General features: G+C 35.9%; 14 protein-coding genes and 5 long non-coding RNA genes across 29 annotated transcripts; 11 read left to right on the top strand and 8 right to left on the bottom strand.

Moving 5' to 3' along the window:
• Positions 1-9,351: 9,351 nt before the first annotated feature.
• LOC114536378 lies at positions 9,352-16,925 on the top strand. 2 transcript variants are annotated; one of them, XR_003688427.1, is made up of 5 exons: positions 9,352-9,541; positions 12,866-12,985; positions 16,196-16,309; positions 16,686-16,805; positions 16,895-16,925. It is a non-coding gene; the product is annotated as an uncharacterized LOC114536378 (long non-coding RNA). The 2 variants fall into 2 exon arrangements; XR_003688426.1 differs by lacking the exon at positions 9,352-9,541 and adding an exon at positions 12,166-12,204.
• Positions 16,926-17,392: 467 nt separating this feature from the next.
• Positions 17,393-18,758, top strand: LOC114536405 (adhesion G protein-coupled receptor E2-like). The gene is made up of 8 exons (XM_028557762.1): positions 17,393-17,428; positions 17,517-17,636; positions 17,724-17,843; positions 17,926-18,045; positions 18,133-18,252; positions 18,341-18,460; positions 18,545-18,590; positions 18,752-18,758. Exons 2-8 carry the CDS (start codon positions 17,561-17,563, stop codon positions 18,756-18,758), a joined length of 609 nt encoding a protein of 202 aa, XP_028413563.1. The 5' UTR covers positions 17,393-17,428; positions 17,517-17,560.
• Positions 18,759-19,245: 487 nt separating this feature from the next.
• Positions 19,246-19,593, top strand: LOC114536423. The gene is made up of 3 exons (XR_003688441.1): positions 19,246-19,281; positions 19,370-19,489; positions 19,577-19,593. It is a non-coding gene; the product is annotated as an uncharacterized LOC114536423 (long non-coding RNA).
• Positions 19,594-21,081: 1,488 nt separating this feature from the next.
• LOC114536399 lies at positions 21,082-21,924 on the top strand. Of its 2 annotated transcripts, none has more exons than XR_003688438.1 (3): positions 21,082-21,124; positions 21,213-21,332; positions 21,420-21,445. It is a non-coding gene; the product is annotated as an uncharacterized LOC114536399 (long non-coding RNA). The 2 variants fall into 2 exon arrangements; XR_003688439.1 differs by lacking the exons at positions 21,082-21,124; positions 21,420-21,445 and adding exons at positions 21,627-21,747; positions 21,835-21,924 and having other exon boundaries at positions 21,321-21,332.
• A 400-nt stretch (positions 21,925-22,324) lies between these two features.
• Positions 22,325-22,674, top strand: LOC114536400. The gene is made up of 3 exons (XR_003688440.1): positions 22,325-22,361; positions 22,446-22,565; positions 22,651-22,674. It is a non-coding gene; the product is annotated as an uncharacterized LOC114536400 (long non-coding RNA).
• Positions 22,675-24,776: 2,102 nt separating this feature from the next.
• Positions 24,777-25,139, top strand: LOC114536375. The gene is made up of 3 exons (XR_003688425.1): positions 24,777-24,819; positions 24,908-25,027; positions 25,116-25,139. It is a non-coding gene; the product is annotated as an uncharacterized LOC114536375 (long non-coding RNA).
• A 2,125-nt stretch (positions 25,140-27,264) lies between these two features.
• Positions 27,265-31,070, top strand: LOC114536404 (fibrillin-3-like). Its single transcript, XM_028557761.1, has 11 exons — positions 27,265-27,292; positions 27,783-27,902; positions 27,992-28,111; positions 28,203-28,322; positions 28,808-28,828; positions 29,040-29,159; positions 29,404-29,463; positions 29,505-29,669; positions 29,754-29,873; positions 30,009-30,068; positions 30,901-31,070. Exons 1-11 carry the CDS (start codon positions 27,265-27,267, stop codon positions 31,068-31,070), a joined length of 1,104 nt encoding a protein of 367 aa, XP_028413562.1.
• Positions 31,071-34,586: 3,516 nt separating this feature from the next.
• LOC114536392 (ZP domain-containing protein-like) lies at positions 34,587-41,598 on the bottom strand. The gene is made up of 9 exons (XM_028557745.1): positions 41,578-41,598; positions 41,260-41,346; positions 39,643-39,732; positions 39,095-39,433; positions 38,110-38,349; positions 37,296-37,655; positions 36,906-37,131; positions 36,068-36,372; positions 34,587-35,306 (listed from the first exon to the last, which is right to left on the bottom strand). The coding sequence occupies exons 4-9, from the start codon at positions 39,342-39,344 to the stop codon at positions 35,104-35,106; spliced, it is 1,584 nt and encodes a 527-aa protein (XP_028413546.1). The 5' UTR covers positions 39,345-39,433; positions 39,643-39,732; positions 41,260-41,346; positions 41,578-41,598; the 3' UTR covers positions 34,587-35,103.
• A 15,367-nt stretch (positions 41,599-56,965) lies between these two features.
• LOC114536403 (ZP domain-containing protein-like) lies at positions 56,966-68,074 on the bottom strand. Its single transcript, XM_028557760.1, has 10 exons — positions 67,948-68,074; positions 65,814-65,867; positions 65,494-65,580; positions 63,758-63,877; positions 63,199-63,537; positions 60,253-60,492; positions 59,450-59,809; positions 59,034-59,259; positions 58,180-58,484; positions 56,966-57,396 (listed from the first exon to the last, which is right to left on the bottom strand). Exons 1-10 carry the CDS (start codon positions 68,072-68,074, stop codon positions 57,194-57,196), a joined length of 2,061 nt encoding a protein of 686 aa, XP_028413561.1. The 3' UTR covers positions 56,966-57,193.
• Positions 68,075-71,734: 3,660 nt separating this feature from the next.
• LOC114536402 (ZP domain-containing protein-like) lies at positions 71,735-82,265 on the bottom strand. Its single transcript, XM_028557759.1, has 9 exons — positions 82,198-82,265; positions 79,518-79,604; positions 78,197-78,325; positions 76,190-76,528; positions 74,998-75,237; positions 74,110-74,469; positions 73,602-73,827; positions 72,129-72,439; positions 71,735-71,949 (listed from the first exon to the last, which is right to left on the bottom strand). Exons 1-9 carry the CDS (start codon positions 82,238-82,240, stop codon positions 71,735-71,737), a joined length of 1,950 nt encoding a protein of 649 aa, XP_028413560.1. The 5' UTR covers positions 82,241-82,265.
• Positions 82,266-87,285: 5,020 nt separating this feature from the next.
• Positions 87,286-96,683, bottom strand: LOC114536393 (ZP domain-containing protein-like). Its single transcript, XM_028557747.1, has 9 exons — positions 96,620-96,683; positions 95,738-95,827; positions 91,925-91,987; positions 91,631-91,720; positions 90,843-90,977; positions 89,561-89,926; positions 88,784-89,009; positions 88,304-88,593; positions 87,286-87,809 (listed from the first exon to the last, which is right to left on the bottom strand). Exons 2-9 carry the CDS (start codon positions 95,796-95,798, stop codon positions 87,613-87,615), a joined length of 1,428 nt encoding a protein of 475 aa, XP_028413548.1. The 5' UTR covers positions 95,799-95,827; positions 96,620-96,683; the 3' UTR covers positions 87,286-87,612.
• Positions 96,684-101,915: 5,232 nt separating this feature from the next.
• Positions 101,916-123,814, top strand: LOC114536396 (copper homeostasis protein cutC homolog). Of its 4 annotated transcripts, XR_003688435.1 has the most exons (10): positions 101,916-101,989; positions 104,318-104,377; positions 112,770-112,938; positions 114,377-114,417; positions 114,854-114,889; positions 115,033-115,166; positions 115,645-115,672; positions 116,174-116,427; positions 117,841-118,168; positions 118,597-120,049. XR_003688435.1 is itself a non-coding variant. In XM_028557752.1 (9 exons), exons 1-8 carry the CDS (start codon positions 101,938-101,940, stop codon positions 116,392-116,394), a joined length of 741 nt encoding a protein of 246 aa, XP_028413553.1. In that variant the 5' UTR covers positions 101,916-101,937; the 3' UTR covers positions 116,395-116,427; positions 123,798-123,814. The 4 variants fall into 4 exon arrangements, 3 of the variants coding, with proteins under 3 accessions (XP_028413553.1, XP_028413552.1, XP_028413551.1); XM_028557752.1 differs by lacking the exons at positions 117,841-118,168; positions 118,597-120,049 and adding an exon at positions 123,798-123,814; XM_028557751.1 differs by lacking the exon at positions 117,841-118,168.
• Positions 105,565-110,287, top strand: LOC114536394 (cell death abnormality protein 8-like). Its single transcript, XM_028557748.1, has 2 exons — positions 105,565-105,615; positions 109,011-110,287. Exon 2 carries the CDS (start codon positions 109,038-109,040, stop codon positions 110,190-110,192), a length of 1,155 nt encoding a protein of 384 aa, XP_028413549.1. The 5' UTR covers positions 105,565-105,615; positions 109,011-109,037; the 3' UTR covers positions 110,193-110,287.
• A 3-nt stretch (positions 123,815-123,817) lies between the features above and the next one.
• On the top strand, positions 123,818-124,972 carry LOC114536401. Its single transcript, XM_028557758.1, has one exon. The coding sequence runs from the start codon at positions 123,818-123,820 to the stop codon at positions 124,970-124,972; it is 1,155 nt and encodes a 384-aa protein (XP_028413559.1).
• Positions 124,973-136,428: 11,456 nt separating this feature from the next.
• On the top strand, positions 136,429-166,214 carry LOC114536397 (copper homeostasis protein cutC homolog). Of its 6 annotated transcripts, none has more exons than XR_003688437.1 (8): positions 136,429-136,615; positions 138,157-138,197; positions 138,634-138,669; positions 138,813-138,946; positions 139,427-139,454; positions 139,955-140,208; positions 149,798-149,825; positions 152,672-153,315. XR_003688437.1 is itself a non-coding variant. In XM_028557755.1 (7 exons), exons 1-6 carry the CDS (start codon positions 136,494-136,496, stop codon positions 140,173-140,175), a joined length of 582 nt encoding a protein of 193 aa, XP_028413556.1. In that variant the 5' UTR covers positions 136,429-136,493; the 3' UTR covers positions 140,176-140,208; positions 165,033-166,214. The 6 variants fall into 6 exon arrangements, 4 of the variants coding, with proteins under 4 accessions (XP_028413556.1, XP_028413555.1, XP_028413557.1 ...); XR_003688436.1 differs by lacking the exon at positions 152,672-153,315 and adding an exon at positions 151,667-152,081; XM_028557755.1 differs by lacking the exons at positions 149,798-149,825; positions 152,672-153,315 and adding an exon at positions 165,033-166,214.
• A 2,703-nt stretch (positions 166,215-168,917) lies between these two features.
• Positions 168,918-176,083, bottom strand: LOC114536395 (delta-like protein A). Its single transcript, XM_028557749.1, has 7 exons — positions 175,990-176,083; positions 174,829-174,948; positions 173,903-174,019; positions 173,225-173,341; positions 170,557-170,673; positions 170,374-170,490; positions 168,918-169,787 (listed from the first exon to the last, which is right to left on the bottom strand). Exons 4-7 carry the CDS (start codon positions 173,337-173,339, stop codon positions 169,351-169,353), a joined length of 786 nt encoding a protein of 261 aa, XP_028413550.1. The 5' UTR covers positions 173,340-173,341; positions 173,903-174,019; positions 174,829-174,948; positions 175,990-176,083; the 3' UTR covers positions 168,918-169,350.
• A 14,987-nt stretch (positions 176,084-191,070) lies between these two features.
• LOC114536391 lies at positions 191,071-200,482 on the bottom strand. The gene is made up of 8 exons (XM_028557744.1): positions 200,402-200,482; positions 197,112-197,177; positions 196,040-196,409; positions 195,114-195,493; positions 193,476-193,592; positions 193,262-193,384; positions 192,488-192,604; positions 191,071-191,726 (listed from the first exon to the last, which is right to left on the bottom strand). Exons 2-8 carry the CDS (start codon positions 197,173-197,175, stop codon positions 191,248-191,250), a joined length of 1,650 nt encoding a protein of 549 aa, XP_028413545.1. The 5' UTR covers positions 197,176-197,177; positions 200,402-200,482; the 3' UTR covers positions 191,071-191,247.
• A 20,183-nt stretch (positions 200,483-220,665) lies between these two features.
• LOC114536422 (glutathione S-transferase omega-1-like) lies at positions 220,666-226,026 on the bottom strand. Its single transcript, XM_028557778.1, has 5 exons — positions 225,833-226,026; positions 222,486-222,654; positions 222,123-222,220; positions 221,786-221,906; positions 220,666-221,199 (listed from the first exon to the last, which is right to left on the bottom strand). Exons 1-5 carry the CDS (start codon positions 225,929-225,931, stop codon positions 220,982-220,984), a joined length of 705 nt encoding a protein of 234 aa, XP_028413579.1. The 5' UTR covers positions 225,932-226,026; the 3' UTR covers positions 220,666-220,981.
• Positions 226,027-227,901: 1,875 nt separating this feature from the next.
• LOC114536383 (phosphoethanolamine N-methyltransferase-like) lies at positions 227,902-228,663 on the bottom strand. Its single transcript, XM_028557739.1, has one exon. The coding sequence runs from the start codon at positions 228,661-228,663 to the stop codon at positions 227,902-227,904; it is 762 nt and encodes a 253-aa protein (XP_028413540.1).
• Positions 228,664-228,976: the final 313 nt, after the last annotated feature.

Below are 228,976 nucleotides of genomic sequence, written 5' to 3'. Positions count from 1 at the left end.
GTATGTTTTTGTTCCTGTACAGTATAACAAAGCACAGAGCACTTAATTTACACTCCCTCGGGAAATAGAGAATTTTGTTTTCCTTCGAGCCTCAATGTTTCTCGAGACGAAAATTCTCGACTCTTGCGATAACAAAACTCACTATTTCCCTCTGGAGCATACAACGTAGCGTAGCCAGCCTGTCGATTTGTCCCGCTATGCGCTAATATTTTAGTGTTCACTGACTGTGAAAACAATAGATTTCTAAAGGCATGAATAATTATAATAACTCGAAATTTACATAGCGGGACAAAATCGTCTGGCTGGCTACGCCACTGAGCATACATTATAAGTGTATATTAATTTAAGTGTGAACGAGCTAAATTTAGATTATTTACTTCAAGGGATAGAAACAGGTTTCCTTTTGTTGATCGAAAACCAGCAATTTCAGAAAGCTAATCTTGAATGAAAATGGAACTCAATTATATACTTTAACGACAGAAAACGTTGTTCATAACGACCTAAGAACAATTTCGGGTTTCAATCTTCGCTTCGGAAAAGCAAGAATAAAAACTGAAAAAAACTGCTTTTCTGAAGATTATGATTTCTGACCACGGGATGTTTGGGAATGCTAAATTTTATATTGCATCAAGAACTTTATACTACATTGAGCTTTAAGAATTCAAGTGAGTGGCGTAGCCAGCCTGACGATTTTGTCCCGCTATGTAAATTTCGAGTTATTAAAATTATTCATGCCTATAGAAATCTATTGTTTTCACAGTCATGCAATGAACACTAAAATATTAGCATAGCGGGACAAATCGACTGGCTGGCTACGCTACTGAAGCAATATCTAGATGTTTCTTGGAAAATAATTATATTCTAAAACCAAGAAATGCAATTTTGCAATTATCAATATCACTCACGTTTCGCCGCAAAAAAATATAATCGATTCCCATGCACTTTTTATTCGTTCGCGCAAATAAATTCGTCTTGTAAAAAAGGGCTATAGGGCGCGTGATTTTCGAACCGCAACGCCCTCCCCGGGTCACCAATAATAAAGTTCATGAAACACAGATTATGCAATACCGTTTAACGGGTACGAAAATCATCGCAGTCATTTTACACCTGATTTCTGCAGGCGAAAACAGCCTTTGTGGTATCGTCTTAAAAACAGAACTTGTAGGTTAAACTAACCCTATAATAAAAGCAGATAACATTTATCTCAAATTTGTAGTAAACGCGAAATTGTTTGACTTCATATTCCGACAAACTAATTCCTTTAACGAAAGCACAATCAGCCAAATCGCATTGATCTTGTTTCAATATACGCGAGTTTTTAATGCGGTTGAATGAAAAGCCAGTATAGATACTATAGATATCTAAAAATTTAATTAGAACACGATCATTTTAATTCGACAGACATCGATGAATGTGCGGAGGGTGATCCATGTGGTTTTAATACGAACTGCACGAACATCGGTGATTCTTACACGTGCGAGTGTCTATCTGGGTTTGAAGGGAACGGAACAAATTGCACAGGCAAGTTCCGACAATATTTCGAACATTACTTACGTATATAAGTGGTTTTTAAGGATTTTTCAATCCATTTTTAAAAAAGTGCGAACTCTATTAACTCGCAACTGTGCAATCGCAAAATTCCCAGACAATTTAATAAAAATAGCGCTTAACTTCGTACAATTATATCGAATATAGACATCAACGAATGCGAAACGATTGCTCCGTGTCATGTAAATGCAACTTGCACAAACGTGAATGGATCATACTATTGCGCTTGCAAAGCAAACTTCAGTGGTGATGGCTTATTTTGTGAAGGTAATCGCAAGGGTTTAGCTGTCATAAGGGCCAGGATTTATAGTTCTCACGTAATCTAGTGCGTATGCTTGGAAAAATTTAGAATAGGTACGGTTTTCACGGCCACGTCTTAAAGTCTTTTTGTAATTTGGGTAGTGTTGACGTGCCAAGTGGATGCAATATACTATGCAACAACCGATGCTATCAAAGGCGTATTCTCTGATGGTAACACGACCGTGACCATATTATCCGCAACCGACGTGAAACTAAATTATGATTCTGGGACTAAAAGACTCCTCTACTACGATGGCACCAGTCTTATCACAGTTAAACTGGACGGAAGTAATGCAACCACGATAGCATCTCTCACGACCATCTCTCGGTTTACAGTAGATCATATAACAAGAAAGGTCTACTACGTTACTGGACTATTCAAATCACTAAATGTTATTGACTTGAATACTGGAAATATAACGAAGCTTAATCCAACCAATATTGCTAATGTTGACGACTTGGATAGTGATCCAGATAACAGGTGCGCAAATAATTAACACGTGAATGAATGAAAAACTTTCCTTTTAATTGGTTAACATTTGACTTTTGACTTTCGGTTTTACATTTTTCTCGATATACTCGTTAAAATTTGTTGTCGACGTTGTGTATTCTAATTTTTTTATTCTTATTTATATCGTCTTGTATAATATTTAACAATGATACTATCAGCTCGAGTAGCTTTCTTGATGTTTATATCTTAATGCTATATAATTGCAAAGGTAAGACAACTGAAATAATTTTTACCAAATATTAAGTAAAAAAGAGTAAATGGAAAAAATGAAAATGATACAAATATTATTTAACGATATATATCTTAATGTTTAGCGTTCAAAACACGTTTTAAATCACGTTAAAGTCGCAACCTCATACCCATAAATAACTATAAATATTATTATACTGCAGGGGTCGGTTGGTTGTTCAACGCTGGGTTATCGCTAACCCTGGAATAAATCTCCCCCCCCCTCCCCCGAATAGACTTTTCCTTTTTGCTTCAATCGCGCAATGCGTGACGGTGTTGATTATCAAGCAACTTTGAGTTGCGATATCGCTTAGAAGCGATTTTGTTATACTAATAATCAACTACCGTCACGCATTGCGTGCTTGAAAGCTAAAAGGAAAAAAATCTATTAAGTGGTCTTGCTACGGAATACTATCCTTATGTAGTGTATTTACAACCGCTCTATATCAATATGTTGTTGGGTGAACTCGAGCGACTATAGGAATACAACCGCATACAAAAATTAATATTTCAATTTAACTGATGAATATTGCGATTGTCATTATGGTATTGTGAGGACATTTTTTGCCTGCTTATGGCGGTGTTACCACAAATTTTTAATTTGAATTAATGTCTCTTTTTTAAGTTCCCTTGTATTTGCTGACGCTACCATAGGCGACATTGTTCGCTATTTTCTCGACAAAGACACAAATGAGGTTGTTTACCATAACGACACATCACCAAAATATCTGACAGTTGATCCTCAGTATGAAGTCATTTATTGGATTGATTATATCGCTGCTAGTGATAGTTATTCTCTTATGAAAACATATTTCAATGGTTCGACGTCTGAAGTCAAGTTCTATCCTGGTACAACAAGTTCAGTAAACATTGCAAAAGGGAAAGATAATTTCTATGCAATGGATAGCACGGGGAAACGTATAGATGTGTTTGACAGACCCACTGCTATTTTTCAATATTCATTTTCTCTCAGTGATTCACCGCAGGAAATAACTGTTGTTGAAGGTAAGAAAAGTTTCATAAAAAAATCAGTATCCTGTAAAATTTCTATTCTATCCGACAGCCTTTCCATGGGGAAGTTTAAGATAGCTACCCTCGAAACACCCGATTTTTTCTGCACATGTTCCGATGGGGCTTGATCAATATTCACGATGTAAAGAAACGAGGAGCGACGAGTGTTCCTTCAAACATTCCGGGCGCAAAAATCGAGTATAATTCTTTGAGAATCTACGCGATTTATGAACAATTATGTTATGAATTACGAGTATCGAATTACAGTTAATTTCAGCTGACCTTTCATCGTAAAATTATTGAATACATTTCATATTTAGAATGTTTGGCGTGTAGTTCGCAACCAATTCCCCAATGGACTTGTGAACTTCGAAACGAATTTGCGAACTTTGAGACGGCTTCGGAATTCCGCAACTTGGCAGTAACGATGGCCGTTGATGTCAACGTTTAAGGGAATGTTAGATGAAAAAACTAATTTAAAACTGTTCCTAACGTTAACAGCAAATACTATTGCGCCCAACGAAATTTCATTTTGAAACATGACATCTATTCGTTTTTTCTTTTGTCAACTACTGAAATACACTTCAACATTCCATACGTGTAGAATAATCTCAGGGCAAACGAGAATTAATTACCCAAGCCTGAATTGTATGTTATTTGAAAGAAATACAACAAGAAACAAATTCTAAACAAAAGTTCATCTTGAAGATCAAGATTTGAATTAAAACATATTTTAATTATTTTTCGGAACTTGTTTTCTTCTGTATTTGCTTAAGTTATTTGCTCAAGTGATTAGTCATGTGCTACAAGTGCTATGAATTTGGAACAAACAACAGTGGCGTAGGCAGCGCGACAACTTTAGTCCTGCTATTATGCTGATATTGTGGTGTTTATTGATTGTGAAAACAATGAATTTCTGTAGAAATGGATAATGATATAATAACATGAAATTTGACAAACGATACATCCAAAATATTTTTTTCAGATTTGGATGAATGTTGTGTTGGCGGTTATTGTCATGATAATGCGACTTGCACCAACACGCCAGGAAGTTATTTCTGCACATGCAAGGAAGGATATACTGGGATAGGAACAAATTGTGAAGGTAAGCAGACATTAATATAAATAATAAATTGTTAGCGGAAAAAAAGGCTTAGTATATAAAAAAGGTCCAAGAGACAAACGCATAGCCTGAAAAGGTCCGAAATGGCGTTATATATAGAAAAAATCAGTTGCCCGAATCTAGAGAAGGATATTAGATTATCTCTTTTATTTCCTTGAGGAATTGATGACCTCCAAAAAGTATTTGTAAAATGTGCATGCTTGAAGGTTAGAACGGTATGATGGATCAGTCAATAGCTATGAGATCTATCGTCTTCCAGACTAAATCTTTTGACGAAGGCACAAATGTTGAAGATGATAATATAATAAAATTTCTTTTTTTATTTGAGGCAGCGTGAATCACGTTTTTGTCTACTGGCGTTGATCTTGTTTCAATACGCGGATTTTCAATGCGCAATGCATGCGTGCACTTCTTAGAATAGAAAAAAAAAGACTCACTAATTGATGCTATACAGGGCGAATAAAAAAAACTGACAGCTTTGAAATTCAAATTAACTCTAATGTGACAGAAGTTGCCTAAAATGTCTCATGGGTATATGAAGCATATCAAATAAGTGAACCCATTAATTAACATAAAACATAAAGTTTCTGTTAAAATGCATTGTAAGATCCGTTTTTCTAGCACATGCGCCACGTTGAATTAGTTGAATTATTGGTTTTAACACTTTCGCATTAATCGACCACGTCCTGTTGATTGTACACAGCCATAAGTTCTCGGCTAATTTACTCACCCTGTAAATATCTAATGATCAAACTTAACCTCATCATTTTCATTTGGGCAGATATCGATGAATGTACCCTGGGTGCTCCTTGTGGTTACAATGCAAACTGCACAAACACTGATGGTTCTTACACTTGCGAGTGTCTATCTGGATATAAAGGAAATAAAAAAAGTTGCATAGGTGAGTTTTGGTGTTCAGTCCCACACTAAGCCCCGTTTACCCTTTTACATTTTTGCTGTGATTTTATGTGCGATTTTCTCCTTTGATAGATGCGAATGAGTGAATAAGTTACGGGTGTCCAAATTAGGAGACTTAAGTCCCGTTTACACTACACTCGATTTATTGGCACGGCACGGCTAAAATGGGTAGCCGTGCCCATTGCATCTATGCCCGGCCTTTGTTTTGGTAGCCTGAGCACTAATAAAATTGGGCACGTGACCTATTTTAGCCGTGCCGTGCCAATAAATTCAGTGTAGTGTAAACGGTTACATCGGTATTCAGCAGAGTTGGTAGATATGCAAATATTTGAGGCCAAATTGTCATTAGTGCTATCAAGAAAACAAAGAAAACAAAAGGCAAAGACAAAGGAAACAAAGAACTAGTGTGATGTTGTTTGGCCTCAAATATGCAGCTACCTACCAAACCTGGCACTCAGTTACATCGCCGGCGTAGGGCACTCCGATAACACTTACAAGTTCATACATATCTTCACCTATACGTCTTTAGTATAATTTCAGTATAAACTCTGTTTATATTTATAATGGAAATGGCACTGGAGTGTTATTTGGTGTGAAATCCAACGCATGATTACAAATGGGTGATTTTAATCACAAGTTTGGTTTCACATCAAAATTGCACGACCGGAAGTGTAATTTCCACTCTATTATATTCATTTTGAAATCACACAAAATTTAAACAAATTCAAAACGATTTATTGGCTGAAAGAACCGTGCCGTAACCGTAAACGGCGTAAATTGTGAGTAATTTTCATATATTTTTGTCAAGGAATTTTGCGGGGGATTTAAAAATTCAAACTAAAAAAAATTTGTGCCATTTTCCGCTGTAATTTGATTGGATAGTTGCACTGAAATACTAAATCTGATAGGTTATAATGGTGGTGCAGAGCTTCAATGTTATTGGCTTATGATGAATGATGAATGAATAAATGATGTGATTAATGCTCAAAGTGCGATTTAGGAATTAATCACACCATTTTTAACCAATCAGATTGCAAAATGAATGTAATAAGTATTTTTATCGATATTAAGTAAACATTTTCAATACTGAAATTACACTAAAACAATTAGTGACCTCAGGCTCAGTGATATTCAAGCCTATATATTCACTAGGCTTGTAATCACCTCGCCTTCGGCGACTAATTCTTAAATATAAATACATAAAACAAAAAACCAATCATTCCACCGCTATCAACCCTAACATATGCCACAAAATGATGAACACGTGTTTCAAATTACCTGTTTGAACAACTACAGGGTGTCTAAAAAAACCGAAAACTATTGAAATCACTCATTGTTAAAATTTGAATGTCGTGTTCACGAATTTTAGCCCGTGGGGATTTAATGCTACTTATAAAATGCTAAATACGAAAAATTTGAAAATGTGATTGCTTTGTGATTCCTTGTTATTGCTTTGAAAGAAAATGGTACAGCTAACCGCGAAACAACAGTTTTTTTGTGATAAATTATACGCTTACCCAAAGTACAACGGAAGTGCGAAACGCTTTTCAACAAAGGTCAACAAAGGGGTACAAACAAATTTTACTGCATAATGCATAAAAATGCGTATGGCAAACATTTATACACTTGTGGGTCCCAACAGAGTGCTTAGGCATTCAAACTCTAACAATCGTTTTCGTTATTATTTGGGACACCCTGTATAATAACCCTGGGTTAAATTTCAATCCACCGTTTTAGTTAAGTGCTTCTGAGCCGCTGTTCATTTTAGAATCTTTACAAAATATGGGTTTTGTCAGACCAGAAAATATTTTTGGAGAAAGATATTCAACTATGAAAACAAGCGATTCAAAAAAATGATGTAAAGATTTGCCTTTAAACGGCCCCAGATGTTTTTATTGCATACAAATTCTTAAAAAACACTGCGAAAAACTTGAAACAAACAAATGTACATAAGTGTAGCTTGGATATTCTGATGAAAAGACTCGTCGAACCGCAAAATGGCCACGTTAGATTGAATATTTTTACCCCCACGATGCAAATATTTCAGTATCCATGCATGCATTAATTGGTTCTAGAATACAATCAGTTTAGTTTACTTAATTTATTAACATCAGTCTCGCTCATTTTTTAATTTAATTATATTTATTGATCCGCCTAAACCCAATACAAATCTTTGCACATAAATTATATACTATTATTTATTTGTTTGCTTTCACTACTAAAATCTTTAAATGTTTTGTCAATATAGACAAAGGAGGTGAAATTGAATACATCTTCTATTCAAACGCCACTCACATTTCCTATGTTTCTATTGATGGTGGAGAATCTAAAGCCTTGGTGAAGACACCAAGCGCTACCCTTGCTTACGACGAACTGAACTACCGTCTTTGGTATTATAAGGACGGTGAGAAACTGTATAACTCAAATTTGGATGGGAGTGATTTGAAAAGTGTTTCGGTACCATCAAATTTCGGTCCCTTTGCTGTTGATGCAGCGAATCAAAGTGTCTATTATCTCACCGATGGTGATTTCAACCTTAAATTGATTGACTATGATGGGAGCGACTTACCAGATATTGGTGTATCACCAGACAATGATTTCAGGGATTTGCAAATCGATCCTTATAACAGGTACAATATAAGCATGTTAAGTATGAAGAATGTTTATTACAAAATTCAATCGATCAAAAACCAAAGAAGTAACCGAAAGGTAATGTCGCTGGTTCAAATCGTAAAACAATTCGCAAACAAAATGGTACCAGGCATGATTTGAACCTTGACATCTCGCAGTGGGTTTATAGGCTATACTTGATCTATTGTAGCGCTTCTGAGAAAAAGACTGGAGATCACTGAACTACGACGTCTTATTCGCAGCTATTTCGAAAAGTTTTCTCTCGAAAAGGTTGCTATGTAGAAAGAATTAGACGACAATTGCTGGCCATTGTAGCAACTCTTTAAAGCATAGCTATTGGATCATTTCGATATAAGTATAGTTATGTTGTGGATCGGAACAGTATCGTAGCAGGACATATTCTTCGTTCGCATCTACAGGGTGTCTCAAAAAAACGGCAACTATTGAAATCGGTCATTGTTAAAATTTGAATGCCCTAGCTGTTCACGAATTTTAGCCCGTAAGGATTTAATGCAACTTATAAAATGCTAAGTACGAAAAATTTGTAATTGTGAATATGATTACATTTAAATTAGGCTTGTTGTTGTTATTGTTATTATTAATAGTTTTCGTTTTTTTAGACACCCTGTATAGTGACTTCGGCATGTTCTATAAGCACTTAAGTTAAATTTAACACAACATTTTCTGATAATATTCGTCACTTGTTGCAATCATTCTTATAATTTGGCAATGTGATATATCGAAAATTGAAGCGTTGTATGATCGTATCAAGCCTCTTCAGATGAAAATGAATAATTAATTTGAATAAACGTTGTTCAACTTTTTGTTTTTCAACATGATAATATTATATACGCTTGCACCTAATATAAAATTTATATTTAGAGCAATATTTTTCACCACTGATATTACGAACAATCGAAATCTCATCCGGTACAGTCTTGCTGATGGAACTGTTCAAACTCTTGACTCTGGTGTCACTCAAATAGGCACTCACCTTGCGCTCGATACCGTGAATAAAACCGTATATTGGATTCTATTTACTTCTGAGACAAATTACAAGATATTAAAAACAACGTACGATGGTCAGACTTCACAGATAGGAACAGATCAATCAGGAAGTATTACAACCGTGGACATTGCAGATGGAAATGGATATTATTATATCCTCGATACAACAACATCACAAATTGATAAATATGATAAATCGACAGATACAGTGGCTACTACGATTTCACTTTCAACTGAAGCAACACGAATAATTGTTGTGTTTGGTAAGTTCCGGCAGAAGGTCACTCATTGTTTTCTGTACGTTTGCACGATCAATAGCGTAGCCAACCTGACGATTTGTCCCGCTATGCTAATATTTTGGTGTTCATCTACCGTGAAAACAATGAAATTCTAAAGACATCAATGATTTTAATAACTCAAAATTTACATGTAAGGACAAAATCGTCAGGGTGGCTACGCCACTACCGCTGAGTATGATTTGTGCATGCATGCATACATATTTTGTCTTTTAAAAAATAAGTTTCGCTCACATCTCGTTTTCAATATTTCGGAAAATAGAAGCTATTTGCTCAATCAAAACATTTAATGTAAAACTCTATAATTATTAATTTCATAAGTTATACGGTTCAAAATGACGGTTGCGCGCGATAAGTGGGCATATCTAGGGAATATAATCAAGGTTGCCAGATTACTGAAAAAATTAACCAATTATTATTACCACAATCGAAGAAATCAAAGAGCCGACCACAACAATGTTTCGCTTCTTTTTTCCATGCATTTCACAAATGTGTTCTCCATTGTTGTGTTACTAAATCTTGAAATTCAATCAATATATTTATTCTTGAATTAACTGCTTTCACATCTAAAGAGACGAAGTGAATGTTCTATTCAATTCTATAATATGATAAGGCAATCACCTGTCAAAAAGCCATTTATAAGTCAATCACAAAATCATTATCAACGTTTCGGCTTTAATATCTTCATCAAGTAAACTAAATAATCAACCCGGAGGGGTACTAATCCAAAAGGCGGTCCGTCGTTGGAGTTGTTCTTAAATCAAATTGAGAAAGAATTGTTTGAGTTTGTCCCTAAGAAAACCCACAAATTTAATCTTAGCAAGAAGGAGTGGTTGGCGACTTGGCGTTGAAAACGTCAATAGAGGATAAAAGTATCATTATTAAACTAGCAGACGGTCGTGCGTGGTAGTCTGGGATACGAAGGTTTACAACGAAATTAGTAATTAGTAATGGAAGCAATGATATATTCAACAGGCTTCACAAGCAGAGAAACATCTCTGAGAATGAACTTAAGTATTTTTCGTACAATTTTAAGAATTCGTGTACGGTAGGTAGATTGTATCTGCTACCTAAGATTCATAAAAGGTTACTTAATGTGCCAGGACGTCTTCTCATTTCGAATTGTGGGGTTCCAACAAAAAAGGCTTCTGAGTTTTTAGCCCACCATCTTAAGCCTATTATGAGAGCTGGGAAATCTTACATTCCAGATACAGGGCATTTTTTGGATAAATTGAAAGAAATAGGTAAACTTCTGGAAAATGCATCGTTACGGCCGATGTTACGAGTCTCTACCCCATTATCCCACACGATGATGGTCTGCGAACACAAAAGTGTCATCAGAAAATCTTACTAATTTGGCGGAATTTGTCCTTAAAAAGAAAATTTTTGAGTTTAATTCGGATGTCTATCGTCAAACTTCGGCGGCCATGGGCACTAAATTTTCCCCGCCGTATGCATGTATCTTTATGGACATGATAGAGACGGGATTTTTGGAACAACAGGAGATAAAATCATGGGTGTGGCTACGGTATATTGATGATATCTTTTTTATTTGGTTAGAAGGTGAGGATAAAGTTGTTCCGAATCATCCTAACCAATTTTCGCTCAGCAGTAGCAGATAACAATAGTTTTCTTCCCGATCGTGGTAAGGTGTGAATCATCCCAACGGTTTTGTATTTGTTTTCTATTCGAAATTTCTCCCTATTGTGTATAGGCTTTATATCAAGGGATTATGTAAAAAGTATTTTTACTTTGCCGGAGTTTTACAGCATCACCGTCATGACGCACGTAAATTGTATGCAAATTTTTGAACTGGTCATTTTCTGCTCATTCTTCTGTTTTTAGTGCAAAGTTTGAGAAACTTTGCAGTATTGTGATGAGTGGCGAAAATTCAAACGAGTCAGTAAGTCAGTCAGACAGTCAGTCAGACAGTCAGTCAGTCAGACAGTCAGTCAGTCATAGTGTAAACTTTACGGGGGGTAGATTGATTTATGCGTATAGTACCTTTTTGTATATGATCAGTAATTTAAAGTTTTTAAATCAGTTTAATTTGCTTTATTTATTAATTCTCTACATCCCTTTTGCTAAGTTCACCAAAATATTGAGGAATTTTGACCGTTACTGTAAATTTTGAAGCATTGCTTTTCCGCGGTTTGGGTTTTGTTTCAAAGGGATTTGCGCAGATTTGCCCCCGGTACACCCGATTTTTTTCCTATACGTCGCAACTCGCAACTGCGCATGTGCCGTCGAGCCTTCAACATTATTCACGATGTAAAGAAACGAGGAGCGACGAGCATTGCTTCAAAAAATTCCAGGCGTAAAAATCGTGCAATTCTTTGAGATTCTACGCGATTTATGAACTTATGTTATGAATTACGTGCATTCAATTCGACACAAATATAATTTGGAAGGTTTATTCCATAAATAGAGCTACATAAGAGGTTAGAAAGAAACGACGCTGTGTTGTTTATGTATTGATAGATCTCTAATCGCTTACACGAATGACGAATATATATTATGTCGATAGCAAGTCGATACCTTGTATTCTGCATACAGTACATAAATGATGCTATACAAAACGGGCATTTTGTGCAGTAATCAAATCATTTTGGCGGTATACAGTATTGATTGTAAGTATATTGTTTTGTATCGATTTACGCGTCGAAGTATCCACATCATAGACATAATATGCACCGGTTTATTTACATTATTTACAACGCAACTATTTTGGCTATTCTTATGAAATGACGGATAAATTGTTGCCATCATATAAATGTAGTGAATGTAGTCACAGTTGTTTGACGAAGAAAAGAGACTAAACTGAGAAAATCGCGCCCGGTTTACATGGGCAACTAAAATTATAATTTAATAGTGACAATACCGGTATCCGCGACTAACGTAACTTGAGTACTTTGAGTTATTTCCTTTTGATTAATGTTTAACCTATTTCATTATATTTTTACTGCCATAAGTCAAAATGTTTATGTTGGGAAAACGTGCTGCTTAGGTATTACAGGGCATGAAAACTTTGCACTATCCTTGGATCCCTAGTTTGGTTAAAAATTTGGTAAATTTGTTTCTAACGTTTAGTATAAACAAATTACGTATTTGTATATATGAAGTAAACCTATGTAATAATTATACAAATAAGCATATCACACCAGCAATAGCATGCGCTTATTTAGTTTCATAAAGACTTATTTCAAACCTCAAATCACCCTACACTTCACTCAATCTCGGGTGCCTGTGCCCAATATCTAAACAGCCTCTGGGTAATTTTCTTACTTTTAGATAAGGACCACTGTTCTTTGAATAACACCTGTCCTGCGAACTCAACATGTACGAACTCTCCTGGCACCATTGTATGCTCATGTGACACTGGATTCACTGGAAATCAAACATATTGCCAAGGTACGGTATTCAGAATTAAAAACTAATTAAACCTGACCAAACAAAAACTGTTTTAATGTAATAGAAATAGTACTTTCTGAATCTAAAGCCAGGCGCACACGTCGCGATTTTTGTCGTACGATTTTAGTCGACCGACTAATTCTTTGCGTGTGCGATGTCATTTTAAGGCGATTTTTGTTGGCAGACTGAAATCGAAAGGCAGACTGAAATCAAAGCAGTTTGATACTTGGCGATTAAAATCGGTCGACAGACAGGGACTGGAAACGCTATTGTTTTCGCGTGCGCTTTCCGTGATACGGCCGGCATATTTCGCGGGCTCATGTAGAAATCCATTTCGAAAACAACAGTGGAAACACGTCTCAGCAAAAAGACAACGCACGCAGTTACTTGGTGATTTGTAACTTCAATAATGCAAAAAATATGTTGGTAAAAGCAATAAGTTAACTGTTTATTAATTTTTGTTTCAACTGTTTTCAAATGGGGCTCTAAAACTTGTCCAAAGTAAATTTAATGGGCACATATTTCAGAAAGAAAATGGCGACACGTCTCAGCAAAAAAGACCCCGCGCGCAGTTATTTGGTGATTTGTAGCTTCAATATTTCAAAAAATATGTTGGTAAAAGCAATAAGTTGACTGTTTATTGTTTTTTGTTCAAACTATTTTCAAATGGGGCTCTAAAACTTGTCTAAAGTAAATTCAATCGGGACATATTTCGAGAACAACGATGGCGACACTCGGTTTAGCAAAAAATACCACGCACGCAGTTTTTTTATGACAATTTAACTTTTTTAATGTAAGACGATGTTGGAAAATGCAATAAGTGCACATTTCGTTGATTTATTGTGTTCGAATAAATATATAAAACTGATGACCCTCTGAAAATGGGATGAAGTGATTTTATAGGGTTTCCGACTAGGTACCTATTGTACGAGAACAAAAATAGTGACATTCTAACATAAAAACACGACGCATGCGGTTATTGGCGATTTTTAGCTTTACAAGTGCAAAGGTAATAGATGCATACCATGCATTATTTTGTTTACACTATGTAAGACAAAGTTTCTCAATTTATTAAAATTGTTGATAATTTAATAATAAACAGCGCGCGCTGTTAATTATGCCTCTGCATAATCGCACAGCCCATGCTGAGAGGCCTTGCACAAAATGTTGAGATTTTAAAAATTGTCCCTGATTTTGTCCCTAATCCAAATATTTTGCGATTGGTATTGCTTGAGAAAAATTTTCTGGCTGCCATTTTGAAATAAGAATTAAAAACATTTTCTGCTAGTCCTCTCCCGCGCGTTCAAAGCGGTGACGTCACAAGGCGGGCTAAGGAGGACTAGGGACTAGTCTCGTGCATACATGGTGATCCTTTTGTGGTTGGGACTGAAAAAGGTCCTTACTGTTGGCCAGACACACTAGTCTGCATGTAGTTACAAGTTGCAGTCGCTGTCCTAATGTATTCTTTTGTAAAATAAGACGCTATTTGTATGTTGTCAAAGAAAATTTATAGCTTTCATCTCAAGTTACAGGGTCCCAAAAAACTACTTAATTTTTACGTGCGCATATTTTTGATGCAAACATTTCCAAGCCTGGAATTATGAGGACTGTTTACAAAACGCGCCTATACCTTGAAAAATTATCTGACTTAAAGGTCAGGTAGAAATATTATATTCATATTAAAAAGATATGCAAACTTATGCTGGATTTACTTTGTATTATTTTTTCTGAATAAAGAGCATGGTTGCTTGGCAACGTAAAAATTGACGTGATAAAGCCATATCACGGATGGCGCGTCAGCATTATAAGTGTTTTAGTTAGCGTTTCCAGTCCCTGTCTTCTGGATTCATCAGATATTCCTCAAGGTCACCTTGTTCTTTGGCACCGGGGCGGTTATAATCGATATTAACTGACCATGGTCGAATACACTGGAATATGGTACACTCGACCATGGTCGAATGTACCGAAATACGATATACTCGACTCGAATATACTGGAATACCGGAATATGGTATATACTCGACCATGGTCGAATATACCGGAATATTTTATGTTCGACCATAAGGACTCGATCAGGAATATTAGATAATCACTATTTTTATCGTGTCTTAATTTCGTATTCAACTTTTTGGTGTTTGTCAAATTTTGATTAATGCAATCGCATTGTCAAAAATCAAAAATCTAGAATTTCATTCACACATACGGAAAATATTTGATCTTGAGTTGAAAGAGTAGGCAATCACGTTTAACCAATAATTTAACACCTTATTACTGCATGCGAAGAGTTTTGAAAATAGCCTTGGTGCCAAAACGCGCTCACTCATCTCTTCTATGGATTTCTATTTGCTGGCAAAATAATGCTTTCCGAGGTTGGCGCGAGATCACTTGGAAGGCACTCATTAAATTTTTATACAACATGCTGTGATGAACACTTACTTTAGATCTATTACTATATTATACATTGTATTACTAGTTATTTACATTTGATTGACATTTAATTACGTGGGCTTAAAATTGAGGTATCATATAATTATCTGCACGGACATGATTATAAGGCAATTGATACAAGTTAAACTGCTAATCTGAGAATCTAAACCGAACTGTGGAAAAGGTAGACGTTAATGCTAACCTGTAACTGTATTTGTTTGTTTGACGCACATCTTCACATTGGAGATATCAAACGAAACATTAACACATTAGAAAGATTTATAACATCACTTATAGTACACACGTGCTTACTGTTCGAGAAGCGTGTTTCTATAACTTTATAGAAACACGGAAAATATTTCTTCTATTTCTTAATGTGAAATGAAAATGGACCCATAAGAGATTTCATGGCTATTTTAATTAGTTTTCAAAATAAGATTCCCGAAAATGTATGCCACAGAAGAATTGTTATGTTCTGTTAATCCAATTCACTTCCGACATATGAAATATAGTCCGTAATTAAATAAAGCAGTACAGCATTGGCTTCAGTGGATTTGCTTCTCATATACATTACAAGACAACAGACTATAAGGCAACATTCAGAAGTTAATTGGATCCAACAAAATTGGATTGCCTGAGCAGAACTTTACACTAACATGATATGAAATTATTTAGTAAAAATAATCAGAACATATACGAACCTTGCATGTTTAGAGTGGCGAAAACAGAGTTCAATAAAAAAAATTACTTGACTAGAGATTAATTTGCGATTATACATTTCAGACGTTGATGAATGCAAAACAACCTCCCCATGTCATTCCAATGCTACATGCAATAACACAGATGGATCTTATATCTGCACGTGTCATTTTGGATATAATGGATTTAACTGCACAGGTAAGAAAACGTAAATAATTTAATTTACCTACCGAATATCTGCACATGTCACCCAGGATTTATCTTGGACATTAACGGCATTCGTCAGTAACGTCAACAATTTACTTCACCAAATCCTTGAAAAGACCTTACATAGTAAATAATTAAAAGGAATTGCTGACACTGCTATTTCAGATGTTGACGAATGCCTAACATCTCCCCCATGTCATTCAAATGCTACGTGCAATAACACAGATGGATCTTATATTTGCACATGTAATTCTGGATACACTGGAGATGGATTTAATTGCACAGGTTACACAACGGGAATAAATAATGTTTTTACAAAATCTTAAAAACAGAAAATTAAAAAAGGTTTCTACAACTTCCATTTCAGATGTCGACGAATGCTTAACATCTTCCCCATGTCATTCCAATGCTACGTGCAATAACACAAATGCATCTTATTTTTGCACATGTGATTCTGGATATAGTGGAGATGGATATAATTGCACAGGTGATTCAACGTAAAATATGTTTTTACCAAATTAATACTTTAGTAAAAACAGTAAATGGAAGAATGAAATGCTTCAATTCCCGTTTCAGATGTTGACGAATGCGTAATATTTCCCCCATGTCATTCCAATGCTACGTGCATTAACACAGATGGATCTTATATTTGCACATGTGATTCTGGATATACTGGGCATGGATTTAACTGCACAGGTAAGACTATGCAAATAATAATTTTACCAAGTGTTGAGTAAAAAAGAGGGAATGGAAAAATAAATCAAGTATGCTACAAATGCCATTTTAGATGTTAACGAATGCGTAATATCTCCCCCATGTCATTCCAATGCTACGTGCAATAACACAGATGGATCTTATATTTGCACATGTGATACTGGATATATAGGAGATGGATTTCATTGCACAGGTGACACAACGAAAAAAGTTTTTTTACGAAATATTTAAGTAGAACGCAGCAAAAAGAAAAATATTCTACAACTGCCATTTCAGATGTTGACGAATGTGTAATATCTCCACCATGTCATTCCAATGCTACGTGCAATAACACAGATGGATCTTATATCTGCATATGCCAGTCTGGATATACTGGAGATGGATTTAATTGCCCAGGTGATTCAACGTAAAATGTTTTTTTACGAGATATTTTCAAAAGGGCAAAATAAACGTAAAAAATAAAATGCTACAACTGCCATTTCAGATGTTGACGAATGTGTGTTATCTTCACCATGTAATTCGGATGCTATGTGCAATAACACACACGGATCTTATATCTGCATATGTAATTCTGGATATATAGGAGATGGATTTAATTGCACAGGTAACACAACTTAAAAAAAGTTTTTTTTACAAAATATATAAGTAGAACGCAGTAAATGGAAAAAAAATGCTACATCCGCCATTTTAGATGTTGACGAATGCCTAACATCTTCCCCATGTCATTCCAATGCTACGTGCAATAACACAGATGGATCTTATATTTGCACATGTGATACTGGATATATAGGAGATGGATTTCATTGCACAGGTGACACAACGAAAAAAGTTTTTTACGAAATATTTAAGTAGAACGCAGCAAAAAAAAAAATATTCTACAACTGCCATTTCAGATGTTGACGAATGTGTCATATCTCCACAATGTCATTCCAATGCTACGTGCAATAACACAGATGGATCTTATATCTGCATATGCCAGTCTGGATATACTGGAGATGGATTTAATTGCCCAGGTGATTCAACGTAAAATGTTTTTTACCAGATATTTTCAAAAGGGCAAAATAAACGTAAAAATTAAAATGCTACAACTGCCATTTCAGATGTTGACGAATGTGTGTTATCTTCACCATGTAATTCGAATGCTATGTGCAATAACACACATGGATCTTATATTTGCATATGTAATTCTGGATATATAGGAGATGGATTTAATTGCACAGGTAACACAACTTAAAAAAAGTTTTTTTTTACGAAATATTTAAGTAGAAGGCAGTAAATGGAAAAAAAATGCTACATCCGCTATTTTAGATGTTGACGAATGCCTAACATCTTCCCCATGTCATTCCAATGCTACGTGCAATAACACAGATGGATCTTATATTTGCACATGTGATACTGGATATATAGGAGATGGATTTCATTGCACAGGTGACACAACGAAAAAAGTTTTTTTTACGAAATATTTAAGTAGAACGCAGCAAAAAGAAAAATATTCTAAAACTGCCATTTCAGATGTTGACGAATGTGTAATATCTCCACCATGTCATTCCAATGCTACGTGCAATAACACAGATGGATCTTATATCTGCATATGCCAGTCTGGATATACTGGAGATGGATTTAATTGCCCAGGTGATTCAACGTAAAATGTTTTTTACCAGATATTTTCAAAAGGGCAAAATAAACGTAAAAATTAAAATGCTACAACTGCCATTTCAGATGTTGACGAATGTGTGTTATCTTCACCATGTAATTCGAATGCTATGTGCAATAACACACATGGATCTTATATTTGCATATGTAATTCTGGATATATAGGAGATGGATTTAATTGCACAGGTAACACAACTTAAAAAAAGTTTTTTTTTACGAAATATTTAAGTAGAAGGCAATAAATGGAAAAAAAATGCTACATCCGCTATTTTAGATGTTGACGAATGCCTAACATCTTCCCCATGTCATTCCAATGCTACGTGCAATAACACAGATGGATCTTATATTTGCACATGTGATACTGGATATATAGGAGATGGATTTCATTGCACAGGTGACACAACGAAAAAAGTTTTTTTACGAAATATTTAAGTAGAACGCAGCAAAAAGAAAAATATTCTACAACTGCATTTCAGATGTTGACGAATGTGTAATATCTCCACCATGTCATTCCAATGCTACGTGCAATAACACAGATGGATCTTATATCTGCATATGCCAGTCTGGATATACTGGAGATGGATTTAATTGCCCAGGTGATTCAACGTAAAATGTTTTTTTACGAGGTATTTTCAAAAGGGCAAAATAAACGTAAAAAATAAAATGCTACAACTGCCATTTCAGATGTTGACGAATGTATGTTATCTTCACCATGTAATTCGAATGCTATGTGCAATAACACACATGGATCTTATATTTGCATATGTAATTCTGGATATATAGGAGATGGATTTAATTGCACAGGTAACACAACTTAAAAAAAGTTTTTTTTACGAAATATTTTAGTAGAACGCGGTAAATGGAAAAAATATGCTACATCCGCCATTTTAGATGTTGACGAATGCCTAAATTCTTCCCCATGTCATTCCAATGCTACGTGCAATAACACAGATGGATCTTATATTTGCACATGTGATACTGGATATATAGGAGATGGATTTCATTGCACAGGTGACTCAACGAAAAAAGTTTTTTTACGAAATATTTAAGTAGAACGCAGCAAAAAGAAAAATATTCTACAACTGCAATTTCAGATGTTGACGAATGTGTAATATCTCCACCATGTCATTCCAATGCTACGTGCAATAACACAGATGGATCTTATATCTGCATATGCCAGTCTGGATATACTGGAGATGGATTTAATTGCCCAGGTGATTCAACGTAAAATGTTTTTTTACGAGATATTTTCAAAAGGGCAAAATAAACGTAAAAAATAAAATGCTACAACTGCCATTTCAGATGTTGACGAATGTGTGTTATCTTCACCATGTAATTCAATGCTATGTGCAATAACACACACGGATCTTATATCTGCATATGTAATTCTGGATATACAGGAGATGGATTTAATTGCACAGGTAACACAACTTAAAAAAAGTTTTTTTACAAATATTAAGTAGAACGCAGTAAATGGAAAAAAAATGCTACATCCGCCATTTTAGATGTTGACGAATGCCTAACATCTTCCCCATGTCATTCCAATGCTACGTGCAATAACACAGATGGATCTTATATTTGCACATGTGATACTGGATATAGGAGATGGATTTCATTGCACAGGTGACACAACGAAAAAAGTTTTTTACGAAATATTTAAGTAGAACGCAGCAAAAAGAAAAATATTTTACAACTGCCATTTCAGATGTTGACGAATGTGTCATATCTCCATCATGTCATTCCAATGCTACGTGCAATAACACAGATGGATCTTATATCTGCATATGCCAGTCTGGATATACTGGAGATGGATTTAATTGCCCAGGTGATTCAACGTAAAATGTTTTTTTAGATATTTTCAAAAGGCAAAATAAACGTAAAAATAAAATGCTACAACTGCCATTTCAGATGTTGACGAATGTGTGTTATCTTCACCATGTAATTCGAATGCTATGTGCAATAACACACATGGATCTTATATTTGCATATGTAATTCTGGATATATAGGAGATGGATTTAATTGCACAGGTAACACAACTTAAAAAAAGTTTTTTTTTACGGAATATTTAAGTAGAAGGCAGTAAATGGAAAAAAAATGCTACATCCGCTATTTTAGATGTTGACGAATGCCTAACATCTTCCCCATGTCATTCCAATGCTACGTGCAATAACACAGATGGATCTTATATTTGCACATGTGATACTGGATATATAGGAGATGGATTTCATTGCACAGGTGACTCAACGAAAAAAGTTTTTTTACGAAATATTTAAGTAAAACGCAGCAAAAAGAAAAATATTCTACAACTGCAATTTCAGATGTTGACGAATGTGTAATATCTCCACCATGTCATTCCAATGCTACGTGCAATAACACAGATGGATCTTATATCTGCATATGCCAGTCTGGATATACTGGAGATGGATTTAATTGCCCAGGTGATTCAACGTAAAATGTTTTTTTACGAGATATTTTCAAAAGGGCAAAATAAACGTAAAAAATAAAATGCTACAACTGCCATTTCAGATGTTGACGAATGTGTGTTATCTTCACCATGTAATTCGAATGCTATGTGCAATAACACACACGGATCTTATATCTGCATATGTAATTCTGGATATATAGGAGATGGATTTAATTGCACAGGTAACACAACTTAAAAAAAGTTTTTTTTACAAAATATTTTAGTAGAACGCAGTAAATAGAAAAAAAATGCTACATCCGCTATTTTAGATGTTGACGAATGCCTAACATCTTCCCCATGTCATTCCAATGCCTACGTGCAATAACACAGATGGATCTTATATTTGCACATGTGATACTGGATATATAGGAGATGGATTTCATTGCACAGGTGACACAACGAAAAAAGTTTTTTTTACGAAATATTTAAGTAGAACGCACAAGCAAAAAGAAAATATTCTACAACTGCCATTTCAGATGTTTGACGAATGTGTAATATCTCCACCATGTCATTCCAATGCTACGTGCAATAACACAGATGGATCTTATATCTGCATATGCCAGTCTGGATATACTGGAGATGGATTTAATTGCCCAGGTGATTCAACGTAAAATGTTTTTTTACGAGATATTTTCAAAAGGGCAAAATAAACGTAAAATTAAAATGCTACAACTGCCATTTCAGATGTTGACGAATGTGTGTTATCTTCACCATGTAATTCGAATGCTATGTGCAATAACACACATGGATCTTATATTTGCATATGTAATTCTGGATATAGGAGATGGATTTAATTGCACAGGTAACACAACTTAAAAAAGTTTTTTTTACGAAATATTTAAGTAGAAGGCAGTAAATGGAAAAAAAATGCTACATCCGCTATTTTAGATGTTGACGAATGCCTAACATCTTCCCCATGTCATTCCAATGCTACGTGCAATAACACAGATGGATCTTATATTTGCACATGTGATACTGGATATATAGGAGATGGATTTCATTGCACAGGTGACACAACGAAAAAAGTTTTTTTTACGAAATATTTAAGTAGAACGCAGCAAAAAGAAAAATATTCTAAAACTGCCATTTCAGATGTTGACGAATGTGTAATATCTCCACCATGTCATTCCAATGCTACGTGCAATAACACAGATGGATCTTATATCTGCATATGCAGTCTGGATATACTGGAGATGGATTTAATTGCCCAGGTGATTCAACGTAAAATGTTTTTTACCATATTTTCAAAAGGGCAAAATAAACGTAAAAATAAAATGCTACAACTGCCATTTCAGATGTTGACGAATGTGTGTTATCTTCACCATGTAATTCGAATGCTATGTGCAATAACACACATGGATCTTATATTTGCATATGTAATTCTGGATATATAGGAGATGGATTTAATTGCACAGGTAACACAACTTAAAAAAAGTTTTTTTTTACGAAATATTTAAGTAGAAGGCAATAATGGAAAAAAATGCTACATCCGCTTTTTAGATGTTGACGAATGCCTAACATCTTCCCATGTCATTCCAATGCTACGTGCAATAACACAGATGGATCTTATATTTGCACATGTGATACTGGATATATAGGAGATGGATTTCATTGCACAGGTGACACAACGAAAAAAGTTTTTTTTACGAAATATTTAAGTAGAACGCAGCAAAAAGAAAAATATTCTAAAACTGCCATTTCAGATGTTGACGAATGTGTAATATCTCCACCATGTCATTCCAATGCTACGTGCAATAACACAGATGGATCTTATATCTGCATATGCCAGTCTGGATATACTGGAGATGGATTTAATTGCCCAGGTGATTCAACGTAAAATGTTTTTTACGAGGTATTTTCAAAAGGGCAAAATAACGTAAAAAAAAAATGCTACAACTGCCATTTCAGATGTTGACGAATGTGTGTTATCTTCACCATGTAATTCGAATGCTATGTGCAATAACACACATGGATCTTATATTTGCATATGTAATTCTGGATATATAGGAGATGGATTTAATTGCACAGGTAACACAACTTAAAAAAAGTTTTTTTTTTACGAAATATTTAGTAGAACGCGTAAATGGAAAAAATATGCTACATCCGCCATTTTAGATGTTGACGAATGCCTAAATTCTTCCCCATGTCATTCCAATGCTACGTGCAATAACACAGATGGATCTTATATTTGCACATGTGATACTGGATATATAGGAGATGGATTTCATTGCACAGGTGACACAACGAAAAAAGTTTTTTTACGAAATATTTAAGTAGAACGCAGCAAAAAGAAAAATATTCTAAAACTGCTTTTCAGATGTTGACGAATGTGTAATATCTCCACCATGTCATTCCAATGCTACGTGCAATAACACAGATGGATCTTATATCTGCATATGCCAGTCTGGAATACTGGAGATGGATTTAATTGCCCAGGTGATTCAACGTAAAATGTTTTTTTACGAGATATTTTCAAAAGGGCAAAAAAACGTAAAAAATAAAATGCTACAACTGCCATTTCAGATGTTGACGAATGTGTGTTATCTTCACCATGTAATTCGGATGCTATGTGCAATAACACACACGGATCTTATATCTGCATATGTAATTCTGGATATACAGGAGATGGATTTAATTGCACAGGTAACACAACTTAAAAAAAGTTTTTTTTACAAAATATATAAGTAGAACGCAGTAAATGGAAAAAAAAATGCTACATCCGCCATTTTAGATGTTGACGAATGCCTAACATCTTCCCCATGTCATTCCAATGCTACGTGCAATAACACAGATGGATCTTATATTTGCACATGTGATACTGGATATATGGGAGATGGATTTCATTGCACAGGTGACACAACGAAAAAAGTTTTTTACGAAATATTTAAGTAGAACGCAGCAAAAAGAAAAATATTTTACAACTGCCATTTCAGATGTTGACGAATGTGTCATATCTCCATCATGTCATTCCAATGCTACGTGCAATAACACAGATGGATCTTATATCTGCATATGCCAGTCTGGATATACTGGAGATGGATTTAATTGCCCAGGTGATTCAACGTAAAATGTTTTTTACTAGATATTTTCAAAAGGACAAAATAAACGTAAAAATTAAAATGCTACAACTGCCATTTCAGATGTTGACGAATGTGTGTTATCTTCACCATGTAATTCGAATGCTATGTGCAATAACACACATGGATCTTATATTTGCATATGTAATTCTGGATATATAGGAGATGGATTTAATTGCACAGGTAACACAACTTAAAAAAAGTTTTTTTTTACGAATATTTAAGTAGAAGGCAGTAAATGGAAAAAAATGCTACATCCGCTATTTTAGATGTTGACGAATGCCTAACATCTTCCCCATGTCATTCCAATGCTACGTGCAATAACACAGATGGATCTTATATTTGCACATGTGATACTGGATATATAGGAGATGGATTTCATTGCACAGGTGACTCAACGAAAAAAGTTTTTTTACGAAATATTTAAGTAGAACGCAGCAAAAAGAAAAATATTCTACAACTGCCATTTCAGATGTTGACGAATGTGTAATATCTCCACCATGTCATTCCAATGCTACGTGCAATAACACAGATGGATCTTATATCTGCATATGCCAGTCTGGATATACTGGAGATGGATTTAATTGCCCAGGTGATTCAACGTAAAATGTTTTTTTACGAGGTATTTTCAAAAGGGCAAAATAAACGTAAAAAATAAAATGCTACAACTGCCATTTCAGATGTTGACGAATGTGTGTTATCTTCACCATGTAATTCGAATGCTATGTGCAATAACACACATGGATCTTATATTTGCATATGTAATTCTGGATATATAGGAGATGGATTTAATTGCACAGGTAACACAACTTAAAAAAAGTTTTTTTTTACGAAATATTTTAGTAGAACGCGGTAAATGGAAAAAATATGCTACATCCTCCATTTTAGATGTTGACGAATGCCTAACATCTTCCCATGTCATTCCAATGCTACGTGCAATAACACAGATGGATCTTATATTTGCACATGTGATACTGGATATATAGGAGATGGATTTCATTGCACAGGTGACTCAACGAAAAAAGTTTTTTTACGAAATATTTAAGTAGAACGCAGCAAAAAGAAAAATATTCTACAACTGCCATTTCAGATGTTGACGAATGTGTAATATCTCCACCATGTCATTCCAATGCTACGTGCAATAACACAGATGGATCTTATATCTGCATATGCCAGTCTGGATATACTGGAGATGGATTTAATTGCCCAGGTGATTCAACGTAAAATGTTTTTTTACGAGGTATTTTCAAAAGGGCAAAATAAACGTAAAAAATAAATGCTACAACTGCCATTTCAGATGTTGACGAATGTGTGTTATCTTCACCATGTAATTCGAATGCTATGTGCAATAACACACATGGATCTTATATTTGCATATGTAATTCTGGATATATAGGAGATGGATTTAATTGCACAGGTAACACGACTTAAAAAAAGTTTTTTTTTACGAAATATTTTAGTAGAAGGCGGTAAATGAAAAAAATATGCTACATCCGCCATTTTAGATGTTGACGAATGCCTAACATCTTCCCCATGTCATTCTAATGCTACGTGCAATAACACAGATGGATCTTATATTTGCACATGTGATACTGGATATATAGGAGATGGATTTCATTGCACAGGTGACTCAACGAAAAAGTTTTTTACGAAATATTTAAGTAGAACGCAGCAAAAAGAAAATATTCTACAACTGCCATTTCAGATGTTGACGAATGTGTAATATCTCCACCATGTCATTCCAATGCTACGTGCAATAACACAGATGGATCTTATATCTGCATATGCCAGTCTGGATATACTGGAGATGGATTTAATTGCCCAGGTGATTCAACGTAAAATGTTTTTTTACGAGATATTTTCAAAAGGGCAAAATAAACGTAAAAAATAAAATGCTACAACTGCCATTTCAGATGTTGACGAATGTGTGTTATCTTCACCATGTAATTCGAATGCTATGTGCAATAACACACACGGATCTTATATCTGCATATGTAATTCTGGATATATAGGAGATGGATTTAATTGCACAGGTAACACAACTTAAAAAAAGTTTTTTTTACGAAATATTTAAGTAGAACGCAGTAAATAGAAAAAAAATGCTACATCCGCTATTTTAGATGTTGACGAATGCCTAACATCTTCCCCATGTCATTCCAATGCTACGTGCAATAACACAGATGGATCTTATATTTGCACATGTGATACTGGATATATAGGAGATGGATTTCATTGCACAGGTGACACAACGAAAAAAGTTTTTTTACGAAATATTTAAGTAGAACGCAGCAAAAAGAAAAATATTCTACAACTGCCATTTCAGATGTTGACGAATGTGTAATATCTCCACCATGTCATTCCAATGCTACGTGCAATAACACAGATGGATCTTATATCTGCATATGCCAGTCTGGATATACTGGAGATGGATTTAATTGCGCAGGTGATTCAACGTAAAATGTTTTTTTACGAGATATTTTCAAAAGGGCAAAATAAACGTAAAAATAAAATGCTACAACTGCCATTTCAGATGTTGACGAATGTGTGTTATCTTCACCATGTAATTCGGATGCTATGTGCAATAACACACACGGATCTTATATGCTATGTAATTCTGGATATATAGGAGATGGATTTAATTGCACAGGTAACACAACTTAAAAAAGTTTTTTTTACAAAATATATAAGTAGAACGCAGTAAATGGAAAAAAATGCTACATCCGCCATTTTAGATGTTGACGAATGCCTAACATCTTCCCCATGTCATTCCAATGCTACGTGCAATAACACAGATGGATCTTATATTTGCACATGTGATACTGGATATATAGGAGATGGATTTCATTGCACAGGTGACACAACGAAAAAAGTTTTTTTACGAAATATTTAAGTAGAACGCAGCAAAAAGAAAAATATTCTACAACTGCCATTTCAGATGTTGACGAATGTGTAATATCTCCACCATGTCATTCCAATGCTACGTGCAATAACACAGATGGATCTTATATCTGCATATGCCAGTCTGGATATACTGGAGATGGATTTAATTGCCCAGGTGATTCAACGTAAAATGTTTTTTTACGAGGTATTTTCAAAAGGGCAAAATAAACGTAAAAAATAAAATGCTACAACTGCCATTTCAGATGTTGACGAATGTGTGTTATCTACACCATGTAATTCGAATGCTATGTGCAATAACACACACGGATCTTATATCTGCATATGTAATTCTGGATATATAGGAGATGGATTTAATTGCACAGGTAACACAACTTAAAAAAAGTTTTTTTTACGAAATATTTAAGTAGAACGCAGTAAATGGAAAAAATGCTACATCCGCCATTTTAGATTTTGACGAATGCCAAACATCTTCCCCATGTCATTCCAATGCTACGTGCAATAACACAGATGGTTCTTATATCTGCACATGTAATTCTGGATATATAGGAGATGGATTTAATTGCACAGGTGACTCAACGAAAAAAGTTTTTTTTAGAAATATTTAAGTACAACGTAGTAAATGCGAAAATAAAAATGCTGCATCTGCCATTTCAGATGTTGACGAATGTGTAATATCTCCACCATGTCATTCCAATGCTACATGCAATAACACAGATGGATCTTATTTTTGCACATGCGATCCTGGATATACTGGTGATGGATTTAATTGCACAGGTGATTCAACGTAAAAAAATTTTTTACGAGATATTTTCAAAAAGGACGAAATAAATATAAAAAATAAAATGTTACAACTGCCTTTTCAGATTTTGACGAATGCCTAACATCTTCCTCATGTCATTCCAACGCTACGTGCAATAACACAGATGGATCTTATATCTGCACATGTATTTCTGGATATATAGGAGATGGATTTAATTGCTCAGGTGACACAACGTAAAATGTTTTTTTTTTCCCGAAATGATTAAGTAGAACGCAGTAAATGGGAAAATAAAAATGCGGCATCTGCCATTTTAGATGTTAACGAATGTGTAATATCTCCACCATGTCATTCCAATGCTACATGCAACAACACAGATGGATCTTATTTTTGCACATGCCAATCTGGATATACTGGGGATGGGTTTAATTGCTCAGGTAAAACAAAGCAAACATTTTAATTTACCGATTTTTGTCGAAAAGAAATACTGGAAAATTAAAATGCTACAACTGCCATTTCAGATGTAGCACAGATAAGACAACGGAAAAAGTTTTTTTACGTAATACTTTTAAGGTAGAGCACATAAAATGTAAAAATAAAAATCCTGATTGACATTTTAGATGTTGACGAATGCGTAATATCTCCCCCATGTCATTCCAATGCTACGTGCAATAACACAGATGGATCTTATATTTGCACATGTGATACTGGATATATAGGACATGGATTTAATTGCACAGGTGACACAACGAAAAAAATTTTTTTAAGAAAAATTTAAGTAGAACGCAGCAAAAAGAAAAATATTCTACAACTGCCATTTCAGATGTTGACGAATGTGTAATATCTCCACCATGTCATTCCAATGCAACGTGCAATAACACAGATGGATCTTATGTTTGCACATGTAATTCTGGATATACAGGAGATGGATTTATTTGCACAGGTGAGATAACCTAAAAGTCTTTTTCCTCATGTCATTCCAACGCTACGTGCAATAACACAGATGGATCTTATATCTGCACATGTATTTCTGGATATATAGGAGATGGATTTAATTGCTCAGGTGACACAACGTAAAATGTTTTTTTTTTCCCGAAATGATTAAGTAGAACGCAGTAAATGGGAAAATAAAAATGCGGCATCTGCCATTTTAGATGTTAACGAATGTGTAATATCTCCACCATGTCATTCCAATGCTACATGCAACAACACAGATGGATCTTATTTTTGCACATGCCAATCTGGATATACTGGGGATGGGTTTAATTGCTCAGGTAAAACGAAGCAAACATTTTAATTTACCGATTTTTGTCGAAAAGAAATACTGGAAAATTAAAATGCTACAACTGCCATTTCAGATGTAGCACAGATAAGACAACGGAAAAAGTTTTTTTTACGTAATACTTTTAAGGTAGAGCACATAAAATGTAAAAATAAAAATCCTGATTGACATTTTAGATGTTGACGAATGCGTAATATCTCCCCCATGTCATTCCAATGCTACGTGCAATAACACAGATGGGTCTTATATCTGCACATGTAAATCTGGATATGCAGGAGATGGATTTATTTGCACAGGTGAGACTACGTAAAAGTCTTTTTACGAAATATTTAAGTAGAACACAGTGATTGGGAAAATAAAAATGCTTCAACTACCATTTCATATGTTGACGAATGCCTAACATCTTCCCTATGTCATTTTAATGCTACTTGCAATAACACCGATGGATTTTATATTTGCACTTGTGATTTTGGATATAATGGAGATGGATTTAATTGCACAGGTGAGGTATCTTAGATAACGTTTTACCAAATGCTTGAGTAAAAACAGTAAATGGAAGAGTGAAATGCTTTAACTGCCGTTTCAGATGTTGATGAATGCGTAACATCTTCCCCATGTCATTCGAATGCTACGTCCAATGACACAGATGGATCATATATTTGCAAATGTGTTTCTGGATATACTGGAGATGGATTTAATTGCTCAGGTAAGACAATGTAAATGATTTTATTTACCGATTTTTTGAGTCGAAAAGAGTATATGGAAACATCTGCTATTCTAGGTGTTCACGAATGCCAAACATTTCCCCCATGTCATTCCAATGCTACGTGCAATAACACAGATGGATCTTATATCTGCACATGTTATTCTGGATACACTGGAGATGGATTTAACTGCACAGGTAAGAAAACGTAAATAGTGTTTTATGAAATATTTAAGTACAGCTTTTAAAAATCGTCCTACTTTTACAAGCTAGATATTATGAGGTAAATCAAATTCAGATCAGTTGGTTTTAAAAAGGTCGTGAAGTGTTAAGTCAAGATCATTGCATATGGAAATAACGTCCGAGGTCATGATGTTAATGGGCCTACTTTGACAACGGAATTAAAAATTTCAATCGAAAACAACCAAGCGGAGCATTCAACTATAAGAACCTGTGACATTAATTGAGACATGGTAGAAGATCAGTCAGAAAGCATAGATCAACCATGTATTTCTAACGATGCTGTACAAATCGTATCTGGAAGAATTTGGCACCAGAGTTAGCTATACATGTGACCGAAATATTCAGTACTTCATTCGCCAAAGGGGTTTTTCCTATGTTATGGAAGGACTCCTACCTACCAATTCCAAAAGTCACTCCGGTGTCATGCGACGGAGATCTTAGACCAGTTGCTTATACTCAGTGCATAGCAAAAGTTCAGGACGATTTTGCCATGGAGTGGTTGATTGCAGATTTTCAACGTGAAATAGGTCCGCAACAATCCTGTTTACTGAAGGGCTCATCTATACTGCATACTATCATTTGGACATGTTTGAAAACTGGCTCTCCTCCTTTGACCAACCGGGACAGTATCTCAGAGTGTGTTTCTTCGATTTTAGTAAAGCATTTGATCATATTGACCGTACTATTTTAACAACTGTTCCTGGCTTGAATTTGAAGTGTGTACAATTCCTTTCCAACTTAAGATCCATTAAACCCGGTAAAATGATATAATTATCATTGTTTGCAGACGTGGATGAGTGCGTGGAAGGTGCGTGTAGTTTAAATGCAAACTGCACAAACACCAAAGGTTCATACGTATGTGAATGCCATGGTGGATATGAAGGATTCGGGACAAATTGCACAGGTAAACTGGGCTATTTCTATATCTTGGTCCGTCAATTAAGATCGTTTTATTAAGTAAATATTACTTAATATTGAAAAAGCTCAAGAAAAGAGTAGTTTTTTATTTTTACAAAAATAATGAATTACTCAAAACAACATCAAATGCACCTACCAAGATTACGGTAGGATTATATGATAATTACATTATAAAATCTCTTCGCAGTTGTGATAAACCCTTTTAAGGAACCCTTGGCACCTGGAAAAAGTAATTTTTTATTTGCCAAAAATAATCAATTGCTTATTAAAAAAAACATGCAAGGACGAATGCAGTCACCAAGATTGCAGTGTTCCTTATTCGCAAACGACGTATCATGGACAAATTTGCCCATGAAAGCTATGTAAACTAAAGTAAGACCATGACCACGTTCGTAATATTTTCGGAAACTTCAATTGGTTTTCGTGAGCTCTTGTCGAAATTTTTCTATTTCTACTGAAGTGTTTTACTTCACAATCACTAAATTTTGGCGTTCTGCAAGACGTTCAGCAATTTTTTAAAGCAAATTGAGGTAAGTGTTTATTGAGAGCAGCACTATAACGATTATTTGCTTCTTTGGGTGTGAATGGTTGGGAAAGCTACATTTCATGAAGAAGATCCACCCAAAGTACAACATTAAAGAATGTTTTAAAAGTTTTTAACTTCAGTTACGGAGATATATCGGCTCAAAATGTCCTGCATAGAAATCACGTGACTACCCAGCTTCCACAATTCTAATGATTATGTTTTTTAAAAAAGAAACATTCTAGAGTCTTTTTTCTAAAATGAAAGCTAGACGTTTTCCCGAAATAGGATCAATGTTTGCATGGTTAGCGCAATATCTATAAAAACCAGCACAGTATACATTTCATGGGAACATTAATTATAACTTACTATATTTTATCATGTCAATGCTAAAATCAGCGCTGTTTTTACCTGAGAGAAGATTATTCGTTAAATCTGCTTGCACTGAAGTAGATGTAAATGCTTACATCCTGTCACGAAAAGTTTCCCCCGTCTCCCGACCTGTTCGAACAGTATGCATGATCTTTTTGTTTGGCCGTCTAGGTTTGGTTGAGAACACTCGGATAAAAGGAAATTTTTCTGCCCAATGCGGTCCGGAGAACGATCAATCCTGACCAGAAACCATGCATGCAGCCAGTTTCTGTACATACAGGAAGCGCTTGGTGCTTTTTACTCACAGGCCTATTATTTTGTGACGTACAAAATTTTTTTACAATTGATCGTGAAGCAAAAAAAAGGCCATGCATGCTTCAATAAAACTGTCATATGGTTTCGATGGGCATTAACACATAACCCGGCCGTTTCGTTTATAGCATTTTTTCACTTTTGTGTATCACGTTAGTTTCGTGTTATTTTCTATGCCATCGCATTCGCGACCAGTGCATTTTTCGAATCATATTCTAACTAGAAATACATGCATGCAGCAACCCCTCGCCATTTCAAACGAAGCAAAATATTTCCTGAGCTAGCCAGACCTAACCTTCAATATTATGAAATGTCCTAAATGTAATGCCGATAGCTGATGTTTTGGAAACAAACACAGTCGTAAAGGTGAAGTGAAATCATCCGTTTTCCTGCTGCTTTCCGTTGCATTAAGTTACAGACTTTCACAGTTTAAGTGAGAGTTAATACTTCATTATAGCTAAACCTTCAAAACATCAAAACAGCACAAATAATATAAATAACCAAGCAGTGAACGTCGAATGCTGTTTTTCGATTATTAAATTCATGCAGTGATTGCAGTCGACTCTATAAACCTTTAAAGTGATATTTGTTATATTAAAACTCCGAATTACACTTTTAAAGACTCTTTTGGAAGTTAAAACGATGATGTAAAGCCTTAAATAGTCGGTCACGTCTTCGCAAAACCGAGCAAAACGACGTACTGTACCAAGGTCATAAAATGTATTCGTACAGCAAACACGAAATAAATAAACCTATAAATAAACAAAATAGACTCCTACCATTTCAAGGATTATAATCGAGTTGTTCCTTTTCACCGCTAATTCTTCCAGTTCTGATAATATTTTAAACTCTTCCCAGTGTTTTATCTGTTATTTGATTCCACATTTCATATTTTGTTTTCGAAACATTTTTTTAAAGAAATAGTTTGCAAAATGACAGTTAAATTGCTGACGTTTTTCACTGAAAAACAAACGTTTCGTCTTAGCCAATCAGTAAGTTGCTGATTACCAGTCTACACTCGTTCGCATTTCGCGCATGCGCACAAGTACCATGACCATTGAACGTCCATGGTCCAAATTTAGGCGACTTTGGATTCCGCTATGTTCTCCCGGGTCCCGGGTGTAATTCCTAATCTCCGGGCGGAATTAGTACCCTCGCACGGTGCTCCGCACCGGCTCGGGGATTAGCATACGTAGCACTCTTTTCATCAGATAAAACAAACACATCGTTTCAAAATGCGATCTTACGTAATTGAGTTATATAGATTGATAAATTAACAGGGTGTCCCAAAAAAAAGCAACCACTTAAATATGCAAGAACATTAATACAGCTCTAAAGCGCAATAGATAAGCACCTCTGGGAATTGAAAATGGCTCTTAATTCTTCATTTACAATGGTAAAAGTCATTTTAGCTGAACTATGGTGCAAACCCGAACAATATTAATATTCTTGCATATTTAAGTGGTTGCGTTTTTTTTGGGACACCCTGTACAGCATTATTAGGGATTATCTAAGTTTGCTTAATTCACAGATGTTTGTTTGAAGATTTAATATCGTTAAAATTGATGACAAATTTTAGTACAATAATAAAAAAATTCTGGCAAGCTGAGCGGAGTTTTCAAAATGTGAAAAGTTATTTTTCAGATGAAGATAGGTACAGATGAAGAAATCAGTAATTCTAAACAAAATGCTTTGCCTAAAATTATTTTTGAGGTAAAGCGGTTATTAACTTCTTTTTCTGGCCGAAAACGATATCGTTTTTTAATATTCATTTTTTGTAAATTGACGTTCTGATTGGTCGATTTGTACCACGTGAATGGATGTTATATAACAACAACGCCACGGCAGTACCGTTATAGGATTTATTGCACTATCAAAATGGCGGCAACAAACAAAAAATTTGTTGAACTTAGCGAAGTGAACGAAAAGGAAATTAATGTAATTATAGATGAATCCACATCGAAAAATACCAAACGGGCAACCGCTTGGGGTGTTTTAGTATTTAAAGATAAGCATGTGTTGTTTAGTTAAGTTTAAAAATGATACAAAGTCTTTACAAGTTTACTCAAAATGAATATTAAAAGCATTAAAGCACTCTTTGTTTGTGCATCATCGGGTTTTACATGTACTCGTTCAAAAGTTTGTGCAGTATTGAATTTCTCGTTCCTTGTTCGTGAACTCGTGCATGTAAAACCCGATAATGCACTCACAGAGTGCATTAATCCTTAAATATCGTTTGATATTGTTTTAATTGGAAAAACATTTTCAACTACTGACCTGTTTTTTTCTATAACACCCTTGTAATGATACTAAAGTATTATTCGCCTCATGCTGGTTAAATATAACTAAATAAAAACCTTAAATTTGTCTTGGTATTAAATCAGTAATATTTACCCTGCCTTTGGCAAATAATATTCACTTAATATATGCTCCCGAGGAAAATAGTGAATTTTGTTTTCCCAAGAGTCTGAATATTTCCCGAGACGAAGTGGATAGTGTCAGTGGCGTATACGGGAGACGGTAATTGGGGCGACAATTTTTCACTTGTCAGCCTGGCGAGAAACATTGCAATAATTTAAAGTCGTGTGACTACGAATGAACCAATCATAATTAAACACACAGCATCTGAATAACAATAATTGTTGAATATTTAGTATTTAGCAATTAGCAATGGTTATGGTATATTTGTAACATCTCATCAAGCGGAAATGAGGTTAGATCTACGTTGAATATTATACTTCCTTGAGTGAAGGATTTCCTAATTATACATGCATATTTCTTAATGTCTTTAACTTAACGTTTGTTCCTAAATGATAGCTTATTAGACGTTTATATAATGCATTATTGAATCAAAAAGGAATGTTTTTATTCTCCTGTCACGTTGCTGCAGCCAAGTTCTTCCACTTTTTTAGCAGGGAATTCCGTTGGAATCTTTTCAACGGACGCCGTTAAACTGCCCCTGCGACGTCTTCTGACCAACACGACGACAGTCAGAGATAGCGCAACAACAATAACAGCGGCACAAGCCAGTATGGCAAACATGACAGGACTGTCCCCGGACTGAACAGCTAGTAAATATAAATCTCAAGATTAATAATTGTGGTTTTCATGTAGGTGTGGGATGTTTGAATTTTTTTCAGTATTTCTCTTGAAATAACGTTTGTCTGTCGATCCGTGCGTTCCTTGTTAAAACACAATAACTATGTTCACTGCCTGAAACAAAAATGGGCAGATATCTTGGTTTAATTTGGTTGAGCTTGGTTGATCTTGCCGGTTTTGTAGTTTCGTTAAAAAAGTTCGTATACTGGAAATGCATGAATTGTAAACTAAAGTCGAGATTAACTGCCGATAATCTTCTTCTTTCTAGTCACCTGGTTCATAATTATCCCGCACAATGGAAATAGTTATGAACAAACTGTAAAAAATTGTCTGGCAATAAGGTTCTTTAAGACATAGGCGTATTGGCGCAACTTCGTTTGGGGGGGAGAGGGGGCAAAAAAATTACCCCAATTTTTTAATTATACAATGTGCCCAAATTTTAACTTTTACCAGTTTTGTAATAATAAACTTGGCAAAGTGCCGGATGTACTGAGAAGAAAGTATAAAAAAATGGCCAAATATGTGATATATATTACAACATTTGGTTTTAAAAATTTTAGCTATGTAACTCTTTTTCAGTTTGCCGGAATTTTGAGCTGGACTTTGCTCGAAAGGGAGGGGCAAGTGCCCCCTCTGCCTCCCTGTCCCGCACGCCTATGCTTTTACACAACGATATAAAAGAATCAAGAAGCAAATTACGTTTCTACAAGATAAATCAAAGTGAGCAAACCTTCGTCATTGCCATTCTGGTCCTTTTTATCTTGCTTTTTCGTTTCCTCTCGATACATAATGGGGCCAATTGAAAGTTTGTAGGCTTTGTCAGTAGCGTCACCTACATCGCGACGTTTTCGTCTGTTAGAACAACTGGTACTTTTTGCACAAATGGAATCTGGAACGTTTCTGTTACATAATCGAAGGTCACAATGGATATAAACGAAAGTGTGGTTAGCAATAAATCGGAAAACCTGGATGCTAAATCTATGACTTTTTTGCAAACCACTTGTATCATGGATGATAGTCGAATCTTTGCCACAGCTGCAAGAAATAAGTAAAATTTACTTTCATACACCATTCCAGAGCATATACACAGCAATCTTGTAAACTTAAGGTCCTGTGAGAGATGTAAGTTTGGCAACTACTGAACTTTTGTCTTTATTACACTCAATGGCGCTTCTTACACTTACATCTTACAGACTCTTCACTAATTTACACTTCTTAAATGTAGAATTACATAATGATTTGTATTCCAAGTCGCAAGAAAGATTGCACCGTGTAACATGGCTTTTAGTGTCCTAACATTAAATAAATTTTTATTATTGATTTCGTGATAAAAATTCCGAACGTAAAAATTACCTTAGGTTGCGGTAAGATGAAAGCAGAAGAATGTTATGTGTGTGAAAAATGTTATGGCAATCTTCATGTTTATCAGTTACTGCTGCAATACATGATCGCTGATACTTTCTTGAGGGTTATAAATTAACTAGCGCTTAATTTGAAGAAACGGCACGGATTTGAATCATTCGAATTTAAAGAAAGCGAGAGACAAAATAGTTTTCCAAAACACTTACCCGCCAGACATGAATTCATACTGAGGTGTGTCGTATGACTTGCTACTTGGCGTTGCACGGCATGTCTCGGCGCGTACAACTATATCAGGGTTTTGGGTATCCACATAATACTGGATGTTGATACGATCGGAAAAGCTTTTAAATGCAGGATAATCCTCCGAAGAAGAAGAAAGAAAGCCAGCGTCGGTGTAAGAACCCAATTTCACGGTAAAGTTTCCCAGACTGCCTAAGTTTAAGACATAATCAGATATGTTAAAAATGTTGGCAGAAAAATTATGGAGAAAAATCTGATCAATTTCCCATCCTGGGCGGGAATGATGAAAATCGTTTCCTTCTCTCTTTTGTACTAGTAAAACCTGACATTAAACAAATGTGATATAATTTACATACTTTGCTTAATTACTATCTCTGGTTTCGGAGGCTCAAATTTTAAACCGCTGACACTGATTAAACGACTATAAGCACATTTGAAGCTGAAAACGAATGACTGTTCCCTTGTAATGACAGACCCTGGAGAGATTGGAGCGGCTGCAGTTAAAGTATTGTTATAGAACATTTGTTGATCCGTCTCCGAATACGTCGTTCCACATTCATTCAACGCCGTCGTTATAAACACGTGTGATGCATTGTAGCTTGCTTTACACGAACTATCAGCAAGATGAGTGTTGTTAAGATCCAGAGATGATAATTTGTGCCTTCCAATTATCACCGTAACATTATCTTTCCTGCATATTACCAAATACGACATTGCTAGAGAAAAAAATGGCAGTTGTGTACTCGTGTAATACAAACTAAGCAGATACTTCAGTGGAGTATTGAGGAAGGGGAAGGAGAAAGTTTTGGAAAAGGAAACAAGATGGGTAAAAAAGGAATAGAAAATGTATGGGGAAAAGTAATGAAAAAGCGTAAAGAAGATGAAGAGGAAGGAAGAAGAAATAAAGTGAAAGGTGAAGAAGGACGAGGAAGGCAAAGATAGAGAGGTGGAAGAAGAAATTACGACGGATGAGGAGGAAAGAATAAAATGTGTTGGGGGAGTAGTGTAAGAAGGACAAGATGAAAAGATGAGATCTTATCACTTTTATTGTGGTACTATAATTTCATCAAATACATTTCTATTTTCCGTGACTGCTTCAAGGTCAAAATTAAAGGAATAAGAAAACATGTATATGTGACCGTAATAAAGATTCTTGAAATTAAACCCTACCATTACAAGTCGTCCGTGACATTTTCTTTGCTAGCGTTGAAAATTCATTAAAATTGCTCAGCATATACACATGTTCATCTGCTGGAGCGGATCCCATTGTTTCTAGTTCTGATTGATCGATCCCTGAACCAACTCCAACAGAAAATATGTTGACCCCGATGTTTTTTAAGTTTTGAGCTGGCTGATCAACACTACCACTGCTTTGACCGTCAGTGAGAACGATTAAAACTTTTCTCGCATCTGAAAAATATGCATGTCTGTTTATATGTTGTGGGAAGAATGCCCAATACTGTTTCGGCCCACACAAACACTGAAAAACACTGGGGTGGTGTGGTGTGGTGTGGTGTGGTGTGGCGTGGCGTGGCGTGGCGTGGCGTGGCGTGGCGTGGCGTGGCGTGGCGTGGCGTGGCGTGGTGTGGCGTGGTGTGGTGCGGTGTGGTATGGTATGGTATGGTATGGTATGGCAAAGACTTATAAAACGAATTAAGTTGTGTAATACTTCCAAAATCACACTCGTGTTTGGTTAATTGCTAATCACTCATTCACATGCACACTATGATTTCGTCAATAGTGCACTCCTGTTTTAATTTTAGTCCTATTCGTCGTATATTACATAAATCAAATAATGTACTGCGGTAGAATTTATTCTTCTGGCAAAAACAAACAAAATGGAGAAAACGTATTTACATACAAACTAAACAGCCCTGGGAGGAACTAAGAAAGGCCAAAATGGTAAAAAAAATACTGATAAAAGTGCAAGACTGTGTTTTAACGTAAGAAAAACTACTCGAGTCATAATACAAAAAAAATTTTATCATGCTAATAATATAAGATAATAATACCATGCTATCATCGATTTTATCATGCTAATAACATAAGATAATAATACCATGTTGCTCGTGTAGTTATAACTTGTGATATTAAACCCAAATTGTATATACTTGCTACCACATGTTTTCCTATAAACTTATATTTTTTCACGCACCTGAAAGTCGGGCCCCGTTATTGGAATTGAACATCTCTGACAACGCTTGTGCCAAGGCTGAAGCGGTATTAGTACCACCACCAGTGTAGGGAATGTTATCTATTGCTGAATGAAGATCTTCTCGAGAACCAAATACACGTGAAAATGGAAAATTTAATGAGGAAGACGACGCATATGAAATAACTGAAACTCTTGTGTATGATTGTGAAATCACGAAATGATCGGTGAGATCTTTCACAAAAGATTTCATTTTGCCATAATCGGTTGATCCAATGCTACCAGAGCTGTCCAATATAAACCCTAGGTCAAGCTTTTCGTAGCAATGTGTAATATTTTCATCTGACATTAAAGATAAAAAAATGGTATTATTCTCATTGTAAAGAGCCACTTAGGACTTCAAATGGTAATATTACGCTTCATGCAAACTACAAATACGCTAGCTTTTCTCTACAGTGCCAGACATGAATTTAGATTTCAGCATTTCTTGTCTTCTTTTAGTAGTCTTGGGAACCCAACACGCTACGGAACTTTATCTGCCCTGTATTTACCTTGTCTTTTCACGCGGATTTTTCTCACTGGATTTTCACGCAGTGCAAACAACTCATTTTCTGATTGGACTCCTTCAGAACTTTTTTCTTCTTTATAAAAAAAGTTAGATAAAAACAGTAAGCTGCATGTACGCATATACAAAATAATTAGGCTTTCTTTCTACAATTGCCATGGCCAGAAATGCAGGCCGGTAAGCGGTGAGGTGTGTAGGATCATGCGGTTCAGTTTAAAGTTTGAATAAAGCTAGAATTTTTTCAAACCAGCCTTGACGTGGACATTTTCTGACGCCCGCCCACAACGAGCAGAAATTGGAGCTGTAAGGTACCTGATATGCTCGGAGAATACACTTTCTTATATTATTTAAATCGTGAAAATATTCTTCTTCGATCCGTAGTATACTTGGGCATTTCGAGATATACTCAAATTTTCAGTGGTTAAAGATCGATAAAATTGATGATGTTTTGGACGTGGACAAACATGACTTTTCAATTGTGGCTTACATAGAAAGTAAATTTTAATAATATGGGGCGCCATATTGGATTTTCAAATTAGCGCTAAATATATAGAGGTTATAAATAACACTAGAGGAGGCATTGGTATCGGAAACATCAGTCGAAAAAGGGAGCGCGCCAATAGAGGACAAATTCCAGTCCCGGATGCTAAGCCAAGTGCCTATTGCCTACATCAATGGCTCCTTAGCAACCACACTTTGTTTTTTGAACTGCTGTTACTATCTTAGACATCCTGAAATTATATTTTAAGGAAAAAAACATTTAGAAATGAAAAACCTCCTTTAAATTTTGTCCTCGGTCATCGTCAATGAGTGCAAATCCGGGACTTGGATTAACGCGCTCCCCAATTTCTCCTCGATGCTTCCTCTACTGTTATTTTTAATAATGTTATCTCCATGGCTAAATCAGCATGCTCGGCATCCATATTGGCTGCATTTCTGGCCATATTGAAATTGGTAAATAATTTTTAAATAATGTTTATATGGTAATTGGTAAATAATGTTTATAAGGTATATTGAGCGTCCAAATGTTTGGTTTAAGACTAAACTTTTGTTTTGCGGACGTTCTGAATGGGTTTTGGTAGGCTCTAGATCTGACACACAAGATACATAATTATTCTTAGTAGTGACTTTAGCTGTAAATGCAAATCATGTACATGTGGTCGCAACGAACATAGCATCGCTATTCAGTTCCCTGCGGTAATTTAATTTGATCATCAGTGCTTGCAGACACGATCAGTAATTAATGGTGTTGTACTGTAGTTTCGAAAACTTAAGGTATTTATCAGATGAAAAATGAATCAGTCACCTTGCCCGTTTTACTCTTGTACCAGTAAAGGACCCGAAAATACGCCAATACGAATCATGTGATTGTATGTATGAAAATGCATGCTTGCTTATTATACGTCACGTGGAATCAGTTGGATAACAGGCTGCGCTATATATTTTAGCGGCTGTTTTCTGCTATCAATGGCAAGGATATAGGAGAATGTAAATAATTTATCAATTCCGATGATTGAAGCAATTTTATCCTAGTTGAACAGGCTGTAAGTCGTTGATTCAATTGTGGGCACATTGCATTGAGTATAATCATTAGTAACCTTACTTTGAAATTTTTCGTTTCCCCATGATTGTTCCACCAAGAATTTATTTTCCCAGCCCTCCTCGACTGTTGCATTTATAATTAGTATTCCTGTAAGCAAAAGCTGATAGATATTCAACGTTCGTAAAGTATTTTTGTCAAGTTAAATTATTTTTACGAAGCATGTCAATTTAACACTGCTTACAAAGATCTTCTGGGCATCTCTCGTGGAAGAAAAACTGTTGTTTCCAACAACTTGCTTATTTAGTGTAATGACAGATGCAAGCAGTAAGAAGGTCAAGGAAATTGTGAATGGCCATGTAATATTATAATATAGCTTACCTAAGGTGAGCAGGAAGAATTGAAAAGTGAAATGACTTGCCATAAGCAGTTATCCTGAAAACAACATAGTGAATTTTGAACTGGTAGTACTATAGACCTATTCGAAAAAGGGCAAGAGGCCTGTTTCGAGTTACGCGAGAACGAGGCTAGTCAGATTTCCTCGGCTTAATTTAAACTAACTTGTTAATTTTCTCACTTTTTCGCTGGACCTGTTGCAAGCTACACAAAAAGTTTTTCCAGTCAAAATTTAGAAATATGGAAATGGTTTTGAAATTTTGCCAAAAGAAAACCTGACTAGCCTCGTTCTCGCGTAACTCGTAACAAGTTGCTCTTTTTGGAATAGGTCTAGAATTGCAGGCGGTAGGCGGTGAGGTGTATGTGCTCATGCGGTTCATTTTTTAGTTATTCAGATCAGTATCGCTCAATTTGAGAAAGAAAATATTACATAAATTTGTTGCAAAACAGATATAACCGTTCGGAGAGTCTATAGAACTTGTGAATTTATTAATTATATAGACTTTCAGTCAAAAGGAAAATCAATGCAATAGCGATGTAAAAAACATTTACATCAACAGGCTATCAAGGTGAAAGAAATGAACGTTTGGTCAAAACCCAATCTTAGCATTACAGTCTGTGACTATATCTGAGCAATTCGACTTTCAAGTTCATTTGAATTTTGCATGCATGTGTCATTGAATGATTAAATTACACAAAATGTCCCAATGAGAGTTCTTATTATACATGCTGTGTGTACTGGCGTTTATTACGAAATGATAATTCGGTATAAATAGCGTATATTGTATATTTATGGACTGAATTGCCAAAATATGTGAAAAACACTCAAGAAATACTCGTTGTTCCTGCAACGTACTCGTTGTTCCTGCAACGCCTTATATAGTCCTTACATAAACTTATTATATAGTCTATTTAAGTTGCTCTTCTTTGGCAATTGAATAATTATGAAGTCTATAAAAAAACCGTGTAACAAAAGGTGGCAAACGATAATATTTAAAAACTATGGCCATGAAAACATATTATAAAGCTAATTGCTTGATTAATATGAAGAATTATTGCATCTTAAAACTGAAATAAATCAGCTGCAGTTTTGAGGATTCCTGCCATTGCCAACTATTTCGGCCGTATGCCTGTAATGCTATGGCAACGGAATTAAAGTGAATTTGCATATGGAAATTACTAATAATTATTGAAAATTGCTAGCTTATAAAGAAAGGTTATTCTTCGAATTCCTTCTTCATATTTCGGGAAGTATTTATAATTTTTGTAGTCGATTTTAGCAAAGGGTTAATCTTTAATAGATTTTCTGAATTAAATGAAACATGAAAGTGCAGGAACCTGTGGATTTTAGTGTTTATATATATGTCTATATATGTCTATATGTATACGAGTCTATGAGGCCTACGCTGGAAGAACAATATCCACAAAATGAAAGGTAAATTAAGTTCAGTGTCACCACAGGGCCATTGATCTTGATGCAAGCCACAGTATCTGATTTTACCAAACGTGTAAATTAAAGAAACGCTTATCTTGTGAATTTCACTGTCTTTAATTCTATAACTATAAGTTTATATTGTTAGTTTGTTTGTATTCATTGGTGCATCCGCTATTGAACAGCAACGTATCGCAAACTCATTGAGCAAAATGGTCGGCGACGCGCTCTACATCTATAAGAATAATTAAATGAACTCAGAGAGTTTCGTAGCATTCAAACGTTGGTACGCTTTGAAGAAATTGAAGCCAAATGAAAATAGTAAGTACCGGATATTCCATTGTCAATAATAATGTTCATTAAAACAAACAGGAACAGTATTTTGATCTGTTATTGTCAATATGACAAAGCTGATTCAATTATATCGGTAAAGAGGTACACGGTTGTCACGTGAAATTTAAAATGAGTTGTTATGGTTTATTTATAATAGTGAAATTCAGCAGACGACGTGAGATGCAACACGTCGTGAAAAAGGCGTGGATATTGCGTGATAAGTCCATCAATGGTTCTGTTTTGGTTATATAATTATGCCATTTTCACGGCGTCGTAGGCGTCACATTGTTTTTGCTAAATTTTAGCTATTGTTGGAGCTATGCATTCGTTTCTTACTCACCGTTCAGTAAATATTTTCGCCTAACCGAGGGGGAAAACGCAATCTACTTCGCTGAAAATTAGTTTCTAATACTTTTCGCAAGACATTTCACTTATTCTTGATTTAATATAAATTTCTTTCATAACTGAATTTAGATTTAGAAATAATCATTTTTATCTTTTAAAAAGCCCACCTATAATTACTTTTGATTGAATTCATAATTGGTAGCTACTGATTGCCTAAAATAATTTATTACAAAGAAATAGCTTAAATACGGAAGTTCTAAAAGAAACTCTATTAAGTTCTTTTTATGTTTAATCGTGGTGCATGGGAATAATTATCCACGAATCTTCATCCGGCTACATATATACATATATGACAGAGTACGTGTCAAACTATGAAGTTTGTTATCGTTTTTACTGGAACGAAACACACTAGCTATATCTCTTCATAACGTAGTTCGTTCGTTTAAAACGTAGAAACGTTGCTTCAATTGTTTATAGCTAGCTATACAAATGCACTGCACATAGAATGGCAATCATGAGGGATTTCAGTATGGTATTTATATATTAATTAATATATATAAATCTTAATTTTTAATGAACTCTTTTGCAAAAAATAAGCCAACCTCAATAAACGACAGCGTAATAAAAAGTTCGATTCATTCGTGTTTATCGTTGTGTTACGTTTTGTGGTAAGTAAAAAAGTACGTAGGATTAGGTAAAATAATTATTATCATGGTCGGAATATTACGAAATTCCTCATTCAAATTTAAATTTGTTAAAATGAGTGTTGCAACGAATTTAATGAAAAAAAACCCACTTAACTTCTAAATGGGGAGCTTCTAAATGAATATTTTAAAGTTAAATAATTAGACAGAATACATTTCTTTAGGCATAATAGTGCGCCGTTCCTAGTATAGGAACATGCACTAAACTGTGAAGGCACAATACCCTTTTAGGTGTGAGCATCGTGCGTTTAGTGATGTTGTTTTCAAGTTTTAATTAACCTTGATTTGAATCAAAATTGGTGCTGCGAAACAATGTCCAAAATAAAAAAAAAACACTCAACGTTTGGACGAAGGTTCTTTTTATACCATGTTATAATTATTTGTGATGTGGTTAGCCTACCTTCCAATTAAATATATGTCATTGGAAAATATTAGTAAAATACTCATTGGAAAAATTTCGAAATGAATATTTCAAAGTTAGATAATTAGATCGAATACATGTCTTTACACAGGCATCATAGGGCGCCATTCCTAGTATAGAAGCCTAGCTGAACAATACTCTTTTAGGCGTGAGCATAATTTATCTGTTTAGTATAGTTGTGTGCAAGTTTTCATATTAAACTTTTTTAATACAAAAACGATGCTTTACATTATAGTCCGTTCACCAGATAACGGCTAAAACAACTTGAACAGTTTAATTAAACAATATGAAGCCCCGTTTACACTACACTCGATTTATTGGTACGGCACGGCTAAAATGGGCACCCGTACCCATTTCATCTGTACTCGGCCTTTGTTTTGGTAGCCTGAACACTAATAAAATTGAGCACGGGTGCCCATTTTAGCCGTGCCGTGCCGATAAATTCAGTGTAGTGTAAACGGGGCTCGAGTCAGAGCCTTTATCAATAATTTTGTGTTTTTTCATCAAACTTAATTTGACAGGATGTCACTAAAATGTCACATAAGCAAAAATCTGGAAAATTATTTTCTATCGCCCTAGATAGGTCAATAATACAGCACAAAGTATTCCTGATCCAAAATTCAATTGCATATGTCCTGCGAACCAGCTTATAAAAAACCGTACAAAAATGTTAAGTTTGGACGTATCCTTCCTAACGACCTGGATAGATCTATAACATGGAACAAAAAAAATACCTGAACCAAAATTCTATTGTATACGCCTGTTGTACAACATTTAGGCTTATATTAAACGCGTAAAAATGTTACGCATGCACGTATTTTCTGCCTGGTTATGTCAAAAGGAGAGCGTAGCGTTCTTCCTCAAAGTTGTCACATATCCCAAGCATTCATGCTCAAAAAACCGCACAAAAACAAAAAAATATTTAGTTTCCCTTCATCTGAAAAGTCGTAGCATAAATCTTACTGTGCTGTTTAAAAATAAGCGGCAGCAAAGTAAAAAAAATGTTTGCATATACGTATATCAGATTTGCTTATTCGTTTTAAGCTTTGCTGAAAAGTAAAAATGTTTTCACAGTAAAAACCAAATCCTATCATGCAGAATATTGTAGTGCTTAAAGCTAGAAAACTTATACCTAGTTAGTAAAAACATTAGTAAAGAGTTTACCGTTTCAAATTAAAGTAGCACTTGATAATGGCTTGGATCCTTCTCTCTTGAAACTCAAAGTGATGTATTGTGAGCCGGAAAATGAAACATCATTTTATCAATCGGCTAAGTCTTCCTGTTGGCTAATTCTATTTCCTTGTCCCATAGAAAACTTACATGATCAGAATGAATGGTATGCAAATCTTATGGTTGCAGACTCAATCACAATCCTGAGCCCTCAAATATGATGTAATCTGTCACATCATCATAGTTAATACCTTGGTGGTTTTAAATTTAAAATATTATTTTTATGGTATATAGTATACCTTTATATTTCCCCCCTTACGCTTTTCAAGTAAAACGCTGGTTTAATCCTTTCCCAATAAATATTCAAACGGATGAACGGAAGTAAATTTTAGATGAATTTTCATGTAGCAATTGCAACATGATTTGTAACAACGACCTGATTATTGTTAAAAGCAAAAATGAGATCTAAATCAAGCCAACACGGTTTACAAGCATTACCATGCATTGATTAGTATTCACCTTCCTAATCGTTCCTCGTTAATTGTGAATGTTTTCAGAAATATTCATGGATGCATTTTTAGGGCTTGTCAATGCAATAATTATTCTATGATAATGTCATACCGGGAGACAAAATGGGCAACTTAAAAAATTATATCGAAACCATTTTGTTATGAAGTTTATTGCTGATATCTGCATCTGTCCTATGAAATCAATTTCAATGTTTTCCAACTCGTTCAATATCCTTCCAAATGTTCATACAAATAATGTTGTTTTAGCAAACAATTGCCTAAAAGAATTTATTACAAAGAAATAGCTTAAATACGGAAGTTCTAAAAGAATCTCTATTAAGTTGTTTTTTATGTTTAATCGGGGTGCATGGGAATAATTATCCACGAATCTTCATCCGGCTACATATATACATATATGACAGAGTACGTGTCAAACTATGAAGTTTGTTATCGTTTTTACTGGAACCAAACACACTAGCTATATCTCTTTATAGCGTAGTTCGTTCGTTTAAAACGTAGAAACGTTACTTCAATTGTTTGTAGCTAGCTATACAAATGCACTGCACATACAATGGCAATCATGAGGGATTTCAGTATGGTATTTATATATTAATTAATATATATATATATATATATATATATATATATATATATATATATATATATATATATATATATCTTTATTTTAATGAACTCTTTTGCAAAAAATAAGCCAACCTCATGCAATAAACGACAGCGTAATAAAAAGTTCGATTCATTCGTGTTTATCGTTGTGTTACGTTTTGTGGTAAGTAAAAAAGTACGTAGGATTAGGTGATAAATATACCAATGATATTTAAATATCTGTTTATGCTATATGTACAGTATATTTTTTATATTTAAAAGTCTGTTAAAAAGGCTTCATCTAGCTTAGACCAATTTATTTCATAAAGCAATAACTGACATTTTTATTTCAGTATGCTGAATAAGTCACGTGATAACTATTATCATCGTTGGAATATTACGAAATTCCTCATTCAGATTTAAATTTCTTAGTGACGGTATTATGCATTAATTAAAATTAGTGTTGCAACGAATTTAATGAAAAAAAACCCGACTTGACACTGGAAGTCTGGACGAAGATTCTCGTTATACCAAGCTGCCCTTGATTATAATTATTATTTTGTGATATTGTTAGCTCTACTGTGCAATGAAAATATACTATCAAGTGAGACACATTCTCAATGGATATTTAAAGTTAAATAACTAGATCGAAGGCGTCATATTGCACCGTTCCTGGTAGTAAAACTACCAAACTGTAAAGGCACAATCAATGCCCTTTTGGGTGATGACCATCGTGCGTTAGTAAGGTTGTGTTCAACCTTGTTTTGAATAAGAATTGGTGCTGCAAAACAATTGTCAAATAGACAAGAAAACAGTTGATATGCACTCGATGTTTGGATGAATGTTCATGTTATTCCATACCACGCTATCTTTGATTATTATCATTTATAGACCTGGAGCGAGGGGAATTCGACGAAATATTACCCCCAAGGGAAGATATATCCGGAGGGCTTCGCCCGAGAAACAACGTGTAGGCAGCGCAAAAGCTGGGTGAAATGGCTTCTTTTGCCTCCATTTTGAAATTGTTGACAACCTCGAGTCGTGTGCGAGGCATCCACGCGTGGTACACGGAAACTCGAATTGGAATACCCCGCTGCGGCGGGGTGTTCGACTTTTATAGCATAATGTGAAAAAATTCGATGGAACTCCATGATTAATTTACTGACCACGTGGTACAAACCGAGCTTTCTGATTGGATGATTTACAGTTAGATATAATATTAATTGTTTGTGATTTTGTTAGCTCTGCCGCACAATAAAAAAATAAATTAGTAAAATAGTCATTGGGGAGCTTCTAAATGAATATTTTAAAGTTAAATAATTAGACAGAATACATTTCTTTAGGCATAATAGTGCGCCGTTCCTAGTATAGGAACATGCACTAAACTGTGAAGGCACAATACCCTTTTAGGTGTGAGCATCGTGCGTTTAGTGATGTTGTTTTCAAGTTTTAATCAACCTTGATTTGAATAAAAATTGGTGCTGCGAAACAATGTCTAAAACAAAAAAAACACTCAACGTTTGGACGAAGGTTCCTTTTATACCATGTTATAATTATTTGTGATGTGGTTAGCCTACCTAAGCGTTCCTATTCTTCGATAATTGTAAATGTTTTCAGAAATGTTCCCATGAATATTTTTTTCGGCCTGTCAATGCAATAATTATTCTATGATGATGTCATACCAGGAAACAAAATTTGCAAAGTAAAAAATTAAATCGAAACCATTTTGTTATGAAGTTTATAGCTATAAATATCTGCATCTGTGCCTATGAAATCAATTTCAATGTTTTCCAACTCGTTCAATATCCTTCCAAATTTTCATACCAATAATATTGTTTTAGCAAACATGATTCTAACCGGAATCGAAACCAAGAGACAGGTTCGCTCACGTCCATGCATGCATTATCATAAGAAAAGATGAACAACGTATTAGATAGCTCGCACTGCATAATTAAACTGAGTGCTATAATTTCTGTCGATGTTTAGTCTTCAAAGACATCACTTAAACATAAATAGTTTAATGTTTGTTGGATTTAATATTGTTTTTGACACATTTGACTTACACGTATTTACTGTTTAATTAAACATATATATCAGCATGGATAATAAAATGAATTTTATCCATGATATCAGATATGCACGACTACTACGAATAAACAATAGCCCCCTCCGACGTTGTATACCGGATACGCTCATCGTTTGCCTTTATGAAGCAACCATGATTAGCAAATACTTATCAATTTGATAGATTTGGTATATTTATTCAGGTCGTTCAGTTTGGACATTAAGAATCTTCTTTCATTGACTTCAAAATTTTGCCTGCTCTAACGGCAACCCGTACGTGTGAACCGCGTGAACGGGGCCTGGATCTGGTAGTTGAACTAATACGTCCGGTCGTTCGTTTTTGATAAAGATCCTCATAGCTACGTTAATTCCCTAAGACATTCATATGAAAGATATAATATAAGATATAGTTTGTAGATATATTTCGAAATCCTGTTGACTTTGGCCAAGATCGCATTCACTCGACCGAATTGACCCTTGAATATATTTATGGTGGTAATTAATACCTACTTCTTTTACCAGGAAACCAATTATCTGTACAAAGAATTCTTACGTTCTAAGGCGAATATGTCGCTTAAATAGACCATACCGCTCAATTTTTCAACCAGTTTATTATTCTTTAGGTGTATATTTACAATAAAATAGTGTCTACACAAAGATGTTTCCATACCAACGTCATATATATCTTGTATAATCTTATATCCTGAAGATGATTAAGATTTTAATCGAACTATATATGTATAGCGTTTAAATTTTGTTGTGTATTTGTCAAAAACCCCAATAAACATAATGAATCTATTCGGAATAACCTTTATTTTATGAAAATGCGGAAATTTTTTGCCGAAATTTTAATAGACAACATAATGAATCTATTGGGAATAACCTTTATTTTATGAAAATGCGGAAATTTTTCGCCGAAATTTTAATAGACATAATGAATGTATTCGGAATAAGCTTTATTTTATGAAAATGCGGAAATTTTTTGCCGAAATTTTAATACACATAATAAATCTATTCGGAATAACCTTTATTTTATGAAAATGCCTAAATTTTTTGCCGAAATTATCAGCTCGATATGGTTTTTAAAGATATTCTCATTATCTGGGAAGAATTCAAAATCCGTACCGGAAGAAGAAATAGGTGAAATGAGACCTTGAGTTGGAGAGATAACGATAGCACAGGTAGTCACGTTCTCAAGAGGTACATAAGGGGGACGCCTTGTGTAAACTGTCGCAAACAAGCTAGAACGCGGCAGAAAGTGAAAGCCGGTCGATTAGGGAAAACTCCCCCCCAACTCCCCTGTAGGCCAACAGTAATCCCCGTTTTCAGATGGTACCCTTCAGCCTTTCGCGGATTTCTGACCCAGAACTCTATCCATCCGCGTACCGTTGAATTCAGACAAAAGGGTAATAAGAATGCTATAGTATTTCCCCTACGGCTAAAGTGCTAAACCACAGACGCGGTGCTTGGCTATGACATCGCAACGTACAACACTGCCTAACTTCTATTTCCTGTGTTTATAAATGCATTGGCAAAATTGGTTGCTTTCTTGTTTTTCATTGCATTTCCAAATTTAAAAGCGATTTCACATTTATGAATATTTAATAAATTCTGCGGTTTCTGTGATTTGTTCCAGTTATTTCACATCACGTGCAATACACGCTTGCCCATGCAGGCTTACCTCGACAAAAATGGCTATTACAGCATTTGCATGTCATTTAAAGAAAAGAGAAGAACATTAAAATGTTTGGTATTTCAATACCGCTGAAAGAACTAAAATAGCGCCAGTTTAACATCAATTGTATTAGTGCGGAAGTTCAACAAGAACGCCTTATTATATATTCCGTAAAGTTAAATTAATCAATAGAACGAAACGAAGAACAATTGCGTTAACTTTTTCATCATTGACATTTTCGGGACAATAATAGCAATAAATCAAACGACATTTAGCATAGAGAAATATTCATTAATGTAAAGGTGTAGAAAGTAAATATTAGAATTCGCATTCTATCATATTAGTCTGTTCACACAACAGCAATATCAGTATGTGCAGTAAGTTTTATCCCTGGATGTGTTCTCTTTCAAGTAGGTCTGCATGCATAAGTCTTCCCCATGCTGTACATTTCGCAAATGGTTAGGCAGTGCACATTCCGTTCAGCAGCTGCTATCAAAATTTGTTTTTGAAATTCAACGTTTTGAAGTGAACAAATTCTTCTCATCTTCTCATCTGTACCTTTATAACTATCTTTTGTTTATAAATTATGTATACATAATAGAACGCAGATGAGAGAACTTGGTGTAAATAAGTATTTCTCAGTTACGCTAAATGTCGTTTGATCTATTGCTATTGTTGTTCCGAAAATGTTAATGATCAATAAGTTAACGCAATTGTTCTGCGTTTTGTTCTATTGATATTCACTTTACGGAATATATAATAAGGCGTTGTTGTTGAACTTTCGCACTACCACAATTGATTTTCAATCAGCGCTATTGTAGTTCTTTCAGCGGTATTGAAATACCAATGATTTTAATGTTCTTCTCATTTCTTTAAATGACATGCAAATGCTGTATTATCGAATTTGCTGAGGTAATTCAAAACAGCGAAAATAGAATATTCTAGAATACTTAACAAGATGGAGTTTTGTTCCACCTGGCCAATCAAATTTTACTTTTTGGTATTCAGCAAATCTTTTTTGTCACCTCCGTTGGACGAAGCGAAACTACCGTAAATGATCGATTAAACGCCGCGGCGCTTATTACAAATTCCGAGTTGAAGACGAGGCGTTTATTTAAGTGCGCTGCTTATTCGACAGCGACGCTTATCTCAAAGTGAGTGGAAAGTCCAGCACGTACTAGAAAGAAAACGCGAAGTTGGGCTGTTGGTTTCCGCTCAGTTTACGGTATACACGGTGAATAATCAACGGCATGCGCAGAAGTTGTTAGACGCGGAATTACTTAGAAACTTAAACTAATAAAATTGTGTAAAAGATATGAAGCAATAAAACTTTAATGTTATATACATGCTGGCAATTAAACGTTAAACCTTGTCTTTGTCACGTTCTGGATATGTGTACCCCTGTTTGTGTACCCATGTTTTCAGTTCCCGCTCGAAGGACACTGTACTCATCGCATGTTCAACTGCTATATAATCAGAGATTTATAATACAATATGTATCGTCCCAATAAAAAATAGATAATATGTAATTTTATTGCTAAATAGAAGAAACACAATTACTGATTACATAGTTTACTTCATGTTCACCAATGTTAGCACATGTAACATTTGGCATAAAAATTGAAATGATAAAAGAATAATTTACCGTAAATGATCGATTAAGCGCCGCGGCGCTTATTGCAAATATCGATTTAAAGACGCGGCGCTTATTTAAAAGCGGCGCTTATTTCAAAATGAGCAAATAGATTATTTTCTGAAGGCTGATGAATCGAATAAATGTTTGGTAGAGGTTACAGGAAAAAGAAAGCGCGAAGTTGGGCTGGTGATTCCTGCTAAGTTCACAGCATCTACGGCGAATCGACGACATGCCCAAGTGTTAGGAAGAAGGAAAATCTTAAACTATCAGAACTGTCATATGAGCCTGGTTGTAAGAGATATTCGACAATAAAACTTTAAAGTTTCAATACTGGCCGTCGTTCTCAATAGTTTAAATCTTAGGATTAACGCGTTTAAATAAAGAATCGTTTATTTCTACATTTTTTAGCGTTTATTTATATCTTCCTAAATAGGCGTCGCGGCGCTTATTCAACAGGGCTTATTAATTTTTTGTTATCGAGATGCAGCGCTAATTCGAGTAGCGGAACTTAATCTATCATTTACTATATTTTGCATTTATTATTAAGTCTTTACTTAAAGTCATTCCATTCCAACTTTTCAACGGACGACGTCTTCTGACCAATACGACGACAGTAACCCCATCACAAATCAGCATGACAGTCATAATCGTACTCAGACTGGACCCAGAGTCGGTCACGTTTTCTAGGAATTTAAAAATTTAAAATGTACTGTTATTCGCGTGTGTATTAGCTTCTATACTTTTTAGATGCCACTATATCTAATTACATTTTGTAAATGAACGTCGATATCCAAACTGCCAAGAAAAGTTTGGTATCATATAATTTTTAACATGACTAAGCAGCTGACGCCATAAACACTTAAGAAATAACTTTGAGTGAGTGAACCTTGTTTTTTGTCCTCGTCCTTTTCCTCTATTTGCTTTCTCGTCTTCTCCTCCCTGTGCACGATGGGGCCAATTGAAAGTTGGTAGCTACGATCAGCAACATCAAATATATGCGCATTACATTTTCGTCTGTTCGAGCAGCTGGTACGTTTAGCACAAATGGAACCATGGATGTTTCTGTTGCATAATCGGAGGTCGCAATGAATGTAAACAAAGGTGTAGTTGGTAACAAATCTGAAAACTTGGATACTGAATCTGTGGCTTTTCTGCAAACCGCTTGTAAAGTGAGTGATAGTCGAATCTTTGTCACAGCTGCAATATATAATTATGATTAAAAATTTCTCGCATACAGTTTTTACATACATGGATACACATAGGAAAGCTCTAAATGCTTAATAATCTCTCCGTTTTTTATAATAACGATATTAAAGAAGTTCTGAATGCGATAATTACTCAAGGTTTCAGTGAGAATAGAAAAGAAGAATAGAAACCTTTTTGGAATTTGGTGTTCGGAGTGTTATAAATATTATTTGTGCTAAATAATGGCGATTACAAATATTATTTGTGCTAAATCATGTGAATTGACTTTAGTAAGTGTCGTTGTTTCTGACTTTTAAGGTCGGTACACACTAGGCGAGAAATCGCTGCGACAACTCTTCGAAAACTTTTCCGCTCCGATGTAAATTTGTCGCTGCAACACGACGCACAAAATCAAGCCAGTTTGATATTGTGAGGCATGTCGCAGCGACAAGACTAGGTCAAAAGGTAATTATAGCTCTTGCGCACAATTATATCATCATTGCCGCCCAAATAAACACACGAAGCAATATGCTGTAGAGAGTCATGCAGCGACGTATTGCAACGATTTTCGCTTAAGTCCCACTGCACACGAGAGCTATCAGCTGAGATAATGAGCTATCAGATGAGATAACGGCCTCGCAAGGCATTTAGCTTAATTAGCTCGAAAACCATCCGCACACGAGAGAAACTTGCCTCTTGAGGCGAATTCCTCACGAAAACTATCCGCACACGAGGGAAACTTGCTGAGGTAACTGCCCCGCGGTTACTATGCGGAAGTTACTATGGTTGCTGAAAGAGATATCTAGAGCAGTTAAATTTTATTTATTTTTCCAAATTAAGTGTGCCTATATATAGAGGAACCGATTATTTAGCATATCCATTCATTGTCGCTAGGCATCTTTATCTTCACCTATAAGCTTCAGGTTCGTACGCCTATGCTTGTAGAAGTATACGCCGTATCATATTGGGGTTTTTCCTATCAAATACAAACACTACATAAGTCGGACCTAGAGCCAGCTTACACAGGCAGGGCCGTCGCAAGAAGCTTAATTGGGGGAGTATATTCGTGTATTCCTGTTCGTACAACCATAGAAACAATAGTTACCAAAAGAAATCGGTTGGGCATAAAACAAATATTCGAATATGCACCCCCACCACCCGATTAAGCTTCTAGCGACGACCCTGGCAAGAAACGTGATAAAAACTTTTACGCCAAAGCACTCGAAATCGTACCCGTTACTGATAAATTCATACTGAGGTGTGTCGTAGAGCTTGCTACTTGGTGTTGCACGGCATGTTTCGGCGCGTACAACTATATTAGAGTTTTTAGTATCCACATCATACTGGGTGTTGATATGATCGGAAAAGGTTTTAAAGGCAGGATAATCCTCCGAAGAAGAGGAAAAAAAGCATCATCGGTGTAGGAAATCAAATTCACGGTAAAGTTTCCAAGACTGCCTAAAATTATGTATCGAGAAAATTTTGTAAAAAATGATTTATTACTATTCATGATCAATTTGGATTGAGTATCTGAGTGTTTATATAATGGAATATTATATGGAAAATATGCTAGAATTCCCATTTTTGCACATTTTAAATACACAAAAATTGTCCCGAGACACTATGTGATTGGTTCATTTGTAGTCACATGACTTTAAATAAATGCAATGTTTTCCGCAAGGGAAACAAGTGAAAAATTGTTGCCCGCTTCTTGTCATAACAAAGTAAAGTGGGTTTCTTTTTTAAATGAAATTGTTGTGTAACATGTATGTTTTCGTTCCTATATAACAAAACACTTAATGTACATTACCTAGGGAAATAGGGAGTTTTGTTTTCCCTCGAGTCTCAATGTTTCCCTCGACTTCGTCTCGGGAAACATTCAGACTCTTGGGAAAACAAAACTCACTATTTCCCTCGGGAGCATACATTAAGTGTATAATATTTGCGTTATTAAATTTTCATGTGACATCAAATTTGGTCGAAAGCTGCTTAGTTTCAGTCAAAATGAATCAAAACGAGTTTACTCACTTTGTTTAATTACTATCTCTGGCTTCGGAGGTTCAAATTTTAATCCGTTGACACTGATTAAACGACTGTAAGCACATTTGAAATTGAAAGCAAATGATTTTCTTCTTGTAATGACAGACCCTGGACGCAGGGCCGTAACAGAACGTAATTGGGGGGGGGGTGTTTATTCATATATTCAGTTCTGCCCGAGGGGTTTCTTTTGTAAGTGCAATGGCTTACAATAGAAATCCGTCGGGCAAAACTGAATATATGAATAAACACCCCCCCAATCATCGTTCTAGTTACGGCCCTGCATTGAGGGATTAGAACTGCAGCAGTTAAAGTATTGTTATAGAACATTTGTTGATCCGTCTCCGAATACGTCGTTCCACATTCATTCAACGCCGCCGTTATAAACACGTGCGATGTAGTACAATTACAATGGTATTAAAAGTTCTAAATTCTGAGCGGAGTTTTCAAAATGGTGGGAAGTTATTTTTGTGAGGTAAAGAAATTTTATCGACTATATAAGCTGCAAAGTGATATTTGTTTTATCAAAACTCTGAAGTACACTTTTGAGAACTCTTTTTAAAGTTTAAGCGATGATGTAAAGCCTTAAGCGGTCGGTTAGCTCCTTGTAAAACGACATACCAAGCTCGTACTTGTCAAAAAAACAATGCATACTTACAGCAAACACTGAATAAGCAAAATATAGACACCTACCACTTCAAAGATTATAAACTACGAGTCGTTCCTATTTCACCAAATATTTCTGTGCTGTGATGATCTTTAAATCTTTTATTATTGTTTTAATATTTGACTCCATGGTTTCATTTTATATTCTTAAAAAATAGTTTGAAAAATGACGGTTAAAATGCTGACGCTATCATGCATGCTCTCTTTTTGTCTTAGCCAATCAGCAAGTCGTAGACGACCGTTCTTTCTTCGTTCAAATTTCGCGCATGCGCACAACTACCATAACCATTGAACGTCCATGACATTTTGGCCATAGATTTAGGCAACTTTGGATTCCGCTATGTTCTCCCGGGTTCGGGGTGTATTTCCTAATCTCCGGGCGGAATTAGTACCCTCGCACGGCGCTACGCGCCGGCTCGGGGATTATAATTTATCCGAGCAAAAACATACATGTTACACAACAATTTCATCTAAAAAAAACACTTTTCTTTGTCCTTGTCTTTAACTGTGTCTCCCTGGCAGGAAACAATGCATTTATTTAAAGTCATGTGACTACGAATGAACCAATCACATTTAAATACACAGCACCTATATGATTATTGTTGAATATTTAGTATTTAGCAATTAGCAATGGTTATGGTATACTTGTAACATTTCATGAAGCGGAAATGAGGTTAAATCTACCTACGTTGAATATAACATACTTCGTTGAGTGAAGGGTTTCCTGATTATACATGTCTTTAACTTAACGTTTGTTCCTAAATGGTAGCTTATTAGACGTTTGCTATATATTGCATTAATTGAATCAAAAAGGAATGTCTTTATTTTGCTGTCCCGTTGCCGGAGCCAAGTTCTTCCACTTTTTCAGCAGGCATTTTCATTGGAATCTTTTCAACGGACGCTGTTAAACTGCCCCTGCGACGTCTTCTGACCAACACGACGACAGTGAGAGATAGCGCAACAACAATAACAGCGGCACAAGCCAGTATGGCAAACATGACAGGACTGCTCTCGGACTGAATAGCTAGTGAATATAAATCTCAAGGTCAATAATTGTGGTTTTTCATGTAGTTGTGGGATGTGTGAATTTTTTTCTGTATTTCTCTTGAAATAACGTTTGTCTTTCGATCCCTGCATTCCTTGTTAAAACACAAAATGTTCACTGCCGGTAAACAAAAATATCTTTGTTTTGTTGAGCTTGGTTGATCTTGCCGGTTTTGTAGTTTCGTTAAAAAAGTTCGTATACTGGAAATGCATGAATTGTAAACTAAAGTCGAGATTAACTGTCTATAATCTTATTCTTTCTAGTCACCTGGTTCATAATTATCCCGCACAATAGAAATAGTTATGAACAAACTGTAAAAAAATGTGTTTGGCAATAAGGTTCTTTAAGACACAGGCGTGCGGGGGCAACTTCGTTTGGGGGGGGCGCGCAAAAAAAATTACCCGAATTTTTTAATTACACAATGTGCCCGAATTTTAACTTTTACCAGATTTTTAACATGCAATAAACTTAGCAAAGCGCCGGGTGTGCTGAGAAGAAAGTGTAACAAAAATGGCGAAAATATGTGATATATATTACAAAACTTGGTTTTAAAAATTTTAGCTATATGTAACTAGCTATATGTAATATGTAACTCTTTTTCAGTTTGCCCGAATTTTCGGCTGGACTTTGCCCAAATGTCTTGATTCTCGAATAGGAGAGGGCAAGTGCCTCCCTGTCCTTTACACCTGTGCTTTTAAACAACGATATAAGAGAATTAAGAAGCAAATCACGTTTCTATAAGATAAATCAAAGTGCGCAAACCTTTGTCATTGCCATTCTGGTCCTTTTCATCTTCCTTTTTCGTTTCCTCTCGATACATAATGGGGCCAATTGAAAGTTTGTAGGCTTTGTCAGTAGCGTCACCTACATCGCGACGTTTTCGTCTGTTAGAACAACTGGTACTTTTTGCACAAATGGAATCTGGAACGTTTCTGTTACATAATCGAAGGTCACAATGGATATAAACAAAAGTGTGGTTAGCAATAAATCGGAAAACCTGGATGCTGAATCTATGACTTTTTTGCAAACCACTTGTATGATGGATAATAGTCGAATCTTTGCCACAGCTGCAAGAAATAAGTAAAATTTACTTTCATACACCATTCCAGAGCATATACGCAGCAATCTTGTAAACTTAAGCCCTGTTACACGGCTCAATTTTTGTAACTTGCAATGCAATTCTTCTTTTAGGAGATGTAACTACCTAACTTTTATCTTTATTACAATCCATGGACCTCTTGCGCTTGTACATTTTAAAGACTTTTCACTAATTTACATGTCTTAAAAGTCGAATTGCATTGCAAGTTGCAAGAGAGTTTGCATCGTGTAACATGGCCTTTAGTGTTAAAAAATTAAATAGTTTTTTTATTTTTCATTTCGTGACGAAAATTCCGAGCGTAAAGATTACCTGAGTTTGCGGTAAGAGTAAAGCAGAAACCATTTGTGTGAAAAATGCTATGGCAATCTTCAATGCTTGTCAATTACTGCTGCAATGCATGATTGCTGATACTTTCTTCAGGATTATAAATTAATTACCGCTTCAAAGAAACTGCACGGACTTGAATCATTCGAATTTAAAGAAATCGAGAGACAAAATAGTTTTCCAAAGCACTTACCCGTCAGACATGAATTCATACTGAGGTGTGTCGTATGACTTGCTACTTGGTGTTGCACGGCATGTCTCGGCGCGTACAACTATATCAGGGTTTTGGGTATCTATGCTATACTGGATGTTGATACGATCAGAAAAGCTTTTAAATGCAGGATAATTCTCGGAAGAAGAGGAAAGAAAGCCAGCGTCGGTGTAGGAACCCAAATTCACGGTAAAGTTTCCAAGACTGCCTAAGTTTAAGACATAATCAAATATGTTAAAAATAATTCATTAAGGATCAATTTGATTTTGGCAGAAAAATTATGAAAAAAATCTAATGGATTTTCCATTCTGCACGGGAGTGATTAAAATCGTTTGCATCTTTCATTGCGCTAGTAAAACTTGAAAAATGTGATTATTTCCTACATATAATTCACTTACTTTGCTTAATTACTATCTCTGGTTTCGGAGGCTCAAATTTTAAACCGCTGACACTAATTAAACGACTATAAGCACATTTGAAACTGAAAGCAAATGACTGTTCCCTTGTAATGACAGACCCTGGAGAGATTGGAGCGGCTGCAGTTAAAGTATTGTTATAGAACATTTGTTGATCCGTCTCCGAATACGTCGTTCCACATTCATTCAACGCCGTCGTTATAAACACGTGCGATGCATTGTAGCTTGCTTTACACGAACTATCAGCAAGACGAAAGTTGTTAAGATCCAGAGATGGTAATTTGTGCCTTCCAATTATCACCGTAACATTATCTTTCCTGCATATTACCAAATACGACATTGCTAGAAAGAAAAAAATGGCAGTTGTGTACTTGTGTAATACAAACTAAGCAGACACTTCTTTGGAGTATTAATGAAACGGAAGGAGAAAGTTTTGGAAAAGGAAACAAGATGGGTAAAAAAGGAATAGAAAATGCACGGGGAAAAGTGATAAAAAGCGAAAACAAGAGGAAGAGGAAGGAAGAGGAAATCACGTGAAAGGTGAAAGAAGGACGAGGAAGGCAAAGATAGAGAGGAAGAAGTGGAAGAGAAATTACGAGGGATGAAGAGGAAAGTGTAAAATGTATTGGGGGATAGTGTAAGAAGATGAAGATGAAAAGATGAAATCTTATCATAGTTTCATCGAATACATTTCTATGTTCAGTGACTGCTTCAAGATTAAAACTAAAGGAATAAGAAAACATGTATACATGACCGAAATAAAGATTCTTGAAATTAAACCCTACCATTACAAGTCGTCGTTGACATTTTCTCTGCTAGCGTTGAAAATTCATTAAAATTGCTTAACATATACACGTGTTCATTTGCTGGAGCGGATGCCATTGTTTCTAGTTCTGATTGATCAATCCCTGAACCAACTCCAACAGAAAATATGATAACTCCGATGTTTTTTAAGTCCTGAGCTGGCTGATCAACACTGCCACTGCTTTGACCATCAGTGAGAACGATTAAAACTTTTCTTGCACCTGAACGGATATGTGCATGTCTGTTTAAATTTAGCGGGAAGAATGCTGTTTAGGCCAACACAATCACTGAACTCGACTCGCCAAATTTCAAGGTTTTTTATGAAAACCGTACCATACCACACCATATCATACCATACCATATTACACCATGCTATACCATACCATACTATGGTATAGTATGGTACGGTACGGTACGGCACGGTACGGTGTGGTGTGGTGTGGTATGGTGTGATATGGTATGGTATGGTATGGTATGGTGTGGAGTGGTGTGGTGTGGGGGTGTGGTGTGGTGTGGTGTGGTGCGGTGCGGTGCGGAGGGGTGTGGTGTGGTGTGGTGTGGTGTGGTGTGGTGTGGTGTGGTGTGGTGTGGTGTGGTGTGGTGTGGTGTGGTGTGGTGTGGTGTGGTGTGATGTGGTGTGGTGTGGTGTGGTATGGTATGGTATGGTATGGTGGTATGGTATGGTATGGTATGGTATGGTATGGTATGGTATGTAATGGTATGGTATGGTATGGTATGGTATGGTATGGTATGGTATGGTATGTGTGTGGTGTGAGTGGTGTGGTGTGGTGTGGTGTGGTGCGGTGCGGTGCGGAGGGGTGTGGTGTGGTGTGGTGTGGTGTGGTGTGGTATGGTCTGGTATGGTATGGTATGGTATGGTATGGTATGGTATGGTATGGTATGGTATGGTATGGTATGGTATGGTATGGTATGGTATGGTATGGTATGGTATGGTATGGTATGGTATGGTATGGTATGGTATGGTATGGTATGGTATGGTATGGTATTGTGTGGTGTGGAGTGGTGTGGTGTGGTGTGGTGTGGTGTGGTGTGGTGCGGTGCGGAGGGGTGTGGTGTGGTTTGGTGTGGTGTGGTGTGGTGTGGTGTGGTGTGGTATGGTATGGTATGGTATGTATGGTATGGTATGGTATGGTATGGTATGGTATGGTATGGTATGGTATGGTATGGTATGGTATGGTATGGTATGGTATGGTATGGTATGGTATGGTATGGTATGGTATGGTATGGTATGGTATGGTATGGTATGGTATGGTATGGTATGGTATGGTATGGTATGGTATGGTATGGTATGGTATGGTATGGTATGGTATGGTATGGTATGGTATGGTATGGTATGGTATGGTATGGTATGGTATGGTATGGTATGGTGTGGTGTGGAGTGGTGTGGTGTGGTGTGGTGTGGTGTGGTGTGGTGTGGTGTGGTGTGGTGTGGTGTGGTGTGGTGTGGTGTGGTGGGTGTGGTTTGGTGTGGTGTGGTGTGGTGTGGTGTGGTGTGGTGTGGTGTGGTGTGGTGTGGTGTGGTGTGGTGTGTGTGGTGTGATGTGAAGTGGCAAAGATTTTCAAAACGAATTAAATCGTGTAAAACTTCATACCCGTGTTTGGTTAATAGCTAATCACTCATTCACACACTATGATTTCGTCAGTAAGTGCACTATATTTTTTCTTCGATTACTATTTTAATTACTGCGTCGCGCACTGCGCGAACGCAGTCTTAAATTGCCGTCGGTGTTTTGTTTTTTTGTTTTTTTTTGTGTTTTTTACGTTTTCGACCCGGTCTTCCTGGCCGCGCAGGCCAACTAAGATACTCGTATTTTGAACTCGTTTGATTTCGTATCGAAATATTTTCGTGCTAAACACACTTCAAATAGTAATCTAAGCTTAGTAACCCCACAAAAGAAATATTCTACTGAAACAAAAAATTGAAAAAATTTGTTGTCGCCGGGATTCAAACTCGGGTCGTGCGAACCAAAAGCAGGAAACTGCATGCACGATACACGTCATATAAAATAACACGTACACGAGTCGCTGTGCATGGCCGATAGCGCAGGAAATCTAGACGTCTGCCGTTCGAGAAAATACGTACAGGTAATCATAATGCTGGATTCTCGTCTTGTCTAGTTTGATATGCTTACACTAGCACACACTGATCATGGTAAACCTACACTAAAGCGGGTTTACAGACAACGATCACATGAATCATGAAAGCCTTGTATGCCATGAAAGCCTTGTATGCTTTGAAAGCCTTGTATGCCATTCTATGCCATTTTTCAATCAAACTGCACCTTCCTTTCAAAGGTAAAAACGGCCAGACCGATCTTATTGAATTTCAGAACAAACTGATTCCCAGAGTACATAATTCCAAACTCAGCCTCATTCACGTATATCGTTAGCTATACATATGCCTAGCACCAATAATGCAGTTTTACCCCTATATTCTGTACGAAGTACTCTATTTACTAGAAACCCTAAGAAAGAAACATTTTTCTAAAGGAATAAATATTGACAGGAAATGGGGCACAGTTGTATGCAACGATTGGTGCGACGCAGTAACCGCCAGAATTGGCGTCTTGTTTTAGTCTATATTACCAATAATAAATGTACTGCTGTAGAATTTATTCTTCTCGCAAAATAAAAAAAATGGGAAAAACGTATTTGCATACAAACTAAACAACCCTGGCAGGAAGTAAGAAAGGCCAAAATGGTAAATGAAAATACTAAAAAAGTGCAAGACTGTGTTTTGACATATAGGAAAAGCTACTCCAATCAAAATTTAGCGATTTTATCATGTTAATAATAAAAAATAATAATAGCCTACCATGTTTCTCGTGTAGTTATAATATGTGATTTAAATCCAAATTGAACTTTCTACCACATGTTTTCCTATAAACTTATATTTTTTCACGCACCTGTAAGTCGGGCCCCGTTGTTGGAATTGAACATCTCTGACAACGCTTGTGCCAAGGCTGAAGCGGTATTAGTACCACCACCAGTGTAGGGAATGTTATCTATTGCTGAATGAAGATCTTCTCGAGAACCAAATACACGTGAAAATGGAAAGTTTAATGAGGATGACGACGCGTATGATATAACCGAAACTCTTGTGTATGATTGTGAAATGACGAAATGATCGGTGAGATCTTTCACAAAAGATTTCATTTTGCCATAATTGGTTGGTCCGATGCTACCAGAGCTGTCCAATATAAACCCAAGGTCAAGCTTTTCGTAGCAATGTGTAATATTTTCATCTGACATTAAAGATAAAAATTTGTATTAATCTTATTTTAAAGAGCCACTTAGCTATAGACTATAGGACTTCAAATGGTATATTGTGCTTCATGCAAACTACAATACGCTAGGTTTTCATTGCAGTGCCAGACATGAATTTAGATTTCAGTATTTCTTGTCTTCTTTTGCGGTAATCTTGCGAATCCAACACGTTCGAGACTTTATCTGCCCTGTATTTACCTGATCCACTTCCACTGATGTCGCCTGGAATTTGTCTTTTCACGCGGATTTCTCTCACTGGATTTTCACGCAGTGCAAACAACTCATTTTCTGATTGGACTCCTTCAGAACTTTTTTCTTCTTTATAAAAAAAGTTAGATAAAAACAGTAAGCTGCATGTAGGCATATACAAAATAATCAGGGTTTCTTTCTACAATTGCCACAGTCAGAAATACAGGCCGGTAACCGGTGAGGTTTGTATAGGATCATGCGGTTCAGTTTAAAGTTTAAAGTTCAGTTTAAAGTTTAAAGTTCAGTTTAAAGTTTAAAGATCAGTGTCACTTCAGCAACAGCTAAAAGAAATTAATGGAAAATAATAAAAAAATTACTCTACGAAATTGATGTATTTCATCGCCTTGGGGTGTTTAAGTGTCATTTTCAGCTTCTAAATGCGATCTAAATGAAGCTAGATCTACCTTTGACGTGGACATTTTCTGATGGCCGCCCACAACGAGCAGAAATTGGAGCTGTAACCTAATATACTCGGTACCTAATATGTACCGAGTATACACTTTTTATATTATTTGAATCGTGAAAACATTCTTCCTCGGGAGTATACGTCGGCATCTCGAGTTATCCTCAAATTTTCAGTGGTTAAAGATCAATAAAATTGATGATGTTTTGGACGTGGACAAACATTACTTTTCAACTGTGGGTTACATAGAAAGTAAATTTTAATAATACAGCATACTGAATTTTAAAATTAGCGCTAATCCATAGAGGTTATAAATATAACACTATAGAGGAGGCATTGGTATCGAAACATCAGTCGAAAAAGGGAGCGCGTTAATGGAGGGCAAATTCCAGTCCCGGATGCTAAACCAAACGCTTTTTGGCTACATCAATGGCTCCTTAGCAACCACACTTTGTTTTTTGTACTGGTGTTACTATCTTAGACATCCTGAAAGTCTGGCCTTGGACATCGTGAACGAGTCGTGCATTAACGCGCTCCCTCGATTTCTCCTCGATGCCCCCTCTACTGTTATTTATAATATCTCAATGGCTAAATCAGCATGTTCAGCATCCATATTGGCTGCATTTCTAGCCATGTTGAAATTGGTAAATAAATTCTATGTTCATAAGGGATATTGAGCGTCTAAATGTTTGGTTTAAGACTAAAATTTTGTTTTGCGGACGTTCTGAATGGGTTTTGGTAGGCTCTAGATCTGACACACATAATTATTCTTAGTAGTGACTTTAGCTGTAAATGCAAATCATGTACATGTGGTCGCAACGAACATAGCATCTTTATTCAGTTCCCTGACCCTGCGGTAATTTAATTTGATCATCATTGCTTGCAGACACGATCAGTAAAATGGTGTTCTATTGCATGTATTTTCAAAAACTAAAAGTATTTATCAAATGGAAAATAAATCAGTCACTTTCCTCGTTTTGCTGTTGTACTAGTAAAAGGGCCTCGAGAATACGCCAATACGAATCGTGTGATTGTATTAATTTTATGGAAATGCATGCTTGTTTATTATAAGTCACGTGAAATCAGTTGGATAATAGGCTGCGCTATATATGTTAGCGCTTGCTTTCTGCTGGCAATGGCAAGGAAAAAGCGAACTGTAAATAATTTATCAAATCCGATAATTGAAACAATTTCATCTCCATTTGAACAGATCGTCATACCATACCAATTAAGTCGTTGATTTAATTGTGGGCACATTGTGTATAATCATTAGTAACCTTACTTTGAAATTTTTCGTTTCCCCATGATTGTTCCACCAATAATTTCTTTTCCCAGCCCTCCTCAACTGTTGCATTTATAATTAGTATTCCTATAAACAAAAGTTGATAGATATTCAACGTTCTTAAAGTATTTTACCAAGTTTAATTATCTTTACGAAACATGTCAATTTAACACTGCTTACAAAGATCTTCTGGGCTGATTTTTCGTGGAAGAAAAACTGTTATTTCCGACAAGTTACTCGTTTAGTGTAATCACAGATGCAAGCAGTAAGAAGGTCAAGGGAATTCTGAATGGCCATGTAATTTTTACAATATAGCTTACCTAAGGTGAACAGGAAGAAGCGAAAAGTGAAATGACTCGCCATAAGCAGTTGTCCTGAAAACAAGATAGTGAATTTTGAATTAATACTAGTACGTATATAAATGGCCAGAATTGCAGGCCTGTTGGCGGTGAGGTGTATGGCCCATGCCCCTCATTTTTCAGTTCATTATATAGATCAGTATCGCTCAATTTGACAAAGACAATGTTACATAAATCAGTTGTAAAACAGATATAAGGGTTCGGAGAGTCCATAGAACTTGAGAATTAATTAGACTTTCAATCAAAAGAGAAATCGATGTAATAGCGAAGTAAAAAACTTTTACATCAACAGGCTATCAATGTGAAAGAAATGAACGTTTGGTCAAAACTCAACCCTAGAATTACTGTCTGTAACTATATCTGGGCAATTCGACTTTCAAGTTCAATTGAATTATGCTTGTGTCATTGAATGATGGTAGGAGTTAAGGCTACGTTACACGGTGCAATTTTTCTTGCAACTTGCAATGCAATTCTACTTTTAAGAGATGTAAATTAGTGAAGAGTCTTCAAAATGTAAGTGTAAGAAACACCTTGAATTGTAATAAAGACAAGTTGCAAGAAAAATTGCATTGCACCGTGTATCAGGGCCTTTAAAATTACACATAATGTCTCAATTAGAGTTCTTATTATACATGCTGCGTGTACTGTCGTTTATTACGAAATATTAAACAATTCGGTATCAATAGCATATATTGTATAGTCTTAGACTGAAATGCCAAAATATGTGAAAAACACTCAAGAAATACGCGTTGTTCCTGCAACGCCATTATATAGTTCCTTACATAAACTTATTATATAGTCTATTTAAGTTGCTCGTCTGTGGCAATTGAGTAATTATAAAGTCTATAAAAAACCCGTGTAACAAAAGTTGGCAAACGATAATATTTAAAAACTATAGCCATAAAAACATATTATAAAGCTAATTGCTTGATTAATATGAAGAATTATTGCACCTTAAAACTGAAATAAATCAGCTGCAGTTTTTAGGATTTCTGCCATTGCTAACTATTTCGATCGTATGCCTGTAATGCTATGGCAACGGAATTACAATGAATTTGCATATGGAAATTAATTAATTATTGAAAATTGCCAGCTTATAAAGAAGGGTTATTCTTCGAATTCCTTCTTCATATTTCGAGAAGTATTTATAATTTTTGCACTCGATTTTAGAAAAGAGTTAATCATTAATAGATTTTCTGAATTAAATGAAAGATGAAAGTGCAGGACCCTGTGGATTTCAGTGTTTATATATATGTCTATATACGTCTATATGTATACGAGTCTATGGGGCCTACGTTAGAAGAAGTATATCCACAAAATGAAAGGTAAATTAAGTTCAGTGTCACCACAGGGCCATTGATCTTGATGCAAGCAACACTATCTGATTTTACCAAACGTGTAAAGAAACGCTTATCTTATGAATTTCACCGTCTTTAATTCTATAACTATAAGTTTATATTGCTAGTTTGTTTGTATTTATTGGTGCATCCGCTCTCGAACAGCGTGGATATTGCGCGTGGATATCGTTGGTGCATGAGAATAATTATCCACGAATCTTCATCGGGCTACATGTATACATTATGACATGAGTATATGAGTATACGTGTCAAACTATCAAGTTTGTCATCGTTTTTACCGGAACGAAACACACTAGCTATATGTCTTTAAAACGTAGTTCGTTCGTTTAAAACGTAGAAACGTTGCTTCAATTATTCGTAGCTACCTATACAAATGCACTGCACATACAATGGCAATCATGAGGGATTTCAGTATGGTATTAATTAATATATATGAATCTTAATCCTTAATGAACTCTTTTGCATAAAATAAGCCAACCTCAATATGAACGATATGTAATAAAGAGTTCGATTCTTTCATGTTTATCTTTGTGTTTCGTTTTGTGGTAAGAAAAAAATAAGTAGGATTAGGTGATAAATACCAATGATATTTAAATACCCGTTTATGCTAAATGTATATTATAATTTGTATGTTTAAAACTCAGTTAAAAATGCTTCATCTTAGACTAATTTATCTCAAAAAGCAATAACTGATATTTTTACTTCAGAATACTGAAAATCCACGTGAATTAAAATACCTATATTATCATCGACATCGTTGATCGTAAAACTGTTACGCATCAAGCACGGGTTTTTTGCCTGGTTATGTGTCGAAAGGAAAACGTAGCGTTCTTCCTCATAGTTGACGTCACATTTCCAAATCATTGATGCTCAAAAAACCGCGCGAAAACAAAAATATTTAGTTTCCCTTCATCTGAAAAGACGTAGCATAAATCTTAGTGTGCTGTTTAAAAATAAGCGGCAACAAAGCAAAGAAAATGTTTGCATATACGTGTATCGGATTTGCTTATTCGTTTTACGCCTTGCGTAAAAGTGAGAATGTTTTCACAGAATGCAGAATATTGTTAGAAAACTTATATACATAGTTAGTAAAAACATTAGTAAAGAGTTTACCGTTTCAAATTAAAGTAGCACTTGATAATGAGCTTGGATCCTTCCCTCTTGAAACTCGAAGTGATGTAATGTGAGCAGGAAAATGAAATATCGCTTTATCACTCGGCCAAGTCTTCCTGTGGGCTAATTGCATTTCCTTGTTTTACCCCATAGAAAGCTTGCATGATAAGAATGAATGGTATGCAAATCTTATGGTTGCTGACTCAATCATGTTCCCTGAGCCCTCAAATATGATGTATTTTGTCACATCATCATAGTGAATAACCTTGGTGGTTTTAAAATATTATTTTTATGGTATATAGTATACCTTTATATTTCCCCCCTTACGCTTTCCAAGTAAACGCTGATTTAATCCTTTCCCAATAAATATTCAAACGGATGATCGGAAGTAAATTTCAGATGACTTTCATGTAGCAATTGCAACATGATTTGTAACAACGACCTGATTATTGTTAAAAGCAAAAATGAGATCTAAATCAAGCCAACGTGGTTTACAAGCATTACCATGCATTGATTAGTATTCACCTTCCTAAGCGTTCCTCATTAATTGTGAATGTTTTCAGAAATATTCATGGATGCATTTTTTAGGACTTGTCAATGCAATAATTATTCTATGATAATGTCATATCGGGAAACAAAATGTGCAACTTATAAAATTAAATCGAAACCATTCTGTTTTGAAGTTTATAGGAATTATAGCTAATATCTGCATCTGCATGTGCCATGAAATCAATCTCAATGTTTTCCAACTCGTTCAATATCCTTCCAAATATTCATACAAATTACAAAATTAATAATATTGTTTTAGCAAACATGATTCTAACAGGAATCGAAACCAAGAGACAGGTTCGGTCACGTCCATGCATGCATTATCATAAGAAAAGATGAACTACGTATTAGCTAGATAGCTCGCACAGCATAATCAAACTGAGTGCTGAATCCGCCGATGTTTAGTCTTTAAAGGCATCTCTTAAACATACACAATTTAATGTTTGTTGGATTTAATATTGTTTGTGACACATTTGGCCTGCACGTATTTACTCTTTAATTAAACATATATATCAGATATGCACGACTATTGCGAATAAACAATAGCCCCTCCGACGGTGTATACCGGATTCGCTCGTCACGACACCTTCGTTTGCCGTTATGAAGCAACCATGATTAGCAAATACTTATCAATTTGATAGATTTGGTATATTTATTCTGATTATTCAGGTCGTTCAGTTTGGACAGTAAAAATCTTCTTTCATTGACTTCAAAATTTTGCCTGCTCTAACGGCAACCCGTGTGAACCGCGTGAACGGGGCCTGAATCCGTTTTTGATAAAGATCCTCACAGCTACATTAATTCCCTAAGATATATTCATATGAAAGACATAAGATAAGATATAAAATTTACTTTTTCAAATTTTCGACCCCCTATAGTTGTAGATATATTTCGAAATCCTGTTGACTTTGAGCAAGATCGAATTCACTCGACCGAATTGACCCTTTGAATCTTTATGATGGTAATTAATGCCTACTTCTTTTACCACGGAGGACCTTTAGTTTTATGCAGTGGTGTTCTAAGGAGTATATGTCGCTTAAATAGCCCATATACCGCTCAATTTTTCAACCAGTTTATTATTCTTTAGGTGTATATATGCAATAAAATAGTGTCTACACAAAGATGAATCGAATTATACATGTATAGTGCTTAAATTTGGTTGTGTATTTGTCAAAATTTTTAATAGACATAATGAATCTATTCGGAATAATCTTTATTTTATGAAAATGCGGAAATTTTTTGCCGAAATATTTAATAGACATGATGAATCTATTTGGAATAACCTTTATTTTATGAAAATGCGGAAATTTTTTGCCGAAATTATCAGCTCGATATGGTTTTTAAAGATATTTCCCCTACGGCTAAAGTGCTAAACCACAGACACGTTAATTCATGTTCAGTGCATGCGACGAAAATCGCTTCGAATGTGTTATTGCATCATAAAACATTTTTTTCCTAAAACATATAGCTGTGTTGACCAAACATTGGAATACGCATTTGAGCTAATTGCCGCATTAAATATAATATGAAAGAATATCACAACTGTTAGCCCAGCAGCTAGCTGAGAACAGTAGCCTGATTGATGCTATACCGGGAATTCAAGCGATACATTCCCGTCGCATGTGAGCAAGAGTGTTTTATAGAATAGGAAAACAATACTCGACGTTTAAATCTTCACGACGTTAGTATAGGTATGACTAACTGCCCTGAAGAAGTTTTTTAAGGTTGCTTGTATTTTGGACAGGTGTTGTTTGATGCGAAATTGTTGGCAGAGTAAGACAACTCTGGCACGCCTGTGCCTGGCTATGTCGCAACGTACAACACAGCCTAACTTCTGTTTCCTGTGTTTATAAATGCATTGGCAAAATTGGTTGCTTTCTTACTTTTCATTGCATTTCCAAATTTAAAAGCGATTTCACAAACTAAATATTTAATAAATTCTGCGGTTTCTGTGTTTTATTCCAGTAATTTCACATCACGTGCAATACACGTTTCTCCCATGCAGGCTTACCTCGACAAAAATGCCTATTATTGCTGAGGTAATTCAAAACAGCAAAAATAGAATAATCTAGAATACTTTGTTCCACCTGGCCGATCAAATTATTATCGAATTTGCTGAGGTAATTCAAAACAGCAAAAATAGAATGTTCTAGAATACTTTGTTCCACCTGGCCGATAAAATTTTACTTTTTGGATTTCAGCAGATCTTTTTGTCACCTCGTTGGACGAGGCGAAGCTACCGTAAATTATCGATTAAGCGCTGCCGCGCTTATTACAAATTCCGAGTTGAAGACGAGGCGTTTACTTAAGTGCGCCGCTTATTTGACAGTGACGCTTATTTCAAAGTGAGTGGAAAGACCATGCAGCACGTACTAGAAAGAAAACGCGAAGTTGGGCCGTTAGCTCCCGCTCAGTTTACTTTATACACGGTGAATAATCAACGGCATGCGCAGAAATGTTAGACGCAGAATTACTTAGAAGCTAATAAAATTGTTGTAAAGGATATGAAGCAATAAAACTTTAATGTTATATACATGCTGGCAATTAAACGTTAAACCTCGTCTTTGCCACGTTCTGGATATGTGTACCCTTGTTTGTGTACCCTTGTTTTTCCCCGCTGTGTACTCATCGCAGGTTCAACTGCTATTTCAACTGCTATTTAATCAGAGATTTATAATACAACACGTCGCAATAAAAATGGACAATATGTAATTTTATTGCTCAATAGAAGAAACACAATTTCTGATTACATAGTTTACTTCATGTTCACCAATGTTAGCACATGTAACATTTGGCATAAAAAATTGAAATGATGAATAGAATAATTTAATCACACTATATTTTGCTTTTATTATTAATTCATTACTTCCCTGCCACGTTGCTGATGTCAAGTTCTTCCACTTTACCAGCAGAGCATTCCATTCCAACCTTCTCAACGGATGTTGTAGAATTTCCTCTACCACGTCTTCTGACCAATACGACGACAGTTAGAGATAACAGAACAACAATAACCCCAGCACAAACCAGCATGACAATCATAATCGTATTCAGACTGGACCCAGATTCGGTCACGTTTTCTAGAAATTTATAACATTTTAATTTTAATTCGCGTGTGCATTAGCTTCTACTTTTTAGATGCCACTATTATCTAATTACATTTTGTAGATGAACGTTGATGAACGGTATAGTATAATTTTAAACATGACTAATCCGCCGCTGCCATAAGCGCTTGAGAAATAACTTTGAGTGAGTGAACCTTGATTTTTGTCCTCGTCCTTTTCCTCTGTTTGCTTTCTCGTCTTCTCCTCCCTGTACACGATGGGGCCAATTGAAAGTTGGTAGCTACGATCAGCAACATCAAAAATAGGTGCATTACGTTTTCGTCTTTCCGAGCAGCTGGTACGTTTAGCACAAATGGAACCATGGATGTTTCTGTTGCATAATCGAAGGTCGCAATGAATGTAAACAAAGGTGTCGTTGGTAACAAATCTGAAAACTTGGATACTGAATCTGTGACTTTTCTGCAAACCGCTTGTAAAGTGAGTGATAGTCGAATCTTTGTCACAGCTGCAATATAAAATTATAATTAAATATTTCTCGCATAAAAATATATGCATGGATACACATAGGGAAACTCTAAATGCTTAATAATCTCTCCGTTTTTTATGATAACGATATTAAAGAAGTTCTGAATACAATAATTTCTGCAGGTTGTAGTGAAAATAGAAAGGAAGAATAGAAACTTCCGGGGCATTTAGCTCAGCTGGAAAACCATCCGCACACGAGAAAAACTTGCCTCTTGAGGCGAATTCCTCACGAAAACTATGCGCACACGAGGGAAATTTGCTGAGCTAACTCCCCCACGAGTTACTGTACGGAAGTTACTACAAATTTAGTTTAAAGTTATTTATTTTCCAAATAAAGTGTGCCTATATGGAGTAGCCGAATGTTTAGCATATCCATTCATTGTCCCTAGGCATAAGCTTCAGGTTCGTACGCCTATGCTTGTAGAAGTATATACGCCGTATCATATTGGGGTTTTTCCTATCAAATACAAACACTACATAAGTTGGACCTAGAGCCAGCTAACACAGGCAGGGCGGTCGCTAGAAGCTTAATTGGGGGAGTATATTCGTATATTCATGTTCGTACAACCATAGAAACAATAGTTAATAAAAGAAATTAGTCGGGCATAAAACGAATATACGAATATGCTCCCCCGCCACTCGATTAATAGGGAGCTTTAGCAGTGACTACGAGTACGACTACGAGTACGAGATTCGTCATTCTCGCGCGTTGTTTGCTTACGCCATCAGCCAAAACTCGTAGTCGTTGGGCTTTTGAGTACGAAATTTATCAAAAAACTCGTACTCAAAAGCCCAACGACTACGAGTTTTGGCTGATGGCGTAAACAAACAACGCGCGAGGATGACGAATCTCGTACTCGTAGTCGTACTCGCAGTCACTGCTAAAGCTCCCTAATCTTCTAGCGACGACCCTGGCGAGAAACGTGATAAAAACGTTTACGCCAAAAAATTGAGAAGAGCCATACATGTTTTGCATTTTGTTGACAAGAATGATTTTCTTTAAATCTATAACCCTTTTAAAGAGAAAGAGAGTGGCAGCCAACACAAAGGTTTTTTTACGAATGCAAGTATACTGGTTTTCCCGTTTGAGTCTCAATTCATTTTTATGAAAAAGTGTCCTTGCGAAGCACTCGAAATCTTACCCGTTACTGATAAATTCATACTGGGGTGTGTCGTAGGGCTTGCTACTTGGTGTTGCACGACATGTTTCGGCGCGTACAACTATATCAGAGTCTTGGGTATCCACATAATACTGGATGTTGATACGGTCGGAAAAGCTTTTAAACGCAGGATAATCCTCCGAAGAAGAGGAAAGAAAACCATCATCGGCGTAGGAACCCAAATTCACGGTAAAGTTTCCAAAACTGCCTAAAATGATGTATCGAGAAAGTTGTGTTAAAAATGATTTATTACTATTCATGGTCAATTTAGATTGAGTGTCTGAGTGTTTATTTGATGGAATATTAAATGGAAAATATCGTAGAATTCCCATTTTAGCATACTAGCACTTTAAATACACAACACTTTAAATTGTTCCGAGACAGTATTAATAATGAATGATATTGGCGTTATTAATATTATCATGTGACATCAAATTTGGTCGAAGGCAGCTTAGTTTTAGCCAAAATGAATCAAAACAAGTATACTTACTCTGTTTAATTACTATCTCTGGCTTCGGAGGTTCAAATTTTAATCCGCTGACACTGATTAAACGACTGTAAGCACATTTGAAATTGAAAGCAAATGATTTTTCTCTTGTAATAACAGAACCTAGAGGGATTAGAACTGTAGCAGTTAAAGTATTGTTATAGAACATTTGTTGATCCGTCTCCGAATACGTCGTTCCACATTCATTCAACGCCGTCGTTATAAACACGTGCGATGCATTGTAGCTTGCCTTACACGAACTATCAGCAAGATGGATGTTGTTAAGATCAATGTTTGATACTTCATGCCTTCCAATTATCACCTCGATATTATCTTTCTCGCATATAACCAGGTATGAGATAGCTAAAGAGAGAGAAAAGTAGTATTTCAAAATTACAAGGAAAGCAGACCATTTGGCGGGAATTCGAGAATAGTGGAATGAAGAAGAAAGATTAGGTGAAAGGAAGTGAAGGCAGGCGAGGAAGAAGATAAAGTTTGGAAAGAAGGAGAAAGAGAGAAGCGGAATAAAGAATAAAAAAAGTTGGATTAATGTTGGATAGGGAAAAGGAATAATGTCAAAACGGGGAGGAAATTACGAGGAAGGAAGAAAGTAAAGATGGGTAGAAAATTCACGAAGAAGGTTGACGAGAAGTTTTTTCTTAACTTCTATAAATTTAAAGAAAGCCTACTGTCTCTTCTTAGCTTACTCTCTTGGCCTTTAGAGTGTGACTATGAAACATCAGTTATATGAAACATTAAACAATGGAATTTATAAGAAAAGATGAACGCTTCCTTGTGGATTATTCTATGAAATGAATCGCATACAGATGCACAGCATTGCAGAAGACATGTACATGGCAATAGTTATAGGATTCCTATCATCAAACCTACCATCGCAAGTCGTCGCTGACATTTTCCTTGCCAACGTTGAAAATTCATTAAAATTGTTAAGCATATACACATGATCATCCACTGGAGCGGATGCCATTGTTTCTTGTTCTGATTGGTCAATCCCAAAGCCAACTCCAATCGAAAATATCACCACTCTGATATTTTTCAATTGCTGGGCTGGTAGATCAACACTCCCGCTGCTTTGGCCATCAGTGAGAACAATCAAAACCTTCTTCGCATCTAAAGGGAGGTATAATTATATAGAGCATTATTATCATCTTTATTTATTCGCTCTTTTTTCAATAAATTTGTCCAAAATTAAATCGTGTGGACCCGTGAAAATTAGATTTCTTCTATTTGCAACTCTTCAATTTTGGTGAGAAAAATATTCTTGCACTGAAGATTTGAAGCTTGCACGCGGTATAAAAGCTAATCGTTCAATTTTACAGCTTCATAATGTTTTTAATGAGGTTTGCAGAGAACGTATTCAGAAGAAATTCGAACTTGTTTTCACATAACCAGTGGTATAGTTTCATTTGGAGCAAATCAGAAGAAATACACAATTCGGTGAACCAGTGGTACGTGTTTCGAGTTATAATTTTATAACCCCTAATTTCCGCGATATCAAATTGTATATAAGTGCACGATAAAGTACCTCTGAAAACGTAATGTTGTACAGCATACTTTATTTATGTTTGTTGGGATTATGCAGTTTTTGAAATTTTAGCTAACAATCATGGATGAGAATTATATAATACTAAAATATAGTTATTATACCACAGAGAATGAGGAGGAGCGAAGGTCAGAGAGGTCGTAAATTAGCCAGGTAGGTAATACAATAATAACAATACAATAATAATAAAAGTAATACAATAGTGACAAGTAATACAATAGAGGAAGAGAGAACTCGTACGCTTAAGCTTCCTGCATTTCTATATAGTGATCATTATTTTTATTATTTTAAATGAACAATTTAAACATCAGCTCAATTCCCAACGTAAATCATCGTAACCATCATTTGGATAATCATCCTTACCAGTGTTGCATACAGCAAAACCCATATCGTTTTCACCATATTGACAGTTTTTAGGAATTGGTATGCCAGGGAATTATGCAACGTTAAATTAATTTTATAAAATTCATCAATATTTTTTCTTAACCGAGTGCAGTTTTGGAATTATTTATAACCCACCTGAAAGTCGGGCCCCATTCATAGAATGGAACATCTCTGACAACGCCTGTGCCATGGCTGAAGCGGTATTAGTACCACCACCAGTGTAGGGAATGTTATCTATTGCTGAATGAAGATCTTGTCGAGAAGCAAATACACGTGAAAATGGAAAATTTAACGAGGATGAGGACGCGTATGATATAACCGAAACTCTTGTGTATGATTGTGAAATGACGAAATGACTGGTGAGATCTTTCACAAACGATTTCATTTTGCCATAATTGGTTCGTCCGATGCTACTAGAGCTGTCCAATATAAACCCAAGGTCAAGCTTTTCGTGGCATTGTGTAATATATTCATCTAATAAGGAAAAAAATGGTATTAATCTTATTATAATTATAAATAGAGAGAGTCTTTTTCTAAGGCCAACAAAGGCGCATTTTATTTGCGTATGAGCTAGATTGTCGAAAATAATATAGCGGTAGTGAGAAAAGTTAATATTGCGAAGGGTCATGATTTCTCAGTACAAGATCAAGAACCTATGGCCGAATCTAGGCATAACCGGCGTTCATTCTATAGATCTATACTAGAAATACATGCATGCAGCAACCCCTCGCCATTTTAAACGAAGCAAAATATTTCGTGCGCTACCCAGACCTAACTTCCTACGCTAATATTATGAAATAACTCTTGCAAATTTTTCGGAAGCAAAGACAGTCGTAAAGGCCGTGAACAGAAATCACGTTATTGCCTGCTGCATTACGTTGCAGTTTCTATAGCTAAACCTTCAAAACATCAAAACAGCACAAATAATTATAATAACCATACAAGCACTAAACGTCGAATGTTGTTTTTCGATTGATTTATTTTAGCGACTATATAAGCTGCAAAGTGATATTTGTTTTATCAAAACTCTGAACTACACTTTTGAGAACACTCTTTAAAGTTTAAGCGATAATGTAAAGCCTTAAACGGTCGGTTAGCTCCTTGTAAAACGACATACCAAGCTCGTACTTGTCAAAATAACAATGCATTCTTACAGCAAACACTGAATAAGCAAAATATAGACACCTACCACTTCAAAGATTATAAACTACGAGTCGTTCTATTTCACCAACTGTTTCTGTGCTGTGATGATCTTTAAATCTTTTATTATTGTTTTAATATTTGACTCCATGATTTCATTTCATATTTTTAAAAAATAGTTTGAAAAATGACGGTAAAATGCTGACGCTATCATGCATGCTCTCTTTTTGTCTTAGCCAATCAGCAAGTCGTAGACGACCGTTCTTTCTTCGTTCAAATTTCGCACATGCGCACAACTACCATGTCCATTGAACGTCCATGACATTTTGGCAACTTTGGATTCCGCTATGTTCTCCCGGGTCCCGGGTGTAATTCCTAATCTCCGGGCGGAATTAGTATCCTCGCACGGTGCTCCGCGCCGGCTCGGGGATAATTATAGTATATTAAGCTGTTAGTATGAATTTCAATCAGTTTTCAAACTTTAACTTTTTAAACATTTAAAAGTTACTCAATATACATAGGGGCCCAAAAAGTTCAGACAAAAATTCGAGCAAACTGAGAAAGAGTAACATAGCTAAAATTTTTAAAACCAAATTTTATAATATATAATTTATCACATATGTGTATTCTATTTCGCCATTTTTTTACACTTTCTTGAAAGCACATCCGCTGCTTTGCCAAGTTTATTGTTACAAACTAGTAAAAATTAAAATTCAGGCACATTGAATAATTCAAAAATTTGGGCGATTTTTTTTTGCCACAACTCCCCTCGCCTCCCCCCTCTCAAGAGAAGTTACGCCCGTAAGCCTATGTCAATATATAATTAAATTTCACAGAATATCTCAGAATAATCTAATCTATGAATCTCAGAAATCTTATCAAAATTTATATATTCCGCTCTCTATTTTGTAGAGAGTAGTTTTCAACTGTTTACTCAATCCAATTGATTGAAACACACAATCAAATATTTTTTAGCCATTCCAAAAGTTAAAAAGCTTTTACCTGACGTACTTCCACTTCCAGAATCGTCTAGTGTTTGTCTTTTTACGCGACTTTCCTTCACCGGTTTTTCGAGAAACGCAAAAAACTCGTTTTTTGAATCGTGTTCCACTTCTTCCAGACCATCTGCATCTTTATAACAAAAAAAACAGATAATTACTTTCTCATTTTTCTTTTGAAATTTCGAAAAGTTAACGGCTGCACGTACGTTTGCAAAATAGCTAAAGATCATTAAATGAATAGGTTTCCAGATTTTATCTTTTTCCGACACTGCCTACCTGTCTTAGGTCAATTCAATGCAGACTGAGCAATATGTAGGGTAGTAAATAAAAATTGATCTTTTTGAAATAGCTACGTTACTGACAATAAATCGATGGGTAAATTAATAGTAATTTTAATATGTGTAGCAAACAGGAAAATATTTTGTTTGTGTTAGCGCATATAGCTGTTACGTATAATATAGCTATAGTAATCTTGCAGATGTTAAGGCCGGCCTCCACTAGCACGAACGTAGGCGCTGAAATCGCACGTAAGGATTGCTCGTTGACGGCCGCCTTGAATGTGGAACACAGTCTACTCTCGTACGAAAAATTAACCGTGACAGCCGGCTTAGTGAGAGTTTCGAGTCACCGAGCATGCGCCAAATCAGCCGCACTGACAGTACGTGCAAGTGGTTGCCAGGCTTTATTAAACGTATGAGTTTTGAGCCTAAAATAATGTCCTCTGTTCGTTGCACGCTCAAGCGTTAACTTGTTTGATGTTGTAGGTGTGGGTGTATGTGTAAACATTTCATAGCAGAACTAATTTTTGTGTTTAAAATAAACCCAGTGCATCTTAATTCAATATGTGTCCACGACAACATGGAATTATCTTTGCCGCTGTGGTTGTAAACGCAATAAACCTATAATTTAATGAAGAATATAGAATTGTATACGCATAGTTTTGACAAATTTAGAACGGCTGAAGAATGGAGTAAATTAAGTCTTCGACAACGAATAATAACGAATTAATCTATTTGTAACAGTCGGCAAAGAAATATGCCTGCATGGTTGCCGGGCTCGTTTTGCCCAAACATATTCCAGGCTGTTGGCAATAACTATCGGTCGAAAGGTAGTTTAATTCAAGGTAGTTTTCTATAGATATTTTTTATACCGCTTTATATAGCTGATATAGCGCTGATTGAGCGCTGATATAGCGCTTTGTTTTTACCTTCTAGAGCACACGATAAGGATGATTGTGAAATATTACACCGCTGATTTTTATATGTTAATTGAAACAATTCTGACAACAGTTTAATTGAACTCAACGGGTTTATAAATCTTACGTTCAAATTTCGTCCATGATTGTTCCACCACGAATTTCCTTTTCCAATTCTCCTGTTCGTGTGCATTTACGTGGTTAACTAGCATTCCTATAAAGGAGTTCATTAATTAAAACCTTCAAAGGATGGCAGAAATATTAAAATACCAGAAAATAGAGAACACATAATCCCAAAATTAACACAACACAGCAGGGAGAAATTCTGCGGCCGTTTGTTCAAAAGACGTTTAGGTTAAACGGTGGATAAGCCGACGTTTAAAATACTCTCATACATCCTGTGAATGGCTGAACCTTTGACAATTAAACTATTTACATTGAAATACTTTAGCTCAGTTGTTTAATAAATAGATGATATTGTTTTCCATTTTGAACTTATCCACCGTTTAAGTTAAACGCCTTTCGAACAACCGGCTCCTGGAAGGCTAAACAGCAATTTTACGGATAATTTGCAGGACGAGCAAATATCAATTAGGAAATAAATCGTTACAAACATATTAAAAATAATTACAGTGAAGTAGCACCGCGTATTATGATATAATAACTACAGTGAAACACGCAATGTGATTCGATAGCCGTGTAGGTGAATAGCCGTGTAGGTGAATAGCCGTGTAGGTGAATAGCCGTGTAGGTGAATAGCCGTGTAGGTGAATAGCCGTGTAGGTGAATAGCCGTGTAGGTGAATAGCCGTGTAGGTGAATAGCCGTGTAGGTGAATAGCCGTGTAGGTGAATAGCCGTGTAGGTGAATAGCCGTGTAGGTGAATAGCCGTGTAGGTGAATAGCCGTGTAGGTCGATAGCCGTGTAGGTCAATAGCCGTTTAGGGTCAGGAAATCATGCACGAGGAATTCAAAAGGACTCGCGGGATTTATGCTCATTGTAACTTTTTATACATGATCAGGGACCGGTTGTATCAAGCCCGTTTAGCTGAAACGGGAGTTAAATCAAAATTAAATAACGCTCTTACATCTCTCTTGAATGAGTGAACCTGAATATTAAGCACTAAGTATGTAGTTGTAAACAGTATCTTTGTATTAAGTTTAAAAACATTTAGTTTGCTTGTTGAGTAAAACGATAGACTTGCTTTCTATTTTGAACTTAACCACCGTTTAAGCTAAACGGGCTTGATACAACCGGCCTGAAATTTAAAGATTTTTAAATCAGTTTAACTTGCTTTATTTATTAATGCACTATCCCTTTTGCTAACCAAAATATTGAGGAATTTTAGCCGTTGCTGTAAATTTTGAAGCATTACTTTCCCGTGGTTTGGGTTTTGTTTTAAAGGGGTCTGCCCCCCTAACACCGATTTTCTCCTATACGTCACAACTGCGCATGCGCTGCTGGGCCTGATAAATATTCACGATTTAAGAAACGAAGAGCGACGACTGTTGCTTGAAACATTCCGGACGTAAAAATCAAGCAATTCTTTGAGAATCTACGCAATTTATCAACTTATGTTATGAATTACGAGCATTCAGCTCAACACAAATATAATTTGAAAGGTTTATCTCATAAATAAAGTTAAGAGGTGAGAAACGACGCTGTGTTGTTTATGTATTGATAGATCTCTTACACGAATATATGTATATATTATGTCGATAGCAAGTCGATACCTGATATTCTGCATACAGTACATAATTGATACCCTACAAAACGGACATTTTGTGCAGTAATCAAATCATTTTTGCGGTATACAGTATTGATTATAAGTATATTGTTTTGTATCGATTTACGCGTCCGGCGAAGCATCCGCATCATAGACACAATATGCACCGCGGTTTATTTACATTATTTACAACGCAACTATTTTGGCTATTCTTATCAAATGACGGATAAATTGTTGCGATCATATAAATGTAGTAAATGTAGTCACAGTTGTTTGACGAAAAAAGAGACTAAACTATGAAAATCGCGCCCGGTGTACATGAGCAACTAAAATTATAATAAATTAATAGTGACAATATCCGCGATTAACCTAACTTGAGTACTTTGAGTAATTTCCTGTTGATTAAGTCATCGTCTGATTGGGACAAACGTCCGATTGCTTAGGTAATAGGTATTACTGGGCATGGAAACTTTGCATCATCCTTGGATCCCTAGTTTAGAGTCTAGTTTAGAGTCTAGTTCACAGCACAGAAATCAGTGTTCCAAGTATGCTTTGGTCGTTTTAGAGCTTAGTTCTATGGTAGAACAGAGGAAGAGATTTTGCCGCAATATACTCAAAATAAGGAACGATATTGCGCAGAAAATTGTGTGTATCTAATCTCCGAAACGATTGCTCAAGCCAACTTAGCACGTGAATGTCTGTGCTGTGAACTAGAATTAGAACAATCATATCTTTCTTCTTCAACATATTTCAATATTTTTAATTATTTTTTATAAATATGCAAATGATCTTTTTGTGGTGTACTACCTTAACTTAATTACTAGGGTTTTTCATATAATGTAGACGGTACATATTCCTCTTTACACTTCCCCCTTAAAAAACTTCCAAGAACGGTCGTATATTATACGAAACATTTCATATTTACAGTAATTGCAAAGGCCTTTTTGAAACCCGTGAATATAAACTGTCGTCTCTTTTTAAAATTATCGAACTAGTTAGTATATGATTATATTGATGACTAAAATTCTAAAAAAAATTAAAGAACTATGAATTTAGTCAAGCTTAATTATAATCTGACTTACCTAAAGTGCAGAGGAGGAAACCGAAAGACAAACGACTTGCCATAAGGAGCGTCGATCAGTGTTATACAGTATCTGAAAACAACGAAATGCAAACTGAGCTACCAATTATCAAATCTCGTTAAGCATGCACTATTCTGGTCTCATAAATCGTTAACAGTAAGTTATTATATAGGAGTTCATTGGCTATATCAGTTCATGGGTTAGCCCGGTTGACCCGACTGGTTTTTTTAACACATTTTATATTTTAAAATTTTTGATTAAATTTTGTTATAAAGAAGTTGTCATTCACCAAGGCTATAGATACCAACCTGCCGCAAAACGTTTGACGTTCAGTTGTGGTGTGTTTAACAAGGCTAGACCAACTCATATAAACCGTCCCGATGAACAGAATTTCATATTTCCACTTAACCCTCAGGTGCCCAAAAGTTTCTCTGTGACGAGTAATATCGTCTGGCGTTAGACAGAGTAAAATACTAAAGTGTCACAATGGCCACTAGAGGGTTAAATTTAGTGTTGGATACACTGAACTGTAAAATTAATAATGATAACGAAATATATCTCGAAATCACAATTTCTTTCTTACCAGATAACATCTAATCTAGATCTATTAAATATCATGTACACTATCATCGTAGTCGTCAATATACAGAGTTATACTGAGCTATGAGACACACGCACGCGCAGAGCTGGTATCAGAAACATATTAAAATTAGCAACGTGAAATTTTAGGACTTCATAATAGGATTAAAAAAATGGTAATTATAGCTTTACCTTCAAAATTTCTTTAAAAATGAATCTTGCTTCCAACTGATTTCACTTCGTAACATAAAAGCAGGGCCGTAACTAGAACGATAATTGGGGGGGGTGTTTATTCATATATTCAGTTCTGCCCGACGTGTTTCTTTTGTAAGTGCAATAGCTTACAATAGAAATCCGTCGGGCAAAACTGAATATATCAATAAACACCCCCCCAATTATCGTTCTAGTTACGGCCCTGCATAAAAGCCGATATTTTGATATAACCATGCAATGTTTTTAATGCTAATATCTGCTGCGGTTTTTTTACGAAAATAGCCAACAGCACATAAAATAAAAAAATGTAATCATCGCTGTTCAAAGCTCGGTTTTGGCTATGCCTCATCTTAGATATAGCCTGCAGAAAAGACGACGATATACGTGTATATTGTTAAACAAAATTAAGCGATGATTTGAAACACATTTGGCACCAAAACAGCCAAAATGTAATTATATGTTTTGCGGTTTCCCCCCATGCTTTCTGCTTATGTGTATTCTATCCAATCACGCCTTTTCCCGTTTCTAAGCGAAATGCTAAGCAACTTCGCTAAGCAACCAAGCTTCAGTTCCTGGCCGGCATGGTTTCAAAGCATTTCAGAACTTGCCGGCAAATTCCTGTGATTATCCTTGAGCGATCTACGGAGAAATCCAAGCAACACTTGCAAGTGTAAACAAATCTTTATATAGTCAAGTGTTCATAGCGACTCCATTCTATAAGAAGTGTTAATTTTGGGTTTACACAGGGTGTCTCAAAAAACCCGAAAACTATTGAAATCAATGCATTGTTGGAGTTTGAATGCCTATACCCAGTGAGCACACGACGTCGTTTCGACGTTGATTTATGGTTGAATTTTGGTCGCGACGTCGATCAACCCAATATCGACTTCGTTTCGACGTCGATTTCACAACGTCATATCGACGTCGCAAACTGACGTTGTTTCAACGTTGTTTCGACGTCAGGTAAAACTAGAGTTTGCTGCGTTTGCCGCATTTAATTTGTATATGAATTCACAACAATATTGGGAAAGTGTTGTGAACATCATATATGCAGTGTAATGATGTGTTTTTGTCAGGTCGTTAAAGCGTCGATATATCAACGTATTCTCGACGTCGTTTTTGCGACGTTTATTCAACGTTGTTTCGACGTTATATAAAAACTTTACAGGACCAGCTTGCAAAGACTCGCAATGGTAATAATATCATTCCTGATAGATAGTTAGGACGAATGTTGCGATTTTAGGAAGTGTTGAAAATTAATTTCTACGTAACAGACTATTAAAACCATTATTGAATACCTCGGGCCTCCCCGGAGCAACATCGGTCATGCATCGTTGGTAGAGTGCGCGCAGTGCATTTCGGGAAGGTCGAATTAAGCGCGTCCATTTGAAAATTGAAACATGTTGTCGCGAACGGAATATGAAACATTGTAGCTGTATATTTCGGGATATTTTCACAGGATTTTCTCAGTTTAATCGTTGGATATCTTCAGCATAAATCCAAGAAAGCAGTAAAGGTTAGTGAGAGTCAGTTTTACAGTGTGTATTGCCATGACAAAGGCTATGAATCGCGAGATATGAATACGCGATCGTGACATCGTGATTATATTTTGAAATTTAAACGCTTAAAACATTGCCCAAACTCTTTGATTCTCTTTTAAAAATGGTTCAGCTAAACGAATAACGATACTTGCTCATTAGATTTTGTTAACTTATGTTTCAACGTTGTGTGATCGCGGGTTATTCATTCTAATATGACTTTGTATATACAGTATAAGATCGCCATATTTGACGCCAGAACTAATTGCATTTATAATCCAATTCAATCCGCTACTTAGTTTCGATAATTTAGACCCAATTTATGGTTCCGTATGTTAGTCGTGTGTTCTTTATGTGTTGAACGCAATTCGATTTAGCTATTTGCTTTGATTTTTTGAAAATTGCGTACTATTATAAGCCCTTTGCTAGATGAATAAACTGATTTTTATTATGCTGCTCCCTTTGCCGGTTGCCTTTCTCAACTGAAGTGTCAACGTGCTACATCATTAAACTTAGTAAATAACTAGCAAATGGCCTAGCACAGACCTATAACAAATATATGGGGTAAGCGCACACATAGGGACCACATATGTAGTAAACAATATCATCTCAACTTTTAAGGTTGGCCAAATCGCAAATCGCAAATTGTCATCACAAGTAAATGCCCCTCCTGTTGCTGCGTGTATAAAGATGATGAAAAGATTGTTCAGAATGAAGGGAAAGATAACATACTCGAACATAATATCCAATTCCATAGTGGTCAATAGTGTCCAAAAACTTACTTTTTATTTTACAATACTGATCGAGACTCTTCTCGCACTATTTTGAGACGAGATTTTAAGAAAACATAATCTGAGATGAAGGAATGCCAGACAATTTTTCGAATCTGATTTCTTAATTTCAAATCAAGTATATTGTAGATTTAAACAAGATGATGTAAATTGAATAAATTTGTTTAAACTATAGAGTCAGTGCAAGTATGTCTATGTTTTTTATATGCATTTCAAAATCTAGCTAAAATCCTATGCACGGACGTTGTTTTAAAGGCAATAATCTAACGTCGATTCGATTTGTGTTTTCAAATCATTTTCGATGTCGTTTCGACGTTGAAATTTCATTAATTGCAGACGTCGATTCGACGTCAATTACCCGACGTCGTTTCGACGTCGAATAATCGACGTCGATTCGATTTGCGTTTTCGAACCTTTTTCGACGTCGTTTCGACGTCGCTGGGTGACGTCGATTCAACGTTGAATCGACGTCGTTGTGCTCACTGGGTAAGCACTCTGTTGGGACCCACAGGTGTATAAATGTTTGCCATAATCATTTTTTATGCATGCATATGATGCAGTAAAATTTGCCTGTAGGCAAAAATGATATTTATTAACAATATTTACAATTTACAAATTTGGATAACAATATTTAAATGTGCATCTTAAGGACCATGACCTTCGACATGTCCTCTTTCTCTAGCAATACAAAGCATTTAGCATTTTATAAGTTGCATTAAATCCCCACGGGCTGAAATTCGTGAACACGGCATTCAAATTTTAACAATGAGTGATTTCAATAGTTTTCGTTTTTTTTGAGACACCCTGTATAATTTTTTCATTCTATTTGTTAATTGTAAGAGCAATTGTACTCTTTGTTTTATTATTTAATTTTTAGCCATTAATGTAAGTGGCTGTTTACATGAGCCCGGTTACCCGAGATTCAACGAAGCGTGAGAGGACTTTGAGGTATTGAACTGAGCAGATAACATGATCCTGGCAGTCGTATATATAATCACCACAACAATAGCATGTGCTTGTTAGGTGTCATAAAGACTTTTTTCAATACCTCAAAGTCCTCTCACGCTTCGTTGAATCTCGGGTAACCGGGCTCATGTAAACAGCCTCTAAGCAGTGCAGTGTTGTTTTCATCCATTCCTATGCCAAGGTTACCCAGTAATACAACGAATGTCTCTACGTCTATGTAGGCACTCAACCAAGGCCGATTTAAATGCTAAAATAGAAAATCATCAAACGTGATACGAAGAGACGATATAATATCATATGTTAGGAATATCGCGGTTGTATCTATATAGTTAAGACCAAATGAAAGATAAGCCTAAATATGAAATCATTTTAGCTGGCAACTTGCTAGAACAAGATAGCATCTATGAAATTATAATCTACCAAGCGAGTGCTTTACCGTGTAATATCGGTAATCAATTTTTTTACAGACCGAATCCGAAGGGCCAGGTTTGTATGAAATTCCTCGGTAAATGGCGGTCTAAGCGAGAGTAAGAAATTACTTATTTTTAACATAGACATGTATAATCTTACCGCAAATATGCATACATGCATGCCCTTCACGTTGCGCATTTTTCTATCAGCGCACAGTCAAAACTACGCCGCAGCTGCGCACGGAATAATTTTGGCATCCGATGCAGAAACTATCAAACCAATTTAACATTTACCGTACGTTGCACATCATGCCTTAGTGGAGGAGGTGATTTGGCGCATGCTCCGTGACTCGAAACTGGTCGCTAAGCCGGCCGTCCCGGCCAATTTTTTGTACATATGACAGTAGAACTGCATGTTACTTTCAAGGCAGCCGTCAACACGCAAGCAATCTGTGCCATTTCGGCACGTACGCATGTGCAAGTGGAGGCTGGCTATAACCAATCAAATTCGTGTTCCATTGCAGTTATAATATAAAGTATACGTATAACATAAATTACGTGTTCCGTTGTATTATAATATAAATTGCGTGTTTCATTGTGGTTATAGTAATTTTTTTGAATACAAATGAATAAGTGATTATATTAACATAATTATTTGTCCATCTAGTTGCTTAGGATTTTGCCGAGAAATGCAAAAAACTGGCCCGGGTTTTTATTACCCCAAAGAAAAAAATATATATTCCAATATTATTACATGCACTGCTTTTATATTGATTATGTTGCCTTATATAAGCACACCTATAAAGTTGACAAATATACGCTATGAAAAAGCTGTTTCTAAATAATTAAGATTTTAAATTGAAGGTTGTGAACTATTATACGATAATTATTATTCAACATCTGTGAAATGAATAATTTCTATTTCATTTCCAGATTACTGAAGGTAAAGTCCTCCACTTTGCCAGCTGGGCATTTCATGGGAATTTTCTCCAGGGATGTTCTGTGATTTCCTCCACGACGTCTTCTGACCAAAATGACCACAGTCAAGGACAACAAAATAACAATAACTGCAGCGACAGCAAGTATTGCTATCATTGTTGTATTTAAACCGGATTCTGGAAACCAGAAATAGAATTAGCAGTGGTATAAAAGAAACTGAAAAGTATAAAAAACGAGTAAAAAACGCCACCATTAGAATGAAAACGCGTTTCCGGCAATGACTGAGGGGGATTACATCTTGCAAAATGAAGCTCGAGCTCGAGAAAATAGCCAGACCGGTCCTGATGTATTTCAGTATAGACCGATTACTGGTATTTTAAAGTGTTTCAAGAAATATGCATTCAAGTTTATCGATATTTATGCCTTTTCATACACCACTGTATTTTAAACGAAATACTCTCTTTCAATTCAAAATATGACCAGTCCTAATAATATGCAGCGCCCTAATAATATTAAGGCACGTGTAAGAAAACCGGATATAAATATTCTGTCACACCTGGATCATTTTCATCAAAATTTTTCACTCTCATTCCACCTTTTTAAGCTAAACGCTGTTGTTGCACGCTGCTGTTTTGTTGCACGAGATAAAAATAAATTGAAATGAACAAACCTTGTACTTTTTCTGTTTCTTTTTCAGGTTGCTTCTCGCGGTAGACAATAGGACCAATTGCAAGTTGGTAGGTACGATCAGTAGCAGGTACATCACGACGTTTTCGTCTGTTTGAACAACTCGTACTTTTAGCACAAATGGAATCTGGGGAGTTTCTGTTACATATTCGAATGTCGCAATGAATGTATACGAAGGTATGGTTAGCAATAAATCTAAAAACTTGGATACTGAACCTATGACGGTTTTGCAAGCCACTTGTAACGTGGATAATTGTTTCATCCTTGTCACAACTAAAAGCAATATTATTAAAAAAGATTCAACATGTCTATCATAAATAATAAAGTCATTTCTTTAAAAGTTTAATTCCCACTTGATTTAAATAGATTATAATAACAGATTAAAATTGATTTGGGAAAAAAAGACTTTAGAAATTAAATGAATTGTTTCGGGGAAGTTCATCTAAAGCTCTAAAATTCTTACCCTTCGGATATGAATTCATATTGTGGCGTGTCGTAAGGCTGGATACTTGGTGTTGCGCGGCATGACTCTGCACGTACAACAATATCAGGATTTTGGGTATCTACGCCATACTCGATGTTAATACGCTCAGAAAAACTTTTGAATGCAGGATATTGCTCAGAAGAAGGGGAAAGGAAACCACTATCGCTGTAGGAACCCATATTCACAGTAAAGTTTCCAATATCGCCTGAAAAAAAATATGGTAAAACCTATACTTAGGAAAATGGTTGTACTTTTAAAGGCTTTGCAACAGTAAATAAACAACCTACAATCTTGAGAAGAAATTGCTGTAACACTACACTCTTTCCTCCCCCATTTCAATGTTGATGCGTAAAATCACGACATTGATTTAAGGGGCGGAGTGTTGCAACAATTTTGTTCAAGATTGTAGCATTAATATCCCCTATAATCTGAAATAAATTTAAATTTCTTATAAATTCTAGACAGGTTTTATTGCTAGCTAATAAATTAAGGGGAAAACTAGTTAAGTAGGCTTTTTTATGATGATGGATATCATTGTGAGTATAAGGCCTAGTTCCAGCGACTGTGTTTTATTTTAGCCTACATTTTCTCTGCATTTAAGTGGTGTGATGATTTTTAGAAATTGCATTTCATCCCGGTTAAAATCGATAGTCCTTGCCCGTTCAAAAGAATTGAAAATACCCCAGAAATTGCGGATATCAGTCACCGTGAAAAATGCTAGCAAAATATTTTCTCCTCTTTTCAAGAATTACTTACTTTTTTCAATTACTAATTCTTGCTTGGGTGGTTCAAATTTCAAGCCAGTGAGACTAAACACACGATCATAGGCACATTTAAAACTGTAAGCGAATGATTTTCCTCTTGTTATAATCGAATCGGGTGAGGTTAAAATTTTGCCAGTCAAGGTATTGTTGTAGAACATTTCTTTATCTGTCTCAGAATATGTCGTTCCACATTCATGTAACGCTGAAGTTATGTACACGTGGGTTTCGTTGTGGCTTGTCTTGCACGAACTGTCAGCAAGATGCAAGGTAGCATTATCAAACCCTCTCGATGATAGTTCTTTCCTTCTTAGGACTACTGTAAAGTTATCCCTCCTGCATATCACCAGAGGCGAAAATCCTTAAAGAACAAAAATTCACTCAATAGGTCCAAGTTGACAGGAATAGTCTAGATAACTCAGATAAACTGAAAGATAAAAGATATAAAACAAGGGAATTTTCCAAACAGGAATAAGATCACTAGATATGCTTGTACTATGTCGAGAATTCAGTTACGTCCGAACTGAAAACGGCAATTTTACACGATTATGCAATTGTTGTTATGCAATTCCACAAAGTGGCGAAATGCCGCCCAAATGACAAAAGACATGTCCATGGAGTGTTACAAACACAAATGTTTCGTGTATAAGTTTCCCAATGTAGATTTCTCAACGTTTAACACAAAATACATATAGTATATCCCAGGACCATAGCCCTGGAAAATTCGTTGTTTTTTTTACGTCATTAACAATAAAGTTGTGGTGGATGTGATTTCTACTACGAAATTTATTCCAACTAAAAAATGACTCCGAGTTCTGCATGAAGACGTTAATGCCGTAAAGTTCGTAAATTACGCTTTATAGAGAAGCAAAGTCTTCGATTAGTCTTTTTTGCTATTTAAATCAACAAGAAACTTTCATTAAACATGTAAATATTAGCATATAATTAGATATTCGTCCCCTCTACCCAAAAAAAAGGTGGGGCACGTCAGCCCAATGCCCACACGACTAACGCCCTTGACTACAAAGCACTGTAATATTATATGGTTGTATAAAGAGCTTTAATGCATGCAGTGTTGCCGATGCCGCATATGACACAACAGGAACTCTTGCAGGAATATCTTGAAATTGCACGTTAGATTTTTCAAAACGTTTTGGACTGCATCGAATGACCGCATGCAATATTGGTACAATTGTCCAAAATGTTAAAAAGGGCCTCTTGTATAGCCGCGGGATGATCGTAGCATTGAACCGTAAAAATTTTGGTCCACTATTTACCTGGGGCACTTCCGCTGGCAAAATAGTCTACCGTGTCTCTTTTCACGCGGATATTTTTCACTGGTTGCTCACGAAGTGCAAAAAGCTGATCGCTTACATCGTCTTCGTGGTCAGGGAAAGGTTTATTTGCGTCTCCTAAAAATAGGAAAAATGCAAATTCGCGCACTTTAAAAACTGGTAGGTTAAAATAACCTATTTCAAAAAGTTACAACTATTATCAATATGTCATTTTAACCAATTGAATAGGTTACAACTCAAATATATAGGTTAAAATGACCTATTATTTTGAGTTGATTGCGCGAAGTTGCAAATAAACGATATATATTTAAACCAAACGTTTCGGTTGGAGAACCAATGGTGGTTTAATTTACTTCAATATGCTCTATTTTTAATAAGTAGAAAAATGGGGTGATCAATAATAACTCATCAAAAAAGGGTATTTGAAAGTGAATATATTTAGTGATAGCAAATTAGTATATATGTTGCAAAAACATGTAAAAGATATCCAAACCAGTACATAGGAAATAATGCCAATATCACGCCGCAAAACGTTGATACTTAGTAAAGACATGCTCTTTCACATAATATAAAGTGCATGCACAGTTAATCTTTAGCAATGAATTCAAATTCGGATAGTATCGTGCTCTCGGTGCGTGCTGGGATAGCGTCGCTTTGTGCGTTCTGCCACGGCATAGCAAAATCATCCAACCTTTCGTCGCGCTTTCGTCTCATGAAAATAATGTATAGTAAGATAATTTATTCAATAGACATTTATTCAATAGTCTTACCTCGAAAATTCTGACCCTCCCAAGATTGTTCTACTTCATATTTGTTTTCCCAATCCTTCTGAATTGTTGCTTTAATATTAGCAAGCATTCCTGTAAAAAATATTTTGAGCGATGATGACATGAACACGGTTCAATATTAATTCAGCCTGGAAAGCAGAATATATGAATATGACCTCCCTCACTTAACGTTCGATTGACGCCCATGGGCAAGATGCACAGAAACCTGATTCGTACGCTTTAGCAACATGAGTTATCATTAAAGAAACAAACGCACAGGATTTCAGTCTGACTTACCAGAAGAGAAGAGGAGGCAGAGAAGAAAGTGAGTCGCCATTGGAGCAAGGATCAAAGTTACTTCTAAAAACAACGGACTAGGTGATTAGAAATAATTATAAACAACAGAATTTCTTAAGGCTCGTTTACACTTGCGAGTTTTGCTGCGATTTTTTTTGCGATTTTCTTCTTTGATAGATGTGAACGAGCGAATTGATTACTCACGCTCAAACAATGTATCAGAGCATTCGTGAGTTACTCCTTCACATCCACCAAAAAAGATGAAAATCGCACATAAAATAGCACCAAAAATCGCAAGTATAAACAAGCTTTAAGTAAGCGAGTGAAAGTATCAGTGAGACAGAAGTATAATTATTATGGAAAGTTGATATCCCATCCCCTACCGATGCCGCCCTTCGTCAAATCAAGGCTGCTTGATCAAGTACATTGTTGTTGGTATTTGCTACCAGTGGCGCAGCCAGCCTGATAATTCTGTCCCACTATGTAAATTTCGAGTGATAATAATTATTCATATCCTTAAAAATTTATTGTTTTCGCCGTCAATGATCGACAAAATATTAGCATATAGCGGGACAAATTGTCAAGCTAATGGCCGGCGCACACTAGAGCTATGTGCTTAGCAAAAAGTCATTCGTGGCCATTGGCGTAAGGGGGTTGCTCTCGTGTGCGACTTTGGTCATTCGTGCCACTTACGACAAATATTTAGCATGTGTGATAATTTCTGCCTCGCGTGCCGAAATCTTTCCGTGTGCGGCAAACTGAAAGCTATCTGCTTGCGTAGATGAAATTTACAGCAGACTGATGTTTGTTTTGGTTTGTAGGCGGGTTAACATTTAAAAAAAGTTTTTATTGAGTATCTTGTGCAAATTTGTGGTGTTTTTCGCGTGAAAATGCCCTAAGTGGAATATAACATGAATTTCCGAGAATTGAACTTTGTTGTAATTTTTGAAAATTGAACTCATGTTTCAACTTTTAATGTTACTCACTTCGAAATCTGAATTACGAGTCGGTGAGCAAGTTTACGCATGAGAGCAAGACCTATATGACGTGAGCAACGATGGCCCCATTTCGTTCTTGATTAAATAGGTCGTAGCCTCAGCCCATCTAGTATATGTCATTGGTTCGGACATGTGTTACAATAAATTGATAATTTATTTTACTGATTAATTAGTTTTGTCATTTAGGCGGGATTTCTACGTAAAGCCTGCTTACATGGAGCGAGTTATCCCGGTTAGGCGAGGTGAAAACTGCATAATTATACTGATGAAGACTAATCAGGTTAAGACTATGATGTAATGCGCTTTTTACTTCGTGCAGCCGGGATAACTCGCTCCATGTAAACAGGACCTTAAAGAGAAATAGTTCGCCCTGAAATATTTGCATATTTTCTTTAGAATTTTAACAGCATAAATAAATTAGTTCAAAATGACTGTTCTCAATGCAAAAGAAAATATGCAAATATTTCGCTAGCGAACTACAGTATTTCTCTGAAAGTGGAAATCCACCTTATACAGGACCGTCGCTTAATTGGGGGGTGTATATTCATATAAAATTATTCGTCTTATGCTCGAACGATAAATCATTTTGGAATCATAAATCTGACTAATCCGATGAATCATAAATCTGACTAATTTTTGTTAATGCATAAAGTATTTGTTTAAAGGTCTGTTCACACGATCCAATTTTTTTTTGTCCAATTTTTTTTTGGAACCAATTCACTTCTGAAGGATGTTTTATGGCCTGTGTCTGGTAATGTATACGAGCAGCAAATCCACTGTTTTATCAATAACCAACAATATTTCATACGTCACAGGTAAATTGAGTCCAACAAAATTAAATCGTGTGAACAGACCTTAAGTTCATGATCATTAATTTTGCATTCAATTCGGCACATGAAGAGTTCGACGTTTGTGCATGGCAAAAATTACCAGCCTGAACCGTGCAGTTGGGGAGATAGTTAGGGCTTTATTCACTAACGATATTGCAAAAGTCAAATTAGTTTGGCCTCTAATAAATTGGAGATTCACAAATAAGACCATTCATTTATTCATTATAATCTTAAGGACTGAACAAACAGCAGAGTTGGATTCCAAAAAATTTGAAGCAAAGAAACAACTGATATCGTAAAGACTTTACCCAGCTTATGTAAAGTGCATGTTAAAGCAAAAGCTTAGAGATTCGCAAATAGCCAAATTTCGTAAAAATATAAGCCAATAAACAGTATTGTCTACCAGAATTTGAGTATTGCGACATCGCGATTCCGTGCTGTATGCCACGTTTTACATGTTTGTCATGATAATTATCATTATGCATTATACTTTGCATATTAATAGTATCGCGATGCGTATCGGCAATTTCTTGGTAATCCGATTCCTGGTAAAAAGTTACCAGGAATCGGAATTACCAAGAAATTTCCGATACGCATCGCGATACGTTAATAATTTAAAACGATACAAAATGCAAATTAGCGAAAAGCTATATCAATTATAAACCTACTGTGGTGCGAAAGAAATAATTTTATACATGTGAAAATGAATAAATAGCAATTACTTTCATTCGCACTAAAGACTTATAGTTAAAATCGAAATATGTTTGCCATACGAAATTTCGTTGTTTATTTCAAATTCTTAATAATGATATGGCGTTGGTGCGGTGGTCGACAGGGGGTGACAAAGAGCAGTTTCCCGTTTAGAAACATTTGAATTAATCTGGAAAGTTTATACCAATATTTTGGGGAACTTTTTGCTGGAACCAGCGAAACCCGACCATTCCCTCCGTCCTCCCTCCCAACATCAACTCACAACACTTTCAAGATACATGGAATTTATGGTGTCCTTCAGCAGCATTTCGTATCGTAAAAATCCGTTTAATTATTCAAATGAGGCCAAGGTAAGCTTCTGTTTTCTTTGATGTTAAAAGGTTAGAAACATAAGAATTTATATACATGTGTCTTAGCTTTCGTCGATCACCGACATCATCAAACACGATTAAGTATGAACTATGAATACTATTATATACCTACATCTAACGGTAATATAATAGGGTTCATATAGTTCATAATTATTTAATCGTCTCTGATGATGTCTATCGACGAAAGCTAGACACATGGTATATAAACTCTAGTGTTTTTAACCTTTTAACATCAGATAAAACAGGAGCTTAATTACCTTGGCGTCTATTGAATCATAAAGCAGATTTTTATTTTAAAATATATGCTCTGATTGCTCTCCTAGGCCCTACGTACTAAATTCCGGCTGACGGTTTTAAAAATGTAACGAAAGATTGAACACACTAGTCATGTTCAAAGAATGAAGACGTCATAGATAAGACCAATTGTTTATCTTGGAACATTTAAACACGTTGTGGGCTCCTGAGATTATGACTATTTCATTGCTAGCACTTTCGAAACATTTCCAATCTTAATTTATGATTACAATATGATTACGATATCTGTAATGTTCCAATTAAAAGTAAATGATTTAGAACTTTGCAGGAATGAGGAAGTGTTCGGAATGCTGCATATCTCAGTGCTAAAGTTAGGGTGTGAAACTTGTATTTTGTCCACTTAGCATTACAGTCATTATCTAAAACAATTTAGCGAAAATAGGGAGTTTTAAAGAATTACTTTAGCCGAAAAATAGCCGCAGAAAGAAGCAAGATTGAATGAGAAAGCAAAAATATTTATGATAACTCCAATAACAAATCTTTTTAAAAGACTCAACGGCGATGGAAGCTATTCACTGCCAAGAATACGACAAAACTCGTAATATCTTCTGATAAATAGATTATGAAATAATGCTTAAAAGAGCTTACCTTTACAAAAATTAAGGTGGAAGTACTGTACTTTCGTTTCTGCGGTTTTGTTCTGTCTCATGAAACTCAAAGTGTTAATGCCAGTAATGGCTAAAAACGAAAGCTAGCAGTTCTAAAGCAACCAGATAAAGGTATCCTGCTGATTTGCTAATTGTGATACATTTACAATCGCATATCTGTATAATTAAATTTACTATACGACCTTGGGAATGTGTGAGCTAGGTTTACAGCACATTAGTATATCTACATTAATTTGGAGTGAACTACGATTTCTAAGATGAAATTCGATGAAGATATTAATCTTCGAACGCAGTATCAATCTTTCATGCATAACAACTCATATAATGATATATTCATACGCCACCATGCATGCAACTATTAACACTCATCATGCTAATTTCTTAGCGGTTTCAAAGAAGATTATTATTCAAAACAAATTGTGCTCGAACACCCAAATACATGTAAGTCATGTTTCTGCACAGCATTTGGCTTTCTATATGAAACACTTAATTGTTTCCTCTTTTCAAAGGATCAAATGGAGGATAGATAAAAATATTTTAATACGTTTATTGTTTGTACCGCTCTTAAGTGGATATACGTATATATGGGTAATTTTGGTGCGGTATGTATGTAACTGTTTTACCCGGAAAAGGGAGAGCCTAAAAAAGGCAAATAATGCACCTTAATTAGGCAATTTTATAAATTGCTACTTTCTTCAATGCGGCAATCTTTTTTAGTTTTTTGCAACATTTTCTATTCCATATTCTTACTAACTTCGTTTTGAAAAAGTATTTTCAATAGTTAGAATAATTTTAATAACTTTGATTCTCTTACACACGCCCATAATTTGCCATTGAGTAAAGACAATAGTTCTACACCCACCGAATATTTCAGCAAGCCGTCTGGTCTTTTGAAGTCGAGGAAGTCCGACTCGCCAAACGGCAGATTAAAGGGTTATCTCAGCATGGTTTCAACAATAAAATTCTAAATCAGTCGATTAATTTATTGCGTGAGAAGAAACACAGGAGCTTGCATCATGCTGACTGGCAGAATTAACTCTCGTATAAATGGCCGCCAAGCATGCGCAATATTAATAAAGCTCTACTAGAAATACGTGCATGCAGCGACCCCTTGCTATTTCAAATAAAGTACACAATTGTCTGAGCTAACCTGACCTAAACTAAGTCTTATATTATGACATGACACAAAACTCAAATCAGTCATATTATAATATTTGAACGAGTATATTATAGCTTTTTAAAACATTTATAAGCTTGCAGATTATGAATTATTTCTCTTACACGACTTTGTCTTGACGGTATCAATGTTCAACTTTGTATATAACTTAAGAAGTTGATCTGTTGGAAGATCACTTTTCACTCTTGTAAATATTTTTTTCTTAAACCATTGTAAAATAGTACCGTGGGTAAATAATTTAATAATAAGACGAGTTAAAACTGGTAACTAGCAAACGCTTGCAAACGTGCGATTGGCTAAATTAAAATTTTGGTTCACGTCAGCATAACTGATATTTTGAATTATAAAATTTTTTTAAAAATATTTTTCATTTGGATGGTCTTGAAAATATATGAAAAATATACCCATAAAATTGATTAAAATACAATGTAAAGGATGCCTTTGGATAGAAAAATTTTCATCCAAATGAATGGCAAAAAATTTACGATTTTGAAGCAGTGTTTTTGAGCAGGTAAATTGGTAGATTTCGTATTTTAAAGCATGCAAGTATTTTGTAAGTTTAATATGTTAGTTTATCAACAAATGTATGACACCTCTTTGAATTTATTCGTCAAATTCGTTAAAATTATTTTGATCGGGAAAGAATTTACTTTTAAAGATATTGAAATTTTGCTAAAAATTGCAGTACAATCATAGGCGGCCCAGAACCCAGAACTGATCTCGCTGACCTCGCGCGACGCTCATGTTGTCGGAGCAGTCTTATAATTAGTCATAATATAATTAGTCATTATACAACATGGGCCGCCTATGGTACAATATATACTATTTTCCCCGAGCGGGCGCGAAGCGCCCTGCAAGGGTACTTATTCCGCTGGGAGATTAATTACATCCGGGTATTGTGACAGAACATAGCGGAATCCAAAGTTGCCCAAATTCTACGTCATGGACCATGGACGTTCAATGGTCACGGTACTTGTGCAAAATTTGAACGAGTGAAGACTAATAATTAGCAAATTGCTGATTGGCTAAGACGAAACATTTGTTTTCAGTGAAAACTGAAAAACGTCAGCAACCTAACTGTCATTTTGCAAACTATTTTAACATTTTTTTAAAAAAAATGTTTTGAAAACACCATATGAAAGAGTTTAAAATATCCAGAGCCGCCAAGAGGGGGGGGGGGACATTTTGCCCTGAGCCCCAAAAATGAAGGGGTCCCCGACCTAAGAAAGAACCTAAAATTATAAAAGCACCTCAAAAAGCCATTTTCCGGCGGACTCGACCATGATCGAATACGCCATTCTTCGGCGGACTCGACCATGGTCGAATACGACATTTTCCGGCGGATTAGACTATGGTCGAAGACGCCATTTTCCGGCACACTTGACCATGGTCGAATACGCGATTTTCCGGCAGACTCGACCATGGTCGAATACGCCATTTTCCGGCAGACTCGACGATGGTCGAATACACCATTTTTCGGCGGACTCGACCATAGTCCAAGACGCCGTTTTCCGGCACACTCGACCATGGTCGAATACGCCATTTTCCGGCAGACTCGACCATGGTCGAATACGCCATTTTCCGACCGACTCGACCATGGTCGATACGCCATTTTCCGACGGACTCGACCATGGTCGAATACGCCGTTTTCCGGTACACTCGACCATGGTCGAAAACGCCATTTTCCGGCAGACTCGACCATGGTCGAATACGCCATTTTCCGGCAATGACAATGAAAGAAATTACGTACTGGAAGAAGAATAAATAGTCTCATTCGTGAAAACCAACTTAAGGCAGTCAAACAAGAAAATAAGAATCAAAGTTCTGGATCAAAAAGATGGTGGTTTTTAGTTAAAACTATAACTGGGCGTCCAAATTCCGAAGTACCTTTAAGTACTATTTTTGATCCAATGGAAATGAATGATTACTTCCAAAGTGTGAATTTGGATAAAGATTATTCCACTCTGCTACCAGCTCCCATTCCTAGTGGTACGAGAATTCGCCGTTTTCCGGCGGACTCGACCATTGTCGAATACGCCGTTTTCCGGTACACTCGACCATGGTCGAATACGCCGTTTTCGGGTAGACTCGACCATGGTCGAATACGCCGTTTTCCGCCGGACTCGACCATGGTCGAATACGCCATTTTCCGGCGTATTCTGCGCACACTAGTCGAAAGTACGAGTGACAGTGATTGTTATTTTAATTTCTAAGATATGTTGATATTGTTTGTAAAAAAGTTTGTTTGTAAAACTTTTGCACAAGGCTTTAAATACTTTATGCCTCGCAGATATTTAAAAACATGCATGACCAGAAAAAAATTTTGTCCCGGGCCCCACAATTTCTCTCGGCGGCCCTGAAAATATCATCATAACTGGAAGAGTTAGCAGTGAAAAGGATCAACTCGTTGTTTATAATCCTTGAAATTGTAGGTGTCTTTGTTAATTTCGAGGTTAATTTCGTGTTTGCTGTACGAATACATTTTATGACCTTGGTTCAGTATGTCGTTTTGCTCGGTTTTGCGAAGACATAACCGACTATTTAAGGTTTACATCATCGTTTTAACTTTAAAAGAGTGCTTAAAAGCGTAATTCGGAGTTTTGATGTAACAAATATCACTTAACTGAAGCTTTATATAGTCGACTGCAATCACTGCATGAATTCAATAATCCAAAAACAACATTCGACGTTCACTGCTTGGTTATCTATATTATTTGGGCTGTTTTGATGTTTTGAATGTTTAGTTATAGTGAAGTATTAACTCCCACTTAAACTGTGAAAGTCTATAACTTCATGCAACGTAATGCGGCAGGAAAACGGGTAATTTCACTTCATCTTTAATTTTAATACGACTGTGTTTGTTTCCGAAAAGTTTGAAATATCAGCTATCGGCTTTACATTTAGGTCATTTCAAAATATTGAAGGTTCAGGGGCGCCGGAAGCAGCTAGTTTAGGGCGGCGGGCGCAGAGTTTTAGAAAAGAACACATTCATTTTACCTTAGCAACCACACGAAGAGGAAACTAAATTTACAAGTACATGCGAACTTGCAAATCCACGGGAGAACCCATTATCAATAATATTAGCGGGTAGTTTTTGTGAAAAGTAGGCATCATGATTAAATGTTGAAATTATGATACTTTTATATGCTAGCAAAGGGCACAGGGGCTGCCCCCGCTCGCCCCCGTAACCAAAGGGCTGGGGGGCAGCTGCCCCCGCTGCCCCCGTGGTTCCGGCGCCCCTGTTAAGGTTACTAGGTTAGGTCTGGCTTACTCAGGAATTTGCTTCGATTGAAATGGCAAGGGGTCGCTGCATGTATGTATTTATAGTTTAAAAACTATTCTAAACACAACTACGATTATAGTTGAATTTGATAGCTCGAGAGTCAACTTTATAATTGTACCAAGATATAGGATTTTACTAATACGACTTCGATCCGTGATTCAGCAGAAACAAGTATTATAGAATTTCAGTGATAGAAATATATGTTTATTGCTTCAGCCAGACGAGGAGATTTTGCATGCATGTATTTCTAGTATGTATTATTACCTGTCTGTGGTCGACCAAGTTATAAATTCACATTTTTTTTTCGTCTTTCATGTTGTGATTTGGACAGACGGAACCTTTTAAGTTTGTTTAATATAGATAATAAATCAGTGGCACTTGTGCTGTGCTTGTCGAAGGAGTGAATACTCTTTACTGAGATATACATATCGTTTATCAAATCGGGCTGTATTGCGCTGCTTTTAAGAACTGCAGACACTGGTATTACGTATTTTCAATCCAAGTGATTTATATCATCTGATCAGTGAGTCTATGAACAATGTGAAACGGTGTTCGTTCGCATTGTGCTTGTCGAAGGAGTAAGCGCTGTAGTGTAGGCCATTTGCATGCAAAGTATAAAAAGATATATGTTATATGTTAATGAAATTTAATTATTGATAACTATACATCATATTTGCATGAATTTAAATTCGAAAGAAAAAACCTCAAAAAGGAAAATGAATTCTAAAATATAATCAAGTGAATGGCAATGTTGGTTGTGCGCTCTTTGCCTTTGGACTGTGCTCAATGTTGTGCTGCCATTATTTTTCACACTTGTCAACAGCATTGAACAATATTGTTGAAACTGAACCGGGTGTAACAATATTGTTCAATGTTGATAAATGTATTTATTATTAAATAATAAAGGAAGTTAATGTTATACGGGTCTTCGTATCGTAGTGTCGCGGGTCCTAGGACGCTTGTCCGGTCGGCTACTTGCCCCCTCCGGTGAGTACAAATATGAGCCCAGTTTGCCTGATCGAGTTGTTAGTTGCTTGCGTGACCCATCCCGCCCCTTTCCCTAACGACTTCACGCGATGTTGTGAACTCTACGGGAGACCGGAGAAACGTCTTATTAATCTCGCTGGGGTTTGTTTTTTTTTGTTAGTTTGTTTTGCAGGATTAAGCACAATTCTTTTCACACCCGTTTTGGTCGTGGAATGGGTGTTTGGGGTAAAGATAAATTCATTAATGATCGCCACATTTACAGGTTTTTTTTGTTTTGTTTTGTGTGTGTGTGTACTTTGATGTTCGTATCGTTTATTCCACGGTTTCACTTCAGTGACTCACGTGTGACAGTTGATCACGGGATGGAGGAGGTACCGTTAAAATAGCATGGTTCGTTGAGTTATTATCTGCACCGAAAACAGCAAACTCAAAAGAAACACCGTTTCACCCCTAGCCCGACCGTTTCGCTCGGATACCGTCTCCATCCCTACCGATCGGCAGCGGGCAAAAATATAGTGTAAGAGCTGGTGTGCTATCGTACTGATGTGAGCCTTAGGATCCGTTAGAACGTTAACAACTGTAAACAATGTGGGCGGCACAACATTGCTCCATACTGTTCATATCAATATTGAATCAACCTGATCGTTTTAGGCATTTAGAATAGACACTATTTAAAATAGCATCTCGCCTCTTGGGTCTCCTATGGTTCATCGTACCAACACTTGGTGAAATAATGGAGGTGTGCGTTGACTCTGTTCTATCGGCAAAAAATGCAGAAAAAGGAGGTATGTGGGGTTTTGCAAAGTATTAATGAATCTGATCGAAGAAATTTTGTTTGCGTTATTTATAAATCGGGACATTTGCTCATGAAAATGTAATTTCCTGCTAGTCAAGATCAGAATGTATTCCTATATATATCACCTGATGCTTGTATTGAAATAACAATACATGGAAACAAGTTTTAAGTCATAATTCCTGTCAACTTGATGTAAAACCTCCCCTATATCTTTGTTTATTCGCAACAAATGTTTATCCAACTTGCAATAGGTATCCGTGGAGTATACCTTAGTATGACACATTATTTACAAAATATTTCAATGATCATATACCATCTTCCTGCCAAGCTTAAATTGCAGGACCAGGGTATGATCTGGATAGCATCACAGATTATGTATAATCAAGTGTAACTAGATATTGTTTTCAAGTTCTCAAATTTCCCAAAATATACATGCGATACACATGGAGCACTTAATTCCTGCACATTTCTTATCATTTCTGCTTTAGTAGAAATTAGTGAGATATAAAATAACATAAATTAGGAAATTTACTTTCAAATACTATTTTATCTGCTCAAAACATTGGCAAAATAGCTGATGAAAGCAATGGCATAATGTCAAATAACAAATATCACAATGAATATCACATACACTTAACTTGCCATTAAGATTGCTGCCTTTTTTTGTTAATGCCCCGCCATTTTATTATTCACTAATTTATTTGTCTTGGAACACTTTTACACATGAGGTAAACATCTATCATCAATCATCTATTATGATAGCATGTAGTAATATTAATGGCATATGATGTATTACATGAGAAGTAATTAAGCCATTCGTAAAATTAGTCAATAATTAACAGCCTTCATTTAATGTATACCAGGTAAAAATGGTAAAAAATGTTTTCCGGTCATAGCCTCTTAATACTAAACCTGACCAGTAGTGATGCATCAAGGTTTATTTACTTCAGTAACAGTTACATTACATATTCATGTATACACCAATTGTGTCATGCTACCCAAAATTAAATTCCAGATTGTCAGGTGTAAATCACCACCTGGTTGGTGTTTCATATTAACTTTATGTATGATCAATAAGAAATTATATAAAACATATTCGAATCGCCTCATGGCATTGGTTTGTAAAATTTGGTTGTAGATCAGAAATATTGAGGGAGTCTAGTTTTGAGTCGTGAGTTAATTAGATGTGTGTGGAAATATATGAGGGAATTTAGTACTTGTGTACTTGGGAATTATAGTACTTCTAGATAAAATGTGTTGAAATGTTATAGCTAGTGTGTGAGTATTCCAATGCTAAAAGTATGGTATTTGCCAGTGTGCACCCAGACCTAGCTCCATAATAGTGCTAATTAACTGACCAAAAGGTTTTGATACATCTACAATGTCGTGTTATAAATTTGAACCTCTGTTTTAGCTTGTAACTCTAAACTAACACAGACTCTAAACTATGTGAGGTTTGCTTTAGTTGCTTGCTGCATCAAAATTTTGGTAAAATTTTGACACTGAATTTACATAGCAGGACAAAATCAGACCTTTGCCACTGGTCTTTCAATATATATTTCCTTCTTCTATAGAGCATTTTATGATTTTGCCTGTTATACGTGCGGATTATAACCTTAATGGCGGTTTTATGCCTGCTGAAAAATACGTCTATAACACGTAACTGAGCACATAAGGAGACATTTTACACATAACTTAACTCTTTGGAAAGAAAAACGGAATAATATATTTCAGCATTTTATAAACATTCAAATTAATATTATTCAAGTATGGATTTTCGAGACTATACCATATTTTGGTTAAAATGCTAATTTGAATTCGCTACAATATATACACACCCCCTCCGAATAAATCCGTGTTCGAGATAATTTTCTTATGGTGTGAGAAAAATGTCATTTGAAAAATCACATGTTTTTGTATGGGGCAACTCACTCGTGTTTTTGTATGGGGCAACTCACTCGTGTTTTTGTATGGGGCAACTCACTCGTGTTTTTGTATGGGGCAACTCACTCGTGTTTTTGTATGGGGCAACTCACTCGTGTTTTTGTACGGGGCAAATCACGTGATAGTATTGACCACTAGGAAACACATTGGAATGACAATAGCTCCGCGGAAAGTAACGAACTAATGACCCCATAAACTTGTACGCAAAACTGAGCGTTTATGTTTTCGAAAAAAATGAACAGATTACTATAGCTTGTCCAGACAGACGATTTTTAGTTTGATCCTTTTAGTGGTTATAGATTCCTTTCATGCAATTGTGATAGACGCCATAAAAGAAATCAGATGATTGTAACAGTGTCTGTCTATTTCTAAGGTGCAAAACGTATTGAGTTATGTTCTAATCTGTCAGAAGGAGGCACAACGCCAAGTATTGGTAGGTGTTACCTAACATTTATGTATAGGGGAGTACACACTAAACTGCATGGACCTCATGCATAATAGACCAATTTCTTATTCGGGTGACAAAAGGGGATTTCTGAGAAGAGCATACTAAACTTGCCAAGTTTGGCAACGAAATAATGTAAATTGCCGAAGATATAGCCAAGAGAAATTGGCAAATTTTGTATAGTTTTATATTATGGCCGGAAAGTGTGATACAAAAGTGTGCAAATATTGCCTACTTCGCAACGCCATATTTTCTACATGACATTTTGCAGCCAAACTTGGCAATTTTACTAATTTCAGTACGCCCTTTTTAGCTGTGGTGATTCTTTCCCCTTTTTGTTACCTAAGTCAGAAATTGGCAATTATGCAAGTGGTCCACTGCCATTGATTCTGATTAATTGTTTCCTGTAGACTTTGTAAATTGAGGGTTTATTACATACCTAATTTTAGTGTGCAGTGATAAACAATTTATGCCGTGATAAAAGTAGAATGTGCAGTGATAAAATGAAAAATATGCAGTGATAAATGGTGTTTTCTAAACAGACCTAACTCTGCTGAGATGGATTCATCAGTAATTTTCCCCCAAAATGCTGGAAATTAAATCATAGGGACTCAAAAGTACAGAAAAATCTCTGCAGAACCCCTACAATTACCCCATAATTAGATTACCAAATTCCAGTTAGGACCATTTTTATCATGCAAACCCCCCCTCCCTCCCCTTGTGATGATATGGGCAGTGATAAAAAAATCTTAAAATAAACTAGGTGAGGATACGTGCAAATGCTGCCGTCTCGCTTTTTTGCGCATTGCTTAATACGTTGCAAAGTGCTGTATGGTTATATTCCGTGAAGTTTCTCAATAGAAACTAATGACCTTTCGTTTGACGCTAAATAATTCGCAAAATATATAATCACGAGATAAACATCGTACAATAAGCTTCTACAAACTTTCCCACGAGCACTAAACGTCAGAAAGAATCTACAGTTTTCGACATTTTGTCCAATTTTTCGACAAAACTTCGCGCAATCGTTCGTGTTGTTACTGATTTCCTGCTTAAATAGCAAAGAAATACGAGACTTCATTGGTTAATCATGTCATGGAACAGTATAGGCCAACGAAATCTCGGAATGAGAGGTAGAAAAGTTATAATGCAACGAGACAGAGAGGGGATATTGAAAACAGTCCAGGGAATCATACACTTATGGATTGTGCTGAATTCTTTCCAGGGTAAGTTATAATTGATACTGTAATAGTTCGTTTCAATATTAAATCCTTGCTTTTTGGGACGCGAAGTTAGAGAGAATGCACTGGTTTATCAAGCATGCAGCTGGAACACTCTGACTATAACCGACCATGGGATTACAGTGTTTCCATCGGTGCTTTTCTATCGCCCCAAGAGAGAGAGAGAGAATCGGTAATTGTTTTAGGTTCGTGAAGCCTCGGACGCGCCACTTTTCTCTATATATATTGCAATCATTCATTGTTTAGGTTAATTCGTCATAATAAGCAGGTATATAGCAAAGCAAATGCATATATATGAGGGTTATCTATTTATTATTCAACGCTTTTACAAGCTATAGCAACTCTTTACTTTGAAAGAAGAAACTAAATTAGCTTATTGTTTTGACGAATTTAACCCGCAGGTGCACGCAAACGCTTTTCTAAAGGCGCTATTAAACGATCTAATTTTCAATCAGAAATTCCTCCCTTTACTGTATACAAGCAAGTGCATGGATGATTTGTAAATGTGTTTTAACACAGTCATTTTGTTTTAACATAATGTGTTTTAACAGCGTTTCGTTGAAACAAAATTGCCGATCTTATATTTAACATATAATTTGTCACCTGTCAACCTCGGTATAGTATATCATGAGGTTGTTGACAAATTCTGGGGATCTGATTGGCAGAAACATACATGTGTATAACCGATTATTGTAAATTAAAAAACTTCTTTGCATACGGGAAATGTCTGCAATTGTGTTACCATCTGCTAATATTTATTCCACATAAGAAAGTGCTATGAATTCACATGCCAGTGTTTAAAATTGTAAGTGTAAACTATAGGGCAACAGTTGGACAGTAATCTGCTTACAATCGTCATAACGAATGGATCTCCAGCACAAAACCTATAAGGTTATAAATTTATTATCATCTTTAATATAATTTTAACCTGCTCATGTGTATACTTGTGTGTTTGAGCTTTAATCATTGTATATGCCTGTGATGTGTTTATTTTATCAATATATGTGTATACCCTTTACGTTCATGACATTTGACATGTATAATAAGTGCTTGTTTGCCTGTTTACACTTGCGATTTTTGCTGGGATTTTGATTTTTTTATAGATGTGAACGAGTAAAACGCATGTGTTTAACCCAATATTCAACAACGCATGAGATGACTTTGAGGTATATTGAAATAGTTCTTTATGGAACAAAACAAGAACATGCTGTTGTTGCATGTGATGACTACGCCACTGCATGCATGTTCGTGTTATACTTATATAAACAATTATTAAGAAATTCTTCGTATGAGATAAAAGAGTGCTCAATACTGCAAGCAAATAGAGCAATTTATATTTATTCATTTACATAATTCTTAAAAAATTGGCATCGCTACTCTGAGTTTCATATATATATATACAGTAGGAGGAAAAAGTTTGAGTCCAGTCGTTGTAGAATTCCAGTATTAAATCCTGGCAGCGTATTGGAGTTAAGACATGCGTGCTAGTGTTTCAGTACTGTAAACTATATTAATTGCACACTGTTTTGGTCCTAATGATCTAAATTATAACAAAATAAAGTTCTCATTCCTTTACACTGCCCAAGATGGGTAGGAAAAAGGGCAAAGTGATGGTGCACAAGGACAAATAGTTCCATTAAGTATTGAAGGATTCTTTCCTCGTAAGATCGCAGAAGAAGTGAGAATTTAAAAAGGTGGTATGCAACTAACCTTGGAGAGGTTCGAAGAAACTAAATCCTACTCAAGCAAACTTTTAGCTGCTTTGGTCATGCTCGGTTTGGCAATATTGAAAGATATAATAGGATCCTAATTAAAGAAAAGTATCATCCAATTCTCTCAAGGACATGGAATTTCATCTGGTACAAAGATGATCGCACGTCTAACTACATGATAATCACCCTAGCACATGCACATCTTCTATGTGCCAGAAATCGTTTAGAAGCAAACTCATTCTGGTGATCTCGTTGTCATGGCTTTCCACCTCATATTCCAGATCTAAAACCTATGGAGCACTTGTAGAACCGTTTTAACCGGAAGAGGGCGAGGCACAGACCCGCCAGCCAGGCTGACTTGAGGCAAGTGGTCAACGAATGCTGGCAAGGTATTGAACGTGTGACATTAAAAAACCTATGGAATCTATGCGAGCAAGAATAAAGGTCATTTCAAGAGCAAAAAAGAGGGAACTAAGCAATGACATGTAAATGCATGTTTGCACATTAAAATACGTAAAAATGAATATCATAACATCTCATAGTTGTTGTACAGCATGTATTTTTCTGTTTACTTGTTTACTTTTTTCTAGTTCACTTATCGGTAAGGTTTTCTGTAGAATATTAATATATGCTGCTGAAACAAAGAAATACAGTCACTGGACTCAAACTTTTGCCTCCTACTGTATATATTGAGGTATATATATATATATATATATATATATATATATATATATATATATATATATATATATATATATTATATATATATATATATATATATATATATATATATATATATATATACCTCAAAATGTAATACCTCAAAGTCATTCCAAGCTTCGTTTAATCTCGCGTCAAGTGGGAACAGCCTCTAAAGCTAAGTGGTATAAGATAATTTGAGATGAACTTGTGGGTAGCACCTTACTATTATTTGGAATGTAGTATCTGTAGCTATACTGCATACACAGTTGCCATAAAATATTTATATAATCTCGTATGTTGTGAACGCGCTAATCGGCTTTCCAAAAACTTCCTGCTGATTTTTTCCTATGTCCTGCTAACAACAAGCGTTATTAAAGGTCTACATGAGTATAACAAAACTGTAATTAAACACATTTCCTTCCCAAAACTTTTTATCACTTGTCATGCAGCCTTACAATTAGGAACCGGCCTGGTTATTTAGGTAAGGACCTGCTTCGATCCGGACCGCAAAAAGAAAAATAATTCATGTATGATTTGCAAATATATATATATACTATGCAACAATGACAGACATGTAAATTGTGGTAACAATATCGTCGCTAGTGCCAGCGTGTACGGCCCACGCAAGAGTTATTGCAGTCAGGTTGTCGCGATCAATCAGTCTTATGGATGCATACTATTCAAAGCCTAGCTCTGAGAAAATAATTTTTATATCTTAACATGTTTTGAATGTGCGTGGAGGTTTTTTTACAAGAGCTAAACCGGTGGCGCCTCTGAATAGACGGGTATTCCTTATAATTATAGTTTATACGCACGAAGAGTGCATGAAAACTCCTTTCCTTAGCGCATACAGTAAATTTGGCAGAAAAACTCTTGCCAAACAGTGAGTTTTTAAAATATGTCTGCTGTATCTTCCATTGAGTTGAGATATAAGTCTCATTCTAAGATTGCCTCTGTATTTTTTAGCTTTTAGATCCTCTCTGACAAGCAGCCATGGGAGCTTATCGGAAGCTCGGGACGCTGGTTTTCGGTTTCATATTGTACGTTGCCGACGTCGGTTCCGACATCTACGTCGCAATTCAGTATTATAAAGAAGGGCTGATTGCCCCATTTATAACAACCGTTGTTTTCACAGCCCTTCCCGTGTTCATCGTCAATATCTTCGCGACGTACAGCCTAAAAAAAGGACACGTAACTTTGAAATTTGCCAGCTGCTTCGTTCACTTGGCCATGGTGCATCTGTTTATCGAGGAATTATACAGATGGAAAGAGGACAGCGAACATTCACACAACGGCAAACACTTTTCAAAATGCGAATGCACGGATTGTATAAATCGTTTTAAAAGTAGCTCTAAGGCAACGTTAGACTCCACGTTGGTGCGTTATATGGAAGCATTCGCCGAATCGGCACCTCAGTGTTGTTTTCAAGTTATTGTGATGCGCAATAGTGATGGTACACCTCCTTGGTACAGGATTGCTTCAATTTCCGTATCATTCTTGTCCATGTTATGGAGCATTTATTTGCTCGAGAAAGCGTACTGGGTCAACCGAAGAGTCGAACAGGATTTGAGACCGGCAACTTACCCTAAAAAGTCGGCTTTTGTATTTGTTCTTTGGCAATTGCTTCTTTTGCTTGCAAGATGTCTCACAGTTGCTATACTACCGCCCAATTACTTTGTAATAGTTTTCCTCATACTTATCCACTACTTTGCCATTGTTTATTTGATGTATTGGTTTTTCCGTAAGAGTTCATGTCGAACAAGGTGTATCATCAGCATTTCGAGCTTTGCTACATCGTATCCCTGGCATTTCCACCTTTCAACATCAGGCCTAGAAGTACCAAACAAGTGCTTCCATAAAGAAGAAGACGTTGTCAAAATTAGGAAATTTATTCGATATGCGCTGTTTTTGGTGCCCTTTTTGTTTGCTCTCGAAGGCACCATCTTGATTCTCTTTTTCTCGGAATTACCGAAAACGAGGGCGTATGATGCTTTAAAAATTTTGGGTGGAACGATTTTGGCAGCATACGTTATGTCCCTGATTTACTACCACTCACGTTGTCATCCCTTCACCAGAATTTCGCAAGTTAGGCCCATTGTCGTAAAACGCGGCATCATTAACGTTCAACCAATAAACGACGATGAATAGCCGCTATCACGATTCTGTTGACGCCAACTGAAGCCGGTATGGTTACGAAAGCTGGGTAGAGCTATTTACCAGATAGTGATGTTTCCAACCTTTGTGAAGGTGCTTGAAACAATTAAAGTATAGATTTAGAGCTAATGGTTATGAGAGAGAACCCCAAATTTAAAATCTAAGGTTTAATCAAAGTTACGCTAAACAACAGGCAAATTCCGAGCGATGGTAGAAACCACTACCTTATTCTCTAGAGGGGGGAGGCTTGATTGAGAGCACGGACCACAGCAAGTTTTAAGATGTTCGGTAAGTTCAACTGTATGAACTTACTGTATGAACACAATACTATCGACGGCAATACTAAGCCAAATGTTTACTACAACAGCGAGTAGTTCGGCAGAACAGACATGTTTTTTGAGTTTACAAAGAGAGGGGGTTAATAATGAGTATACCGTATCCTGTATCCGGTTTATAGCTCTATCCAGCTTTCATACAACGGACCACCTACGTTGTGTAGTTCAACTGAATCCAATTAAAGCCAATGCTGTACTCCATTTGTCATGAAACCGACTGTAAAGTAAGATTACGTAATTTTTGTGTTTCGTTGTTGCTTCCGGTTTGAATAATTAAATTACTCATTTAGTTCCTGTAAAACAGATAATACGCGTGAAAACAGGCCACCACGAGGAGGACCGTGTATAGTTCGCTCAATGGTTTGCACATATAGCTTCAAAAAAAAGAAAAAGTAGCGTATATTATTGAATAGCTGTCGGGTAAGTTAAGTTTTTCCTGTCTTTGATGAAAGGGAACATATTTATAACATTTGCGATTATATCGTATATTGCAATCATAAAGTATACATCCACATAACTATATGAGTGAGCTGAATATTGCATATTGTATTAATTTTATTGTAGCTAGAGTGTGTGAATAATTCATGTGTATTTACATTTCTAAAGAACGGTGCATCATTTCTTATAGATGTAGGGAGTGTGCTATTTAAAAAATAGCTATTTTATGCTAAAATGTTCGATTTTTTTTGCTCGCTGTGTTTTTAATAGCGTATATTAATAGCGTATATAATGTATTTTAATAGCGTGTCGTTATCAAATTGATTTCTATACACATTTAATAAACAAATTACCTCAAATTACTTCACTTTTTTTCTGTCAGAGATCGACATAAATATACGAAATCTATCAAACTAATAAGCATTTGGTACTAACCATTGCTCTTTGAAGGCAAACAAAGATATCCTAGCTAGTGAATCTGGTATAGTGTAAACGGGGCCATAATTGATGGTGAAATGATGATGAAATCATTCATGGTTAAAATTTGAATGCCGTGTTCACGAATTTTAACCCGTGGGGATTTAATACAACTTATAAAACGCTAAATACGAACAATTTGAAATTGTTAATATGTTATATGATTAAATTTAAATTAGCCTTGTTATTGCTTCGAAAGAACATACAGGGTGTCCCAAAATAAAAGAAAACTATTGAAATCACCCATAACAATGCCATTGTTAGAGTTTGAATGCCCAAGCACTCTGTTGGGCCCACAAATGTATAAATCGGGGTTGCCATAAGCATTTTTATGATTGCGTATGATGCAGTCAAATTTGCTTGTTCGCAAAAATGATATTTATTAACAATATTTACAATTTACAAATATGGATAACATTATTTAAATGTGCATCTCAAGGACCATGACCTTCGATATGTCCCCTTTCTCTAGCAACACAAAGCATTTAGCATTTTATAAGTTGCATTAAATCCCCACGGGCTGAAATTCGGGAACACGGCATTCAAATTTTAACAATGAGTGATTTCAATAGCTTTCGTTTTTTTTGGGACACCCTGTAGTACAGCTGACTGCGGAACACCGAGTTTTTATTGCGATATTATCCCAACAGAGTGCTTAGGCATTCAAACTCTAAAGCCCTAATTCCACGGGCTAAATTTTCAATTAGAATTAATTCATTCAAGTGGTCGAAATTCAAAAGAAACTGGCGAAATATTTCGCATTTGGCCGAGAAAAGGCGTCCGTGGGATTAGGCCCTAAAAATTACTTTGTTATATTGGTGCTTTCAATAGTTTTCGGGGTCTTTTTGAACACCCTGCATGTATTTATCATTTTACCTGCGCACCCTAACGACGATTGCACCTATAGACGTTTGGTTGTGGGATATTTATTAGAATCAATAAATAGTAAATATTAATGACTACCTTTCGAATTGTTTGCTAATGCATTTCACTCAAGAAGGAAGGGCGTATCATTTGAACTGTAGGCGTATAGTTGAGATCAGTGGCGTAGCCAGCCTGAAATGCTTTAAAAATTGCTATGTAAATTTCAAGCCCATTATACTGTAGAATGAATAAAATTAATTATTTAGAAATTCATTGTTTTCAAATTCAATGAACACCAAAATATTGGCATAGCATGACTAAATTGTCAAGCTGGCTACGCCACTGGTCGGTAATACGATTCGTCGTATTATATTGGATAAATTATATACAATTTCTGGCTACCGTATTTTCGTCCCTCTTTTGTCCCACATGCTGTGAAATAAACTTTATTTTTAAGGTTTGCTGAAAGTAATCAAGTGCAATGTTTCATTACCTGTTTATGTAATGATCAGACCAAGAGGGGGAGATTTTCTATACAGTGACGCAGAGTTTGAAGTAATGATCGAAGATTGTAAAGAACTAATCAAAGCAGGGGCTGATGGCGTTGTTTTTGGTATTCTCACAAAGTAACTATTCTATATAATCGTATTCATACATGCAGCCCCGAGGGGGCTCACACAAAATTTTTGGTAATAATTCCATGTTCAGTGTAGACCAACATGCATACATACAACACCCTATTTTATACCCCTATTGTATCAATTAATATTTTTCGCACTTCACTCGATGTTGGTAAATTCTAGAGGTTGAAAGGGTCTTAACTTCGAGTGGAATTATACACACTTCAAATCAAGCCAGGAACAGTTGATGGAAAAATGAGTCAACTATCGGTCCTCCGGCCAGAGTCGAACCTACGCTTTTGCGATGCCGGTGTAATGCTCTTGTCACGAGCGTTGGCAACGTTTAGCGTTGGCTCCGTGCTTTTAAATCTCGCGCGGTCCGTACAGAACAAAAAAAAAGTATCACACTATATCATACCGTACCCTGCTGTATCATACCGTATCATACTATATCATATTGCATCATAATTATATATATCAATCATATCATATATATCATTTAGCATCATCATACTATATCACACCGTATCATTTAGTATCATACTATATCACACCGTATGATATAGGGTCATATTATATCATACCGTATCATACTGTATCATATTGCATCATGTAGCATCATACGACACCGCAGAAATTGGTGTTTAAGAAGTTTCAACCCGAAAATCTAATCGCTGGTTCACAATTGTGCATTTCTGTACCGCTATCAAAGGGAAATCTTTTGAATATATTAAAAAAGTTCAATTTTTCTTTTTAATACGCATTCTGAAGCTTCTTCTAAATATGCATTTTGAAGCTTAAAGTATACGCAAGGCTATTAATTCAGACGATTTGTTTTTACCGTGTGCAAGCTTCAAATCTTTTGTGCAAGACATATTTTCTTGAATATTTATAATTCTTTTTTCTCACCAAGTTTCCACAGTGTCGCATTTCACAATATCATACTGTATCATATCGTATCATATGGCATCATATTATATCATATCGTATAATATAGCATCATATAGTATCCTGCTATATCATACCGTATCGCACTGTATCATATAGTATCATACTGCATGATATGATACAATAGATGTTTAAAAAAGGGTGTTGTTTTATGCATATTGGTGTATACTGGACATGGAATTATTACCAAATTTTTCGCTTTGTTTTCAATTGTCATAATTCAACCCTATAGAAAATGCAAAGAAAATCAAGCAAAAAAAATTGTTAATTGAATAAACCCAATTGAAAGCAAGACGATTTATTTGAATGCCTCAACCTAATAACAATGCTATTTACACACTACTGCGTTGATCATACATTCAAATTCCAACAAAAGCTTCATTCCAATGGATTTCGTTCTCCTAATCTACATATAACGATTCAGTGAGACACTGCTCTTGCTACTAAGCTTCGCAAATGTGCATGCACGTTACTGTAATATACAATTTTTTTGTAGAAAAGGGGAAGTCGATATTCCTCGCTGTCAAACCTTATTAGGTAGGTTATTTTTTTAAAGAAATTTATGGGCAATTGACGTGAGGAACATTGTGCCAAAGATAATTATTAATACACAAAATTTTGTGCGTATATCTTAATACAAAAAATGCATTTGTAGCATTTGTCAGTTATCGTATTTCATGTCGGGGCCGGTTGTATAAAAAGGTAGTTATAACTTTTAACTATAGTTAGTGTCAGAATCGGCCAATCAGAATACGTATTTTCTAGTTAACTACGATTTAACTACTTCAAATGTTTTGTACAATATGGCCCAGCTAAGCAATTCTTCACAAAATTACCTACAATTTAAAATCTTCAATCTCGCCTTTTGAATGGTTACTTTCTTGTCACTACCTTTCATTTGGTTTTGGTTTTTAATCATATATGAAGCATTAACCATATAATTTATTGTGCTTTAATTTACGTTTACATATAGATATCATCAAGCCGCTTTCCGCGACATTTCATCGAGGTAAAATTGGGAACTGTGGTGGCAGACTTACAAATTAGATCCTAATGTATGAAAGTTTTTACCTCAATTTTTCCCACCGATCTGAAAAAATTAGCAAATATCTCATTAAGTTATACCTGTAAATTTTATTGTATTTCCTACAGCCTTTGATATGGTCTATGATCAGAGGTCTTCCTTAGAAGTGATCATAAACTTGGGTTTTGATCGTATCCTAACGAGTGGGGGCAAGTCTAGCGTACTTGAGGGAGCATCTCGCCTAAAAAGTCTTGTTATTCAGGTATTTCATGTGTTATTTTCTCAATTTTACCGCAAGCATGTCTCTTTATCTCGATCTCCGACCCAGGGCCGTGTCGAAAATAAATGTGCAAACTTGTTTTGTAGTGCGATAACTGAGGGTGCACGGGGAGGACTGGGGTTACGATTTTGCGTAAGCACGAAATTATATATAAATTATATAAAGTGTGCTATAAATATCAATTATAAGTATATTTTTTGGTGAAAACTGAATTCAAATTTGTCAATGCCTCAAATCTGTTCTGTCTTTTAACTTAAGAAGTATACAAATAAAAGATAATAGAAACTGTTAAAACAAGTAGCTATATAATTGTCAGGAAATTTTTAGGTTTTCATTAAGATAACATGCATGAACACAGATATAGCTAATCAGCATCTAGAGTTGACAATTGCTCGATTATACTATATTGTATTTTGATGACGCAAAAAATAGACCTAAAGACATCTATTTCTTTCTGCAGGCGGCAACACGGATTATCATAATGCCAGGTATGTTGCACTGTGCACGTATACTTATTGTGCGCTAAGTATTGTCAGGAAATTTTCGCGTTTTTTTTAGCTAACATGCATCAACACAGATTTAAGCAAACAGCATCTAGAGTTGATGACGTCCAATCCCGAAGATAGTTTAGGAACGTAGGAACACTGGATCATAAAACAAAAACAGAAACGGAAACGGTGCAAAAAATACAACTTATATAGCTATCCAACCTTTTTTTATGCGACTACGGAGCAGTGCTCTTATATATCTCCAGGATCGTAGAGTTCAGGTTCGATTTTTTTGCAACGTTTCCACTTTCTTCTCAACGATAATTGTGTGTTTCTGCTAACAACATTTAATTAATACCAGGTATGGGTAGTTCTAGAATTTAATGCAGCATTTAGGCCTATGACGACTTAATTTTTAATGTAAAAAAGCTTCAAATACTAGTGAATCACCGTAAAACAGCCAGTGATGTTCATGCATAATGTTTTCTTCCTCGCTTATAGGTGGCGGTATAAATGAAGATAATTTATTAGGGATATTGCAAGAGACTGGAGCGAGAGAGTTTCACGGCTCTGCTAGGACTAATGTTCCTTCCAAAATGGAGTACCATAATACTTCTGTTTCTATGGGAGGCATTGGAGACGAGTATGGACTTCAAGTGGCTAATCTTGACAGGATAAAACACCTAACATCTAAAGCGCAGACATGTACTTCCAATGATTGAAATGAAAAAACTACAGAACGAAAGTTTTTGAAGGTAACTTGAATTCTATACAATTTGTCGATTCAGATATACAATAATGATATTTCATGCGTTACTTCAATTCTCCTCATGCGTGGTTTTACTTTGATGAAAGCTACTGTAATGTACGGAAAGCTTCTGCGTGTCCGTCATTCTGATATACCTTGCACAGCCCTAGTGCTAGCTACCCTTGAGTTCTGAAATGCAATACTTGGCCACAGCTGGTGAGAAATTTGTCTTCTCCTCAGTCATTGAGTGCATGGGAGATCTCAATCTTCTCACAAAGTTTTCATAGTGGTATTTCCACTCAAATGGGAAGTTGATTTTCAGTGTTTTACGTCGGATCTTTTCTCTGATTAATACAGAACTTAATACAGAAACCTTTGGTGCATATATCTCTAACCTCTCTAACCCAGGTACAGGTTAATCTACCGGGTGTGCCAGAAAAAAGTACTCCGGTTTGATTCATAATAACTTCTAAACTAGCTAAGCTATTATACTGAAATAACTTTCACTAGATAGATGGAAGACTAACTTAGACTTTAATATATTGCAGTTGTATATTATTTAAAAATTTACGGAGATATTAATGTTCAAAATCGGTAGCATAATTCTGGATGTGTTTAAATTATGCAAAAACGCTGTATGAAATAACAATCAAGCTTTTTGAACTAAAACATGCACTATTAGCAGTAAATAAATGACACTTGACAAATTGTTTATTATGAAACGAAGTGTTATTAGTTACAGAAAACAAGCAAGATTTATTCGTTCGGAATCGCGTGTCCTCCAATACAAATGCACTCAGATTTGGCCGTGATGCCATTGCGTCGAAGGAGTCATGGATCATTCGTTGTTCAAAAAATTAATTACATTGCTACATTTTTAAGCTTTTACAGGTGTACACCTAAACACAAAAAGCGCAACAGTATAGCGCTGGACTGCTTTCGAATGAATTCGTGAGCTGTGAAACAAAGATTTTTTCCAATATGACCTCATCAAAAAACGCACAGAATTTTTTTTTGAAAATTTTGTACAGCTTCGTTCAATTGTAAAATGAAGAAATGGTTTGTTTTTGTGATTTTATTCAATTAAAATTTAAACGGCGGAAATGCCACTTTTAGGATGTCTCTTTATAGTTTTTAGCCTCTCCGCAGGCATCTCTTATGTATTTATATTAGGCTTTATAACTATATGGCTTGGGTTAGCTGTGCCGGGGAGGGAGAAAAATGTGTGCGACAGATGCCTGCTATAAAACAGTAGTAGAAAGAGGGGTTCTGCCCCACTTTGATTTTTTTTTCAATTTCTTTCAATTATTTCCCATTATTATTTCCAATTAATATTTCCATTTTCCGAAAATGATAAATCACCAAACAGTATTTAAAGAAAAAATACATGTAATAAATAAGATGTTTACCGAATTTTCAGAACCCAAAACTTTTGACCTCGAAGATGTTGTGACTTTGGGGGTGGAATATGATAACAAGTATAAGAAGTACAAAATCCCCATAATTCTTTATGATCTCAGATCTGAGATCAAGGATGTTCAAAGTGAAACAAATGCGAAGGATCCGTTCTACAATGACATCATCTAGCTAAGTTCCAAAAACTTGTCAGAGAAGCAAAAAAGGATGTTAAGATCAAGTTTTCGATCACAGGAACGTACTCGGGAGAAAAAGGGAGAAATCCTGTGCTTGAAAGTCCTCAGCCTAAAATACCTTGGCGACGTGGAGGAAACATCCCCTGAAAATGATTGGTAAAGTTTATTTTCAATATTTTGAAACTAAACTTAAATTCTCCAATGTCCGATCGTGCTTTCACCATCTTCCATAACCACCCTCTTATCGTCGTAAGCCGACAGTGCAACTGTATTAACATTTTAACGTGTACACCTTATGTTTTCTACTCCTGAATGAGTTCATGGATTTGTTAACATCTTTTGAGGAGTTTGCAGACGTTCTTTGAAATACAAACTTTCTGTCTTACCCAATCGGAGTGTCAGCGGTCGCTATGGTGTAAACTGTAAAAACGCTGAAAATAGTGCTTCGCAATTTTTTTAAATATTATTACACTTTTTTTATCAGATTTGGAAACATGATCACATATTATTATTAGAAGTAAGAATTTCGTTAACATTGTGGAAGTTAATTTTGTAATTTGTATGAGTGTTTTCGTATTATTAAGTGTGACATTCTCGAAGAGTTGGCTGCTAATCATCGACTAAGATCATAGGATCTGCGGCGAGTGAACTGCGTTATTCGTGCTTTTGGTGAATTACTTGTGAACAATATATTCGTTGGGACTTTGTAATAAATACCTGGACATCTTGTTTATCAATTTGGAATTTTGCTCAATTTATTTTGGTATTTGCTGGTGTTTGGCCGTTACTAGTACATCAGTGCTCGTTTTTCCGTTAACCGCGTGCAACGTGATTCGACTTTCATTTGTTGATTACGAGTCGGCGCGCGTTAATTAGAAACACCTGGAATAGGCTGCCATTGAGATCTTCGCTGGAACTAATGTACGAATTTCAGGTGACGGGCATAAGTACCTTGGGGGATATCTTGGATCGATTGACGGAAAAGATAAGTATATTAGTTGTTTAGTTAGTTAACGGTGCAAACAACATCACGTTGTTAGTGATATTGCCAAATTCCAACCCCAAGCAGCATACACGGTGTTTGTCTCTGGTTTTCGGCACAGATTTACTTACCACATTCGTGCCGTTCTAGGTATCAAGACCACGATGCAGCTTGTTCACGACACAATCAACTTGAAGCTTCTTCCTGCGCTCCTCGATAACCGTAGCTTGTCCATCCATTAGCGACAATTGGTTTCCCTTCCAGCTCGTATGGGAGGTCTTGGTATTCCGATCTTTACGACATCTGTGATGAAGAGCATTTGAACTCCACAACCATCTGTCATGTTCTCTCAAGTAGAATCATCGATCATGGTACACCATCAGCAGAACATGGAGATTCCATCCACGATCTTCGTCGCGAGATTGCAAAACAACTTCAAGCTAGGAACTCGTTGCTGCTACAGAACTAGGGATCGAGCATAGGTGAAGAGCAGATTCGAGCAAATGACCTCGCCCAGTTGAAATGATCCTCAGCTTGGCTGACAGCTCTGCCACTTGGTGATGAGGGCTACATCTTGACCAAGCGTGAGTTATTTGATGCAATCTACATGCGTTACCTGTGAAAAATCGTTCATGGTGGACCATTCCCTGTCGTGCCTGAAAGGAGGCTTTATCCATCGAAGACATAAATTATGAGATTCGTGATCCACTTGCTGCTGCTATCGATGATGCTGCTTACGATGTTTCAATTGAACATTCCCTTGCTCCTTTCACTGGCGAAGTTCATCCATCCAGTGCAAATTCAGCCGATGACGACAGAGTGGACATTGGTTTCTGGCAGAGATCTGGCAGAGGTTTCTGGCAGAGATGTGAACAAACATTTTTTGATGTAAGGGTGCGTGTTCGTGGTGCGTGCTCGTGGCAGTCGAAATTGGAGGACTGCGTCCTTCACATCAACCAATGACATTACTTTGTCTGAATGGAACTCGAACATTAGTGAGTCTAGTTGAGCTGTTTTTATAAATAGTCTGTAGAACGTTTATACCTTAGTTTTAATGCATGATCGATTATTGTAATTTTGCCTATTAAATCCGAGCGTTTGTTGATTACCAGTCGTTACTCGCGCATGCGCATAATTTACAAAACCACCCAATTAACGTCGATTGTCGATAACATAGAATTTGGACAACTTTGGATTCCGTTATGTTCTCCCGGGTTCCGGGTGTAATTCCTGATCTCCAGAATGTCCGGTGGAATTGGGAAAGTTTGTTCGTTAAGTTTTGTAGTTTCAAAGCAATGTTTGTGACGTCATCTAATAATGTTACCAGGTGACGCTGACCAAGTTGTCAAGGAAAAAATGTCAAGTTTTTTACTAACGGCTATAAATAGACTACTGTAAAAATTTTGATTCAGGCGACAAAAATGAAGCGAGAGAATGTAAAGTGCCGAAGATATAGCCAAAAGAATTTAGCAATTTTGGATACTTTTATATTATGGCCGAAAAAGTGTGATTAAATTAATTACACACTACCGACTGTGATACAAAAAGTGTACAAATATTGCCTCCTTCGCATGGCTATATTTTCTGTTCTACACATGACATTTTGCAGCCAAATTTGGCAATTTACTATTTCAGTACGCTCTTTTTAGCTGTGGTGATTCATTCCCCTTTTTGTTACCTAAGTCAGAAGTTGGCAATAATGCAAGTGGTTCGTTGCCATTGATTGAATTTCGTATGAATCTGATTTGTTTCCTGTAGACTTTGTAAATTGAAGATACCTAATACCTAATTTTAGAACCTAATTTTAGTATCTAATATTTAATTTTAGTATATAATTATTCATCAGTAATTGTCCCCCAATATGCTGGAAATTAAGTCATAGCGACTCAAAAGTACAGAAAAATCTCTGCAGATCCCCCACATATACCCCGTATTTAAATTACCAAATTCCAATTAGGACCATTTTTATCATGCCCCCCCCCCCACCCCCCCCCTCCCCTTGTGATGATATGGGCAGTGATAAGAAAATCTTAAAATCAACTAGGTGAGGATACGTGCAGTTGCTGCCATCTCGCTTGTTTTGCACATTGCTCAATACGTTCATAAGTGCTGGATGGTTATATTCCGTGAAGTTTCTAAAAAAAAAGTTTTTTAATATTTTTTAAAATATCCTTGACCTTTCGTTTGACGCTAAATAATTCGCAAAATATATAATCACGAAAATTAATAAACATCGTACAATAAGCTTCTACAAACTTTATTTTTCACGAGCACTAAAAGTCAGAAAGAATCCACAGTTTTCGACATTTTGTCGAATTTTCGAATAAGCCTCGCGCAATCGTTCGTGTTGTTACTGATTTCCTGCTGGAATAGCAAAGAAAGGCGAGATTTCATTGGTTAATCATGTCATGGAACAGTATAGGCCAACGAAATCTCGGAATCAGAGGTAGAGAAGTTATAATGTAACAAAACAGAGAGGGGATATTGAAAACAGTCCAGGGAATCATACACTTATGGATTGTGCTGAATTCTTTCCTGGGTAAGTTATAATTGAAACTGTAATAGTTCGTTTCAATATTAAATCTTTGCTTTTTTGGGACGCGAAGTTAGAGAGAATGCACGGGTTTATCAAGCATGCAGCCGGAAATAAATCATCCGCGTATGTACGTTGGCTATTTAACAACGCATTAGATTCCCTGAGTGTTAACGTGGTCTTTATACAAATTTCTTAGGAACACTCAAGGTGCCTTTTCTATCGCCCCAAGAGAGAGAATCTTGTTTTACAGTAATTGTTTTAGGGCCGTGAAGCCTCGGACGCGCTACTTTTTTCTCGATATATATTGCAATCATTCATTGTTTCGGTTAATTCGTCATAATAAGCAGGTATATAGCAAAGCAAATGCATATGAGGATTATCTAGTTATTATTCAACGCTTTTACAAGCTATAGCAACTCTTTATTTTGAAAGAAGAAACTAAATTAGCTTATTGTTTTGACGAATTTAACCCGCAAGTGCACGCAAACGCTTTTCTAAAGGCTCTATTAAACGATCAAATTTTCAATCGGAATTCCTCCCTTTGCTTTATATAAAAGCAATTAAGTGGATGAGTTGTAAATGTGTTTTAACAGAGTCATTTTGTTTTAACATAATGTGTTTTAACAGCGTTTTGTTGAAACAAAATTACCGCGATCTTATATTTAACATATTAATTTGTCACCTGTCAACCTCGGTATGGTATATCATGAGGCTGTTGACAAATTCTGGGGATCTGATTGGCCGAAACATACATGTGTATAACCGATTATTGTAAATTAAAAAACTTCTTTGCATACGGGAAATGTCTGCAATAGTGTTACTATCTGCTAATATATTTATTCCATATAAGAAAGTGCTATAAAATCACACGCCAGTGTTCAAAATTGTAAGTATAAAGTAAGGCAACAGTTGGACAGTAATCTGTTTACAATCGTCATAACGAATGGATATCCAGCACAAAACCTATAAGGTTATAAATTTATTATCATCTTTAATATAATTTTAACCTACTCATGTGTATACTTGTGTGTTCGAGCTTTAATCATTGTATATGCCTGTGATGTGTTTATTTTATCAATATATGTGTATACCCTTCAAGTTCATGACATTTGACATGTATAATAAGTGCTTGTTTGCCTGTTTACATGCACTTGCGATTTTTTCTGCGATTTTCATCTTTTTATAGATGTGAACGAGTAAAATGCTTGTAGACCTATGTTTGTTGGCCAGTTATACCCGGTATTCAACGACGCATTAGATGGCCTTGAGGTATTGAAATAGTTCTTTAGGGAACAAGAACATGCTGTTGGTGCATGTGAAGACTACGCCACTGCATGCATGATCGTGTTATACTTATATATATACGCATTTCATACCTCAAAGTCATTTGAAGCTTTGTTTAATCTCGCGTTAAGTGGGATCATGTAAACAGCCTCTAAAGCTAAGTGGTATAAGATAATATGAGATGAACTTGTGGGTAGCACCTTACTATTATTTGGAAAGTAGTATCTGTAGCTATACTGCATACACAGTTGTCATAGAATAACTATATCATCTCGTATGTTGTGAACATGCTAATAGGCTTTCCAAAAACTTTCTGCTGATTTTTTCCTATGTCCTGCAAACAACAAGCGTTATTTAAGGTCCACATGACTATAACAAAACTGTAATTAAACAGATTTCCTTCCCAAAACTTTTTTTCACTTGTCATGCAGTCTTACAATTAGGAACCGGCCTGGTTATTTAGGTAAGGACCTGCTTCGATCCGGACCGCAAAAAGAAAAGTAATTCATGTATGATTTGCAAATATATATATATATATATATATATATATATATATGCAACAATGACAGACATGTAAATTGTGGTAACAATATCGTCGCTAGTGCCAGCGTGTACGGCCCACGCAAGAGTTATTGCAGTCAGGTTGTCGCGATCAATCAGTTTTATGGATGCATACTATTCAAAGCCTAGCTCTGTCAAAATAATTTTTATATCTTAACATGTTTTGAATGTGCCTGGACGTTGTTTTACAAGGGCTAAACGGCTGGCGCCTCTCAATAGACGAGTATTCCTTATAATTATAGTTTATATGCACGAAGAGTGCATGAAAACTCCTTTCCGCTAACGGACATTAGCGCATACAGTAAATTTGGCAGCAAAACTCTTGCCAAACAGTGAGTTTTTAAAATATGTCTGCTGAATCTTCCATTGAGTTGAGATATAAATTTCATTCTAAGATTGCCTCTGTATTTTTTAGATTTTAGATCCTCTCTGACAAGCAACCATGGGAGCTTATTGGAAGCTCGGGACGCTGGTTTTCGGTTTCATATTGTACGTTGCCGACGTTGGCTCCGACATCTACGTCGCAATTCAGTATTATAAAGAAGGTCTGATTGCCCCATTTATAACAACCGTGGTTTTCACAGCAATCCCAGTGTTCATCGTCAATATCTTCGCGACGTACAGCCTAAAAAAAGGACACGTAACTTTGAAATTTGCCAGCTGCTTCGTTCACTTGGCCATGGTGCATCTGTTTATCGAGGAATTATACAGATGGAAAGAGGACAGCGAACATTCACACAACGGCAAACACTTTTCAAAATGCGAATGCGCGGATTGTATAAATCGTTTTAAAAGTAGTTGTAAGGCGACGCTAGACTCCACGTTAGTGGGTTATATGGAAGCTTTCGCCGAATCGGCACCCCAGTGTTGTTTCCAAGTTATTGTGATGCGAAATAGTGGTGGTACACCTCCTTGGTACAGGATTGCTTCAATTTCGGTATCATTCTTGTCTATGTTATGGAACGTTTATTTGCTCGAGAAAGCGTACTGGGTCAACCGAAGAGTCGAACAGGATTTGACACCGGCAACTTACCCTAAAAAGTCGGCTTTTGTATTTGTTCTTTGGCAATTGCTTCTTTTGCTTGCAAGATTTCTCACATTTGCTATACTAGCGTCCAATTACGTTGTGATTTTTTACCTCATAATTATCCACTACATTGCCATTGTTAACCTGATGCATTGGTTTTTCCGTAAGAGTTCATGTCGAACACGGTGTATCATCAGCGTTTCGTGCTTTGTTACATCGTATCCCTGGCATTTCCACCTTTCAACATCAGGCCTAGAAGTACCAAACAAGTGCTTCCATAGAGAAGAAGACGTTGTCAAAATTAGGAAATTTATTCGATATGCGCTGATTTTGGTGCCCTTTTTGTTTGCTCTCGAAGGCACCATCTTGATTCTCTTTTTCTCGGAATTGCCGGAAACGAAGATGTATATTGCTTTAGGAATTTTGGGTGGAACGATTTTGGCAGCATACGTTATGTCCCTGATTTACTACCACTCACGTTATCATCCCTTTCCCACAGTTACGCAAGTTAGGCCCATTGTCGTAAAACGCGGCATCATCAACGTTCAACCAATAAACGACGATGAATAGCCGCTATCACGATTCTGTTGACGCCAACTGAGACCGGTTTGTTTACGAAAGCTTGGTAGAGCTATCTACCAGATAGTGATGTTTCCAACCTTTGTGAACGTGCTTGAAACAATTAAAGTATAGATTTAGAGCTAACGGTTATGAGAGAGAAACCCCAATTTAAAATCTAAGCTTTAATCAAGGTTATGCTAAACAACAGGCAAATTCCGAGCGATTGTAGAAACCACTACCTTATTCTGTTGAGGGGGGAGGCTTAATTGAGAGGACGGACCACAGCAAGTTTTAAGATGTTCGGTAAGTTCATCTGTTTCAACTTACTGCATGAACACAATACTATCAAAGGCAATACTAAGGTATACTACAACAACGATTACTTCGACATATAAAAAATCTCTCTAACAGACGTTTTTTTTAGTTTACAAAGAGAGGGGGTTAATAATGAGTATACCGTATCCAGTATCTGATTTATAGCTCTATTCAGCTTTCATACAACCGACCACCTTCGTTGTGTAGTTCAACTGAATCCAATTAAAGCCAATGCGGTACTGCTTTTTGTCATGAAACCGATTGTGAAATAAGATTACGTAATTCTTGTGTTTCGTTGTTGCTTCCGTTATGAATAATTAAATTACTCGTTTACTTCCTGTAAATCAGATAATACGCGAGAAAACGGCCCACCATGCACGAGGTGGACCGTGTATAGTTCGCTCAATGGCTCGCACATATACCTTGAAATTTTGGCGATAAAGTAGAGAAAAGTCAGAAAAGTAGAGTAGAGTATAGAATAGCTGTCGGGTAAGTTAAGTTTTTCCTGTCTGTGATAAAAGGGAACATATTTATAACATTTGCGATTATATCGTATTGCAATCATAAAGTATACATCCACATAATTATGTGAGTGAACTGAATATTGCACATTGTATTAATTTTATTGTAGCTAGAGTGGGTGAATAATTCATGTGTATTTACAGTTCTAAAGAACGGTGCATCATTTCCTATAGATGTAGGGAACGTGCTATTTTAAAAAATAGCTATTTTGATGCATAAAATTTCGATTTTTGTTGCATGTTCGCTGTGTTTTTAATATCGTATGTATTAGCGTATATGATGTATATTAATAGCGTGTCGTTATCAAATTGATCTCCAAACACATTTACTTCAAATTAAACAAATCATATAAACTAATTACTTCAAATTACTCCAGTTTTTTTCTGTCAGAGATCGAGATAAGCATACGAAATCCATCAAACTAATAAGCATTTGGTACAAACTATTGCTCTTTAAAGGCAAACAAAGATATCGTGACAGGCGAATCCGGTGTATAGTGTAAACGGGGACCTAGTTGATTGCACCATACAATATACAGATAACATGCAGCGATAACTGCGCGAACAACCGACAAAATAAAACTAGCAAAAATTATCTACAGGGTGTCCCAAAAAAAACGAAAACTATTGAAATCACTCATTGTTAAAATTTGAATGCCGTGTTAACGAATTTCAGCCCGTGGGGATTTAATGCAACTTATAAAAAGCTAAATTCTTTGTGTTGCTAGAGAAAGGGGACATGTCGAAGGTCATGGTCCTTGAGATGCACATCTAAATAATGTTATCCATATTTTTAAATTGTAAATATTGTTGATATAATAAATATCATTTTTGCGAATAAGCAAATTTTACTGCATCATGTATGCATGCTTAAAAATGAGTATGGTAAACATTTATACACCTGTGGGTCCCAACACAGTGCTTAGGCATTCAAACTCTAACAATTGCATTGTTATGGGTGATTTCAATAGTTTTCGGTTTTTTTGGGACACCCTGTATATATATGATAATACATTAAGATACCTCTTCGTACAGAGTTTCGCCTTTATCTTTTTTTTCGGGCTCGTTAGTCTTTTTCAGTGAAACATACGCCTTGAGGTCTTCGTAAGGATCATTGTGAAGCTTTTCGTAATCATCAGTTATCAAACTCTGATAATTATCATCAATAGATTCCCTTTTCGCATGGTCCAGTGCTTCATACAGGCCATCAGGTTTGGGAGCATCTGAGGCCTTTCCGGATGGTTTCGTGACAACTTCTTTGTCTTCCACGACTGCTATAAAAGCAGCATTTTCTATGTCAGGAATGTCTTCAGTATTTTTCTCTTTTCGTTTTCGTCGATGAAAGTAGCAAGCTACGACGGATACGACTATAACTAAAACAACCACGCCAACCACCACACCAACAATGACGCCGATGTTACTGACTGATGAAGATTCTTCATTGGATGAACTGGGATTAGGTACACAAAAACTGTGTATGAATTTAGTTAAAATATTTACACCCTTTCCTAATCAAACACCAGGTTACGCAATAACTATGATATATAAATCATTTAAATTATAGTTGAATCATTGAAATTATGGTGAAATCAACGATTGAATAGATGCATACGGTTGCATTTTGTTAACAGATGATTTGGTGTGTTTTCCTGGCATAAAATTAGTTAAATTGCTACATTTATTAAGCTTTTACGTGCGTACACGTAAACGCAAAAACCGCAACCGTGAAGGGATGGACTGCTTTCGAATCGATTCGCGAGCTGTGAAACAAAGATTTTGACCAATAGGACCTCATCAAAAAACGCACAGAAATTGAATATTGTATACAGCTTCGTTCAATAGGAAGGTGAAGAAATGGTTTGTTTTTGTGATTTTATTCAATTAAAATTCAAATGGCGGAGGTGCCACTTTTAGGATCTCTTTATAGTTTTTAGCCTCCTCCGCAGGCATCTCTTATGTATTTATATTAGGCTTTATAACTATTTGGCTTGGGTTAGCTGTGTCGGGGAGCGAGAAAAATGTGTGCGAGGGATGCCTGCCATAAATCAGTAGTAGAAAGACGGGTTCTGCCCCACTTTGACTTTTTCTCAATTTCTTTCAATTATTTCCCATTATTATTTCCAATTAATATTTTCCGAAAATGATAAATCAACAAACAGTATTAATTTTAAAGAAAAAATAGATGTAATAAATAAGATGTTTACCAAATTTTCAGAGCCCAAAACTTTTGACCTGGAAGATGTTGTGACTTTGGGGGTGGAATATAATAAGAAGTATAAGGAGTACAAAATCCCCATAGTTTTTAACGATCTCAGATCTGAGATCAGTGATGTTCAAAGTGAAACAAATGCGAAGGATCCGTTCTACAATGACATAATCTACCTAAGTTCCAAAAACTTGTCAGAGAAGAAAAAAAAGGATCTTCCGGACAAAGCGAGAAAAAGGATGTTAAGATTAAATTTTCGATCACAGGAACTTACTCGGGAGAAAAGGGAGAAATCCTGTGCTTGAAAGTCCTCAGCCTAAAATACCTTGACGACGTGGAGGAAACATCCCCCGAAAATGATTGGTAAAGTTTATTTTCAAATTTTGAAACTAAACTTAAATTCTCCAATGTCCGATCGCCATCGTGCTTTCACCATCTTCCATAACCACCCTCTTATCGTCGTTAGCCGACAGTGCAACTTTATTGACATTTTCCGTGTACACCGTATGTTTCCGGCTATACTCCTGAATGAGTTCATGGATTTGTTAACATCTTTTGAGGAGTTTGCAGACGTTATTTGAAATACAAACTTTCTGTCTTAGCCAATCGGATGATCGATTATTGTAATTTTGCCTATTAAATCGGAGCGTTTGTTGGTTACCAGTCGTTACTCGCACATGCGCATAACTTACAAAACCACCCAATTAACGTCGACTGTCCATGACATAGAATTTGGACAACTTTGAACTCCGCTATGTTTTCCCGGGTTCCGGGTGTAATTCCTAATCTCCGAAATGTCCGGTGGAATTGCGAAAGTTTGTTTCCTAAGTTTTGTAGTTTCAAAGCGATATTTGTGACGTCATCTAATAATGTTACAAGGTGACGCTGACCAAGTTGTCAAGGAAAAAATGTCACGTTTTTTACAAACGGCTATAAATAGATTACTGTAAAAATTTTGATTCAGGCGACAAAAATGCAGCGAGAGAATGTAAAGTGCCGAAGATATAGCCTAAAGAAGTTAGCAATTTTGGATAATTTTATATTATGGACGAAAAAGTGTGAATAAATTAATTACACACTAACGACTGTGATACAAAAAGTGTACAAATATTGCCTTCTTCGCATGGCTATATTTTCTGTTCTACATGACATTTTGCAACCAAACTTGGCAATTTTACTATTTCAGTACGCTCTTTTTAGCTGTGGTGATTCTTTCCCTTTTTTGTTACCTAAGTCAGAAGTTGGCAATTATGCAAGTGGTTCATTGCCATTGATTGAATTTCGTATGAATCTGATTTGTTTCCTGAAGACTTTGTAAATTGAGGATACCTAATACCTAATTTTAGAACCTAATTTTAGTATATAATACCTAATTTTAGTATATAATTATTCATCAGTAATTGTCCCCCAATATGCTGGAAATTAAGTCGTAGCGACTCAAAAGTACAGAAAAATCTCTGCAGATCCCCCACAATTACCCCATATTTAAATTACCAATTTCCAGTTAGGACCATTTTTATCATGACAACCCCTCCCCCTCCCCCTCTCGTTGTGATGATATGCGCAGTGACTAGGTGAGGATACGTGCAGTTGCCGCCGCCATCTCGCTTGTTTTGCGATTTGCTCAATACGTTGCGAAGTGCTGGATAGTTATATTCCGTGAAGTTTCTAAAAAAAACTTTTTTTTAATATTTTTTAAAATATCCTTGACCTTTCGTTTGACGCTAAATAATTTGCAAAATATATAATCACGAAAATTAGTAAACATCGTACAATAAGCTTCTACAAACTTTATTTTCTACGAGCACTAAAAGTCCGAAAGGGTCCAAAGTTTTCGACATTTTGTCGAATTTTGGAAAATGCCTCGCGCAATCGTTCGTGTGATTACTGATTTCCTGCTGAAATAGCAAAGAAAGACGAGATTTCATTGGTTAAACATGTCATGGAACAGTATAGGCCAACGAAATCTCGGAATGAGAGGTAGAAAAGTTATAATGCAACAAGACAAAGAGGGAATATTTAGAACAGTCAAGGGAATCAAGGGTAAGATATAATTGATACTGTAATAGTTCGTTTCAATATTAAATCTTTGCTTTTTTGGGACGCGAAGTTAGAGAGCATGCACGGGTTTATTAAGCATGCAGCCGGAAATAAATCATCCACGTATGTTCGTTAGCTTTTTAACAACGCATTAGATTTCCTGAGTGTTAAAGTGGTCTGTTTACAAATTCCTTGGGAACACTCAAGGTGCCTTTTCTATTTCCCTAAGAGAGAGAATCTTGTTTTACGGTAATTGTTTTAGAGCCCTGAAGCCTCGGACGCGCTACTTTTCTCTCGATATATATTGCAATCATTCAATGTTTAGGTTAATTTGTTATAATAAGCAGGTATATAGCAAAGCAAATGTATATGAGGGTTATCTATTTACTATTTAACGCTTTTACAAGCTATATAGGAACTATTAATTTTGAATGAAGAAACTAAATTAGCTTATTGTTTTGACGAATTTAACCCGCAGGTGCACGCAAACGCTTTTCTAAAGGCGCTATTAAACAATCAAATTTTCAATCGGAAATTCCTCCCTTTACTTTATACAAGCAAGTGGATGAGTTGTAAATGTGTTTTAACAGAGTCATTTTGTTTTAACATAATGTGTTTTAACAGCGTTTCGTTGAAGCAAAATTACCGCGATCTTATATTTAACATATTAATTTGTCACCTGTCAACCTCGGTATAGTATATCATGAGGTTGTTGACAAATTCTGGGGATCTGATTGGCAGAAACATACATGTGTATAACCGATTATTGTAAATTAAAAAACTTCTTTGCATACGGGAAATTTCTGCAATAGTGTTACCATCTGCTAATATATTTATTCCACATAAGAAAGTGTTATAAAATCACACGCCAGTGCTCAAAATTGTAAGTATAAAGTAAGGCAACAGTTGGACAGTAATCTGTTTAAAATCTTCATAACGAATGGATCTCCAGCACAAAACCTATAAGGTTATAAATTTATTATCATCTGTAATATAGTTTTAACCTACTCATTTATAGTTGTGTGTTTGAGCTTTAATCATTGTATATGCCTGTGATGTGTTTATTTTATCAATATATGTGTATACCCTTTACGTTCATGACATTTGACATGTACAATAAGTGCTTGTTTGCCTGTTTACACTTGCGACTTTTCCTGCGATTTTCATCTTTTTATAGATGTGAACGAGTAAAATGCTTGTAGACCTTTGTTTGTGGACCAGGTATACCCGATATTCAACGACGCATGAGATTGCTTTGAGGTATTGAAATAGTTCTTTAGGGAACAAAACAAGAACATGCTGTTGGTGCATGTGATGACTACGCCACTGCATGCATGATCGTGTTATATATATATATATATATATATATATATATATATATATATATATATATAATAATATAATATATATATATATATATATATATATATATATATATATATATATATATATATATATATATACACCCGTTTGCAAAAACGTTGGCCGCAGATAGATAGATAGAGAGATACTCGAAGTCTAATTAGAATTGCATATGATTACATTTACATGGGATTTCAATCGTATTACACAACATAGCAATTCTAATTAGATTTCGGGTATCTATCGATATATCTATCTGCGGCCAACGTTTTTGCAAACGGGTGTATATATATATATATATATATATATATATATATATATATATATATATATATATATATTTATATATACGCATTCATACCTCAAAGTCATTTAAGCTTGTTTAATCTCGCGTTAAGTGGGATCATGTAAACAGCCTCTAAAGCTAAGTGGTATAAGATAATATGAGATGAACTTGTGGGTAGCACCTTACTATTATTTGGAAAGTAGTATCTGTAGCTATACTGGATACACAGTAGTCATAGAATAACTATATAATTATCATCTCGTATGTTGTGAACGCGCTAATAGGCTTTCCAAAAACTTCCTGCTGATTTTTTCCTATGTCCTGCTAACAACAAGCGTTATTAATGGTCCACATGACTATAGCAAAACTGTAATTAAACAGATTTCCTTCCCAAAACTTTTTTTCATTTGTCATGCAGCCTTACAATTAGGAACCGGCCTTGTTATTTAGGTAAGGACCTTCTTCGATCCGGACCGCAAAAAGGAAAATAATTCATGTCTGGTTTGCAAATATATATACTATGCAACAATGACAGACATGTAGATTGTGGTAACAATATCGCCGCAAGTGCCAGCGTGTACGGCCCACGCAAAAGTTATTGCAGTCAGGTTGTCGCGATCATTCAGTTTTATGGACGCATACTATTCAAAGCCTAGCTCTGACAAAATAATTTTTATATCTTAACATGTTTTGAATGTGCGTTGACGTTGTTTTAAAAGATCTAAACGGCTGGCGCCTCTGAATGGACGGGTATTCCTTATAATTATAGTTTATGTGCACGAAGAGTGCATGAACTCCTTTCCGCTAACGGACATTAGCGCATACAGTAAATTTGGCAGCAAAACTCTTGCCAAACAGTGAGTTTTTAAAATACGTCTGCTGAATCTTCCATTGAGTTGAGATATAAATTTCATTCTAAGATTGCCTCTGTATTTTTTAGCTTTTAGATCCTCTGTGACAAGCAGCAATGGGAGCTTATCGGAAGCTCGGGACGCTGGTTTTCGGTTTCATATTGTACGTTGCCGACGTTGGCTCCGACATCTACGTCGCAATTCAGTATTATAAAGAAGGTCTGATTGTCCCATTTATAACAACCGTTGTTTTCACAGCCCTTCCCGTGTTCATCGTCAATATCTTCGCGACGTATAGCCTAAAAAAAGGACACGTAACTTTGAAATTTGCCAGCTGCTTCGTTCACTTGGCCATGGTGCATCTGTTTATCCAGGAATTATACAGATGGAAAGAGGACAGCGAACAATCACACAACGGCAAACACTTCTCAAAATGCGAATGCGCGGATTGTATAAATCGTTTTAAAAGTAGTTGTAAGGCGACGCTAGACTCCACGTTAGTGGGTTATATGGAAGCATTCGCCGAATCGGCACCCCAGTGTTGTTTCCAAGTTATTGTGATGCGCAATAGTGGTGGTACACCTCCTTGGTACAGGATTGCTTCCATTTCGGTGTCATTCTTGTCCATGTTATGGAGCATTTATTTGCTCGAGAAAGCGTACTGGGTCAACCGAAGAGTCGAACAGGATTTGAGACCGGCAACTTACCCTAAAAAGTCGGCTTTTGTATTTATTCTTTGGCAATTGCTTCTTTTGCTTGCAAGATTTCTCACATTTGCTATACTAGCGTCCAATTACGTTTTGATTTTTTACCTCATAATTATCCACTACATTGCCATTGTTAACCTGATGCATTGGTTTTTCCGTAAGAGTTCATGTCGAACACGGTGTATCATCAGCGTTTCGTGCTTTGTTACATCGTATCCCTGGCATTTCCACCTTTCAACATCAGGCCTAGAAGTACCAAACAAGTGCTTCCATAAAGAAGAAGACGTTGTCAAAATTAGGAAATTTATTCGATATGCGCTGTTTTTAGTGCCCTTTTTGTTTGCTCTCGAAGGCACCATCTTGATTCTCTTTTTCTCGGAATTACCAAAAACAAGGGCGTATGATGCTTTAAAAATTTTGGGTGGAACGATTTTGGCAGCATACGTTATGTCCCTGATTTACTACCACTCACGTTGTCATCCCTTCACCAGAATTTCGCAAGTTAGGCCCATTGTCGTAAAACGCGGCATCATTAACGTTCAACCAATAAACGACGATGAATAGCCGCTATCACGATTCTGTTGACGCCAACTGAGGCCGGTTTGTTTATGAAAGCTTGGTAGAGCTATCTAACAGATAGTGATGTTTCCAACCTTTGTGAAGGTGCTTGAAACAATTAAAGTATAGATTTAGAGCTAATGGTTATGAGAGAGAACCCCAAATTTAAAATCTAAGGTTTAATCAAGGTTACGCTAAACAACAGGCAAATTCCGAGCGATGGTAGAAACCACTACCTTATTCTCTAGAGGGGGAGGCTTAATTGAGAGCACGGACCACAGCAAGTTTTAAGATGTTCGGTAAGTTCAACTGTATGAACTTACTGTATGAACACAATACTTTCGACGGCAATACTAAGCCAAATGTTTACTACAACAACGAGTAGTTCGGCAGAACAGACATGTTTTTTGAGTTTACAAAGAGAGGGGGTTAATAATGGGTATACCGTATCCTGTATCCGGTTTATAGCTCTATCCAGCTTTCATACAACGGACCACCTACGTTGTGTAGTTCAACTGAATCCAATTAAAGCCAATGCGGTACTCCATTTGTCATGAAACCGACTGTAAAGTAAGATTACGTAATTTTTGTGTTTCGTTGTTGCTTCCGGTTTGAATAATTAAATTACTCATTTAGTTCCTGTAAAACAGATAATACGCGTGAAAACAGGCCACCACGAGGAGGACCGTGTATAGTTCGCTCAATGGTTTGCACATATAGCTTGAAAAAAAAAGTAGCCTATATTATAGAATAGCTGTCGGGTAAGTTAAGTTTTTCCTGTCTGTGATAAAAGGGAACATATTTATAACATTTGCGATTATATCGTATATTGCAATCATAAAGTATACATCCACATAATTATATGAGTGAGCTGAATATTGCATATTGTATTAATTTTATTGTAGCTAGAGTGTGTGAATAATTCATGTGTATTTACAGTTCTAAAGAACGGTTCATCATTTCTTATAGATGTAGGGAGTGTGCTATTTAAAAAATAGCTATTTTGATGCATAAAATTTCGAATTTTTTTGCTCGCTGTGTTTTTAATAGCGTATATTAATAGCGTATATAATGTATTTTAATAGCGTGTCGTTATCAAATTGATTTCTATACACATTTAATAAACAAATTACTTCAAATTACTTCACTTTTTTTCTGTCAGAGTTCGAGATAAATATACGAAATCTATCAAACTAATAAGCATTTGGTACTAACCATTATTGCACTTTAAAGGCAAACAAAGATATCCTGGCTAGTGAAACTGGTATAGTGTAAACGGGGCCATAATTGATGGTGAAATGATGATGAAATCATTCATGGTTAAAATTTGAATGCCGTGTTCACGAATTTTAGCCTGTGGGGATTTATTACAACTTATAAAATGCTAAATACGAACAATTTGAAATTGTGAATATGTTATATGATTAAATTTAAATTAGCCTTGTTATTGCTTCGAAAGAACATAGTATAGCTGACCGCGGAACACCGAGTTTTTATTGCGATATTATCCCTACAGAGTGCTTAGGCATTCAAATTCTAAAGCCCTATTTCCACGGGCTAAATTTTCAAGCGAAATGCGAAATATTTCACCTGCTTCTTTTGAATTGTGAGCAATGAAGCAGAATTAATTCATTCAAGTGGTCGAAATTCAAAAGAAACAGGCGAAATACAGGGTGTCTCAAAAAAAACGCAACCACTTAATATTCTAAAATTCATATTGTTCATAAGCTCAATAGATTTTATGCCCCTGGGATTTTAAAATAGCTTCTAATCGTACAGTTCAACTGCTAATAGTCAAATCAGCTAAACTAATAATGGTGCAGCTAACAACCGAACAACGAGTTTTTATTGTCGTGCATGATAACTTGAATGCTAACTGTCGACCTTGTAAATAAAATTTTACTCGTTAAATACTTTCTCGTTGGTTTACGCACCCGACTTTGTTTACCGACGATTGTGCCGCTAGAATATGATTACAAGCTTTCTCGCATTCCAGGGGCCAAACGTCTTTTGTGTTGTAGAACAAAGAGGATATTCATAAATATTAAGTGGTTGCGTTTTTTTTGATACACCCTGTATTTCGCATTTGGCCGAGAAAAAGCGTCCGTGGAATTAGGCCCTAAGAATTACATTGTTATTGGTGCTTTCAATAGTTTTCGGGGTTTTTTTGAACACTCTGTATTTATCATTTTGCCAGCGCACCCTAACGACGCTTGCACCGATGGACGTTTGGTTGTGGGATATTTATTAGAATCAATAGATATTAAATTTTAATGACTACCTTTCGAATTGTTTGCTAATGCATTTCACACAAGAAGGAAGGGCGTATCATTTGAACTGTAGGCGTATAGTTGAGATCAGTGGCGTAGCCAGCCTGACAATTTGGTCATGCTATGCAAATTTCAAGCCATTATAATATGTAGAATGAATAAATTTAATTCTTTAGAAATTCATTGTTTTCAAATTCAATGAACACCAAAATATTGGCATAGCATGACTAAATTGTCAGGCTGGCTACGCCACTGGTCGGTAATACGATTCGTCGTATTATATTAGATAAATTATATACAATTTCTGGCTACCGTATTTTCGTCCCTCTTTCGTCCCACATGCTGTGAAATAAACTTTATTTTTAAGGTTTGCTGAAAGTAATCAAGTGCAATGTTTCATTACCTGTTTATGTAATGATCAGACCAAGAGGGGGAGATTTTCTATACAGTGACGCAGAGTTTGAAGTAATGATCGAAGATTGTAAAGAACTAATCAAAGCAGGGGCTGATGGCGTTGTTTTTGGTATTCTCACAAAGTAACTATTCTATATAATCGTATTCATACATGCAGTCCCGAGGGGGCTCACACAAAATTTTTGGTAATAATTCCATGTTCAGTGTAGACCAACATGCATACATACAACACCCTATTTTATACACCTATTGTATCAATTAATATTTTTCGCACTTCACTCGATGTTGGTAAATTCTAGAGGTTGAAAGGGTCTTAACTTCGAGTGGAATTATACACACTTCAAATCAAGCCAGGAACAGTTGATGGAAAAATGAGTCAACTATCGGTCCTCCGGCCAGAGTCGAACCTACGCTTTTGCGATGCCGGTGTAATGCTCTTGTCACGAGCGTTGGCAACGTTTAGCGTTGGCTCCGTGCTTTTAAATCTCGCGCGGTCCGTACAGAACAAAAAAAAGTATCACACTATATCATACCGTACCCTGCTGTATCATACCGTATCATACTATATCATATTGCATCATAATTATAGTATCGTACTATATCATATTTGATCACATCGTATCATGTAGCATCATAATATATCAGGCTGTATCACGTCGTATCATATAGCATCATACTATATCATACTTTATCATATCATATCATATCATTTAGCATCATACTATATCACACCGTATCATTTAGTATCATACTATATCACACCATATGATATAGGGTCATATTATATCATACCGTATCATACTGTATCATATTGCATCATGTAGCATCGTACGACACCGCAGAAATTGGTGTTTAAGATCGACGTTTCAACCCGAAAATCTAATCGCTGGTTCACAATTGTGCATTTCTGTACCGCTATCAAAGGGAAATCTTTTGACTATATTAAAAAAGTTCAATTTTTCTTTTTAATACGCATTCTGAAGCTTCTTCTAAATATGCATTTTGAAGCTTAAAGTATACGCAAGGTTATTAATTCAGACGATTCGTTTTTACCGTGTGCAAGCTTCAAATCTTTTGTGCAAGACATATTTTCTTGAATATTTATAATTCTTTTTTCTCACCAAGTTTCCACAGTGTCGCATTTCACAATATCATACTGTATCATATCGTATCATATGGCATCATATTATATCATATCGTATAATATAGCATCATATAGTATCCTGCTATATCATACCGTATCGCACTGTATCATATAGTATCATACTGCATGATATGTATCATATAGTATCATACTGCATGATAAGGGTGTTGTTTTATGCATATTGGTGTATACTGGACACGGAATTATTACCAAATTTTTCGCTTTGTTTTCAATTGTCATAATTCAACCCTATAGAAAATGCAAAGAAAATCAAGCAAAAAAAATTGTTAATTGAATAAACCCAATTGAAAGCAAGACGATTTATTTGAATGCCTCAACCTAATAACAATGCTATTTACACACTACTGCGTTGATCATACATTCAAATTCCAACAAAAGCTTCATTCCAATGGATTTCGTTCTCCTAATCTACATATAACGATTCAGTGAGACACTGCTCTTGCTACTAAGCTTCGCAAATGTGCATGCACGTTACTGTAATATACAATTTTTTTGTAGAAAAGGGGAAGTCGATATTCCTCGCTGTCAAACCTTATTAGGTAGGTTATTTTTTTAAAGAAATTTATGGGCAATTGACGTGAGGAACATTGTGCCAAAGATAATTATTAATACACAAAATTTTGTGCGTATATCTTAATACAAAAAATGCATTTGTAGCATTTGTCAGTTATCGTATTTCATGTCGGGGCCGGTTGTATAAAAAGGTAGTTATAACTTTTAACTATAGTTAGTGTCAGAATTGGCCAATCAGAATACGTATTTTCTAGTTAACTACGATTTAACTACTTCAGATGTTTTGTACAATATGGCCCAGCTAAGCAATTCTTCACAAAATTACCTACAATTTAAAATCTTCAATCTCGCCTTTTGAATGGTTACTTTCTTGTCACTACCTTTCATTTGGTTTTGGTTTTTAATCATATATGAAGCATTAACCATATAATTTATTGTGCTTTAATTTACGTTTACATATAGATATCATCAAGCCGCTTTCCGCGACATTTCATCGAGGTAAAATTGGGAACTGTGGTGGCAGACTTACAAATTAGATCCTAATGTATGAAAGTTTTTACCTCAATTTTTCCCACCGATCTGAAAAAATTAGCAAATATCTCATTAAGTTATACCTGTAAATTTTATTGTATTTCCTACAGCCTTTGATATGGTCTATGATCAGAGGTCTTCCTTAGAAGTGATCATAAACTTGGGTTTTGATCGTATCCTAACGAGTGGGGGCAAGTCTAGCGTACTTGAGGGAGCATCTCGCCTAAAAAGTCTTGTTATTCAGGTATTTCACGTGTTATTTCCTCAATTTTACCGCAAGCATGTCTCTTTATCTCGATCTCCGACCCAGGGCCGTGTCGAAAATAAATGTGCAAACTTGTTTTGTAGTGCGATAACTGAGGGTGCACGGGGAGGACTGGGGTTACGATTTTGCGTAAGCACGAAAATTCTATATAAAATTATATAAAGTGTGCTATAAATATCAATTATAAGTATATTTTTTGGTGAAAACTGAATTCAAATTTGTCAATGCCTCAAATCTGTTCTGTCTTTTAACTTAAGAAGTATACAAATAAAAGATAATAGAAACTGTTAAAACAAGTAGCTATATAATTGTGAGGAAATTTTTAGGTTTTCATTAAGATAACATGCATGAACACAGATATAGCTAATCAGCATCTAGAGTTGACAATTGCTCGATTATACTATATTGTATTTTGATGACGCAAAAAATAGACCTAAAGACATCTATTTCTTTCTGCAGGCGGCAACACGGATTATCATAATGCCAGGTATGTTGCACTGTGCACGTATACTTATTGTGCGCTGAGTATTGTCAGGAAATTTTCGCGTTTTTTTTAGCTAACATGCATCAACACAGATTTAAGCAAACAGCATCTAGAGTTGATGACGTCCAATCCCGAAGATAGTTTAGGAACGTAGGAACACTGGATCATAAAACAAAAACAGAAACGGAAACGGTGCAAAAAATACAACTTATATAGCTATCCAACCTTTTTTTATGCGACTACGGAGCAGTGCTCTTATATATCTCCAGGATCGTAGAGTTCAGGTTCGATTTTTTTGCAACGTTTCCACTTTCTTCTCAACGATAATTGTGTGTTTCTGCTAACAACATTTAATTAATACCAGGTATGGGTAGTTCTAGAATTTAATGCAGCATTTAGGCCTATGACGACTTAATTTTTAATGTAAAAAAGCTTCAAATACTAGTGAATCACCGTAAAACAGCCAGTGATGTTCATGCATAATGTTTTCTCCTCGCTTATAGGTGGCGGTATAAATGAAGATAATTTATTAGGGATATTGCAAGAGACTGGAGCGAGAGAGTTTCACGGCTCTGCTAGGACTAATGTTCCTTCCAAAATGGAGTACCATAATACTTCTGTTTCTATGGGAGGCATTGGAGACGAGTATGGACTTCAAGTGGCTAATCTTGACAGGATAAAACACCTAACATCTAAAGCGCAGACATGTACTTCCAATGATTGAAATGAAAAAACTACAGAACGAAAGTTTTTGAAGGTAACTTGAATTCTATACAATTTGTCGATTCAGATATACAATAATGATATTTCATGCGTTACTTCAATTCTCCTCATGCGTGGTTTTACTTTGATGAAAGCTACTGTAATGTACGGAAAGCTTCTGCTTGTCCGTCATTCTGATATACCTTGCACAGCCCTAGTGCTAGCTACCCTTGAGTTCTGAAATGCATTACTTGGCCACAGCTGGTGAGAAATTTGTCTTCTCCTCAGTCATTGAGTGCATGGGAGATCTCAATCTTCTCACAAAGTTTTCATAGTGGTATTTCCACTCAAATGAGAAGTTGATTTTCAGTGTTTTACGTCGGATCTTTTCTCTGATTAATACAGAACTTAGGTTTACCGTTTTACAGAACTTAGGTTTACAAAGGTTTACCGTTGAATCAGTTTGTGAATATTTGCGATCTTTTAGGCAAAAAAATACCGCTTATTTTCGTAAATGCACGAACAACTAACGATTCAACGAATTTAATATAACTGAAGAATACAAGCAGGTTAAACGTTGAGAAAATACCTTTGAATGTTCGGGAATTGGTTTTATATACTATTAAAGAACTATCACTACGCCATATGTGCCCGTGCGCAGCCGACCATAACATTGGGCTGCCGTTCATGCAATCGCCATTCGCAATAAACAAAATATTGGTATGCGTTTTGCAAATCCTTATGCACTCTTTGAGTGCCTATTTTTTATGTAATGGTGTGTGTTCGTGGTGTGTGTTCGTGGCAGTCAAAATTAGAGGACTGCGCCGCCCCATGACATCAACTAATGACATTACTTTGTCTGAATGGAACTGGAATATAGCGAGTCTAGTTAAGCTGTTTTTGTAAATAGTCTGTGGAACTGTTATACTTAGTTTTAATGCATGATCGATTACTGTAATTTTGCCTAGTACTAATAAACGTATATATTTATCTACCCCTATTAAATCGGAGCGTTTGTTGATTACCAGTCGTTACTCGCGCATGCGCATAACTTACAAAACCACCCAATCAACGTCTACTGTCCATGACAGAGAATTTGGACAGCTTTGGATTCCGCTATGTTCTCCCGAGTTCCGGGTGTAATTCCTAATCTCCAGAATGTCCGGTGGAATTGCGAAAGTTTGTTCGTTAAGTTTTGTAGTTTCAAAGCAATGTTTGTGACGTCATCTAATAATGTTACCAGGTGACGCTGACCAAGTTGTCAAGGAAAAAATGTCAAGTTTTTGGCTAACGGCTATAAATAGACTACTGTAAAAATTTTGATTCAGGCGACAAAAATGCAGCGAGAGAATGTAAAGTGCCGAAGATATAGCCAAAAGAATTTAGCAATTTTGGATACTTTTATATTATGGCCGAAAAAGTGTGATTAAATTAATTACACACTACCGACTGTGATACAAAAAGTGTACAAATATTGCCTCCTTCGCATGGCTATATTTTCTGTTCTACATGACATTTTGCAGCCAAATTTGGCAATTTACTATTTCAGTACGCTCTTTTTAGCTGTGGTGATTCATTCCCCTTTTTGTTACCTAAGTCAGAAGTTGGCAATAATGCAAGTGGTTCGTTGCCATTGATTGAATTTCGTATGAATCTGATTTGTTTCCTGTAGACTTGTAAATTGAGGATACCTAATACCTAATTTTAGAACCTAATTTTAGTATATAATACCTAATTTTAGTGTATAATTATTCATCAGTAATTGTCCCCCATGCTGGATATTAAGTCATAGTGACTCAAAAGTACAGAAAAATCTCTGCAGATCCCCCACAATTACCCCATATTTAAATTACCAATTTCCAGTTAGGACCATTTTTATCATGACAACCCCTCCCCCTCTCGTTGTGATGATATGCGCAGTGAATAGGTGAGGATACGTGCAGTTGCTGCCATCTCGCTTGTTTTGCGCATTGCTCAAGTTATATTCCGTGAAGTTTCTAAAAAAAAACTATTTTTTCATATTTTTAAAGATCTCCTTGACCTTGCGTCTGACGCTAAATAATTCGCAAAATATATAATCACGAAAATTAATAAACATCGTACAATAAGCTTCTACAAACTTTATTTTCCACGAGCACTAAAAGTCAGAAAGAATCCACGGTTTTCGACATTTTGTCGAATTTTCGAAAAAGCCTCGTGCAATCGTTCGTGTTGTTACTGATTTCCTGCTTAAATAGCAAAGAAAGACGAGATTTCATTGGTTAATCATGTCATGGAACAGTATAGGCCAACGAAATCTCGGAATGAGAGGTAGAGAAGTTATAATGCAACAAGACAGAGAGGGGATATTGAAAACAGTCCAGGGAATCATACACTTATATGGATTGTGCTGAATTCTTTCCAGGGTAAGTTATAATTGATACTGTAATAGTTCGTTTCAATATTAAATATTTGCTTATATGGGACGCGACGTTAGAGAGAATGCACGGGTTTATCAAGCATGCAGCCGGAAATAAATCATCCACGTACGTACGTTAGCTATTTAACAACGCATTAGATTCCCTGAGTGTTAACGTGATCTTTATACAAATTTCTTAGGAACACTTAAGGTGCCTTTTCTATCGCCCCAAGAGAGAGAATCTTGTTTTACGGTAATTGTTTTAGAGCCCTGAAGCCTCGGACGCGCCACTTTTCTCTCGATATATATTGCAATCATTCATTGTTTAGGTTAATTCGTCATAATAAGCAGGTATATAGCAAAGCAAATGCATATGGGGGTTATCTATTTATTATTCAACGCTTTTACAAGCTATAGCAACTCTTTATTTTGAAAGAAGAAACTAAATTAGCTTATTGTTTTGACGAATTCAACCCGCAGGTGCACGCAAACGCTTTTCTAAAGGCGCTATTAAACAATCAAATTTTCAATCGGAATTTCCTCCCTTTACTTTATACAAGCAAGTGGATGAGTTGTAAATGTGTTTTAACACAGTCATTTTGTTTTAACATAATGTGTTTTAACAGCGTTTTGTTGAAACAAAATTGCCGCGATCTTATATTTAACATATTAATTTGTCACCTGTCAACCTCGGTATGGTATATCATGAGGTTGTTGACAAATTCTGGGGATCTGATTGGCAGAAACATACATGTGTATAGCCGAATATTGTAAATTAAAAAACTTCTTTGCATACGGGAAATGTCTGCAATAGTGTTACCATCTGCTAATATATTTATTCCACATAAGAAAGTGCTATAAGATCACACGCCAGTGTTCAAAATTGTAAGTATAAAGTAAGGCAACAGTTGGACAGTAATCTGTTTACAATCGTCATAACGAATGGATCTCCAGCACAAAACCTATAAGGCTATAAATTTATTTTCATCTTTAATATAATTTTAACCTACTCATGTATACTTGTGTGTTTTACCTTTAATCATTGTATATGCCTGTGATGTGTTTATTTTATCAATATATGTGTATACCCTTTACGTTCATGACATTTGACATGTATAGTAAGTGCTTGTTTACCTGTTTACACTTGCGATTTTTTCTGCGATTTTCATCTTTTTATAGATGTGAACAAGTAAAATGCTTGTAGACCTTTGTTTGTGGACCAGTTATACCCGGTATTCAACGACGCATGAGATGGCTTTGAGGTATTGAAATAGTTCTTTAGGGAACAAAACAAGAACATGCTGTTGGTGCATGTGATGACTACGCCACTGCTACGCCACTGCATGCATGATCGTGTTATATATCTATACTTATATATATATATAATTATATATATATATATATATATATATATATATATATATATATATATATATATATATATACGCATTTCATACCTCAAAGTCATTTCAAGCTTTGTTTAATCTCGCGTTAAGTGGGATCATGTAAACAGCCTCTAAAGCTAAGTGGTATAAGATAATATGAGATGAACTTGTGGGTAGCACCTTACTATTATTTGGAAAGTAGTATCTGTAGCTATACTGCATACACAGTTGTCATAGAATAACTATATCATCTCGTATGTTGTGAACGCGCTAATAGGCTTTCCAAAAACTTCCTGCTGATTTTTTCCTATGTCGTGCTAACAACAAGCGTTATTAAAGGTCCACATGACTATAACAAAACTGTAATTAAACAGATTTCCTTCCCAAAACTTTTTTCACTTGTCATGCAGTCTTACAATTAGGAACCGGCCTGGTTATTTAGGTAAGGACCTGCTTCGATCCGGACCGCAAAAAGAAAAATAATTCATGTATGATTTGCAAATATATATACTATGCAACAATGACAGACATGTAAATTGTGGTAACAATATCGTCGCTAGTGCCAGCGTGTACGTGCCCACGAAAGAGTTATTGCAGTCAGGTTGTCGTCGCGATCAATCAGTTTTATGGATGCATACTATTCAAAGCCTAGCTCTGACAAAATAATTTTTATATCTTAACATGTTTTGAATGTGCGTGGACGTTGTTTTACAAGAGCTAAACGGCTGGCGCCTCTCAATAGACGGGTATTCCTTATAATTATAGTTTATATGCACGAAGAGTGCATATTGAAAACTCCTTTCCGCTAACGGACATTAGCGCATACAGTAAATTTGGCAGAAAAACTCTTGCCAAACAGTGAGTTTTTAAAATATGTCTGCTGTATCTTCCATTGAGTTGAGATATAAATTTCATTCTAAGATTGCCTCTGTATTTTTTAGATTTTAGATCCTCTCAGACAAGCAGCCATGGGAGCTTATCGGAAGCTCGGGACGCTGGTTTTCGGTTTCATATTGTACGTTGCCGACGTCGGTTCCGACATCTACGTCGCAATTCAGTATTATAAAGAAGGTCTGATTGCCCCATTTATAACAACTGTTGTTTTCACAGCAATCCCAGTGTTCATCGTCAATATCTTCGCGACGTATAGCCTAAAAAAAGGACACGTAACTTTGAAATTTGCCAGCTGCTTCGTTCACTTGGCCATGGTGCATCGGTTTATCGAGGAATTATACAGATGGAAAGAGGACAGCGAACATTCACACAACGGCAAACACTTTTCAAAATGCGAATGCGCGGATTGTATAAATCGTTTTAAAAGTAGTTGTAAAGCGACGCTAGACTCCACGTTAGTGGGTTATATGGAAGCATTCGCCGAATCGGCACCTCAGTGTTGTTTCCAAGTTATCGTGATGCGCAATAGTGGTGGTACACCTCCTTGGTACAGGATTGCTTCAATTTCCGTATCATTCTTGTCCATGTTATGGAGCATTTATTTGCTCGAGAAAGCGTACTGGGTCAACCGAAGAGTCGAACAGGATTTGAGGCCGGCAACTTACCCTAAAAAGTCGGCGTTTGTATTTGTTCTTTGGCAATTGCTTCTTTTGCTTGCAAGATTTCTCATATTTGCTATACTAGCGTCCAATTACGTTGTGATTTTTTACCTCATAATTATCCACTACATTGCCATTGTTAACCTGATGCATTGGTTTTTCCGTAAGAGTTCATATCGAACACGGTGTATCATCAGCGTTTCGTGCTTTGTTACATCGTATCCCTGGCATTTCCACCTTTCAACATCAGGCCTAGAAGTACCAAACAAGTGCTTCCATAAAGAAGAAGACGTTGTCAAAATTAGGAAATTTATTCGATATGCGCTGATGTTGGTGCCCTTTTTGTTTGCTCTCGAAGGCACCATCTTGATTCTTTTTTTCTCGGAATTACCAGAAACGAAGGCGTATAATGCTTTGGGGGTTTTTGGTGGAACGATTTTCGCAGAAGGCGTTATGTCTTTTGTTTACTACCGCCCACTTTACCATCCCTTTCCCACAGTTACGCAAGTTAGGCCCATTGTCGTAAAACGCGGCATCATCAACGTTCAACCAATAAACGACGATGAATAGTCGCTATCACGACTCTGTTGACGCCATCTGAGGCCGGTTTGTTTATGAAAGCTTGGTAGAGCTATCTAACAGATAGTGATGTTTCCAACCTTTGTAAATGTGCTTGAAACAATGAGAGTATAGATTTACAGCTAATGGTTATGATAGAGAACCCCCAGTTTAAAATCCAGGGTTTAATCAAGGTTATGCCAATCAACAGGCAAAGTCCGAGCGATTGTAGAAACCACTACCTTATTCTGTTGAGGGGGGTGGCTTAATTGAGAGGACGGACCACAGCAAGTTTTAAGATGTTCAGTAAGTTCAACTATTTAACTTACTGGATGAACATGCACAATACTATCGAATGCAATAACAAGGTATACTACAACAAGGAGTACTTCGACACATAACAATTCGCTCGAACAGACGTGTTTTTTGAGTTTACAAAAAGAGGGGGTTAATATTGAGTATCCGGTATCCGGTGAATAGCTCTATCCAGCTTTCATACAACGGACCACCTACGTTGTGTAGTTCAACTGAATTCAACTAAAGCAAATGTTTTACTGCTTTTGTCATGAAACCGACTGTAAAGTAAGATTACGTAATTCTTGTGTATCGTTGTTGCTTCCGGTTTGAATAATTAAATTACTCATTTACTTTTACTTTTACTCATTTACTTTTAAATTACTCAATTTTACTCATTAAATTACTCATTCACGAATGATGAGAAACAAGATCATATAGGCCGTATTCTCTGGCACGAAAAGTCGCTTAGAAAACGATTTTCGTTGCCCCCCTTCGGGCACTACTTGAAAACACGATAGAAAATTAGGATAAATTATAGAAAGTCTAAATTCACTTGTTTTCACCTGCACAAACCTGCAGTTTTCGAGCATTTCATCTTCGAAAAATCAGTGAATTTGCATGTTTTGCAATACAGCGACGCCATTTTGATTCAGGAAATGTCTAGGATACTTGGTGTAATTTACGACATATATAGCAGATTCAGCAGTTTTATACCGGTATTTACATGAAGCTCCGGCATTTTTGCTGTGCAAGCAGGTTTCAACAAGGAAGCTTTGGTGAGTTTTACGAGGTTTTTCGCAAATTTTCATAGTTTTTCAAAACTAAATTAGTCAGAGAAGAGTTAGACAACAATTAATCGGAAAAAATCCGCAAATTTGCGATTTTTTTAAAGCATTCTGCTCTTGATATTTACAAATAAATAAGAACAACTTTATTTACACGCATTAAATCATCCACGAGCGTTTTGTTTCTAGCCAATTTATATAAAATAATTACTATACAATTCTTTTTCAGCATACCCTTTAATTTATATTAACTACTTTTATAATACACACGTTTTCTCAACAAAACTATTTACAACATCTCAGTTTTTTGACAAAGTTAATTACCAACGCCAACATCTATTTAAACGTGATTTGCAACGTACAACTACTGTACATGTTAAAATATTGAACACGCATACCAAGGTTGATATCAGCCATACGTTTTAATACCATTGTGGGAGAATTACGAGCGCCTTATAATTTTAAAACACAAATAAAATGTTGAAACTCAACCCTTTTAATCGGACAGCTAATACCACAACTCATGATCGACGTCATCTCCGAAATCCAGATTAGATCCTGATCCTTCAAGTTCATCATCGTCATCAGATTGAGCCAGGCCATAACTGCTATCATCGTCGTTACCATCTTCAACTACTGCATTCTGGCAATCACCACACGAACATAGGTCGGTGCACTTTAAGTCAGCCTTTTTGCAGGAGCAACGCATGGTCGAGCATCTAGAATCTTGCACCTGCACTCAACACACTCAATTAAAGATCGCGGAGCGGGTGGGCGTGTCATCCAAGTTATCTCCAGCTCTTTATCGTCAAGCGTCCAGCCATTGCCAACCAGTGATGGAAGATCGACTTCTGCACTTAAACACTGATACCATGATGCTGCTTGATTGCTAATGCCATTACCAGTAAAAGCATGAAAGCCTGGTAAACAAAGAGCAACATCCACGCCCAAGAATTTCGAGATAATTGCTACAAATACGCAACGACGTCTATCTCCCGTGCCAGTCAGAAAGAAAATCTCTTTCTGCATCTGTTGTTGCATGCCAATCGCAGGTATAAGAACATCTGTATCAGGGCTTTTGATAATAACTTTATCGTACGTTGCTGCTGCGTGGTTGGCATGTAGAATTAAACGAGTGTCTGCTTCTTCGTGGTGCTATGAAGCGAAGACACCTCATTACTTCTAACAATATCGTTCGGGGAATCACCGGGATATAAAACATAGCATATTTCTTTAGCAGTTACGTACATAGTTGAAATGGAAAACCACCGGGAGGAGTTACATGACCTCCAGTGTTCACATAAGAAAGATATGAAAGATTCCTTGTTTCCACCGGATCTTATACACTTTTTCCACTGTTTTGGAACACTCTGATCTTTTCCGAAGATTTGACCTTTCTGGACTCCATTTTCACTTTTCAGCTCTTCGTTGTCTCTCTGCATTCTTTATGCTCAACTAAGGATACCTGTCTGCAACAATCTAATCGTTTGGAATTATACTTTCGTGCTAGCGTGTTGAGGTTTTTAAAAGAGCATCATCGCCAAATGTTTTCCGTTTTTCTTTCATCAACTGAATAACTGCCATAGCATCTACAATCAGTGCATTGTTGTTAAATGCACAAACATTGACTTCTGGATTTCCAGATTCATTTTCCAATACTTCAGCAAGTTTAGACTTGGGCCAACTTGGCAGTTGTCACAAGTCCTCACACGTTTTCATAAGCAAAAAGTTTGAAATTTGTTCTGTTTCAACTTCGTTAAGATGTCTGGGTCTTCGCTCAACAAATTCGTTTTTAGTGGATTGATTATAATAAGATAAAGGCGTTGGTAATTAACTTTGTCAAAAAACTGAGATGTTGTAAATTTATAGTTTTCTTGAGAAAGCGTGTGTATTATAAAAGTAGTTAATATAAAACAAAGGTTATGCTGGAAAGGAATTGTGTAGTAATTGTTTTATATAACTTGACTAGAAACAAAACGCTCGTGGATGATTTTGATGCGTGTAAGCAAAATTGGCGGTTGTTTTTCCGATTAATTGTTGTCTAAGTCTTCTTTGACTAACTTAGTTTTGAAAAACTATGAAAATTTGCGAAAAACCTCGTAAAACTCCACTGAAAGCTTCCTTGTTGAAACCTGCTTGCACAGCAAAAATGCCGGAGCTTCATGTAAATACCGGTATAAAACTGCTGAATCTGCTATATATGTCGTAAATTACACCAAGTATCCTAGACATTTCCTGAATCAAAATGGCGTCGCTGTATTGCAAAACATGCAAATTCACTGATTTTTCGAAGATGAAATGCTCGAAAACTGCAGGTTTGTGCAGGTGAAAACAAGTGAATTTAGACTTTCTATAATTTATCCTAATTTTCTATCGTGTTTTCAAGTAGTGCCCGAAGGGGGGCAACGAAACTGAACGATAATCGGCCACAGAATACGGCCTAATAGAAGCTATTAAAGCAAAGCATAAGCACAATAATGCCCTGGTAACCAGGCCTCGTGCAAGAGCCCTCTGAGCTCATAACATAACTGGATGAACTGTCAATAATAATGTTATTCACTACTTTTAATATAAAAAATATACAAAACAATTTAATTCATTGATTAATGCTATATTGTATGTTGATGACGCAAAAATAGACCTAAAGACATCTATTTTCTTTCTGCAGGCTGCAACACGGATTATCATAATGCCAGGTATGTTGCACGGTGCACGTATACTCATTGTGCCCTGAGTATTGTCAGGATTAGCCAAACAGCATCTAGAATTGATGACGTTCAATCCCGAAAATACTATAGGAAACATGTGCTCAACCTCAAGAAAACTAGAGTTTTCATTGACGGGGCCTGCATGATAGATAGGAAAATATATATATATATTTTCCCACTAAACTGCATGTTTAGAATAATTGTCCTACGTTCTGATATACCTTGCACAGCCCTAGTGCTAGCTACTTTTTAGTTCTGAAATGCATTTCTTGACCACAGCTGGTGAGAAATTTATTTCCACTCAAATAAAGAACTTGATTTTCAGTGTTTTACGTTGGATCTTTCCTCTGATTAATACAGAACTTCCTCGTTAATCAGTAATAACAATGTCACACTCATTTCAAAGAGTGTGATTGCATGTGAGTGAGCTTTTTGAATAGGCCTACAGCTGTCAGTCATTGAATAGCCCATTTTACAAAAGCAGACATTTTTTCCTAAAAGAAAAAATGGAAAAGCGGATAACAGCTTCCGATGGTTTACGAATATTCGAGTACTCGGCGATGAAGACGATGACATAAAGGATTTTGCTTCGAAAATTGTTTAATTAAAAACTATATAAAATAGTGAAAAAAAACTTCTATCAAACTCGGACTTCCATTTAGGTTAAAAGGTTTATTTATCATGAAGGGATAAAGATGCACCTTTGGTGCATATACCTCTCTAGCCCAGATACAGGTTAATCTAGGTATAGCTTAAAATCCTAGGATCACTCCATAAACAACGTTTACCACTCATCGATATTCATGCAGGTATTCATTTAATATAGCATTTGCTTCTGTTTCCGCTTTTTAATTTTAATTTAACTTTGCTATAAAACTCACGTAAAACATAAAGTGGAGCAAACGGTTTGTTTACAAATTTGAAATTCTATATCCTTTTTGAAATAGCAAGACAGGTTTTACGACTATTTAGGTTCGTTACGCTTCTAAATGAGTATGAACTGGTTAGAAAAATGAAAAGCATGCAAAGTTTAAGCATATTGTGAGCAGAACCTATGCTATGAAAAAGTGGGAATAAATTAATTTATATATACAGGGAAAACAATTGAAGAAGGAAAGGCTTTATCCCAAATTAAGGAATTAATTCAGTTAAGGAATTTGAACAATCATTTCACGTACGCAACGGTCATTCACGCACTCTAAATTACTATATCATTTGCTTCTTATTGCCACAAAGTGTATTAATTATGTGTAGTGCTGAGTGCAAATATTTAAATTACTTGCCCTGTATACCACCACCCTGCGAGTGTCTTATTAACTATAAGTCTGAATTATAAACATGCTTACTTTAATTGTGGATGTCACCGTTTTATTTAGAAACTATTACGTTTTATAGCTTGAATCATCTGTAGAGAAAGGATAACATGTGTATTATGTTGTTCAGAAAAAGCTATGCAGAGATTGATTTGCATGTTTATGCTAATAATTGTGATCACTTAACTATTTAGTGCCAAAGATAGTAATTCTACAACTTGTCAGTTAAATCAAACCCATAAAAATTATTTAATTCATTAAAATGCAGCGAATTATCCAGAGATTTACAGTGCAAACAATATGCAAAACTAAATTTGTAATAAAAAATTCTCAGGCTGTTTTTGGCTCTCATGATAACACATTAACATAGCTTTTCGTACAGATTTTCGCTATTATCTTTGTTTTCCGGCTAGTTATTTTTACTCAGTGAAGCATACGCCTTGACGTCGCCGTAAGGATCGCTGTGAAGCTGTTTGTGATCATCAGTTATCAAACTCTGATAATTTCCATCAATAGGTTCCCTTTTTCCATGGTCCAGTTCTTCATACAGGCCATCAGGTTTGGGAGCATCTGAGGACTTTCTGGATGGTTTCGTGACAACTTCTATGTCTTCCACGTCTGCTTCAAAAGCAGCATTTTTGATGTCAGGAATGTCTTCAGTATTTTTCTCTTTTCTTTTTCGTCGATAAAAGACGGATACGACTATAACTACAACAACCACGCCAACCACCACACCAACAATAACGCCGATGTTACTGACTGATAAAGATTCTTCATTGGATGAACCTGGATCAAGTACACAAAAAATTGGAATTATGAATTTAGTTAAAATGTTTACACGCTTTCCCGATCAAACCCGAGGTTACGCAATAACTATGATATATAAAACATTTAAATGATACTTATGATAGTTATAAAATCAACGATTGAATTCATGCATAGGGTTGGATTCTGTTCATGATTTGGTGTGTTGTCCTGGCATAAAATTAAATATATTGCTAGATTTGTAAGCTTTTACGTGCGTACACGTACGTGCAAAAAACGCAACAGGAAAGGGCTGGGCTGCTTTCGAATCAATTGGCGAATTTGTGACACAAAGATTTTTACCAATACGACCTCATCAAAAAACGCACAGAATTTTTTTGTAAAAATTGTGTACAGCTTCGTTCAATTGTAAAATGAAGAAATGGTTTGTGTTTGTGGTTTTATTCAATTAAAATTCAAACCGCGGAGGTGCCACTTTTAGGATGCCTCTTTATAGTTTTTAGCCTCCTCTGCAGGCATCTCTTATGTATTTATATTACGCTTTATAACTATTTGTCTTAGGTTAACTGTGTCGGGGAGCGAGAAAAATGTGTGCGAGAGATGGGGGTTCTGCCCCACTCTGACTTTTTTCTCAATTTCTTTCAATTCCAATTATAATTTCCATGTATTATTTCCATTTTCCGAAAATAATAAATCACTAAAGAGTATTTAAAGAAAAAATACACATAATAAATAAGATTTTTACGGAATTTTCAGAACCGAAAACTTTTAACCTCGAAGATGTTGTGACTTTGGGGGTGGAATATAATAAGAAGTAAAAGAAGTACAAAATCCCCATAGTTCTTTATGATCTGAGATCAAGGATGTTCAAAGTGCAACAAATGCGATGAATCCGTTCTACAATGACATAATCTACCTAAGTTCCAAAAACTGGTCAGAGAAGAAAAAAAGGATCTTCTCGACAAAGGGAGAAAAAGGGTTAAGACCAAGTTTTCTATCACAGGAACTTACTCGGGAGAAAAGGGAGAATACCTGGGCTTCAAAGTCCTAAAATACCTTGGCGACGTGGAGGAAACATCCCCTGAAGATGATTGGTAAAGTTTATTTTCAATATTTTGAACTTAAACATAAATTCTCCAATGTCCAATCGCCGTCGTGCTTTCACCATCTTCCATAACCACTATCTTATCGCCGTTAGCCGACAGTGCAACTTTATTAACTATTTCCGTGTACACCGTATGTTTCCTACTCCTGAATATGTTCATGGATTTGTTAACATCTTTTGAGGAGTTTGCAGACGTTCTTTGAAATACAAACTTTCTGTCTTAGCCAATCGGGGCGTCAGCGCTATGGTGTAAACTGCATGTAAAGACGCTGAAAATAATGCTTCGCAATTTTTTTAAAATTTATTACACTTTTTGTATCAGATTTGAAAACATTATCACATATTATTATTACAAGTAAGAATTTCGTTAACATTGTGGAAGTTAATTTTGTAATTTGTATGAGTGTTTTCGTATTATTAAGTGTGACATTCTCGAAGAGTTGGCCGCTACTCATCGACTAAGATCATAGGATCTGCGGCGAGTGGACTGCGTTATTCGTGCTTTTGGTGAATTACTTGTGAACAATATATTCGTTGGGACTTTGTAATAAATATAGCTGGGCATCGTGTTTATAAATTTGGAATTTTTGCTCAATTTATTTTGATATTTGCTGGTGCTTGGCCATTACTAGTACATCTGTGCTCGTTTTTCGGTTGCCGCGTGCAACGTGATTCGACTTTCATTTGTTGATTACCAGTCGGCGCGCGTTAATTAGAAACACCTGGAATAGGCTGCCATTGAGATCTTCGCTGGAACTAATGTACGAATTTCAGGTGACGGGCATAAGTACCTTGGAGGATATCTTGGATCGAATGACGGAAAAGATAAGTATATTAGTTGTTTAGTCAGTAAACGGTGCCAACAACATCACGTTTTTAGTGATATTGCCAAATTCCAACCCCAAGCAGCATACACGGTGTTTGTCTCTGGTTTTCGGCACAGATTTACTTACCACATTCGTGCCGTTCTAGGTATCAAGACCACGATGCAGCTTGTTCACGACACAATCAACTTGAAGCTTCTTCCCGCGCTCCTCGATAACCGTAGCTTGTCCATCCATTAGCGACAATTGGTTTCGCTTCCAGCTCGTATGGGAGGTCTTGGTATTCCGATCTTTAACGACATCTGTGATAAAGAGCATTTGAACTCCACAACCATTTGTCATGTTTTCTCAAGTAGAATCATCGATCATGGTACACCATCAGCAGAACATGGAGATTCCATCTACGATCTTCGTCGCGAGATTTCAAAACAACTTCAAGCTAGGAACTCGTTGCTGCTACAGAACTAGAGATCGAGCATAATTGAAGAGCAGATTCGAGCAAATGACCTTGCCTAGTTGAAATGATCCTCAGCTTGGCTAACAGCTCTTCCACTTGGTGATGAGGGCTACATCTTGACCAAGCGTGAGTTATTTGATGCAATCTACATGCGTTATCGATGCCCTTTGAAACGGCTTCCATTTTTCTGCGCCTGTGGAAAATCGTTCATGGTGGACCATTCCCTGTCGTGCCTGAAGGGAGGCTTTATCCATCGAAGACATAATGAGATCCGTGATCCACTTGTGATCCGTGATCTCGTGTCCATGACAAAGAATTTGGACAACTTTGGATTCCGTTATGTTTTCCCGGGTTCCGGGTGTAATTCATAATCTCCAGAATGTCCGGTGGAATTGCGAAAGTTTGTTCGTTTAGTTTTGTAGTTTCAAAGCAATGTTCGTCATCTAATAATGTTAACAGGTGACGCGGACCAAGTTGTCAAGGAAAAAATGTCAAGTTTTTGACTAACGGATTTTTGACAAAATGTCAAGTTTTTGACTACTGTAAAAATTTTGATTCAGGCGACCAAAATACAGCGAGATAGAGTAAAGTGCCGAAGATATAGCTAAGAGAAGTTGGTAATTACACACTGCCGACTGTGATACAAAAAGTGTAAAAGTATTTGCTAGTTCGCATGGCAATATTTTCCCTTCTACATGACATTTTGCAGCCAAACTTGGCAATTTTACTAATTTCAGTACGCTCTTTTTAGCAGTGGTGATTCTTTCCCCTTTTTGTTACCTAAGTCAGAAGTTGACAATTATGCAAATGTCCATTGGCATTGATTGAATTTCGTATGAATCTGATTTGTTTCCTTTAGACTTTGTAAATTGAGATTTATTACATACTTAATTTTAGTATAAAATACCTAATTTTAGTATATAATAATTCATCAGTAATTGTCCCCCAATATGCTGGAAATTAAGTCATAGCCACTTAAAAGTACGGAAAATCTCTGCAGAACCCCCACAATCACCCCATATTTGAATTACCAATTTCCATGCAGTTAGGACCATTTTTATCATGACACCCCCCCTCTCCTTGTGATGATATGCGCAGTAATAAGAAAATTCTTTAAATCAACTAGGTGAGGATACGTGCAGATGCCGCCATCTCGCTTGTTTTGCGCATTGCTCAGTACGTTGCGAAGTGCTTGATGGCTATATTCCGTGAAGTTTCTAAGGAAAAACTATTTTTTCATATTTTTTGAAATCTCCTTCACCCTGCGTTTGAAATATGTAATCAGGAAATAAACATCGTACAATAAGCTTCTACAAACTATTTTCCACGGGCACTAAAAATCAGAAAGAATCCACAGTTTTCGACATTTTGTCGAATTTTCGACAAAGCTTCGCACAATCGTTCGTGTTGTTACTGATTACCTGCTTAAATAGCAAAGAAAGACGAGATTTCATTGGTTAATCATGTCATGGAACAGTATAGGCCAACGAAATCTCGGATTGAGTAGAAAAGTTATAATGCAACAAGACAGAGAGGGGACATTGAAAACAGTCCAGGGAATCATACACTTATGGATTGTGGTGAATTCTCTCCAGGGTAAATTATAATTGACACTGTAATAGTTCGTTTCAATATTTAATCTTTGCTTTTTTGGGACGCGAAGTTAGAGAGAATGCACGGGTTTATCAAGCATGCAGCCGGAAATAAATCATCCACGTGTGTACGTTGGCTATTTAACAACGCATTAGATTCCCTGAGTGTTAAAGTGGTCTTTATACAAATTTCTTGGGAACACTCAAGGTGCCTTTTCTATTGCCCCAAGAAAGAGAATCTGGTCTCACGGTAATTGTTTTAGAGCCCTGAAGCCTTGGACGCGCTACTTTTCTCTCGATATATATTGCAATCATTCGTTGTTTAGGTTAATTCGTCATAATAAGCAGGTGTATAGCAAAGCAAATGCATATCAGGGTTATCTATTTATTATTCACTGCTTTTACAAGCTATAGCAACTCTTTATTTTGAAAGAAGAAACTAAATTAGCTTATTGTTTTGACGAATTTAACTCGCAGGTGCACAAAAACGCTTTTCTAATGGCGCTATTAAACGATCAAATTTTCAATGAGAAATTCCTCCCTTTACTCTATACAAGCAAGTGGATGAGTTGTAAATGTGTTTTAACACAGTCATTGTGTTTTCCATGATGTGTTTTAACAGCATTTTGTTAAAAGAAAATTGCCGATCTTATAGTTAACATATTAGTTCGTCACCTGCCAACCTCGGTATAGTATGATAAGGTTGTTGACAAATTCCAGATATCTGATTGGCAGAAACATACATGTGTATAACCGATTATTGTAAATAAAAGAACTTCAGTCTTTGCCATTGGCAGATCTAGGGGTGTGCAGAATAAATTACTACTGCTTAAAATCGGAATCGCATTGCCATTGGTAGGTTTTAATGTAAAAATATTCTTTTCAAAACGATAACCAATAGCGTTGTTATTAAGGTGTTTTGAATTTAAAATGAAGCTGTGTAATTTATTCTGCACACCCCTAGATCCGCCACTGGTCTTTGCATACGGGAAATGTCTGCAAACACCATCTGCTAATATTTATTCCACAGAAGAAAGTGCTGTAAAACTGCCAGTGTTCAAAATTGTAAGTATAAAGTATAGTCCAACAGTTGGACAGTAATCTGTTTACAATCGTCATAACGAATGAATCTCCAGCAAAAAAACAATAAGGTTATAAATTTATTATTATCTTTAATATCATTTTAACCTGCTCATGTATATTTGTGTGTTTGAGCTTTAATCGTTGTATATGCCTGTGATGTGTTTATTTTATCAATATATGTGTATACCCTTCACATTCATGACATTTGACATGTGTAATAAGTGCTTGTTTGCCTGTTTACACTTGCGATTTTTGCTGGGATTTTCATCTTTTTATAGATGTGAACGAGTAAAACGCGTGTGAACCTTTGCATGCATAAGCCCAGTTTTACCCGATATTCCACGACGCATGAGATGACTTTGAGATATTGAAATAGTTCTTTATGGAACAAAACGACCACATGCTTTTAGTGATGACTACGCCACTGCATGCATGATCGTGTTATACTTATAATATTATAAATGATTGGCATTTCATATCTCATTTTAAGCTTTGTTTAATCTCGCCTAACCGCGGGATCATGTAAACAGCCCCTACAGCTAAATGGTATAAGATAATATGAGATAAACTTGTGGGTAGCACCTTACTGTAATTTGGAAAGCTATGTCACTCGTATTACTGTAATTCTTTGCCGTGCCACTGCACTGTCATAATGAAGAACGAACGTTCGACAACAGTACAGTTATAGTCTGTAGCTATACTGCATACACAGCTGTCATAAAATAACTATATAATCTCGTTTGTTGTGAACGCGCTAATCGGCTTTCCTAAAACTTCCTCCTTATTTTTCCTACGTCCTGCTAACAAAAAGCGTACTTAAAAGTCCATATGGCTAACAAAACTGTAATCAAACACACTTCCTTCCCAAAACTTTTTTTTCACTTGTCATGCAGTCTTACTCTTAGGAACCGGCCTGGTTATTTATGTACGGACCTGCTTTGATACGGACCGCAAAAAGGAAAGAGAATTCATTTCTAATTTAGAAATATATAAACTATACCACAATGGCAGACATGTGAATTGTGGTAACAGCATCGTCGCTATTGCCAACGTACTGTACGGGCCCACGAGTTATTGCAGTCAGGTTGTCGTCGCGGTCAATCAGTTTTATGGATGCATACTATTCAAAGCCTAGCTCTGACAAAATGATTTTTATATCTAAACATATTTTGCATGTGCGTGGATGTTTTTTTCAAAAGCTAAACGGGTGACGAGTAGTGACACCCCCCACTTTAGAGACGGAAGTAATTAGTATGCAAAGGCCTGCTGAAAGTAATTAGTATGCAAAGACCTGCTGAAAATAATTAGTATGCAAAGGCCTGCTGAAAGTAATTAGTATGCAAAGACCTGGTGAAAGTAATTAGTATGCAAAGACCTGGTGAAAGTAATTAGTATGCAAAGACCTGCTGAAAGTAATTTGTATGCAAAGGCCTGCTGAACGTAATTAGTATGCAAAGGCCTGCTGCGGTCATGTGTTCCTGGCGTGATTATTGCCTTGCTCCTTTAAGACATTAATTAATTATTCAACCCGACTTAGATCCGACTATCGTTCCCACTCTTTTAGGAGTTTATTATGTGTTGATAACAAGTTTAAGTTAATCTATTTTTGTCGCAAACAACGCAATTTTTTTCGCGTCTATTCTTGTTACCATAAATATAATTGAAATAAGTAATGGCACTAATATTTATTACCTTAAAATATAAGATGTTGGTTTGGGCAATATGCTTTTTCATGTTTACAGTCATTAAATTTCGGTGGAGTTGAATGTGATTTAGTTGACCTGAGGCTATAAATAATTGAAATCGTTCGAATAACAGTACCTTGTTTAAGTCATCCAAGTTGCCAGTTTTACTTCGTCCAATTTGATTATCCCTTTCAACCGATTTTCTCAAAGCGACAAAGTTTTTTTAAACGGGAATTTCATTTAGCACATGGCATAGGACAATGACAAGGGTCATTAAGGCGGGCATGTTCTTGCGGCATGATTTGGCGGCAGAGTTCAGGCGAAACGACGCATTGTATGGGAATTTCAGCGTGGCTTTCTCTTCATTCGTTAACTGTTTTCAGTACGAGTAATTCCGTTAGCATCCTGTTGGCAAATTAATATTGCAATCGTTTTGCGATTTCTCTGACAAAATTTGTGAATATCCTTAAAATATTCACAAATTTTGTCAGAGAAATCGCAAAACGATTGCAATATTAATTTGCCAACAGGATGCTAACGGAATTACTCGTACTGAAAACTCTCAATCTGTAATCTATCTCAATCTGTAAGTGAAAATGTTTGCTTTTGTTTTAACGTTTTTTCTTTCAAAAAGGTACTTGATTTCGTGTGCCTTGTACTCAAGTTTTTGATTTTTTTTATTTATCGATCCTTGAAATAATTCCTGAGTGCGAGACCGAAGCTGCCCTTAATATATTCCAGGAAACATTTGAGCTAACTGATGAGACCAGGGGCCGGTTGTTCAAAAGCAGGTTAGCTTAGCCCTTGCATGGTAAAGGAAGTCTTTACATCAATATTTTTAATCGCTTGTTCACAAAGTTGAATATCTTTTTCCATAAATATTTTCTGAACTGACAAAAGCCATTTTTGTAACGATTTTAAAACGAACAGCGGCACTTAAACCAAAACAGTGGATTAAAATTTATCCCAGGGTTTTCGCTAACCCAGCTTTGAACAATTGGCCAGTGTTCTCCATGTAATTTATGTCAGTGGGGTGACAGATTAGAGTTACCAAGTATGCGTGGGTTGAACGGGGGAAGGGAAGTCAGTACGTTTGAGAAAATTCTAAAAAGCATCCGGCCAACCTGAAACTTTTCACTCGGATGAAGTACGAAGTTTACCAACAGGAAATTTCAAACCTTTCTAAAAGAAAAAAGCTTTTCAAACCAACCTCATGAAGAATTAAATGTTGCATGATTGGCGTGTTTAAACAAAGTTTATGTATGTAGCTATATGTATGTATCTAGCAAACAGTACATTATATTATAAAGTACCAAATTACAAAACTAAATTTGAATACAAACGTTCTATTTTAGATGGGGGTTGAAACGCTGGAAATAGTTGCATTAAAACAGATATAGATTTGCGTTTGTAACATTTATTCATCTAACGATTGATTACAGCAATAAATTGCAATACATCAAAATCTCATTACGTATCGCTTCCTGTTTGTTTGCCATGGATTCTTCAACAAAGGCTCTATTAGTAAACCTTTTAAATCGTTTTTTTTTACTTTACTATTCATCTTTGAACTTGTAAGCGTTCAAAAGTCTTTTGATAAGAAACTTTCTCTTATCAATAGCGGCTTTTATTGCTTCTTCTGGATCAAAATCATCGTTTTCAACAAATGCATCATTTGTGTTCATTATTTTCTTATGTATCGGGTCTTTCTTAAGTTGTCTTATCTTACGTAGGATGTTCGAGAAAGCTTCCCCTTTGGCAGAGTGCTCATCTAAACCACTGTTTATAAGGCTTTCTTGCATTTCTTCGAAAGCTGTATTACTTCTTTGCTTTGCTTCTTGTATAAGCGGCATGCATGGATCCATCTTTTCTTCAGATTCTGAATCAATCAGACTCCTGACTGGAAGCGGTCGAGACATCGTGTCAGAGTTTCGGGCCAAAAGGCCACAAAAATAGCTCGCACAGCCGGCCACAGGATCCAACCTTGGCGAGATTATTCATGAGTTGGATGCATGGGGCTCCCATTGCCACCTTTGTTAAATGGCCGAGTTTCGGGCCACAAGGCCACGAAAATAGCCCGCTAAGGGCCTTCGGGCCATTTTCGCACAATAACCGATATGAAACAATGTCTGATATGAAATATCACACAATAACAGATATGAAACAGATATGGGTCGCATAAAAGGCCCTACAGGCCCGAAACTATGACATTTAACAGCGTGGCACTCACCCCCAGAGTCACACAATTTTGTGCAATAAGCAGATAAGCATGCAGATTGCTCATAACTGCTCGCGAGAGCATGCTTATCTGCTCATTGAGATGTTTTGATTGATAATAATTTAATGGGATGAGCAGATGAGCACATGCTCAAAACTGCTCATGAAGATTTGCTGATCGCGGTTAGTAAAGTGCATTGCTGTTTTAGGATTGAAAGTAATGTCGGTAATTAGTGCAATGAGCATATGAGCACATGCTCACAACTGCTCATGAGGATTCGCTCATCTGCTCATAAAACTGCGTTGCTGCTCAATAACCAGGTATTTCTACACTGCCCGTCCAAGGGAAATGAGCTGCCAATTTTGCGGAAGCCACTTTAGCCGCGGCTTCAATCTGCGCCAGCGGCGTAGCCAGAACGATAATTGGGGGGGTCCATATTCATATATTCGTGATACGCAGGATTAATTTCTTTTCAAATCAATTGTCTTTAGAGTCTGTTTACATGAATATATGAATATGGACCCCCCCCAATTATCGATGCTGGCGACGCCAGTGATCTGCGCAGACACGAACAGGAATACTGTTCACTACGAGAGCAAGAAAGAAACATGTCTCAAACAGACTCTGACAGCGAAGGTGGAGATTTCCAAGACGATGTCTCGATCGCTTCCAGTCATGAATCTGAAAGTTCGACAACGATTGATTCAGAATCTGAAGAAAAGATGGATCCATGGATGCCGCTTATAGAAGAAGCAAAGCAAGAAAGTAATAGAGCTTTCGGAGAAATGCAAGAAAGCCGTATAAACAGTGGTTCAGATGAGCACTCTGCTAAAGGGGAAAGTTTTCTCGAACATCATGCGTAAAATTCAGAAAGAATTAGAAAATATTTATTGGAAGCGCCTTTTGTGGAGACAACTATATAAGAAAATAATCGACATAAAAGATGCGTTTGTTGAAAACGATGATTATTGATAAGAAAAAGTTTCTTATTAACAGACTTTTGAACGATTGCAAGTTCGAAGATGAATAGTGAAATAAAGAAAGCAATTGTTAAAAAAAATAAATGTTAAAAACGCAAATCTATATCTGTTTTAATCCAACTGTTTCTTGCGTTCAAGCCCCATCTGAAATAGAACATTTGTACTCAAATTTAGTTTTGTAATTTGGTACTTTATATAGTGTGCTGTTTGCTGTGAAGTATTTCCACATTTTCCCGTAAGTATACGATTACATCTTTTGACGACTGATGCTTTCGTTTCATTCTGCGTTGTAAAGAACCGAATACATTACATAAACTTTATTTAGACACGATAATCATGCAACATTCAGTTCTTCATGAGGTTGGTTTGAAATGCCTTGTTCTTTTAGAAAGGTTTGAAATTTCCTGTTGGTAAACTTCGTACTTCATCCGAGTGAAAAGTTTCAGGTGTGCCAGATGATTTTTAGAATTTTCTCAAACGTACTGACTAGATTTCCCCCCGTCCTTGTTTTTATCGGTTCAACCCACGCATACTTGCTAAGTAGGTGTTAAAATGTATTTCTTCTTTTTAACGGTGAAAATGTATTTGTTGTTATTATTATACTTTGCTACCCGTCTCCAAGGCCAAACTGACATTTCATCGAGACATTTTCGTTTCTAATTGGTTAGCATGATTATGATCATGACCAGGGCACAGGTCTGGAGTGAGATCGAACACAAACCGTTTGCATATTCTTCACGAGTTATAGCATTGCCCTGATTTTCAAGGACGTCATTTTCTCCTTCGATTTCAATTTTCGCACGCAACAGTTTAACCCGTGCTTGCGCTTTGGTTTCGGTAGCTCTAATCTGTCACCGCATTGCCAGAAATTACATGCAAAACTGTCCTCATCAGTTAGCTCAAATGTTTCCTGGAATATATTAAGGGCAGCTTTGGTCTCGCACTCAGGAATCATTTCAAGGATCTATAAATAAAAAAATGAAAATCTTGAGCACAAGGCACACGAAAATCAAGTACGATTTTGAAAGAAAGAAACATTAAAACAAAAGCAAACATTTTCACTTACAGATCAAGATATCTTTGAAATATTCAAAAATCTCATAAAAAAATCGCAAAACGATTGGAACATTAATTTGCTAACAGGATGCTAACGGAATTACTCGTACTGAAAACAGTTAACGAATGAAGAGAAAGCCACGCTGAAGTTCCCATACAATGCGTCGTTTCGCCTGAGCTTTGCCGCCAAATCTTGCCGCTAGAACATGGCCGCTTTAATGACCCTTGTCATTGTGCTATACCATGTGCTATACAAAATTCCCGTTTGAAACCTTGCCGCTTGACCCTGAGAATATCGGTTGAAAGGGATAATCAAATTTGACGAAGTAAAACTGGCGACTAGTTGGATGGAAACCACGATTGTATTTAACTTGGATGGCAACCACGATTGATTTTATTCTGTAGCTGACCAAGTGAATTCGTCTTAAACAAGGTACTGTTATTCGAACGATTTCAATTAATTATAGCCTCAGGTGAAGTAAATCACATTCAACTCCACCAAGATTTAATGACTGTAAACATGGAAAAGCATATTGCCCAGACCTACATCTTATATTTTAAGGTAATAAATATTAGTGCCATTACTTATTTCAATTATATTTATAGTAACAAGAATAGACGCGAAAAAAATCGCGTTGTTTGCGACAGAAATAGATTAACTTAAAGTTGTTATCAACACATAATAAACTCCTGAAAGAGTGGAAACGAGAGTCGGATCTAAGTCGGGTTGAATAATTAATCCCCGAGCCGGTGGGAAGCACCGGGCGAGGGTACTAATTCCGCCTGGAGATTTTAATCACGCCCGGGAATGCAAATGCAAAATGAAAGTTGTCCGCCATTATGTCATGGACGTTGGGCGTTTTTGTAAGTTATGCGCATGCGTGAGTGTAAGACGAGTAAAAACTGGTAACTAGCAAACGTTTACAAACGTGCGATTGGCTAAATTAAAATTTGGGGTCACGTCAACATAACAGATATTTTGAATTATAAAACTTTTTTTAAATAATATTTTGATGGTCTTAAAAATATACAAAAAATTGACTCGTAAAATTGATTAAAATATAATGTAAAAGATGCCTTCGGATAGAAAAATTTTCATTCAAATGGATGGTTAAAAATCTACGATTTTGAAGAGTTTTTAAAGTGTTTTTGAACAGGTAAATGGGTAGATTTTGTATTTTAAAGCATACAAGTATTTTTTAAGTTTAATATGTGGATTTATCAACAAATGTATGACACCTCTTTGAATTTATTCGTCAATTTCGTTGAAATGATTTTGATTTGGAAAGTATTTATTTTTAAAGGTGAATTTGTTTAAACAGTAATTGAAATTTCGCTAAAAATTGTAGTATTTACAACTATTCCTAGAACAATTACGATTATAGTCGAATTTGATAGCTCGAGAGTCGACTTCATAATTGTACCATGATAGGATTTTACTTTACGACTTCGATCATTCCGCAGAAACGAGTATTATAGAATTTCAGTGATAGAAATATAAATTTATTGCTTCAGGCGAGGGGACTTTGCATGCAATGTATTTCTAGTTAGGGTTAAGGTCTAAAAGGAGCAAGGCAATTATTTCGCCAGGAATACATAACGATGCGGCCGGCCTTTGCATACTAATTACTTTCAGCAGTCCTTTGCATACTAATTGCTTCCGTCCCTGAAGGGGTGGGGGTATCACTACTGTGACGCCTCTTAATACACGGGTGTTTCTTATATATATATATATATATATATATATATATATATATATATATATATATATATATATATATATATATATATATAATATATATATATATATAATATATATATATATATATATATATATATATATATATATATATATATATATATATATATATATATATATATATATATAGTGTCTATACACGAAGAGTGCATGAAAACTCTTTTCCGCTATAGGCCTCGCAATTAACAGCCCACGAGGTGCAGGGACACTAGCGCATACAGTACCTTAAACGGGTGAAACATAAATTTGGCAGTAAAACTCTTACCAACTGACAGTGTGTTTTTAAAATATGTCTGCTGTGGCTTCCATTGAGTTTAGATTTATTCCAAGATTGCTTCTGTTGTTTTTTAAATTTTAGATCCTCTCTGACAAGCAGCCATGGGAGCTTATCGGAAGCTCGGGACGCTGGTTTTCGGTTTCATATTGTACGTTGCCGACGTCGGCTCCGACATCTACGTCGCAATTCAGTATTATAAAGAAGGTCTGATTGCCCCATTTATAACAACCGTTGTTTTCACAGCCCTTCCCGTGTTCATCGTCAATATCTTCGCGACGTACAGCCTAAAAAAAGGACACGTAACTTTGAAATTTGCCAGCTGCTTCGTTCACTTGGCCATGGTGCATCTGTTTATCGAGGAATTATACAGATGGAAAGAGGACAGCGAACATTCACACAACGGCAAACACTTTTCAAAATGCAAATGCGCGGATTGTGTAAACCGTTTTAAAAGTAGCTCTAAGGCAACATTAGACTCCACGTTAGTGCGTTATATGGAAGCATTCGCCGAATCGGCACCCCAGTGTTGTTTCCAAGTTATTGTGATGCGCAATAGTGGTGGTACACTTCCTTGGTACAGGATTGCTTCAATTTCCATATCATTCTTTTCCATTTTATGGAGCATTTATTTGCTCGAGAAAGCGTACTGGGTCAACCGAAGAGTCGAAATGGATTTGAGACCGGCAACTTACCCTAAAAAGTCGGCTTTTGTATTTGTTCTTTGGCAATTGCTTCTTTTGCTTGCAAGATGTCTCACAGTTGCTATACTACCGCCCAATTACTTTGTAATTATTTTCCTCATACTTATCCACTACATTGCCATTTTTCACCTGATGTATTGGTTTTTCCGTAACAGTTCATGTCGAACACGATGCATCGTCAGCGTTTCGAGCTTTGTTACATCGTATCCCTGGCATTTCCACCTTTCAACATCAGGCCTAGAAGTACCAAACAAGTGCTTCCATACAGAAGAAGACGTTGTCAAAATTAGGAAATTTATACGATATGCGCTGATTTTGGTGCCCTTTTTGTTTGCTCTCGAAGGCACCATCTTGATTCTCTTTTTCTCGGAATTACCGGAAACGAAGATGTATGATGCTTTAAAAATTTTGGGTGGAACCATTTTGCCAGCATACGTTATGTCCCTGATTTACTACCACTCACGTTGTCATCCCTTCACCAGAATTTCGCAAGTTAGGCCCATTGTCGTAAAACGCGGCATTATCAACGTTCAACCAATAAACGACGATGAATAGCCGGTATCGCGATTCTGTTGACGCCATCTGAGGCCGGTTTGTTTTTGAAAGCTGGGTAGAGCTATCTACCAGATAGTGATCTTTCCAACCTTTGTGAACGTGCTTGAAACAATGAAGGTGTAGATTTAGAGCTAACGGTTATGAGAAAGAACCCCCAATTTAAAATCTAAGGTTTAATCAAGGTTATGCTAAACAGCAGGCATGTTCCAGCGATGGTAGAAACCACTACCTTATTCTCTAGAGGGGGAGGTTTAATTGAGAGCACCGACCACCGAAAATTTTAAGATGTTCCGTAAGTTCAACTGTTTGAACTTACTGAACACAATACTATCGACCGCAATACTAAAGTATACTACAACAACGAGTACTTCGGCAGATAAAAAATCGCTCGAATAGACGTGTTTTTTGAGTTTACAAAGAGAGCAGGTTAATAATGAGTATACCGTATCCGGTATCTGGTGAATAGCTCTATCCAGCTTTCATACAACCGACCACCTACGTTGGGTAGTTCAACTGAATCCAGAAACCGACTGTAAAATATAGATTAAGTAATTCTTGTATATCGTTTTTTCTTCCGGTTGGAATAATTAAATTACTCATTTACTTCCTGTAAATCAGCCGGACGGAAAGCGGGCCACCATTAGGAGGACCGTGTATAGTTCGCTCAATGCCAATGGCTCGCACATATTGCTTGAAATTTTGGCGATAAAGTAGAGAAAAATTAGAAAAGTAGAGTAGAGTATTGAATAGCTGTCGGGTAAGTTAAGTTTTTCCTGTCTGTGATAAAAGGGAACATATTATTTATATCGTATTGCGATCATAAAGTGTACATGCACATATGTGAGTGAACTGGATATTGCATATTATTGTATTTATTGTAGCTATATAGTGTGTGAATAATTCATGTATATTAATTTTACAGTTCTAAAGAACGGTGCATCATTTCCTATAGATGTAGGAAGTGTTCTATTTAAAAAATAGTTATTTTGATGGATTTAAAATTTCGTTTTTTGTTGCTCGCTGTGTTTTTAATAGCGTATATTAATAGCGTATCGTTATCAAATTTTCTGTCAGAGATCGAGATAAATATACGAAATCTATCAAACTAATAAGCATTTGGTACTAACCATTGCTCTTTAAAGGCAAACAAAGATATCGTGACAAGCGAATCTGGTGTTGTGTGAACGGGCCGATAGTTGTTTCCAGAAACAATGTACAGATAACATGCAGCGATAACTGCGCGAACAACCGACAAAATAAAACTAGCAGAAATTATCTATACTATAGCTAAAGTACGGTGTTTATTTTGTGCCTTATTGTGCTCTTATTGTACTCTCCTCATGGATGGTTTTACTTTGATGAGAGCTACTGTAATTTTTCTGCTCTTAGCCCACAAAATGTGCTCAACCTCAGGAAAACTAGAGTTTTTATTGAGGGGGCCTCATAGGAATATATATGTATATATATATATATATATATATATATATATATATATATATATATATATATATATATATATATATATATTATATATATATATTATATATATAATATATATATATATATATATATATATATATATATATATATATATATATATATATATATATATATACACCCATTTGCAAAAACGTTGGCCGCAGATAGATAGATAGATAGATACTCGAAGTCTAATTAGAATTGCATATGATTACATTTGCATGGGATTTCTATAATATTACACAACATATGCAATTCTAATTAGATCTCGAGTATCTATCTATCTATCTGCGGCCAACGTTTTTGCAAATGGGTGTATGCATTACTTGACCACAGCATGCGAGAAATTTGTCCTTTCCTCATTCAGTGCATGGAAGATTTCAATCTTATTTCTCACAAAGTTTTCATGGCAGTATTTCCACTCAAATAGGAACTTGATTTTCAGTGTTTTACGTTGGATCTTTCCTCTTATTAATCAGTAATAACAATGTCACACTCATTTGAATGAGTGTGAGTGCATGTGAGTGAGCTTTTTGAATTCATCCGATAGTCATTTAATAGCCCATTTCACAAACGAAAAAAATGAAAAAGCTGAAAACAGCTTCCGATGGTTTACGAATATTCGAGTACTCGGCGATGAAGATGATGATGACATAAAGGAATTTGGTTCGAAAATTGTTTTGTTAAGAACTTTATAAAATAGTGAAAAAAAACTTCGATCAAACTCGGACTTCCATTTAGGTTAAAATGTTTATTTATCATGAAGGGGATAAAGAAACATTTGGTGCATATATCCTCTTTAGCCTATAGGTATAGGTTAAAATCCTAGGATCACTCCATAAACAACCTTTATACCCGCGATGTCAGAATAAAACGCGACAAAACTGATCGATGTTCATGCATGTATTCATTTAATATAGCATTTGCTTCCGTTTCAGCCTTTTGATTGTAATTTAACTTAAACATAAAGTGGAACAAACGGTTTGTTTACAATTTGGAATTGCATATCCTTTTTAAAACAGCTATACAGGTTTTAGGACAATTTAGCTTCGTTACGCTTCTAAATCAGTATGAAAAAGTGGAAATATAAATTAATTTAAGAAAGATAATTGAAGAAGGAAAGGCTTTATCCCAAATTAAGGAACTAATTCCAAGATAGAATTCGAATAATCATATCACGTACACAACGGTCAATTCAAGCACTCTGAATTACTATCATTTTTTTCTCATTGTCACGAAGTATCTTAATTTTGTGTAGTGCTAAGTACAGGTATTTCCATTATTTGCCCATATTCCCACCCTGTGAGTGTCGAAATTATAAATATGCTTACTTTCATTATTCGAAGTTAGTCAAGTTACCCTTCTAATGTTTTATAGGCAATACGTTTTATAGCTTCAATAATCCGTAATAGAGAAAGGATAACATGTATAATTATTGTGATGTTCAAGATAAGCTATGCACAGATTAATTTGTATGTTTATGATAATAATAGTGGTAATTACTTAACTATTTAACACCTAAGAGAGCATACAAGTTATTTTAGTTATTTTAAATTCATGCGGCGAATCTATCCAAAGATTTACATGCAGTGCAGATAAAATGCAAAACCAAATTTGTAATGAAAAATTCTCAGCCTGCATGTATGGGCTTTCATGATAATACATTAAGATACCTCTTCGTACAGAGTTTCGCTATTAACTTTGTTTTCCGGCTCGTTATTCTTATTCAATGAAGCATACGCCTTGACGTCTTCGTAAGGATCGCTGTGAAGCTGTTCGTAATCACCATCTATCAAACTCTGATAATTATCATCAATAGATTCCCTTTTCGAATGGTCCAGTGCTTCATACAGGCCATCAGGTTTGGGAGCATCTGAAGACTTTCCGGATGGTTTCGTGGCAACTTCTATGTCTCCCACGTCTGCTTCAAAAGCAGCATTTTTGATGTCAGGAATGTCTTCAGTATTTTTCTCTTTTCGTTTTCGTCGAAAAAAGTAGCAAGCTACGACGGATACGACTATAACTATAACAACCACGCCAACCACCACACCAACAATAACGCCGATGTTACTGACTGATGAAGATTCTTCACTGGATGAGCCTGGTTCAAGTACACAAAAAACCAGAATCATGAATTTAGTTGAAATATTTACACGATTTCCCAATCAAATACGAGGTTACGCAATAACTATGATAATTATATAAATCATTTAAATGATAGTTATGAAATCAACGATTGAATAGATGCATAAGGTTGGATTCTGTTCATGATTTTTACTGGTATAAAATTAAATATGTTGCTAGATTTGTAAGCTTTTGTAACAGGAAAGGGCTGGGCTGCTTTCGAATCAATTCGCGAGCTGTGAAACAAAGATTTTCACCAATAGGACCTCATCAAAAAACGCACAGAAATATGCAGTGTTTTGTAGAAATTGTGTACAGCTTCGTTCAATTGTAAAATGAAGAAATGGTTTGTTTTTGTGATTTCATTCAATTAAAATTCAAACGGCGGAGGTTCCACTTTTAGGACGTCTCTTTATATAGTTTGGTACAAACGGAAAATATTCGCAACACGCGGGCATTGCATTTCTTATAATTGATCAATTAAGCAGGAAGTTAAAATGAAATATCTGGAATTTAGTTTAGCAACGAATTCATTAAATACTATGAAAACATTTCAGTTATACCTGTACAGCTGTTTCCATGGCTCTCAAACTCCTCGTGGCAAGTACATTTATACGAACCAGCGATATTTGTACAATTTGCATTTACGTCGCAAGGATTTGATTGGCATTCATTGACGTCTAAAGAAAATTGATTTATCGATCATGAATTACGTTTGATTAGCATTAGACATTCCTGTCTTATACCTGTGCAATTATCTCCATTTCCTTCATATCCGGTTTGGCAATCACAAATGTATGAACCATCAGTGTTGGTACAATTCGCATTAAAATCACAAGGAACTGCCTCGCATTCATCCACATCTACAAAATAATGCATTAACACATTTTTTTTTCTGGATTAAAATCTTTATTAATAATTTTCCGAAAGTTCACATCGTTATTGAAATATGACGATATGGCTGATGCGACATTATAAATTTTCGACCGAAGCTCAATTAACATTAACATGATTGTTTTCCGTGCAGACTGTGCAACGCGAGATAACGGATGCATACCATACGTTGAATAACGCATTCATTAAAATTCTCATGTTGGCTATTGTCGGTCATCACTTAAGAATAAAGTGCTTTGTTATTTTCAATAGATTTCCTTCGTCACCGGTCACAAACAATCCATCGCCGACTGTTGGCGACATATCAGAACCAGGCCTATACAGGGTGTCTAAAAAAATTGCAACCCACTTAATATTCAAATATGTTCGCTTCTATTCCATAACAAAAGATCGTAGGTCCCTGGGAATTATTAGGGTTGCGCGTTTTTGGCATACCCTGTATGATAAACGCGTTTGTCTACATTTCAGCTTTAGACAAATCAGCAAAATCTAAAACCTAAATTTCAGAGCTGATATGGTCCTAAACAAAGGTAGTGGCGGGCCAGGATTTTCTTTTTCTTTTAAATTTTAACACGACAGGCTTAAGCTATAGAAATCATTTGAAACCAGGACTGGAATGTGTTTTACATTACACGAATGTAATGTCAAAAAATATATTTTGAGCTGGAAAGTAGTTTAACCAGAACCTTTATACGACTAAGAATATTTTCGAGTTAGCCCTTTTTTTTTGCTGCATGCTCATGCAATAGACACTTCCATAATATGCTTGACCGCACACAAAACAATATACAGGGTGTATCAAAAAAAATGTCCCAGATGTAAAATTTCCGTTTTTCAGGATATTTGGCAGAATTTGGCAAATATTTGTGTTCCTAGAGATAGTTAAGACTTATCTGGTATACCTAGGCCAAGTTTGGTTTTTCATTACAAAAATTATGTTACCGGGGGGGGGGGTGTTCCTTTCCCCTGATATTGAGAGGGCTTGCGCGCGAAAATGTGAAGCTGAAATTGAGATATTATTTAGCTGTCTAAAAGTAGGAAAGCTTTTTAATAAACCGTAAAAGTTTCAGGAAAAATAATGCATACTGGGAGCAACGCACGACCCCTAAAGGTGACAAATATTTTATTGTGCGCAGTGGATTAAATGCATCATGAATAAATTAAAGCGAGAAACTGAACACAAAAACAAAGCGATTTATTCGTGATGTTAATCCTCAGCATGTCCACCATTTCATTCTAAGCAAACTGCGGCTTGTCTGAGCATACTAAACACTGAACAGCGAACCATTTGTCTGCCCATTCGCCTAGATTTGCCGGTGGTAGCGTAGGAGATTTGCAAGAGAGAATTTCGAACGAAATGGATAATTTGAGGCAGGACAGACAAATGTGGTTCGCCGTTCAGTGTTTACCATGCTCAGACGAGCCGCAGTTTGCTTAGAAAGAAATGGTGGAAATGTTGAGGATTAACATCAAGAATAAAAATCTTGTTATTAAATCGCTTCGTCTTCTTGTTCAGTTTCTCGCTTTAATTTAATCATTTGCCCAGCCTTGCATGAGATCGGTCACGCGAAAATCAACGATGCATTTAATCCACCGCGCGCAATGAAATATTTGTCACTTTTAGGGGTCGCGCGTTGCTCCCAGTTTGCATTATTTTTCCTGAAACTTTGACAGTTTATTAAAAAGCTTTCCTACTTTTAGACAGCTAAATAATATCTCAATTTTAGCTTCACATTCTCGCGCGCAAGCCCTCTCAATATCAGGGGAAAGGAACCATCCCCCCGGTAGCATAATTTTGTTAATGAAAAACCAAACTTGGCCTAGGTATACCGGATAAGTCTTAACTATCTCTAGGAACACAAATATTTGCCAAATTCTGCCAAATATCCTGAAAAACGGAAATTTTACATTTGGGACATTTTTTTTTATACACCCTGTAGTTTGAAAACGGAGAGGGCATGAATTCTTTTGTTAGTGAGATTGTTTTCATTGCCTGAGAACAAATTAGTGAAGTTCATGCAATCCGTATTCTACCTAATGGCTCTTTTTAGTGATCTCTCCAGAAAATTAAGACTGGTATAGGAAACACATCGACAAATGACTACACGCTTGCGAGCAATGCAGCAAAAGTTATTTTATTGATATGGTCAACTTTTTAATTTAGGTCAATAAAGTTTTTTTAAGATTTCTCTTCTAAGATATAATAGTGTACTTCGAAATAAATTCTAAATTGTCTGGTAGTGAATTAAATTAGCCTGCACGAAATGATAAATTTGACTGCCAGCTTCATTTTTAACCACGGGGTTTTCCAGGTCTGTCAGACACGATCTCGTAATATCACTTCGTTGAGAAGTTTTCAAGCAGTTATAATTCGTAATAACTTCGAAATAAATTGATAGAGGGAGCTCTATTATGGGGTAGCGCGTAGCATATTTCATCACTTCCTTCATCATGAGCTTATTAATTGTTGAATGAAGTAAATAAACAAATAAATCCAGGAATGCTTCATTTTTGTATTACCTGTGCAATTATCTCCATTTCCTTCATATCCGGTTTGACAATCACAAATGTATGAGCCGTCAGTGTTTGTGCAATTTGCATTGAAACCACAAGGAACTGTCTGGCATTCATCCATGTCTACAATTGGGTATTGAAAAGCAATGGCAATGAAGGTTTTTGCCTTCTAGGATTACACCGTGCACCACAGAGTGGCGTAACGGAAGGAAATCATAGGCAAACCGGTTCAACTGCTCTGCATGTAAACACAGGTGATAAAAAACAACTAATTTGAAATTGATTGTCTCAGATTCGTCTCCTTTTGATAAATTCTATTGGGTGAAACAACGAAAAAATAACCAAGTTTTTTGTTATTTTAACCAAAAGGAAGTTGGTTCAATAAATGAATCTGATGTAAAATATTATTTGTGTATAATAGAAAGTACATAAGCTATTGTAGTATAGACACGTTTTCTTTGTAATCTGTTGTGGGATGGACCACGAAGAAAATCTCGTTGTGCTGGGCAATAGGTCCGCCACCTTAATTTCTGTATTTGCTGGAATTTTGAAACGGTCTGCGGAAAGCTTTTCTCATGTATGATTTCTTATATCGACCTTTTATCTTATCAATATTTTGGTATGATAATATGGCATAATGATCGAATCTCTATACTTTCAATTAATTTTGACTAGTACTCTAACCTGTACAGTTTGTCCCATTTCCTTGATATCCAATGTTACATTCACACAGGTATGAACCATCAGTATTGGTGCAGTTTACATTGAGACCACAAGAAACTGCTTCACATTCATTAATATCTGTGTGCATGTAAGACAATTAGGTTGAAGAAAATTTAGGTTAATATTTTGTCATTCATTTAAATTTTTCATTCTATATGCGTCTCAAGAATGCCTCAAGCCACGCTACGCCCGTGAACATGTGATCCGCTAATTCCTAGTCTGGAATTCATTTTCTGGTGTTTGATGCACAGTGATATGATAATCCATCTGTGTTCTTTCGGATGGCATTAATAATGGTAATTGCACTGAGTGGAGTGCAATTTGGTGTGAAATCAAACGCGTGATTACAAAATCACACGACCGCGAAGCGGGAGTTTGATTTCACACCAAAATTGCACGACACAAAGTGCAATTTCCACTTTATTACATTCATGTTGAGGTCATACAAAAGATTAAACAAATTCAAAACGATTTATTGGCTAAAAAAACCGCAAACGGTGTAAAATGTGAGTAATTTTTATTTATTTTTGTCAAAAAATTTTGCGGGGCATTCAAAAATTCAAAATAATAAAATGTTGTTCTATTTTCCCCTGTAATTTGATTGGATAGTTACACCGAAATACTAAATCTCATTGGTAATTGTGGTGCAGAGCTTCAATCTTATTGGCTTATAAATGATGTGAGTAATGCTCAAAAATAGTGCGATTTGGGAATTAATCACACTATTTTTGACCAATCAGATTGCAAGAAACACCATTGATTTCAAAATGAATATAATAAAAAGGATAATACGCATTTATCATTATAGGCTATCAGAAATTAACGTTTATTATTATTTTCAACTATAATCTGCCTGCTTCTCTAAGATTAAAAAAATGTTTTCTTACCGCCGCAATCGAATCCATCTCCACTATATCCAGAATCACAAGTGCAGATAAAAGAGTCATTTGTAATATTGCAGGTTGCATTTGAGTGACATGGCAAAAATAATTGGCATTCGTTTAATTCTGCAATAATAATTTTAATTTACTCGTTGAATATTGTTGATATGCATAAAAATATCGCAGGCTCGCGACATTAGAGAGGTTAAGATACCCTGGTTTCGGTATACGGGTACCGGTAGGCATATTTTGTTCATTAGACTTTCTTGTCGTTTTTACATTTCATGATACAAAACATGCTTGCCTCAAGAGGCAAATTATAATGTTATTAATAACCTCCCAAAATAGACTTGCGCAAAAAAGTACTCTTTCCAAACACACCTGAACCACACTGAGTAAAAATAGGGACTGTGTTGCACAAGCTGTCAAGACGAACCATTGCTCTGTCGTGCTTGAGAATGTCGATTTGAACCCTTTGGGAATTGGATTTCGAATTTGTTGATGTATTTTAAAGTACTTGCGTTGGCACCAAATTTCTCTAAACTTTGACAGCTTGTGCAACACAGTCCATATTTTGACTCAGTGTAATTAAATTGTGTTTGCAATAATAACAACTTTCCTGCGAGTGAAAAAGCTTGCATCATAAATAGTTTTAGTGCTAGCTGTGCCAGAGAACGTTAAAGTACTGAAGGTTACGCGCACATCTTATCTTAGAGAGCGTTCTCAAAGAGTATACTTTTTATACACATTATATTACCCTATTCTTCGCGTGTACAAAATAAAATAACACACCCTTGTTTTCAAATTTAGCCTTAAGGATGCTTTCTATGCACTGTCACGCTTTTTGCACGTACGTACACGCACGTAAAATTTAAAAACGTTCTAAGCTGTTGTACAATAATTGTAAACTTTTACGGGGGTGAACGTTCGTGCAAAAAATGCGAGAGCGGAAAGCAGCCATTAAATCCCTCATATAGTTTACATTACGCCTATACACCTTACTAAAAGATACGAACACAATACAAATCACATAATACTCATTGCAGAGCTAGTACGGATTTCAAATAAAAAATCTTCGCCGTTATTCAGTCATACTCACAAAAATATCTATATTTACCGTTAACTTTTAAAACTTATGAAAACACAAAAATGTATAGGTTGTCTTACCTGTACATTTTTGTCCATCTCCAGTATAAGCATAATCACATGTGCAAATATAAGATCCATCTGTGTTATTGCACGTAGCATTGGAATGACATGGCGGAGATGTTACGCATTCGTCAACATCTAAAAAGGCAGTTTTAGGGATTTTAATGTTCTACTTGCAGCCTTCGTTTCACAATCAAATGCAAATATAAGATCCATCTGTGTTAGCATTGGAATGACAAAGGGGAGATGTTACGCATTCGTCAACAACTAAAATGACAGTTGTAGCATTTTCATTTTTCCGCACACTATTTTTTGTCAAATATTTGTTAAAACATTTCCCCGTTGTCTTACCTGTGCAATTAAATCCATCTCCAGTGTAACCAGAATTACATGTGCAGAAATAAGATCCATCTGTGTTATTGCACGTAGCATTCGAATGACATGGCGGAGATGTTATGCATTCGTCAATATCTGAAATGGTGGTTTTTACCAATTTCATAATTCCATTTACTGTTTCATTTTTCAAATTTCTGGTAAAAATTATATACGTTCTCCTACCTGTGCAATCAAATCCATCTCCAGTATATCCAGAATCACATGTGCAAATATAAGATCCATCTGTGTTATTGCACGTAGCATTGGAATGACATGGGGGAGATACTACGCATTCGTCAACATCTGAAATGGTAGTTGCAGCATATTCATTTTTCTATTTACTGTTTTTTACTCAATCATATGTTAAAAAAATATTTCCAATGTAGAAAACCTGTGCAATTAAATCCATCTCCAGTATATCCAGCATCACATGTGCAAATATAAGATCCATCTGTGTTATTGCACGTAGCATTGGAATGACATGGGGAAGATACTACGCATTCGTCAACATCTAAAATGACAGTTGTAACATTTTAATTTTTCCATCCACTATTTTTTTATTTAAACATTTGTTAAAACATTTCCCCGTTGTCTTACCTGTGCAATTAAATCCATCTCCAGTATATCCAGAAACACACGTGCAAATATAAGATCCATCTGTGTTATTGCACGTAGCATTGGAATGACATGGGGTAGATGTTAAGCATTCGTCAACATCTGAAATGACAGTTCAGCATTTTCATTTTTCATTTACTATTTCTAACATAAAATTATTTTGAAAATATTATTTCCGTTGTATAACCTGTGCAGTTAAATCCATCTCCAGAATATCCAGAATTACATGAGCAAATATAAGATCCATCTGTGTTATTGCACGTAGCATTGGAATGACATGGGGAAGATGTTACGCATTCGTCAACATCTGAAATGGTAGTGGTAGCACTCTCATCTCTCCATCCACTTTTTTTTCTCAAATATTTTTTAAAGATTTCCCCGTTGTCTTACCTGTGCAGTTAAATCCATCTCCAGTATATCCAGAATCACATGTGCAAATATAAGATCCATCTGTGTTATTGCACGTAGCATTGGAATGACATGGGGGAGATTTCAGGCATTCGTCAAAATCTAAAATGACAGTTGTACCATTTTCATTTTTCCATCCACTATTTTTTTCTCAAATATTTGATAAAACATTTCCCCGTTGTCTTACCTGTGCAGTTAAACCCGTTTCCTGTATATCCGGAATTACAAGTGCAAATATAAGATCCGCCTGTGTTATTGCACGTAGCATTTGAATGACATGGGGAAGATGTTACGCATTCGTCAACATCTGAAATGGTAGTTGTAGCATTTTTATTTTTCCATCCTTATTTTGTTCTCAAATATTTGTTAAAACATTTCCCCGTTGTCTTACCTGTGCAATTAAATCCATCTCCAGTATATCCAGAATCACATGTGCATATATAAGATCCATCTGTGTTATTGCACGTAGCATTGGAATGACATGGGAGAGATGTTACGCATTCGTCAACATCTAAAAGGGCAGTTTTAGGGATTTTAATTTTCTACTTGCAATCTTTGTTTCACAGTCAAATACAAATATAAGATCCATCTGTGTTAGCATTGGAATAACAAAGAGGAGATGTTACGCATTCGTCAACATCTAAAATAACAGTTGCAGCATTTTCATTTTTCCACGCACTATTTTTTTTCAAATATTTGTTAAAACATTTCCCCGTTGTCTTACCTGTGCAATTAAATCCATCTCTAGTATATCCAGAATTGCATGTGCAGATATAAGATGCATCTGTGTTATTGCACGTAGCATTCGAATGACATGGCAGAGATGTTACGCATTCGTCAACATCTGAAATGGTGGTTTTTACCAATTTCATAATTCCATTTACTGTTTCATTTCTCAAATTTCTGGTAAAAATTATATACGTTCTCCTACCTGTGCAGTTAATTCCGTCTCCAGTATATCCAGAATCACATGTGCAGATATAAGATCCATCTGTGTTATTGCACGTAGCATTGGAATGACATGGGGTAGATGTTAAGCATTCGTCAACATCTGAAATAACAGTTCAGCATTTTCATTTTTCATTTACTATTTCTAACATAAAATTATTTTGAAAATATTATTTCCGTTGTATAACCTGTGCAGTTAAATCCATCTCCAGAATATCCAGAATTACATGAGCAAATATAAGATCCATCTGTGTTATTGCACGTAGCATTGGAATGACATGGGGAAGATGTTACGCATTCGTCAACATCTAAAATGACAGTTGTACCATTTTCATTTTTCCATCCACTATTTTTTTCTCAAATATTTGATGAAACATTTCCCCGTTGTCTTACCTGTGCAGTTAAACCCGTTTCCTGTATATCCGGAATTACAAGTGCAAATATAAGATCCGCCTGTGTTATTGCAGGTAGCATTCAAATGACATGGGGATGATGTTTGGCATTCGTCAACATCTGAAATGGTAGTTTTTACGAATTTCATAATTCCATTTACTTTTTCACTTCCCAAATTTCTGGTAAAAATTGTTTACGTTCTCTTACCTGTGCAATTAAATCCATCTCCAGTATATCCAGAATTACATGAGCAAATATAAGATCCATCTGTGTTATTGCACGTAGCATTGGAATGACATGGGGGAGATGATACGCATTCGTCAACATCTGAAATGGTATTTGTAGCATTTTCATTTTTCCATCCCCTATTTTGTTCTTAAATATTTGTTAAAACATCTCCCCGTTGTCTTACCTGTGCAATTAAATCCATCTCCAGTATATCCAGAATCACATGTGCAAATATAAGATCCATCTGTGTTATTGCACGTAGCATTGGAATGACATGGCAGAGATGTTACGCATTCGTCAACATCTAAAAGGGCAGTTTTAGGGATTTTAACTTTCTACTTGCAATCTTCGTTGCACAATCAATTGCAAATATATAAGATGCATCTGTGTTAGCATTGGAATGACATGGGGGAGATGTTACGCATTCGTCAACATCTAAAATGACAGTTGTAGCATTTTCATTTTTCCACGCACCATTTTTTGTCAAATATTTGTTAAAACATTTCCTCGTTGTCTTACCTGTGCAGTTAAACCCGTCTCCTGTATACCCAGTATTACATGTGCAAATATAAGATCCATCTGTGTTATTGCACGTAGCATTGGAATGACATGGCGGAGATGTTACGCATTCGTCAACATCTAAAATGGCATTGTGTGGCAAGGTGTAGCAAATACAAGCGTTTCAGCAGTTAATTATTAACTAAATGCTATTTCTAGTCTTCTCAAATTGAAAGTGGCTTTCGCGATAACGGGACCGTTTTAAGCTGTTTTGGCCCTATTGTCCTTGTCTCCATCCCAATGTTTCTCTTCTACTTCTATTCATTTTTTATTATGCTCCACTGTTTGTTGTAGCATCGATCTCTTCGCTTGCATCTTTAATAAATTGCTGCTCTATTCATGAACGAAACGGCCTCTTTATAGTAATAGTATCCTGATTTGCTTTAAACACTAATTAAAAATCATACTAAAATAATCAACGGACGTCCTGTTTCAGGACACACGAGTGATTTGATCCCTTCATAAATGTCCCGGCATTTCTGTAACAACAGAATAATCATATTGAATTAATATTTCAAAAATTATTTCTGTTGTCACTTAAGGTTTCGTTTAGTGATAATTTGAGATGCGTATACGTGACGACCCTAAAATAATAAAAGTCCGTAAGGGGAATTTGCCGACATGAGAGCGAAGCTTGAGAGATTCTTTAAAAACACATCAGAAGGTATGAAGGTCACCACAACCTCCTTGAGATTTTTGCTCTGCGATTTTTGCTCAGAGAAATCTGCCCTGTTGTTTAACATTTTTTTTTACCGAACAACTTGTGTCATTGCCTTTGTATCTCACATAACAAGTCCAGTCATACGAACCATCGTTATTGCTTATTGGTGCAATTCGCATTAACAACGCAAGGGCCTGCCAAATATTCATTGATATTGGTAAAAATACAAGTTGGTTTAAGATAGCCTGCGCGCACATAAACGTCTAGATCTGTGAATAAGTATAAGGCTCCCGCTACACTGCCCAAACTTGGGCATCGCGCTCTCATTGGCTTGCATCAAAGAAAAAATCGGAATCGAATTTTCAAAATCGCAATTATTAGCCAATCAGTGTTGACTATTCGGGTTAAAATAAACAATGGTGACCCAGGACGTAATGAAATAAAGCTGATTCTCCATCACGTCAGCGCGCATGCAGGCTAGTTTTGGAAGGCCGTGAAAATATGTATCGAATTTAATTTAAGATAGCGAATGACTCTTGTAAAGTTGTCACGACTTCATATCTAAGCGTTTTATTTAATGCCAAAATAATTGCAATTTAGTTTCTGTTTTTATACGACTCAGTGCAAAAAAATAACATTTCTATTCTTATTTAAGATTATTTTTTTGGCTTGGTTTAGAAATGGGTGTTCAGGAATCTAGTCTAGGGATTTAGTTGTTGACAACTATTTGCGATCGACAACTAAAAGTTATCGACAACTAAATAAGTACGATAATGGATTCCACACACTGGCGCTCAAATACAAAACTAAAACAAAAGTTTTCACACACTAGAAAAACGCCAAAAAATAAGGCAATCGACAACTACGCAGTTTCACTTTTCAAAAAGGGAAACTGCTTAGTTGTCGACAACTAATAATTTAGAGTTTATAGTTTCCGCACAGTTATTAGAATATACATGGTTTGGAGACTACAAAAAAACGCAACCACTTAAATATGCAAGAACATTTATACAGCTCTAAAGCACAATGGATAAGCACCTCTGGGAATTGAAAATGGCTCTTAATCCTGAAATGCTAAAAGTAATTTTAGCTGAACTATGGTGCAAACCCGAACAACATTGAAATTTTTGCAAATTTAAGTGGTTGCGTTTTTTTTGAGACACCCTGTAGATGGAAGTACAATATAACTCATTATCTATGTTATTGTCCAGGTTTATGCAAAAAATGGTTCCTTATCCGTCACATGTCTATTGTGTTTTTGCCCAACTAACCAATAGCAATGGCTTGGCTTAGCTCCTCAACCGTGACTTGAACAACATGTTAATTCAGGCCTTATTATTGTTTTTTTTTGTTTAAAATACAATAGACACGTGACGAATAAGGAACAATTTTTTGCATAAATGTTCCCCGACATAGTTAATGAGTTCTATTGTACTTTTATGTAGTCTCCAAACCATGTACAATCTATTAACTATGGTTCCCGACAACTTGCGCGACAGACAACGCTTCTTAGTTGTCGATAACTTTTAGTTGTCGATCACAAATAGTCGTCGACAACTAAATCCCTAGTCTGTGGAGGCCCTAAGCTTTTTAAAAAAGTGGCAATAAACCGCATACCTGAAAATACCTATAAATGGAAAATATTAATTGATAACCAGATCATACCTGTACAATTTGTTGTTCCATTTCCTTCATACCCGGATATACATTCACAAAGGTACGAACCACCAGTGTTTGTACAGTTTGCGTTGAAACCACATGGGTTAGACAAACATTCATCAATATCTTTAAAAAGGAAAAAAAGGACAAAATTATTGATCGATTATTTTAAATATTGCCCCACTAAATCTATTTTCAGCCTACACTCCATCAATCACACCATAGTTAATGAGAATATACATGGTTTGGAGACTACATAAAAGTACAATAGAACTCATTAACTATATCGGGGAACATTTATGCAAAAAAATTGTTCCTTATTCATCACGTGTCTATTGTATTTTGAACAAATAAACCAATAGCAAGGTCTGAATTAATATGTTGTTCATGTCACGGTTGAGGAGCTAAGCCAAGCCAAGCCATTGCGATTGATTAGTATGGGCAAAAATACAATAGACATGTGACGGATAATGAAGTATTTTTGCATAAACCTGGACGATATTGAGTTGTATTCTACTTCAATCTAGTCTCCAAACCATGTATATTCTAATAACTGTGATCACACGATGTCAGGCCTGGAATTACACGAATTTATCTGAATATTAACTGATTATTGACCGAGCTTGAGGTGTAATTAACCTTGGTCTGATATTCCACAGTACAGACCTATCAAGCCAGGTCAATATAATCTATTTAATATACGGTTGAACTGCTTGAGAGATCCGGGATGCTGCTCTAACCATGAATTCCGTAATATTTATGGTGCAATTTTATTTGAATCATCCTAATTATTTCTCATGTTTGCAAGTATTTACGGAACCAACAATTACATAATTATGTTAGTCACAGGTGAGGATAATATTTATTTGGCTGGTCATTTCGGTTTATTAATGGACCCCTTGCATAATAGACTAACTTTTAATTCAGGAAAAATGAAGGAAATTTCAGAAAATTAGGAAAATTACTAAATTTTGCTGCAAAATATTGTAAAGTACGGAAAATATAGCCATGCGAATTGGAAATTTTGTATAATTTTTTTGTAAAAAAAAAGTATACAAAATTAGCTACTTTTCGTGGCTATATTTTCCGTAATACTTGACATTTGGTGTCCAAACTTTGCAATGATACTTATTTCCGTATGCTCTTTTTAACCGTGGTGATTTATTTCCTTCTTGCTACCTAGATCGTACGTTGGGCTATTATTCAAAAGGTCTATTAATCACGCTACATTGCTTTAACGAAAAAGAATCTCCTGCATTGCTTGTGCAATACTCTTGCCTCTGAGCCACAGAGGTTGGTCACCTCATTTTCTTTACTGTTGTTCATTGAAGTTAAAACCCTTAATGGCCTTTATTCTACGTGCATGAAGTGTCACATAATCCTAAATATCATAAAAGTGTAGTTGAGTATTTTGTTAAAGGAATCTCCACAGAAAGTGGTGCTGTACCCGTATGTGCACAGCAAAAAATCATCATCAATCATTGTATACAATTTGTTCCATTTCCCTCGTATCCAGTTTGACACTTACAAATGTAAGAACCAAAAGTGTTCGTGCAGTTTGCATTAATTGTGTCCACATGGACTATTCCCACACTGGGAAACAAAAATGCGATAATTTATAAAAAATAATGAAATTACTTCAGGTCCTGATGATTCTTACTCTTCATGCAATTTTTCAAAGTGCGAATTGTCGAAGAATTAAGACTTGTCGTTTAATGAACACGAAAATATAGCAAATTCTTCTAAGAATAGGCTGGAGTAATTTTCTCCTTATTTTTTGGTATTATCTATAGAATGTTTCACCTTCCACTTTCCGTACCTTGGCAATACGTCTGATTTCCAGTGAATCCAGTGTCACATGAACATACAATAGTGCCAGGAGAGTTCGTACATGTCGAGTTTGCAGGACAGGTGTTATTTAAAGCACAATGGTCCTTATCTAAAGGAAGAAAACTATTCAGGGACTGTGTGGATGATGATCCCAGTTAACCGAGATTGAGCGAAGCGAAAGACGATTTTGAGCCCCTCTGTCATAATTTGCGCCACGCTTAATTTGCTTAATATAAGTGAATAGAATATACAATTTTCCCCTTTAGGTTTAAAAAACAGCTACTTCAATAATGAATATATTGAGTGAATTTCAAGATGATTCAAAATTGCGGTTGCGTTATGAGTGGTCATATCTTGGGAATATAATATTTCTGGCCATTTCCCAAATTTTCAGAGAATTATGTTTTCTATTAAAAGACAAAATATTCATGCGCGAAAAGCATACTAATCCTACTAACAGAAAACAATGAGTGACTATCTACGAGAACCTACCAGATACAACAATCATTCGTGTTGCTTCAGTTGAAAGTGAAATCGTAGCAGCCACTATATCTGTCGATTTATCATATTTATCAATTTGTGATGTTGTTGTATCGAGGATATAATAATATCCATTCCCATCTGCAATGTCCACGGTTGTAATACTTCCTGATTGATCTGTTCCTATCTGTGAAGTCTGTCCATTGTACGTTGTTTTTAATATCTTGTAATTTCCCTCAGAAGTAAATAGAATCCAGTATACGGTTTTATTCACGCTATCAAGCGCAAGATGAGTGCCTATTCCAGGAACACCAGAGTGAAGAGTTTGATCAGTTCCATCTGCAAGACTGTACCGGATGAGATTTCGACTGTTCGTAAGATCAGTGGTGAAAAATATTGATCTAAGGAATGCAAAGTTTAAAAAAGGTGCAATAATATATAATAGTAATATGTTGAAAAATAAAGAGTTGAACAATTAACGTATATTCAAATAAATTAATTAAGACATATTCATCTGAAGAAGCTTGACACGACAAATGACTGATAATGGTCCAATTTTCTTGAATCATAACATTAATAGCCCAAAGTGACTAATATATTTTGATAACTTTATAAACACGAGTGCTTAAAACATGCTGAAGTCACTATGTATAGATGTATTCTATAATATTCTCACTCTGTTCCGATTTAAACTGTATAATTGTTTTATATTAGCGCGAAATTATATATTATATATCAACGTTATATTTTATAGCGCTAAATATATAGCGCTAAATATAGTTATTACGGTTAGGACGTAGGTATATTACATATACGAAGTCTTGCTACGATAATAACGATACTGTTCCACAGCATAACTATACTTTTAACGAAATGGTCGTATATATATTATCTGAATAATTATGGCCCCGTCAATTAAAATTCCATCGACGCCCATGTACAGTACATCATGTACACTACATCTAAAACAATATTTAATAATAAGAACTTACTGACTGAGAGTGAGGTCTGTACGGTTAAATATCAAATCGAGGTCGTGCCGTATTGACCGAGCGATAGCGAGGTCAATACGGCACGACCGAGGTTTGATATTTTACCGTACAGACCGAACAATCGAAGTCAGTAAGTTATTTATTATATGACTTAATTTGGGAAAACCATAAACACGAATAATAATTTCGAATTGCTGTTGTTTTTCCCGAGGGCAATAAAAATTGGGCGTATTGCCCGTGGGCAATATGGGAAAATCCCGCCTCGTCAGCAGCCAATCAAATTGCAGGATTTACAAAAACAAACACTAGTCATATAATAATAATTATTATTGATTGTGGTTTAACAAGATAATTATGAAGAATTATCAAGCCGAAGTTTTGTGGTTATCTGAAAAACTTAGGCTTCCAATCATGTGAAAAAAACCGGATTCAATAATTACGTTTCATCATTTATTTAAAAGAATGAAAGTTATTGGTGTGACGCTATTGGTATATGTATGGATAATTAATTAGCAAATAGACCAATAACAAACACGCATTTGATCACGATATGCCGATGAAACACTTCGCCAATAATTGTAAAATGTATTTTCGGCATTTTAATTAAGAGATCACTAGTGGTTTTCGTCACATTTCTTAATTATATATGCAAACATTGTAATTTTTCTAAACAAAGTAAACCACTTCACACAAAACTCAACACACAAACCGTAATATTTCTCAAAATATTATTTCTTCATGCTCACAAAAAATTGAATGTTATATTAGCCTCATTAAACGCAGAGTGATCTAAATCAACTCGCTCTTGACATCCGATGAAAAATTCTCGAAGCGTCACATTGAATTTTTTAGGAAGATATTTAAACAACTGGAGCTCGTGTTTTAACACGCGGTCTCCTCGTGTTTGGATATCCCGGTGAAACACTCGCTCTCGTTCTTCATATAATTATTACGTTGTCGTAATAGCGCGCATAACAAAAATCGTCAGTATCACAAGTTTGACATCACACGTTGGACATGACAATTTCACGCATAGCTATTAGCAAATCGGAGGCTGCATGTGAATACTTTTAGATAAATAATAAATACATGCACTGTAAGTCGTAAACATTCTGTTTCTCAATATTTCTTATTTAGGTCAATTTATAGTGCGCGAGAGTCAAGGCTAGAAAATCGAAGATGTGCGCGACAGATATCACAGTTGTTATAATTATTCATTTAAACTATTGAAATTTATAAATTTAGAAATATGTACTTCATATTTGTCATTCCTACTGTACCTGTTATGGGTGTCGATTTGCAAATCCCTGAAATCATTGTCTGGTGATACACCAATATCTGGTAAGTCGTTCCCATTATAGTCAATCAATTTAAGGTTAAAATCACCCTCGGTGAGATAATAGACACTTTGATTCGCTGAATCAACAGCAAAGGAACCGAAATATGATGGAACCGATACATTTTGCAAATCACTCCCATCCAAATTTGAGTTGTACAGTTTATTACCGTCTTTATAATACCAAATACGGTAGTTCAGTTCGTCGTAAGCAAGGGTCACGCTTGGTAAAGATACAAAGGCATTAGATTCTCCACCATCAATAGAAACATAGGAAATGTGAGTGACGTTTGAATAAAAAATATATTCAATTTCAGCTCCATTGTTTTCTACATTGGCAAGACATTTAAATATGTCAGCAGTGGAAACAAACAAATACAGTATAGCACGGCGTGCCCAGATTTGTGTCATAGTATTTACACTATCAGAGCAATAAATATGATTAATCTCTCTTTTGAATCACATCGAATCTCATCGATCGTTACCAAAAGATTTTCTTTTTTCTAAGGACTTCCGCTGCAACCTTATTACAGAAGAAGTATTGAACCCCAGTAAATTTTTTTTACGTTCTGATGTCACAAAATATTTTTTTAATTTTTCTTGTGCCATTTATTCATGTGAAAGCAACTTTATCTAACAACATTCAGGGTGGAAACCAAGAGCCGGTGTGCAACAAACTCATTCTTAGGTCCGCTACCAAACGTGTTTTGGGGGATAATAAGGTGATTAGTATGACTCGAATAACATGATCTTAAAAAATCGGAAATTGTCGCCGATAGACCTTTCCCCTTTTAGCTTTCAAGTGCGCAATGCGTGATGGTAGTTGATTATCATGGTCAATTTGTGTTGTGATTTCGCCATGTTCAGGAGCGATTTAGTTTAACAAAGAAGCAAAAGAATCGGCAAGGTTTTCTTACAAACAAAATCGCTTCTAAGCAAAGCTATATCACAACTCAAAGTTGCTTGATAATCAACTACCATCATGCATTACGCGCTTAAAAGCAAAAGGGCAAGGGTCTATTTCTTTACCATTACTTACCCAAAGTAAACAGAAAAAGGCAGAGGAACCATTGATTTCCCATTAAGAGCATCGATCAATGTAATTTCTAGAAAGATAAAAGCAACCAGAATATACATACAGTGCAAGGTAGAAAGTCTAACTCCGGGCAGACGATCTAAAATTGCTTGTGAGATCCAATCATGCCTGAATTGATCTGAGATTACTACACTTATTACTGAAATATTGAGGACCGCTTAATTGTAATGTATTAACATTATATAACCCTGATCAATATGAAAGCTCCTATCCATCGTACCACTCTGAAACTCCAATAATCCCGGAAACTAGATGGATAATTAGGGGGAGGGGTGCATATGTTACGTACTGACGGAAGACGTTATAATTATTTTAATTATTTTGCGCCATTTGTTGAGTTTAGCATAATTTAGATTCTCTTTTGCTATGAGAAAGGGTTTATGAACTGTTGAGAGAAATGCTATAGCCAGATAGATCTGAATTCAGCATAAGATGTATGAAGTATTTTCTTTTTCTTACTCAGGATAGCTTGAACGTTTAACAAACATTACGGTTTAATTCTTTGTAGCGAACCTTTCTTAACTGCCGACATAATTCGACTAAATAAGGCAAGATTGATATTGAAATGTAACTGATGTTACAACGAAAGTATATAAATAAACTGAGAGTGAAAAAAGCGTATGATGATGGCGACGATAGTAAAACTTAATGAGATATTTGGTTGGGTTTTTTCCCAAAAGCATAGCAATTTTATATTATTTGGATTTCTTTTAAAAACGCATATGTGTAAGGCATGAAAGAATGATAAGAATACCACTATAAAAGAGTCAGCAATCCATCTATTCAAGTGAAACGTTCGCGTTTCGGAAAGACGTCAAAGTGTATGATTTGCTCTCTTTAACTTCGTTAAATATTCATTTCCTTCGTATTGCTTCTTGAATTTTATTGTATTCTAGGCAAGATCACTATGATCTTGATACAATACCATGAAGATAGAATAAAATACAAAGTTGCAGACTTTTATCATGATGTCGCGATATGATCTATGTTGATTAAACATTCATGGTTGTGATATTCATGATAGACACGCACATATGGTTATTTCCACAAGATTTCACATTAAGGAAACTTGCAATAAATGAGTCAGCGATCCAGCTACTCAAGTGAAACCTGCGTGTTTCGAAAGGATGTCAGAGTGTGTGGTTTGCTCTCTTTAACTTCGTTAAATATTCATTTCCTTTGTATTGCTTCTTGAATTTTATTGTATACAAGCCAAGATCACTAAGATCTTGATACAATAACCATGAAGATAGAATAAAATCCAGATTTTATAATAATGTCGCGATATAATCTTAGTTGATTAAACATTCATGGTTGTGATATTCATGATATAGACACGCACATATGGTTATTTCCACAAGATTTCACATTAAGGAAACTACATCAGCCTGGCAAAAATTCAAGGAACTTAAGGAATTTCGCGACTCATCTCCCAATCTTTATAAAAAATCGTGTTGGAAACATTGAATATGTGTCAATGCTTCTTGAAAGCATTACGACACAGTATTTCGAGCATTTAATAAGGTTTTAATTATGACACAACAAATTTATAAAATACTTTTGGCCATTGATCTATTTATTATAATCATCTTGATTAAATATCATTGACATGAGCGTTTGGCAGACTAACGTTAAACTAACAAGTTTATATCATTTAATGCGAAAACCGGACGGTATGCCGAACTAACATGTGCCTTAGAGGATAACTGTTATACCAAAAATTGGCTTACCTTTCCAAAGTATAGAATCGTAGCCTTCTTGCGTCTGTTATGAATAGAAGTATGGTAGCAATGATTTGGAGATCAAGGTAGGGCTAGGCACCCTGTCGACTTCTTTGTACTTAATAATAATTATAGTGTTATTCTATACTCTCTGCATTTAAATGAATTCGACGCAAATCAAGGAACTAATGATACATGAATATTCTCAGACACGCTAAAAAATAAATCGATCAAGCGCAAAATGTTGGGGAAATTTCGATTATGGAGTATTTGATTATCCCAATGGGCAGAAACAGCTATATGATTAAGATATCCTGCTGATCAACTGAATAATACATTGTTATGTTAACATAGAATAGATTGAGGAATACATTGTTATGTTAACATAGAATAGATTGAGGAATACATTGTTATGTTAACATGTACTCAATTTATGGCATACACGTCTCTGTTCATTATTTAAAAACCAGAAGACACATTCCGATTCTATACAGCTCCAGAAACACGCGTGGGAATTTGGGAGAAGGAGAAATAATCAGTGGGGAAAAATTAACGATCCTTCTTTATAATACCAAAGACGGTAGTTCAGTTCGTCGTAACCAAGGGTCGCGCTTGGTAAAGTTACAAAAGCTTTAGATTCTCCACCATCAATAGAAACGTACGAAATATGAGTAGCGTGGCTTACATTTTTTCCATTTCGCTTGGTTTTTTTCAGATGTGCGAATTCAACCGAAGCGGATCTTGGATCACTTTATAGTGTGAGTTCAAAATGAATATAATAACGTGGTTAGTGCAATTCCTGTCGTGCATATTGGTCTGAAATCAAACTTTGGTTTCATTACATATTAATTGTACTTCGAACGTGCACTTTCAATGCTTCCCCCAGAAAAAGTTGTATACAAGGTATTTACCATTTACTTTAGGATATTGTCAGCTAGGGACGATCAGTAACGTGATACCAAAACACAGCACATACTGTACTCTATATAGAACAGATTAGTTATAGCGATTAATACTGTTACCTATCAGCGCCTAAGCAAGTACGTTTAACAAATGATCAACTTTTGTCTCCCCAATTTATGTCACTTTGGGAGTCGTGAGGTTGTGAAAACTTCAAATTCGACTTGCAAGTCAACAACTTGTTCAAAATTTTTTATACACATCCCGAAAAGGAATGCGAGTATTTTTCGTCGTTCGGCCTCACCACATCTTTATACTATAACATGCGGATGATGCGTCAAGACGAACTACCATTCAATTCCGTCTCAGTGCACAGACGAACTCGTGTTGACGCAGAAGAACTAGAACACGAACTATCTTTTGCTTGCCCAAGTTCTTCTAGACGGCTAAAATTCAAACATCTCATGCTTGTCCGATGCTTGCCTTCTGGTTTTGAAAAGTCCAAATAAAAATACATGAGACTAGCAAACTAAACACCATCTTTCATGATCAAGAGCAACAGAAATAATTTTACACGTAGTGTTTCTTTTCGTACTTGATGAATTTCAATACTTATTTTATAAAATTATTGAAGTTCAAAATCCGAACTAAGCGATGTTTGAAATCCAGTATGACTATCATAAATGATCATGGAATTGGCTGCCTCCACTGACGTAAATGTAGATGAATTTGGCAATAAATGTTAGAATATAACATTATATTATAGTACGCACGTTCTGATTGGTCAAGAAGCGCATTTCTATGACTGTATAGAGACACGGGACTTTTCTCGCCGAGCTTGAAAAACGAAGTAATGTAATGAGAATTTGCAATTGATTCGAATTATAATGTTTGTACAAAATCTTTAATTGAGTTGTATTATGAAGAAATAGAAGACATTGAACAAACTGGAAATATTGCCGGCTTCAGTGGTAGACGAGGGCGGCTCGGTGCACGTTAATTCAAAGTGATAAAGGTTCTAATTAATAGTGCTCAAAATTAAAAGTGATTATGATGTCTCAATGTCATGTTAATACTTATATGTTAATACTAGATGAATCAGAGTCGCTGAAATCATCGTTTTTAGGCTTGCGTTCCTTGTTTACTGAAGCATATAGTTGGACGTCTTCATAATGACATGCGTTAAGCTGCTGATTGCTTTTAGAAATCAAACTTTGATAGTTTTTATCTATGGTCTCCCTCTTAGAATTGTCAAGTTCTTCATAGACACCATCAGAAGCGTACATATTTTGAGGATCGTTGCTATATGGTACGGTGTAATGTTCTATATCCGCCTCTATTTCAGCTTCTATTTCGGCTTCCATGTCAGGTTTGTAAGCTGGGTTGTCTGTACTCGGGAAATCTTGAGTAGTTCCATTCATTGGTTTTCTTCTTGATCGATAAAAACAGTAACCCACGATTGCCATACTGATAACCAAGAGAACAACAGCTGCCACCACAAACCCAACAATAATGACTGTGTTATTTCCTGATGAAATTTCGTGATTGTTTGAACCTGGGCAAAGTATTGAAAATCACGTACCACTTTAGAATCAAAAAATTATTTCAAATGTCATATTAACCCCTTTCCATCATCTCTATAATTTTACCATGAATGCCTCAAATTGGACAGATCATGAATTAAAGTAAATTTTTTTCTGATGATAGATGAGATTTTTCTTATGCTTTTTAAAGAATTTCTGGCATATACAAGAAATTCAAAACTCTGATTTATTATTATTTACGTTGCAAACAAATTTCGAGCAAAAACCACAGTGTGCTGATTTTAATTTAATCTCAATCTTCATAATTATGCCCACATTTAGGCTTTATTTCGCGTTATTTGTTAGAGCTTACAGAGTAATTTTGTTATCTATTATTATAATACAGCATTAATTTTATAGTACGCGCGTGCTGATTGGTCGAAAAACGTGTTTCTATAACTGTATAGAAACACGGGAAATTTCCCGCCGAACTTGAAAGGCGAAGTAATGTAATAAGAATTTTTAATTGAATCGAATTATAATATTTGTACAAAATCTTTTTATTGAGTTATATGATAAAAGAAATAGAAAAAAATTCCTGAGTTTCTATACAGTAATTTGATTGGCGTGATTGGCAATATTGTGTTTGGTTATTCAAATAATATTGTGTGAACAACACAGACACTTGCGCCCCCAAATTAAATAATTTCCCGCTAAATTTTGTGACAAAAAACTTCTTTAATACTGAAATTGTAGGCGCGCGCTGAGAATTAATATTATATATTTTGTGTACCTGAACAGCTCATTCCATTGCCTTCATAGCCTCCTTTGCAAGTGCATTCATACGAACCAATGATATTGGTACAATTTGCATTTACATCGCAAGGATTTGATTGACATTCATTGATATCTATGTTGTGAGAAATGTTAAGAGAAATTATTATTATACCTTGCTTCTTTATTAACAAAGAATGGAGGGTATTAGATATTTGATTGATATTTTCTCATATCTGTCTTCATGGCCGTAGCTAGACCGCTTACTTGGGGGGGGGGGTCAAATGTGATATAACAACTGCCTAAAATAGTCAGCCTAATTGTCGACGTTTCTGACCTATCTGACCGTCAGAAAAATTAGTGTGAAAATAAATAGAGGAGAACACATGTTTTGTATAAGGGCAAAACACGTGATAAAAACGGACAAATAAAAAAAAAATTGGAACACATATTACGTTGCCAAAGAGACGCCTGATTGCATGTGGGCTAAGAATATCAATATCTTAACCTCATCAACCGTATGATAAAAAGGTGTCACCAAGTTGTCTGTGGGCTTCATCAGGGTATAAATTAGCCCTCCACACAACCAAGGCACCCTCTTATCAGCAGGTTTGATGATGTAATTTCGTAATATTACAATGAAGACACTAAGCCGAAACATGTTTGCTATTAAAAATTTAGTTGTTTACCTCAAATGTTTAGGTTTGATGACAATGTTATGATACCGAAATGGTAGCACATTATAAATAATGAAAACAAAACAGCTAGTTTAATGACCTAAGAGCAAACTTGCCTGAACATCGATTTCTATTTTCTTCATATCCACTTTCACATTTGCAAATATATGAACCATTAGTGTTCACACAGTTTGCATTTGAGCCACACTGGGACGGGGTTGTCTGGCATTCATCGATGTCTGTTGAATTGCAATAAATAAAGTTTATAAAAACTAAGTTCTGATTGCTTTTTGCATTTAACTCCTGTGTCTGAACCAGATTTGACCATACCTTCGCAGTTTCTTCCATTCCCAGCATAGCCTCTCTTGCACGTGCAGAGGTAACCTCCTGGCGTGTTTGTGCATGTTGCGTTATTATGACAATACTTTCCACAACACTCATCTAAATCTATTTTTTAAATGAAATTTCTGAAGTTTGAAGCAATTCTTAACCTGAAGAACAACGTTATTGACGAATGAAGCTAATATTTAGAATTAAAATTAATTTTCAGTTCAGGGTTAAGAGTTTAGGGGTGGGGGGGGGGACGTCGGTCGGTAATAGTACACAAGCGTCGGTGAATTTGCTCAATCTTCTTGCGATAATTTGACAAGTCGTGTCACTCATCTGTTGATCTACCGACGAAAAGGCTATATCCTTTATTTAGACACGCTTTAAGTGCAACGTGTTCGTCGGTAAAACTTGGTGTTGCTCCACCCAAGGCACGCCCCTGCCAAGAAGTTAACATAGTCAGACTTCATTTTCAAGGACATAGCGCGAAATCTGTTTGGGAGGGTCTCAATTCTGAAAACTTTGGGGGGGAGCTCCTCGCAAGCATGGAATTGACCTGATCTTGATTTTATCATGGTGTTAAGCCGGTTTTCCACCAGCGATATTTTTCGCGCGAAGCGCCTTTATTCTTTTGTATTTGGGCAATTTGTTCCAGATGGTTGCAGTTGAGAGCTCTTAAACAAAAGTAAAATGTCACTTCGCGCGAAAAATATCGCTAGTGGAAAACCGGCTTTAAAGCTAAAACCTTTCTAGAACTCGTGCTTTTACAGTTTAAACCTTCAATGTTTCCGATATAATATCAATTACCTTCAATGTTTCCGAAATATTACAATATAATATTGTATACGTCATGATAATATATAGATAAGATCAAGTTTTCGACACGCAATAATTCCCATTACTATCAAGAAGACTACCCAAGAAATGACTGGGCGGAGATAACAGCACTGCGTGTATTCACTCGCTGTATTGAAATAATAGCAGTCCCTAAGCGAAATTAGGGGCTGTTTACATGTGCCAGAGATTCAACGAAGGTGAGATGATTTTGAGGTATTGAAATGAGCAGATGTTATGATCCTGGCAGTCGTATAATCACCATAACAATTGCAAGTGCCTGTTTGGTGTCATAAAGACTTATTTAATACCTGAAAGTCATCTCATAGTAAACGGGCTCGTGTAAACAGCCCCTTACATATTACATTACCAGAAATCGGTCAAAAAATGGCTGTCATTTGTGCTCTAATTGGCATTTAAGCCACACATAATTGCCATAATCCATCCGGCAGTTCAACCATACAAAGTGTATATACAGATTTGAACACAGTCAGTTAGCGGAACGTAGAAACACGAAAGGTAAGTAATTCGATCATCAAAACGTTGTAAAACGGCTGATCTATTGATCCAGAGGTCGGCAAACAGTGGGCAACATCAAGGGTAACGGCAATTTTAGGTGTCGTATTTTGCTATATGTATTTTATGGTAAAAGTTAAAGGCCATTATTGTTGAAAGTTATATGCAAATTAGTTTATGTATGCAAATGCGATTATGCAATGCCGCACTGAATTTCTGGTGATGCAATTTTATAATTCAAGTCTATAGAAACATTTACTAGATTTCATCAAGTGAAAAAGCTTTACTCACCTTCAACAGCAGTTATTTCCTTTACTATATCGTCGAGACGAAATGACTTTTGAAATGTGGCAGTTCGCCTATCAAATATGTAAATTATTTGCCTCGTGCTATCCATTGCATAGAAATCATCTGTTCCTATCGCAATGTCTACAAAGCTTGTGTTATCGGGGTGTGATTTGATTTGTGAAGTTGAACCATTGAAATATGTTTTCATCAGAGAATAACTGTTGCTGGCTTTGGACTGACTAGTCCAATAAATCACTTTGTGGTGGGAGTCTACAACCAGATATTTTGGCGATATATTCTGGTCATAAATAACTTGCCGAGTCTTTTCATTTGGAATATACCGAATAATAGAGCGACTGCGAGCATCGGCCAAAATGAGTGATCTAAAGAAAAAGAGATCTTCATTACTTTTACAAGATTTCCGCGCAAAGCTGAATTTGTTATATAGCAGTGTCATTTTCCAGCAAAAAAGCTTCTCTACGCTGACCAATCATGCGCGTTTCTGTAAACGGTTTTCGCCGTTCACAAGAAAACAGGCTTATGCGTTAGAAAATAGCTCTTCCAGGCATGAAAGTCGATATATAAACCGAGCTTCATGTATAAATTTGACCTGACATACAAACTTACGAATTTCGCGGAGCAATTTTTAACATCTCGCGACCAAATTTGCGGATTTATTAATAAATAAAAACACTAATTCTCACACCAATCTTGTCTTACAAGTGGCACATAGACGATAAGACTGGAGTCCTTTGCGTTGATGTATCATTGAATATTCACAGCCAGTTAACATGATTTTACAGGTAAAGCACTATGTTGAAAAAGCAGCAGCAATCCTTTTCATAGAATTTTAAGCTTCCTGAAAACCAGCCTTCATTTCTGATTAAAGAAAGTTTCTTAATCGATTCATTCGTGCTTATTTAATTTACCCGTTATCAATGTCTAAGTCTTGAACGTCACCAAAAGACACGTTTAACTGAGCGGAATTTTTAGATAACAGGTCAATGCTATGGATCTTCCTGGAATGATTGGAAATATAATACACTTTTTTTGTTGCATCATCTACCGTGAAGCGTTCAATGGAAACGTTTGTCGCTAATGTTGTCGCGTTAGTTCCATCCAGTTTAACTGTGACAAGACCAGTTCCATTGTAGTAAATCAGCCTTTTCTTCATAGAATCATATCTAAGTTTTACGCCATTTACAGAAGAAATTACTCTCTTCCCGCTACCATCAGAGAATACGCCTTTAATAGCACTTGCTGTTGAATAGTATATGGCATCCACTGTACAGGAAACCGCTATTCGCAAAATACAAAAAATTATATTAGATTATTATTACCGCTATTCGCGAAATACAAACAATTATATATTAGATGATTATTATTACCACTATTTGCGAAATACTAACAATTATATTAGATTATTATTACAACTATTCGCAAAATACTAACAATTTAGATTATTAGTAAGATTATAGGCCAAGTTATAGGCCAAGATTATTTTGCTTTCCAAGGGCCGGCTGTTCGAAAGGTGGATAAAGTTATCCACTGGATAGTGACCTTTTCAACCGTCGTAAAAAAGCTTCGAAAAATGATAAAGGTACTTATATTGAATTTATAATCGTTAAGAGATATTTAACTTCAAAATTGGGAAGTTCAATCTTGGCCATGCCAAGCGGTGAGGATTTTTCGAACAACTGGCCCCAGGTAATTAAATTTGGCCCTGAATTTTTCACAGGATTTTTACTTTCAATTCTGCACAATCAGCTCCAGAGAGGTTTCTGAGTTGTACTGTGCAGTGGATGAGGCAAACAAAAGAAATCGAAATGTCTCTTTCATAATCATGAAATTATATTTTTTACAAGTTTTGATCATTTTAATATGATCATATCTTCTAAGAGGTCTAACGAAAACGCTTAAAGAATAAGTGTGGCGATAAAGTTGAAAAGATACGTCACAGTTGTTTACCATGGTAAGACTGAAACAAAAAGTCATAGGTACCTTTAACTTGAAAAACTTGCAAATTAATAACAATCAAGAGAAATAATACTCGTACACCGTACATATCTACATAAAATAGAAAATAACTATAATTTATTTCCACTTATTTTACTTCATTTCATATGAAAGAGTGAATAATGAATGATTTAATTCCATGTGTTTTCTTCTCAAGCTCTCTCATTATGGCTAAGAAAAGGTAATGTGTACTAAGGCTGCTTTTCAAGCAAAACGGCGTTACTCCATACTCCATAGGTATCGTTTCGTAGCCATATAGGAATTACGAGGTAAATGCAGTTGTGCGGTAGCACTGCAGCTATACGCGTGTTTGTCGCATATAGGGATAGTTTCCACTTTCTTGTAATGGTATTGTTACGCAAGGCTTCATAGTGATTGAGATACGCATATAAAAATAGCCATAAAAATAGAAGTAGCAAGAGCATGACAGGGATTAGTGATTAATTTTTGCCACAAGACGCCTGAGTAAATATAATTTCGGCCCATTCGCAACCATTAATCACATTTCCTTTCATGCATGACATTTCGTGGGATTGAATAAAGTAGTAAGGTAAAAATATCAATCATCCTGTCAGAACGTGCGCATCTGGATCAACAGTCGTATGTCGTTGCCAAGTTTAACTGTCATAATTGAAAATATGCATGCTCGAGGCAGCTGCGAAGCTCTTATGTCAATCAAATGTGTTTTTTATAATGCGCGGTCGAGCATTTTATGGGTTACGTCAGAGAAAGTTTAAATCGATTAAAGTAGTAGTATAAATAGTTAAGTTATAAAATTAGGTTCACAGAAACAATGTTTGATAGTTTTAATGCATGTTGATGATAAATATTTTAAGTTGTGAACATTTTTAAGTATCGATCGATTGAGCAGAAGACCAACTCGACTAGTGCGACAACGCCTTAAACAAACAAGATATGAGAGCTGGAACGAGCTTCTAAGACCAACCCACATCTCTAACTTACAACGCTGATTGGTTGGATAAGGATCAGCCCACTCTGGTTGATGACGTCTGCAAGTTTCCCTCAACCGTTACTATAAAAGGGCGTGCACAACACCCCAACCTTCAGTGGACTGACGGAGTAAAGATTAACTTATGAAACGTTAGGAAGCTCAACGACAGAACTGACGAAGAAGACAAGAACAGAAAACAACGAGATCCGAAAGGACGAATAATCAGAAGAGAAGAGAAGAACGGAGAAAGAAGAGAACATTAGTGAACTTTAGTAAAAGCTTGTAAAGATCTCCTACCTCGCGTATAGAGAAAATAAAGTCTTTATAACAGTATGATATATGAAATGATGCGGATGTAGTTTTGCTTTGGTCATTAATATTGTTCAGTGCACACACCTAGCAACAAACACGTCACAACAATAATTACGAAAACCATGCAGACTCGTGAGGACTTTTGGATAGAATTTAATTGAGCATTAATGGTTTATATGGGCCCTAGCTATACAAGTGAGTGATTCGACAAAATATTCAACCCAAAGTAATGACATTTGTGTAAAATATTTCACCCAATAACTTGAGCAGAGGATCTATAAATGAACAAACTTACTTTTATTTTGTGTTATTTTATTGCCTTGTAATTTTGCTCGAGAGTGTAGTCCTTGTGTTTAAGATGTCGGTGTCACAGTGTGATTAAGGAAGTATATAACATTTTCCGTGTTGATATACATTGTATTAACACGTTCAATTGAAAATAGGAAAAACGAGAAGTTGTGTGGGAAGAACACGCACGCACATACATTGACAAGAAACAAAGCACGATAAACGTCGGAACGAACTTCGAAACAAAGTCAGATTTCTGAACTTTTGGAAAAACATTCAATTGTTCAAACGAATATTAAAAATATCTTTTCAACAGCTAGCTGACTTTATTATTTTATTGATACACCTTAGAAAAGGAAATGTTGTGGGCGAAGCTCAGCAGCAGAGGATATTACCGTGAACTAAATAGAAAATTTTGGCCGCACGACGAACTTCGCAGTTTGCACAGGATTGAAGATTTAATATAACTATATAAGCGCGAATTCCAAAGGCAAAGTTTAAGACAAAGTGAACGTATCATGCGGTTTATTTACATTTTTGAACAATTGAACTTCTATACTTCTTATACTTCTTAAAGTACGATGTGCTTCTGAATTTTGTGATCAAACAACATTTAGGTTCGCAAGGCATCTAGATGAGTATGAACTGTATTGCTTATGTTCAGAAGCTTTATATTGAAGACTGGCACGTGCGCGGCACGCCGGAGTTAACGCCAGAACAGGCGTCTTGTTGTTTAATTGACACAGTTTAGAAAAGGAAATGCTGTGGGCGGAGCTCAACAGTGGAGGATACTACCGTGAACTAAGTATAGAATTTTTATTACGGATTCCCGAGTATTTATAAATGTCACAGTTAGCAAGTACTTTTCGACGATAGGTGCCCGTTTGAACTAAGCATTAGACAAGAAATATTTGAGATTCAATCCAACGGTTGAGAAAGAGGATGTAGCGCTAAGCCTATTTTGCTGTCTGGTCTGTTTTTGTCTACCTCCAGCGATGAGTTAAACAATACGCTTTCAATAAACAATTCCGCTTTCGAGAGGTATTAAAAACTTCTAAATCTCTCTCCTTTCATTTAATATTTAAGGACGATCACCGCTCTGTTTCCTTTAGTTGAAAACTGATGCTTTACTGAAATCGATGATTGCTATAATTATGTCCTCTGCTTTCGCTCTCATGTTTCGTCATGAAAGACATGCAGCTCTCCTTTGCTGGGATTAAATTAAACAGGATGTATGTATGGCGAGCCCTACGAGTTGAAATATCTTTAGAGGTTTAAGGGTAAAGCAATTAGTAATATTGAGGCGCAGCATACAACTAAAAACTGGAATGACTGGTACTGTAAACATATCATGGTATTAACGAGCTCGTTGTATAAAGCTCAATCAGAATAGGGTATTTCACCGAAATGTTTACGAATAGTTAACAAAATGGGTTTACTTTACCACATAGCTCGTAAAACATAGTAATATGACAGACAAAATGCAAAATAAAGTGCCTTGGTTAGCTATATCTAGACCCTATTTGATTTTGCGCCTTGAGGCAACTTGAAGACAAACAAGTCGTGAGGAAATTGATCACTTGTAATTCTAACTCAGGAAGTTCAAGCGAACAATTAAACTTGTACTTCGGCCGTATTCTTTTGGTAAATTAAACAGAATAAGGATGCAAATAGATTGTTGGCAATATAAACAGAATTATAATGAATCTGAAAAGTGACTTACCTTTGCAACCTTCGCAATCGTGTAATCATCCGACTGAACGCATGTATGAAGTGAAGAGGAGTTAAAGCTTCTTATGTATATATTGTACTCGTATTGTTAATTAGGGGGAAACCCTGCTGGTCATGGTATTATTGGTTACCCTTTACAGTCACAATACTAAAATCACCTCTGCTCCGGTTGTGTAACTTCCTGTGACTCTCAATAATACATTATGATGATTACGTAACGATCTCACAAATATATTTTGTAAATCATAACGGAGCATGATATTTTCTCCCTCCACATTGTTGAAAAGTTGATATGAAGAGAAACACTTTTGACCCGTTAAAAGTGGAAACTAAAAGCTACATGCAGTGGCATACAGAGCTAGAAATGATGGCTATTTCAAGGCCTAAGATATATACTTAGATATATTGTAACAGTGCGTGTATCCATGCATATCACAGTCAGGTAGCGAATATTAATCCAAAGAAGAGAGAAACTAAGGCGTAAATCATCTTTACATAGGTGATATTGTACTGGAATCACTTGAGTATTCTTAATATTCTAAATGTCAAAAAACTGAAGCGAAAGAAAAATTCGTCTAGAGAAAGGTAGCCTGGTGCGGCAGGGAGGATTCGAGAAAATGGCATTCGAAAGTGGTGGGTTGGGATTTTCCGCAATTTTATCTTTGTTGCGTTGCACATTTTTATCGACTGTTTCGCGTATTATTGGTCATGTTTATATTTTTTGTCAAGACAAAATTTTGTGTTGCAAGTTTCAAAAATCTACCAATCACATTGGATTCTATTTAAGCTATGCATTATGATTGGCTATAAATTTTCCTGATAAAAACTGGGATTTGCAAATGGGGACTTTGCACGATAAAAGAAAAAACGAGCAGAAGACGATGATAATTTACCAAAAATACAAAAAAGGCAGCAATATAGGAGACTATGGATTGCTAGGAGAGAACAAAAAGGCGTCTACCATCAACTTGTAAAGGAATTTGAACTGGAAAATCACACGGCATATCGCGACTTTTTCAGAGTGACGAGAATCCAATTTTTATTTCTGGTGGAAAAAGTATACGTCCTTTCATAAGTTATTTCATTTGTAGGGTCTCAAATTGTGAAAACTCTGATGGAGACGATATTGATATATAGAAATATAACATATATATTGATATATAGAAATATTGAGACATGGAGATGTGACGAGGCATCTTCGCTGGATTTTAACCCATTTTGCAGTAACAACTATTTTAATGAAGCAAGGCTTATACGTCAAGAGTTCATGGAGTGTTTTAATAATGAAGGTGTGGTCCCATGCCAATGGCGAAAATGTGATATAGATTAGACTGGACTGCATGAAGGAATATTCCACATATTATGGGTGGCATCCATAAAATTTGTACCAAATATGCTGATTGTGGTGAAGGTGTTACAAAACTGAAACACATGTAATTGTTTCAATTTACTTCCCCCATTTCTCCAGCTTTTTCTTCTTTCGCTCTTAGTGAAGGCACCATATCACTGGATTTCTCTGGCAATGGCCATTGATGTTATTGGAGGATCTACATCATCACTCCCTTTGACAAACATCATTTCATTGAAAAATTTCTACTGAGAATGTACACAGAAGCTATTCCAGTTCCAGATACCTCACTTCCTTCTTCTCGTTTTATCTCTCGATAAAAGATTGTTTTCAGTGTTTGCCATTGTTTCATGATATCATCAGGAGTACGACTGAAAAGCAAAATACCATAAATTACATTGAAGTACTAAAAGCTAGACCTGATACTTGTATTAAAAGCTATGAAGATAAAACTAGAAATTAAATAAAAATGATTAATTCTGTGAATTTCCCACCCCCAGTTCCCACCGGCTACAGCACAAAATATTAAGTGTGACAACTGAGGTAAGCCCACCAAACATTGCTAAAAAGCCATTTGCTATCACTAAAAATGTTTTAAATCCTCACCTGGAAAGTTTCTAATTAAGAATTTTTGGTTATAATCCTTGAGATTTCTGTTTTTATATGATGGAAGTTTATGATTCCACATGGTCTCATTTTCTTTAAAAAATTGAATAATGATCTCGCTTTCGTCGTCTTTCCACTCTTTTTCACCCTTACGCTTCACTTTGAGATGACGCCTCCTTGTTTCTTTTTTGTTTCTCTTGCCAATGTTGTTCGAGTGCTGTGCAGCAAACGTTTGAGTGCTTTCGAAACGACATTAAACAATTCGCAAAGTTGCTCTATTGCTCTGCTGCTTCTTGTCTCTGAGCCTTGTCCTGGTACGCCAATTTGCTTGTATTCCACAAACACGGAAGCTTCTCCAACTTTCTGTATAAATCAAACCTCTGTTCTTCAGATAATTTAGCGTTGATAGCAGAATTTTGTACGATATAACTGACTTTGAGGACATCGTCATATTCTTGTGCTTCTGTCGCTCTCAAATCGTCCGCCATCTTATCTGAAATATGTTGCGTAACATGATTATAATATTTTCCGAAAAGTAGAGCAAAGTTCCACTTTTTGCTGCACGTTTTGAAACTTGCATCACAAAATTTTGTCGCGAGAAAAAATATAAACATGACCAGTAATACGTGAATCATTCGCCATCTATGGTGGTTAGCTTGTTACGACGAAAGATCGCCTTTGCTTTTCTTAGAGCTCGCGTGGTGTGTGTTCGTGGCAGTCGAAATTAGAGAACTGCGCCGCCCCATGACATCAACTAATGACATTACTTTTTGTGAATGGAACTCGAACATTAGGGAGTCTAGTTAAGTTGTTTTTGTAAATAGTATGTAGAACTGTTATACTTAGTTTTAATCCATGATCGATTATTGTAATTTTGCCTAGTACTAATAAACGTATTTGGACAACTTATTTGATTGGATAGTTACACTAAAATACTAAATCTGACTGGCTATTATGGTGCAGAGCTTCAATCTTATTGGCTTATACATGATGTGATTAATGCTAAAAAATAGTGTGATTTGGGAGTTAATCACACTATTTTTAACCAATCAGATTGCAAGTAATACCATTGATTTCAAAATGAATATGATAAAAACATTAATATTGCGTGACCCATACCGTGCCAAAATTTCTGCTGGATGCATGCAATTGCTAAACGAAAACTAAACGATAAAACTGGAAATGTTTTAGAATGCATATTACATGAAAATGGCAATTAGTATGTATATTAGTATTGTATACCCGCGAGCGGGCGCAGAGCTCCTGCGAGTGTACTAATTCCGCTCGGAGATTAGGTACTAATTCCGCTCGAATTACACCCGGAACCCGGGAGAACATAGCGGAATCCAAAGTTGTCTAAATTCTATGTCATGGACGGTCGACGTCGGGTGGTTTTATAAGTTATGCGCATGCGACTGGTAATCTACAAACGTTCTGATTGGCTAAGACAGAAAGTTTTTATTTCAATGAGAACGTCAGCAATTTAATTGTTATTTCATAAACCTTTTTTTAAAAGCGTTTCATAAACTTTGTGCAAAATAAAACGAGAAGAAACAAGATACATAAAGCATGAAAGATAGCAAAGATGAACATATATACAGTCAAGACAAAGCCGTGTAAGAGAAATAATTCATAATCTGCAAGCTTATAACTGTTTTCAATAGGTACGTGTTTACTTGGTTTCTTTCGTATTTGCTTCACAGTAAGAACGAGCAGTATTTGTATAATTTTCAGCTTTCTATGCCGTTTATTTGTTTAATGTAAACGCATACACTTGTAAAAGGCTATTACACTTTTGCTTTAACTTTAAAAAGTGTTTTTGATCGTTTAATTTGAAGTTTGATATTAAAAATACACACTATATTAAAGTATAAAAATATTTCTACTGTTTTAGTCGTTTGAAACATCGATTTTAAACCATTACTTAATGCTGCCGTGGTATAATATAGCAAAATTGAACGGGGAATATTTACATTAGCTTTATCATTATTTTTGTGTTGAATGATGGGGAAGCATTAGCTGTAATATACTCGGGAAAAATTAGTATAATATAGTCATATATAATATAGTCATTTCATAATATTAACTTAGGTCGCGTGATGCGTGCTTATGATTCCATATTGTAATAAGGCATTATTTCGTATGCGATTTGGTCATTATCTTTGGCCAATTTGGCATACTTATCCACGTCGTTTTCATGGGGATCTCTGTCTAGCAGCTCATAACCTGGAGTAATTAAAGGCTGATAATTTCGCTCATCAGGCTCTCTCTCCCCGAGTTCTTTATAAATGTTTGGTCGGTCTTCATAGAAGCCATTATTAGTATTTGTTACGCCTGTGGGATTTCTGTTAGTTTCTTCGTCAACGTCCGTGTGACCTTCTGTGTCAGTGTCTGTGCCAACTTCGATGTTAGGTTCAAAAACTGGATTGCTAACAGAAGGCACTTCTGTGGGTTTTTTCTCGTTGTAATAAGGCATTATTTCGTATGGGATTTGGTCATTATCTTTGACTAATTTGGCATACTTATCCACGTCGTTTTCATGGGGATCTCTGTCTAGCAGCTCATAACCTGGAGTAATTAAAGGCTGATAATTTCGCTCATCAGGCTCTCTCTCCCCGAGTTCTTTATAAATTTTTGGTCGGTCCTCATAGTAGCCATCATTAGTATTTGTTACGCCTGTGGAATTTCTGTTAGTTTCTTCGTCAACGTCCGTGTGAGCTTCTGTGTCGGTGTCCGTGTCAACTTCGATGTTAGGTTCAAAAACTGGATTGCTAACAGGAGGCACTTCTGCGGGTTTTTTCTCCTTTAGTCCTTTTTTATTAACATAGCAAGCGAAGATGGCAACAGCTATGACCAAGACAACCATAGCTGCAACAACGACGCCAGCAATGACGCCAGTGTTACTCTCTGATGTGGTTTCTGCATTGGATGGACCTACGTTAACACATAAAATAATAGATATATCCACTTAAAAATCAACCACACAAGATCATCCAGATAAGGCATCGTGCTATCCTAGTTGCTTAGATTTCTATGACAGAGTATTTTACTGGGATAAATTTCATGGATCTCTCAAACTTTAGATTACCCCGACTCTAACGCAAGTATTGTAAATAGAGAATATTATATGGTTACGCGGAAACATGGAATTTATTTCGAGTAAATCCATATTCCCAAGCAACAATGTAATATTCTGTTTATTATATGAACAGATTATAAGCAAACGAGAATTCTTAGTAACTCGAAAACAAAATTAATATGTATTGAAGGGAACACATTGAAAATAATAATGTTCAGTAAAATGCGCTTATATTTATAGTCTGTCTAAAACGTGTGTATAAATATGGTATGAAATAAAAAACAAACAGAAACTGTGAACTTGAAAGATTTTGTGATTGGTCAAACACATTCCTTACGCGGTTTTTGATTGGCTTTCGAAAATGATATTTTTACGTTAAAATATCTTATTCTTACGTGTGTTTAAACACGATATTTCTCGGTGGCGTAAAACTCTATATATATTGCTAATTATAATTATAACACTCAATGATATAATAAAAGCTTTATCGATTACTTCAATGCAGTATTGTGACGAATGTGGACATGCAAAGGACCTGCTGCGAGTTTACTAAGATTTACTCCCAACAAAATTTGAAAAAGCTTCGTTTGTATCCGAATTTTGAGTAAAGAGATCTCATCGCACTCTTTTTGTATAACTTATCCAGCGAAAATTAGGGAATAAACATTTTTTTCAAAATTTGACAAAGTCAGATACTTTGCCATCGTCATCTTGGATCAGCAAAAGAGCTGAGCTTTTTAGGATGGAAATTTGTTTTTTGTTTGTTGTTGTTAAGTCAAGGATAATATTTTCTGTTCCTTCCGTCAACCGATCGTTTTTAAGAAAAATTTTCACAGTTTTACTCTGATCCCCAGGTGCAATAACAAGTTCCTCGGATATGGAGGTGTAGTCATCAGGATTCTCCGCTGTTTCGTCATCAGTTTTCAAAACACTATAAAAAGTGGAAACCAATGCTCATGACAGGTCCAGCACGACATTGCAACTCAATTCAACATAGCGTCCATATCCAACAGAATACTAACATGTATAAAACGTTTGGTTACCGCGTTTATACTCTTTCTAAAATTCTAACTCCCGTTGATCAATGTTTGTTTGTTCGTTTTTATTTTATTTTATTTCATTCATAGAAATATAAGAAGGAAAATTAGGAAATTCACTAAAGTAAAGTAAATACGTACCCCCTGTGACAATCACTGCTGTTTCTCCCGTCACAACTACCTTGATGGTTGCAAACTTAAAATTTTCTTTTACCCGATAGACCGACCGTTCCAAGGATAAGGTAATCTCTAAAGAATAACAAAAATAATTGTGATGAAATTACTATCGGATTTCTGGAAGGGGGGTGGCAAGAGTGGATGGCTGGAGGGCTCTACGTGAAAGGGTCTAGGTCTACTCTTCAGTGTCTAAAATAATTCAAAAGTAAATTTTTGTAACAAATTCAGAAGTAGAAAAAATATTGCAGGTTTCCATACCATCTACTTCTTCGCAATATCTATGTAAGAATGTGAATACAGAAATGCAGATGAATTTTTATCATGATAATTTCACAGCGGTGAAAGTAGAAAGATTGAGACCCAACTTCCTTACCACCACTATTGCTGCGTGCCTTTTATCCACCTATTTGTGTCTCTTGAAAGGTTGCGGTATGAAATCTGAACCTTGCTAAAAAATGCCCCAATTTATGCATATACTACATTGTTATACTACATGATTTTTACGATTCTGCTTGGTAAAAAAATTACGCGAGGAAAAGGGGTGGCTAGACACCCTGACCACTCCCCTCCTAAATCCGCCCCTGTAATTTTTTGTCAATTCTAGAAACCAAGTTCCTACTCCATGTAATTATAATTATAGAGAAGAGACAACCATTATTTGCCAACCGTTTATATCCTCAAAAATAGATTTGCGTTGCAAGGAGAATTACAAAGTGTAACAGCGCCTTTAATCGAACATTAATATTAACACTTACTGTCATCGTCCGTTATGGAAACAAGTAAAGTTCCATTTACAATATTCACTTGTGGGTCAGATGTTGTGACACGTATTCCGAATTTCTCCGTATTCTCAACGATGTTATCTTTAAGGACGCGAACAAAAAACGAGACTCAGCGCGATCTGGTTGCAAGGTCACCACTTCTGATTTCGCGACATAGTCATTTTGTGCAGCAAATGCGGAAATATCATACGTTCGAAGCACTGCATTAAACAGAAATAAATATGCTTATTATTATATGAGCTTTCTACCTACTCGAAATTTGCACACTTAAAAATGTACCTTGCCGTAAATATGCAATAACATATTTATTATATGGCACGGACCGCTCTCGAGACTAAAATAGCGTGCGCTGATTGGTTCTTTGCAGTGTCTGGAATCCCCCAGTATTGGCCGTTGCCTAGTAACGGTCCAACTCTCATATTTGAACAAAAACAAGCTTGTACTTTTATTTTTGACACGAAAATATCGACGGAGAATGGACGAGGTAGAGCATTATTTGGTACATGTGAATATTATATTTATTCATCTTTGATTTTTGTTTAAATTACTAGCTGTATCATTCTTATTTAACGGGTAAAAAACAAAGTTTTGGAAGCCACTTCAGTGCTTGCTTGGCGACTGGCTGGCGAAAGAGCCGGCAAGAATGCTGCAGCGCATTGTATGAATAAATAAACTAAATACTGTATGCCATATAATAAATCCCTTATTTAACCGAATACGTTCGGTCCGTACTGGAAAAATATCAGACCTCGGTCTTTTATATACGGACCTCGCTATCGCTCGGTCCGTACTGTCAAGACCTCGGTCTGATATTTTTCTAGTAGGACCTCAAATTCGGTTAATAAGTGGTAGATAATATTTATCTTGTTATCATATAACTCATAATCGTGTTATATCCACGAGGTACAAAAAAAGTCGGTTATCTTATTCTAACCATAGCTTCTATATAATTTATGTGCCGTGTCATAGTATAGTCCATAGCTGTATAACAATATTGTGATAAATTATTGTTTCTAGCCTATATAGCTATAGCGATTGCCGTTTAAACTCACCTTACTTGTACATCCCTTTCTATCATTCCAGCTGCTTTGAAAACAAACAAAATATCTTTGTTACCTTCAGCCACAACAAGTTGCAAACTTTCTGCCGCCACATGACACACTAAAATGAATAAATTCAACTAAGCTATCTTAATAAATTGTGTACTTTTCTTTCTGTGTTAATAAAATCAATATGTAAACCATGCTCAATATCTTATAATAACAATTTATGACACGTTATTCGTCTCCTGCAAAAATCGATTTTTTTATGTTCAGCGTGCGAGAATGAAAATATAAATGTGGTTTCTTAATGCAAATAGCTGCGTTAAAAGCAAATCATCCAAAAGGTTGGAATAGTGGAGTTGGGAGGACTTAGGTTGTTCAACGTTTCATGTTTAACAGTTGCCCTAATAATCTACTTCCTAATATTATTAGGAACTCCTTTCAAATAATTTATTGCCTTTACCGAATCTTTACAAACTAATGATCCATGCCACAACAAATGTAATCCTGCGCAGAATGTATCAGATTTTTTTTGGTTTAAAGATATGGTCAAAGATCAAGCACAATGGTCAAAGATATGGTAAAAAATTTTCTTCCCTGCAAGGGATGTTATATCTGATAAAATTGATATATAATTACCGTCATTGTCTTGGATGGTTACAATCGTTGTATTATAACCAGGCCGAATATTTACACCATTTTCTGCCGTTAATATCGCCTTAAATCTCTCGTTATATTCAATTATATTATCGTCCAGGATCACAACTGGGATAACTTGAACTGTTGGATCTCCAGGACTAAACGTAATTTGTCTGTTCACTATCGTGACGTAATCAACTCCACCAACAGCATCAAGGTTTGCTGTACTTATTCTGAAGAAGCACAAGGTGTACACGAGTAAGGCAAGATGTAATTATCAGACATTATCGACAAAATGGCTGGATGCATGTTTGTAGCCTAATTCCCATTTCTTTTATACATATTGATAGCCCTAAACTTTTATAAAATGCATAGAGTAAAATATCAAAACGAAGTGCATCTTAACAGAAAATGCAATGCTATAAGTAATATTTCATAAACGAGTGCGAGTGTTTTACCGGGGTTTCCAAACACGTGAAAATAATTGAATTCACAAGACTGTTCACCAAGCGATTTTTATTGTTCTCGAGAGTTTGTAAAACACGAAAGGCAATATACATGAAATTAATGTCAACGGAACATAAAATAATATAGAACAATGAGTAAGTTGCTCTATGACATTTAGGTCAATTACATTTTTTTTAACAATTCAAAAAGTTCTCACCTAGCTGTCACGGTTTTAGTAATTGTTCCATTTATCAAAACGAAAAGTTTAACCGAGGATGTTGCTTCGTTCACCGTATACTCCGATGGTGCAAAGGAAAGAGTTGCTGCTACATGATAGAAACAACGATATAAATAATTAAATTTCATAATTAGTTCGTATTCTGAAGTGGGAGTTCCTTTAGCTCGTGTTTCGCGTGCTTTTCTTAACTTTATCAACATTCCCGTTTGTTTGGATGAGGCCATCAAAACACATAAATCATTAATAAATTGTTATGCGTTAGCGACGAAATACGCATGCGCGTACACTAAGAAGACATTCACGAAGTGTCTAACTTTTTACGTTTAGATAAGTTTCAATGGATTATTGTTAAATTTTATGTTTTGATATGGTTTGTTTGAATGATATGTTTTGTTCCTGCAAGGCATGCGATATCTGACAAAATTGAAATATAGCTGCTTACCGTCATTGTCTTGGATGGTTACAATCGTTGTATTAAAACCAGGCAGAATATTTACACCATTTTCTGCCGTCAATATTGCCCTAAATCTCTCGTTGTTTTCAATTATATAATCCTCCAGGATCACAACTGGGATAACTTGGACTGTTGGATCTCCAGGATTAAACGTAATTTGTCTGTTCACTATCGTGACGTAATCAACTCCACCAACAGCATCAAGGTTTGCTGTACTTATTCTGAAGAAGCACAAGGTGTACATGAGTAAGGCAAGATATAATTATCAGACATTATCGACAAAATGTCTGGATGCATGTTTGTAGCCTAATTCCCATTTCTTTTATACATATTATTAGCCTTAAACTTTTATAAAATGCATAGAGTAAAATATCAAAACGAAGTGCATCTTAATAGAAAATGCAATGCTAAAAATGTACATAAAATTAATGTCAACGCGACCATAAATAATATAGAACAATGAGCAAGTTGCTCTATGACATTTAAATCTATTACTTTTTTTAATAATCCAAAAAGTTCTCACCTAGCTGTCACGCTTTTAGTAATTGTTCCACTTAACAATACGAAAAGTTTAACCGAGGATGTTGTTTCGTTCACCGTATACTCTGACTGTGCAAAGGAAACAGTTGCTGCTACATAATAGAAACAACGATATAAATCATTACATTTCATAACTGGTTCGTAGTCTGAAGTGGGAGTGGCTTTGGCTCGTATTTCGCGCGCTTTTCTTAACTTTCGAAACATTCCCGCTGCTTTGGATGAGGCCATCAAAACACAGAAACCTTTAAGTAATTGTTTATGCGTTAGCGACGAAATACGCATGCGCGTACACTAAGAAGACATTTACGAAGTGTCTAACTTTTTACCTGTAGATAAGTTTCTATGGACTAAAGTTAAATTTTATGTTTTGATATGTTTTGTTTCCTGCAGGGGATGCGATATCTGACAAAATTGAAATATACTTACCGTCATTGTCTTGGATGGTTACAATCGTTGTATTAAAACCAGTTTGAATATTGACACCATTCTCTGCGGTTAATATCGCCTTAAATCTCTCGTTGTTTTCAATTATATTATCCTCCAGGATCACAACTGGGATAGCTTGACTGTTGGATCTCCGGGACTAAACGTAATTTGTCTGTTCACTATCGTGACGTAATCAACTCCACCAACAGCATCAAGGTTTGCTGTACTTATTCTGAAGAAGCACAAGGTGTACATGAGTAAGGCAAGATGGATAATTGCCGGACATTATCGACAAAATGGCTGGATGTTTGTAGCCTAATTCCCATTTCTTTCATAGATATTAATTGCCTTAAACTTTTGTAAAATACATAGAGTGAAATATCAAAACGAAGTCCATCTTAACAAAAAAATACATTGCTATAAATGCGAATAAAATCAATGTCAACGGGAACATAAAATAACATAGAACAATGAGTAAGTTGCTCTATGACATTTAAGTCTATTACGTTTTTTTTTAACAATTCAAAAAGTTCTCACCTAGCTGTCACGGTTTTAGTAATTGTTCCATTTAACAATACGAAAAGTTTAACCGAGGATGTTGTTTCGTTCACCGTATACTCTGATTGTGCAAAGGAAAGAGTTGCTGCTACGTAATAGAAACAATGATATAAATAATTAGATTTCATAACTAGTTCGTAGCCTGAAGTGGGAGTGGCTTTGGCTCGTGTTTCGCGCGTTGTTCTTAAGTTTCGCAACATTCCAACATTATTTGGATGAGGGCATCAAAACACGGAAACCATTAAGTAATTGTTTATGCGTTAGCGATGAAATGCGCGTGCGCGTACACTAAGGAGACATTTACGAAGTGTCTAACTTTTTACCTGTAGATAATTTGCCATGGACTATTGTTAAATTTTTTTAAGCTTTTGAAATATAGCACTTGGAAATTTGAAATCCATGTTATCCCCACTAGTATTTGTGAGCTGAAAAATAGGCTAAAAAAACGAGACAAACCTTGATCACTTGTCTTTTCCTGGTACAAAAAAGGGCCGATGGAAAGTTGGTATGCATTGTCAGTAACATTGAATAAGGAAGTATCACGGCGCTTTCTGCTGGAACACTCTGTGCTTCTTGCGCAAACTGTATTAGGGACGTCTTTGTCGCACAATCTTAGGTTACAATGGATGTAAACAAATGTGTGGTTGAGAAAAAAGTTGAAAACTTTGATACTGAATCGGTGACCGCGCAGAAGACCGCTTGTGTGGTGGATGATTGTTGGATCTTTATCACAGCTCGAAAAACAAATGGTAATGTTAATACAAAAAACGTATAGCCACAGTCGTGATTTCAATAGGAGCCCATGCTGCACATTTAAATATGCTAAATTTTTTTTTATGTACCCGTTTTAATATCTTAGCGCGAAAAAAACAGAATTTCATACATCGCATTTGACGTCGTGATTTTATTTCGGTTGAACAAGTGCATTATATACCATTTTACATGATTCAAAAGTATTGACAAAAATGTAATCAAATTTGGCCCGATTGGTTCAAAACGAAATTCCTCTTTGCTTTTTCACCCAGAAAAAAGTGGTGTATGGCATAAAAACTCACCCATCGGATATAAATTCATATTGAGGCCTATCATCAGAATTGTTACTTGGTGTTGCACGGCACGTTTCGGCGCGTACAAATATGTGAAATTTCCTCGTTTTAAAGACAACATCATAGAGAATGTTGATACGTTCATTCAAGCTTTTGAAGGCAGGAAAGTCTTCATATGAAGTAGAGGGGCATGTAGGGTCTGCATAAGATTCGAGTCTTACTGAAAAGTCAGTGTTCAAAGTATCTAAAATGAAGAAAAAAATGGGACGTTATAAAACATACTAGAAAAAATCATTTCTTATCACTATCGAGCAATCCGTATTCAAGGAGTCGGGTTGCACTCGGGATGTGCTGTTGAGAGGACGATCTGTAAACACGGGATTACAAAGTTGTAAATAGAAAACAATTTTTTCCATTGACTCAAAAAAAATATAAAAATGCCACAAAATATTCTACTTCATTGGGCAAGGTGAAACTAACCAGAGAATAAACCACAAATAGTCCACACAATAACATGTGGATTTGATAATCACCGCAGGCAAAAGTATTTTCTAACCCTGTCTATGAGAGTATCGATCTAGCATTGTTCACTCATATTTTTAGTTGAAACACTTACTTTGTTGTGTGACTTCGACAACTTGTTTCGAACGTTGAAATTGCAATCCACTGATATTTCTTGAACGACCGTAAGTGCAACTAAACTGATATGCAAATGAACCCTCCTTTCCAATTTCTGAGTCAGATGTTCTCAAGGTATTATTATAATGCATTTTCTGTCCCCTCTCAAAATACGTCGTTCCACATTCGTTCAATCCAGTTGTGATATACACATGTGTTTCGTTGTATTTTGCTTTACACGTGCTGTCAGCAAGATGCAGGTTGTCAAGATCAAGATGCGATACATCGTTCCTTCCAATCACCACTGTGATGTTATGTTTCTCACATAGAACTCTGTACGAGCTTGCTGCAAAAGAAAGAGTAAATTTCTCAACATTTTACCTGGATAAGATTGTTTCGTAATGATTTCGCGGAAAGATGGAAGTATACAAATATTTCCTCAGTATCTCCATAAGATTGTTGAGGTGGCCGGTCGGTCGCCCTCCTTAAATATGTTGACAATCAAACCGTTGGTTTATAATTTCTAAAGGATTATTGGTCTTCATTTGGAATCGCATCAATACAATACAGGAACAGTTAAACCTATTCTTTGCGATGCCAATGCATACATCCATCGTTCTCATCCAAATCTAACGAGTTAGCTAAAAACAGCAAGCGTAGTTAGCCTGGTTCTTATATTTCACTGATTCAGCCGACGAAAGCTAGTGTTTTGTTATTTTCTTCTTCACCGGCTACCAACACTTTCCATCCGTGACTATCGGTGGTATGTTATTTTATCTGCTTGGGTTGGCATTTTATTTATTAAATTCTGTTCTAAACTATCTTACTCTCCCGAAATTGATCCTCAATGGATAAAATGCCAAAAAATTGTCATAGAAATCCAATTGATTTGGATTTGAATGTGTATAACTATAAGGGTGTAATTCTTCATTACTAGAAATTGGCGACAAAATGGCTGACGTTTGTCCGCTAATTTGCATTTAATCCATTTATAATGGCCTTCGAGTTTTACTATAAAGAGCATTCAGTGAAAATATAAAACGTCGTAACGTTATAGCCAAGGTCAATGTTTGCTGACCTCTAGATGGATAGCTAGAACAGCTGTTTAGAAACGTTTTGGTAACCGAATTTTCTACCTTGGGTATTTCTGCAGTCCGCCAAATTTAAAAATATATTGTCCAAAATTTTGACCGTGCAAGTTCTCTCAACGAACTTATAAAATCGCACGCATGCACTACCTGTACGCAGATCATTATAATTTTTTTTAAAATGGTCATGTAAACGCTGCTATAGTACCAGTTAAACGAGTTCAATTTAAACCGTTTTAACCGTTCAATTTAAGTTCAAGTTCGTACCGTGTAAACGGGGCTTAATCTATAGGTTACGATAATTATCAGAAATTAAAACAAACCATTGCACGTTGATGAGGATATCTTCTCTGCCAAACCCAAAGAGAAAAACTCAGTGAAATTGTGCAAAAGATGGTAATGATCTGTCAGCGGACATGACGCCATTCTTTCCAATTGTAGAACCGAAAAACGATCAGTAATTACTCCAACAGTGATTATGGTTACGCCAATGTTCTTTAGTTGCTGAGATGGTTCTTCAACAGAGCTAAAACTTTCCCCGTCAGTTAACAATATTAAGATTTTCTCTGCATCTAAATTATTTAAACCTATAATTAGGACATATTGCAATGTTTTTATTATTCACAAATATACTATAGTATACACCCGTAATACGAAATTACTTACTATCATGACCGAGACTAGATGTATATTCATAAATTCGTCATTCCCGAGCGAGAATTTTTTTTAAAGCCAAGTAACTTAACGCTTACGAAAATAATCTGAGGAATGGTGCTTTACTGAGAGCTAAAAACTCGTCGATTTGTTTCGCTATGTTAATATTTTGGTGTTCATTGATTGTGAAAACAATAGATTTCTAAAAATAGGAATAAATATATTAACTCAAAATTTACATGGCAGGAAAAAAAATGACATGGTGCATGGCCACGCCAGGTCCCCATATATATTTTGTATGTCGGGGACATGTCGCAGTTCTCGGAAGCTTTCGTTCAGTTGGATAATGCTTTTCTATGCTTTCTAAAGAACGAAGCTATGCAATTGGTTGAAACAGAAATGTATTGTTAAGTTCAGCTAATGAAAATAATTCTTGCGAGGAGCTGCAGTACTACCCGTAAGCCGCGCCACATCGTGTCATGATGGCGGAAAAATTAATATTTTCAACGACAATAAAACCCCTGACTGGAAAAAGCACAGCATTGAAAAAATTTTCACAAACAAACGTAAAAATTCAGACAGCATTGGCGTGTTTAGTTTCCGTTGTACTTTCCTTTTCTTATCCCAACCAATTTTAATTAATAAGAACATGGATGCTGTTTTTCAAGAAAATTAGAATCAAAGAAGAAAAAGGAGCCGAACTGTATAAACCCCAATTTCAAAATTTAGATTTAACACTTACAAAAAATTGCATTGAAGATCATTGAATGAAAGCCCGAGGCGCAAATACAAAGAGCAATACAAATTATAGAAAGATTATAATAATAGAGAGATAATATAATTAAAAAATATTTGAAATATAATGAATTGCAAACCTGAAAGACGACAGCCGTTAACAGGATTAAACATGACCGTATATGCTATAGTCAACGCTGCACCTGTGTTGGTGCCACCTCCAGTATATCCAATTTCATCGATTGCTGTATCCAACTCATTTTGAGATTCAAACAGTTGAGAAAATAGAAAACGCACATTTATACGCGAATTGTACGTTATCCAGCCACTCTTGTGAAATTCGGTGAAATCTTGAAATGGTCAGTAAGACGTTTCACGAATGTTTTCATTCTTTCAAAATCCTCCTCCTTGACGCTGCCGGAACTGTCTATCAAAAACCCGAGGTCAACTTTTCGCGTACATTCCTTTATGTCTGAAATGTGAGAAATATCAGAAGTCACCAGTCATTTGTCACTGGCTTTAGAATTACACTAATTCAGTGCAATAATAGCAGATTTCCGCTGTAAGCATTCAAAAACGCAGTAAAAATTAAACAAATATGGTAAAAAATTATTTTCAAGAGAGTGTTTGCCTGAGCTTCGTTGGACTTGGAAGTTTTAAAATTTTAATTTGCCGTATAGCTGGTGTGATTGGACAAGAGTTGATTCAATAATAATTATACGAATTAGTAATTATTTTAAACAAAAATCTTGTCCCTTGAAAGGCATTTAAGGGACTGTTCAGTGCCCGGTTACCGAGATTTGACGAAGCGTGAAAATTAATGGTCTTTGGGGCACTGCATTGGGTAAATATAACACGATTACGATAATCAATACCTCAAGTCCATTTTACGCTTAGTTAAATCTCGGTAACCGGGCTCATGTGAACAGCCCATAGCCAGCACGATTGTTGGGGGGAGGGGAGTTACTCTACATATTCAGCATTATTAGTTCCTTTGAATTTGATTGCTTTTACTGTCTGCTAACATGAATATAAAAATGTTACCCCACCACAACCACTTTACAATATCCAATGTCCTTGCATGAGTGTTCATTATTCAATTCATCGTGCCTTAGAATTTTTTAAAAACTATATTCGTGTAATCCTAATTATCACTTAACTTGCTTTACGTTAAGGCTCAGACGTTCCGAATTTGTTGGAACCAATTCACCTATGACGTGTGGAATGTAGTTTGTTCTTGATAAAGCAGTACTGCATTGTCTTTAATTAGTTGATTTCTTCCCCATATACATTGCAACTCAACATACTTTGTTATATACCTAGTGTTAAAATTCATCTTTTCTGCTTTCCTATTGGACAAAATGTCCACGCGTGTAGGGCTTCCAATCTCCATGATCACGCGTGATCAACACGAGCGGGCATCGAATTTCATAATTTTCTCCAGGGCATATTATGAAACTTGATACCCGTTGCTATGCTTCTCTAGTAATGCGACCGTGCAAACACAGGAAAGTGGCGAAAATGTATATTTTTGAGAACAAAGAATTTTACCGTTTTTGAAGTAAATTTTATATTGTTTCCTATTCTAATCTGTACAGGTAATGTCTAGGAATTGGCTCTACTTTGCCTCCGGTTTATTTTCATTTTGACTCTAGATATAATAACAAAATCACTTATTTACTGGCAATATTGTCGGATCGTGTGAACAGACCTTTAGGTCAATCTCAGTTCCCAAACCACGTGCACTAGCTTAGGATCGAACAGTCGCTTTCAAACTAAATTAGTCAAGCATAAGAGGAATATTTAAGCTTCTAGCTTAGTTTCTAAAGGTAACTTTACCTTCATCAGTTCCATTTGCGCTGTTGTTAAGCAATTCCGAAACCTCTCTTTTCGTACGAGTTGCCATCAATGGGTGCGTACTTGATTCTTGTTTTTCAAGACCACTATTCAGAGCAGATGCTAAAGACGAGAATTGAAAAATTTAAGTGCATGCTCGTGGCTGCCGGTGATTTATCATGTTTACAATCAGTACAACTGCAAGACAATTGCTAAATTCAAGTCTTTTTATCGCAATCTTACCTCCTGCGAGTACAAGACAACAAATATTAATTCTTGAAAAACAAAATCCATTCTTATGAACGTACCTACAGAAAACATAAGACCAAGGGCAGTAAGATGTTAATTTAGCATAATGCTTTTAGAATTGTCGAGATGTCTGTTAGGAAAACGATTAAATTTCTATATATAACTTAAAGCATAATTATCCACTTCGTTTCAATTGATACCATCAGTTTACTGATATCGATCTTTTTTGAAAAATAATGAATACACAGAATTCGATTCAGATTAACTAACTAGCAATATCGTCGTGTACGAATATAAATGCCCTGGTTGTTGCAATACGTACATAGGCAAAACCGAACGTAACTTTTAAATCGACTATTAAATTCGTGGCGTACAGCACTCAACAACAATTCTAGTGCTATATCTCTTGCCTTTTCATCATTTCTTGACATGCATTGACTCTAAAGAGGACTTTACTATAACCTATTCTGTAATCCTTGCAATCTAATTTTATCTAATACTAAAATTTTATACCGCTGAACAATCCTAATCAATTCCTAATATATAGAAGCGCTATTAATCAAACCTAATATGCCACGACTTAACTGGGGTCTCAATGCCTGTAAAAAAATTTCATTGTTCTAACCATTAGTATCGCACAGTATCGCCTTGTAATATAATATCTCCGCCACGTAATTTGTAAATTGCATTACATATAGGTTACCGGAATAGAGACGAAATATCAGATTTATCTTGAATATCAAGAACACAAGATGTCTACTCGAGAAATGTCTCATTTTGCATTTTAGGAAGCAAAATGTATTTAAATAGTTTGGACTTTAGTTTGTATCATGCGAAAGACGCGCACCAGGAAACTATTTGTCTGTGTTCTATACGTGACTCCATGCAACCAGACACATCTACACATGCCCTTCCTCTAAACGCGGCATGTGTCACTGGTTATATATATTACCTTTAGTGAATTTGCTGACTTCCAGTCGTTCAATAAATAGATAATTTTGATAATAACCGGCACCTGGTTGCGTTTAAAATAGAGTATATCAGAAAAAACTTACCTTTCTTCATTGAGTGATATATAATCTAAACATCTATAATATCTAAATATCTATAAATTAAGAACTCGAATCCAAATGATATGTCATTTGTAAAAAAGCGACATATTCAGACATCATGCTGGCATTCCAGGCATGCATGAAAGATAAATAGGCGCGCTATGAAAGAATTTCGTGGGAAACTTATAAACCATTTGTACAAGAATATGTCATTGGCAGATGATTCTCGGAATCGGTTTTTAGATTTGTCAGTGATGTATACACATGCATGTACCTTTGAAAGTTCAATATGCGGGGACTTAAAGACTTTGCCATTATACACTGTCTGTTTGTTATTGTGGAAGAAGAAGAATCCGGCAAGAATGTGCGATTATAATCTCTGTTATTGTCGCTTTAAAAGAAACAATAACAATTCTTGAATTTTGGATTTCATATTTAATACGCATTTGTTGAATAAATAATAAATTTTCCCTTGGTGTACGTGCGTATGAAAAATGTGTAAGTGGAAAGTACATAATATAGTGATGACGTTTATGAAGCCAATACCAAAAGTTAAACAAAGTTAATTGCGGTTGGGAAGTAAACACAAAAAACCCTTTCCTTGAGCTTCTTTGTTCATTCTGCACGTCTTTATGTATACAAATTACGTATAGTTAACATGCACAATACACTCGTCTTGTGCGTGTTCTCTTATAACTTCCTGCTTTCTTAAGGCCGACACACACCGGACGTGATTTGCCAACGCGACGCGAATATCACGAATTTTTCAGTTTTCAAAATTTGCTCATTTTGAAAATGCTGTGATATTCTTGCTAATTACCTATTTTCAAAATTTTCGTTCGGAATTGAATTTATTTGCTTCTGAAATGGAAAAATTCGCGTCGCGTTAGCGAATCGCGTGAAGTGTGTGTGTGGGCCTTTAGCCCAGCTTAGACGAAACATTTGAATGTCGATGAACATGCCAATTATGGTCTTCTGCAGACGTAAGCATACATGTACAAAATATGAAATGTTAAAGCATGACATGCATACAAAAATAAGTGATTTTTTGGCATACGGGCAAAATTAACTCATAATAGGAAAAAAAACGAGGTCGCAAAAGAACATTACAGCCAGAATATTTAAAAGCCCAGGAACTCTTTAATCCCCTTTTGAAAAGACAAAAAATAGTTGATAGAGTGATTATATTTTGACAAAACATGTCTAAAGCCATGTGCACACAGTAACGTTTTCGATCGTGTACATGCCAAAACGGTCTCAAACATCGTCAATTTACCATAGAAGTTGAAGCCAATTTATCATATTATAGGCATATTTTCTCTTAGATCGTGTGGATGTAGCGTCTTTTGCTACAGATGAGAATACAAACTGTGGTAAATTGCTCTTATTGATTCCTTTTTTTTAAATAACAACGACTTACAAGCTCATTAGCACATGCAATTTATAAGATATAAACCTACTGAAAGACCTAGAGATACTTAACAACAACACATGGCGTTCTTCATTGTCATGGTCCCCATGGAGAGGAGAGCTAAATGCTAACTACAACATGGGCAGGGCGTCTAAACAATAAAATAGACTAAAACTATTTGAAAACGCTCGAAATCGACGCTCGTGTGCACATGGCCTAAGTTAGAAGAGAGTTCATTATTCCTTTGGATTGAAACTTTTCAAAACAGGAAAATGAAAAATACTAAACCCAGCTCTAAAAAACTTATATAAAACACTATATATGAGCATTGATTGGATGAAATTGGAGTAATTGAAGAGTCTGTTTATATAGCCTGCAACCATCAATTTTATTTCTATCAACTACATACAAGATTCACCAGGCATAACTGGCTCCCAATATTAAACTTTACGGAGAGAGCGAGTACGCTCATGTTTGAAAATACATAATTAGAAAGAAAGCAACGTCAATTACTCTAACTCATACTCAAGTTTACCAGTGAGATATCCCTCGTAAAATTTCAAGTGTTTCTCTTTTGAAAATGCGGTTTCTTTAATTCCAGGCTCATTTTGCATCAGGTTAAACCAGTTTGCCAGACATGGATAGGCGTCAGCAGATAGACTATATATAGTAGGAAGGCGTTCGAACCAAGGCCATACCATGAAATCCAGCATTCCTGCCTGATTACCTGGATAAGAAAGTGTCGTTTTTTAAGATGCCGGAAACAAAGAGTATACCCATGCAGTGTAGCGGTACAATATATGCATGGCATTTGTCGTGACTACAAGACCTTGAATATTATCATATTTTAATTACAAGTTTGATTCCAAAGAGGGGACTTCGTCCAGACGCACACATGCATCAACACTCAGGGAGTAGTTCTTAAATTGACCCCGTGTAAAACTGTACTCTTTCGCGGGTTGGTTTAATTTTTTCAAATTTACAAGATTATTTTTCTAATACGCTAAACATCATGCCACTTACTGTACATTAACTTGCTTTAACCTTTACATTATTGAGTTACTGTTATACCGTTATGCCACTTCAAGCTTAGCTATAGCCGGATTTTGAACTACTGCCGGGGAAGATCGCGTTTGTATCAATTGTTCTGATAAGGATGTGCAGAAAATCACTGATAACGTTAACATTCATTCAAAAGAAATAATGTATAATGTATTAAAAAAATCATTCAAATACGGTTAAAATTCCTGTTGACTCGCCTGTTAAAAATAATAAAATCAGCGTCAATAGTAAACAATTTTTAATTTACCTACCTCCAAAATACTTTTCTTTCTTATCAGCTAAATATTTTTCAACCTCGCAAATACTCTTTGCCAAATCTGCTTTGGTTTCCTCGGTACGTTCTCTCAAATGCTTGTAATATGGTGGAATGAACTGTAGAATAATAAATATGAATCTATTTCACCTATTTCATAAAACTATACAAGGAAAATAGTGTGAACAATATGAAAAACAGCGATAACTTGAAAATCCATGATAAACATGAAAAAAAAAATAAAACTGTCTCACTAACTGCTTCTTTATGTCATCTCTGACCTATAGATAAAAAGGGAGCAAAGGATACAACCTAAAATTGCAGCTCAAACTAACCGTTTTCCCGTATTTTTCGACAAAAACTCTTTGTTTGGCTTTCTCAATGGGATCCTTTGGTTGTAATTGTTTCTCGGGATAAAGTTCGTCAAGCAAATCTAAAAATGGTGGGAAAAATAAGGGCTGCAGATAAAAATAAACAACAAAACTCCTGCTGAAATCTATACACGAAAGAGCCGTATTAAATTCCTATAAACATTCGGTCTTATGGGCGATGGCTTTCACTGACCTGACAATCCTAACGAATGACCGAGGTCGATACCCATTCGAATATACTCTAGGCAAATACTTTAGGCAGGGTTGCAGATAAAGCTATTCTAAAAGTAGTTTATTATGTACGTGTAACACACAGCATGTATATACCTGCAACAACAAGAGATTCATTAACAGTGCGACCATCAGGAAATTCAACGGAGGGCACCGAACGAGCTGGATTGATTGCAAGATACCACTCCGGGAGATCATCACGTAATTTGATATTCACGATATCATAATTTTCAAGTCCCTTGGCTGCCGCTACTATTCTTGCTCTCTGTAAAAGTTCATTCACAGTCAATATATATATATACAAAGTATTCGATTGTATAGGTCGGATAACACTCAGGGAGAGCGTTGTGCACTGACCTGAAAGTACACTGGATAAAGCAACTATATATATATACATTGGAGAACGTCGTTTTGAAGAACTCCCCTTCATTGCATTTCGACATATTTACGGACAACCCCCCCCCCCCCGCTTCTCCCTATGGTATTATAGGTGATGGGCCCATGGGCCTGAATTTTTCATCCGCTGCTGTCACAAATTATGAGTACCAGTTTTTTCGTACTTTTAGTGACTTGAATATAAACCACGGTTCCAAGGACATTGCAAAGATTTGGCGCCCTCCCGATACTTAACTGGCTATGTAGGCAAGCAGACGACTGCCCCAACGTAACCAGGTTTTTGAAATATAAAGTATAAGGTTAAACGTATTCCCGAATCAAACGGAAAGTTCATTCCTAATAGTATTGCGATAATTTATGGAAAATTTGAAAATTTTTAAGTACTCAAATTACGCAATACCTAAAAGTACTCAAATTAAATTAGCCGCGATATTGCCCTTATTGAATTCTTTCAGTTTATTTTCTCATGCAAAGTTTAAAAAAATCACCGACAAACCATGCTTTTATTTTATATTCATTATTATTATCAGAATTATTATAGGTCGTGCTTTTTTTATGCACACGGTGGTAGCGCTATCCGGCTTTGGGCATTCATATACAACCGGCCCCTGGGCAGGCTGGTCTAGCGCTTTTATATATACTGCATCTAATATCCAGGCTTCATAGTGCTAAATAGTTTATTTACTGAGTAAAAATAACAAGTATCAACAACTATATTCACGTTAGAGATGTCTAAACAACACAGCGTTGTTTCTGCTAGTTCTTTATTTGATAAATTTTATTTTCATTCATGGTCCCAATGCATAACACAAACTCATAAACTTCGTATATAGACTCTGGAGGATTTACAGTTACTCGATTTTTGTGTCAGAAATGTTTAAACCTCGAAGCAACCCTATGCCGCTCGTTGCTCCTATCGTCTATCGATATATCGTGAATATTGATCAAGGTCTTGACAGCACATGCGCAAGAAAAAATTAGGTGTCTCAGGGGGGGGGATTAGTTCCTCCTTACCAAACCACACCACAGAGAAGCAAATCAAGCAATGTTGTAAAATTCACAGCAACGACACAGATTCCTCGATATTTTTTTGTGAACATGGCGCAAAAGGGCTAAGGAATTGTTAAATAAGACAAGTGAATGATGGAAAAACCTGAATGTATGACTGACTGGCTGGCTACTCACAATAATACTGGAAATTTTCAAACCAACTTTGCACTAAAAAGGGATTACATCTGTAAGGCAATTGAAACCTTGAAACAATCATTAACCAAACAATATCAATGAAAAATTGTTAAAGAAATCTTTCTGTTCTGTGAGATGGCCAGGATTTGCAAAGCCTACAGAACAGCATGTTGTTGCTTGATGATAATTATGTGAATTTTATGATGAAAACCTCAAACCTGTGTATTCTCTGGTCCAGCTTAGCTTGATGGTATACTGTAGTGGGTAAACTAGACCCCGAAAATGAATTCATGTAAAAAAGGTACAGTTTTGTCACTTTTCAATCTTGTTTTAATATTTGGATAAGTGCGCCTCATGTTACGATTGGTATATACAAACTTGACAGACATGTACACTGCCCTAAATCAGGGCTATTAATGATTGAAGTATAGTTCATCCACAATAGTGTTTGTGATTGTTGTAGCAGAGAGCAGAACTCTTTACTATAAGAAGTGCTTTCAAATATGCTATGAGAAATATAATGATATGGTGGCAAATTAGTAGCATTACTTCAATATACATGTAAATCCTGCGGACAAAGCATGCAAAATTAGGCATAACTCCCAGTTTTTAACTAACAAAACAAGATATGAGAGTAGATTGATTTATTTTATTTAAAACTTTGCGAAATATGGTAGAAAAAAATGCAACAGGTAATAATATATGATGTTCACACAGTAAATCTTGCTCATGAGCTACCGTAAGGTAAGGTATGTAAACAGTACTAACAATATGTACGTCATATGCAGGAAATTGAGGCACACTTATCAAAATGTTCAGGGAAGATTATTGTCTACCTATTATACAAATTGCTTCATTAAGAAATGCTCTAACATCCATAAAACTAATGATACAGAGTTGTATCATCTGGTAAAACTGCCAAATAATATGGTATCTTGACCGAAAGGTCTCAGGTATACAACTTGGTTTTAAATCACAGGATTTCTAAATATATAACAGCTGAAAAATTCAATACATAAATACAATATAAGATGGTTGGTTTACTTAACATTTATTAGTTGATTAACTATACACATTTGTTTTGTATAAACAAGCAGAGCCTACCTAGCTGCCACACTCATCAGGGGAATTTGAATCTGAATTCAACCTGATGAGTGTGGTAGGCTGTCCTTGTTAATAAACCAAACAAATTTAATAAATTGTATTAAGAAAATCAAGTTTATTGATATATGTTTATTATAAACAGTTTCATACTACAGGATGTCAATTGAGCATTCTGCCAAATAACTCATTTACAAATTCCATATATAATAAAAATATTGCTATTATTTCTATTCTATATGTATAATTTCTCACATCGCATTCTTAAAACCTCGAGTTCAAAGGTTTGTTTTCCCGTGTCTTAGAGTAATAGCTTGCGTGACGGCAGACAGATATGCTTTAATAAGGGCCTGTTTACATGGAGCGAGTTGAAAACTGCATACCTGGTATAATGAAATACTAATGCTTCATGTAAACAGGCCCTAAATATCAACTTCATTTGCTTTTGTCTTATTTATAACTCATGACCGTGCCATGGAAGACAATCACAACTTAAATATAGTCAGGAGGACAAACACATACTTTTATCTCACAAGTGATATTAAAGCGAGCTTGCTTTTACATGACAAACATATACATATATACATCTATTGCCAGAGTTATGATTTAATAATTATACGTATGATTTAATAATTATACCTGACACGAAATTGATAGCCTGGCTATTAAATTAATAGAAACTTTCCCATGAGGTTTAACATATATCAATGTTACAAAGTAATTTGAGTTTAATCAACCCTGACGGCTGACGATATTCCTACCTGTGCAAAAGGGCAATATCTCATACTATAAATTCGAAATTTCTTCGTCTTATCGAATTCAGGTTTTGGATCCCCAGTCTGTAGATGCTTGCTTGACATTATTAAGGGTTCTGAGTAGACCTCCAGCGATTTTTTTCAATTTTCTATTCTTTGGATCTTGAAGTATGCAAAATGTATGACTCACTGGACGACACTGGTATGTACATTGGACAATACTCACAACCCAGTCAATTCTTTTACATCACTCAAATGGCGATTATAAATAACAAGCGAATAAATCGGCAAGTGTTTTCCACTTTCACTCTAGGTAATGATTTCGTTAGAATGTCTGCTGGCATTTCTTCGGTTCGAACATAGCGAATCTTTACTTCCTTGTTTTTCACTCTTTCTCTTAAGAAATGTAATTTCGTTGCGATATCTTTGGATCGTTAATGCGTCACTGGATTATGACACATCTTTATGCATGATTGCTTGTCTTCGCCAATGTGGGTTGGTCGATGAAAACTGGTATACCAAGATCTTCTAGGAGTGCTCGTAGGTAGATAGCTTCTTGGACTGCTGCAGCCATAGCTTGGTACTTCTGCAGATGATTCTCCCAGCTAATATGGCACCACCGTTTTCTTCAAACTTAAAGTAGCATCCTGTGGTTGACTTGCGGTCGTTGAGATCTCCATTCCAATCAGCATCTGAGTCACTCACTAATCACATTGAGGTTTGAATTCTTTGAGAATGTTAATTGTAAAGCAATAGTTCCTTTTAGGTATCACAGGACGTGTTTGGCCGCTCTCCAATGTGATGTGTTGGGTTATCTAAGAATCGCGACAGTTGATTGAAGACGTATAGGATGTCTGGGCGTGTTTGCTTGCCAATGAATAGAAGTGAACCAACTAGACTTCTATACAGCTCAGGATCTACTAACTTTTGTTCTTCGTTCCCTTTAACTAGCTCTAGATTTACTTCTCCAGGTGTCCATGGACACTTGATAACTGTCATAGAGAGCGACGGACAGCCAGTGAAACCTGTCAAAAATCCTGAATCGGTTATTGTGTTTCCTGGAGAGACATTCGTTGTTGAATCTCAAACTAATGAGACCGCGGGAAGATACTGGATAAGGGCAAGCACGTCACAAACAGGGTGAAATGAACAGTCTCCTTCGATTCATGGAAAAATTTATGTAAATGTAATTGCAATTCTAGTGGTAGGAGACGATTCTCTAGGCAATCGGGATCCTGAGACTAGAAGAAAAATATGCAGAATTGAATCACCTTATAATGTTTTAAATTGCCCTTGGAACACCTATCCAGGGAATTTGTTTCCTAACAATGTAAATATACATCTGTCTTCTATGAGACTAGATAGATCTCTACTAAATGAAAAACAAAAAAAGGAAAACTTGGAGAGAAACGAGGCATATGTCGAACTTTTCCTAAACTTGGTTTATACAATAGGATATTCAATAAATAATCGCCGAATGATCCTAACAAAGTCACCATTACTTCAAGATCCAGAAACCTGGGGATTGGTTCCTTGAAAGCAAAACCTAACCGAAAGTGGTCAATTTTGTTCTCACATCGTAAATTTACCTTTTAACAAAACCGTCCAGTGAGGCTTGATGTCGGATATATTTGGCGGACTTCAATCTGCAACAAGCTTTGAAAACATCGGAAAAGCACATTACCCAATGCATGCTCTTCGTCATAGTTTCAGACTATAAATATTCCGGGTTATTATGATTATTCGTATATTTAGAAATTTATTCTTCATCTATATATGGTGTTTACAGTCAATGAATACTAAAATATTAGAAAAGCGGGACAATTCTCAGGCTAACTACGCTGTTGAGTATGCGACCAATATGCACCCCCAATTGTAAGTAGTTTGGCAATAATAAAGTAGTTTTCAAAGTTCCTGTTTGAAAGCACTTTTCTCGGCTTTAACTTTCATTTCTCAATTATATACGCTCTGTAGATTATTATATTAATGTTAAGTTAACTGGAAAGAACGATTTTCATATCATATATTATTGCTAGTTAATGTCAATTACTAGTCTCCCACATGCATAATGTAGTTCACGACATCTTTTCAGCGATTATTTGGTAAACATTTGGGGCAAAAACGGTTACTGTTTTATCAGGGTTGACGATCTGGTCAAAAAACTTGGTCTTACTAATGGATGAAATGCTTGTTGCATCATAATAATCCGAGGCACAAAAAAATGAGAAAAACTCGTCTGCACTTGGGAATGTGTATGAACGTTGATAATATTCACTGGTGACAACAACAAAACCTGATTTCCGAAGCAGCGCCTCAGCGTCAGATTTCTTAACGTAATAAACCGGTACTTGTGGCTTCGCCTTTTCTTTATCTTCAAAGAATAGATCAACAGCTTTTTTGACAATGTCGGCGTCATCTTCTTGACTTTGAATCGCAATCTTGCCTCCTGGTCTCAGACATTTGAAAGCAGTTTGGGCAAAGATTTGCTTTTCTTCATCGTTCAGCCACTGAAATACGAAATTACTGAAATGTATATCGTAATATTGTTCATTGAAGTGAGGAAATTGACTCGAACTGTCGCCAGGTTGAAATACGATATTTTCCTGGGTACCAGAATGTTTCTGAATTGCAACTTTAATTCTCTCAACGTCTGGATCAACACCAACTACTAAACCTTCTTTTATACCAGTTGTCTCCGCAAGGAATGAAGTAAGTTCACCTGTTCCGCATCCCATATCAAGGACTTTGTCTCCTGATTGTATCTTGGCTGACAGGGCGAAACTTTTACCATACTGTATCTGAAGATCGTTAATCACTGAATATTGTATTGCATTCATTTTCCTCCCAGCGTCTATTGATATAAGAAGGTTTAGTTTTAAAGAGAGCTATTATTAAAAAGTGCGCACAGATTTGTCCATCCAATTAAGACTTATTAATGTATACTCTAGGTTACGCGTATACGGTTAAGTTCTTATATATGTCATATTTCAAAAAGCTAGGTGAATAAATCGTAATGACTTAGTTTCATACATATTTTACTATGCATTTGTGATCCATGCGTAAAATATTAAAAAAGTTTAATTTCAAGTTTTCCGCGCGTAAGTGGAAAGCAGCCCTTTAAGGCCTTTTTATGTGTCATATTTTTAGCTT

This window comes from Dendronephthya gigantea, unplaced genomic scaffold, assembly GCF_004324835.1.
Source record: "Dendronephthya gigantea isolate DGI-Jeju-01 unplaced genomic scaffold, DenGig_1.0 000135F, whole genome shotgun sequence".
Classification (NCBI taxonomy): Eukaryota; Metazoa; Cnidaria; class Anthozoa; order Malacalcyonacea; family Nephtheidae; genus Dendronephthya; species Dendronephthya gigantea.
Note: the sequence above shows the minus strand (reverse complement) of the source record. Positions and strands in the feature narration are given on the sequence as shown.

What these genes read in the sequence shown, in the direction of transcription:
- LOC114536401 (XM_028557758.1), top strand. Translation starts at nt 123,818, where the DNA reads ATGGGAGCTTATTGGAAGCTCGGGACGCTGGTTTTCGGTTTCATATTG.
- LOC114536422 (XM_028557778.1), bottom strand. Translation starts at nt 225,931, where the DNA reads ATGTCAAGCAAGCATCTACAGACTGGGGATCCAAAACCTGAATTCGAT. An exon ending in TCGAAAAATACGGGAAAACG is followed by an intron (nt 221,907 to 222,122) that starts GTTAGTTTGAGC and finishes ATTATTCTACAG; the next exon opens with TTCATTCCACCATATTACAA. An exon ending in GAAAGAAAAGTATTTTGGAG is followed by an intron (nt 221,200 to 221,785) that starts GTAGGTAAATTA and finishes TTTCTTATCCAG; the next exon opens with GTAATCAGGCAGGAATGCTG.
- LOC114536395 (XM_028557749.1), bottom strand. Translation starts at nt 173,339, where the DNA reads ATGGATGAATGCCAGACAGTTCCTTGTGGTTTCAATGCAAATTGCACA. An exon ending in AAATGGAGATAATTGCACAG is followed by an intron (nt 170,674 to 173,224) that starts GTAATACAAAAA and finishes ATTATTTTGTAG; the next exon opens with ATGTGGATGAATGCGAGGCA. An exon ending in AAATGGAGATAATTGCACAG is followed by an intron (nt 170,491 to 170,556) that starts GTATAAGACAGG and finishes AATTTTCTTTAG; the next exon opens with ACGTCAATGAATGCCAATCA.
- LOC114536396 (XM_028557752.1), top strand. Translation starts at nt 101,938, where the DNA reads ATGGAGGTGTGCGTTGACTCTGTTCTATCGGCAAAAAATGCAGAAAAA. An exon ending in GTTTTTGGTATTCTCACAAA is followed by an intron (nt 112,939 to 114,376) that starts GTAACTATTCTA and finishes ATTTTTTTGTAG; the next exon opens with AAAAGGGGAAGTCGATATTC. An exon ending in ACGGATTATCATAATGCCAG is followed by an intron (nt 115,673 to 116,173) that starts GTATGTTGCACT and finishes CCTCGCTTATAG; the next exon opens with GTGGCGGTATAAATGAAGAT.
- LOC114536402 (XM_028557759.1), bottom strand. Translation starts at nt 82,240, where the DNA reads ATGGCAAGTCGTTTGTCTTTCGGTTTCCTCCTCTGCACTTTAG. An exon ending in ATCATGGACGAAATTTGAAC is followed by an intron (nt 78,326 to 79,517) that starts GTAAGATTTATA and finishes TTTGTTATAAAG; the next exon opens with ATGCAGATGGTCTGGAAGAA. An exon ending in GTCAGCGACGACTTGCGATG is followed by an intron (nt 74,470 to 74,997) that starts GTAGGTTTGATG and finishes CTCTCTCTTTAG; the next exon opens with CTATCTCATACCTGGTTATA.
- LOC114536404 (XM_028557761.1), top strand. Translation starts at nt 27,265, where the DNA reads ATGGATTTAATTGCCCAGGTGATTCAAC. An exon ending in AATTGCCCAGGTGATTCAAC is followed by an intron (nt 27,293 to 27,782) that starts GTAAAATGTTTT and finishes CTGCCATTTCAG; the next exon opens with ATGTTGACGAATGTGTAATA. An exon ending in AGATGGATTTAACTGCACAG is followed by an intron (nt 30,069 to 30,900) that starts GTAAGAAAACGT and finishes CATTGTTTGCAG; the next exon opens with ACGTGGATGAGTGCGTGGAA.
- LOC114536393 (XM_028557747.1), bottom strand. Translation starts at nt 95,798, where the DNA reads ATGAGACAGAACAAAACCGCAGAAACGAAAGTACAGTACTTCCACCTT. An exon ending in CCACCTTAATTTTTGTAAAG is followed by an intron (nt 91,988 to 95,737) that starts GTAAGCTCTTTT and finishes CGTTGTTTTTAG; the next exon opens with AAGTAACTTTGATCCTTGCT. An exon ending in AGAAACAGAAAAAGTACAAG is followed by an intron (nt 87,810 to 88,303) that starts GTTTGTTCATTT and finishes TCTGGTTTCCAG; the next exon opens with AATCCGGTTTAAATACAACA.
- LOC114536403 (XM_028557760.1), bottom strand. Translation starts at nt 68,074, where the DNA reads ATGATTTGGAAATGTGACGTCAACTATGAGGAAGAACGCTACGTTTTC. An exon ending in GGGAAACGAAAAATTTCAAA is followed by an intron (nt 63,878 to 65,493) that starts GTAAGGTTACTA and finishes TTTTTTATAAAG; the next exon opens with AAGAAAAAAGTTCTGAAGGA. An exon ending in AGAGATAGTAATTAAGCAAA is followed by an intron (nt 59,260 to 59,449) that starts GTAAGTGAATTA and finishes TCTTAAACTTAG; the next exon opens with GCAGTCTTGGAAACTTTACC.
- LOC114536405 (XM_028557762.1), top strand. Translation starts at nt 17,561, where the DNA reads ATGTGCAATAACACACACGGATCTTATATCTGCATATGTAATTCTGGA. An exon ending in AGATGGATTTAATTGCCCAG is followed by an intron (nt 18,046 to 18,132) that starts GTGATTCAACGT and finishes CTGCCATTTCAG; the next exon opens with ATGTTGACGAATGTGTGTTA. An exon ending in AGATGGATTTCATTGCACAG is followed by an intron (nt 18,461 to 18,544) that starts GTGACACAACGA and finishes CTGCCATTTCAG; the next exon opens with ATGTTGACGAATGTGTAATA.
- LOC114536397 (XM_028557755.1), top strand. Translation starts at nt 136,494, where the DNA reads ATGATCAGACCAAGAGGGGGAGATTTTCTATACAGTGACGCAGAGTTT. An exon ending in GTTTTTGGTATTCTCACAAA is followed by an intron (nt 136,616 to 138,156) that starts GTAACTATTCTA and finishes ATTTTTTTGTAG; the next exon opens with AAAAGGGGAAGTCGATATTC. An exon ending in TCGCTGTCAAACCTTATTAG is followed by an intron (nt 138,198 to 138,633) that starts GTAGGTTATTTT and finishes GTTTACATATAG; the next exon opens with ATATCATCAAGCCGCTTTCC.
- LOC114536392 (XM_028557745.1), bottom strand. Translation starts at nt 39,344, where the DNA reads ATGAAATCTTTTGTGAAAGATCTCACCGATCATTTCGTGATTTCACAA. An exon ending in GTCACGGACGACTTGTAATG is followed by an intron (nt 37,656 to 38,109) that starts GTAGGGTTTAAT and finishes TTTTTTCTCTAG; the next exon opens with CAATGTCGTATTTGGTAATA. An exon ending in TATGAATTCATGTCTGGCGG is followed by an intron (nt 36,373 to 36,905) that starts GTAAGTGTTTTG and finishes TATTTCTTGCAG; the next exon opens with CTGTGGCAAAGATTCGACTA.
- LOC114536394 (XM_028557748.1), top strand. Translation starts at nt 109,038, where the DNA reads ATGGGAGCTTATCGGAAGCTCGGGACGCTGGTTTTCGGTTTCATATTG.
- LOC114536391 (XM_028557744.1), bottom strand. Translation starts at nt 197,175, where the DNA reads ATGTACGGTGTACGAGTATTATTTCTCTTGATTGTTATTAATTTGCAA. An exon ending in GAATGGAAGAAACTGCGAAG is followed by an intron (nt 193,385 to 193,475) that starts GTATGGTCAAAT and finishes GCAATTCAACAG; the next exon opens with ACATCGATGAATGCCAGACA. An exon ending in CAATGGAATGAGCTGTTCAG is followed by an intron (nt 191,727 to 192,487) that starts GTACACAAAATA and finishes TACTTTGCCCAG; the next exon opens with GTTCAAACAATCACGAAATT.
- LOC114536383 (XM_028557739.1), bottom strand. Translation starts at nt 228,663, where the DNA reads ATGAATGCAATACAATATTCAGTGATTAACGATCTTCAGATACAGTAT.